At 49.8% G+C, this 241230-nt stretch overlaps 6 protein-coding genes, 1 long non-coding RNA gene and 1 other non-coding gene across 16 annotated transcripts; 5 read left to right on the forward strand and 3 right to left on the reverse strand.

Annotated features, from left to right (window-relative positions):
• Positions 1-87132: 87132 nt before the first annotated feature.
• CLDN5 (claudin 5) lies at positions 87133-88521 on the forward strand. Its single transcript, XM_030836403.2, has one exon. The coding sequence runs from the start codon at positions 87259-87261 to the stop codon at positions 87913-87915; it is 657 nt and encodes a 218-aa protein (XP_030692263.1). The 5' UTR covers positions 87133-87258; the 3' UTR covers positions 87916-88521.
• Positions 88522-91022: 2501 nt separating this feature from the next.
• CDC45 (cell division cycle 45) lies at positions 91023-114985 on the reverse strand. Its single transcript, XM_030836397.2, has 20 exons — positions 114843-114985; positions 114670-114729; positions 113926-114018; positions 112687-112824; positions 111735-111881; positions 108272-108327; positions 107107-107155; positions 106010-106071; positions 105108-105158; positions 103964-104083; positions 102592-102723; positions 102324-102422; positions 101519-101680; positions 96211-96349; positions 96053-96136; positions 95444-95562; positions 94056-94132; positions 92464-92529; positions 91428-91482; positions 91023-91151 (listed from the first exon to the last, which is right to left on the reverse strand). Exons 1-18 carry the CDS (start codon positions 114891-114893, stop codon positions 92465-92467), a joined length of 1704 nt encoding a protein of 567 aa, XP_030692257.1. The 5' UTR covers positions 114894-114985; the 3' UTR covers positions 91023-91151; positions 91428-91482; position 92464.
• Positions 114986-115383: 398 nt separating this feature from the next.
• On the forward strand, positions 115384-135258 carry UFD1 (ubiquitin recognition factor in ER associated degradation 1). Of its 2 annotated transcripts, none has more exons than XM_060310202.2 (12): positions 115384-115760; positions 118269-118375; positions 118768-118800; positions 121446-121567; positions 123927-124057; positions 126030-126102; positions 129329-129397; positions 130130-130195; positions 130472-130519; positions 131129-131217; positions 131935-132016; positions 134303-135258. In XM_060310202.2, the coding sequence occupies exons 2-12, from the start codon at positions 118369-118371 to the stop codon at positions 134375-134377; spliced, it is 795 nt and encodes a 264-aa protein (XP_060166185.1). In that variant the 5' UTR covers positions 115384-115760; positions 118269-118368; the 3' UTR covers positions 134378-135258. The 2 variants fall into 2 exon arrangements, with proteins under 2 accessions (XP_060166185.1, XP_030692260.1); XM_030836400.3 differs by having other exon boundaries at positions 115385-115760; positions 118269-118401.
• LOC115841958 (uncharacterized) lies at positions 127264-130877 on the reverse strand. Its single transcript, XR_009566358.1, has 3 exons — positions 129896-130877; positions 129518-129751; positions 127264-127670 (listed from the first exon to the last, which is right to left on the reverse strand). It is a non-coding gene; the product is annotated as an uncharacterized lncRNA (long non-coding RNA).
• Positions 135259-136734: 1476 nt separating the features above from the next.
• On the forward strand, positions 136735-141123 carry C13H22orf39 (chromosome 13 C22orf39 homolog). 3 transcript variants are annotated; one of them, XM_030836407.3, is made up of 3 exons: positions 136735-136894; positions 137014-137181; positions 138956-141123. In XM_030836407.3, the coding sequence occupies exons 1-3, from the start codon at positions 136766-136768 to the stop codon at positions 139079-139081; spliced, it is 423 nt and encodes a 140-aa protein (XP_030692267.2). In that variant the 5' UTR covers positions 136735-136765; the 3' UTR covers positions 139082-141123. The 3 variants fall into 3 exon arrangements, with proteins under 3 accessions (XP_030692267.2, XP_030692266.2, XP_060166186.1); XM_030836406.2 differs by having other exon boundaries at positions 137014-137331; positions 138956-139082; XM_060310203.1 differs by lacking the exon at positions 138956-141123 and having other exon boundaries at positions 137014-137522.
• A 972-nt stretch (positions 141124-142095) lies between these two features.
• On the reverse strand, positions 142096-145061 carry MRPL40 (mitochondrial ribosomal protein L40). Of its 2 annotated transcripts, none has more exons than XM_070046972.1 (4): positions 145014-145061; positions 144570-144653; positions 143318-143476; positions 142096-142508 (listed from the first exon to the last, which is right to left on the reverse strand). In XM_070046972.1, the coding sequence occupies exons 2-4, from the start codon at positions 144572-144574 to the stop codon at positions 142184-142186; spliced, it is 489 nt and encodes a 162-aa protein (XP_069903073.1). In that variant the 5' UTR covers positions 144575-144653; positions 145014-145061; the 3' UTR covers positions 142096-142183. The 2 variants fall into 2 exon arrangements, with proteins under 2 accessions (XP_069903073.1, XP_030692264.1); XM_030836404.3 differs by lacking the exon at positions 145014-145061 and adding an exon at positions 144802-144891.
• Positions 145062-145706: 645 nt separating this feature from the next.
• Positions 145707-220126, forward strand: HIRA (histone cell cycle regulator). 5 transcript variants are annotated; one of them, XM_030836390.3, is made up of 25 exons: positions 145707-145844; positions 162078-162140; positions 163366-163476; positions 164654-164744; positions 165958-166052; positions 171036-171131; positions 172146-172306; positions 173997-174164; positions 174649-174762; positions 176493-176563; positions 177129-177234; positions 179072-179287; positions 180152-180237; positions 186491-186688; positions 188335-188496; positions 200318-200522; positions 200870-200974; positions 202524-202672; positions 204378-204539; positions 204663-204721; positions 204919-205024; positions 206248-206370; positions 206728-206894; positions 208618-208706; positions 219302-220125. In XM_030836390.3, exons 1-25 carry the CDS (start codon positions 145808-145810, stop codon positions 219416-219418), a joined length of 3057 nt encoding a protein of 1018 aa, XP_030692250.1. In that variant the 5' UTR covers positions 145707-145807; the 3' UTR covers positions 219419-220125. The 5 variants fall into 5 exon arrangements, with proteins under 5 accessions (XP_030692250.1, XP_030692251.1, XP_060166415.1 ...); XM_030836391.3 differs by having other exon boundaries at positions 206731-206894; positions 219302-220122; XM_060310432.2 differs by lacking the exon at positions 204378-204539 and having other exon boundaries at positions 219302-220126.
• An 11007-nt stretch (positions 220127-231133) lies between these two features.
• Positions 231134-231297, forward strand: LOC115842096 (U1 spliceosomal RNA). The gene has a single exon (XR_004035082.1). It is a non-coding gene; the product is annotated as a U1 spliceosomal RNA (small nuclear RNA).
• The last annotated feature ends 9933 nt before the right edge of the window (positions 231298-241230 follow it).

The raw sequence follows: 241230 nt of genomic DNA on the forward strand, positions 1-241230 counted from the left end.
GTGCCCAATAGCACTGCCCTCCTTGGGTCGGGAAGGGCTCCAGGCAGCCCCCTGTCAGGGGGTTTGAACACGGCCTTGAGGGGACTGGACTGCAGGTCAAGGGCCTAGCTTGGCTAAATCACGGATTTTAAAACAATCCTGGAGATGGGACCAGAAAGGGTGAGGGGTACCATATAAACAGGGTCTTTTTCATTAAAGTAAGTGTATCCAAAGGAGTGTGTGCATAAGCGCAGTTGGGCTAGAGCCCAGCATCTCAGGCCTGGAGAACCAGCATGGAGCTGATGGAAAGAGGACGGGGAGCCGCTCCCGGAAGCAGACGTCAGGGGCAGGCCTGGGTCAGGCCTCCTGTGAAATCCCTGGGGCTGACTGTGGGCTGCTGGCCAGGAAAGGGGAGGGGCCCGCTTCGAGCCTTGGGGCTGTGGTCGCCTACCACTGTGAGTGCAGGGGACAGCCTGGATCCCACCACAGACACTGGGGCTGCCCCGTCTAGTTGGAGACCTCAGGTGACAGCATCCATGGCTGGACAGGCAAAGTAAGAGCCTGGGCACTGGCCAGCGGATTCAGAGGACGCGTCTCCAGCTCTGCCAGGTGGGACGGCAAAGGGCTTTTTCTGGTTTCTTGAGCCTGGATGCTGCCAACTGACGGCCAAGTGAAACACTTACACGTCCCCTGCCCATCAAAGGGCACAACCCTGGGGACGTGTGACTTTGGGAAGGAGCGTGGTAGGCGTGGCCCAGCCATTGCACTTCCCACTTCAGGGCTGTGGTTGGAGGAAAACCCAGCCTCCCTGGTGGGGTCTGAGCCTGCTCCCCCCACAGGAGCAGAAATGCTGGCTGTGGTACAGAGACAAGTAAGGAAGATGTTCCTGGGTGGGAAAAATGCTACTTTTTAATTCATAAGAAAAAGAAGTTAATGAGTGAAAAAATAAGCTACACCCAGAAAAATCTCTTCAACCAACGTGGGCTACAAATAGCTTGACGCTTTTCAGAAAAAAAACTCTTTTTAGTTAGGAAATTCTCAAGAGGCTACATTTAGCCAGTGCCGTATCTCTCTTTCCGTCAGCACAGGCTTGTGGGCATCTGTGGTCACACAGGACAGACAGGAGCTTGTGCCTCCATGTGAACCACGGCGACGGTTCACCGTGAAGTGAACACCATGGAGGTAAGCAGTTTGTCCAGGTGACACACGGGTGTCAGGTGGAGCAGGGACCACTGGTGACAAAGCTCCAGAACAGTCCATCTGAGGCCAAGGATGAGGGCAGAAGTCAAGCTGGACGCAGCTTTGTCATCGACACCCCCTCACGGGGGGCTGGAGGGAAGGGCCTGCGGGTCACGCCAGCCCGAGGAGGTCAAACCACCTCTTTGAAGAAAGGGCCATGACGGAAAGAGGAGAAACACACTGCCCTTCAGGGGGACAAAGAAGGACCTTAGTCAACTCAAAAGGGAGTTAATCCACTGAGAGAAAACTTCCTGATGTGCAGTGACGACCTCGCCCCCATCCCTGCATCCAGACCTGCTCGGAGCCTCAGACCCCATGTGGCTGGGACTGCAGTCCTCGTGGTGATGGTGTGGGGCTCGAGTCAGACCTGCCCTTCCCGGGACGTGAGGCTCCCAAAACCAGGAGCCTGAAGACAGCCCTCCTGCTCTGACAGCCCTTGGAGAAGCCCCAGCAACGGGGAGGCCCACTCCCCCAGACAAGGCTCAAGGCTGTGATTCCCACAGCCCACCCCAACTGGCCCCAAGTTGGTCCCCTGGGTTGTTCCTGGGAATCTGTGGCCGGGTTTGGGACCAGTGTGCAGAGCAGGCCCAGGTCAAACTCAGTGTCAGCCCAAGAGGAGGATCTGCCGCTCTGGTCGATGGGAGGTGCTCTGCTCAGGGCCCCGCCCATGGTGAGCACCCACCATGATCTGCCCCCCACCCCCACCTGCTTGGCCAATTTCCACATCCAGCCCCGCCTGCCACGCTATCCTGGACACTGCCGTGCGGCGTCCACCTGCTTCTGGCTCAGGCACTGTCCCCTCTGAGGCCCCCGCTCCTCAGTGTCTGATGTTGGGGCCATGGGGGAGCCCAGGCCGGGGTCCTGGGGTCCTCCTCTTTCAGGGTAGCTCCTGGTGTGCAGGAAGGTGAGTCACCTTTCCCACCCCCAACTCCACAGGGGCGAGGGGGCAGGCACAGGGCGCTCTTCCGACCTCCCACCTACACAGCCCTCTCTAGGCAGCCCTGCCACGTGCTGGGAGTGGGCATTGGTGGGCTGGTGCACAGACCAGGAAGCGGGGTTCAGAGCGCAGCGAGAGCAAACAGCTGAATGGGGACCTCAGAGCACAGACCTCAGCCCACAGAGGGAAGTGACCTGTCCTGTCAAGCAGCCCCATTCACCCCTTCCGCCTTCCGCCTCTGCCTTTGACCACTCACGGGCGCTGCTCCCTCACCCCAACCTCCCTAGTTCTGTTGCCCTGGCTCAGCCACCCGGGCACCTGGGCTCCCCTGCTTGCACCTTCTACCCTGCATTGGTGGGTGCGCCCCATGGCTCTGAGCCTCCGGTGCCCTCTGCCCAGACAGCCCTGCCCAGGGAGCCCTGGCGGCGGCTGCCTAGAGCACGGGGTTGGGGGGAGACACGTGTATGCAGGGAGGGGCTGAGGAGAATGCTTTCCTTCATATCTCGTTAGATCGGTGTAACGGGGTCACGACGAGTGAGCTCTCCCCTCTGGTGGACAACAGGCCCATCCATCAAAGGGACACACAGTCCTGAGCAGCTGCCCAGCCAGGAGGGCACTGCCAGCCCTGCCACAGAGGCCCGTGTGCTACAGGGGACAGAGCCTTGGTCCACACCACGTTCCCCATTCACTGGGCAGCTGGACAGAGGGACAAAGGACGCCTGTGCTCGGCGGCAGTGGGCCAGCCGAGGGACCCAGAGCAGCAGTGGGCGTCCCCTCCCTGGCAAGGGTCAGGGGGACTCCATCCACTGACGATGAAACATGGTCCCTAGGAGAGGAGGCTCAGTTCCGTGTGACTCAGCAAGTTGGCGCTGCCTGACCGTGTGCCCCTGGCCCTCTGAAGGGATGCACGTGGGAGTGGCCGCGGGATGGCTAGGGCCTCCCCCACTGTATGCTGCACCTCTGACTGTCCTCAGTGCAGTTCTGGGCTTTCAAGAGTGGCAGAGGTGGAGATGGGAAAAGGCGCTAACACGGAGATGCTCCCAGAGGTGCTCATGCATTTAAAAATCCCATGGGAGCACACACTTGCGAAAGGCAGTGCACAGTGACCCAGATCCCGAGGCAGCCAGCCAGGCGGCACCCTCCCCCGTGACCGCCTTTCTACCAGGGAAGGCCGAGTGTTGGGGTTCCAAAGGCTGGCTCCAGCTCCCCACGGCATCCCAGCCCCGTGTCTGTTGTCTGTCATGTGATCGTCAGGTCAGAGACAGGTCGGAAAATCCCTCGGGAGTAAACAGGATGGACTCAGCTGTGGGGAGGGCTCCAGCTCCCCCTGCCCAGCCACAGCACCCGCCCCAAGCACACGGGCAGCAGGCCCCGGCCACTCCAGGGAAGGGCAAGGATCCAGGGTTTCAGCTCATTCCCCTCCCCACCCCTTGTTCTGGCTGCAGGCCGCCAGGGGCTCCTCTGCAGAACTCTGCCCACCCGAGGCACACACTGCTGAGACCGTGGGGCTGCTCCAAGGCTGAGGGGAACCACAGCTGGGGTCCCCTCTATGTGGGGGAGCAGCAACAGGAGCCCCTGAGCCTCAAATCACCAGTGGCTCGGAATGGAGGGGGAGGCACCCACTCGGCTGCCAAGCCTGAACGCTTCCAGCCAGCATCTCATCAGGGCTGGGCGAGCACGTTCTGATCTAAGAAGCATCACCAGGGTGCATTTGGGAGCTGGACCTGGGGCCACCCAAAGGGACCATGAGGGAGAAAGGAGTCACCGGGCCTCACTCCCCTCTCTCAAGCTCTTGCCAGAGGCTCATCTTTGCAGCGATGACTCTTCACAAGTGCCCTTGGGTGCCAGCACCTTCTGGGGGCGGGGGAGTCCTGCCCCAGGCTCTCACCCCCCAGCTCTCAGCTGGGCCTGGTCTCCTAGGCAGGAGGTACCAGTGATGGCTGACCCTATCCTTCCAATAGGCGGAGGGCACCGGGTGGGCAGGACTGTGCCACTCGCCTGCCCCGCGGCTGCTGCCCTGCCCGGCTGCATCACACAGCAGCACAGGTAGGAGGAAGTGGGGGTTCCTCCCTCCTTCCCTGGGTTTCACACTGGGGGGCCAATAAGCCACAGGCCCCCATGAGATGCTGACCCAGGCCTGGAGAGAGGAGAGGCTGGGCATGAGGGCTGGAGCAGGGTAGGGGGGCCCCAGAAAAGCAGAGAAGGGTGAGGAGGGCATCGTGGGGCATTGTTGGGCTGGTCCCCCACTTGCATGCCACTAGCAGTGGGCCCAGAACACCGGGTTTGGGCCTGGCTGCCAAGACAGCCCTGAAGGCTCTGCCAGACCTCCTGCCCAGGGCCTGGGTCCATAGTTCCCACAAATGACCCGAGTCTAAGCAGGGGTCCAACCAGAGCCCCTCCGAGCCCTCGGATGCTGTGGCCCAGCTGTCCTGAGGTCTGGAGCGGGCCTGCGTCAGTTTCCCAGGGCCCAGCGGGACTGTTTTGGCTGCACCTAGTCCTCGAGGTTATTTTGAGAATGAAAAAGAGAGACCATCAACAACAAAAAGACAACTTAATTCAAAAAGGGCAAGGAACTTGAACTGATGTTTCTCCCAAGAGGAGCTGGCTGAGGATTCCTGAGACCCACCTCATCCCAGCCTCGCCACACCTGGTCCGCACGCCCAGCCCCTCCATGGGCCACCCTACACCCTGGACCTTGGGCCATCTTCAGAGAACCTTCTGGGTGCCACGATACCATAACTGTCCCTGCTTCGACCACCCTGCCCACCTTTCTTTTTATGGCTCATGCTTTGGGGGTCAAATCTAAGAATTTGTTGCTTAGCCCTAAATCCTAAAGATTTTCTTTTTTTTTCCCTAAAATTTTAGTTTTACATTTTAAATTTAAGTCCATGATTTTATTTTGAGTTAATTTTTATATAAAGTGCAAAACTTAGGTTGAAGTTTTTGTTTGTTTGTGAATGTCCACTTGCTCCCACAACATTTGTTGCCTCCTTCCTTGATTGAATTGCTTTTGAACTTTTGTCAAAAATCACCTGGGCATGTGTAGCTATTTCTGGATACTCTACTCTGTTTCACTGGCCTAAGTGTCTATCCCTCTGCTACTACCATACAGTTTTAATAACTTTGGCTATAGAATATATATAAATACATAGAATGTAAAGAAATCAGGTAGACTGTTTCTTCTCACTTAGCAAGGTTGCCAAATACAAGGTCAGCATACGAAAATCAATTGTGTTCCTATATACTAGCAATGGACACATGGAAACCAAAATTAGGGGATTACCTGGCGGTCAGTGGTTAGGACTCCCTGCTCTCACTGCCGAGGACCCGGGTTCAATCCCTGGTTGGGGAACTAAGATCCCACAAGCCTCATGGCACAGCCAAAAAAAAAAAAAAGAGAAAGAAAACAAAATTAAAAATAAAATGCCATTTACAACTTTCAAAAAAATGAGACAGGTGTAAATCTAACAAAACATGTATAGGATCTATATGCTGAGAACAGCAAAATGCAGATGAAAGAAGTCAAAGAATATCTAAAGAAAAGAAGAGACATACCATGTTCATGGATAGGAAGGCTCAACATTGTAAAGATGTTAGTTCTCCCCAAATTGATATATAGTTATTCCTATCAAATTCCTATATATCAAAATATAAAAATATCAAAATCCCTGCATGATTTTTTGTAGATATGGACAAGGATGTTCTAAAATTTTTATGGAAAAGCAAAGGAACTAGAATAGCTAACATTGTTATTTTAACCCATTTAACAGATTGGTCACTCATTTCACTTTTTTGGTTTATTTTAAATTATTTTATTGAAGTAAAATTTATATGCAATGAAATGCACAGATCTTAGTGCTCAGTTCATTGAATTTTGACAAATGTATAGACCTATATAACTGAAACCTCCATCAAGAGCCATTGTCATTACCCCGTAGAGTTTCCCATGCCCCTTCCCAGTCAATCTCACCACCACTATCAGCCCCTCAAGCCCCAAGCAACCACAGATCTGCTTTCTGTCACCACAGATTAATTTTGCCCGTGTAGAACTTCAAATAAAGGGAATTATACAATATGTATTTTTAAAATCTGACTTTAACTCAGCATAATTATTTTGAGATTAATCCATGTTGATAAGTGTATCAATAGTTCATTATTTTTTTTTTACTGCTGAGTAATATTCTATTGTATAGATATACCACAATTTTTTATCCATTCACCACTGATGGACATTTGAGTTATTTCCAGTTTCTGGCTATTACAAATACAGCTGCTATGAGCATGCATGTACAAATCTTTGTTTGGACATATATTTCCTTTTCTCTTGGGTACATAATTAGGAGTAGAATGGCTGAATCATATAGCTGAATGTTTAACTTTATAAGATGCTGTCAAACTGTTTCCAAAGGGGTTGTACCATTTTATTCCCACCAGCAGAGTATGAGAGTTCCAGTTGCTCTGCATCCTTGCCAACACTTATCAGTCTCTTATTTTAGCTATTCTAATCGGCACATAGTGGTCTCTCTCTGCACTTTTCATTTGTATCTCCCTGATGACTAATGATGCTGAGTGTCTCTTTGGTGCTTATTGGCCATTTGTATGTCTTCTTTTATAAAATGTTTATTCAAATCTTTTTCCCATGTTTAAATTGGATTGTTTTTTATAATTGATTTGCAGGAGTTCTTTATATATTCTGGGTATAAGTCCAATGCCAGGTATGTTCACTGCAAATATTTTCTCCCAGACAGTGGCTTGGTTTTCTTTCTTTTTTTAATTTTTTGGCCACACTGCACGGCCTGTGGGATCTTAGTTCCCCGACCAGGGATCGAACCCATGTCCCCTGCATTAGAAGCTTGGAGTCTTAACCACTGGACTGCCAGGGAAGTCCCAGTTTTCATTTTCTTAATGATGTCTTTTAAGAAACAGATGTTTATAATTTTGATAAATTCCAATTTATGGATTTTTCATTTTCTATCTCAAGCTTCTTTTGGCCTCTCCAAGAAATCTTTGCCTACTTACTCCAAGCTCATGAGTATATTCTTTTCTGTTTTTCTATAAGCTTTATAGTTTCAGTGTTATATTTAGGACTGTGATCCATCGTGAATTAATTTTTGTGTATGGTGTTAGGTAGAGGTCATAATGCACCCCCACCCAAGTTTATCCAACAGTTCTAGCACCATTTGTTGAAAAAATTTAACTTTCTCCATTGAATTGCCATGACACCTTTGATGAAAATCAAGATTTTGGCTATCTTGTGGATCTCTTTTCTGGACCCTGTTCTGAAATGGTTATCTGTTGCTGCAAAACAATTCAAAACATAGTGACTTAGAACATCAATTTAGTCATTTTTTAATCCACCGTGGTTTCTATGGGTCAGAAATTCAGGAGGGCTCAGCTGGGTAGTTCGTGTGATTTCAGGCAGGGTCTAGAGCTGGAGCAACTGTCTGGACGCCTCCCTTTCCATGAAGTCTTGGAGCTTCTTCCCATCTCTGCAGGGGGCTGGCCTGGCATCCCGCACGGTGGGGGCCTCGAGTCCCCAGCCTTGGAAGTTGTGCAGCATCACTTGTGCTGTGACCCACTGTCAATGATATAGATAAGTTCCCTTATGTTCAAGGGGGCATCAAGGCTCCAGGAGAACGTGTGGGCTGGAAGACATGTCATGACTGTCTGGAAAATACAGTCTGTAAAATCTCATCTTTTTTGGCCAATGCTTTTTCTCTCTGTTCAGAGCCTGGATAATCAATATTGACCTGTCTCTGGGCCAGCGGTTGGGGGTGACCTGGATCGGGGGTGGGGAGACTCCCCCATAGAGGTGAGTTACCTTGACGCCTGCAGGACGAGGGAGGGACAGAGGGGGGGAGTGGCCATCCGAGGTGTGTGGTCAGACGTGGGGTTGGGGACCTGTGACCCCCATGTGCCTCTGAGACATCATGCTGGGTGCCAGAGTCTGTATCCCATGGGGATGGGGACGGGTCCGGGGGCTGAGGACTGCTAAGGACTGGGTGGGTGACGGGGCTCAGGGACAGAGGAGGAGAGCCTGCGGCCACACTGCTCTGACTCAGAAAGAAAGCCCCACACAGGCGTGTTTGGGTTGGCCAGGGTTCCCATGGAGGACGTCAGAGCTGAGAACAGCGTCTCAGGCTCTGGGAGACGCTGAGTGAGGGGGTGCATTCCGTACTGGCGGCCACGCCCCCGCCTGGCTGCCGAGGACAGGCCCAGTGCTGTAGGGCGGCTGGGGAGGGGGTACCGGCTGTGTTTGGGGGCTCTCTCCAAGGCGTTGACACCCCCACCCCCCGCCTCCTGGGCCCAGAGAATCTGAGACCATCTCAGTGCTCTTCCTGCATTCACGGCCCCCTCCCCTTCCCAACTCACGGATCCAAGGAGACCCTTCAGACTCACTGTTGATGGGGGTCAAGTTGCATGACCCTCCCCAAAGACACCATGCTGCGTGCAGCAAACTCCTGGCATCTTGGGTCCAGTCCAGGATGGGGGAGATGGTCTGGGGACCACCGGCCCCACCTCCTCCAGCAGCCTCCTGGGCTCTGCCATCTTCCCCTCCCACTGCAGGGTCTTTGCTTGGCCAAGGGTCCCTCTCAGTTTTTGTTTTCATCTGCTTCAGTGCAGGCAGTGAGGCGACCTCGCCCTGGCTCGGGAGCCTGTGAAGGGGGCTGCAGACCAAGCTCAGCTCGGGGCTGCCCAGGGCTGGCTGTGTCCTCGTCCTGCTTACGGCAGCAGCAAGTAATACTCTCGGGGGCCCGCTCCGCTCCTGCCTGGCTTTCCCATCTTACTTGTGGCGTCACCACCACCCACCAGTGGCTCAAATCTGAATCTCAAATCACACTGCTCATCCCCTCCCTCTCCCTCCACATCCAGCGTGGATTCTGCTCCTGAAATGCATTCATGAAGCCTCACTTGGCTCTGTCAGCCCTGAAGCAGTGAGCTGGGGCTGCTGTAACAAGCACCACTGCCCCAGGGTTTAGACAGAAGGGATCTACTTCCCTGCAGTCTGGAGGCTGGAAGCCTGAGGCTGAGGAGGTGTTGTCGGGGACTGGCTCCTCCCAAGGCCTCTCTCCTTGGCGAGTACACACCCTAGTCTCCCTGTGTCCTCGCGTGTGTGTGCCGGTGTCCTGATCTCCTTTCTTATAAGGACACCAGTCCTGTTGGGTGAGAGCCCCACCCAAGTGACCTCATTTTATCTTAATCACCTCTTGAAAGGCCCACCTTGGGAATTCCCTGGCGGTCCAGTGGTCAGGACTCTGCGTTCTCGCTGCTGAAGGCCCGGGTTTAATCCCTGATCGGGGAACTAAGGTCCAACAAGCTGAGCGGCACGGCTGAAAAAAATTAAAAACTAAAAAAATAAAGGCCTATATCCAAATACAGTCACATTCCGAGGCACTGGGGTTAGGGTTTCAGCATATGAATTTGGGGGACACAGTTCAGCCCGTGATAGCACCCAGCGCCACCCTCGTCTGCATCACCCCAGCGCAGGCCTTGGGTCTGGCCCACACTCACCCCTGCCCGCAGTGGGGGCCCTTTAGAACCACGGTTCAGGCCTTAGGCTCCACCCTTGCCATGCACACAGCCCTGCAGGAGGAGCTGAGCCCCAGCTCCCACACCTGCCTCAGTTCCTCCTTCACCCCAGACTCAGCCAACAGGCCTCCTCGCCTCCCCTTAAACATACCAAGCTCGCCCCAGTCCCCTCGTCGTGTGCCTATGTTTTTTTAAATAATAACTTTATTGAGACAATTCATTACCGCACAATTCACCATCTAGTGTGCACCATTCAAAGGTTTCCAGGACGTTCCCAGGGCTGAGCAGCAATCACCACAAGCAGATTTCGAAGGCGTCCTACTGAGGCATAATTTGCATGCCAGAAAACCCACCCTTAGAAAGGGTGTAATTCAGTGGATTTCAGTACATTCCAAAGCTGTGCATCAATCACTATTGTCCGTCGCCCAAAAGAAACCCGTTAGCAGTTACTCCCCACCCCTCCCCCAGCCCCCGGGGATCCCTAATCTACTTCCTAGGTCCCTGGACGTTTCCTATACATGGAATCACATGGTATGTGGCCCTTTGTGTCTGGCTTATTTCACTGAGCATCCGCTCTCAAGGATCATCCACGGGGCAGCCTGTGGCAGAACTTCATTCCATTGTGTGGATGGACCACACCTGTGGTCCACCCGTCTGCTGATGGACACTGGGGTTGTCTCTACTCTTTGTCTATCATGAACAGGCTGGTGCGAGCAGTCGGGATATGTCTTCGTGTGGACACACATTTTTGCCCCTCTGGGGTAAATGTCCAGCGGAGTGGAGTTACTGGACCCTAAGGTCACTCTGTTGCCCTGATCACCTGGATTTACTGTCCATCTCCTCCATCTAGGAGGAAGGAGGCATGAGGGCAGGGACTGTGTCCATTGTGTGTGGAATGAGGATTGGGCTGGCCCCAGGGAGAGGACGGTGCCTGGGTGCACCTGGGCACACCTGGCACACCCCCTTAGCTCCCAGGGCCTCAGGCTGCTCCCTGCACGGGCTTTTGGCTCCTCCCCCGCTCCCCACTCCTTCACCTCTGAGTCCTGCCAGGAGCACTGTGAACACATGTGGTCTGTACATACGATGGAATATTGTGGGGCCTTAGGAGGAGGGACACTGTGACACAGGCTACAACGGGGATGAACCCTGAGGACATGATGCTCAGTGAAATAGCCAGACACAGAAGGACAAATACTGTGTGATTCCACTTACATGAGGTCCCTGGAGTCATCAGATTCACAGAGATAGAAAGTAGACGGTGGGTGCAGGGGCTGGGGGAGGGGGTAGTCAGTGTTTAATAGGTATAGAGTATCAGTGTGGGAAGATGGAAAGTTCTGGAGATGATGGTGGTGATGGTTGCATGACAATGTGAATGTACTTAATGCTGCTGAATGGTACACTTAAAAATGGTTAAGATGATAAACTTTGTGTTATGTGTATTTTGCTGCAATTCTTTAAAAAAAAAATAAAAAATAGTTCAATGGGTATAAAGTTTCAGTTTTGCAGGATGATTAAGTTCTAGGACATGCTGTACGATGTCCCCATAGTTAACAAAACTGTAAAACATTTGTTAAGAGGGCAGATCTCATGATGTGTTGTTATAATAATAATAAAAAAAAACCCAGACAAACAGTTGCAGACCTGTGGGCGGAAAAGGCGGCCCAACAGAAAACGTGTTTATGCATGCACATCTGTGCTGGCACACGCATAAGGCGCCCCAGAGGGACACCGAGAAGCTGCCCATCAGTGGGCAACGGGAAGGGGTTCTCGACGTGGGAACTTTCATGTTCTGGAAGCTTGAATCCTGGGACTCAGTTAGGGTTAGGGTTAGGTTAGATCGCCTTTGGAGGCCAAACTGAGGAAGAGAGAGGGAGCCCAGGGACGAGGCCGCCCCACCCAGCTGAGGGGCGTTTGCTGGGCAGGGAGGAGCCAGTGGCCCTGCCCCAAACCGGCTCCTTGTGCAGACACAGCAGCCCTGCCCTGAGCCCCACTCTCGGTGAGAACCTGAAGGTCCCGTTCTGCAGCGAGCTGACTAATGGTGACGAGTGTCTGCAAACCCGGTCAGCTTGGGCTTTCTTCCCTCCTCTTCCTTCCTTGCACAGCCTCGTACAGAGGTCCAGCCGTGTGGTCGCCCCAGTGGCCAGACCAGAGTCTGGAATTCAGAGCAGGAGACAGGCAGGAAGCACTTGGCCTTCCCACGGCAATGCTCAGGCCCAGAGCACAAACTCCCGGCCAAAAACCACGTCTGGGGCTCTGCTGGGCAGGAGTCTTACAGTGAAGGATCGTCCACGGCGGAAAGAGCGAAATGGAATAAACAGAAAAAGCCAGGGTTTGCAGAAAGGCAACTAAAGTTTGCTGCGTGTAAAGTCAGAGATATTAGCACAGACACAGCCTCCTAAAAAGAAAAACACAGCCAATTTTGTTCAGAATTACATCCCAGCAGCCTAGGAAGCCAGGCATTCACCTAATTAGACAGCAATAATAAGGTATATTACTGGCTTCTATTTTTATTTTCACAGTTTGTCAAATTTCCTAAGAAGTTACCTCAAAGCTGATTTGAGAATCAGAAGAAAATTCAATATTCAAATTAAGAAGTCATCTCACAGAATCTAGCAGATGAATAGACTTCCATTAGCAAAATGAGAGAGACAAATTTTCCTAGAACAAATTCCCAAACAAATAGAAATTTCTCATGCTTTCTCACCAAAATGCCAGCTGCCCCCAGTGCTTCCGAAAGACAGCTCCCTCTGGAGAATGAGAAAGTTCTCTGGGGAGAGAGGCACCGGCATTGAGTAGGCAGCCCCAGTGTGGAGAGGAATATGGCCCCGCCAGACACGCAAACACCCACTACACTCTCACAGTGATCACAGCGCAGGGTGGGCCCCAAGCAGACGGGCGGAAGGGACAGGATGGCACATCCCTGCGTGTCCACACGGCCGCTTGCGTGTCCACTCGGCCACTGAGCCCTGGGATGTGGTGGTCCTGATGGAGAACAGCACACCCAGTCTTGTGAGCCAAAAAGGCAACCAATGCATTAATCTTGTGTTTATACTGCCTGCACATTGAAGTGATATTTGGATTTATTAAGTTAAACATATTAAAATTAGTCTTACCTGTTTCTCTTTATTTTTTTAACATGGCTCCTAGAAAATTTTAAATTATGCACGTGGCTTGCATTGATATAAAAGATTCAGGAACAGACCCAAGTTCAATTGGAGATTCAATATATAACATGGAGATTCAATATATAACAAAGTTGGGGGAAAGATGGGCTTCCTAAAAATAAATGACACTGGGACAGTTAGGAAGTCATTTAGAAACAGGTAAAATTAGATGCACACCTCACACCTTTACGAAAGGAAACTGCAATGGACCATATCAAAATTAACAAACGAAACCACACAGGAGCTAAATACTGAAATGTGGGTAAATTCCTTTGCAGGCGGGGTATGGGGACTCAAAGCTCTACATACAATAAAAGAAAAGACACAAATTCAGTGACATAAAATCGCATCCTGCCCATGAAAAAAGGGAGCATAAGAAATGAAAATGACGAGCAGGGAGGGCACATCTGGGAGTTATGTGCCAATATCCTGAACATACAAAGACTCTTAACAATCAGGGTGGGGAAACAGGAGAATGGGCAAAATACAGACCATGCCTAACACACAACGTAAAAATGGGCCAGAGGCCCAGGTTCACTCACACCCAGGAAGTGCCAAGCGGACACGCAGAGGTGGACAGCTCACGGCCAGAGGCTGCGGGGACAGGCAGGCCTCACACGCCTACAGGCCGGGGCTGCACACGGTGGGGGTGGAGGGGTCAGGAGGGATCTAACGAGATTGCATATCCCTTTCCACTAGGATCTGCAACCCCACCTCTGGGAATGTGTCCTGAGGACACACCTCCGGCAATGGGGAGACACATGGACAGACATCCTCGTTACCGGGCATTGCAAGCATGGAACAATCTGGAACTGCAGAGCAGTAGCCCAGATGGGGGTGTGCCTCGAAGGCTCGGTTCTGGGGGATAAGATGTGCCAGCAAACCCTGGCTCCAGAAAAGAGAGGGGGAGGGGTCAGGGACAGAGCTTCCCTTCCCCGATGTAGCACGTGACACGCGAACCTGGAGAAGGGCAGGCTGAAGAGATGGCCGAGGGCAGGGCAGTGGCTGGAAACAGCACAAAGTCCCAGGTGCCAGAGCCGCTCGTGTGGGGTTGGGGGGAGCTGCCCTGAAGAGGTCAAGGGCCCCACTGTAACTTGTTGAAAGAAACCAGGGTGGTTTTTGGGGGGTGGAATGACCAGACCAGTGTCCTGGGGGAACAGTGTAGCGGGGTCAGCAGCCGTCCAGATCCCCAGGGAGATGCCTCACACCCAGTAGGCTGCAGACGGCTGGGGTCCTTGGGCTATTAGGGAAGAAAGGGCGAGGGGCCAATGACAGAAGGAGGGCAGGAAGGAGGGCAAGATGCAGAGTGAGGACATGGAGGTGAAGCAACTCCCTGGGTTGTGCCATTCGAGCCCGTCCTGCTGTGGTTTCCACACTCGCTGGCTGTGGCCACAAACTGAAAAGCAAACTGCAGGCTCAAGGGCGCTGTAGCCGTGATGCCCCACTCCTCCAACTTCCTTCGGACGACCGGTGCGGGGTCCGTCCACCGGCCCTTGCAGAGGGCCCCTCTGGTGCACACCGTCCACCCAGCTGCAGGCAGGCAGGGTCTCTCTGTACAGGGCATGTTGGGAGCGCCAGCCTGGAGAGGCGGCTGGTGGCGAGGTGTGCAGACTGGGATGCAGAGAAGCACCTCCCAGCCCCCTCAGCAGGTCCCTGCCCCCGAGGGCCCCACTCCTCAGATGTGTGGAAAACTTGCTGTGCTGTAATGCATTTCTTTGGCAACTGTGACCCAAGAGGGAGCCAGGCCTGCACTGAGAGCAGAAGATAACCGGGCTCTGGGAGGGGGACCGGCAGGCAGCTGCCCAAGCAGCCCCTGTGCAAGGCGAGGACCCCCATGCCATGCCATCCCTCGGGTGCCCTGGTACCCTTCACCCAGCTCCTCCCAATGGTTACATCTTGCAGAACTGTGGTGACATCTCAACCCAGATGCTGACGTTGGCTCCATCGGGACAGAAGGCGGTACATCAACATAGGATCCCTGCTGTGGCCTTTTATAGCCACGTCCACTTCCCTCCATTCCCCACACCCTCCCTACCTCCTGGCAACCACTAATCTGTTCTTCATTTTTATAATTTTTTTCATTTCAACAGTATATAAACGGAAATGGAATCGTATGCAGGCACACCTCGCTTTATTGCACTTGACAGATACGGCTTTTTTTTTTTTTTTTTTTTTGACAAATTGAAGGTTTGTGGCAACTCCATGTAGAGCAAGCCTATTGGTGCTATTTTCCCAACAGTATTTGCTCACTTCTTGTCTTTGTGTCACATTTCGGTAATTCTCGCAATATTTCAAACTTTTTCATTATTATTATATTTGTGTGGTGATCTGTGGTCAGTGAACTTTGATGTTACTACTATGACTGCTGAAGACTCGGATGATGGTTAGCACTTTTTAGCAATAAAGTATTTTTATTTTTATTTTAAAATATTTATTTATTTGGCTGCACTGGGTCTTAGTTGCGGTACACAGGATCTTTTAGTTGAGGCATGTGGGATCTAGTTCCCTGACAAGGGATCGAACCCAGTCTTCCTGCATTGGGAGCGTGGAGTCTTAACCACTGGACCACAAGGAAAGTCCCACAATAAAGTATTTTTAAATTAAGGCATGTACGTTGTCTTTTTGACATAATGTTATTGCACACTTAATAGTCTACAGTCCAGTGTAAACATAACTTTTATCTGCACTGGGAAACCAAAAATATGTGTGACTCACTTTATTGCAATATTCTCTTTATTTCAGTGGTCTGGAACCAAACCCTCAGTATCTCTGAGGTCTGCCTGTAGCATTCGACCTTTTAGGATTGGTGTTTTTCACTCGGCATAATTTTCTGGCGACTCATCCAGGTGGTTGTGTGTATCAATAACTCATTTCTTGTTTCTTCCATCAGTGTTGTACAGTTTTCTGTGTCCAAATTCTGTATCTGTTTTGTTAGACTTGCAACATTTTGTGAAGAATTTTTTAAAATTTATTTATTTATTTATTTATTTATTTTTGGCTGTGTTGGGTCTTTGCTGCTGCACGCAGGCTTTCTCTGGTTGCGGAGAGCGGGGGCTATTCTTTGTTTTGTGGTGTGCGGGCTTCTCATTGTGGTGGCTTCTCTTGTTGCAGAGCACGGGCTCTAGGTTCGTGGGTTTCAGCAGTTGTGGTGCATGGGCTCAGTAGTTGTGACTCGTGGGCTCTAGAGTGCACGCTCAGTAGTTGTGGCACACAGGCTTAGTTGCTCTACGGTATGTGGGATCTTCCCAGACCAGGGCTCAAACCCGTGTCCCCTGCATTGGCAGGTGGATTCTTAACCACTGCACCACCAGGGAAGTCCCTGTGAAGAACTTCAAATGGTATGTATTTATTGTTAATGTACAGAAATACAATTAACTTTTGGAAAGTTTATATTATGTCCTGTGACCTTGCCAAACTCAAGTATTAGTTTTAGGAGGATTTTTATTTGTTTGTTTGTTTGTTTTTAGATTCCTTGGTATTTTCTATCCACAGTCAGGTCATCTGCAAGCAGGAGCAGTTTTATATCTTCCTTTCCTATCTGGATGCCTTTTATTTCCTTTTCTTGCCTCATTGCTCTGGCTGTTACTTCCAGCACTGTGTTGAATGAGTGGTGAGAGCAGACCCCCTTGTCTTATTCTTGACCTTGGAGGAAGAGCACTTAGTCTTTCACCATTAAGCATAATGCTAGCTGTAGGTATTGTGTAGATGCTCCTTATCAAGTTGAGGAGGTTTCTCCTTTATTTCTGTTTTTAGAACTTTTATCATTAATGAGTGTGGTATTTTGCTGAATGCTTTCTCTGCATCAATTGCTATGATCATGTGATTCTTATTCTTTAGCCCATCAATAGGGTGGACTACTGTGATTGCTCAGTAAACACTGAACCAGCCTGGCATCCCAGGAATAAATCAGCCTTGCTTATGGTGTTTATAATTATCTTTATGCATCGATGAATTTTATTTGCTAATATTTTGTTAAGGATTAGTGTGCCTATATTTATGAGGGATAGTGTTCTGTGATTTTATTTTTTTTGTATTGTCTTTTTCTGGTTTTGAGAGCTGAGTAATTCAAACAGTATAAAACAAACTGGGCAGTGTTTCCTTCTCTTCTATTTTCTAAAGAGATTGTATAGAAATGGTGTTAATTCTTCTTTAACAATTTTTTAGAATTCCTCATTGAAACTATATGGGCCTAGAGATTTCTTTTGGGGGAGTTTTTAAATTATGAAATAAATTTCCTTAATAGAGTTATTCAAATGATCTGTTTCATATTGGGCAAGTTGTGGTAGTTTGTGGTTTTTTTTTTTTAAGTGATTGGTTCATTTTACCTAAGTAGTCAAATTTATGTGCATACAGTTGTTTGTAATATTCCCTTATTATCCTTCTGATGTCTGCAGCATCCTAGAAATGTCCCGTTTCATTCCTGATATTGGCAATTTGTGTTATCCTTGTCAGTGCTGCTAGAGTTCTGTCAATTTTATTGATCTTTTCAAAGGATCAACTCTTTCTTCATTGATTTTCTCTATTATTTTTGTTTTCAATTTCATTGATTTCAGCTCTTGTTTTTATTAGTTTCATCCTTCTGCTTGTGTTGGGTTTACTTTGTTTTTCTTTTCCTAGCATACTGGGGTTTGAGCTTAGATTATGGATTTAAGACCTTCCCTCTTTTCTAACACATATATTTAGTGCTATAAATTTCTTTCAGCACTGTTTTATCTGTTTACAAGTTTTGACCTGCGGTATTTTATTTTCACTCAGTTCAATGTACTTTTTAAAATTTCCCTTGAGATTCTTTTTTTTTTCCCCCATAGATTATGTATAAGTGTGTTCCTTGGTTTCCAAGTGTTTGGAGGTTTTCCTATTCTCTCTCTTATTGATATCTAGTTTGTATCCACTGTGGTTGGAGAATCTACTCTGCATGACTTCAAACTTTAGGAAATTGTTGAGGTTTGTCTTATGGCCCAGGATGTGGTCTATCTTGGTGTATGTTCCAAGGGCACTTGGAAAGAACGTGTATTCTGCTATTGTTGGGATAAAATGTTCACTAAATGTCAGTCAGCTCCTGTTGGTTGATGGTGTTGCTGTTTCTTTTATTTCCTTGCTGATTTTTGGTCTAGTTCTTCTATCAATTGTTGACAGAAGAGTGTTGAAGCCTCTAATTGCAATTGTAGATTTGTCTATTTTTCCTTTTAGTTGTATCAGTTTTTCTTTTACATATTTGCAGCTTTGTTGTTTGATGCATACACATTTAGGATTGCTATGTATTCTTGGTGGATTGACCCTTTATTATTACATATTGTTAGTCTCTTCTCCTGGTAATTGTCTCTGCCTTGAAGTCTACTTCACCTGATGTAGCCCCGTATGCTTTCCTTTGATTAATATTTGTATAAAATAGATTGACATGAATTTCTTGTAGATAGCATAGAGTTGAGGCATGTTTTTAAATCCATCTGCCAATCTCTGTCTTTTCATTCAGTTTCATTCAACAGTCTCGTTGTACCAAGAACTAACTTTGTGGTTCTTAGTATGATGAATGATATTCTATTGAAGCCTGGGAATTATCATGCTATGAGACTCTGGATCTTAAAAATTTTCTGCTTTAGTTGTTTTATTTTAAAACAGCTTTCCCGAGGTATAACTGATATACAAGAAACTGCACACATCTAAAGTGTACAGTTTGACGAACAATCAAGGTAATAAACATATCCATCCCCTCCAAAAGTGTCCTGCTCTTTGTCCAGTTTTGTCTTCTGACACTGCTCTGGAACCTTGTGATGTCCAGGTTCCTCACTCAGGCTCCACCGACACCCACAGCAGATCCTTTCCTCTACTCTGGGCAGAGCCCTGACTCCCCATGGGGGTGGCCCCTGATTGCTGGGTGGCACAAGTCCTGGCTCCCACCTGGCCTCCTCTGACGCCTCTCCCCACAGGGAGGGGCTGGGTGCCTGTTACAGCTTCTTGGTGGGCTTGGGGGTTGTGCTGTGGCCTGTGCCATTGGCACATGCCTGAGAGGCCTCGGTGTGTTAGACACTGGACAATAGAAAACTACTTCTAGATCTGAGCTGAGTGTCCGCCAGGCCTGGGGCGTGGTCCACCCAAGGGGCTCAGACCTGGGCTGGAACCAGAGGTTCCTTCTGGCTGCACTGCCCCCTGCCCTACACCCCCAGGGCCTAAGGGCCGAGTGACCTCTAGAGCAGTTCCTGGGGGTGGAGGTATGTACTTCCCAGAAACCCTCCTCCAGGCTTCATTGACTCACAGGGGACTCCAGCCTGTCTTAGACACAAGCTGTCCAGTTGGCAGGACTCCAGATCACCCAGAACTCTCTCAGAACACCTGAGAGGGAGTTACACCTGAGAGGGTCTTGCTGGACATTCAGTCCAGTTGGGGCCCAGGGAGGGGCCGCCCGACCCTCAGAGGCTGGCTGGGCTCAGGACTTCGACTGGCGCCAGACACCTGGGTGTCCTGTGACACCTTCTGGAGTCAAAGAAGGACCCCCTCAGCACCCTGCCTCCAACCCACGGAGTGTGATGCAGGCTGAGGAAGCCCACCTCCTCCGGGAACTCCTCCCCTTCACCCCCCAGCAGCCTCTGGGATGGTGCCATAGCCAGAAGGCAGTGGGTCAAAGCATGGCCCAAGGTCGCTCAGATGACCCCCCCCCCTCCGCTAGTCCAGGTAAGCGCGCCTTTCAGGTTAAGAAAATACTCACATTCCTGTCCAAAGACAGACATGACTATCTACAAAACTATTGTGTCTGGGTTTAAATATGCTGCCAATTGCTGATATTTATAACTCAGTTAAGGGGATAAATCAAAGACCTAGAGATTTTCTTGTTCCCCAAAGAGAGCCTAAGTGAGTAACTAGTTGTGTGATGCTTCAACTGGGTTCTCTGTTCTGATAAAGTGCGTTATTACAATAAACGAATCTGGGCCAGTTGGTCTCGTCGACAGGCCTTCTGCTTGTGACCTACGTTCACCTCAGGGCTCCTGCTCCTCGTGAAGGTCAGGAATTGGACCTTGTGGAAGAGGTGTCAGAAGGACGTTTTTGGGAACCGTGACGGCCGTTCCAGGCGGGGCCGATGGCACCATGACCACGTGTGGGTCCCAGGATCGGGTGGGCCAGAGCAGGGCACGCGTGAGCCTGCTCCTGCCCACTGCTGTGGGCTCCACCCGTGACTGCTTTTATCTCCTTAGGGGTCCCACAACGGCCCAGGTCCTGCACAGCCAGTGGACACCTGCTGTTTAGCCCAAGACCCTGACCAACAGTCACCAGGTGTAGAGCAAATTCTTCAAAATCCAGCAAAGCTGAGCCAACTGTGTCTGGGTCAAAGGAAAGGAGGCCTGGCCACCTGAGAAAGAGCCACATCAAACGGTCATGATGGTCGTTCATTGTGACGTGCTCCACGTGTGAAGCAATCCCTGGTCTCAGGGTTTACTGTGGAGCCGTCGCTGGGAATGTGAGCTTAGGTTCTAGAAGGAGGTGACACAGCCGCTGTTCCAGCAAATGGCCCAACGTCACAGGCGTCACAATCGTTTTGGAGCCATTTTGACTTGACACATGCATGACCAGTGGTGCAGGTCTGGATAAGCTGTGGTCCCAGAATAGAATGTCCTCCTTCCAGAGGTGACCGGGAGAACGGCCGGGAGAGGAACTGCTGAGGCCCTGCTGCCTACAGGCTGTGGGGAACTGAGAATCGAAACAGAAACATAAGGTCCCCGACTAGCAAACACGAACCTGCCCGACCAAGCACAGTGGGCGCCCTGTGTAACGCCAGATGCTCTAAAATAAGCTGTTGCGATGGTCTCAACGTCCGAGTCCCCCAGATTCATGGGTGGAAATCCTACCCCCAAGGTGATGGTGTTGAGGGGTCTTCGAGGTGACCGGATCAGCAGGGTGGGGCCCGCATGCCGGATTAGTGCTCTCATAAAGGGGACCCAAGAGCTCCCTCATCCTGTGTGAGGACACAGCGAGGAGGCACCAGCCATGGACCAGAAGGCGGTCCCCACCAGACACAAATTTTTGTCTGCTGTAGGCTGGGTGGCCTGTGGTATTCCGTTACGGCAGCTGGAATGGACAGATGGCCCTGGACAGATTGCCTGACGGTGGCACCACATGAGCTGTGTGTTCTAGAGATGGTCACTCACTCTTCCAGCAAGCTCTGTACCCCCTGCCACCAAGACGTCCCATAACTAACTCTAGCCCCAAACCCTGGAAGTCCCTCCCCCACCCCCAGAGACGCCCTTCAGACCCCGAGGTGTGCAGGCTCCTCCTGCCTTGCTGACCAGAGATGGCCCCTGGTGATCTCTGTCTGAGGGACACTGACGCTGGTGAGAGGCAGAAGAAAAAACTGAGGAAACAGAGGAAACGTGGAGCAGCATACACAAAATGCAGCTCTGAGGAGCCATAACGAAAATACCAAACAGTTTGACTTCATAAATACTTAGACTTCTCTAAGACAAAAGACACCAAAATGAAAGTTACGAGAGAACTGGCGGGCCAGGAGAAAATGTTTGGAACACACATAACAGGCGAAGCATTGGGAGCAGAGTCCATACAGAATCTTTCCTTTTCAGTGGGGCCTTCTGATGAGACCACAGCCCCGACTGACACCTTGATGGCAGCTTTGTGAGAGACGCTGAGCAGAGGCCCCAGTGAAGCTGCACCCAACCTGACCCGCAGACACTGTGCTGTTTAAGCCACTGAGTTTGTAGCGTGTTGTTACACAGCAGTAAATAACTAATACAACTTCCTTAGTGGGATCTCAGTTCCCCAACCAGGGGTTGAACCTGGGGCATGGCAGTGAAAGCCCAGAATCCTAACCACTAGGCCACCAGGGAATTCCCCACCTTCCTAACTTGATGACTCCTGACGTACCTCACTTTTGTTTTGCTTGTTCCCAACTAGAACCTGCAGTTAACTCACAAGGGGCCAGGAGGCCTCTACCTGCCCACCTGGAACATGCCAGACGGCCTGGCCCCTTCTACTGTCCACTTTACTTTCACAGGTCAGGAGCAGGAGAAAGAAGTGACTATAGGGGGGCCAGTCTCTGTGGTTCTGTCCACGCCTCAGTTTGAAACCTAAACAAACAAGAACAGACATCCACTGAGCGACTTGGAGCTGCAGGGAAGGAGGCAGGGGGCAGGACGGGGCTGACTGTAGACTCCAGACACGCCAGCAACTTCAGGATGTTCCCACGATACTGGCTGCATTTGTTAAAAATACCTTCAATTCCAAAAATTACAGAGTGCAACCAATCCTGTTCATTCAAGCCAAGAAAAACACACCGAGTCAAACACACTGCGTGCCTGAGGGGGGTCTACCAAGGGGAGGAGCCTGCAGGTGCCCTGCAGGCCACGCGCCGCCCCTGCACCCACAAAGCGAGCCCGGCTCCCCACAACTTGGCTGCCTCCAGGGGCTTCTGGGAGGCCCCATGCCCTCTGCCCCCTCAACTCCAGTCCAAACAGGCTCTTTTATGCCGGCAGAGTCCTCACGGGGCACCAGGAACACCCTGGGCAGGGCCGGGTCCCTTGACCCCATACCCAGGGAAGAAAGCAAATTGCTGGTCTCCCTTGGTGCTCCCCTGGAGTAGGGGGCCCGCTGGCTGCAGAATCCCGGGCAAAGGAAAGGGAGTGTCCCAGGTGAGAAGGACACGGTGGACTGAGTGTGACTGTCACCTACAGCCTCTGGCCTGACCCTACAGACAGGAGATCCCGAGGCTGTCCAGGTGGCTGTGAGGCCACCTGGTGGTGCCTGGACCTGAATCAGGCCGCCATCCTCCGAGCGCCCGTGGTGCCCTCCCTCCACTGCCCACGGCCTCTGCTCCCGACCCGGCCGGTCTGTGTGCTCGGAGCTCCTCATCTCCTGCTCCCCCGCAGCAAGCCCGGGGACAACAGCTCGAAGGAACACGTCCTGCAGGAAAGGGGCAGGGTCTCTGGAAGGAGAAACTTCCTCCTGGGCTGTCCTCGTGCCAGCCCACCCCCACCTTCAGGTCGGATCTCCTGGTGGTTTGCAGTGAAGGGTGCGCCTGCCGGTGACTGGAGGTGACTGTGCCCGAGAGCCTGGGTGAGGCTGCAGGGCTGCCGGCTGAGCGGGGTCAAGGAGCAGCCTGCCCGCCCGCGCCTGCTCTGTGCCTGGAACCACGGCAGCCGAGCCTGCGCTGTGACCCAGCCTCTCTGGGCTCACATTTACTTGTATTTTTTAAAATGTGTTAATAGACTTTATTTTTAGAGCAGTTGAGGGTCACAGCACAATGGAGCAGGAAGCACAGAGATTTCCCACGTCCCCGACCCCTCAACACACAGCTTCCCCCACTAGTGACATATATTGTAGAGCAGGACATTGAGACAATTGACGCACCTACGCTGACATGCCTTCATCACCCAGAGTCCATGTCTGCATCAGGGGTCATGCTAGTACATGCTACAGGTTTGAACAAATGTTTGATGATGTGTATCCACCATCATAGTGTCATACAGAGTAGTTTCCCTGCCCTAAAACCTTCCTGTGCTCTGCCTGTTCATCCCTCCCTCCCCCAGCCCCTGGCAACCACTGATCTTTTTACTGTCTCCATAGTTTTGCCTCTTCCAGAATGTCGTGCACTTGGAATCATACAGTCTGCAGCCTCTTCAGGTTGGCTCCTTTCACTTGGCAATTTGCATTTAAGGTTCTGCTATGTCTTTTTATGGTTTGATAGCTCATTTCTTTTTAGTGCTGAATAATATTCCATTGTCTGAATGTACATGGTTTATCTATCCATTCACCTCCTGAAGGATGTCTTGGGTGCTTCCAAGTTTTGGCAATTATGTATAAAGCTGCTGTACACACCCCTGTGCAGGTGTTTGTGTGGACATAGTTTTCAATTACTTTGAGTAAATAAATACCAAGAAGCAGGACTGTGGATCGTAGGGTAAGAGTGTGTCCAGTTGTGTCAGGCCCTGCCAGACTGTCCTCCTATGTGGCTGGGATATTGTCCATTCCCACCAGCCACGAATGAGAGTTCCTGTTGCTCCACACACATTTGCTTTTTAAAGCAACACTTATTATTTAAAAAAATATTTTTTAAATTTTATATTGAAGTATAGTTGATTCACAATGTTGTGTTAGTTTCTTCTTAAAAATTTAAAATTTTATATTGGTGTGTAGTTGATTCACAATGTTGTGTTAGTTTCATCACTTATTATTTTTTTAGTATAAAATGTCTTTGTAGAAAATTTGAAAACCTAAAGGAAAACATAAAGAATAAAATGAAAATCCCTAGTGATTCCCTGACGCTTCACCTGTTCATCAGATAAATGAGCATCTCCCTGGAGGGGTGTGTTCCAGGGCCACCCAGCAACCTGCCCGACCTGTCCTCACGTGGGGGAGGCTGCTGACTGACCAAACACCAAGCAGGTCCTCCCTACAAGCCGCTCTGCACGTTTAGGCAATAGGCCGTCCCACTCCTGGCTGGTGCTAACAGATCCCAGCCCCATAGCCACACGCATCCTGCCAACCTGACTATAAATGCTGGCACAGCAATCTCTGGGATTCCGCCAGTCCCCTTCTGAGAGCAGTCTGGTGTTCCCAAGATGCGACACCGTAGATGATCCAACAGTGAAACCCCGCTTCACAACTGGTCACCAGCTCAGGCTGTCACTCCCGGCCACTGGACGAACAGCTGGGGCATTTGGGGTGTGATTTTATGTTTGTATTCATCTTGATAATCTAAAGGGTTTCTAAATCTTATTATTCTATTTCATTTCTAGAAGGACAAGATTGTAATATCTGGCATTTTTGTTCAAAGAGAACAAAATAATTTAGAAGTAAGTGAGTTAAGTGGGAAAACACCTTCGAATGTGCACTTCCACTCAGCCACTTTTTTAATGGAAAGTCTTCATATAAATAGAGATATTTATCTATATGTGAGAAAATATTATCTGCAGATATATGTATGTAACATCATCTATTTATCTATATCTATGAATGAGATAATATTAAATGGAACCCCATATACTCATCAGCTAATTGTTAAATTATTAACATTTTGTCATATCTGCTTCATCTCTTTTTTTCCCTTTGCTAAAGTATTTTCCAGCATGGCCCAGACACATTTTACCCTTAAATATTCTGGGACACATTAAAAGGTGAAAATTTTAAAATATGATCACAATACTCTCCTCATATCTGACAATGTAAAAAACAGTGAAACACAATTCCTTTCAATCATCCAATATCAGCTCACACCGGCTTCTCCCCAAGGGTTCCCAGGACGCCCCTCTGCCTTGACGTGTAAGTATTTTGAAATCTGGACTCCATCTTGCTCTGAGACCAGGCCCCATCTCCTAACCCCTGAGCAGAGTGAGGGCCACAGAGTCAGACACCACCCCCGTGTGTCTCCTTCTGTCCCAGGAGAAGGGAAGGTGTGGGGAGAACTTTGCCCCACCAGGCACAACTACACTCCAGCAAACCTACCCATAACCAAAAAGACATTTATTTTACTTTGGAAGAGGAGTTTAAAAAGAAACACAAATTATTTCAACCAAAGTGATTTTATTTTATTTTATTTTTTTTTGCGGTACGTGGGCCTCTCACCATTGTGGTCTCTCCCGTTGTGGAGGCACAGGCTCCAGATGTGCAGGCCCAGCGGCCATGGCTCACGGGCCCAGCCACTCCGCGGCATGTGGGATCCTCCCAGACTGGGGCACGAACCCGTGTCCCCTGCATCGGCAGGCGGACTCTCAACCACTGCGCCACCAGGGAAACCCCCAAAGTGATTTTTATTTTACCAATATCTTATCTATAAGGAAAATGGTCCATATCTACTCCTTAGAACCCTCACGCTCTGCAAGACACATTTCAAATGGGGCTCCCTGTAGAACAGGGTTCCCTCACGATTCCTCCAGTCAGCCAGATCTCTCTCTCTTTGGTTTGGATTTTCATTTTTTTTAAATGGCATGTAATTCATACATCATAAGATTCAAACATAAGATTCCTAAGTGTACAATTTATGCTTGTTAGCATATTTTAAAAGTTGTGCAACACCATGGGACTTCCCTGGTGGCACAGTGGATAAGAATCCGCCTGCCAATGCAGGGGACACGGGTTCGATCCCTGGTCTGGGAAGATCCCACATGCCGTGGAGCAACTAAGCCCATGCGCCACAATTACTGAGCCCGCACTCTAGAGCCCGTAAGCTACAACTACTGAAGCCTGTGTGTCTAGAGCCCATGCTCTGCAACAAGAGAAGCCACCGCAATAAGAAGCCCGCACACCACAAGGAAAAGTAGCCCCTGCTCGCCGCAACTAGAGAAAGCCCGCATGAAGCAACGAAGACGCAATGCAGCCAAAAGTAAAAAAAAAAAAAAAAAAAAAGTTATGCAACACCATAAACTATCTAATTCCAGAATTTTTTCATCACCTCTCAAAAAGCTCTGTAACCAGCTGTCACTCCCCATTCTCTCCTCCTCCAGCCCCTGGCAACTGCTAATCCACTTCCTGTCTCTGTAGCTTTGCCTACTCTGGACTTTTTGATGTAAACGGAAACACAATGTGTGGCCTTTTGTGTCTGGCTTCTTCCAGTTCAGCATCATGTTCTCAAGCTTTATCCATGTTGCCACATGAATCAGGACTTCGTTCCTTTTTATGACTGAATAATATTTCATTGTGTGCCTATACAACACTTTGTTTATCCATATTTCTGTTGATGGACGTTTAGGTGGTTTCCATGTTTTTGGCTTTTGGGAATAGTGTTATGAACATTTGCGTACAAGTGTTTGTGTGGACACATGTTTTCAGTTCTCTTGGGTGTATGCCTAAGAGTGGAATGCTGGGTTTTAAGGTAATTCTGCATTTAACTTTTTGAGTAACTGTCAGATTGTTTTCCAGAGCAGCCGTGCTGCTTTACATTCTCACTAGCAATGTGTGAGGGTTCCAATTTCTCAACATTCTTGCCAATACTTATTATTGTGTATCTTTTTGATTAAAACCGTCCTAGTGGGTGTGAAATATCTCATGGTGGCTTTGATTTGCATTTTCCTGACAGCTAATGACGCTGAGCATCTTTTCATGTATTTATTGACCATTTTTATATCTTCTTTGGAGAAATGTCTATTCAAGTCCTTTGCCTGTGTTTGAAATGGGTTATTTGTCTTCTTATTGCGGAGCTGTAGAAGTTCTTTATATATCATGAACACAAATCCCTCAGGCCTGCACGATGAGATTTGGTTTCACCCTCTGAGCTGATGATCAGCTTTGCTTGTGGGCCTGTGGGCTCCCCGGCCGCACTCCAGCCCGAGAGCTACACGGGTGGGGAGCGGGCCCTCAGCAGCTGGGGTCTGGCTCCCGGCCGGCCCGGCTGGCAGGGTTGGGCGAGCCTCAGGTGTGTTTGGGGAGGTGGGCCAGGGAATGGGGGAAGGCCCTTCTGAGGTGCCCCCAACCAGCACCCAGAGCGGGGGTGGGGCGGTGTCCTCGGACACACTCAGGGGCACAGAGCAGCACCTGACCTGAGAGAGTCTGACGATCTGCTGCTCCAAAGGCCCAGTGCCAAGTGGGACGTGGAGCAGCCCAGCCCCCCCGAGGACACGGGTCTGAGGTGAGGCACGCTGAAGATCCCAGACCCCTTGTGAGAAGGCGCCTACGCCTTCTCACTGAGCCCTCACGTGGTCGTCCCTGTGTGTGTCTGGGCCCTAATCTCCGCGTCTTATAAAGAACCTGCCATATCGGAACAGGGCCCACCCTGAGGACCTCATTCAACTCCAGTGCAGTCACATGCTGAGGTCCTGGGAGTCAGGACAGATGAATTTTCGGAGGACACAACACAGCCCATAACAACGTGACCTTCATCTCGTCCGCCCACTGCACCCGACACACAACACGCACAAACTCACGCGTGTAACAGAAACGGTGTGCGGTAACGATCACGCTGTGACCCCAGGAATCACCAACTTCCAAGGAGAAACTCCGCGCATCCCGCGCGCATACCACCACTAGAGGGCGGTGTGCGCTCGTGAACGGAGGCCAGGACCCTCCGCGCTCAGTGAAGGGCCCAGGCCACCTTCATTTTTTTTTTTTTTTTTTCAGTTGAAGTATAGTTGATTTACAATGTGGTGTCAATCTCTGATGTACAGCAAAGTGACTCAGTTATACACATATATACATTATTTTTTTAAAATATTCTTTTCCATTATGCTTTATCACAGGATATTGAACACAGTTCCCTGTGCTATACAGTAGGACCTTGTTGTTTATCCATCCTATATATAGTAGTTTGCATCTGCTAATCCCAAACTCCCAATCCTTCTCTCCCCGCCCCTTGGCAACCACAAGCCTGTTCTCTATGTCTGTGAGTCTGTTTCTGTTCCATAGATAAGTTCATTTGTGTCGTATTTCAGATTCCACATATAGGTGATACCATATGGTATTTGTCTTTTTCTGACTTACTTCACTTAGTATGATCATCTCTAGTTGCATCCATGTTGCTGTGAATGGCATTATTTCATTATTTTTTTATGGCTAGCATTCCATTTTATATATGTACCACATCTTTATCCATTCATCTGTCGATGGACATTTAGGTTGTTTCCATGTCCTGGCTATTGTTAATAGTGCCACTATGAACATTGGGGTGCATGTATTTTTTTCAATTCAGAGACGACCTTCTGAGTGTCCCTGTCCCTCTCCCTCTCCATGCCCTGTGACCTCACTGAAGGCACCTGCTGACCCAGCATCTCTGGAGCGGACCCGGGCACCTCCTGTCCTCAGCAAGGGGAGAGGCTCCTGCCATGCACATGCCCTGTGGGATGGTCCCCCTGTCCTGGAGGTGGATCACAGGTACTGACACAGCACAGATTCCAGAAAGACTCAGGGAAGAGTGATTCCAAGCAGTGGTGTCATCACTAGTAGCCCCGGCAGTCAGTCAGGAAGGGACCTCTGCCCCTTCTCTTGACCCTCCTGCCCCAGCCTGCAGCCACGCCTCCCCCTGACCCAGGACTCCCAGTGCCGCCTCTCGTTCAGTGACCCTTAACTTCGTGCTGTGCAGTGCAATCAAGGTGGCCACTGCGGGTGGTGACCTGGGGGTCTGGGGAAGCTGTATGTAAGCCCAGTTTTCTCCAAGAGGCCGCTGTCTACCTGTGCTCTCAGGGGAGCAGGCTCCCATCACAGCATCTGGCTGGTTTCACAAACTGTTGCAAAGTCTGGGATTCAGGGCCCCCACGCACCCCCATCAGATTGGCCTCCGCCTCGAGAACTGGTGGGTCCACTGGCTGCAGGCGGGGTGCCAGTCCCCGTGAGCACACGGGGCCACCACACGTGCCGGGAGCCTGAGGGAAACTAAAGGGAAACTCTTGGCTATAATGACTCCGGATTTCAGCCAAGCCTACTCCAAGGGTAAAAACATAAATAAATAAAATGCTAACTTTCACAAAGGCAAGAGGCTTTCAGATTTCTAAAACACCCCTCTTTGCACCCATGCTCACGGCAGCATCATTCACACCAGCCAAAATGTGGAGGCAACCCGGGTGTCCACAGACAGAGGAACAGAGAAACACAGTGGGATCCACACAAAGGAATATTATCCAGCCTTGGAAAGGAAGGACATCCTGACACATGCCACTTGGATTGACCCTGAGGACAGTGCGCTAAGTGCCATGAGCACACAACAAGAGGAGGAGCCCTGCGTGATTCCACGTGTGTGAGAGGTCCCTGGAGGAGTCAGGTTCCCAGAGACACAAGTGGGACAGTGGGGGCCGGCGCTGGGGAGGGAGACAGGGAGTCAGTGTTCAATGGGGACAGAGTGTCAGTTCGGGAGAATGAGAAAGTTCTGGAGGTGGATGGTGGGGATGGTCGCACAACGATGTGAATGTACTTAATGCCACTGAACCATGCACTTTAAAATGGCTAAAACACTTAATTTTATGTTATGTATATTCTACCATAATAAAAAATGACAATGTCAAAAAGTCCCCCTCTTCAGGAGGTGCTCCATCAGAAAGGACCCTGAGGCCCTCGGCATGCCCCCCACCTGGTCCAGCTCTTCGCCCCTTTTCCTTCCCACCATCTGAACAGCACCCCACCTGCGAGGTGCCCACACGTTTCAGCTCCAAGTGCGATGCTCCTGGACCCTCACCCTGGCTTAGCCTTCAAGGGCAGTGCCCCACCTGCTGTACGGTCATCAGGACCTCGGGCCGCAGGTCCATATGGTAAACGCTGCCCTGTGATCAGACCTGGCACAGCCTGCGCGCCGCAGGCCAGGCCCTCCCAAACCCTCCACCAACCCCACCACTGGCACCGGCACTGGCACCGAGTGCGCGGAGGGGCTTTCACTCGAGGTGGATGCCGGCCTGGCCGCTAGGCTGGGGGATGCCTAGGGATCAGTATAGCTGAGCGTCCTGCCGACGCCCCGGGCGGGTTTCGCGGCTTCTCACACGAGAGGGTGGTAACAGGGCTGCACACTGTCACCCACAGAGCCCGGGGAACCGCAGGCAGGCAGCCCAGCACTGGGAACAAGCACAGGAGAGGAGAACAGCATTTAACTTGACAGAGATCTCGGTGATAAAAAGGCAAGTGGAACAATGAGGGGAAAGCCAGGACCAGGGGCGCAAGAATAATCCAACAGGGCTCTCAACCCAGCGCTTTCCTGAAGGGAAAAGAAACGCTAGGAAAACAAACTCTATTTCGTGGCGGCAACAATGAAACAATCTCGATTCTCCTGGGCTCTGTATTATTGGCCTCCAGAGGCTCTGTGTTTCTCAAGATTAGCCTTCCCTTGAGAAATGAGAAGAAAAGAAGAAACAGCAAATATTAGTTCCCCTCTCATGAGGTCACTCCTTGGAGCCGTCTTCTCCGGGGCCAGCTCTGCACAGTCCAGCGTGTGATCCTGGAGGCCAGACCCTCTCAAGTCAAGTGGGGGAAAGGCTGACAAAATACTCTTGAATTCCAGTGAAGCAAAACAGGAACGGTCCCCAGCCGTGCTTCCTCCCCAGCATCATTGCAGGAGCTCCTTGGGCTCAAAGAACGGAACCTGGGCACCCGCCCCCCACGTCGTGGGGCAGCAGGTGGGCCAGCAGGGCCAGCACTGATTTTCAGTCCTGATTAGTCATTGTGTGTGAGAGAGAGATTTTCAGCTGAAATAATAGACAAGAGTTTCCCTAGAGAAAATATACACGCTCATTTTTTGGAACCACTTAACACAACCCTGTACCAAGTAAAGGTACATTTGGAACAACATGACACATTTCTCTACTTGGAAGAACGGCTGGTACAAATTGATGTCATCACAATGAAGATGAATGTGCCTGTTTTATGAGGCTCCCAGGCCACAGGTGAACGGCGAGCCATTGTTATCCAACTGGTTAATATTATTTTTACATAAATCAAGGTAACGCCTAACGACTGCCGAGCCTCTAAATCAACCCGCCTTTTCCTATTTGGAACATAAAGTTGGGCTGCAGCCAAGGGCTTCGGGAAACAGAGGGCTGCGAGCGGCATCTCAATGAGGATCATACTGTTCATGGCCGGATGTGGGCTCTCGGCTCTCAGCCACTTGCCCAAGTTACTAGCCAGCCTGGGAGAGCTTCGCGTGGACACTGCCAGTGACGCAGTGCTGCTGGGGTTAATGCCTACTTGGGCAGCGACGCTAGGAGAAAGGGGGTGGGAGGGGGCGGCCGTGTCAAAGTGCCGCAGCCTTGGGCTGAAACAACAGTCATGTCTGAGATCAAGGTGTTGGTGGGAATAGTTCCTCCTGAGGCCTCTCTCCTGGGTGTGTAGATGCTGTCTTCTCGCTGTGTCCTCACGTGGTTGTCCCTCTGTGTGTCTGCGTCCATCATATAAGAACACCAGTCATATTGGATTAGGACCCACCCCAGTGGCCTCGTTTTAACTTTAAAGGCCCATCTCCAAATACAGTCCCATTCTGAGACACTGGCGGTTAGGACTTCAACACATGAATTTGGCAGCAGGGGGTGGGGTAACACAATTCAGCCCATAACCAGGGGGCACAGGAAAACGCTGGCATTTTTTTGCTGTTGTAAAAGAAGATGGAAAGGAATGGACAGTTCCCAACTCCCTGCTGTTCTTTCCACTCTGGCTCAGAAACAGCAGCAGAGCAGGGAAGAGAAAGGAGGGCGACAGCAACAAGAAATTGAGTGAATTTTTTTTTTATTTTTTGCTACTCTATATTATTTTCCCTTATAAAAGAGGAATAGAATAAAATAGATAACTAATAAGGACGTACTGTATAGCACAGGGAACTCTACTCAATACTCTGTAATGACCGATATGGGAAAAGAATCTAAAAAGGAGTGGATAAAAATAAATAAATAAATAAAAAGGAGTGGATATATGTATAACTGATTCACTTTGCTGTACAGCTGAAACTAACACAACATTGTAAATCAACTATACCCCAATAAAAATTAAAAAGGGGGGGAATAGATATGATGAAAATAATTGTAAAAGATACAGAAAAGCAGCAATAACAATTATCCTTATTTCTTTTAGATCGAGGGCTTTTTTGAGGTACAATTGACACACAACATTATATTAGTTTCAGGGGTGCAACATAATGATTGGATGGTTGTAAGTATTGTGGAATGATCACAGCAAGTCTAGTTAACATCTGTCATCATATGCACTTATGGAATTTTTTTCCTTGTAAGGAGACCTTTTTTTTTTTTTTTTTTTTTTGCGGTACGTGGGCCTCTCACTGTTGTGGCCTCTCCCGTTGCGGAGCACAGGCTCCGGACGTGCAGGCTCAGCGGCCATGGCTCACAGGCCCAGCCGCTCCGCAGCATGTGGGATCCTCCCAGACCGGGGCACGAACCCGTGTCCCCTGCATCGGCAGGCGGACTCTCAACCACTGCGCCACCAGGGAAGCCCCAAGGAGACCTTTTAAGATCTACTCTCTTAGCAACTTTCAAATATGCAGCACGGTGTTATTAACTATAGCTGCCATGCAGTACACTCCATCCCCAGGACTTATTTATTTTATAACTAGCAGTTCATACCTTTTCTCCCTCACCTGTTTCATACACCCGTGAGCAACCACCAATCTGTTCTCTGTACCTATGAGCTTGTTTTGTTTTTTTAGATTCCACGTATAAGTGGAATCATACAGCATTTGTCTTTCTATGTCTGACTTATTTCGCTTTAAATAATGCCATTAAGATCCATCCATATTGTCACAAGCGGCAAGATTTCACTTCTTATGGCTGAATAATATTCATGTATATATATGAATATCATATGTGGGGCTTCCCTGGTGGCGCAGTGGTTAAGAATCTGCCTGCCAATGTAGGGGACATGGGTTTGATCCCTGGTCTGAGAAGATACCACGTGCTGCGGAGCAGCTAAGCCAGTGTGCCACAACTACTGAGCCTGCGCGCTACAGCCCGCGAGTCACAACTACTGAAGCCTGCGCACCTACAGCCTGTGCTCCACAACAAGAGAAGCCACTGCAACAAGAAGAGTAGCCCCCGCTCGCCACAACTAGAGGAAGCCTGCGCACAGCAACAAAGACCCAATGCAGCCAAAAATAAAAAACAAATAAATAAATAATATATATATCATATGTATACTTCATCTTCTTTACCCATTTATCCACTGATGGACACTTACATTGTTTTTACACTTTGGCTATTGTAAGTAATGCTGCAACGAACATGCGGGTGCATGTATATTTTTGAATTAGTGTTTTTGTTTTCTTTGGATAAACGTCCAGAAGTGGACTTGCTGGACCATATGGTAGTTCTATTTTTAGATTTTTGAGCAACCTCCATACTGTTCTCCATAGTGGCTGCAGCGGTTTACATTCCACCAACAGTGCACAGAGATTCCCTTTTCTCCACATCCTCACCAACACTTGTTATATGTGTTCTTTTTAAGGACAGCCATTCTGACAGGTGTGAGGTGATATCTCATTGTGGTTTTGATTTGCATTTCCCTGATAATTAGTGATGTTGAGCAACTTTTCATGGGCATGTTGGCCACCTGTATGTCTTAGAACGAGGTTATGAACATTAATTTTCCTGGGAAATTATCCATTTTAATGAGATGTTCAAATGTATTAGCATATAGTCATGGGTCGCGGGTTTCCCTGGTGATGCAGTGGTTGAGAGTCCGCCTGCCGATGCAGGGGACACGGGTTCGTGCCCCGGTCTGGGAGGATCCCACATGCCGTGGAGCGGCTGGGCCTGTGAGCCATGGCCGCTGAGCCTGCGCGTCCGGAGCCTGTGCTCCACAACGGGAGAGGCCACAACAGTGAGAGGCCTGCGTACCGCAAAAAAAAAAAAGAAAACTTATGGGTCGCACTCTCTTATTCTTTAAAAATGTCTGCTGTATCACACCTGCCATCACCCCCTACGTTTCAACCTGGCAGTGATGATCCTAGGCCATGTCAAAGGTCCGCTACAGGGTGTGAGAGTTAGAAAGGGACAGATAGGGGTATACTCGTGTGGCAGGTGATGGCTGGTTGATTGTCAAAGGGAGTGAAAAATTTCCCAAGATCAATGTTCAAAATTCAATTGCATTCATACTGACCAGCACAAATTATTAGAGAATGTAGTTTTATAGAAACACAGACATAGAGAACAGACTGAAGGTTGCCAAGGGGGAGGGAGCTGGGGGAGGATGGAGTGGGAGGTTGGGGTTAGCAGATGTGAGCTTTTATAGAGAGAATGGATAAAGAACAAGGTCCTACTGTACAGCACAGGGAACTATATTCAGTATCCTGTGACAAACCATACAGGAAAATAATATTTTAAAAAAGAATGCACATATATATATATATATATGTATAACAGAATCACTTTGCTGTATAGCAGTAATTAACACAACACTGTAAATCAACTATTCTGCAATTAATTAATTAAAAAAGTAAAACTAACTTGAAAAAAAGAAAATGTAGTTTAAAAAAAAAATCCTTTACCATAGCAACCCATTTTAAAGGTACTTAAGGATAAATCTTAAAAACACTACATAAGGCCTTTACAAATAAAATAATAAAATTCTACTGAAAACATAAACAGCCTAATAACATTAAAAAATAGCAAGGCTCAATATTACAATCATGTTTGTTCTGCACAAATTTCTCTCTAAGTTCAAAACAACTGCCATCAAAACCTCGATAGGATTTTCCGTGGGACTTCATAGGCTGATCCCAAAATGTGCAGTGAGAGAGCAGACTGCCAAGAAGCGCCCAGCCTGTTCTAAAGAGCAAGGTGGGAGGTCCCCACCGGATGTAACGATGGACCCAGAAGCTGAAATCACTGGGAGCCACCCCAGCACAGGATGGACAAGTGGTCCAATGGTGAATGGAGTCTAGGGCCAGTGCCGAGGACGCCTAGAACGTGGCGGAGGGCCACCGGGCACTGCCGTCCGCAGGGGAAGAAGGGACTTTGGTTGATGTCCTGAGACAGTGGGCTACCCACGTGGGGAAAAACAGAACTGAATCTCCACCTCACAACTTACCCCAAAACACCTAATGCAAAACCTGACCCCCTGCAGAAGAAAACCTGGACGGCTACCTTTATAACTTTGGGCAGAAAAAAAATACTTAACTAAAACACTGAAAGCGCAAAGCAAGTTGATAAAGAAGTCTACACTCAACTTTAAAAGGTCTATATATTAAAAGACACTAAAAAGTAGTGAAGAGATGCGCCACAGCCTGAGAAAATATCTGCAGGGGACAGAGCCAGCAAAGCACAGGACCCAGGCCAGCCAAAGAACCCTTGCAGACGAATAAGAAAAAGACCACAATCCAACAGAAAAAAGGGGAAATGTGAACTGGCAATTCACAGGCTGGAAACGGAATGGCCAATAAATACAGGAAAAGGCAGCTCTCACGCCTCCTGGTGGAAGGTGACCTGGAGCAGCCCTGGCTGGGCTGGGCAAGTCGTGTTTTAATGCAGACGTACCCTGTACCCTCGGGAACCTGTTGCCTGCCCCAGAGGACGGAGTTGCTTCCCTAGACAGGCAGACAACTGGAATCTTCTGTCGGCCCGTCCGTAGGGAAAAGAGTGAACAGACGTGGCACCCCAGTCCAGGGCTGGCATTCCTGTTGTCAACAGACAAAATTCAAATGAGTACAATTTAAAGATCTAATTGGTTTTATTCAATGATTCATGAATCATGCAGCATCCCACCTAGCAGACAGGAGCTCTGAGGGGCTGCACACAAGGCAAGACTTTTATAGGCAGAAGGCAGCAAGACAAGGAAGTTATACTCGGTCAGGAGCAGGTTGGCTGTTTCCGGGTCACTTTGCTTTAGGGGAGGGCGGGGGTCTCTCAGCCAGATGACCTCACCAGTGCTCATCAGGGGATCCCTGAGTGGCTGGCTTAAGATCCCATTTCTGGGAGAGCCAAGGGTGTGATGAAGTCAGATCTCAGTCTGGTGGTGTGGGCTGTGTTGTCTTGTTTTCAACCCTGTTGTGCTCTGAGAGGACCAGGCCCCCAGCACGTGCCCCAGGAGCTGAGTGTCCAGCGGCCCCACCCTGAACACGAGGGGCTAACTCACTGTGGGGAAGGGGGTGCTGCAGAGGGAGAAGCAGGTGCAGACGTAGGTGCAGGCGCGGGTAGAGACAGACACATGGTCTACACCCAGGGGTACGTACCACGGAGGGGTGTGAGCCCAGGAACCAGCAGCACAAACACACACAGGACAGTGACACCAAATTCAGGTCACACCTGATCACTCTGGGGGGGCTCTGGGATGCTGCCTATGTTTGTAGTATTTTACTTCTTAAGCTGGATGGGGGACACACTATGTTTCTGAGATAAGCTTTTTGTCTTCTGTTTTTCTTCTTTTTGCTCTGATCTACTTCATATAAATAATGATTAGAAAACCACAGTATGAGTGTGGGTCCCTGGAGCCCCAGGCTGACACGCAGCCCCGGGCGGGTCCTGTGAGGGGCAGGAGGTGGCCAGGGAGGGGCAATGGTGGGAGCTCATTTTTGAAGAGAGCATTGCTCTGTTGATTTTATCTTTTAAAAGCTGCCCAAGTTCATGCAGGATGAAGCAGGCTCCGAAGGCTGGCTACACAACCTGCACTCCTGAGCTGGACACTTAGACATGGTTCAGATGACACACTCGCACCATGTACATTTCCCACAATTAAAAGAAAAGAAAAGAGGGGCTTCCCTGGTGGCGCAGTGGTTGAGAGTCCGCCTACTGATGCAGGGGACACGGGTTCGTGCCCTGGTCCGGGAAGATCCCACATGCCACGGAGCGCCTGGGCCTGTGAGCCATGGCCGCTGAGCCTGCGCGTCCGGAGCCTGTTCTCCGCAACGGGAGAGGCCACAACAGTGAGAGGCCCGCGTACCACAAAAAAAAAAAAGAGAAGAAAAAAAGGCAGAGACCCTGAGTTTACAGCCCAGCTGGTTTGTCCTCTGCCTCCTGCCCTGTTTTCGTGTCTTCCCCGAATGTCAATTCACTGACCCGCCGCACACTGAGGTCTCCGAGGAGGTAGCATGGCAGCCAGCCACCACGTGGAGACACGGGGACATGAGACATGGATGCTGTGAGTGCCAGGTGACAGGGGCAGCAGATGGCCAGCGAGAGGGACCTACCACTCAGGACCTGGCACCACACAGACCGTAACCCTGGCCCTCCTGGGGGCTAGACCTGACCCTGACCCAACATCTTCCGAGAAAAGGAGCCAAAACACCAGCAAAATCATCAAAGCCAGTGTTAGAAAAGCTAATTTTAGGGAAGAGAACTGAAGTGGAAACTTTGGTCTCTTCCCGCCCCAGCCACTGAAGGCCCTAGAAGCAGCTGAGGCTTAGAAGGACAGTTCTGGCCCCCAGGAGCTCCCCCTGCACCTTGACCCTGGGAGCAGCCAGCACAGGGCTGACGCACCACCCCACGCTGTCTCCGTGCTGTCCCATGGTGCAGAGTGGCCACCTACCCAGCCCTTGCACACGCATCGCCTTGGATGTGGTGCATCCTGAGCCCCTGAGACTCAGCTGCCATCGGCGTGTGTCACAGATAAATCCTGCCCATCCTTTAGGTGTGACTTCCTCAGAGGGGCCCTCTCCCATCTGGATGTGCCCCCCGCCTTCCGTCAATATTGACATGATGTGTCATCCCCCACCCAACGCGCTCTCGCCACCTGGCCCATTGGGTTCTGTCTCCCAAGTGCCTGGCAGAAATAATTACAGATAAATGAAAAAGCGAGGCTCTGAAAGAGAGACTCGTGCACTGTCGCTCAGTAAATCCTTGGAGAAGGTGAGGAGACCCAGCCACCCGGGCACCGGGCTGGACACAGCTTTTCAGGAACCTACTGCCCATTAAGCCGACTGCACTGTTTTCCATGTTGAGCACATTCAGGGAAAGTGTTTTTGGCTCAAGGCTGCGGCCCTCACTTCGGGAACCTTCCCCCACCCTGCCCCGGAAGCACCTGGGCTGACATCACTCCCCTGTCATCCAGCAAGGACGGGGCATCCTGTACCTTGTCCTCAAAAGCAAACAGAGAAACTCTGCTGCAAACAGCATCTCTCCACACTCCTGATGACACCTCGTTTCAGGTGGGGAGAGGGCCTGGCCCTGTCGGGCACAAGGAGGCCGACTCGGTCCTGCCAAGTGGGACCAGCCACTTGGAGATCAAGGAGGGGCCTCCTCTCCCCTAGTGACGCCGAAGTGTGGCCGGTGGGAGGGACTGACGGAAAAGGTCACTTTCCGGAAAGCGGAACTTTCCGGAGCTGGAAATGTTCTCTCTGGACAGTGGTTACCTGTCAGAACTCCTCTAGTGATTTCACTGGATGCAAATGATGCCTTATTTAAAAACAAAACTAAAACCACCACAAGCCTATTAAGATGGCTACTATTAAAAAAAACAACAGAAAATAACAAGTGCTGGCTGGGATGTGGAGAAATTGGAACCCTGTGCGCTGCTGGTGGGAATGAAAAATGGTGCAGCTGCTATGGAAAACAGTATGGCAGTTCCTCAAAAATTAAAAATAGAATTATCATATGAGCCAACAGTTCCACTTCTGAGTATAACCCCAAATAACTGAAAGCAGGGTCCTGTGAACCCATGTTCATAGCAGCATTATTCACAATAGCTAAGAGGTGGAAGCAACCCAAGGGTCCATCTATGGATGAATAATGAAGCAAAATGTACCAACATAACAAGCAAAATAAACACACAGTGGAATATTACTCAGCCAGAAAGAGGAAGGAGATCCTGGCACCGGCTACAACACAGATGATCCTTGAGGACACAACGCTCAGTGAAATAAACCAGACCCAAAAGACAAATATTGTGTGATTCCACTTATATGAGGTCCCTGGAGTCATCCTATTCATAGAGACAGAAAGTAGATGGTGGGGGCCAGGGGCTGGGGGAGGGGGAGGGGGAGTCAGTGTTTGACGGGGACAGAGTGTCAGTTTGGGAAAATGAAAAAGTTCTGGAGATGATGGTGGTGATGGCTGCACAACAATGTGAATGTACTTGATGCCACTGAGCTGTGCACTTAAAAATAGCTAAAACAGTAACTTTAACGTTATGTGTATTTTACCACAATAAAAAAATTGAAACAAACACATGAACAAAAGCCGAAAACTAAATAACGAAAAGCAGAGTGATGGCAAACAGATGTCTCTGAGCAGTACAGCCAGCTCTGCTGCCAGCAGCGGCCCCTGGGAACGATGGTGCTCAAATATGTGGAACATTTTTGAAGAAAGGATATTTTAATGGACTAGTGTCCAGGCAGAGGGCCAGAGGAGCTGCGGCTTTGAATTTCTGGCTGGATCCTGTACAGTTTTGATGCATTAAGCAACCATTGCAACTTCTGATAATAATCTGACTTTCTTGTCTACTGAGGAGATAATTCTACAACTGACCTGGGCTCCCTGTAAATTAATAAATTTGCATCATGATGTTTTATTACATGTAAAATTTCAGACATTCTGAGCTTGAAAAAAATGAGTTTCCCGGTTTTCAAAGTTGTAGACTAGCAGACCCCAGACTTTACCCCTGACTTTAAGAGTAAACATTTAATAATTATTTTATGGTTGACTGTGAAATCTCTATGTCACATGAAAGGCACTCAGTAAACATCTGTCAGAGGGAAAAAATGATTAAGGCGATAAATTTTATGTTGAGTAATGTACCACAATTTTTTAAAGACATACAGTGAGGGGGCAGAGGGTCTGTGCAAACCCACCCCATCCTCATCCTCACTTTTCACCCAAAGGCTGAGGGGGGCAGAAGTCCCCTCTGCTCCGGCCCCTCCCTATGAGTCCACTTTCTGAGGAAGTGTCCTCCATGGCCCAGAGAGCTGACCATGTGAGACGCTACCACTGGCCCGAATCTCTGTCACCGCGGGCAGGAGGCCTCTCTGCCTGGATTGGGAAGGGCCAGACAGGAAGCGTTTCCAGCTCTGCAGACCACAGGTGTGGCGAGAGGACAGCCGTGTGTGACTGTGTCCCAGCATGGCTTTGTTACAGACCCTGATGTCGGAGTTTCATGTAATTTGCAGGGGTCGTGAAATCTCCTTTCAGTTTTTTCATGTAATGATGCAGCAGCCACTCTGAGCTCCGGAGCTGGGGGTCAGGTGGTTGGTGTCCGGACTGCGGTGTCCCTCCCCACCCCTCCCCAGGGACCGGCCTGGGCAAAGTATGAAGCCACAGTGACATCAGCTGCAGAGGAAGCAGTGTGGACAAACGAGAGGCTGCAGGGCCAAGGGTCAGCGGCCATGCACGTGCAGCCTGGCCCCGCGCCCAGGCCTGGCGTTGTCACTCGGAGAGCAGCTGCCCCCAAATACACGAGAACTGGTTCATGTCCGTGTAGACCCGCAGTGGACCCTTGCCCTAGAAAATTAACCCAGAAATGGCACAAGCCAGCCGCTGTCCCCAGGAAGGAAAGCCACGCTCGGCACACATGCTGGGCCTCTCGCACGTGCGCACACAGACGCCCCCCCCACCCCCGTCCCGTAATGACGCCGGGTGACAAAGGCTCGGACACTCGGGTACCATCCCAGGCACGGGGCAGCCAGCCCTCCGCCCCTCCTGCCTCCTCCGAGCACACCTGCCGCAGGGACTCTGAACCCCAGACCACACCCATCGCCAAATGCAGCAGCATCTCCACTCGGACCCTTCTGGTCGGGATTCAGAAACACACCCTTGATTTAGCTTCTCTGTGCCTGTTTTCTCACCTGCCAAATGGGAATGAAATATCTACGCCCCTCATGGGTCCTCATGGGGACTGGGACAAAGCCTGGAAGAGCCCCCCCCACCCCTGCCCCAGTCAAGGGTGCAGGTTAATCGGCTCTCCCTGCCCCTCCTGTGAGACAAAGGCCCCGAAGGATGAGAGCTGCGTGCAGCCAGCAGGCTTTAGGCCAGTGCCTGGCACCCAGGCGCTTCACCCATGCCACCCATGACTACTACAAAGAAGACTGGCGTCCGACAGACCCCCCTCCTTGGAAGGGGGACAGCTGTCCTTAGAGCTTCACCCAGGGCTGCCCAAGCCTCCTGGTCCTCCCGCAGCAGGAGGAATTCAGCCGGGCCACCAGGGACCCACCCTGCATCTGAACATGTTGCCTGAGATGGCGCCTGGGAGGCAGGGCCCCGCTGGAGCCCACTTCCTAGGTAATGGGAGGGAGCATGGGGGCGGGGGTTGGTGGGTAGGGGGCAGCGTTGCTGGGGGGGAAGATGGAAAAGTGTGGGAGATGCAGCTGCACAATGTGTGAATGTGCTCAGTGCTGCTGCGCTGTACGCTTAGAAGTGGTGGGAATTGTCAATTTTATGTTATATAAATTTTACCACAATAAAAAAAAAAACAAGAAGAAAAAGCCAATGTGGGGAAAAATATTACAAAAAGAGTGTCCAGGAGCACTTCCAAGGTCATACTTAGATTTTTGCTTCCTCAGCCAGGAAACATGTAACTTTGCATTTGATTTATTCTGTTCCTTTCTTATCAGCAGTTCCCAAGAAGTGAAAACAGGCAACTGGAGCTCTCATAGCCACAGGGAAAGATGGGTAGCTGACTGGAATGCCCAGCACCAGCCGCTCCCTGTAGGCCTGTCCACCAGGTCCTGTCACCACATGACAAGGGCACGGGAGCTGCAGCCTTTGCTCTGGGGCCTCTTGGCCTCTCCCCAGCTCAATCCCGAGTGGCGGGTGCCATGCGCGCCTGCTGATTCTGCACACCGGGGACTGGTGGCGGGAGACCCCCCCAGACCAGGATGCGGGGCTCCTCCCCGTGCCACATCCTGCACCCCAGGCCCTGACTGGCGTCTGGCCTCCCCAAGTGGCCCCCAATGCTCTCACACGTGCTCTTCCCACGTGTCCAGCAGGAGAGAGGGCTTCTCCCACGGGTCCCACAGGCAGCGCGGTGGTTGTGCGGGTACAAACCTCCCTCTGTCCCTGGCACATCCTACCAACCAGCAGCAGAAAGCACGGATGCTGTCATGGCTAGCGGGGGGTGGGGTGGGGGCACAGGGCAGCAGAGGCTGGACTGGAGGCTGAGCGGCCCCAGCAGAGCCTCAGGGAACTGTTTTTAAAAAAGTGAACTTGCTTCGGGAATCTAGGTGCCATAACATCTTTGTTGTAACAACCTGCGTGCCGGCATCTGCCCTGTGTGGCCCTGGGAACTCTGGATTCTGAAGCCCCCATGCCCGTCGCCCCAGGAACGCAGCTCTGGGGAGAGGCCTGTCCGAAACAAACAGTTAATCTAGGTGGAGTTTCCTAAACCCCATGAACCTGCAAGAAAACCAAGTGATGAATAAGTGTTTACTTTTCTTTCCACTGCCCTTTGCAACAACCTGCCGTTTGCGATAAAGGTCTCAGAGAACGTTGAGCAGTGCTAGAGAAAACAGGAAAAACAAACTCCGAGTCTTTACATAAATATATATTCTAGCAAAATCTAAATTTAATCTATTAAGTAGCACAGGGCCAATCAAAAGATCACGCAGAGCTCTCCGACCCCACTCACCCAGAAAACGGTATCTCGAAGCTGCGGCCCTTGATCCTGTACAATGCAGAGCTTTGAACTGTTTATGATATAACACAACAGACACACAATCACTCAAGAACAGTTATTCTGCCCTTTGAAGCCGCCTGCAGCTCAAGTATTACACAGGCAGGAAGCAGAAATCGGTGCTTTGATTTGTTTAAAATAAATTAAACACAACTGGCAACCATATTTCCTCTTATTCAGAGGAAGTTACAAAAGGTACAGAAGACCAAAAATACCAGGTTGACTTTGAAATGGGGAGCCAGTCTCTTCGTCAGCAAAAAACCCCCAGTGCTGGCCCTTAGCACACATTTGAAGGCCCTGCATGAACAGATTTTAAAGAGGTTACCGCTGTTCAAAATAACTTGGAAATAACTCTGAGTTTCTTTCGGGTCACAGAGTAAGTCATTCAAATAAATATGGCTCAACATTTTAGAATCAAGCCTTTCTTCCTTTCAAATTCAAACCTAGGCTTTGTCTTGTTCCTCAGTTATCCCGTCAGTGAAATGGGGACCACAGACCCTACTTGAGAGAGTGTGAGGGGAAGAGATGCAACACTTAGGAAGCGTTCAGGGTAGCGCTGGGCACGTAGGAATCACTCCAAACATGGGGTTTTTCAAAAAAGCCACTAGAGGGAAACATCCTGGCTGCTGACGTGATGAAGTCCCTTCCGTGTGGAGAGGAAGGTGACGGCGTTGTCTCCATGGTTTGGCCTGTGCTCCCCTCCCTCCACCTTTTCCCTCTCAGTCACCAGGACCCAAATGGGCTCCGGGGACCCCTTTCCAACCTGGCCCCACTTGAGCGTTTGGGAGGCTACTCCCCATCGAGTAAACATCTGTGTCTGCCTCCGATCCCTCTCAAGACCCAGAACGCCACCCTGGCCTCCTCCACCTGCCCCCCACCCCAGCAGATCACAGCCCCCCATGCCTCCGCTTCCACCTGGAACTCAGTAACGCCAAAAACTGTGTCTTGGGTGCCCAAGCACCCTCCGGAGTTTCCTACCCTCTATCCTCTGACCGGCCCTTAGATATCCTACAAGGGCTTCCAACCCCAAACAATCCGCTAAAGCAGCTTCACAGGGTCACAGTCGATGGCGCACACCGTGTGGGGCTGTTTCTGGCTCTGCTCTGTCCCATCGGGCCACGCGTTCATCCTCCTCCAACACCAGCCTGTCTTGGTGGCTGCAACTTTGCAGTCAGTCTTGGAACTCTGTGGATGGTGTGTGTCCTTAGGCCACATTCTTCTCTGAAGTCTTGTGGATTCCAGCACCTTTGACTTTCTGTGGGAACTTTATTTTATTTTATTTATTTTATTATACAGAAGGTTCTTATTAGTTATCCATTTTATATGTATTAGTGTATATATGTCCATCCCAATCACCCAATTCATCACACACACACCCCACACCCACCGCCGCTTTCCCCCCTTGGTGTCCATACGTTTGTTCTCTACATCTGTGTCTCTATTTCTGCCCTGCAAACCGGTTCATCTGTACCATTTTTCTAGGTTCCACATATATGCGTCAGTATACGATATTTGTTTTTCTCTTTCTGACTTACTCCACTCTGTATGACAGTCTCTAGATCCATCCACATCTCTACAAATGACCCAATTTTGTTCCTTTTTATGGCTGAGTAATATTCCACCATGGGAACTTTAGAATCGGCTTGTTAATTTCTACAAAAAGGCTTGCTGGGATTTTGATTGGGACTGAGTTTAATCTCTACATCAATTTCGGGAGAACTGACATTTCAACAATACAGTAAGTCCCCTACATACGAATGAGGTCTGTTCCGAGAGTGCGTTCGTAAGTTCAAATTGTTCGTAAGTCCCACAGAGTTAGTCTACATACCCCAACTAACACAACTGGCTATATAGTACTGTACTGTAATAGGTTTATAATACTTTTCACACAAATAATACATAAAAACAAAAAATAAATAAAACATTTTTAATCTTATAGTACAGTCCTTTGAAAAGTACAGTAATACAGTACAACAGCTGGTATACAGGGGCTGGCATTGAGTGAACAGGCAAGAAGTGTTACTGATTGGAGGAGGGAGAGGAGGTGGGAGATGGTAGAGCTGCAGGATCCGTCAGCAGGAGACAGAGGGCAAGCCGCAATTTCACTCACGCCTGACGCTGATGGAACGCACGTTTGCGTCTTTGAAAGTTTGCAACTTGAAGGTTCGTATATAGGGGACTTACTGTATTGACTATTTCAATCCACGGACACAATATCTATCTCTGTTTATTTAGGAATACTTTTCTTTCTTTCATTGGTGTTTTGGAGCTTTCAGCAAAAAGTCATTGCATGTATTTTGTAGGAATTATTCCTAGGTATTTCATGGGTTTTTTTGGTTCTATTGTAAATGCAAATGTTTAAAATTTCAATTTCCAACGGTTGTTTGCTAGTATATAGCCCTCTGGATCTATTGAGATGATCATAACATCTCCTTCTTGAGGAAAGCCATTTGATCGACTGTCAGATGTGCAAACACCCTTCTATTCCTGGGATAAACTCTATTGCCCGTGATGTATTATCCTTCTTATCCACGGCTGAATAGACTTGATGCATTTTGTTGAGGATTTTCACATCAGGGCCCACGTGGGATCTTGCTCCATTGTTATCCTTTCCTCTCTTTAGGCAGGCATTTAAGTGACTTGCAGGCTAGCGTGATCCTTTCTACACTTGCTTCTAAGCTTTGCTGGGGGCAGGGGGGTCAAATGTACCCTCACTCTAGTGCTCGTTTTCCCCACTGCGACCTAAGGGGGTCCTTCAGGGGTCTCTCCAGCATGCCTGGGGGTCAGGGAGAGCCACCCACTGCAGCTGAGCTCCTGGGATCTGCCCCTTGGCAGCTCCCTGGCAGCTGTTCTTGGCCTGGCTCTGTGGGGTCTCATACACACACACACACACACACACACACACACACACACACACACACACCCTCAGTAATCCCCAAATGCTCAGGGATCCCTTTTCTCCAGGACCCCAGCTCTGTGCTGCCTGTTGTTCGATGTCTGAAGATAGTTAATTCATATATTTCGTCCAGGTTGCCAGCTGCTTAGGGCGGCAGAGTGCGTGCAACATGGTTACCCCATCCTGCTTCCAATTACTTGACCTTGACACGGTCCATCCCAGGACAGTCCAGCCAAGCACCTACACTCAACCTGCCTCAGGAGGATGCCACCCCAGAGAGCCACGTGTCCAGCCCTGTTCGTGGCCCTCACCTACGGGGCTTGTGGCTCCAAAATGCTGCTGCCAGGGTTCTTGCTGGCAGCCCTCCCCAGAAGCCGGGTATGAGGGACAAAGGAGTGTGGCAACACCTGGTCTAAAACTCTAGGCCTGACCCACCTGGAGAAGCTCAGAGGATAAATTATGAAAGAGGATTTTCGAAAATATTTGCAAATGAAGCAACTGACAAAGGATTAATCTCCAAAATTTATAAGCAGCTCATGCAGCTCAATAACAAAAAAACAAACAACCCAATCCAAAAATGGGCAGAAAACCTAAATAGACATGTCTCCAAAGATATACAGACTGCCAACAAACACATGAAAGAATGCTCAACATCATTAATCATTAGAGAAATACAAATCAAAACTACAATGAGATATCATCTCACACCAGTCAGAATGGCCATCATCAAAATCTAGAAACAATAAATGCTGGAGAGGGTGTGGAGAAAAGGGAACATTCTTGCACTGCTGGTGGGAATGTGAATTGGTACAGCCACTATGGAGAACAGTATGGAGGTTCCTTAAAAAACTACAAATAGAACTACCATATGACCCAGCAATCCCACTACTGGGCATATACCCTGAGAAAACCATAACTCAAAAAGAGTCATGTACCAAAATGTTCATTGCAGCTCTATTTACAATAGCCCGGAGATGGAAACAACCTAAGTGTCCATCATCGGATGAATGGATAAAGAAGAAGTGGCACATATATACAATGGAATATTACTCAGCCATAAAAAGAAACGAAATTGAGCTATTTGTAATGAGGTGGATGGACCTGGAGTCTGTCATACAGAGTGAAGTAAGTCAGAAAGAGAAAGACAAATACCGTATGCTAACACATATATATGGAATTTAAGAAAAAAAGAATGTCATGAAGAACCTAGGGGTAAGACAGGAATAAAGACACAGACCTACTAGAGAATGGACTTGAGGATATGGGGAGGGGGAAGGGTAAGCTGTGACAAAGCGAGAGAGTGGCATGGACATATATACACTACCAAACGTAAAATAGATAGCTAGTAGGAAGCAGCCGCATAGCACAGGGATATCAGCTCGGTGCTGTGTGACCACCTAGAGGGGTGGGATAGGGAGGGTGGGAGGGAGGGAGACGCAAGAGGGAAGAGATATGGGAACATATGTATATGTATAACTGATTCACTTTGTTATAAAGCAGAAACTAACACACCATTGTAAAGCAATTATACTCCAATAAAGATGTTAGAAAAAAGAAAAAAAGAAAGGATTTTCAATATATAAAACAGTAGACTCATTTCAGTGATTTGAATGTGACTGACTTGGGGGTTAATTTTAATTATACATTTAAACCTAAACCTATATTTTTTACAAACTGCACATAACCAAGAATAGCTAAATAAAATAAAATTCACGATGGTGAAAAATTAGGGAAAATTAATTGTTAATTACAGAGGAATGTCTAAATAAATTATATTAACCTAACAGATTATCATATGGCTATTAAAAATAATGTGACATGGAAAAAAATTTATGAGCTGAGCAGAAAGACCCTAAATTGTCCAAATATAATGATTACGACAAGGTAAAATATGCATTAGCATGAGAAAAGACTAGAAGAAAATCTGGGGGAATGAAAGCAACTATTGTGGTAGGATGGAGGGAATATGAGTGACATGTTCTTCTTCCGTTTTTTTCAAATATTGTTGTAATAAACCTTTAACGATTAAAAAGGAGGTTTTGGAAAAGCTACCTTAATGCCCAGTCATTGGTACCATTCAAACTTAACAAACAATAATAATAGGAAAGAACCAGGAAGTGACCCGCCCGCTCCCACAAGGGCGAGGGCAGAGCCTTTCCTGGCAGACTTCCTGTGTGCCCGGCAGGGTGAAGCCTGCATGGCCCATGGCCTCAGTGGAGCTGGAAAGGACAGCAGACGCATTAGGAATGAAGAGCAGCAAAAGTACGCATCACACCTCCACAACGCAACACACGTATTTTCACCTTGTAAATGCCAATTTCGTTTTATGTATATTTCTTCCAGTCTTATTGAGATATAATTGATACACAGCACTATATAAGTTTAAGGTGTACAGCACAGTGATCTGATTTACGTACATCATAAAATGATGACCACAATAGGTTTAGTGAACTGTAAATGTCAATTTATTTTTTAAAAAAATATTTATTCATTTATTTGGCTGTGCCAGGTCTTAGTTGCGGCATGTGGGATCTAGTTCCCTGACCAGGGATTGAACCCGGGCCCCCTGAATTGGGAGCAAGGAGTCTTAGCCACTGGACCACCAGGGAAGTCCCTGTAAGTGTCAGTTTTAAAAAAGCGAAAATCTGTACAGCTATGGACTTGGAAGTATAACATTTGAGGGCTTTCTACATCATAGGAACAGGCCACAAATCTTCACTTTGAACAAGCCTGTAGGGACAGCATTGACGATTGCGCGGTGGCACCTGGCAACGTACAGCATTCACTTTGGGCCAGGCTCTCGCTCAAGGGATCTTTTTTTTTAAAAATTAATTAATTTTTGGCTGCGTTGGGTCTTTTTTGCTGCGCGTGGGCTTTCTCTAGTTGCGGCGAGCGGGGGCTACTCTTCGTTGTGGTGCGCAGGCTTCTCATTGTGGTCGCCTCTCTTATTGTGGAGCACGGGCTCTAGACACACGGGCCTCAGTAGTTGTGGCTCACAGGCTCTAGAGCGCAGGCTCAGTAGTTGTGGCGCACGGGCTCAGCTGCTCCGCGGCATGTGAGATCCTCCTGGACCAGGGCTCGAACCCATGTCCCCTGCATAGGCAGGTGGACTCTTAACCACTGCACCACCAGGGAAGTCTCTCACTCAAGGGATCTTGAGAGAATGTGCACATCCTGTGCCCACGGTCACTGAACTGCTGAAGGCAATCCTGAGGAAATCCAGCTGCGGGACCCCCACGCTCAGGTTGCAGTCAGGGGCCCTGCAGTGTCTTCATGGGCTTGTCTCACCATTAAGGTGACTACAGCAGGCTCTTTGCAAGCACCTGGCACAAAGCCACACACCCCATTGCGCTTCCTAAAGCACGTGTGCAAAGAGAAGGGCGGGAGTGGGGAGACCACTCCCAAGTCCTAGGGGTGCATCACAGGATGTGTGCACTGGAGGCCTCTCCGGCCTCCGTGAGCCTCCCCTTCCTGTTCCATAAGATAAAACGTTGCTGTGCTGCTCCTCTGTGCTACGTGGCCCCTTCCACGACACCCTCACCTCCCACCTGTGCACTGTGCACATAGGTCCATGCACATCTCAGGGGCCCATCCGACTCCGCGCCTGCCTCCAGCCACTGTCCAACTCTGCTGCCCTCCTACTTCAGCCTCTAGGAGCCCACAGAGACCCTGGGGGGAGGGGGTGTACACTGCAAAGTTTATAGATTTTAGACATATTGATCTTCAGTAATGGTGACAATGTAGATACCAAATGGCCCTTATTATTATAACATTCATAGTTGCCAGGCCCTTTCTAAGTCATTTACATATACTTGTTCATTTAAATTACACAACCACCCTAAAAATGATAATACTATCATTACCTACATTTTAGAAATGAGGAAACTGAGGCACAGAGAGCTTAAATTGTCCCAAATTGTTGTCCAATATAGCAGAGGTTTTGGAGGAATCGGAATGCTTGTGCATTGCTGGTCGGAATGTAGGATGGTTCAGCTGCTATGGCAGTTAGGCAGTTCCTCAAAAGGTCAAACTCAAGACTACACATGACCCAGCAATTCTATTCCTAGGTGTATACTCAAAAGAACTGAAAGCAAGAACTCTAATAGATGTTTGTACACTGATGTTCATATCAGTGATATTCACAATCGCCAAAGGGTGGAAACAACCCAAATGCCCTTCAACAGATGAATGGTTAACACAGTGTGGCATGTACATACAATGGAGTATTATTCAGCCATAAAAAGGAATGAAATTCTGACACATGTTATGACATGGATGAACCTTGAAAACATGCTTGAAATATGCCAGACATAATATTGTATGAGTCCACTTATATGAGGTACCTAAAATGGGCAAATTCATAGAGATAGAAAGTAGAACACAGGTTACCAGGGGTTCAGGAGAGGGGGAATGGGGAGTGATTGTTCAAAGGATACGGAGTTTCAGTCTGGGATGATGGAAGAATCCCAGAATGTATGTATCTTCTACTTCAGTTATTCTCCTTACAGTAAGATCATTGCAGTAAGATCTTTTGAGTAAGATCATTCTGGTTTAAAGATTGGATTGGTGGGGGGAGGGTAGAACTAAAGAAAAATGGGTTTCTGAAGTAATGCAGGTGAGAAATGATAATTTGCTTAAAATGCTGGCTGAAGAGATCTATTCAAGAGATATCAGGGGATTAAAATTGACTGGACTTGGTGGTTATTGGATTTGAAAAAGGTATGGGAAGAGGAACCAAAAGTAATTCCCAGGTCAACCGGGTAGATGACTGTCCTGCTCACTGGTTTTATTACTCAGGAGCTTGGACGCCCTCAGTCATCACTTTTCCAGGAGTTATTAGCAGGTAATGAGGAAACAGGTAATGATTTTAAAATATCACTTGAAGAAAGCTACTCAGTAATCGAATGGCATAACTTTCTGATGATCCAACACCGTGGATAAACCTGCATATTACAGCGCTGAGCAGAAGGTGCCAGACGAGAAATAGTGCACACCGAGCGACTCCACTTATACGAGACTCTAGAAGAGAAATCCGATCCCTAGTGACAGAAACATGGCCAGTGTTTCCTGGATCTGTGAACGAGCAGACTGAGGGAGACGGGGGCACAGGGAGACTTCCCAGATGACGGGAATGTTGTATATGTTGATGGTGGTTACGCTGACCAGTTCGCTTAAAAGAAAGTGCATTTTATTGTACGTAAATTGTACTTCAATACATTTTACTTTAAAAATTCATAAAAAGCAGACCTTTAGATAAATTCATCCTCTTCCCTTGAAGCAGGGATTATCCTAGAGAAGTTCATGGACTTGAACTAATAACAAATCTTTGCTGTCACATGGATTTCTACTTTATGAACCTATCACTTAAAATGAGTTCAGAATTTTAAAAAAAGGCATGTATGCAGTTCTAAATCGGTGAGCTTTTCCTTACAACCCATTCACTAAAATAAGTACAATTTAATTCTTTGAAGTTATCAGAATTTCATTTCTTGGATAACTGTTATCACACTGGGCGCCAGTATACTAGAATTACTGCATTGCAGCTGACCACGTAAGGGGACAAATGTGACATCTTGCTTTGGAGGCAGGCAGCCTCTGCTTATATGAACATCCTTATGTTTAACCCTCATCTTCAAATGAATGGGACTTCAGCTGTGACTTCAGTGTGTTTAGGAAAGTGGGGATGGGAGTGATAGAGGCTGGCCAGGGCCGCACAGCCCGTTGGTGGCAGTGCCAGGACAGCCACTGCCCCCAGGGCTGTGCTCGGCGGGTCACCCCAGGGGAGACTCACCATCACTGAGAGCACTGTCTTCAGACTTGACGTCTAGGGCTGCACTACCTGGTGCTTTGGTTTCTGTCCCACTCCGCCCATCTCCCATCGCCAGGGGTAACTACGGGTCTTTACAGAGATGTTATGTGCATTGAGTGATAGGCATATGTGTAAATAGATCCTTTAAAAATGGTAGCAGCCTGCATGCACCATTCTGCATCTTTAACAGCTCTCCATTCTTTCCACTGATATAAACTGTTATTTTAGAAAATACACAATAAGCACACTGCACATCCATTTTTTACCGCACATAGAGGATTTCTGAAAACCTTTCTATTTAGGTATCAGCTACATACAATAGAATACACTTGTTTGAAGTGAGTTCAATGAGTTTTGACAAATGTGTGTGCCTGTGTAAGTGCCCACTGTCACAATCAAAACAGAACACTCCCATCACAGGAAAAGTTCCCGTGTGATTCCTCCTGGCCAACCCCCTCGCCCCCCACATCAGGCCCCAGTGGACCACTGACCTGTTTTCTGTGACTCTAGATTCGTCCCTTCTAGAGTTTTATAGAAATAAAATCACGCAGTACGTACTCTTTTCCCCCTCGGCCACACGGCATGTGGGATCTTAATTGCCCCACCAGGGATTTAACCCGTGCCCCCTGCAGTGGAAGCATGGAGTCTTAACCACTGGACCACCAGGGAAGTAACAGTGCGTACTTTTTTGATCTGACTTCATTCAGCACAACGTCCGTGAGATCTGTCCATCACCATCAGGGTTTTCCTTTTTATTGCTGATATTGTCCCACTGCATGACTATACCACTTTTGCTTATCACACGTTGATGGACATTTAAGATGCTTTTGGGTTTTGGCTATTATGAAATAAAGCTGTTGTGAACATTGCTACATGAGTCTTAGCACGGATACATGTTTGTTTTTTTTTAACATTTTTTAAAAAAATAATTATTTATTTTTGGCTGCGTTGGGTCTTTGTTGCTGCGCGGGGGCTTTCTCTAGCTGCGGAGAGCAGGGGCAACTCTCTGTTGCGGTGTGCGGGCTTCTCATTGCGGTGGCTTCTCTTGTTGTGGAACACCGGCTCTAGGCACGCGGGCTTCAGTAGTTGTGGCTCGGGGGCTCTACAGCGCAGGCTCGGTAGTTGTGGCGCACGGGCTTAGTTGCTCCGCGGCATGTAGGATCTTCCCAGACCAGGGCTCGAACCCATGTCCCCTGCATTGGCAAGCGGATTCTTAACCACTGTGCCACCAGGGAAGCCCCAGATACACATTTTCTATTGTGTATTATCTAGGAGTGGAATTGCTGTGTTGTAAAATAGTAAATGAATATCTAAGAGTAATAGAAACTGCCCAACTTTTCCAAACTTGTACCATTTTACATCCCCACCAGGAACGTATGAGGGTTCTAGTGCTCCATACCCTTGGCAATACTGGGTATTGTCAGTCTTTTAAATTTTGGTCATTCTGATGGGTGTCCAGTGGTATCTCATTATGACTTGAATTTGCATTACCCTTAAAACTAGAAATAATGAACATCTTTTCATGTACTCATTGGCCCTTTGTATATCTTCTGTGAAATGTCTGTGCAAATCTTTTCCCGGATTCTTTTGTTTTTAAGATTCATTTTTTAATTGAGGTAACATTGTTTTATAACATTATATAAGTTTCATGTATACAACTTTATATTTCTACTTCTGAATATCCTACACTATGCTCATAACCAAAAATTTAGCTTCCATTCATCACCATACAGCTGATCCCCTTTACCCATTTTGCCCGCCCCCTGACCCTACCCCTCTGGTAACCATGACTTTGTTCTTTGGATCTACATGCTTGTTTTTGTTTGGTTTGGTTTGTTCATTTATTTGTTTGTTTTGCTTGTTTTTTATATTCCACATATGAGTGAAGTCATAGGGTATCTGTCTTTCTCCACCTGACTTATTTCACTTAGCATAATACCGTTAATACCAAGATCCATCCACGTTGCTGCAAATGGCAAGATTTCGTCTCTTTTAATAGCTGAGTAGTATTTCATTGTGTGTATATATATACATCTTTATCCATTCATCCGTTTATGGGCACTTAGGTTTTTTCCATATTTTTGCTACTGTAAATAATGCCTCTATGAACACAGGGGTGCATATATCTTTTTGAATTAGTGTTTTTGTATTCTTTTTTTGCCCAATTCTTAATGAAGTTCTGTCTTCTGACTTTTATGAGTTCTTTATATATTCTACATAAATGCCCTTTGTCAAATATATAGTTTTTGACTTATACTTTCCTTAAGGATGCTTTTAAAAGAAGTCACATTTTTGAAGTTCAATTAATCAATTCCTTTTCTTTTATGGTTTATGATTTTTTTGTATCCTAAGGAATCTCCCAATGTGGCAAATATTTTCTTCCATGTCTTCTTCAAGTTTTATAGTTTTAGCTTTTTTTTTTTTTTTTTTTTGCGGTACGCGGGCCTCTCACTGCTGTGGCCTCTCCCGTTGTGGAGCACAGGCTCCGGACGTGCAGGCCTAGCGGCCATGGCTCACGGGCCCAGCCTCTCCGCGGCATGTGGGATCCTCCCGGACCGGGGCACGAACCCGCGTCCCCTGCATCGGCAGGCGGACTCTCAACCACTGCGCCACCAGGGAAGCCCTAGTTTTAGCTTTTATATAGGTTTATGACACACTTTGTTTTCATTTTCAAAATTGTTTTGACTTTTAAGTTATAAATTTCCCTCTAAACACTGCTTTAGCGTCATCCCACAAATTTTATTGTTATTTTTTCCATCATCATTCATTCAAATAACTTCTAATTTACTTTGTGACTTCTTTACTTACGGGTTATTTGAAAATGTATAAATTGCCAAATATTTAGGGATTTTTCCAGATGTCTGTTACTGATTTCTAATTTAATTTTTGTTCTGTTCAGAGAATACTCTGTATGTCACTCAAGCTGTTTGATAGCATAGCTCAGGTATTCTGTTATCATTAGACTGGTTTTCTGCCTCCTGTTCTATCATTTACTGAGAGAGAAATGCTGACGTCTCTAACCACAGTGCGCATTTATCTATTCATTCTTTTAGTTGTTTCAGTTTTTGCTTCATGTATTTTGAAGGTCTATACTAGGTGCATATATATATAGGATAATTATGTCTTTTTGATGATTTGACCCCCTTATCAGTAAGAAATATCCCTATCTCCAGTAACAGTCCTTGCTCTGAAATCTACTTTGTCAGATATTGATTTAGCCACTCAAGCATTCTCATAATTCATATTTGCATGGTTTTATTCTATTACTTTACTTTTACCTGTTTTGTTGACTGAGACATGTTTTATTTTGAGCATCAGAAGCTGAAAGAGAAAAATTAATATGTCGTATCCAGAGCCACATTTTGCCATTCAGGACCATAATTTTTAACAAGAACTGACATTCCACTTAAGTTCTTAGATGTAGAGAGATATGAGGTCTACATTTCTCTCCATCACTCAGGTAATAATCCACATTTAGTGATGTGGCAGAAAACAACTTGTACATAATGAGCATGTTTCTTCCTATCCCACTAGAATGTTAGCATTTCTCAAGTCACCAATATTCATGACTTTGACTATTACACTTTCTTATAAATATGGGCACCAACTCTGATAGTAAATAAATGGTTATCAGATGGAGGTACCTCTCTTCCTCTCCGTTTCAAAACAGTGACAGGAAATGAAAAAAGGGGAAACACCTCAGAGTTTGCAGGCTACTGACAGTGCTCCTGACCAGCACAGGAAGGAAGTGACAGTGGGGACACCTGTGCAGTTGTTCGGGCCAGGCTCTCCTTCTTCGGATGGCATGCAAATGGCATGCACAGCCACGCGGAGCGGGTGACTGACAGCATGACAGGGATCATTCCGCTCGGGCCAGCAGATCATGGGCTCTAGCTGTTCATCTCTCCCTCTGCCTTTCCTTCTGAAGCCTCATTTTGGATACAAACTAAAATATGTACAGATGGCATGATATGATCTTTGTGGTTTGCTTCTAATTAATCTAGGGGTGGGGGCAAGGTGGGTGGGTGAAACAGGATGGGCGTTAATTGGGACCTGTTGGGGCTGGATCATGGGGGGCGGGTCACCATTCTATTTTTGCATGTATTTGTATTTCTCTATTACAAAGTTTTTTGTTTTTTTTTTAAAGAACCTTCCTCCCTCCATTTTTCTGCCTTGGTATTCTCTAAACAAAAACAAAACAGTGATCATCTCAGCAGAAAGGACTCAACTCTACTCAAGCTGAACTAAGCCAGAAAACGTCTTACAAGTGAACTCTCTATACTAGTTCACTCGATGTGTGTTTATTGGGAAACTACGCTGCACCAAGTCCTCTTCTGTCACCAAGGAGCAGCAGGAGCAGGTATCCTGGGGGGAGGGTTGGGGGCACAGAGTGAGGGTGTGCTGTGGGGTCTGGGGCTCCGTGAGGCCACAGTGTGGCTGGGCTGGGCAACCTGCATCGGGAGACGCGGTCAGCGGCCTTCACACGGGCCTGGCTCACCACCAACCACATCCCAACCACGGTTCACCGTTTCACTGAAGGATGAAGAGGGACCCCACACAATGGGGCCTTGGGGCTCCATCCCAAGGACAGGAATAACCTGGGCCAGGGCCCCTCCACAGCCTGGCAACCAACAGGTGCCGAGCTACCAGACTGAGGAAGCCAGCTATGCAGGAGGGGGCGGAGGCCAATTCCTGGGGCCCCTCTCCTCCTGAACTCCAGCAGGGTCAGAACTGTCAGCTGCAAAAGGAGCCAGACAGCCCTCTTGGCCACAGGAACCCATGTTCATGCTAGAGGTACTCCCTCCTGATTCTTCCAGCAGGTACTGGGTGCCGCCTCGCCGCCAGGCCCTGAGCTGGGAACCCAGAAAGCAGCATCTGGGCAGACACGGGGGAAGCGGGTGGGGAACAGGGCCCCTTCAGACCACAGGAACAGCCCATGTGAAGGCCTTGGGGCGGGAGCCTGCCTGGTGTGCCGGGCACCAAGGTGGCCAGTGGAACCAGGAGAGCGCAGGTTGCGCGGGGCCACAGCAGGGGTCTGAACAAAGAGCAACATGATCTGCAGACTCATATCTCATCTCAAACACAACGGGAGAGAAAGTCCTCGGATGAAAGACCTGATTTTGCTCGTATTTCCCACAGGCTTCCCTAGCACGGTACCCGATGTGACAACTGCCAGGGAAGCAGGGTTCTCACCACGTTTGGGGGCCAATTACCAAAACTAAGGTGACTGGGGACTTCCAGCTACATTACACAGATTTCTCTGAGGTGTTAGGAAGAAAGTGCCTGAATTAAAATACTGTAATTCACCCTAAGATGTAAATGAATGAAAATGAATGCCAAAGCCCTCCAGAGAAGCCTAAGAAGATGCTTACTCACCAGGCATCTCACTGGTGAAATTTCCGGCAGAATGAATCTCAGGCCATGCTTGGCATCTACGGGGCAGTGTGTCCAGCGTCCAGCACGGACACAGGAAGCAGAGCTCAGGCTCCAGGCCTCTCTAGATCACAGGATCCAGAGGCCCTGAGAAGCTCCCACCCCTGACCTCAGCTGTTCCTGCCCAGGTCCCATCTGACCCAGACCGGAGCTCCTGGGGTAGCTGCGGTCCATCAGGTCTTGTCCCAGATACCCCAGCCCCCCAGGACTCTGCTTACGGGCCCCACCAGGCAGGACAAACTCAGCCGTCACCGAGTTCCCACTTTGGATGTTTAGCAGCCTGGCCTCTGTTCACAACTTTAAAAACATTTAGAAAATTGTTGGATTCCATTGTTATGAAATGTCCAAAAAAGATAAATCAGTAGAGGCAGAAAGTAGACGAGTAGTTCCTGAGGGCTGGGGGAGGGGAGAGAAATGGGAATGACTGCTTAACGGTCCAGGGTTTATTTGGGGGTGATGAACATGTTCTACTTGATCGTGGTGATGGTTGCACAGCTCTGTGAGTATAATAAAAACCTCTGAATTGTAGACTGTAGATGGGAAAAGTGTATGGTATGTGAATTATACCTCAATAGAGCTGCTACCAAACAAAGAAAACAAGAAAGAAGAGATGGGAGAAGCAGACAGCCCCAAGAGCCAGGGCCAGGGAGGTCTGTGAGCCCTGCGAACTAGCTCTGGAGTATGAGGCAGGGGCCAGGGCAAGATTGGGGGCAGCTGGGCATAGGGCAGGTGGCCTGGACCCCCCCCACCCCGGGGACTTCCAGCCTGGACCGTGGGGTGTTGGCAGGATCATGCGGTCAGGAGCCAGCTCTCCAAGATTCCGGTGATGGCCTGGGCCCCAGATCCCCCCCTCCCCTAACAAAACCAGAGAGCAGACACAGTAAGGAAAGTCAGCCCCACTCCTGCTGTGCCACCACCAAGCACAGCACACACACTAAGAACCTTCCAGTAAGGACTCGCACCTTCCTGAAATCAGGTGCCTGCATCTGTCATGAACGAATCACCCAGGGTCCACAGCTCTGAGGACTGGAAAAGCCCACACATTCTCGAAGACTGAGCTCTGCATTTTCCAACTGAACATCTTTGTGGCCTGCTGGCAGCAGCTCTTTCCCCACCGGTCACCTGGGACACTGAACTGACGGTGCAACAGGGGCGAGGGGTCCCGGGATGCTCACTGGGATGGCCAGGGGAAGTGTGACCCAGGCGCGACACCCACCGTGGCATCATCCAAAGCTGCTGCAGAAGCAGAGACCCGGGCTCCATCCTCGGTGTGACCCCCGGGGAAGGTCACCTCACCCTGCAGGAGCACCGCAGGGAATGCTCTGGAGAGTGTCCCCAATCTGAAGGGGCCAAAAGCAGAGTTGTCAAGAACTTCACAGGAGAATGAGCAGGGCCTGGTGACACCTGACATGGGCACTGGGGTGACACGGACCAAGGGGAATTCTCAGACTGCTGTCTAAAGCTGGGTGCAACCTTGGACTCAAGTGTTAGCAGTTAATATCCACATCATATAAAGAACTGTCACAACTCAAGAAAGAAAAAGGAAAGCAACTCCAAAGAAAAATGGGCAAAAGAGAGTTTTCTGATGAAAACTGACTATAGCTGATAAACATTTAAAAGATGCTTAAATTTCCAAGTAATCAATAGAATCGATAAGATAAGCTTTATTCACCCAACAGATTAAGAAAAAAACTAAGAAAGGTGAAATCTAATGCTGGTGAAAGTGTGTGGGGGAAGCAGGCCCCCCTGGGGCAGCGGGACAGCATGTGTTAAACTCTGCAACATGTATACTCTGACCCATCGATTCCAGCTGGAGGCCTCCAGTCAGCTCCCAAATGCACAGCAATGAACACAGGCACTCAAGGACATTCACTGCAGCAGGAAATCTACGGACAACCCAAATGTCCTTCAGAAGAGGAACAATTAGATAAATTATTAAGTAAATTAAACAACACAGCATCCACAGAATAAGATACTACACAGGTAGAAAAGACTAAGTCGAAGGAGTACGTTAACAATGGGCATCCGGAGGATGGGATTTTAGGAGAAGACTTTCAAATAACTTTGTGTTATGTTAAAATACCAAAAAATCAGACAAAAAAAATTCAAAGCAAACAGGTTGCTGAGTTGATGGTATGGACCCTTTTAGGTAAAATATAAAACCACGTCTCTCTGAGACAAACCTTTGTTCCCGCATCAGCCTGTAGCACAGACAGCTGGCCTCAGCTGCAGGTCGACTTCTGCCCCGGCCCCTCCACCCGCCCTCCAAGTGGCAGCCAAAATGGCAGCCTGAGGAGCCCCTCCATCCCAGGACCAAAGGCAATTCCTGAACAAGGCCTGGCAGCACACGCTGGCCTACCTCTCAGGAACCACGCCCCCCCAACCCCCTGGTCTCAGGTCCCTCTCTCCTCCCCCTCCCCACCCCCCAGTGCCCAGTTAACTCCTGGTCACGCATCAGCAATCCATTTGTGAAGCTCTTTCTGGCCCTTCCCTTCCCAGTTTCCATGGCTCAAGGTTTCATAATACCCCGTGCTGTGCTTCAAAGAGCTCCTCTCTGTTTGAAATTCAGTATTTGTGTGACGTTACATTAATGTCTGTCCCCAGTTCTGAGTGCCACGAAAGCACAGAATCGGCGCTGCACCCAAACTCCCCACAGCATCTGCAGCAAAGCTGGGCGCAGTAAGCACTGCGTGGATTAAACACTTAAACACGTGCTTAAATACTATACCAGTTTTTCAACGTTTTTATTTTGGACCTTTCAGATATACACAAAAGCAGAGAGAAGAGTAGACTGTATGCCCACAAAGCGGTCATCCAGCTGCAATAACTCGGCCGCTGACATCTGTCTATCCACCCCCCACACCTTCTTCCTTCTGGTTCTACTCAGGAAAGCTTCAGTACGTGCACGGATGCACTTTCACACACACAAGTGCACGTATAGAGGAGCTCTGTGTAGATACTCAGGGGTCATGGGGTACCCGGAACACACAACGAGCCTTCGTCACAGCCACTGTGAGTGCCACCCAGGCCTGTCTGCTCTGGGTCCTGGAGGCTGAGGCTGGACCCTTGGAAGGGCAGCCCCGCAGCTCAGGTGGTAAAGTTATTTGGCCGCAAGCCGAGTATCTCCGAGCACAGCGCGCTGTCACACCCTTCCCGACCTGAACAAACACAAAGAGACGCACCCCATCGAGTCACCTACTTGGCTGAACTGTGCACCTGGTCACCCTCCGGGAAGCTTCCTTCATGGGTATTTTTCTCCCCTACACAAAGCGCACCCACAGAGTAAATGGAGGCCGACGAAAACAGGAAAGCCCGATCTTGCAGGGACTGAGGAGCCAAGGCCCCCAGAACACAGGGCTCAAACTCGAAACTCAGACCCCAGAGAAGACAAACGAGGCCACAGGCTCCGTGTCCACTTGCAAATTAAGAAATACAGTAGGGAGGGTAAACCACAGCTACCAGTAGGAGCTGCTAGCCCTTACAGGTCATGTAATGAAAAAGGACAAATATGTTTATCCTTAGCAGTCACAAGTCATTTCACAGCTGTGACTTTTGGCAGCCACTGCTGTGGAGGCAGCACGGGCTTATGGAACATCTCCATCACCAACTCAGGCAAAAGTCCCTATTCCCAAGGTGCACTGTCTGAAGGAAAAACAAGTTAAAGTAAAAAGATTTTTTTAATAGTCAATATTTAAAAACACATGAAAGGTGGCTGTTAAAAGCCCAATAATAAATTCAGAGATTTATTTGCGCCAGTGCCTTATCCAGATCACAGGGCTGCTTACACTGGACTCCCTCGGCCAGATACACTGAGCGGGAACGCTGCAGAGAAGCCCAGGTTGACAGGGTCTGTGGCCACACTGAACCAGCTCCCTCCTCCCCCAATTGCCACCAAGCCGCATCACCGCCACCCCCCCACCCCTGAGACTGAGAGTGACAGGCACTCAGTACAAGATGGTAATGGGAGGAAGGTGGACCTCAGCCTTCCCGGATTAAGCCAGCATCTGAGAATCTCAGAGGCCTTTGCGTCACTGTGTCTTATATTTCAGGAAAAAAATGAATTTAGGAAAGTCATCTGCGCAGATGCCAAATCATTTTCACAAGCGGCGAGTTTTCACTGCAGCACCATCCTCCTGAACCGAGCCACCTTGGGATGCCTCTCAGTTCCCTGGGCGTAGGCACCCCCCAGGCTGCAGAGCCTGCCCTCAACCTCTGGCCAATGCCCATTTCAGTAAACGGAGAAAACCCACCCCTGATTTAGCCTGAACAATAAGGGTAAAAGAAAGCATGCAAAGATGGGGTGTCAATGCTTAAAGTTAAAGATTTTGGCTATTGAGTTACTGCTGTTCCTAGTAAGATCCCAAAGACAAAGCAAATAAGGGACAATGAGGTCAGTGGTCAGGAGCTAAGCTTCTGGGCCCAAGATCTCGAGTCAAAAGCTGGTTCTGTCTCACTGACCAATGACCTTGGAGAGCAGTTACTCCACCTCACTCCAGCCTGTCAGTAAAAATGGTGATGATGATCACACCTAGCTCACGAGGATGTCGTGAAGATTGAGAGAGTACATACGAAGTACTATGTTTGTGAAGCACTTGAGAAATATTAACAATATTTATATTAGCCTTTGATGATTTTAAATTTGTTTTAAAAATGTGAATGAAAACACCAAGTTTACTTATAAACTAACTTAGGATAATTCATTATTGCTACTTCATTTAAAAAATTAATTTGTTATTTACATTGATCTGACTGGAGCTATGACATCTTTCTGGGACACAGCTCAGATAGTCAATAAAAGAAAAAGTTCCTCAGATAACTGTGCAGCCTCTGGTAAAATACCTACTCTCCTTAACCTTGCCTTAATCTTGTCAACTCTAAAACAGAATTAACAACGAGTCTACTCTGAAGAATGGTGAGGCCTTCCCTGGTAGAGCAGTGGTTAAGAATCCGCCTGCCAATGCAAGGGACACGGGTTCAAGTGTACTGTAGAGCAACTTAGCCCGCAAGCCACAACTACTGAGCCCGCGTGCCATAACTTCTGAAGCCCAAGCACGCAGAGCCCGTGCTCCGCAACAAGAGGAGCCACCGCAATGAGAAGCCCATGCACCGCAACCAAGAGTAGCCCCCACTCGCCGCAACTAGAGAAAGCCCATGCGCAGCAATGAAGACCCAATGCAGCCCAAAATAAATAAATAAATTTTAATTAAAAAAAAGAATGGTGATGAGAATAAAAGTCCTTTCTCCCTCTCACACACAGCAAATATATGATTCACTGAAAACATCTGCAGTGTATTGAGAGAAGGCAGGCCCCCTGCAGAGCTCCACAGGCCCAGGACCCTCCCGGGAGACCCCTAGGATCTTGGATCCACACGGCTAAACTCAGAGTCAGCTCCTCCACGCACAGAAATGGAGGCACGCAGGTGATCACCAGGTTATTACACCATAGAAGAGCTTAGTGGCCCAGTCCCAAGCCTGTATTTTAAAGCTGGTCTTGCCAAGGCCATTCAGACACATACCCATGCTCAGTTTCCCTGCCACCAGCACGCTGTCACCAGGCGGCCTCCATCTTGCCCTGCAACTGGAGAAATCCCACTCCATGCTCATCTGCCTCTTTTCTGGGAGCTTAATGTGGATGACAGCCAAACCTGCACCTCTGCTTGGGTGCTCTATTTTTAGCTTAACCTGTATTTCCTGTGTATTTCACACTGCAGCAGTTCAGCTGGATCCTGAGCATCTAGAACACTGGAAGGTGCTCAGTCCGACATTATGAGGTGGGTACTGCCACACCCATTTGCGTGTGAAGAGGCAAGCTTCCTAAGGTTAAGTGATCTGCCATTCTGCTTGGCTAGTAAACTATTAGGCATTTCCACTGGGATGTCCCCAGGGCCCCATGCACCATTCCCGCCATCCTCCACTTCCCAGCCCACTGCCCCCACGTCAGCTGTTTTCCTGCACTCACCATGCCCACTCTGCTCCCCACCACCACTGCCCAGGTTGTTTCCACTTGTCACCAGCTCTTCCTGCAACAGCCTACAAGCTCCTCTCTTTACAGCTATTCACCAAGATGCACCCAGCACAAGCCGCGCCAAGCCAAATCCAAACAAGCGCTCCTCTGCATAAGGCCCTGCAATGGCTCCCCATCCTCTAGAGACTAAAACTCAAGTTCAACCTCCCATTTCAGACTTCAGCACCTAGTTCTAGTTCATCTAGTTTTACACTCCAGCATCTGCTTCTAGGGCTCTGAGCACATCCCAAATGGCCCGGCCTTCCTGCTGATGTGCCTTCTGTGCCTCAGATACCCACACTGCCTGGGAATTCTGGTTTCCCTGAAGCTCAGGCCTACGTCTTCCAGGAAGCTCTCCTTGCCCCCAGCTCAGGCGCAGGTAGGAACACCTGTAATGCTCCACACTACATGGATAAAGATATAATCATCTCCTCTGTTCAACTACAAACACCTTGGGGGCAGAGAGTAGGTCTTTTCTTATCTTTATTGCTGAGTGCCTGGCACGAGGTCTGCACTCATATACACTCAGATGTCCCAATGACTCAGTCCCCCTGATTTTCCAGACCCAGACATCATCCTAGGCTCAGCTGTGACGGGGGCCCAGTGAAGCCTGTCTATTATCATCTCCAAAATCTCCCTGAAATTCTGCTTCTATCTGCATCTCCATGGCACTTCCAGGCTCAGGCCTCATCGCTGCCGGGACTATGAGATTGGCTTCCTTTCTCCAACATCCCCTATGTACAATTACACTTCCTATCTGCTTCCTGCCAGAGTTACACTACTGAAACACACATCTGACGTGAGTTCCAGGCCTAAGGACCCTCCGCAGAATTCCCGCCCGAAGGAGCTTTCAAGACCCTGCACATCCTCTCCCCACGTCCCCGTCCAGGCCCAGCTATTGCCTCCCACATGCCCAACGCTGGTCCGGAGGCCACTCCGATGCCCTGATGGGTGCACACCAAGCCCACCCCCAAGGCTCAGTTCGGAGGTCAGCCCCGGGTGAAACCTGCGCTGACACCACCACCTCCTCCACGCAGGACTCACGCCTGCCCCCACCCTGACCTCTACTGCGCCACCAACACCGCTCGCAACACCGCCAGGCCAGGGCCATTCCGGCCCTCGCCAACCCACAGGTGAGCCAGGCTGGGGCCTGGTTCATCGGTTAGACGCTCACTCGCCGACAGTCGGCTGACCTGGCGCTAAGGCCGACGATGGTCAGCCTCAGGATCTCGAGAGCGGCGCTAGTCCCGCGCCGTGCAGGTGTCTCTCCCGCACCAGCCGCCGCAAGACTCACCACAGCCGCCCGCGCCTCTAGCTCCACGGCGCCCCGCGAACATGCGCCGCCCGCTGCCTTGGACGATCCCCACGCACGCCCCACGCACAGGCCGCGCATGTCACGCACGCTGCGCTCATGCGCAGCCCCCTCTCTGGCACATACCCGGGCCCTGCGGCGGTAGCGGCGTCAAGGCCGCTGAGGCGTGTCCCTCAGCCCCGGGCTCGCGGGTCCGGATCTCCTGCACCTCCCCCGCGGAGCGGCGCGGCGCCCCTGGTGGTGTGGACTCGAGCGCACCGTGAATTCTGGCCGCAGCCTCGGCTCCCTGAGGGCCCCGCGCGTGGCCTCCTCTGCGCTGTTTCTCGGCTGAGAAGGGTCTTGGTGGCTCCTCACAGACATGTGGTGAGGTCAGTACGGGGCTGATCAGCTGTGGACGGGCTGGGGTGGGGGAGGGGGCGGCCCTCCGCGAGCATTTTGGTGTCATTATTACTGGTTTTATTACTGTGTGTAGCAGGATGTTCAGTGGGCCTTTTCCTGTTATCCTGCGATTTACGAGCGGGGCACAGAGGCAGCCAGAGGCATTCAGCGGCCCGCCTGGGAAAGGCCCGGAGCCTGTCCCAGGGCTGCCGAGCACACCCTCTCTAAGGGGAGGTGGGAGGTGGGGGATGGCAGGAAGAGTCCATGTCTCACTGTGGTGGTGGAATTCACCAGAGAGGGTGAGTGTTACTTCTGTAAACCATACCTCAGGAAACCTGGAGAAAATTAACTTTGAAAAACCCCATTAAGAAAATGAAGGGGGGGCTTCCCTGGTGGCACAGTGGTTGAGAGTCCGCCTGCCGATGCAGGGGACACGGGTTTGCGCCCCGGTCCGGGAGGATGCCACATGCCGCGGAGCGGCTGGGCCCGTGAGCCATGGCCGCTGAGCCTGCGCGTCCAGAGCCTATGCTCCACAACGGGAGAAGCCACAACAGTGAGAGGCTCGCGTACCGCAAAAAAAAAAAAAAGAAAAGAAAATGAAGGGGGCTTCCCTGGTGGCGCAGTGGTTGAGAATCTGCCTGCCAATGCAGAGGACACGGGTTCGAGCTCTGGTCGGGGAAGGTCCCACATGCCGCGGAGCAACTAGGCCCGTGAGCCACACTACTGAGCCTGCGCGGCTGGAGCTTGTGCTCCGCAACAAAAGAGGCCGCGACAGTGAGAGGCCCGCGGACCGCGATGAAGAGTGGCCACCGCTCGCCGCAGCTAGAGAAAGCCCTCGCACAGAAACGAAGACCCAACACAGCCAAAAATAAATAAATTAATAAATAAAATTTTTTAAAAAAATGAAGGGCAGGCCACAGATTGGGAGGAAATCAAAACTCATACCTGATAAAGGTCTTGTATCTAAAATACGTAAAGAACTCCCCCAACCCTGTAATGAATCTACAGAACAGATACTTCACCAGAAAAGGAAGGATGCTCCATCATCATCTGTCATTAGGGAGACACAAAGCCACAGCAAGCCACCACTGGGCCACGCACATCCTCTCATCCTCTCAAATGGCCCAAATTAAGAAGACTGACAACAGTAAGTGTGGACGACGATGCAGAGCAACTGAAATTCTCATGCCTTGCTGGCACTGGACCTCCTCTGGACGTAATGGGTCCGTCCCTTGAGGTGCTTAGCCAATGAACACACCAGGTACTTTCCATTAAAGCAGAAGCATTTCTTACTTGTGATGAGTACCAGACAGGAAGATAGCTCTCCAGGGGAGTTTCAAGCCTGGAGCATGCATATTCAAGAGAGGCTAGGCATGATCATTATAATAAGGCAAAGGTTCCTCTAGGTTGCCAAAAACTGCAAGCAAGTAGTTAGGTGCCTGGTTGGTTGTTCACACTGTGGTATCTTGTTGACTGGAAGGCACTGTAACCTTTTTGGAACTTCTGGTATCTGGAACTTTCTGCAACTTAATCCTTAGTTTTTGCGAAACAAAGCACACTTTGGTTTAACCCCATCCTGTTCCTACAGAGCTATCACTCTGTGCCTGTTCCGTCTGCGTTAATTTTATCACCCACTTTTGCAGTCTTTGGGTTTAATTTCCCAAGGGCCAGCTACGGTAGGCAGAACTTTCATGGTGACCTCCAAAGATTCCTCTCCCCCAGCCATTCAGTCAAATGCTGCTCTTTGCATAGCTGTGAAAGCCTTTGCAGGTGGAATGAGGGTTATAATCATCTGACCTTAAATGAGACAACTCATCATGGATTACCTGGGTGGGCGCAGTAGAATTACAGGAGCCCTTAGAAGCACAGCAGAAGGTAGCTATCAGAGACCTGGTGGGAGGGACGAGGCAGACAGGGTCAGAGAGCCAAAGTGTGAGAAGTACTTGGCCTGCCATTTCGAGTTTTGAGGGAACAATGAGGCAGGGAATGCAGGCAGCCTCTGGAAACTGAGAATGACCTCTAGTTGACAGCCATCAAGGAAACAGATCCCACTCCTGCACCTATGTTGGGGGAATTCCTTGGCAGTCCGGTCGTTAGGACTCCATACTTCCACTGCAGGGGGCATGGGTTCGATCCCTGGTTGGGGAACTAAGATCCTGCAAGCCTCATGGCACGGCCAAAAAAAAACAAAAACAAACTATGTTGGAACTGAATTTTGCCAGCAACTCGAGTGAGTGTGGAAGCTTCCAGAAGAGAATGTTACCCTGCTCACACCTTGACTTTGGCCCTGTGAAACCTGACGTTGAGAACTAGCCACGCCTTTTGAGTGTCCACACTGTTTCCAAATGTCTGATGTCTTCATCTGGACCTCCAATTATTATGATTCGTTTTATTGTGATACTTTTCTATTAATTTCACACATATCCCCTGCAGTTATAATAAGAGTTTATTTTATATACTGGAGGTTTGTGCATATTTTCATTCTTTTGTTCAGCAAACATTTATTGGGGTTACCCAGGTGGCTCTTTGCTGGACCCTGATGTTATAAAGGTGAATAGTCATGTTCTTGTGGACTTAAAGGGGGGGCAGAATAGTGTTAAAGCAAAAGAAAACATTCAACTGAGTAAATTTTAAAGATCTTATTGGCTTTATTCAATGATTCATGAACTGGGCAGCATCTCATCTAGCAAATAGAAAAGACCTCCAAAGAGCTGTACAAAATGAAAGTTTTATAGACAGAAGGAGGTGGGACAAGGAAGTTACTCTAGCAAAGAGCTGATTGTTTCAGGCAAGGTCACCTTCCTTTAGGGGAGTGTAGGGGCCTGTAGAGTGAATTACTTCACTAGTAATAATCAGTTAATTCCAGATTGATTGGCTTAAGATTCCATTTGTGGGAGAGGTTGACACTGTAATTAAGTTAGTTATTAAGTCTAGGTTTGGTGATGTGGGGCTTAGCACAGGTGACTCCATTTTGGGCCTGTTGTTCATTCTTTCCTTCCTTCCTTCCATCCAATTGGCCAAGGATCCCAACTCAGTCAACCGCCTGGTTAGATCTGACTCTGCTGCTCCATAGCCCTGTGGCATATCACAGTATTCTCTTTTCGTCTGGGTGTGTTTATGGCAAAGCCCAAGGGTTAGAGTCTGTGATATTGTGGTTTATAATAAGCAATAAGTATTTGGTCTTCATCCCTGTTCCTGGCACCTAGCTTCTAAAACCCATGGAATTTCCTAAGTGATGATAGCAGTAAAAAAGTGTCTTTTGTTATGTTAATGAGGTGATTTGGGGGAAGCACACAAGGATGGGGGCTGGTTGCCCGAGAAGCCAACCAGGAGGCTAGAGGGTTGGAACTTTCAGTCCCACCCCCTCGCCTCTAACCTCCGGGGAGGGGAGAGGGGCTGGAGGATGAATGAATCAACCATGGCCAATGACTTAATTCAATCATGCCTCTAATGAAGCTTCCATAAAAATCCCGAAGGACAGGGTTCGGAGAGCTTCCAAGTTGGCGAACACTTGGAGGTTCGGGGAGAGTGGTGTGCCTGGAGAGGACATGCATCCCTTCCCATACCTTGCCCTAACCATCTTTTTTATCTGGCTGTCTCTGATATATATATCCTTTAATAATAAATGGGTAACTAGTAAGTAAAATGTTTCTCTGAGTTCTGTGAGCTGCTCTAGCAAGTTAGTCAAACCCAAAAGGAGAGGTCGTGGGAACCTCTGATTTATAGCCAGTAGGTCAGAGGCACAGGTAACAATCTGGACTTACAATTGGCATCTGAAGTGGGGACAGTCTTGTGGAATTGAGCCCTCAACCTGTGGAATCTGATGCCGTCTCTAGGTAAATAGTGTCAGAATTGAGTTAAATTGTAGGACACCTAGCTGGTGGTGGAGAATCACTTGGTGGTGGGAAAAAACCCACACATCAGAATCGGGAACAAAATTGGAGAGTCATATATGTGTATCACTCTAAACCTCGCCTGGCACGTGGCATTACATCACAGGCTGGTCAATTCAGATGGGTTTTGGCACTGTGCTGATGACACCTGGGACACACCTATCAGCCATTTGACAGGTAAGTAAAGAAGCTGAAGGTGGGAGATACAGACCCACACCTGGCCAAGAACTGTGGTGGAAGAGCCAGAGCTGGTTCTCACCACTCCTGACGCCAGGGGTGAGAGCAGAACTAGTGTTCGCCTTGTGGACTGGGACCTGGTGAGGGCCTCGAGGTGTTGCTGCGGGGTTCCCTGGGCCTCCCAGAGCTCATTTCATGAGGCCGGTAGAGCAAGAGGCAACCTTGGCCTGAGTGGCGGTGCCTGTTAGAGGAAAACAGGGGTGCTCCCTGCCTTCCTGCGTCCAAAGTTTGCCAGCCACCAGGCCCAGCTCATGTGTGGTTTCTTTTTTTCTTTTTTTTTTTTTTGCGGTACGCGGGCCTCTCACTGTTGTGGCCTCTCCCGTTGCAGAGCACAGGCTCCGGGCGCGCAGGCTCAGCGGCCATGGCTCATGGGCCCAGCCGCTCCGCGGCATGTGGGATCTTCCCGGACCGGGGCACGAACCCATGTCCCCTGCATCAGCAGGCGGACTCTCAACCACCGTGCCACCAGGGAATCCTGTGTGGTTTCTTTTGAGCAGCCTCTCTGCTGCAGCGGCCCTCTATGATTTCTCACTATATTGTGAGAAACCCTCAAACACTAACTTCCCAGTTGGTCAGCCTGCTCATCAGAGTGCAGTGTCACCCTGGCTGGAGGTGTCAGAGGCTCTGGTCCTAGGCTCCCCCCTACCCCCTGCCATTGATCCCTCCCTCCCCACTCCTACTCCACGGAGAGGGGGAGTTATTTTGACTTTTCTGTTTGGAGGCATGTCCCGTGCTGGTATAGGATGTTTGGGGAGGGAGAGACACCTCCCAAACGTCCTTGTGGAAAGGACAGCGAGTCTCTGGCTTTGGACGGGAGGACTTTGGGCTAGATAACCTTCACCCTGAAAACAGCCCTGCAGAGCCAGGGGGACCAGTGAGAGCCACAACCCTCTGCTGTCCAGGGACATGACTATCATCACTCATACCTCTCCCAGAAGCAGCCATCCCCATTTGGCTTCCCAGCACATCCTGTCAGGTGGCCGCCTGCCCAGACCTCTGAAGCAGTTGGCTGGTGAGTCCACAATGTAGGCTGAGCCAACTGCCCACAGCTAGCTTCCAAGCAAAGTTTGTTTTTGATTTTATGCTTATGTTTTTAAGTCCTAAAGACTACTGCTTCTGGGAAGGACTGAGTCACTATGTGACCTTGGGAAGATCCCTTGCATCCCAGAGTGGCCAGGGCTCTGACTCTAGGTTGCGGTTCCTGACTCCCTCATACTATAGCGTCCTCCTCATCTTGTTGGCACAGGCAACCGGAGAGGTTGCCAGTGCCCACTTCTCTGGAGGGAGGTGGCAAGGGCATGGTCCAAGCTGAAAGAGAGGAGCCCCAGTCTGTAGTTGCCCTTCCCAAGGTACCAGGCTGCATGGTGCAGCCACAGCCCTTGGCCAAGGGATGGTAGGCAGGGCTGGGCTGGCCAAGGCCCTGAGGAGACAAGGTGGGGTTGTTGGCCAGTAGCCTCCTCCTACTGACTTCTCTATCGCTTTTGTTTGTTTGTTTGTTTTAATATATAAAGATAACATCTGTATTTGAGAAAAGAAAGTTCAAACTGTAAAGAAAAAAGTCAAAGTTGTCGTGTCCCACTCCAGCCCCTCCCTGGAGGTCGCCTCCCCTCACTGTTTGTTTCCAGTTCTTACTCTGGGTACCTCCATAACTCTAAAGCGTTCATCCCATGTCTTTTTTTTTTTTTTTTGCCACACCTTGTGGCATGCGGGACCTTAGTTCCCTGACCAGGGATCGAGCCCAGGCCCCCTGCAGTGGAAGCGTGGAGTCTTACCCACTGGACCGCCAGGGAAGTCTCTCCCATGTTTTGATTTCTCAACTCTACCTGGTTTCTCTTGGCTCTCTTCTGTGAAAAATGTGAAATGAACACCATCTCTCCTTGCAACCTCCCAACTTGCTTATTACTTTGTTCATTGTTTGAGACTGGTGCTTCCAAAGGGGGGCCTCTAAGCACCTGCCTAAAATGCAGATCCCCAGGCCCCAGACATAAGTGTTGGGATTTGTGGTGGGATCTAGGAATATGCATTTATAATCATCACCTCTAGTTATTTCTTATGCACACTAAAGTTTGAGAATCACCATCCCAAAGCGTACCTTTATAACTAAGTAAATCTCTTGTCAGGATGCTCTTGTCTGCTCTGTCAGAAGCCCAACTAAGGAGTGATGTCAGCAAAAATGGAGGAGTAACAGCCATAAAAAGAAACAAAATTGAGTTATTTGTAGTGAGGTGGATGGACCTACAGACTGTCGTACAGAGTTAAGTAAGTCAGACAGAAAGAGAAAAACAGATACCGTATGCTAACACATATATATGGAATCTAAAAAAAACGGTTCTGAAGAACCTAGGGGCAGGACAGGAAGGAATAAAGATGCAGATGTAGAGAATGGACTTGAGGACACTGGGAGGGGGAAGGGTAAGCTGAGACGAAGTGAGAGACTGACATGGACATACATACACTACAAAACATAAAATAGATAGCTAGTGGGAAGCAGCCGCATAGCACAGGGAGATCAGCTTGGTGCTTTGTGACCACCTAGGGTGGGGTAGAGAGGGTGGGAGGGAGACACAAGAGGGAGGAGATATGGGGATATATGTACATATTTGCTGATTCACTTTGTTATACAGCAGAAATTAACACACCATTGTAAAGCAATTATACTCCAATAAAGATGTTAAAAAAAAAAGTAAGAAAAAAAATGTGGAGTAAGAAACTTCACATTCCACCCTTCATAAAAACAATGAAAACATGGGCAAAAACTGACAGGATCAATGTTTCTGGAACTTTGAAAATTAACCAAAGGCTTGCAGCAACCTGGGGAAAGCTTATTTAAAAAACAAAAACAAAAACGGCTGATTCTCAATAAGAAGTAAAGGCTGAAATTTTCCCAAATTTGATGAATTTTGAGTTAGTAATAAAGAATTCAACAAAGAAAAACCCAGGACCAGACGGTTTCACTGGTGAATTCTATCAAAGATTTAAAGAATAATTAACATCCATCCTTCTCAAGCACTTACAAAAAATAGAAGAGGAGGGAACACTTATTATTTATTTGTTTGTTTGTTTATTTATTTATTGCTGCCCTGGGTCTTTGCTGCTGCACGTGGGCTCTCTCTAGTTGTGGTGAGCAGGGGCTACTCTTTGTTGCAGTGCATGGGCTTTTCATTGCACTGGCTTCTCTTGCTGTGGAGCACGGGCTCTAGGGCGCACGGGCTCAGTAGCTGTGGCTCTCGGGATCTAGAGCGCAGGCTCAGTAGTTGTGGCGTATAGGCTTAGATGCTCCACAGCATGTGGGATCTTCCCAAACCAGGGCTTGAACCCGTGTCCCCTGCGTTGGCAGGCGGATTCTTAACCACTGCACCCCCGGGGAAGTCGGAGGAGGGAACACTTCTTAACTCATCCTACAAAGCCCGTGTTACCCTGATACCAAAGACAAAGACATCACAAGAAAAATACAGATAAATATCCCTTACGAATGTAGATGCAAAAATCTGCAATGAGATGCTAGTAAACTGAGTCCAGTATGATAAAAAAAATCAACATAATAAGTGTTGGTGAGGATGTGGGGAAATTGAACCCTCATACATTGCTGGTGAGAATATAAAATGATGCAGTTGCTGTGGAAAAGTTTAGCAGTTCCTAAAAAGTTAAACATAGTATTACCATATGACCCAGCAATTCCACATTTAGGTACTCAAGAGAAATGAAACGATATGTCCACACAAAAACTTGTATACAAATGTTCATAGCAGCTTTATTCATAGTAACCAAAAAGTGTAAACAACCCAAATGTTCATCAGGTGATGAATGGATAAACAAAATGTGACCTATCCATACAACAGAATACTATTCAGTCATAAAAAGGAGTGAAGTACTAACACAGGCTACAAAATGGATGAACCTAGAAAATGTTATGCAAAGTGGAAGAAGCCAGACGCTAAAGGCCACGTATCGTATGATTCCATTGATGTGAAATGTCCAGAAAGGCACATTCATAGAGACAGAAAATAGGTTTGTTCCCAGGGCTTTGCTATTATTTCACATTGTCAAGGTTTCTAATGCTTGCCTTTGTTCTCTCATTAGCTGGCTTCCATCTGGGGTTTCCTGGCGACTGGCATGCATTTTGGTCTTGGGCACACTGGTCTGCTGCTCCCAGGGGCTTGGCCCTGCATGGGAGGGTGTGTGGGCAGTGAGGGTCCTGTTGAAGCCAGGCTGTTCTGTAGGATGCACGTGGGAGCTGCTGGCAGATGCTGCACCCACATCATCCAAACCTGAGTACTTTCTTTTAGCCTTTCTTAAAATACACACACGTCTTTTTATTGTGAAAGATATCATTACATACAGCTTCACAAATGATTCTATAGCAAACATTCACATAGTCACCCCTAGATATCGCCTCAGAAGCTCCATATATCCTTTCCACTCACCTCTCTCTAGAGATAAAGGTTATCCTCACTCTCGTGGTAATCATTTCTTTGTTCTTCTTTTTAGTTTTACCACCTGTATATTTATTCCTGAACAATATGGTTTTATTTTGCCTACTTTTAACCATTATAGAAATGAAATCTGGTTTTCTGTCTCTTCATAACAAACACCCCAAACCTCAGTGGGCTGAAACAAGGGCCATTCTATTCTTCTTTCTCAAGTGCTGGGTTGACTGAGCTCAGCAGGGTGGTTCCTGCTCAGGTCCTTGCACGCGGTCATGGGTGCTGGAGTCACATCGGGAGCTCCCTCCCTCCATCTCTGGTAGTTGATGCTGACTATTGGCTGCCACATGTACCCAGTGCATGTGGACACTTTTCCCTCTGGCTCATGGGATGATGCTCATTCAACTTTTTGAGGTAACGGCAAACTATTTCCTGCAGTGGTTGTACCAACGTGTACCCTTGTCAGGTGTGTGAGAGGCCTGTTTCTTTGTCTCTACCCTGACACCCCAGGGGCACCAGGAGGCCTTTAACTGACCCCGCTTGGGTTCTCTCCTGGCAGGACCTGCCTTTCTCCCCCCTCAGCTACTTGGAGGAGGGTTCGTGTTTTCAGAGGTGTCTTGAAGAGAGCTCCTGGGAATGGAACTACCTCCTCATCTACCTCCTCCTGCCCCAGCCCGCCTCAGTGGGCCCTTTGGGGACAAAGTGGCACCCAGGGTGACAGCTGGAGGCTGCAGCCTTCTCCCCCAGCTGAGGCTTCTCGTCTGCACGCAGGGTTGGCTTTTCCCTCAGCCCTGGTTGGTCCCAGTGTCTCACCCTATCTCCTTCTTCTCTTCCACAAACTCCTAAAAGCCTCTCAAAATTCCTGGCCCACTGATGACATTCTTTATTGTTTCTGTATTGCCACGTGTTTATTAGCTCTCAAAGTCTTTACTGGTATGTGCAGTGGGACGCTCTGTAGGGGAGGGCGGGGGGACGGGGATGGGCTCTGTCTGCTCCCTTGAATCCCAACCTCGGCCTAGCATCTCTGACTCAGTTCCACCTTGCAGGCCCTGGCTTGTGGGCCCTCAGAACTCGGCATGTGGCAGGGATGGTCCCTTCCCCTGGGAATAGGAGGCTCTGGGTTCTGCTGAGTCTGTGGCCACCCAGCTGCAGGACCATACTTCACCCATCCTGGCAGCCAGACATGACCATGTGCCTGTTGGAATGGTGGCTTCTCTTACTTCTTAGCTCCATTCCCAGGAGCTCTCTTCAAGACACCAGCCAGCCAGAGCCCAGTTGCATGGGTCCCTCCTTGTCCTACTGTTGTCCTTCCATACCCCATGCCCTGCTGGTGTTTGTTACTGCTCTTGCCCATGGGCGCGTCTTTCCCAGAATGCCTGATCCCACTTTCGCCCTGGTGAACTCCTATCTTTCCTCTAGACCTATGTAAGGGGCAGCTCCTCTCCACAGCCTCCAGCCTCCTGGGTAGGTGCTATGTCCCTCTGCTTGGCTCTTCTGCATCCCCATCCCTTGGTCTGTGGGGAATGAGAGCAGGAGGCACTGTCTGAGGCAACATCCTTGTTGTGGACATTTTTTGGGCCACCGTTTGCTGCAGGGAGGCCCAGCTGGGACATTCCCAGCTCATGCGTATTCAGTGAAAGTGTGAAAAGAAGGGGGTGTCTGCAGGGGGCAACCAGGGCAGCTGAGGGGTAAATTCACAGGCTCCAGGCCCTGCCAGCCTCCTGGGAAGGGCTGTGGGCTCTGAGCACCTCCCTGTGTCCTTGGTGCGGTCAGCCTGGGCCTGGATGTTCAGCTCTGACCCACTCCTTGTTTGGACCAGTGCTGGCCTGGATGCCAACTCCTGAGGGCTTGACTAAGCCAGCGTGAGCTTGAGATAGGATCTGAGGACTGGCTCCTGGGAGCAGCAGGGGTGCCGGCCTATGTTCACGGCCGCTTCCTGCCCTTGGCTTTCCACCTAGCAAGCTGGGTGCGGCCACTGCCTGAGGAGGCAAAGGTGGGGGCATCCTCTGGGGTGGGCCCTGCACACCAGTACTGAGTGTTTGAAATAACCGCAGGGCACCAATAACAATAGCATGGGAGCTGGCAGCAGGTGACAGGTTAAACATTCTAAGGTTTCAGTGTTGTGGGGAGAAGGGCAAAGATATTAACTTTAGAGGTTATTACTTTTAGAAGGTGACTGCCTAAATAGGTCCAGAAGGTATAATTTCTGAAAAGGTAAAAAGGAATTAAGAAAAAGACAAAAGTTAATCCAGGGACTTCCCTGGTGGCACAGTGGTTAAGAATATGCCTGCCAGTGCAGGGGACACGGGTTTGAGCCCTGGTCCAGGAAGATCCCACATACCGCGGAGCAACTAAGCCCATATGCCACAACTACTGAAGCCCGCGCACCTAGAGTCTGTACTCCGCGACAAGAGAAGCCACCGCAATGAGAAGCCCGCACATTGCAACCAAGAGTAAGTAGCCCTTGCTCGCCGCAACTAGAGAAAGCCCACGCACAGCAGCGAAGACCCAATGCATCCAAAAATAAATAGATAAATAAATTAATTAATTAAAAAGTTAATCCAAAAGAAAACGGAAAGGAAGGAGGAGAGTGGGCAGGGGGAGCTGGACATAGCTGTTACAAATAAATACAAGCATACTTGTAATCACAAAAAATGTAAAGGGACCAAACCCTCTAGCTAAAAAGATTGTCACATTGTATGAAAAATAACTCACGTTTCTGCAATTACAAGAAACCCTCCTAAAACAAAGAAACACAACATTGAAAGTCAAGGGAGAAAAGACTAACCAAGAGTGAACTTGTGGGTTATGTCAACATCAGGTGCGGTACAGTTTAAGGCAGAAAAGACCAAAGGTGGCTTGTGGGAAATACAAAAACAAAGCCAGGCTCTGGTAATATTCACAAGAAAAAGAGGAGGCACAAACAAAACACTAAGAAGGGAGATCTCACCATAGATGCCCCAGTAAGTGAACAGAAATATAAGAGGCTATTTATCAACCTCATGGCAACAAATTTGAAAACAGATGAAATGAGTCATTTCTTGGGAAAACAGTTTTCCAGAATGGAATCCAAAAGAAATTTTAAAAACCTGGATTGTCTTACAATTAAAGAAATGTAATCAGTGATTAAAAATCTGCCCCTCCCCTCACAAATGTTTTAAAAGCTTTGCAAGCATTATTTACAGTAGCCAAGACATGGAAGCAGCATAAATGTCAATCAACAGATGAATGGATAAAGAAGATGTGGTACCTAGATACACGATGGAATACTACTCAGCCATAAAAAATAATGAAATAATGGCATTTGCAGAAACATGGATGGATATGATCATACTAAGTGAAGTAAGACAGAGAAAGACAAATACCATATGGTACCACTTATATGTGGTATCTAAAATACGATACAAATGAACTTATTCACAAAACAGAAACAGACTCACAGACATAGAAAACAAATTGATGGTTACCAAAGGGGAAAAGGGGTGGGGGAGGGATAAATTAGGAGTTTGGGATTAGTGGATATAAACTACTATACATAAACTAGATAAACAATGAGGTCCTACTGTATAGCACAGGGAACTATATTGAATATCCTGTAATAAACCATGGTGGAAAAAGAATATGAAAAAGATTATATATGTGTGTGTATCTAAATCACTTTGCTGTACACTAGCATTGTAAATCAACATTGTTAATCAACTATAATTCAATACAACATTGTGAATCAACTATAATTCAATTTTTAAAATGTTTTTAAACATGGAAAAAGAAATAAAAGGCTTTGCAAGCAAATTCTACCTTTCAAGAAACAGATGATTCCAATCTTGTACAAATTATTTTGGAGAATAGAAAAATAGGAAACTCGCACCTCATTTCTACAAGGCTGATATAACCTTGATATGCAAACTGAACAAGAGTAGAACAAGAATAAAATTACCAGTAAATCTCACTCATAAACACTGATGCAAACTGAATCCAATAATGGATCCAAAAGATAATTTCTCATGGCCAAGTTGGGTTTATCTCAAAAATGCATGATTGGGTTTCCCTGGTGGCGCAGTGGTTAAGAATCCTCCTGCCAATGCAGGAGACATGGGTTCGAGCCCTGGTCCGGGAAGATCCCACATGCCGGGGAGCAGCTAAGCCCGTGCGCCACAACTACTGAGTCTGTGCTCTAGAACCCACGAGCCACAACTACTGAAGCCCGCATGCCTAGAGCCCATGCTCCGCAAAAAGAGAAACCACCACAATGAGAAGCCTGTGCACCGCAACAAAGAGTAGCTCCTGCTCGCCACAACTAGAGAAAGCCTGCGTGCAGCAAAAAAGACCCAACACAGCCAAAAAAAAAAAAAAAAAGCATGATTGGTGTAACATTATAAAATTACTTGAAGTAAATCACCGTATTAACAGATTAAAAGAGAAAAACCACAGAATTATTTCAATAGATGTAGCCAAAAAAAAACCTGATGAAATTAAACTTTCGTAATAAAAAACAAAAATAGGAATTGAAGCTAATAGAGTAAAGTACATCTACTAATATATAGTAGACAACATTAACAATGAAAGCATTCTCTGTGAGATCAGAAACTTTACATGATGCCCATGATGAAGGCTTCTATATGATGTGCTACTGGATATCCTAACCAGTGCAGTGAAATGAGAAAATGAAATAAAAATATGAAGAGTTAGAAAGAAAAACACACACTCATTATTTACACATGATAATGATAATCTATGTGGAAACCCCAAAGGCATCTACAAATAAACTATTAGAATTAGATAAGGTTGCTGGATTTAAAGCAAAATTCATTTGCATTTCTATACAATAGCAAAAATCAGTTAGAAAATGCAATTTTAAAAAGATTTTAAAATAGCAACAAAAATATAAAGAATCCAGGAATAAATCTAATAAAAGAACTGCAACCTGGTAATATAGTAAAAATAGTATCTGTGGCACTTCTTATGGGCCATTACTACTCTAGGCATTTTAATCCATGAGCAAATATTTTCTCCCAGTGTGTACCTTTTCATCCTTTAAAAAGTGTCTTTTACAAAGCAAAAATTAATTTTGATAAGGTTAAATTGATGATTTTCTCCTTTTATGATCCTGCTTTTGGTGTCATGTCTATGTCCTGAAGACTTTCTTCCAAGTTATCTTCTAAAAGTTCTATAGTTTTACATTTTACATTTAAATCTAGGATTCATTTTGAGATTTTTGTTTAATGATGTGAGGTTTTGGTTGAGGTTGATGTTTTTTTCTATTGATATCTAATTGCTTTAGCGTATTTGTTGAAAAAATTATCTTTCCTCCATTGAGTTGTCTTTTTTGTGGTAAAATGTGCATCCCATAGAATTTAGCATTTCAGCCATTTTTACAATTCGGTGGCATTAAGTGTGTCATATTATTGTGCATCCATCACCACCATCCATCTTCAGAACATTTTCATTATCCCAAACTGAAACTCTGTACCCATTAAACAATAACTCCCCATCCCCTCCTCCTCCAGCCCCCTGGCACCCACTAGTCTACTTTCTGTCTCTATGAATTTGACTACTCTAGGAACTTCATGTTAGTGGAATCATACAGTACTTGTGCTTTTGTGTCTGGCTTATTTCACTTAACATAATGTCTTCAAGGTTGATCCATGTTGTAGCATGTGTTAGAATTTCCTTCCTATTTAAGGCTAATATTCCATTGTATGGATATACAACCTGTTTATCATTCATCCATCAGCGGATATTTGGGTTGTTTCCACCTTTTGGCTGTTGTGAATAATGCTGCTATGAATGTTGGTGTACAAATATCTGTTTCAGTCCCTGCTTTCAATTTTCTTTTGGATCATTGACTTGCTTTTGCATGCTTGTCAAAAATCAGTTGTACTCGTGTGGGGCTGTTTCTGGGTTCTCAGCACCATTGAACAATGTCTCTGTCCCCTGTAAGCAGTATTAATATCTATATAAGTTTTAAAATCAGATAGTGTGATTCTTCCCACTTTATTCTTCTTTTTCAGAATTGTTTTAGCTATTCTAATTCCTTTTCCTCTCCATATACATTTCAGAATAATCTAGTTTATACCTATAAAAAATCTTCCTGGGATTTTGAAGGGAAGTGCATTATTCACTATACATTATTATAATGAATAATGAATAAGTGCATTATTCATTATTCTTTATCACATAACGTCTTCCAATCCATGAACATGGAATGCCTCTCCGTTTATTTAGATGTTTTTTGATTCCTTTCATCAGTGTTTTATAGTTTTCAGCATATAACTCCTGTACATATTTTGTTAGATTTACATCTAAGTATTTTGGTATGCTACTTTGATTGATTTTTGCTTATTAAACTGATTTTGCATTCCTGGAATAAATCCCATTTGGTCATGTATTTTTTATATGTGTTGCTGGATTTGGTTTACTAGTATATTGTTAAGTTTTTTTGCATCTGTATTCACAGGCATTATTGGTTTTAGTTTTCTTGTGAAGTCTTTGTCTGACTTTGGATCAGGGCAGTTCTGGCCTCATAGAGTGAGTTAGGAAGTGTGCCGCCCTCTTCTATTTTTTTGTAAGAGTTTAAGATTGATTGGTATTAGTTTTTCTTTACTTTAAACATTTGGTATAGTTTACCAGTGAGGCCATCTGGTCCTGGACTTTTCTTTGTTGGAAATCTTTAAAATTACTAACTCAATCTCTTTACTTGTTATAGATCTATTCAGATTTATTTCTTCTTAAGTCATGTTTGGTAGTTTTTGTTTGTAGGAATTTGCCCATTTCATCTTGGTTATCTACTTTGTTGGCATACAATTGTTCATTGTATTCCCTTAAAATCACTTTTACTGTTAGTGAGATATTATTAGCGATACCTCTTCTTTCATTTCTGATTTTAGTAACGTTTTTAAGGTCAGTTTAGGTAAAAGCATGTTAATATTGTTGAGTTTTTAAAGAAGCAACTTTTACTTTCACTGATTTTGAGGGTTTTTTTGTGGCTCAGGATATGGTCTATCTGGTATAGGTTCTCTGGGCACATGAAAAGAATGTGTATTCTGCTGTTGTTGGGTAGTGTTATATAAATTTTGATTAGATCCTGTTGTTTGATGGTGTTGTTGAGTTATATCTTCTTGGTGATTTTTTGTCTATTTATTCTCTCAGTTGTTGAGAGAAGAGTGTTGAAGCCTCAACTATAATTGTCAATTTGTCTATTTCTGCATTCAATTTTATGAGGTTTTGCTTCCCATATTTTGCAGCTCTGTCCCTTGGTGTGTACACATTTAGGATTGCTATGCCTTCTTGGTGGATTGGCCCTTTTATCATTATGTAGTGTCTCTGTCCCTGGTAATTTTCTTAATGAAGTGTACTTTATCTGATATTACTATAGCCACTGCTCTATTTATTTGATTAGTGTTTGCATAGTATATCTTTTTCTATACTTTTGCTTTCAGCCTACATATGTCATTCGATTTGAACTGAGTTTCTTTTAAATAGCATATATTTGGGTAATTTTTTTGGTGCACTCTACCAACCTTTGTTGTTTAACTGCTGTATTTAGACCACTTACATTTAATGTAATTATTGATATGGTAAGGTTTAAGTCTGCCACTTTGTTTTCTGTGTATTCTCTTTCTCTCTGTTTCTCTGTTTCCCTTTTCCTGCCTTCCTGTGGCTTACTTGAACATCTTTCAGAGTTCTGTTTGAATTATCTATAGTGTTTTTCAGTGTATCTCTTTGTAAAGTTTTTAGTGGTTGCTCTAGGATTACACTTTATACAGATAACTCATCAAAGTCTACTGATGTCAACACTTTACCAGTTGGAATGAAGTATAGAAACCTTACCTCCCTTTATGTCCCATTACCCTTTCCTATTTATAATACAATTATCTTAGATATTTCCTCTACACACCCTGAGAACCACTTTAGGCAGTGTAATCATTTTTGCTCCAACCATCAAACATAAGTTAGAAAACTCAAAAGGAGAAGGAAAGTCTCCTTCTTCTGTATTTACCAACATTTTGCTTGTCATATTCTTTCTTCCTTTTTGATGTCCAAAGATTCCTCCTTTTATCGTTTCCTTTCTGTTTAAATAACATCCTTTAGCCCTTCTTTTAGTGTACATCTGCTGGTGACATTCTCTTAGTTTTCCTTCATCTGAGAATATATTTATTTCCACTTCATCCCTGAAGAATATATTCACTAGATACAGAATTCTGGGTTGACATTTTCTTTTCCTTCTAGTGCTTAAAAAAATGTGCTACATTCTCTGGTCTCCATGGTTTCTGATGAGAAATTCTGTCATTTGTTATGTTTTTCCCCTATTGGTGAGATGTCCTTATTTTCTGGCTCCTTTCAGTATTTTTCTTTGTCTTTGGTTTTCAAAAGTTTAATTACAATGTGTCTTGGTGTGGATTTCTTAGGATTTATTCTGTTTGGAGTTCTGGCAACATCTTGAATCTGTATGTTTTTTCTTTTCTTCTTCCTAAACTTAGGAAATTTCCAGTTATTATTTCTTTGGGTACTTTTTTATCCCCAGCCTTTTTCTTCTCTTCTTTTGGTACTCCAATGACATAGATGTCAGACCTTTTGTTATGATCCCACATTTCCTGAAGTTCTGTTCTTTTTTTTTTTAAATCTTGTTCAGATGGAATAATCCTATTGTCCTACCTTTAATTTTTTTTTTTTTTTTTTTTTTGCGGTATGCGGGCCTCTCACTGTTGTGGCCTCTCCCATTGCGGAGCACAGGCTCCGGACACGCAGGCTCAGCCGCCATGGCTCATGGGCCCAGCTGCTCCGCGGCATGTGGGATCCTCCCGGACCGGGGCACGAACCCGCGTCCCCTGCATTGGCAGGTGGACTCTCAACCACTGCGCCACCAGGGAAGCCCCCATCTTTAAATTTATTGATTCTTTCCTATGCCCTCCCCCGCTTTTTGCTCTTGAGCAAAACTCTATCTGCAGTTGGTCCTATTCATCTTGGTCAGAATCAGAAACCCTCTTTGACATGAGGAGACAGAGAAGAAAACTATAAGAAATCATAACTTAATTTGTATTTTCTGTATATAGAAAGACTTTTTGATGGCTAAAGATAAAGATTGAAATCTCATAGGGAAAACCTTAATAGATTTGAATACTCAAAAATTCAAACTTCTATAACATTTTGAAAAAAATTGTTAATAGGTTAAGTAGGAAACAGCAAAAAGTATATGCCATATATATGATAGCAAGTAATGTTTCTAACACATAAAGTGAGAAAACACCAAGGCTCTATGTGGATACATAGACAGTTCACCAAAGAGGAAATAAAAATGAGCAGTATTAATTGGAAAAAACTTTAACTTCATTACTTGTGAAGAAATGCCAATTAAAGTAAGGTGCCATCTTCTACCTATCCAATTAGAAAACTTTAAAAACTGTGACTACCTAGAGCTAATGACAGGCAGTGAAAATGCGTACTCAGATAAGGCGTCTAAGGGACACACCCTCTAGGGTGTGAGCCAGAAATGCTACTTTGAGGAGTTTTTCCTGAGGAAATTACCCGAAATACCAAGGCTCATGAATAATGCCATTCATAGCAGTATTATTTATAATAGAAAATTATCACTTATGAAACTATGTCTTGAGGGATGGTTGCATAATTACCAGGATGATCATCACCGTAAATGTTAATCCAGCATCCACCTTGAGCCAGGAATTGCTGTCCACTAAGCTCCTTGGCAGCCCTTTGATGTTGAGCCCATTACCATCCCCATTTTACGGAACCTTGGAACAGATTGCCTTGGTCACCACCCACTCTCAGGAGTCAGGGAGATAGATGATTCCATCCTGGCTCTCCAGCTCCCAAGGCAGTTAGAAACAATGATAATCATGAGGGTGTTTTTTAACAGAGTAGGGACATGTTTACAATATGATGCTAAATGAAAAAGGAGGATCCAGAATGACTCTACTGATTTTAAGTGAAAGTATAAAATTGTTGCAAAATGCAGCATGCAGAGAAGGACTGAATCTGTGAAGGGACAGGTGGGGGAGAGAAGGTGGACAGAGAGGCCACAGAGGCAGTGCAGATATGAGGGGTGGAGGGTGTGGGGTGAGGGCTGCCTTGGGCTCCTGGGGCCACTATTGCCATTACACAGAGCCTTTGCTGGCCTCCAGGAAATCACACAGAGACCACCATCTGGTGCGATCCATGAGGGCACAGGGGTCTACAAGACCCTGGGTTTCTTGTCAACCAGAGCCCTCTGCCCCCCACACTCCCCTACCACTGGGGAAGGTTAAGCAACAGTGCCCTCCTGTTCTGCCAGCCAGCCAGTGGTGCCCGCTCTGAGGACCAAACTGACATCAGATGAGCTGTGAAGGTCAAGGGAGCCAGGGAGGCTGTCTCAGGAACCTGGAGGGCGCTCAGGAATGGCAGCAGAGGACTCAGGATTGATGACTGCCTCCCCTTCAACCTTGCAGTCTCCACCACGGGGGGCTTTGCATCAATGGTGGGACAAAGGCAAGGAGAGCCCAGTTCCCTCATCTGAACTGTGAACTCACCAGCTCTTTGTCAAAGGGCACTCTGGGCATCGGCACAGGCACCCATGCCCCTCCCACGCAGGGCGCCTTGGGCCCCAGGGCAGGCCTGGCGATGTTGGAGGAGCTGCCTCTGGGGCACCGGTTGCACCAAGAAAGGGCACAGGCAGTGCTCTGTGCTCAGAGGCTCCACAAACAGCTGCTACCCTGAGGAAAACATCCTTAACTATTTCAAAGCCAAAAGACAAAAGGGACATTATTTCTCACTTCCCCCAAAATGAAATCCATTAACTAGGAGCTTCCCAAATCCCAGTCCTCAGAAATCTGGAGCCTAAATTTAGATTGTCCCTGGAAGGTCACCGGATCACCGTGGTGCAGGGTCAGCTGGCAGCTGCTCAAGATAAACTGATTTCTGCCGACTCAGGCCTTTCCCCCACACAATTAATGAGATCCTGCCGCACTTCCCCTGGGAAAGCAGAACAATAGCAGCAGATGAGCAGGTGGCCTTGGCTGGCGTGCTGGCCCAAGAGCCCCTCGCCAGAAATCAGGGATCCACACCCTGCCCAGCCTGGACCCTTGGCCTGCAGGCCTGAGCCCACCATGTCACCCCAGCCCCGCCGGTCTCCTGCCCTTTCCCGCCTCTGGGCTCTTGTGTGGAACTTCTTCCTGGTTTTGGGCTGAACTATCACCGCCTCAGAGAGGCCTTCATCACTTGGTGTCACTCTGCCATCTCTTTCCCTCACAGCCAAGGGCATACCTGAAAGCCCTTCCCAGTCCCTGGTTGAGGGCAGGAGCCCCCTGGGTGTTCTACCCGGACACGATGCTCCGTGTATAGTAGGTGGCCAGGAGATTCTAGAGAGTGGAAGGAAGGGCAGGCAAGTCTTCACGCCCCCGCAGGTCGGGGCTGGGCCTCTCTGTGGCAGCTCTGATTCAACTGCGGCCAGGCCTACAACCAACACAGTGGTGTCGGGGTAGAAATCAGATTGTGAGAGGTGGGGACTGAGGCCCTTCTACCAAGTCCCCAAGATACTGTGAGGCTGTCCCCAAAGAGACATGGACTCACAGGGGCTGCTCCAGGGTGCCAGGCCAGGATGGGCCCAAAGTGGCAGAGAGAGGGAGGCAGGTGGGCAGGCAAATGGGGAGAACCTTGTGCTGGCTGCAGCTCTGAGGTGCTGGAGGAGTGGCAGGTGGCCAGAGGTCAGCATGGGTCACAGGCAGCCCCCTGTCCAGGACAGATGCATGAAGACGGCCACTGTGCTGGGGCTCGTTCCTGGATACTGGTGGGATCAACCAGCGAGCAGACGGGCAGCTCCAGCTTGGGCCTCGAGAGCAAGGCTGAGGGATGGGAGCAGGAAGGCATCCAAGAGGAAGTGACCTTGGTAACACAACCTAGTAGATGCAGGCCCTGCCCAAGGGATACATACTGCAAGCAGAAGAGGCGTGGGTGTAGACAGACCAGTCTGAGGGCCCAGAGGGAGGCAAGTCTGAATGGAACGTGGAGTATGCTGCTGGACTGGCCAGACCCAGTGCAGCTGGCCCATGTCACCTGGGCCGCTCCCAGGAGTCAGTGCTTCGTCCATGGGCAGTGCGGGCCACAGAGGGTTTCAGGCAGAGTGTGACCCAGGAGCAGGGCCTGCTGCAATGCCCAGCTGCCCTGAGGAGAACAGCCCCAGTGGCCAAGGGTGGGGCCTGGACGGCCTGAGGAGGCCACAGCAGTTGACCCGGGAAGACAGCAGCGTGGAGTGTCATGGGGGGACCCTGGGCAAGGTCCTTGGACTTGGGCCACAGGGAAGTGGGATTGAAAGGGTGGGTGGGTGGTAGGGCTGGGCCCCCTGGAGTGGATGGGGGAGGGGACGTCCAGAAAGGTCTGCAACAGGAGGGAAGCAGCGAGTGAGGGGTGTCTGGGAGGAGGCAGTGGTCCTTGGAGCTCCATCTATGCAGGAAGTGAGGGGGCTGGAGTGAAAGAAGGGGTAAAATTGTCCTCCCAATCCCACAGGGCCCAGCAAACTTGCCTTGGGTGCCTCCCGTGCTGGACGACAGGGTATTATCTCAGCCACCTGAGGAGAAGGAACCAGGCCCAGGAAGGACCGATCTGTTGAGGCGCCCAGGCTTTGGCCAGCCTCAAAGGCAGGCCTTCTCTGGGGAGGCCCTGCTAGCAGTCAGGCACCTGGGACCTGAGGAAGGAGTGGGGGTCCTGGTAGCCCCACTCCAGGGCAGAATACAGACTTTGCTTTAGACAGAGGGGCTGACAGGGAGTGGGGAGGGGGCTGCCAGAAAGGGACTAGTGCCCCTACCTGAGCCTCAGGGGGCCCCACTGTCCATCCCAGTGGGCCTTGGAGAAATGGCTGGGCCATTGTGCAGAAGAATGCCCGGAAATCCCTCGCCTCCCGCCTCCAGCGAGGATGGGGGCTCTTCCTCCCAGTCAGGAAACTCCATGTTGGCTTCCGGAGGGTGGCCTGGGGGCTGGGGTGCCAGGGTAGCACTGCAGCTGGTGGGAGGGCAGAGTACAGCCCCTGCGTTTCTCTGTCTCTTGTCTGAGGCCTGGAGCAGGGAGTAGGTGGCAGAGCCTGGGGCCACGGGCTGCTCCTGGGAGGATTGCCTGTATGCTGGGTCACTGGGGATTTACTGACGCTGTCGCCTCAGCTGGGCCTCAAAGGATGGGGGATGGGCAGCATCTCCGGAAGAGGAGCAGTCAGTGCAAAGGTTGGGAGGTATGGGAAGCCCCGGCAGCAGGGGCAGAGTGGGGGTCTCCGGAGGCCACGGGAAGGCCCCGTTCTTTCTGCTTCGTGCTGGAGCCGCAAGCCCCAGGGACGTGGTGGCGCTGGGCAGGGCCTTGGACGAAGCAGGAACCCCGGCCTGACCCGCACAGGCCTTCCTGGCTTCTCGGCCTGTGAGGGAGACAGTGTCAGCACTCGAAGGGCCACAGTGGTCGGGGTGCAGAGAAGGGGGCTGTGTTGGGCTTGGACTCCAGGGAGAGCTTCCTGGAGGAACAGGCCGAGCTGTGTTTGGCTAACCCGGGGGCCCTCGGCGCAGTGGCTCCCGCCGACCGGGGCCAGGGAAGAGTGGAGCTGGCCTGGGAGGTAGGGACCAACTGGCTCGTTCGAGGATGTGTCGGGGAAATCGGTGCAGACCCAGGGTCATGCAGCTCCTGAAACGGCGAGGTGGGGGCGCACAGGGAGGTAGTTCGTGGAGCGTGGTCAGCTTGGAACGGGCTCTGCAGCGATTAGGACAACGGCGGATGAGGGTCCGGGGCCGCCACCGGATGCCCCGCGGTTCCCCGCGCCGCCCGCCTCCCGCCGCCCGCCACCCGCTACCCCCACGCGCAGTTGTTTTCCTAACTCCTGCTGCCGGGGGCGCCTGCGATTGGCTGCGGGCGGATGGCCTGGGCGTGGATTGGCTGCTCAGGGTGGGGGGCTGGGCCCGCGGGTCATAGTCCGCCCCCCGAACCTTCAAATGGGAAGCCCCCCTAGAAGCGCCAGCAGACCCGACGCTGTGCTGTGGTGCCCCTGGGCCCGGGATCGGAGGGAGTAAGCTGTGCGCGCCCGGAGGCCCCGGGCCGTCGGGCGCCCGTCTTGTCTCCAGCCATGGGGTCGGCGGCGCTGGAGATTCTCGGCCTGGTGTTGTGCCTGGTGGGCTGGGTGGGCCTGATCCTGGCGTGCGGGCTGCCCATGTGGCAGGTGACCGCTTTCCTGGACCACAACATCGTGACGGCGCAGACCACCTGGAAGGGGCTGTGGATGTCGTGCGTGGTGCAGAGCACAGGGCACATGCAGTGCAAGGTGTACGACTCGGTGCTGGCGCTGAGCACAGAGGTGCAGGCGGCGCGGGCGCTCACCGTGGGCGCCGTGCTCCTGGCGCTTGTCGCGCTCTTTGTGACCCTGGCGGGCGCGCAGTGCACCACCTGCGTGGCCCCCGGCCCGGGTAAGGCACGCGTGGCCCTCACGGGCGGCGCGCTTTACGCGCTCTGCGGGCTGCTGGCACTCGTGCCGCTCTGCTGGTTCGCCAACATCGTGGTCCGGGAGTTCTACGACCCGACCGTGCCCATGTCGCAGAAGTACGAGCTGGGCGCCGCGCTTTACATCGGCTGGGCCGCCTCGGCGCTGCTCATGTGCGGCGGCGGCCTCGTGTGCTGCGGCGCCTGGGTCTGCGCCGGCCGCCCCGACTTCGGCTTCCCGGTCAAGTACTCGGCGCCGCGGCGGCCTACGGCCAGCGGCGACTACGACAAGAAGAACTATGTTTGAGTGCGCTTGCGCGGCAGGGCCGCGAGCGGGAGGACCGGCCAGGGGAGCCCCGCATGGACGGCGGCCTCCGCGGCGCACAGGCTCTGCGGAACTCTGGGTCCTGCGCACGGACCGGACTCTGTCCGCAGCCCGTCCTCTCCGGCCTCCTAGCCGGCCCCGGGCTGCGCCCTGCCCCGCAAGGCGACGCGCACTTGGGAAGACTCGCTCTGTTTCTTTTTGTGTGCAGTGCTGGCTCCGACGTGGGTAGGGCGCGCGTTCCTTCGGCCGTGTGGGCACTGGACTGGAGATGCCGCTCCCTCTCTGACCGTCAGGGTCTTGGATGCCACCCACTCCCTAGTGGCTCCTGCTGATTCCAGAGGGGCAGACCGAGAGCCCAGGGGCCCCAGCCTCGGCTGCTGGAGGGACGTTTATAACTGGCCTTCACTCCATCAGCAGGCTGGCCTCCGGGTGGGGGCAAGAGACTTGGTCTGGACCTCCCTGTCTCACCCCTGCAGCTCGCCAGGCAAGGCTTACGGGAACCGGATCCTGGGTGTGGGGCTGGGGCCCTGCCCTCCTTCACAGCTTGGGGGGTTGGGGTAAGAGTCCGCTTAGTAAATGGTTTGGATACCCTCCCACCTGTGTCCTGTTCTTTGTCCAGTCACCGCCTGTGCTTTGCAGCCCCCATTCATCCACCTACCCACCAAATTCTCCCCCAAAAAGCTCCTGGGGGGACCTTCCAGGGCTGGCCTCTGGGATCCTGAAGATCCCATGGCCATTTCTCAGGTCCCTCCTGCCATCTGGTCACCTTCCCGTTGGGTGGGAAACAGCCACAGCTCACTGCAACGCAGGGAGGTGAGATATGTAGTCAGAAGGGCCACTGCTGAGCCATAGAGACTGGGGGTGGGGGTGGAGAGTAGGGGCTGTGATGCAGACCCCAGCAGAAGATGCAGGTTGACCCTAGCCAGTGTGTGTGGGTCTTGGGATGCAGGTAGGGCTAAGGGTGGGCTGCCAGGCTACTGGCTTTGCCTAGAAGAGGCTGGTCCCCAGGAACCACCGGACAGGCGTTTTCCACCTGCCCTCCCAGGGTTTGGCCATCTCTGGGTCGCCTCACATGGCTAGACATCTATACAACACTGACTCCGTCCTTTCTGCCAATAGTGCAGTGGGAACAGGGGCAAATCCAGGATGTGTGCTGGGCTCCAGCAGAGCTGGCTGCAGGTTGAGAAGTGCGTTGCCATGGGGAGGAGGCACCCGCGGCCGGCTGCCCAGATTCAGCTTCAGCCCCTCTATCCTAGCGCTCTGCACAGGGCCTGTGCCCATCTTGGTGGTCTGGCGGCCAGCCCAGACTTAGGCCAACCATCAGCACCTCTGTGTCAACCCCTGCTGGGAGCACCATGTGACCTTCCTCCTTTGGGTGGGATTCCTGGAGGGCAAAGCAGACCAGAGCTGTCACAGCCACCAAGAACTCATTGCTTCCAGGGCAGAAGAGAACAGTGGACAGGATCAGGGGCTGCTGGGAGGAGTTCCAAGCCCAGCCAGTGTGGAGGGCTTGGCAAATGCCCCCAAACTCCACCCTGAGGGCCATGTCCAGAAATGCCTGGGCTGGGTCCAATGGCAAGGAGTCTCCCAGGCCTGGCCAGGTTCCTCATTGTAGGGAGGGGCAGAACCCAAGGACAGGCTCAGGGCAGCTACTGTGAACATGGCCCTGAATCCCAGAACTTCCAGGGAGGCTGAACTATCTGGGGGCCTTAGCTCCCAACAGTGGGATGACTATAGAGAGATGGGCCCCATGGCACAGAGGTCCTTAGCCTTTATGGCAGCCCTGCCTGAGCCTAACCTAGAACAGCTCCCAAGCGAGCAAGTGTGTGATCCTGGAGCCTTGGCTCTTGGTAGGGTAGGAACAAAGGTCCTTCCACTTCTGCTCTGGCCACAGGGTCCAGGCAGTCTCGGGTACAGGCTGTCTGGCCCAGGTGCAGGCCTAAGGCTGCCTCCTCCACAGCCCAGAGCTCTCTTGACTCCAGGGCCCCAGGCGTCAGCTGGGATTCTGAATGGTAGCTGCCCAGCCCTCAGCTTCTGCAGATGGCCAGGGTGGGCAGCTTGAGGGCCCTGGCGGGGCAGGCTGCTGTCCCCAACCCATGCTGGGAAGGGCAGGGGAAAACTCCACTGCCAGAGGTCAGGTGGGAGGAGCAATGCAGCTCCAATGCAGCTGACCCCACTGCCCACTACCCCTCCCCAAGGCCCACCCTAAGACCTAGCCCCCCTAACCCGTGTCCTCAGTTCCTGAACACGATTTCTGGGCTTTTCCCACCAACGTAAGTGCTGCCCAAACCACTCTGCCACCTCTTGCCCGTGGGCCCAGGTGCCACACCTAGGTGGCCATGGCCCTCCAGCCTGCCTGCTCCCCTGGCACCCGAGCTCTGTGCAGTGGTCACAGATGGCCTCAGCCACTTCCGTGAATGGCTCTCTCCTTGCCAGAGGACAGAAATGGCATCCTCCTTGCCTCCAGATCCCCTCAACCCTTGCAGGTGTCCTGGGGACAACTGGGAGGGTGGGGCCAGCTGATCCCACGGCTTCCCTGACAGAGAACTCTTGCTGCTCCGAAGACTTTGGAGGTTGCTGAAGCCTGTCCAGCTTGGACCTTCTGCGATAGGACGTGGGCGAAGCTGACCCCAAGGCCCCTCAGCAAGCCCCTCCCTTCCTGAATTGGGGCCCCGCCCTTGCTATCCCTGCCTGACTCGCCTGATGGTGTCTGCCATGTGCCCAGAGGTGGGGGTGCCTGGACAGGCAGGTGCTGGGGGTAAGATGATGGACGTGGAGGGTGGGCCTGGGAGGGGTACATGATCAAGAGGGTGGACTTGAGATGCTGCCAAGGCCAGTGGACAGGAGGAAGTGGTGGGAGGGTGAACCGAGCCAGGTCCTGGCTGGCATCAAAGTGGTCAGTGGAGGTGCTGAGGGGCCTGGCCTCTGCCCACTGCTGTCCAGGGAGCCTGGAAGCTGCCCCCATGCTGATTTCCTGCTGGGCATCGGGGTGCCCAGGGCACAGGATCAAGGTCCCTCTGGACATACAAGGCTCAGAGAACAACCAAGCCCTGGCCCTGTGACCAGAGCCAAGATTGGGGCACCAAACCTAAAATAATCATTTTATTCCATTAAAAACACTGTCCCTGCATCTAAAACTATGTCCATAACTTACAATCTAAATAAAAGCCAGTTAACATAAATAAGGAGAAGGAGGTCACTTCTGAGGAAATCAAACTCTGGAAAAGAGAAAAGAAAAAATAAATTTCAAACGATTCTGATGGTTCCCCAAGTCAAACAAACTGCCCAGGCCTTCCCACTGCTGTGCTGAGCGGCTGCTTCTGAGCAGCCCCACCACTGACAGGTGGTGGGTAGCACCCGCCGTCCTGTCTGCTTGAGTACCTTAGGCCACACGGCTCCTGGCACCTCCTCCCCTTACAGACCCTGCCTGGCAGATTGTCCAGCCTTGGCACTGCCCCCAGCACGCTGCCCCTCACCCTCCCAGGCTGGCTCACCTGGTGCCGTCTTGGTGGCAGCTCGCACATGGCCCTGGGATCATCACCAAGCAGGCTGCAGGGAGGGGTCTGCCTCAGATGCCAGCCCCACTGCCCGAGACCCCCATTTGTAACCTTTGATTTAACCCTCCCCCCCCACAAAGGCCCTTGCTGAGGCCCAGCCCTTGAGACTCAAGGGGTGTCAGCCCCAGTTCAGATGAGGACAGGGGGGCAGCCTGGTGAGGCTCCCCACAGACGTCACATAAGACCCAATCTGCCCCCAGAGCCCTGTGCCCCCCGAGAGAGGGGCTGGGGGAGGTCCCTGAGGCTCCTAGGCCATTCTCAGCAGAGCCCACCAGGGCTCTCACACTCCCAGCTCACCAGGGACGGGGGACGGAGGAAGGACCCTGGGCCGGCAGGAGGGACCCCCCACACCGGAGCCTGGACAGGGCCCGTGTGACACAGCCGCGACTCCAGCCGGGGGTCAGGGAGATGCCGGGCAGGGCATCCGCTGTTGGGGGCCTGGGCTGAGAAGGGGTCACTAGACAGAGCAGGTCCCCGGCCCATTTCCCGAGGGCCCTTGAGAAAGAGGTGGTGTGTGAGGCACAGGGGACAGCGCTGGCGGGAGCGTTGCACTGCACTGTCACAGTGACAGCCGCAGGCGTCCAGGCTCACATAGGGCCCATGGTTTATAATTCCCCACTGAGTGGCTGCTACCAGCTTGGCCTTCTCAGAAGTCCAGCACATGAGAGCCCAGATAGACACCCTGCGGGCTCCAGCCCAGGGCCTGACGCTGGGGCGAGGGCAGCCCCCGTTCCCGGCCACACCTGGCGCCTTGTGATCAGAGGAGGGTAAACGCAGCTCCTTCTGAAGGGATCCCAGGAACTTAATGAAATTAGATCCCTCAAAGTGGCCCATTGTGGTACTGCCACCAGCCTGGGGACAGGCGTCCCTGGGAACAGGCGCTGGACCCCATCTCCGGCCTCAAACCCAGGTAGAAGCTGGGCTTTGTGGCAGGGCCATGGGAAGCCACCAGCACCCCTCCCCCATGACTCACCCTAGGACAGGAGGGACACGAGTGCGTCCAGGAACTTGCTGCGGTCCTCGGCTTTCAGCTCAATCACTGAAGTAATGAAAGGAAAACATCACTGGGACAGGAGGAGCAGGGACAGAGCTGGGGGAGGCCACCAAGTACCAAGTTGACTCCCGCTGCCCGGCGCCCCAGTGGCGACAACCCCCTATCACATTCCAAAGGCGCACTTGGCTCCCTGGTGGCCTGGGGTGCTCTGGATCATGAGGCCTATTTAACCGGTCTCCCTGGCTGCCCTGTCGGTGCAGCTGCGACTGTGGTCTGTGGGCAGGACCCTCGGGGCAGCCAGGGGACCAGCGGTGACACTCTGAACACCACAGCCCTGGCAGAGAGGCCTCCCTCCCACCCGAGCGGTCAGGCAGGAGGCGGCCTTCCATCCCGTTCTGGCCAGTCTCTCAGCTTTGGTGTCTCTTCCGTAGAAGGGGACATGGTGCAAATTGACCCATCTCTGGGGGCCATCAGCCTCAGACAAGCACGGGGCCTCATCAGACAGGACAAAACCAGCCAGCCTGGCCCTGCAAGCTGTGGGTACCTCAGGCCTCGACTTCCTCCACACCCCCTGCAAGCCGCCCACCCCTGGGGGAAGCCAGCAGCTCCCGGCCCTCTAGTCTTCCCCATGTGGGAAGCCGGGGCATCCTGCAGGCTGGCCAGCACCGCCTGTCTGCCGTCTCAGGCATGAAACAGGAAGTGGGGGGCTGCTGCTGGAGGGGTCCCCCCACCACGGAGCCACAGCCTGAGTCGGCCCGGCAGGAAGATGCCAGCTCTAGACTCCAGAGGCAATGGGGTGAAGGCGGGTCTTGGACTCAGAGACTGGTCCTCGTTAAGGCATCAGTGGTGATGTGAGAGGTCCTTTCTGAGAGGTGGGCGCTATGGGCTGAAGGTGCCCACCTTGCTATGGTGACAGCTTAACCCCGGCACCTCAGAACGTGAGTGTACCTGGCAGTGGGCTTTTACAGAGGTGATCAGGTCACATGAGGTCACTAGGGTGCGACCTGATTCGGTCTGACTGGTAACCTTATAGGAAGAGATCAGGACACAGACATACAGAGGGACGACCACGTGGAGACACAGGGAGACGACGGCATCTACATGCCTAGGGGAGAGGCCTTGGGAGGAACCAGCCCTGCTGACACTTGACCTTCCAGCCCCCAGAACAGTAAGAAATGCATTTCTGTTATTTCAACCCCCCACTCTGTGGTGCTTTATTACAGCAGCTGGGGCTCACTAACACAGGGGAAAAGTGCCACACATCTGAAGACCAGAAAGTAAATATGGCCAAACATGCCATGTTCCACACTGGCATCCGGTGGCCTACAGGTGTGGCCCCCCCAAAGCCACCATGCAGCAGCGTCAGGGCACAGTGGTGGCCAGACCCCCAAGCTCCTTGGTGAAGTGATCTCAGGGGCTGGATCCTAAGGCCAGAGCCAGGTATGCCTGTCAGGGCCCAGATGGGGTGCAGGGCCTGAGGCCAGAGGACTGCTGGCAGGGCACCCCCGGCACTTCCCTGGTTCCAAGGCCAGCACTGACCTTGAAAGGGCCTCAGTGCGGCGGACTCTTACCTGAGAGATCGAAATGGTTATGCAGTGTCCGGGAGTTGGTGCCCTCCGCCGCCTTCTCAAACGCCCGGCCAAAAAAGCTGGGGACACACAGAGGCACATTGGGGGCTGTGCCTGCAGTGGACCCTCCCCGCCAGGGACACACCAGACTCCTCACTGGCCACAGCCCCGAGGCCTCAGCCCACTCTCTGGACGACCACTGCCTCTCACTACTGCTCCCATGTGAGCCCTTCTCAGCCCTCAGGTGGGCGTGTCCCCTGGTGCCCCCCCAGGCACCGTGCTGGCAGCTGGGGCAGGTGAGAGGCAGAGGTTCCATGGAGCCGTGTGGGGATGGGGTCCTAGACACACACAGCTGGTGGGACCAGGGATGAGGGGCCCACAGGGCGGTGGGGGAACAGGAGCTCCTCGGAGAGCAGCCTGGATGGAGCTGCCTTGAGGGAGGTTTGGTGGGGACAGTGGGAGTGTGGGGAAGGGGCTCCAGTGCCTGTCGTGGAGAGCAGAGGGCAGAAGGCGGGCAGAGGAGGGCAAGTGCTCCCAGCCTCCACGGCCACCCTCACAGGAGACTGTGCACGGCCACCGAGCTCACCGCCAACTGGCCCAGCCATGCACAGACTGGCAGCCCGAGTGAGGACACAGGCGGCTGCGGTGCTGCCTCGGGAACCCTGGCTGGCTCCCACCCATGTAACTTTGGATCTGAGACCCTCGAGGGAGCTTTGGAAAGCAGCCCGGCAGCAGGGAAGCACTCGTCTCAGAGGCCATTGTCTCCCTACTCACGGCTCAATGGCCTTTGCAGACGCAGAAGGTGGTCAAAGCTCACAGTGGCAGAGCTGGGACCGATCCAGACCCAGGGTAAGACCCAGACCTGATCCAGATTTTCAGTGCAAACTGTTTGCTCCTCAGAGGAGGGTTCAGGCCCAGGGAGGGCTGAGGGTTTTGCCGCGGCCGCAGGGCCACGCACCTCGCCGCCCATCCTGGGTGTGTCTGACCCTGGCCGGCCCTCCTCAGGGAGCTGGATGCCCTTGCCTGGAAGCTGGACGCCCACACCACACCTGCACCCCCCACCCCATGCTGGGGTGGGAGCTCCCAAGAGGCCTCAGGCTACTCACAGGGAGGAACCCAGGTTACCTGGAGCCCAGAGACGTGCCCTCACCGGTGAGCCCTGTGCACTGGTGTCTGTCCTGGGCTTTCAGCATGAGGCCCCAACTGCCCTGCCACCCTCAGGCTTGCCTACCTGCTGCACCTCCCTGCACTCTGACCCTGCTCAGTGCATGCTTGATGCTGTCCCACCCTGCAGCCCACGTAAGCCCCACCACCCTGCTTCATGGTGGAAAAGGCCATCCCTGGCCTGGCATTAAGACCGACCCCCCATAGCCCCGGGCCCCAGGACTCACTTCTTTCTGTCGGAGCTGTCGGTCTCTGGGGGGATGCCCACCATGGTTACAGTGCCCTGCTCCGCGCTCAGGGGGGCGGCCATCACCAAGGGCAGTAGCTTGCAGCGCCGGTTCTTCGTCTGCAGAGGGAAGTGCACCTCGGTCACAGTGCCCAGGAGCCCCAGTCCCTCGCTCCCCAAAATCCTCCAGGGACTCCCTCTTCCCAGAGACACTCAAGTCCCCACGCAGCTTGCCCCCAGCCTCCTGTGCCCCTGGCTGTTCCCTCCCTCACCTCCTTTAGGTCCTAACACAGTTGTCACCCCTCCAGGAGGCCCTCCCCAGCACCCCCCGCCCCGCCCCACCCCGCCTGCACTGAACATGAGCCCCAGCCCTGCGTGCTCTGTGAGGCGCCCCCCCCCCGCCCCGCCACTTGTCCAAGTGACCTGGGTGGTGAGTGATGGCACGAGGGCTGGTGGGAAGTGGAGGGTTCAGGGCTCAGCGGAGGAACACAGCTCAGGAAAAGGGAGGCACCTGCCAGCCCCTGGCAGGTGAGCAGCCCCCGCACCCCAAGGCCAGTGTCTGGCACCAGCCACTGCCCCCCACCCCCGGCTGCTGTGTTCCCACCCTCACCGAGCACACGAAGGACTTCAGCAGGTGCTTGCTGAGCAGGCTCAGGGCAGCTGGCCTGGAGAACAGCATAACGTCTGGCGTGCCCTGCAGGGAGTGGGGGTAGGTGGTCAGGGGGCGGCCAGCAGGCGGGGCTAGGGACGTGTCTGTGGGGAGCTGACCTCCATGAGGGAGCAGTAGAGGAAGGGCCCCTGGGAAATGATGAGGTTGGTGCAGAGGCAGCTGGCGATGGTCTGCTGTGTGGCGCGCAGCTGCTGCTTGGCGAGCTCCAGGCCGCGATACAGCTTGTCCAGGTTCCCCCTGAAACATGGCAGGCGCACGGCTCCATCACTGGCCGCAGACCGGACACCTGGTTTCTGGGTCAGAGGGGCTGTGGAGCCAAAAGTTCACTTCCCTCCCTCCCCAGCTCCCTTTCCGGTGAGAGGAAGGAATAAAAAGTGTCTAAGCCCACAGCGATGGACAGGAGAGGTGCGGGGGGGTGGGTTCCTGCTGGCATCAGAAGACCAGAGACTGGAAGCCAGCAGAGGTGCCTCCTAGAAGGTGCTGCAGGGCTCTGACTGGAGAGGCTTGGGGGGCACTAGGGATCGCGCCACCAGACAGATGGATTTTTACCCTTCCCCCACACAAAGGAGGGTTCCGTTCTGAACACATTAAAATGAGCCCTCTATGGAGAAGTTAGGTCTTCGAGCAAAGCCTCTGCACCCAGGAGGTAAGGGTCCCAAAGTGTCACATGGGCTTCCCACCCACCAAGATGAAGTGATGCCTTCCGGCCAGCAGGCTTGCCAGGCTTCCACAGCCTTCCCCACCCCCCCCAACCCCTTGAATGTGGAGGACCACCAGACATTTGAGAAATGCCTGTGGCCTGAAAAACCAGCCCTAGTGGAAACATAATTTGGAGACCAAAAGAAAGCTTAAAATGAAGTCTAATTAGTATCTTCAGAGAGATTTGGGCAATACATTCGTAAACCAAGAACAGGATGCTATGAAAAATGATCAGAAACCAGGAAGTATTTGTGGAAAGTAAAATGGTTGTAACAAATAAAAAATTCACTCCAAGTCAAGAAAACCTTCCTTACCACAAATAAGACAAACACATGGAAAATATAAGGCAAAAATCAGAGACAGAGAATCATTCCAGGAAGTCTAGAAAAATTAAGAAACAGACATATGTGTGGGGGGAATAGTAAAGTATGAAAGCATTTCCTCAGACTAAAAGGGCTCACCCAAAACCTCAGTCTAATGCATGAAACAAGATCCACCCCACACACAACTAGACATTCTGGAACACTGAGAATCAAAAAAGATTCCGAAAGCTTCTGGTGGGGGTGAGGGTGCATTTACAGAGAAACAAAAACCAAAATGGCTCAGACTTCTCATCAACACCACTGGCTGCTGGGAGACAGGCAACAACCCTGAATTCTGCACGAGCTAAACCAGCAATCAGATGAGGGCGGAAGATACTGTCAGATGTGCAAGAGCTCAGAATGTTTACCTCACATGTGCCCTTTCTTTAAAAGTTGCTTAAGAATTATGTTCTAGCAAAATGGGGGAGTAAAAAAAACAGATGAGGATCCCAAGATGTGCTGGGTCCACCCCAGTGGCACAGTCTGGGCCGCCAGTTGTGGCGGCGGGTGGCAGGACTAGGGAGCTGGAGCTGAGAACAGAGCCCCAGGCTCTCCTGGACAGAAGGGGCTCAGGGAATGAGAGCTGGGAAAACCAGATATGATAAAGGAGGCAATGAAGAGCTCCCAGGAAAACAAAGAGCTGAGCCAGAAAGGAATGGGATCACCGCACATTAGTGACTCTGGAATATTTTATTAGAGCAACCAAGTAACACTATTTATTGATCTTCATCTTTGAGAATCAACCTACAGCCAAAGATGAGATGACTCACATTCTGTCCTCTACCCCACTTTTGTTAACCTTGAACATGAGAAAGTATTTTCACATCCTGGGAGGTATGGGGGAGGAGAAAACGAAGGATGCCCAAACTCTTTTCTTACCAACTAGGGAGACAAGAGATGCTGGTGAAAGAACAAGACCGAAGTATGTTAAGGTTACAAAGGAGCTAAAAATAGTGGCACAACTGTACCAACAGGAGGGGAAGGCACACAGAAATGGGATGAATGCTCTTTTGTCACAGCAGGAAGTCAGCAGACAATGGCTAAGACTGGCCCATCAATTCTGAGAGGAGGCGGAAACAGTCGGCAGTATAGTTTTTTGATTTCTCCATATTTCTAGGTAAAAACAGAGCAACTACATTACAAAACCAAAGACCTAGGACCTACATTTACAACACAAAGAATGCGGAACATCACAGACCCCAAACTATAGGCAGGTGGGAAGAGACCCTCAACTGGCCACCAGACGTGTGGGAGGGAGCAGAGAAGCAGAGACCTAAGAAAGGTGAAACTCCAGGCAACTGGGGACAGTGGCCAAAACTTAAGATTTTTGCGCCACGCAAGAGAAGGTGAGTGTGAGGGCCATGGCAAACACCAGAGGGCTGGAGCAGGCTAGCTCCCTGTACCAGCCAGAGCTCCTTTCCACTCTGGGCCCCTTGCTAAGGAGAGACGGCTACAAGTGGAACTGAAACTGGGCAAGAGAAGGACAATTCAGAAACGGAAGGCAAAGGCACTGATCAAACACACTGGGATTGTCATGGAGGTTCTAGCCAGGCAATTAGTAAGAAAACGAAATAAAAGGCAGTTAGATTGGGAAAGAAGAAGTAAAACTATCTTCATCTGCAGGTGACATGATCCTATATATAGAAAATCCTGAAGAATCCACTAAAAAACTGTCAGAACTAATAAACAAGTTCTGCAAGTTTGCAGGACAAGATCAGTATACAAAAACTGATTGTAGTTCTATGCAGTAGCAATGAGCAAACCAAAAATGAAATTAGTAAGTTGATTTACAATAGCATCAAAAAGAATAAAATATTTAGAAATAAATCTACTAAAAAGTGTACAGTTTATTCTCTGAACTATAAAACACTGTTGAAAGAAATTAAAGAGGATCTAAGTCTATGGAAAAACATCCATGTTCATGGATTAGAAGACTTAATATTGTTAATATGGCAACACTCCCCAAATTGACCTATAGATTCAATGCAATCTGACTTCTTTGCAGATATTAATAAACTAATCCTAAAATCCACGTGAAAATTCAAGGAACACAGCATAGCCGAAACCTGCTACAAAACTACAGTAATCAAAGCAGTGTGGTACTGGCATAAGGTTAGACACATGGATCAGTGGGAGAGAAGTGAGAATCAAGAAATAAATTCCCACATGTATGGTCAACTGATTTTCAACATGGGTGCCAAATTAATTCAATGGTAGAAGAAGTCTTTTCAACAAATGGTGCTAGAACAGTCAGATGCCCATATGCAAAATAATTAAGCTGATCCCTTCCTCACAGATACAAAAATTAACCTCAAGTGAATCATACACCTAATATAAAGGCTAAAACTATAAAACTCTTACAGAAAACAGAGGTGTAAATCTTTGTGACCTTGGATTAGACAATGGTTTCTTAGCTATGACACCAACAACAAAAGAAACAAAAGAAAAAATAGATAACCCAAACATCATCAAAATTAAAAATGTGCTTCAAAGAACATCAAGAAAGTAAAAAGACAACCCACAGGATGGGAGAAAATACTAGCAAATCATGTATATGTTGAGAGACATATTTAGAATATACAAATCAGTTCCTACAACTCAGTCATTAAAAGACAACCCAATTTGGGCTTCCCAGGTGGCGCAGTGGTTGAGAGTCCGCCTGCTGATGCAGGGGACACGGGTTCATGCCCCGGTCCAGGAAGATCCCGCATGCCGCCGAGCAGCTAGGCCCGTGAGCCATGGCCGCTGAGCCTGCGCGTCCGGAGCCTGTGTTCCGCAACGGGAGAGGCCACAACAGTGAGAGGCCTGTGTACCACAAAAAAAAAAAAAAAAAAAGACAACCCAATTTAAAGAGACAAAGGACATACATTTCTCCAAACAGGATATGCAAATGACCAATAAGCACATGAAAAACTGCTCAACATCATTAACCATTAGGGAAATGCAAATCAAGGCCACAGTGACACCACGTCATACCCCTAGGATGGCTGCGATCAAAAAGTCAGACAGTGACACGTGTTGGTGAGGATATGGAGAAATTCAAACTCTCATACACTGCAGGTGCGGATGTACAATGGTGAAATCACGTTTTGGAAAACAGTCCAGCAGTTATACAAAAGGTGACACACAGAATCACCACATGAGCAGGCAATTCCACTCGCAGGTATATACCAAAGAGAGAGGAAAACATGTCCACACAAAAACTCACACGTGTGTTCACAACATCATTTTTCATCACCGTTAAAAGGTGGAAACTACCCAAATGTCCATCAACTGATGATGGATAAATAAAATGTGGTCTATCCCTATGATAGAATATTATTTGCAATAAAAAGAAAGGAAATTCTGACACATGCTATAACACGGATAAAACTTGAGGACATTATTCTAAGCAGAAGAGGCAAGGCCATAAAGGATCACTTAATGTCTGAGTCCATGGATATGAAATGTCCAGAATAGCAAATCTATGGATACAGAAAGTAGGTTATTGGTTGCCAAGAGCTGGGGGAGATGGGAGATTTAGGAGGCGATGGCTGAGGGGAGCAGGGTTTCTTTTTGGAGCAATAAAAATGTCGTAAAATTAGATAGTGGTGATGTTTGCACAACCTTGTGAATATACTAAAAGCCACTAAATTGTACACTTACAATGGGTGCGCCACAGAGTATGTGAATAATAGCTTAGCAAATCTGTTTAAAAAAGTGTGCTTGGAAATGGACCAGGAAACCCCAGAAAGCAGGCGCCTCCACTTCTAACACTCTGAAGCTGGAAAAGCTGTGTGAACCATACCTCCCCCGAAAAAGTCAGGAAGACTAAACTCACAAAAAAATGAGCAACGATCAAATCCTCTCAGTTATCATCAGGAAAAAGAACAAGGAGGATAGTCTCCCTCTCAACAATGAAGGTTAACTAGAAAGACACGCCCCCAAAAGACCAGAACTGTAATATTCTGTTTCAAAACAAGCTGAAAGACATTAAAAAAAATAGTACATCTCAGGAAGTGAGATAAGAAAAAATTAGAAGTCAAAGAAAAATAATTGAGAAATGAAAACTAAACTAGAAGAAACACAGGAATGAATAAACAATAATGCCTGAAGGGGTATGGGAGGTGAGAAAGAAGAAAAATTTTTAAATCAAAAAGAAAGAAGAAAAGGATTCCAAAGAACATGACACATACTGAAGACGGGCACGTGTCTCGTGCGCCCCCAGCTCAGGTGGACTGTGATCTGGATTCCTGCAGACACAGTCACCCCCATGCCTGGGGGCCCTGTGACCTGCCTCCCTGGCAGTGTAGGGCTGAGGGCCGAGTGGCCGGTGGGGATGGGGGCCCACGGCCAGGCCCACTACCTGGAGAGACTGTCCAGAGCCTGGATGAAGTTATCCGTCCCAGAGCCGTCTTTCTCGGGGCTCTCCATTAGCGACATGGTGGCAAAGACCACATCACTGGCCAGGAACTTATGCTTGAAGCCAAAATGGATGCTGAAAGTCTGGATGCGCATGTCCTTCATGCTGCAACGGGAGGAAGTGACACGGCTGTCGTTCTGCACGTGGCCGAAGTGTCCTCGAGTTGGGGTGAGCTCTCACACAGGCCAGGCCAGCACTAATGCTCCCTCCCCAGCCCCCATTGATGCTTGCAGCTAGCCATTCCCGTCAGAGAATGGACGGAGTCAGGAGGCCGACACACCAGCCTTCAACCAGGGTGCTGAGCACCCGGTACAAAGCTGTCAGCCCGTCAGGGCAGGGCATGAGCTAGCTGTGTGTGTGTGTGTCAGGGGGTGGGTACGGGGATGTGGGTGTGGTCTTCTCCTGCCTGCGCCCCAGGGCGCCAGGAGCAGCCAGGCCCGTGTCCCTCCAGCAGCGTCAGAAGACCCGGTTGGGCAGAGCTCGCCTGAACCTGGCCCCAGTGGGCCCTTCCAGGGTCCAGTGATGGACAGTCCATGTTGACCTCAAAGGTCTGCACCTCGGCCCCAGGATGTAAGGATTCTACACTTTTCAGGCACCTTAAATCCTAATTTTAACCCAAAGAGAACTAAAAACTTCAGGGAAGGCTAGTCAGGTCACAATCATCTATGCGTTGTTTTCTGCATTATTTTTAGAATGTGATTAAAGCTGAAACCTTGACAAAGCTTAATCCAGAGAAACATGTGTTTACCCAAATTTATTGGCAGACTCTTCAATCATCTCCCGCAAATTCTCCTTCAAGGAGACGTCCATGGACTGAAACTTCTGCTTCACCTGTTTCAGGGGAAGACTGGGAAGGAGGAGCACCAGTCACAGGAGGCATGATGCCACGGCTGATGTCCCGGCCTGGCCTTCAGACCAGATTCTGGGATCGAGTGAGGAATGTGGGATAGAGCAGGAGTGGGGGCTTTCCCCCAGGGGAGGGGGGCCATGGGGGGCAGGCCTCGGCGCTCACTCACCCCACATCCGCGAGGAACTCCTGCAGCCGCTTCTGCCCGTGAAGAGACCAGAGCTTGAATCTGGCCGCGGTGTAGCACGTGTTACACAGGCTGTCGTGGAGGGACCAGTGCTGATAGAGTGCCAGGCGGAGGCTGGGCCCGCGGTCAAGGAGCTGTGGCTGCATAGTGACCCAGGCCCCCGCCCTGGGACCACCACCTGTATAACCAGTCAGCCCCCCCAGGGACCTGGAGCTCTTCGACCTTAGTTTAACATGACCCAGACAGCTTGGGAGATGTGGACACACAGCCTTATCCGGGGGCCCCTGTGGCCACACAGGACTTGGGAGGCACCACTGGGCGTCGCCAGTTCAGGCTGGCCTCCCACCCGCTCCCCGCGGGCTCCACCTGCCTGGGCCTGTGCTGGGATCCCCTCAACAAAGCCTCATCCTCACTCCACTCCTTGACAGGCTCTTCCTCACTCCTGGGGCCACAAGTGTGGCTAAGAGGATGGTCCTCGCCCACGCCGAGGGTCTCTGGGCACGCGGCGGCCTCTGTCCTCTGTGATGTCCCTCCTGCTGGTTGGGCCCTGGGGCCACTGTCCTCCCTGCCCACACCCCCAGCGCACCCCGGTCCCTGGACGTCACGTGTCAGGACCCAGCTCCTGGTGGTCGCCCCCTCCCGGAGCTTGGCTGCCCCACACCCGGCACCTCTTCCTAGACTTGTCGTGGGCACCCCCACCTGACCCGTCCAAGCCATGTTCACTGGTCCCCAGCTGTTCCAGGGCAGGCACAGGCCGGCCCCACTCCTACCATCGCTCTACCCGCCACCAAAGCAGCGAGACCCCTGTCACAGCTGCCACAGCCTATCCCCCCCATTCGGCAGCCCCGGGACATTCAAGTACCAGGAACCAGCTCCTCCACCTGCACCCGTCCATAGCTCCAACCCCTCCCTGGAGCTCACCTCAGGGCTTTTGCAAGGCCATGGGATTGCCCAGGCAGCCCTCCCTCTCCTGAGGGTAGCTGAGTCTCCCCTCTGACATGGCCTCACCAAGCCTGTCCTGAGCCCTGCAGCCGGCCCGTTGGCCCGGGTCGCCCCCTCGAGGCGCCACATCCTCCTCGTGAAGTATCACTCTCTAATTGCATCTGCTTGCTGCTTCCCAGCCCGCTCGGCAGGAGTCTGCGAACCCTCTCAACTGCCTGAACCACCGTGGCCCCATGTGCACTTGCCTGTGTTCACCCAGCACCCATGCACCCTGATACACGTGATGCTCCTGAACATGGCAAATCCATGGACGAGCCAGGCAGGGCCCACGTCCAGGACTCCTGCTGCACCCACTGGGCCCTCTGCCCAGAGCCTCTCGTCCCGGGGATGCAGGGCTGAGCCGTGAGGATACTCGTACTCGAAGGAGATGCGCATGCAGTCGACGGAGAGCGCATGTTCCTCGTCCTCATGCCGGTGGTTGTGCCGGGACACGTGCCGCTGCAGGATGCCCACGTCGGTCACGTACTTCATCCTGGAAGACAGCACGCAGCCTGGGGCCCCCTCCGCCCCTCCTGTCCAGGGCCCAGGACCCCTGCTGCCTCTGCAGGCAATCGAGGGCCAGGCTCTAGCCTCATCTGCCACCCCTGTGCAATCTCTCCTGGGCAGCAGCTGCCCCGCGTCATTTATTTGAGGCCCCCTAGGGTGGGCACAGAGGGTGCCATGGCCCACCTGCCAGCCACGGTCAGTGGACAGACCCCATAGTGACAAGACGCCCAGCACAGGAAGTGTTGGCGAGGAGAGCAGGAGAAGGCAGACCCCGTCCAGGTCCACTTGAGGGGCCACCCAGGCCAGCATGGTGCCCAGCGTTGTGCACCTGACACCATCGGCAACACAGGAGGGGAGCAGGCTAGGCCCAGGCCGTGAGACTCGGAACCCTCCAGTGGGCAGGGTGGGAGGGGCAGCTACCGGGGCACAGGGGCCTCTGCAACCAGTGCAGGCGGAGGCTGTGCCAGGAGGCAGGCACGGGGCCCTTGGATGGGGTTACAGTTCCCACCTGATGGCACCAGAGCAGCAGGAATGAGAGGGGCACCGGCTCCCCCGCCCCTCCCAGGTGTCTACATCCTGGAGTCGGACAGACAGGAACAGCAAAGCCCACCCACCAAGGGCAAAAAGGGTTCGGGTCCACACCAGCCCTCCTTGCAGGCCTGTCCAGCCTTCCCCCAACTTTTGAGATCACGCCTGCCTGCCCTGGCAGGCCTCGGGGCCCTGGCCCCTCCTCCCAGCCCTGTGTCCACTGGGCACAGGGGTCAACAGACAACATGAGAGCCGGGAGACCGGGCCCCTCCGCTCATCTCAGGCTCCACCTGCTGGGCCCCCGAGGTGGATGAAGCATCCACACAAGGCCACACATGACTGCACCAGAGGTCCAGTCCTGACAAGGACCCAGGCCCAAGGCAGCCCCTCCTCAAAGGGCGCCGCAGGGACGCTGCCCCCAGCCCACCACTGCAAACCCGGCTGCGGTCGACCTCAGACAGCCCGGGGGAGCGCATCCTTACTGGGTGATCTTGTCTTGCACCCACTGGTCTGTTAGTCCAACAATGGCCCACCTGGAAGGAGAGGAATGGAGCCGTGAATGGGTGGGCGGCACTCACAGGCATGTCCTGCCAGCGTGGCCTGACCCAGACACTCCGCTGGACCAGCGGTCCCGCCCTGCGGGTGAAGAGGTTCCAAGGCTCCCATTGCGGTGTCACTGCTGTGGGGCTCTTGGTTCCCAGCAGGGATCCCCTATGACAAGAGCGGCAGGCCCCACATCGCCTGTGTCCCGGCTCGCCTGGCCACACGCCACCCTTGCCAGCTCAGGGCGACAGGGCACCTCTGGGCCTTGATGTGGCCAGTGCCTGGCCCTGCCCCGGCCGTCCTGAGGCTCTGACTCAGCACAGACCGTCACCTTGCAGAGGAGAAAACCAGGACCTAGAGCAGAATGCTGAGGGTGAAGCAGGCCAGACCCACACACTCCTCGCTAGACTCCGAGCCTTTAGTCCCCAAATCAACCCGCGTTCAGGAGCGCAGTGGGCCACGCACCCCCGCTGGAAGCCCCAGCAGCAGGCTCAGAGGCAGGCCAGCGGCTACTCCTGTCCCAGAACTACCCCCCGCCAGGGTTGCAAAGATGCTTGGCGACAGCAGCCTTGTTCAAACCTCACGCTCAAACTGATTTGGGTAGCAAGGCTGGGCGGGTCAGCTGGGAAGGGTGGAGAGGCCCAGGCCCCTCCCTCAGACCCTCGGCACCCCATGACACTCCCCAGTCCCCCCAGGAGTCTGTGTGCAGCCGGGGGCCCCAGTCAGGAAGACGACCAGGGCCTGCACATGTGCAGAAAGGGGTTGCACCCGGCACTCCCCTGGCAGTGGGGACCCGCCCTGGCTGTGAGGATGCAGCTGCTCATAGGAGGGCCTCACGCACCACAGCATGTCGCTCAGGTCCTTGGACATCATCCACGCCAGGTCAAACATCACCATGGCCGACTGCAAGAGAGACAGGCTTAAGGTCGGGCAGCCATGCTCACGGCAAGGTCAGGATCGTGCTGCCCGGGGCCCTGGGACCATGCGAGCAGGGTCTTTCCCACAGGGCTGTCTGTGGATGAAGTATCCAGCTCCCATGAGCAGACGGGCTGGGTCCTGGCAGGAGATGGGAGGATCAGGGTCTGACCAGAAGACTCTAAATCCCGTTTGCCCTGAGACGTTGGGCTTCCTTCAACAGCGCCAAGGAGACTGGTTTCCGCGGGAATTTCCAGCATCTGAGGAGCCGGGCATCCGTTCCTGCCCACACCACCCACCCCTCCTGCGGCTTAGGATCCTCCACTTGCCAGGGCAGAGAGACGATCCCACAAAGGGCAATGGGGCCTTGACCAGAAAAGGGGCTCTGGAGATCTGTGCTCAGGGTCCAAGGCCCCAGAGCCAAATTCTAATGCTAAACACAAGATGCTTTACTGGAAACTTATTTTCTAGGGGTCCTCAAGGCCCTGAGCTCTGCTCAGTGATGCCAGAGTCGACACACTGGGTTTTCTGTACGAAACTCTTCCTGGAACACATATGCTGGTGGGCCTGTGTAAGTCCAGAGTTCTACCTTCTTGCACAGAGACTAACAGACCTGTTCTGCACTTTTTTTTTTTGGCCACGCAGCATGCAGGATGTTAGTTCAAACCCAGACCCCTGGCAGTAAGAGCGCCAAGTCCTAACCACTGGACCGCCAGGGAACTCCCTTGTTCTGTACTTTTGATCATGAACAGAAATAATAGCTGCTGTTCCTTGAGTACCTCTAGGTAAAAGGAACTGTCCCAACAACTGCCTCTGGAGTGAGGGCTGCTCTCTTCCTTTTACTGAGGAGGAGAGGCTCAGAGAAGCTGCATCCCCTGCCCAAGATCACAAAGAGGAAGCTGTGGGGCTGGAATTCATACCAGGCCTTCGTGGCTCTAAAACCTGTGCTCATTCCTCCTCCTGTTTTAGGACAGTGACCCCTAGAGTCCAAACGTGACCAGGATCCCACCTATCTGTACTTACCGATGTCCCATGATATTCGTACTGCTCGTAGTCAAAGAGTATGTCTCTTCTGTAATGACACAAAACGCGGGTCTTCAACAGGAAGCAGAACAGGAAGACAAATATTGGGAAAAATGCTAAAACTGGACGGTACCCAAGAAACGCAACTGAAATAGTTTGTTTTCACTTATTGACTCTTCAAGGAGTGTAGACGTACAATGGCTGGGAAGGGAGTAAACGGGCTCAAACCTCGTGTGGCTGCAGAATATGTGAAATGGCACAGCCCCAGAATCCCCCGCAAGAAATGATCCCCAGAAGGGAATTCACGGAACAAGCAAGACAAGACGGGCTCTGCGTGCAGCCTATGTGTCACAGGAGGATGCTGGACCCAGCCTCCAGTTCACAAAGAAGGGGAACCGGCCAGTTGAGCACTGGGCAGTTGATAAAGGCTTTTGGAACCATCAGAACTATGATCCTATTAAGAGGAAAAATGCAAAATTAGGTGTGATTATGTAAAATGTGCACAAGTACAGATAACCCAGGAAAATCAACCCAAAGCCAGAATCTCTTCCTATTAGTGAAAGTGGGTTATATTCAGTTTTCTTTCCTTACACTTCCTGAAATGGTTTTACACTGTCCTTCCACGGGGGTTGGCTGGGGGCACAGCAGGACGGGGGCTGGGTACTCAGACCCTGCTAGACCTCCAAGGACTGTGTTTAGCAAGGAATTCCCAGCTCTAGAGCACTGCTCCACGGTTTGCCTCAAGCTAGAATAACCTCTCCAATGTTTTCATTTTAAAGCACTTCTGTTTTTTAATTTGCAACAGGAAGAGAAGGTGTGTGTAACTTAGTTTCCTTTTCATACTTTTTTCCTATGAAAAGTTTTACACAATTGCCATCTCTTGAATTTGTAAATAAAAGTATCTACATTTAGAAAACTATGAAAACAAAGGACCAGGGCCCTCACCCCTAATGGATGGCATGTGCTTGGGAGACCTTCAGGCCAGGCCCGGCCTTCGTGGGACCAGAGGGCGAGACAGAGGGGCCCTGAGCTCCTCCCCAGTGCAGGGCCACCCGCTCAATCCTGCAGACACTGGCGCAGAGGCTCTAAACCGAACATGTGATCCTCAAATAGAAAAGAAAGGGGCATCGCTGACCCGCTATCCCGCTGCTGGACGCAGCCTCACCTCCGAGCCTCCCATTCTCTTCGCTTCCTCCTCTTCAAGGTTTGCTCCGCGATCTCCTGATCCACGACAAAGAGAACAAACGGTTGTGCAAAGGAGCCAGGAACTCACCCCACAGCCAGAGAAGGTTCTGATCTGGCAGAAGGCACAGGGCACGAAGCCTGCTCCTGGGGAGGGAGGCGCTGAGGGGGCAGCTGGGCCTTCTGGCCCATCAGCACTGCGGGTGCGTGGATGTGGTCGGCCGCCGCCCCCCCCGCCCCACCACCCTGCCAGAACCTGCTCAGGCCACACCCCGAGCCCTTCATCCCAGCACGGAGCAATCCACCAAGAGCCCGCCACTGCCTCCTGCTGGCTTTCCCACCAGATTAAAAAGAGCTCACACTTCTACATCCAGACCCCACCGTTTCCAGCGACTATTCTGATCTCACAGGCACAACCTCATTCAGTTCCCACAACAAAGGCAAGGGGGTGGGGGGACGGCAGTTTTAAAAACTCGCTTCTGGAAAGATGATGTACGTGTATTTTTCTCTATACATTCATTAAATATACTTAAAAACACCAACATCACATATTATAAAAAAAAAAAAGATTCTGAAAGGTGAAGAGGAAGGCTGACCAGCCAGGGATCCTGGGACCTGAGGGAGGTCACAGCATGAGTTCCCTGGATTTTCTTTTTTGTTCATATATCCCAGACTTGGAGCTGAAGAAGCCGGCCACTTGGAAACACCAACAGGTACGAAGAAAAAACTCCCCAACAAAAGCCAAAGAACCATGAAGGAACAGCCTCGGAAGACAGGAAACTTTTAGAGGATAAGTGCTTGACTCCAGGACCACCCCCTCCAGCCCAGCGCAGGCCGCATGGAGCCCAGCCTCCCCCGATGAACACCTCCCATCTGTAACACCTCCTCCTTCTACCTGTGCACTCCCTACACCCTCGCCAGGGTAGAGTCAGAGGCCAGGCAGGGAGCCTGGAGCTTCCTTACCTAGTGGTAACGCGAGAAGCTGGGTCAGTTGTAGATTGTTGGTTGGAATGTAAAATGGTACAGCCGCTCTGGGAAAGGTTGGCAGCTTCTTAAAAAACTGAACACATAACTACCACACAACCCAGCAAATGCACGCTTGGTCATTCATCCCAGGGAAACGAAGACTCGTGTTCATACATACAAATCTGCACACAAATATTTATAGCAGCTCTATTCACAATAGCCAGAAACTGGAGACAGCCCAGATGTCTGTCAGTGAGTAACTGGCTAAACTGAGGCCGGTCCACACCATGGAACATACTCAGTAACTAAAGGGAACCAACCTGATACACCCCAAGGCCTGGCTGAACCTCCAGGGAATTATGCTAAGTGAAAAAGCCAATCCCCAAAGGTTATTTACTGTATGATTCCATTTATATAATTCTTGAAAGGACAAAATTATAGAAATGAAGAAGAGTATAGTTGTGGCCAGGAGCTAAGGAGGGGGTGGGGGCAGGAGGGAAGTGGTGTGGCTATAAAAGGGCCACAGGAGGGGTCCTTGTGGTGACGGAAATGTCCTGTGTCTTGACTATTTCAGTGGTTGTGATGTTGTGCCATAGTGTTGCAATATGTCACCACTGGGGGAAACTGGGCAATGTATGTAAGTGATTTCAACTCATTTCTTACATCTGCATGTGAATCTACAATGATCTCAAAGTTCAAAGTTTAATTTAAAAAGGCAAGTCATGGTCCTGATGAGGGAATTTCTGGGGGATGATAGAACTGTTCTCTATTATGATGTGGTGGGGGTCACATGGCTTTATACATTTGTCAAATCTCATTGAACTGTACACCCGGTGAATTTTATTGAGTAGAAGTTATACCTTAGTAAAGTTGACTAACAAAACCCCCAGGGCCCAAGAATTCTTTGACCCTCCCCACGATGCACAGTGGAGTCCTGTCCCCTCCCCTCGTGGCTGTGGAACTCCAGGGCTGATCAGGAGGGCTCAGACAGCTCAATATCAAAAAAACCCCAAACAATCCAATCAAAAACTGGGCAGAAGACCTAAATAGACATTTCTCCAAAGAAAACATACAGATGGCCAACAGGCACACGAAAAGATGCTCAACAGCACTAATCATCAGGGAACTGCAATTCAAAACCACAATGATATCACCCCACAGCTGTCAGAATGGTTAGTATCAAAAAGACCACAAATAACACATGTTGTTAGGATGTGGAGAAAAGGTAACCCTCCAACACTGTCGTTGGGAACTAAATTGGTGCAGCCACTATGGAGAACAGTATGGAGGTTCCTCAAAAACTAAAAATAGAGCTACCATATGACCCAGCAACTCCACTCCTGGGCATATATCTGAAAAAAACAGAAACACTAATTCAAAAAGATACATGTACCCCAATGTTCATTGCAGCACTGTTTACAATACCCAAGACATGGAAGCAAATTCAGTGTCTGTCGACAGATGAATGAATAAAGAAGATGTGGTGTGTATATACAATAGAATACCACTCAGCCATAAAAAAAGAAAAAAAAATGGAATTCTGCCACTGTGACAACATAGATAGACCTTGAAGTATTATGCTAAGTGAACTGAGATGGAGAAAGATAAAAAATAAAATAAAATACCATATTATTTCACTCACACATGGACTCTAACAAAACAAAATAAATGAACAAACAAAAATAAACTCATAGATACAGAGATTTGTTACAAAGGGGAGGGGGCTTGGTGGGTGGAGGACATGGGTAAAGCGGATCAGGATCCAGCATATGGTGGTAGATGATAACTAGGCTCATGGTGGTGAGCACTTTGCAGTGTACACAGATGTTGGATTATAATGCTGTACACCTGGAACCTATATAATAAAAAGAAAGAGCTCTAAAAAATCAAAGATTAGAAAATAAAGACTAAAAGTTGGCTGGAAAATAGAACAGATAAAGAGCCAGGCAAGAGGAAAGAAATCTCAGAGTGGGTCTGAGAGGTCCCAATCAGACGATCCAAGACTCTAGAAATAGCAGGCAGGTGAGGAAGCAGGACACCCCCCCCAGATGGACAGTGTCCAGAACATCCCAAACATGGCCCTGAAGGGCTCCTCCCAAGGCTCTGGTCAGGCCAAGGATGAAGGGAGGACCCCAAACATTCCAGAGGCAAATCTCAGCCTGCACACCAAGGACCAGGGGCCAGAGGGCATTAGCTTCCTTACAACACCGAGCACTAGAATAATCTCATCCCTTGTGTGGGGGGAGCAGCGCCTCCCACCTGTAATTCCACATCTCGCAGAAGCCACCAGTGCTGGATGCTACAGCTCAGAGAAGTCCAGAAACCTGCCTGAGGCCACACAGCCAGGGGATGGCAGAGCACAGAGTAGGCACCCACACCTGCTGCCTCCCATCTCTGCCTGGGCCCACAGGCTCCGGGCTGACCCCTGACCTCGGGGAGTGGTCATTTCCTCAAGACCGTGTTGAGAGGCCCAAACCCACCTCCTCCACCCGTGCGCGCTTCTCGGAAGGCTCTGACCCCTCGTCACTTTCGTTTCCCGAATGTTCTTTATCCTCCTCTTCATCCCTAAAAATGTCGTCATAGGCGGGAACTTCAAGGTCATCATCTTGTTTAATGAGCAGTTTGATCTAAGATTAAAACAAAAAGCAATCAATCTCCTCTGTCATTCATGGAAAACTATCCATCACGTTTTCTCTCGCAGTCTTATTTCTCGATTGGCCACAGCGAGCCGCTGGAATCTGCATGCTATTCAGTGCACAGAAACTACGGGAATTTGAAAACTACCTACAGTCATTAAGTTTGGAAAAAAACTTCCTCTTAGGCCACATACTCAGCCAACAAAACGAATGCCTTGTACCTCAGCCTTTGACAGAGGACACAGAGATCGGTGACCTTGAAGCGAGCAAAGCTCCTGTCTCTAAAAGAGGCCCTTCACGTGAGAGTTTCAGGGCTGATGCTTTGTTACTGTGGATGCATGCCCACTGCTGACGGGTCAAAGAGCACGTGTGACAGAGCCATGGCAGGCTCACAGCAGCCTCACACCACTGTCCTGCTGGTCCCCACACCACCCTGGATGGGCAGAGTGCATCCTAGCCCCATTTATAGGGGAGGTACCTCTGAGGTCCCCCAATATTCAATAAGGCTGGGCTGGCCTGAGCTTGGAGTGCAGACTCAGGGCAGGTTCTGGTCCCTACACCTTCCAGGACAAGCGAATTCCATACACACCCTCTGAGCACCTCCAAGGTTAGGTGCCATGTTTCTCATCAGATGGACAAGACCAGGTTCTGTCCTCAGGCTGCTCCAGCTCTTATAGGGGAGGTGGACACGGGCCTTGTCAAGAACACCAGGCATCACATTGTCCGCAGCATAAAAGGGAACAGACAGACGGACAGGAGAACTCAGGGGAGACATGGGCCCCGAAGGCCGGCTTACCTGGGCATCATTGTACACGTTCACGACATTGACTGGCCTGTGAGTGTCACACACGAAAAATACGGTGTCTTCATCGGGTTGAAGGATATCCAACAGGTCCACGTTAGCACCACAGTTTATGAGGATAAAATAGTGGAACTGAGAAAAGGACGGGGACCCTGTGAGTAAGCGCGTGGGGGAGGCCGTTTGTCTTCAGCACTAGGCCCGAGTCCTGCTGAGACACGCAGCCCCTGATGCATGGCGAGGCGCTGACAGTGAGGGGCTCCAAACACGGCCACAGCTGGCCTGTGCAAGTGCTTTAACAACTCCATATACCATTTCATTTCCACCGCGACATTGTGAGGTGGGTTCCATGCCTGTCCTGGCTTCAACAAGGAGCAGGCAGAGGATAAGTGTGCCCGAGTCTCAGGCTTGGGGTCAAGAAGGTGATGTGGATGGACCAAGAGTTCAAATGCATAACCGGGTCTCTTCTGATCTGTCACTGTACTGTGACAAATTGCCTTTCTGTGCTAGTAGCATGGCACAGGATTAAATTTCTATCAAGTCCTAGGTAGGCCACACTTAACAAGCACCTAAATATTAAGTTAACCCTTTAATTACATCCTATCACTATAGAAAACCCTTTCCTTATAAATATTGAACTGGCAGAGGTCCCTCTCATGATGACAGGAGCACCGGGTGAGGACTTATCTCTGCCAGACAGTCCTAGATGTGGCCAGAAACTCTAGGGACCCTCTTCCAGACTCCAGTCTCTCCCTGTGGGGCTGTGGGGTCTCAGATGTCCCATCTCTCATTATAGCTCCATGCAGAGGTGGGAGGAGGCCTGGCCTCTACTGCTTAAATTTCAAAAGGAGACGGTATGTTCCTGAATTTCAAGCTGGAAACCTGGATATGTTTTCTTGGAGAGATAAATATGAAACAGTAGTCTAATCTAAAGTAATTTTTACAAGGCCATATAAAAAACAACCTGCCAAATTCCAAGCACCTTACGATGAAATGTATCTGCAACACAAGTTCAAAGTTAGAGGCTGTCCATATTCACTATCTCTATTTTGTTGTCAATTTTGTCTCCACAATTTGAGGGTAAGTCACCTGGACATATAGCTCACTTTTCTCTTCCGAAGAAAGTCGGTAGTTAGAAATACATGCAAGCTATTGTATACATAGAAAGAATGCTCAGTGTTAAGAAGTTGTAATTGAGTAAAAAAAGCCAAATATTCTCAAATGCATCTCTCATACCTGTTCTTTATGCTCAAGAAATGCAGTTTCAAGTTCTTGCCACCCAGAAACTGGAACCAGCGTATACTGCACGTGGTCACACTGGAACAGGGCCTGGAGAGAGATTTTTTTTCAAAACCTATTGCAGCTAGGATGTCTGCAATCTACCTTGAAATGCACTTAAAAAAAAAAAAAGATGAGAGACAAACAACACGTGATAACCTAAGGTTAGTGAAATATTTATGTCAGCAAGTAGGTGATGGGGACATGAATGTCCACTGAATCATCTGGTCAACTTTGCTGAAAATCACCAAAGGAAAACTGAAAAGCTGATGGTTTTTCTATGTTTTCTGAGAAGTAGTTCCTGACCCAAGGGCCTCTGACCAAAGCTCATGTAAACCTTGCACCATATTCAAAACCGAACCAACGATCTTTCCTAACAGGCTAAAGAATCGAGTATCTCCAGAATCGCTTATGACACCACTGTGCCCTCGGCTGTCAGATTCCTCCGCTTCAAACCCCACACGTGAGAAGCCGCCACAGGTCTACGGATCTCTCGAATGCAACCATTCTGTGTCCAGGTTGCTACAGAGATACTAACTAGTATCCCTGCCTTTTACCTAGTTCCCCTCTAACCTACCCAACGCCGTCCCGCCAGGGAAGCAGCCTTCTGAGTCCCCGCCCCAGGACGAGCTCTCGCCCGGGATGGGGTCCTCGCCCCGCTCCTCCCCCGCGCCCCCCGCCCGCCCAGCCCGCGGGCCTCACCTGAAGGATCTTGCAAGCGCACAGAGCGTCCACGTCCGAGGCCACGAAAAGAAGGACCCTCTGTCGGGGGAGAGAGGGCTGAGCGCGGCGCCCCGAACCCCGGCCTCTCCCTCCCCCACGGCCGCGGGCCCTCGTCCCTTCCCCCAAGCCTCGGGGCCCAAAGAAGGCTTCACCTGGCTCTGGAGCACCTCGTAGAACTCCTTGCGGAAATCTGACACGAACATGGCTACCGCGGCTAGACACCACCCTAGATCGCGAAGAAACCCCGCGAGCCCGGCGACGGTCAAGACTCCCGCCAAATCAGCGCTCTTCCGATTGGCCCGGGGGCCAACCAACAGGGACTCCGTTCCCAGCCTTTCCTCCTTTCTGATCGGTCCACGCTGGGGGCGGGCACTAGCGCTCCGCCATTTACGGCTGGAATAGTCCAGCCCGCCCTCAAAGAAGCGTCATCCACGGGCCGGACGCACTCGCGGTTGCGCAATTCAACTCTGACTCCGTTTACTCAGACAACCTACGCTCGGCGGACATCTTTACTTTGGGAAGAGAAGAATACTCCCCCCAACTGGGACCTGTAGGGAAAAGAAACCTTCTCGCCACAAATTAAATTCATGTATACGTCAGACAAGGGCGTCAGTTTAGGATTTCAATGGGCTCTCGACCTAGTTCGAGAGAGGAAGTGTGGCTTACTTCCGCCCGAGTCCTCGATGGCCGCAGCAGAGGCCGGAAGGTCTGCGTGCCTTCTGGGTAGTGTAGGCAGTAAGGGGAGTAGGCCGCACCAAATTCGTCAGGAGGGGGACACTATCAAACTGTAATTTAAAGTAATCACGTAAGGTGCTCTAGAGTGCACACGTTAGGAAGGGGTATCTGAGCGCTTACTCTCCGGGAATTTTGGACCCTCGCGCCTTTGCCTGGCTTGCTTTCGCAGCGGCCTGCGCTCGCGCTCCCCCCGGAAGTGCAGGACCGGACTTCCGGTGGGCTCCGGGCGTCCGCGCGAGGCGGCGGCGGCGGCGGCTGCTGTGAGGAGGCGGTGGCGGCTCCCACCGTAACGTTCCCTGACGAAGCGCATCTGCGAGGCGGAGGCGTCCACCATGGTGAGCGGCCGGGCGGGCAGGGCGGGCAGGGCGGGCCGGGGCCGGGGTCGGGGCCGGGCGGACGGACGTGGCGGCCGCGGAGGTGCCGAGTCACCGGCCTGAGCCCGCCGCCGCTCGGGACTGAACGCAGTCTTGCTTGTGTAGACCCTAGATGGCTTCCCGCGAACAAGCCCCGGATCGGCTGGGGGGTTGTAGCGGGAAGGGGAGAGCTCATGGGCCAGTCCCGCGAGCTCGGTCCTGCCGGCCTGCGGCCCCGCCCCGCCGCCCTGGGCACCGCGGCCCCGAGACCCCTCATCCTTTGGGCCCCGGCGGCGCCCCCGGAGGGAGGGAGGTGGCCGCCGCGTCGGCGCGAGAACCACGAGGTTTAGGGAGGCGCGTAGTGTAGGCCACGAACGCGGGCAGTGGGGACTTGAAGCCGGGTATGCCTGCAGAGCTGTGTCAGCACCGCGCCGGGCGCTGCCGGTGTCACGGGTTTATCGCATGCGAGTTTATCCTTAGTGTGTCGGTGTCGGGTCCCCTCTCTCTCCTCAGGGTTAGCCACCTAACAGCTGAACACCAGCCGTGCGCCGGGCAGTGTGCTGGCGCCGGGGCTGTAGAGGGAAGTGGGACCGGGGCGGGAGGTTAGGTCCGTGGGTGGATGCGGGGCAGGTTGGCACCCGGTGTTCAGTACTTTATGTCCGTTTCCCTCTTTCGTGTTGCAAAGAGAAGACAGGGCTTAGATGGGGGGGGGGATGTAGTGAGGAGGCCCCCACTCCTCTCCCTTCTTTTCGTCCAGAACGATGCTTCTGGCCAAGATTTTGTCGAACAGAATTCTGGTTAAAAGGAGAGGCACGGGTGTGAAAACTACTTTGCTGGCGCTCCAGGGAGTGGAGAACCATTGGAGAGTTTAAGCAGGAGCTGCATCTGCATCTGTGGAAGACAGCTGGCTCAGCTTGCTGATTTTGGAATTGCTAGTAAACTGTCTCATCAGTACCTGATTTTTCCTCTACTTAGTGTACAGTTAGAATCAAGTCAGGAAATACTCGTCTGTTTAAAAGTTTTTTAGCTTGTAAAAAAACATGTACCATAAATTTACCATTTATAAGTGTACAGTTTAGTGGTGTTAAGTATATTCACGTTGTTGTGTAATGGATGTCCAGAACTTTTTGGTCTTGAAAAACTGAAATTCTCTTCCCATTAAACAATTCCCCCTCCCCCTAGCCCCTGGCAACCACCATACTTTTTGTCTCTGAACTTGACTAGTTACTCTAAGTACCTCATATAAGTGGAATCCTACAGTGTTTGTTCTTCTGTGTCTGTCTTATTTCACTGAGCATTATGTCCTGAGTTATTATTCCACTGAGTTCATCACCGTTGTAGCATGTGTTGGAATTTCCTTCCTTTTTAGGGCTGAACAATATTTCATTGTATGGATGGACATTTTCTTTATTCACTCATTTGGTGATGGGCATTTGGGTAGTTTCCAACTCTTGACTATTGTGAAGAGCGCTGCTGTGAACCTGGGTGTACAAATATACCTTCAAGACCCTACTTCCAATTCTTTTGGGTATATATTCTATTGTGCAATTTTATATCTTTTCTTTTTGACACATCACAGTAGTTGCAGTGCTTTGGGAAGACCCTAGATTGTTGGCAGCATGTGTTCTGAGCCTCATCATAACCTATAACGTAAGAGCTGGGATCTTACTTTTGTGATAGCACCATGTCTAGGCTTTACTTATGAAAGGCATGGAGGGAGTGCTGTGGTGTGGCGCCACGTGAGAGCACTTTGGAGGGGTGCTAGCCCTGGCCCTGGGCAGAGCAGGGAAGGTTCCCAGAGCAAGGAAAGGGTGGTCCTGGAAGCCAGGGGGAGGGGGAGGGGTGCAGACCTGTGCACCTGCTCTTATGACTGTTCCCTGTTTTCTGCCTGCTCCCTCTCCTGGCTTCAGGTCTCTGCAGAGAAGTGCTTCCTGACCACCCACTTAAAACAGCGTTCCCAGGAGCTCTCTTGTGCTCAGAATACTGACACACAGATTGTTTCCCTTGTCTTGAATGTCAGCTCTGCTGGGGGGCAGAGGTTGTAGCTCTTTTGTTGGTGATGTTTACTTGGTGCTTGGAGACCAGAACCTGGCAGATAGTGGCACTCCTAAACGGGGTGAGGAGAGGAAAAGTGGTCCAGGCCAAGGGAGCAGCCCGGCAGGGTCGTGGCCGTCATAGGAGACCTGGGGGACGGGAGACCTGGGGGATGGGGGGCGGGGGGTGAAAGAGGTGAAGGACAGGCTTGCTGGGGGCAGTTTTATACTTTAGTAAGATGCACTGTCTGAATATGGTGGGGAAGAGGTTGCCGGGACAGACTGGACGCACCAGCTGGCAGAAGCCGCTGTGAGGTGTGTCCTGCTCCCAGGAGGTGCTCACTGGGTGCAGGTTTGTCTTGCTCTTGAGCGTTGACACCCTGACCCACTCTAGCTGTTGACAGAAGAAACGTGCCTTCGTTCTGTGTTAACTGCAGCATCTCTTCCCTCCTTTCAGTTCTCCTTCAACATGTTTGACCACCCGATTCCCCGGGTCTTCCAGAACCGCTTCTCCACGCAGTACCGCTGCTTCTCCGTGTCCATGCTCGCGGGGCCTAATGACAGGTCAGATGTGGAGAAAGGAGGGAAGAGTATGTGCTGTTTTTATTTTGAATCGTAACCTTTCCTGCCCTAGGCCTGCAGTGCTCATAGTCCTTGGCAGCTCTCATTTTGCATGTGTGACGGAGGCTAGTTACCGTCAAGATGTCGTCAAGGTGTCCTGGCTAAGGGGTGTGGGGAGGGGTCCTAATTATGATTAGATTTATGGCTGATAGCCATTTGGTTTCACCAAATAAATTATAGCTAGTAAAACTTGTTGTGAACAATCATGAAATTCCAGCTGCCTCACAGGTATTGTTTAATACTTTCATTAAGCTATAACAGGAAGTGCACTTTGACTTTTGTTCTATTGTTTTAATTTTTCATTTCTTAATATCTCCTAAATGTTCTTTCCACAGTAATTATGCCACCCTCAGCCCTCGACCAACTCAGTAAGTACTTTCTACCTGACTTGAGAACAGAGGTGATGTGAACGTGGGCGCTGGGACAAGGCACAGACCCCTCGCCGCCCAGGCAGAGGCATCTTTCGGCGAGGCTGGTTGGGAATTGTCCCTGGAGGGTGCTAGCTGGGCTGGGAGGCCGGGGCCAGTGGGCGCTCGGCTCTGGGTCCACTCCTCTGGCACCCCCACCCCACCCCGGGTCCTATTAGGACTAAAGGAAGGTGTGAGCACTGGTGCTCTTCACGCTGATGGGGCAGCTGATGTCCTTGGCTGCACGCACTAAATTTTCCCCTAAAGGATGGTGGCGGCCCCCAAGAGGACGCCGCGTGCAGGTCTTTCATCTCCCCAAGCCTCTTGCCTCAGCTACAGCCGCAGTTCTAACCCCTCTTCCCCAGGAGCTGCTCCCCTTGCCCCGTCCTGCCTCTTACCAGGAGCAAGAAAGGCCCAGGGTTGGGAGATTGGCCATGTTTTTCCCCCTTTCCCCAACTCCCCACTCCCATGGGAGCAGCTCGGAGACCTCACACCCCTGGCCCCACTCCACCCGGACTAGGATGCCCCAACCATGGGCACAGTCATTGCCTTTTGAGACTTGGGGGTCTTTTTGGTGTGGGTTCTGAGGCAGGAGATGTGGTGGCTTCTGGGCCGGGAGGGTCCACGCTCTGTGTCGGGTGCACATTGGGCAGCTCGGTAAGGGCCAGGTGCCAGCTCTGGTGTGGCTCCAGCTTGGGCTCTGCACCTTGCCCAGCCTGACTCCAGGCTAGTGACTGGGCCTTTCTGGACCTTGGTGTCCTCACCTTTAAATGGGGGCATGACGCCATCTGTGGGGACTGCTCTGCGACAGGAGTGCCTCCTGGATGGTACCTGTGGTGTGTGTGTAAACAGCCAGGGCCCTGTGGCACCAGGCAGGGGCAGGAGGTGGCCCTTAGCCAGCAGGGCCTAACTGACGGCAGCAGTGGCTGCACCCGCAGAGGGAGGCCTTTAGCTCTGCCAGAGGGTGGGTAGAGCGGGGGGCACAGCCCTCAGGCAGGCCCCTGTCGTCCCCTCTGTCGTCCCAGAGTGGGGAGCAGGGCCCTGAGAGTCTGCCTTATGTGTGGAGCTGACCCAGGACTAAGACCAGGTGTGTTGGCATGTGGGTATGAGAGGAGACTGGGGGATTGGGACAGTGGGGCTTAGTTCAGTGCCGTGCAGACCTCGTAAGTCATGGAAGGAGCTGTCCAGATGAGATCTCACGGGGAGTCCTGGTTTGTAAAAAGGGTCGCTGCTCAGGGCGGAGGAGGTGAGGGTGTGTGGAAGACTCGGACTCCCCAAGGCACTTCTCTAAATCAAAAAAATGCAGTTTGAAAACTACTGGACTGAGGAACATGGGAGTCTCTTCCAATGGCAAGAATCTCGGACCCTTGGTTGGAGCCTGATCAATCCATTCACCCTGACCCACCTCAGTCCACTCCACGGCTCCACAGCCGGGAGGTGCCCTGGTGACGGAGGGCCTGGCGTCCAGGCCCTTGGCCACCACTGCCAGTATTCCAGTCGCCCTTGGTGATGGGGGGACAGCCTCCCACCCAGACTCATTATCCAATTTGCTTCTCCAAATTTTTCGGGAGATCCCAAATGGAGTCTACCGTACCTCCTGCCACTAAGTCAACTTTTGTTGCCACGTTTGCCTAAATCTACAGGCTAAAGTTGGTCTCAGTGGTCAAGCCCCAGACCTGGGCCAGCGGCCTAGGTTGACCCCCAGCATGGCCATTCCTGAGCTGTGTGACCCTGGGGCACGTTGCCAGACCTGTGTGCCTTAGTCCCCCATAGATAAAGGGGCGAGGACAGTACCCACCTCACTGTCCCGTGAAGGCTGAGCAAGGGCCTGGCACAAGGCAACACGGTCCTGTCGGTCTGTCCCGGACCGCTCCCCCAGGTTACTGACTCTCCTGGGTCCTCCTGCCTTGCAGCGCCAGCCCCTCCTTTCTGCGCCCCCTGCACTCCTGAGTCAGCAGGCCTCCAACCCCACACATGGCCCCCACCTCAGGGCCCCTGGTGGGAGGGGACACACTGGGTCCCTGCTGCAAGCCCACACTGCTGACCGGTCCTGCCCTGCCTGCTCCCCCCAGCTGCTCACACACCCGGTCCCTGTGCCCAGTCTCGCCTGGTTGCCAGCAGTTCCTGAACCAGCCTGGCTCCCCTCCCTCTATGCCTTTGCTTGGGCTGCTTTCTCTGCCTGGACTTCCTCCCCTGGAGGACATCCCCCAGCATCTATCCTGGCTGCGCTGCCTCCGGCCCCACCCTTCCCCGGCACGAGCATTTGGGCATGCTCTGGTCTTCTAACTGGAAACCTCTGAAGGAGGGATTTTGCCCAGCACCTGGTTGGCACTTAAACTGTTCGTGAATAAACAAACACGTCACTTTTTAAAAGTGGGATTTCCGACATTCAAAAGTATAAGCTGGTGCTGCGTTCCTGACTCAGCGAACGTTCCTGAGGTCTGGCAGGAGTGCGGGGTCTGCTGGGTGGTTAGACACCCAGGGGCTCAGTACCACGTAGGTCCCAGTGCCTGCTTGGGGAGGGAGGCACTTCCCCGGGGAGGGTCTGGGGACAGGGTTTCTCTCCCTGGAAGAAGCCGAGCCTCATGCCTCGCTCTTCGTTTCAGGCCGACTTAACATCACCTACCCCATGCTGTTCAAACTGACCAACAAGAACTCGGACCGCATGACGCACTGTGGCGTGCTGGAGTTTGTGGCTGACGAGGGCATCTGCTACCTCCCGCACTGGGTGAGTGGCCCCTGGCTGCCACGTGGGGTGGCAGGGACACCCTCCGCCTGTGCACAGTCCTGCCCCCGCAGCAGAGGGACGCGCCTCACCGCAAACATCACATGCGGCTGTGGACACGGTGCGCCCGGAGCTGGGGATGGCTGCTCACCTAGTGGCCTGGAACCCACAGCCGTGCTGTTCTTAACTGCCATTTTCTGTGTCAGGCTTTTTTTAAAACAATGGAGCAGGAGTATTTTTCATGTGGTCTTGAGTACAGAGTTTTAGATTTTTATAAGTTTTCTCATCCCTTTAGTAGTTTGTCTGCCCAGTTCTGTCACCGTGTGTGTGTGTGTATGTGTGTGTGTGCGTGTGTGTGTGTAGACACTTGTCTGTACCTGAGTCTGTCTAAAGCACTCAGCCTCATTGCCATGGGAATGAATGCTCTCTGCACTTAGGCTGGTCCGATGCCATCCATGTCCAGAGGCAGGCGCACCTGCACTGTAGGGTGGGGCCTGCAGCAGCCGGAAGTCTACGGGGGCGGGGCTGGGGGGGCCCGGGCCCCACCACCCCCAGTGTGAGGGCCCCACAGCTACCCTGCTCCATCCTGGGCCTGGGCGTGTCCCTTTGACCTTAAGCACTGTCTTCTGTGACAGCTGGCCACAGTCAGTGTTGTAGGTGCTTCGAAGGTGCCTGAGGGCCCTTGTCTTTATAAGGTCTTATGCGGAAACCCAGTGTTCTAGACCATGTAGGGAAGAGGGTCTCCAGGCAAAGGCTGGCTTGGCTCTTTCCTTCCCTCCCCCCTCAGCCCAGCCCCCACTCTCACAGCTCTGGCACGCTCAGCATTGGGAAACCCACAGAGGGGACTTTGTGTCCTTTTCTTCATACTCATTTATGTCGGGGTGCTCAGAGACCCCTCAGTCTGCGGGCGGAGTTGGGAACGCACCCCAAAGCCTCCCTGCTGCTAGGGAGATGCTCTGAAGAGCATCCCACCTCTCCTGCACAGCCAAGGGTCCCCGCCGCAGCAATGGCTAACCTTCTAAAGGAGTGGCCTTAACTCATATTTTGAGATTAAATATGAATAGAAGTTTGAAGGTTCCTCCTCTCCTGCAGTGGTGACTTTGCCCTTGCCCATTTCCCCTGGGCCATTGCCCCTCCTGAGCCTGGGTCCTTCCTGAGTGCTAAGCCCAGCTGGTGTCCTGTGCTGCTTCCTTGACCACAGGGGAACTCTTAGTCACTCCTCAAAGCCCAGACCCAACCCGGTTCCCTGCTCACGTGCCCGCACCTCGCGTCACAGGCACCAGGCCTTGTCCCACTATCTGTGGAGCGCCATGGGTGGCTGAAGTGTTGGTCAGTGTAAGCTTCCCCAGGCCCCTCTGTGGCCCGTCCTTAGTGAAAGAGAAGGGGGGACACTGTTCCTGTAAGGCTTTTCCTCCAACCTGCAGATTTGGAGTTTGGCTGGACCCGTGTCCAGGCTCTCAGACCACTTTGGGCCAGAAAGCTAATTGGATCCTTTTGCCTGGAAACATCCCATCCCCGGGGAAGCCTCTGTAGGTAGCATGGAGCTGCCTGCCATCCTCTTCCTGGGCTGGCCTTGCAGCTCTTGCCAGGAGCAGGTGGTGCCTGGGATTTCCCAGCTGCTGCTGCAGAGCCGGCTCGAGGGTCTCCTGACCCCAGTGAGTGTTTGAGCAGGTGCTTTCTTTCTGTCAGCTGAGTGGCAGGCTCCATCCCACCCAGAGCTCCAGGCAGCCCTGGTGGATGGGCAGAGAGCAGGCGCTGGTGGACAGACGAGGTCAGCTATGACCTGAAAGCTGTGGAACCTGGGTGGGTGCGTGGAGCTCCCCATGTGGCCCTTGCTAGCTGTGTACGTTTGAAGCTTTTTTTAAGAAGGTTTGAAATAAGAAAAGCAAAAAAACATTCCAGGATGCGCAGGGGTGCTCATTTCTCGGATCCCGAGCTTCAGGTCCTTGCTAGGTCCTGGCTCCCTGTGCCCCAGGACCTTGGGCCCATGTTTGTCTCTCTGTCTCATTTCTCATCTGACCTCTACCTGATAGGGTGGCTCCACAGATGCCCAAGGCCTAGGCTGGAGCAGACACCCAAGGCCTAGGCTGTGGGCTGTCCCTGGCAAGGCCAGCCTGCCTGGGGCTGTCATCCTCCCGCCTCCAGTGTAGCACAGCTGGCCCTGGGGCCTTGGGAGTCAGGTGAAGTTGCGGGAGTGGGGGTGGGGGGAGGTGTCCCTGTGGAAATGCTCCGGCCCTGGGAGGCCAAAAGCTGGCGGATGAGCTCGCACCTGGCACCCTTCCAGCGAGTGGTTTCTTCAGGCGTTCCCACTGTGGTGGCCCTGGCCGCACCCCTACTGCCTCCTGTCTTCTTCCCCTTCCAGATGATGCAGAACCTGCTGCTGGAGGAGGGGGGCCTGGTTCAGGTAGAGAGCGTCAACCTGCAGGTAGCCACGTACTCCAAGTTCCAGCCCCAGAGCCCCGACTTCCTGGACATCACCAACCCCAAGGCTGTGTATCCTTCTGAAGTGGAACGTGTTCCTCTGAGCTGGGGAGGGCTGTGCCAGCTGGTGGCGGGCGACAGTGAGCCCTTGGTTGGGTCTGTGCCTGCTTTGGGGACCACACACTTGTCGTGATTGACATTGTGACATGAGAACAATGGCGTGGGGCCAGCCCGTCTACATGGTTCAGGGGCCTCATGAGCATGCTGAGCGCTCTCTGGACGCTTCCCGGAGGGCAGGTGGAGCCCTTCCTCTGGGTGGCCGATGACGCTGGCAAAAAGCCCAGTGTGTTCTGGTCGGAGGGCAGCTCGTCTGCCTCTCAGCTCCCCTGTGCTCAGGCATGGGGAACCCTGTCTTAGTACGTTTTCTGTCTCTCAGCAGAGGAAAGCAAAGGCATCAGGTGTTAGTGATTTTTTGTGTGTTCTCTGAACGTAAGCCAGCTGTGTGTGTGGTCACTCCACCTATTTATTGTTAAAAAGGCATGCTTGTAAAAAACTCAGTTGAACAACACAGATTGTTTAAAAAAAAAAAAGCTACTTCCACCCTCCCCACCTGCACCCTGTCCCCAGCCAGAGCCAGGAGCACGCTGCTGCTGCTGGCCATGTCCCAGATGCCACTTGGCTGTGTGGAGGCCTCCGCTGGCCGTGTCTGTGGACGGGCATGTCAAGCCCCCTGTGTTGGGCATACAGGGTACTGGGCGCTCTGCTCACAGCAGGTGTGGACAGTGCCCATGCCCGGGACTGGGGCCTGCCGGCCTCTGCACTGCAGCCCCTTGTATGTTCTCCGGTATGGAGTCCTTTTGCTTGTGCTGGAGCACACACTACCATGTTGCTTTCAGAGACAGTGTCTCTTGGCACAGTTACTCGTGACTGCAGAGAAAGGGTGCCCCTTCCATGGGACGCGGTGTGCCAGGCTCTGCTCAAGGTCTGAGTCCAGGCAGTGCAGAGCTGGCTCCGCCCTCGGGCCCTGGGGGCCACGTCCAGCAGCTCAGCGTCACCAGGAGGAATCGAGGGAAGGGCACCCCTGCAGCTGGCATTGCACACAGGGGGGCAAAGAGGGCGTGTACCCCAGACTCTTCATGAAGCTGCTAGCAACCAGGGAGGCCGTTTGACAAAGAGAAGTGAACGTAGACACGGGCTCCTCTGCCCTCAGCCTCTCACCCAGGTGTACTGCATCTCAGTGGCACATCTGGAGCCATGTTTTGTGTTTGACCTTTGTATTTAAAACAATTCTGTAAATTGACGAGGATGACATGATTAAAATATTCCATTTGATTGGGCATTATTCCCTTGCCTGGGCATTTGGGTTACTCAATTTTTAAGAATTTATTATTATTTACTATTATAAAAAGGGCTTACAGGCTACTTTTTCTTTAAAATTTTTATTATTAAATATTTTTATTTGAAACATATCACTAAATATGGTTATCACCCAAAAGATAGAAACAACAAAAGTGTAAATGAAAACATCTTTGCTTTTGGGGGACTTTTGAGGGGACTTACCGGTTTTTCAATTTTTTTTTCCCCCTGTGCTCCCATAGGATTTTTAAAATCAACTTGTTGAGGTGTAATTTACATGCAGTAAAATGTACACTTGAGCGAGTTTGACAGATGCATCCCCTGTGTATTCAGAGCTTGGCTGTCCTCCCAGAAGGGCCTTTGTGCCCCTTTAGGCCCATCCTCAGCCAACCCTCAGCCCCAACAGCCTCGGCTGCCTCCCACCTCAGAAATCTGCCTTTCTCGGGGTTTGGCGGGGGTCTCACTGCTCTGTGGCTGGTTCTTCCCCAGAGTGAGGTTCACCCCATTACCGTGTGTTAGAGCTGCTTCCTTCTCGTTGCTGAGTAATGGCCACGTGTCTTTGAGCCCCAGCTGGGCACACGTCTGTCCGTTACACAGTGTGACCCAATCCTCTAAATGCCTTGTGGAAACTTGTTTCAGATTTGAGGGCTCCATCTTGCTATGTTGCCTTGACAGTGTGTGTCTGCAGGTTAGAAAACGCATTGAGAAACTTTGCGTGTCTGACCACTGGGGATGTGATTGCCATCAACTACAATGAGAAGGTGAGTGTCTTAGCCTTTCAGATGCCGGGGCCCTCACAGCTGTGAACAGGAGACTATGCGCGCTCTCTCACACACAGGATCAGACGCCAGTTACTCCCCGGTGTCATGTAGGGATCCATCGTGTTCTCTGACAGTTTCCTTCTGTTTGAAGCATCCGATACTAAGAATCCTACTGTTCAATTTTGTGGATTTTGAAACACACTTTTATATTTTTTTGTAAACTAATAATCTTGTTCCCTTTACCTTCGTGGGGACGTTTTAGGTATTGTCTAACTTAGCTGAATACGTTAAACGTTTCTTTTTTTTTTTTTTTTTTTTTTTTGGCTGCATTGGGTCTTCATTGCTGGGCGCAGGCTTTCTCTAGTTGCGGCGAGCAGGGGCTACTCTTTGTTGCGGTGTGCTTGCTGCTCATTGTGGTGGCTTCTCTTGTTGCAGAGCATGGGCTTAGTTGCTCCGCAGCATGTGGGATCTTCCTGGATCAGGGCTCAAACTCGTATCCCCTGCATTGACAGGCAGATTCTTAACCTCTGTGCCACAGGGAATCCCAAGCTTTCTTGATTAATTACAGGCAGCCTTAATGTCATTGTTCTTAAAATATTAAGGCAGTAAAAAATGCTGAAACAAAAATTGATGATGAAAGATATCGTTGACCTTTTTGCACTGAAAGGGAAGGTGAGTTACTCAGGTATACATAGAATTGAAATGCACGTCTGGGCTTCTGCTTTTGGAAGTACGGAAGACTAGACGCTCTGAAGGGCCCTTCTGAGAAGACTCAGCAGGCGTGTGCAGAGGGCAAATGACCACATCAGTGCATGGTGGAAGGTCTGGATCAAGGCATCCACATGAAACTGGGGCCCTTAAAGGGGCCAAAATAGATGCAGAGGTGGGTGCTGTCCTCATCCCAGGCTTTCTGAAAACAGCACCCCCAGTTTCGTTGAGCCCTCAGGGTTGCTATAGATTGAACCAGCAAACAGGAACTCCTTATAAGACCACCAGACACCCAAAGCAAAGACAGCAAAAGCAGATTTAGGCCTTTAAGAAATCACAATTGGGACCTTCAGGTGCAAAGATAAAATAACTATGTAAAAAATGTTCAAGAAAATTTTTTAATGGAATCATAAAATTTAGCAAGCAGCAAAAGTCTATCCAAAATATCCAGGATTATTTGAAAAGCAGTCAGAGGGTTAAACAACAGCCAACAAAGGATTAGCGAAGGGGAAGTTGAATCTGCAGGAGTGACTTAGGTGTCTGCACAGAGAAGCATGGCAGCAACGTGAGCAGCTGAGGTTTGGGAGATCCTGAGAAAACCAAACGTGCCCAGTGAAAACCCCAGTGGGAGAGAACGGAGGGCGGAACTACTGTGAAGAGATGAGTGGAGTTGTTCCAGAATTGGCCTACAGCTCACGCTTACAGGGAGTTTAGTGTCCACCAGGCCGGGTAGTTACAGGTGCCGAGCACCAGACATGGAGAGATGAGCAGAGGAGATCCAGCACTTAGAGAAGAACAGCACATGGCAGGCCTGTCAATAGCAAACGTTGCCTCCCCACGCAGCAGAGGAGCTCCAGAGGCTGCAAGAAAGTAACTGTCATCAAACCTTCTTTAAAGAATAGGGTAGGGCTTCCCTGGTGGCGCAGTGGTTGAGAGTCCGCCTGCCGATGCAGGGGACGCGGGTTCCTGCCCCGGTCCGGGGGGATCCCACATGCCGCGGAGCGGCTAGGCCCGTGAGCCATGGCCGCTGAGCCTGCGCGTCCGGGGCCTATGCTCCGCAACGGGAGAGGCCACAACAGTGAGAGGCCCGTGTACCGCAAAAAAAAAAAAAAAAAAAAAAAGAATAGGGTAAAATCAAAATGTATTCAGATAAAATCTGAGAGAATTTATTTACCAGTGAAACTTCACAAGCATGTGCTTTAGGAATAAGCATTAGCCTAGAAGGAAAGAGTAAGGTGTGGGAAGAACCAATAAACCAGCAAATGTGAGGTAAATTGTGGTAAACATTGCCATTTAAATCCATAACAGTGTTTAATAAATGCAGTTTAAAAGATGGCACCTGAAACACTGGAAAAGAATAAGTCTTGAGGGTTATTTAGAATTCAGGTGTTCTCTACACTTCAATAAAGGTAAATCAGTAAAAATACATGTTGAATGTGTAAAAGTTTAAGATTACTGTTTTACATACAGAATGACAACACCTAGTATACCATAAATATCACAAAAGTCCTTAGCCTTAACTACGTGCAACATAGCCTAGTATTTCTACTGTACTGTGTTCCAGTATTTTTCTTTACTAGTTCTGGTTGCAGCGTAGTTGGTTTTATGACTCACTAGTTAGCTGCGACCTGCAGTTTGAAAACACGCTGACTGGTAAAGGTGACCACATGCCCAGGAGCCACAGAGACAGATGTTCATGCCGCCTTGTCCGTGGCAGCAGAACCACTGGAGGCAGCCTGTGTTGTGTGGAGAGGTGGTGGGGCATCCACACAGCGACAAACATTCATTTCTATTAGTCTCTAGTGAGTAAACGTAAAGCCAGACGGGGGACATCAAGCCTTCTCACTGTATTTGGGGGACCATCTCCCTCATATTCAGTTTTTTCAATGGTGGGACTGTCCTGACCATTCATTATAAAAGCAAGACATACTCTAGGTAGAGAGAAAGAACCTAAAACAATGCAGGAAAAAGTCCATTCTGCCACCTTTAGTTCCTATCCTTTTGACTTTGTGTGTGTTTTACATGCATGAGATCATCCTCGACACACAGCAGCATAACTGGTTTTCAGCATCTTTTCCTGAATGCTGGCTGCCTGGGATCCCACGTGAATACACCCCACTCATGTAGCCATTCTAGTGATGGGCGTCTTCGGCCTATGCTGCCATGAGCAGTGCTGGAGCAGGCGTTCTTAGAGCACTTTCTCTTTCAGTATTTAGCTAGTTATTTACTTAGGGTTAATTCTTAGAAGTGAACTTTCCTGGGGTAAACACTGAATCTTTTGCAATTTGCTGCATAACTGCCTTGTCTGATTTGAGTCGCTTATGAGAGGTGGTCAGCTAAGTGACAGGCATCAAGGCAGCCACCCACAGCGGCTTTTCCACAGCAAGAGGTGTGGCTGGGGAGGGTGTCGTGGAGGTGAATGACGTGTGTGTGCAGGAGCTGGGTAGGGGGTTGCAGCGACACATGTGATGGATGGGCCCAGTGCTGCCACAAAACTGACTGATTTCTCTCTCCCCAGATCTATGAGCTGCGGGTGATGGAGACTAAGCCTGACAGGGCTGTGTCCATCATCGAGTGTGACATGAACGTGAGTGGCCGCGGGAGGAAGGGCGGCTGGGGGCCCTGGGCAGGTGTCATGCAACCCCTGGGATTCTTTGGGGGAACGGGGAGGAAGATGGTGCCGGAACATTGTGAGGAGGCCGCTGACCTTGTGATTGGTGGCAGGGTTGCTGCTGGTTCTGAGATGGCTAGATCCATCAGCATCTCAGCCCTGCGAGGGGCTGAGTCTTCTTGGAGGCTGAGGAAGGTTGCTCAGCTCCGAGTAGTGGGCACAACAGCCCAGCGTGCTGGGTCTTCAGGGAAGGATGCCCAGCAGAAGGGTTCCGTTCTGTCTGGGTCTGTTCATAGGAGTGGTTGCCGGGGTCCAGGGCAGTGAGGTTGCCTGGAGGGAGAGGGTGTGGTTATGAAAGGGCAGCAGGAGGGGTCCCTGTGGTAATTGAAACTGCTCAGGATCTTGACCCGGGGGTTGGGGGGAGGGGGTGCACTGACCTGCAGTGATGACAAATTGTGAGAACAAAACACAAACCCGCGTGTGCGTGTAAACTGGGGACGTCTGGACGAGGGCTGGGTTGTCTTTGCCGATGTTCTGCTGTGATTTTGTAAAACGTGACCATTGGGGAAATGGGCATACTGTACAAGGCCCCTTCTGTATCGGCTCCAACAACTGCACATGGACCCACAGTTGTCCCAACTTAGAACAGAAAAGCCACGGAGGCTGCGTGTGGCCTTGTCTCATCGTGCTTTCTTCTTGGGGACACAGGTGGACTTCGATGCTCCACTGGGCTACAAGGAGCCGGAGAGACAAGCCCAGCATGAGGAGGCAGCCGTAAGTCGCTCCTCCGCGTCCCTCCCGAGCTCTGCATAGCTCCCCACCGCCGGTATTGGTCTTTGGAGCGCATCCCAGTGTCTTGGCCTCCTGGCGGTGTTTGGCCTCCACTGGTACCGAGGCAGCCACGTTCTGCTTCCCTCCCAGCCCTGCTCCCGGGGCCCAGTGTGTACCAGCTGTGTTGGGGTGCGGGCACAGCAGGAGCAGTGAGGGAGCCCAAGGGAAGAGCTGGGGGCCCCACTGAGAAGCTCATCCCCATTTTTCTGTCCCTTCCAGGAAGGTGAAGCTGACCACAGCAGCTATGCTGGGGAGCTGGGCTTCCGCGTGAGTGCCGCCATGCAACTGTCTGTTCTCCTGCCATGTCTGTGACACCCTGGGAACCTCAGCTGGGAGCAGGCCTGGGGGACCCCGCACGCGTGTACCCGGCGTCTTCTCAGTTTCCAAACCCTTTTCCATCCACTTTCTTCTGGATCCTCCCAACAACTGCCAGGCAGCCCCAACTTCTTTTAAAAATTTATAGCCTACCGGAGAGCTGAACTAGTACAACAGACACGTATACTCTTCACGTAGATTCACCAGATGTGATCACTCTTGCTTTCTCTCTAAGCCGTGTCCTGCACTGTTGGAAAGTCAGTTGCATGTTGACGCTCCGGCACTGCTGTCCTCCCTGGAAACGGAGAGGGGCCGGTGGGCATGGCTCAACCTACTGCCGGGAGGCAGGTCTGCAGAGCTGAGCCGTGGGCCCAGCTGGACCTGTCACCCCTCCTTGGCAGCTGGGGTCCGGGGGTTGAGGCAGGTGGAGGCACCGTCCTTGGGCCAGGAAGCTCCCCTCAGCTCCCAGCAGCCCCCAGAGGGCATGGGTGCTGCAGTCCCGAGGTGGTTCTCTCCTACCCTTGGGGCTTAGCTCATGGCCCCCCCTGCCTGCTTGTCTAGGCCTTCTCCGGCTCCGGGAATAGACTGGATGGGAAGAAGAAGGGTGTAGAGCCCAGCCCCTCCCCAATCAAGCCCGGAGACATCAAGAGGTGGGTCTGCCCTGGCTCTGCTCCACCCGACCCAGGCCCCACAGTGGGGCAGCCTCACTCAGCTCTGTGGGGGTGTGGGTGCCCCGCCGCCCTCCTCGGTGGGCTGGAACACAGCGTGGCAGAAGTGCATCGGTGCCCCCCCATCATCGCCAGGCTTCTCCCCAAGACCCCCGCAGTCCAGCCCCACCGGCCCCTGATTGGATCTCTCTCCTACTTCTGACCTTTCTGGTTCCAACTTAGTGCCCATTTTCCTCCTTTGTGACTTCAAATAACTGATCCACTTCCCTCAGGAGGCAGGAGCTGCCTCACTTAGTTGTATTTCTATTGTTTGGTCCAGGGACTCTCAGCAGAGTCCCTCCTCTGGTGGCCTGCATGGTTGTGGCAGGGATGAGATCTGTCCCCTGTTGACCATATGAGAGCACACGGAGAATGCCAGAAACGGGTTTGCACGCAGCATCTTAGGGAGTGAAGTGAGTTCAGTGCATGTGTAGCCCTTGCAGGGGGGCATGTGAGGCTGGAGGACACAGATGGTAGACCCTGAGCCTGCAGACCCTGCCCCAGCTGCCTTCCGTTCCCTCCTGGGGGGGTGCTAGGGGGCACCCGTGGGCTGGCCTGAGGCTGGGGGGTGGTGGGTACAGCCACGGACCAGATGGTCACAAATGGATTTTAGTCCCTTCTCCTGACACTAACATTTCTTCTGCTCTGTCTTCTTTATAGAGGAATTCCCAACTATGAATTTAAACTTGGTAAGATCACGTTCATCAGAAATTCACGTCCACTGGTCAAAAAGGTTGAAGAGGTGAGTATGTTTCATGGGTCATGACAAGTTTCATTGGCTACTGGTGACTGAGGAGAGTCTTTCCATTCTGAATGAGGGTGTTTCTGTCATATTTTTCTCTGTTCTGGGGCCCCTCCTCTCCCCAGTGGTCCAACTGTCGAGACTGTGAGGGCTCTGGTGTCCCCTTGCGGCAGTGACCAGCAAGGTTTCAGCTCCCTGAGCCCTTGCCGGGTGTCAGGCCCCAGGCCACGTGCTCTATACTGAAATATTTAATCCCCAGGACAGTTTCCTGGGACAGCTGCTGTGATTGTTTGCATTTCCCAGGAGTGAGCCTGAGAGTGCATGAAGGTCAGGGGCAGAGCTCCTGACCACTGCACGGCCATCTCAGTGCCTCCGCACTCCAGAAACGGCCTCCTGCGGCCCGGGGGGCAGGGAGGGGAGCTTCCGTCTTGTGGGCACTTCTCCCAGGTGCTGGAAACTTGCTCGAAAGACCCGGCACAGCCTGCCATTAGACCGCCCAGTCATGGGAGATCAGAGACACCAGAGGGGCAGAAACCACCAGGGAAATAATTGCTCCAAATGGAGGGGCCCACGCCCCGTTGGCAGGTCAGAAGGGGCCACTGAGCATCCAGCGCAGTGGATGGAAACAACTCCAAATTGGGGCAAAGGAAAGACGCTAAAGTCTCCAGGAGGTGGAGATTCTACCACGGGTCACGAATGGCACCATCTTAGCCAGACACAAGCCAGGACATAGTGGAGCAGGGTCCTCAGAATTCTTTGCCCAATTATATGAGCTGAATTGTGTCCCCCAAATTCCTGTGTTGAAGCCCTAACCCCAGCACCTCAAAATGTGATTGTATTTGGAGATAAGGCCTTTACAGAAGTGTGTTAAAAGGAGGGCACTAAGATGGGCCACGTTCCCCTCTGCGGAGACGTGGACACAGAGGAAAGGCCTGAGGACACAGCGAGAAGGCAGCCCCTGCAGGCCCCGGAGAGGGGCCTCAGGAGAGACCACACTGCCGGCACCTGGATCTCTGGCTCCGAGCCTCCAGGCTGTGAGGAGGTGAATGTCTCCCCAGGCCCCCAGCTTGTGATTTGTTCTGGTGGTCCCAGCAATCTAACACCAACCACCCTGTCAGTGAGCCGTATTAGAGGAGAGGTAGGTATTCTCAGTCCCTGAAGATCTCTTCATGCACCCTTTCTCAGGAAGCTACTGAAGACATACCCACTGAATTGAAGGAATAAGAAGTAAGAAAATCCAAAAAAAAAAAAAAAAAAAAAGTCAGAAAGCCTTAGACCCAGGAAGCAGGGCATCCCCACAGCAATGTGCAGCCCTGGGGCAGCAGCCCATCCAGGTGGGACAGACCGAAGTTCCCAGAAGACGCACCTTCCTCAAGTGGGTGAAGTGTTCACAAGAGAAAAAGCAGGCTCCGGTGTTGACAGCAGGACAGACAGAGGGCCCTGAAGGAAGGGAAGGCTGCCTGGCTCAGCCACAACTCACCTTTGCGTGGTCGCCACCATGTGAACCTTGTATGGGCCCCACTGCAAACACCAGCTGCATTAGGCGGTGGGCCGGGTGTTGGGGGAGGGTGTGCTGGGGAGCTCAGGATCCTCTTCCACAGACAACGCTTCCCCTGACTAGCAGCAAAGCTCGTGGAAAGATGCCTGGTGTTTTCGAGGGTTCAGAAAAAAGAAGCCGTCTTTCTGCTGGTGGGAGGATAGTTTGGTAGAGTGAGAGCTGCTAAGTCACCATTTTAAAAAGCCTCAAAAATAAGAGCAGCCTTCTAACGAGGAGTTCAACCTCTAGGGAAAATCAAAGTTGTGTGTAGAGACATTCAGCTGCCTGCCAAGGCAGCTTGAATACTGCAGACTTGGAAGTAACAGCTGATGGCAGAACTGCCTGTCCACGGAATGGAATTAGAGGGAACGAGAGCAGCGCACTGCCTTGAGATTGGGGAATTAAGTAGGAAAATAGTTTATGTAAGCATATACAGAACAGTGACTGGAAATGTTCTTTGGCGTGGTTTTTCTTTTAGGGGGTGTATTTTTTACATTGAAAATGTAATACCTTTGCAAAAGGATATATACTCAACCTGAGAAAAAAGGCTATGGTAGACAGAGTTGTGATTCCATGGTTTTGTTTTCAATTCAGTAGATTATAACTTGCATTTCTATTTCAAAGACATTTCTTATTATGAATGTGAGAGTAAGGAAAATGGGCAGATGGTACATGAGTCAACAGAATAAAGCATTTCTTATTAAACTTCCAAGGAGTTTCTGAAAATGGTATTTTCTCTTCACACTCAGGATGACGCTGGAGGCAGATTCGTCGCTTTCTCTGGAGAAGGACAGTCTCTGCGTAAAAAGGGAAGAAAGCCATAGGTTGCGACCATTGGCTGATTGGAAAATAAAATAATTGCAACATGCTGGCTTTTAGTTACTGGCTCTGACAGGGACACTCTGTCACTTTAGGTCTGTTTAGAGTTACCTAAGAATTACCAGGTTTCACCTGCAAGTGGACAGCAGGACAGCAGTTTGTGTGCGTGATTTGGGGAAAGAGGAGGCCGTCTCTGAGATCCCTTACTCACGCTCCTTGCTTTCAGCCCTCGAGGCATGCCCACAGCCTCAGCTGGAGCAGAGTTCCCTGATTCCTGCTAAAAACCAGTGAAGGGATTGAATTGCTCTAAGTTGTGGTGGTCTTCCTCTTTTTTTCATTTATCTTTTCTTTCTCCAGGTCATAGCTTAGCTGTTGCCTTTGACCTGGAAAAAAGTGGTTTAAACAGATAAGTGCTCTATAAATAGTGGTCATCCCATTACTCTGGCTGCAATTTAAGTATTTGAGGAAGGGTGTTTCCATTTTTATTTTACATATTGATTTTTTCCCCCCAAGAAACCATTCCTCAGAAGGAAAACTCGACCTGAAAGCATTTCTAACTTTGATTTCATTTGGAAATAACTGGCTCCTTAATGAATCTGTTCTACTGTAAAACAACTTTGTGGTGAAGCACAAATGTGATTATTAGAATAAATGAAAGCTAAAGATACGTTCTTTCTCCTTTCCTACCCCCCACTCCCAGTTTTAATGTATTAAATTTTCCAAAGTTCTGCTGGCCTGTCTTTATTTTTTTTACTAGTATTAATTTAGTTTCAGGTCTTCAATTTCTATAATATGAGCTCTTTCGACATGTTAATTCAATTATTTTCCTCTCTTTGAAAACAATTCTAAATCAAGAATTTCAAATAAAAACAGGCAGTGACTAAAACCTGAATTGCCTCTAAGTGTTTGATTAGGTTCCAACATGGATTGACAGTTGGGCAGGAGGAAGGCCTGCTGGCAGGGGCCCCTCGTTCCACCCTGCCCTTAGGAAAGCACTCCTCTGGGGGCTTCTGGGGAGCGTAGGGAGAAACGAGGCTCTCTGACCCCTGGGGTGGGGGTGGTTGGGCCCAGCAGGGGCTCCCCTTGTTCCTGTTGTAGGCCAAGGGGTCTATCTCTGGACAGGGCTCCCCTCAACACTCAGGAGATGATCCCCTGCAAGACGCCAGCCCAGGGTTCACCCACATGTCCTCAGAGAATGAGCATCAAAGGTCATCATGATGACCAGGGCTGGGCCCTGTGGCCCAAACCCACACCCATGGCAATGGAAGTGGTTCTGGAAGGCATGGGCACTCTGTAACCTACCTGGCCCTCCACTTCAGGAGTCTTGGTTGCTGACAGAAGTAGAGTAGACACCCTCCTTGGTGGGTGGGCAGCCTTGTTTGCGGATCACATTGGCTACCACATCATTCAATTACATGATGAATGTTATGTAGTGTGCTGGCCCTTGGTTTCTATCTTCCCTGAGCCACACCCACAGTGTATACAAGGAAAGCACTCCCTGCTTGGGCCAGGGGTGGACCCTGTTGGTGGGTCTTCTGGTGACACGGTAGGGTGCCACTTGTAGGCCTGTACCCTGGCCTGCATCCTTCCTCTCAGGCAGCATTTTCTCCAAGCTTGGTCTGTGACCCAGCGTGGCAGGACTCCTAGTGAAACTGCAGCTGTCTGGCTTGACCCGGACTCACTCCTAGGGGGCCCAGCACCCGCCTTGCAGGGGCCCCAGGGCCAGTGGCTAGGCTGGCGGCAGTTGGAGAACCACTGCAAGGGTGTCGTAGGGCGGTCCTGCGGGCCCACCAGCCTCCTCCCCTTCGCTGTCATTGCCTCGTGCGCATCGCCCCATGGAGAAACGATGTCTCCCTGCCTTAGTACAGCCTCGACCCTAACGCGACCTCCGGACGCCCACCCTTAGGTCCTGCTGTCCCCCGGGCCATACAGCCTCCGCGCCTCTGGCCAGCCTGCGCTGTGCCCGCGCCCGTGGGCCCCCGCTTCCTACCTGGGAGTCACCCCGCCCTCGAGGGGACACAGGCGGGACAAATGCAGCCGTAGGACTGGAGTGGCGACACTGATTCCGGTGCGTGCTGACGAAATGAACCGATCTTTGAGATTATGAAAATAAAGCTGCTGGAACGAACCTGCCCGAGCCGCGTGGTTCCGTCAGAAACGGCCACTGGACGTGAATGTGCAGCCGAGCGACCGCCGGCTCGAGGGAACGCCGAAGTCACCTCCGCCGCGTGGCTAGCGGGACCTGGTGACCCTGGGGGCATGCCCGGCCCACACCGGCCTCGGCTCCGCCCCAGCCTCCAGGCCCCGCCCACACAGGCCTCCAGGCCCCGCCCTCCCTCGACTGTTATTGGCTGCCAACCCGGACGTCCTGTTCAGTGGCGCGTCTCAAGGAGATGGGCGAGGAGTTAGTGGTGAGATCTCGGGGCTCATTAGTCCCTCCGCCCATCAGTCACGCGGCGGTCCGCGGGCTCAGGAGGCGGGTTAGGCAGTCCCGGGACATGGCGGAAGGTGGAGGCTGGCAGGTAAGTGCAGTGGGACCAGGGGACCCGCGGGGCCAGGTCGGGAGGACGGAGACCGGGTCCGTCCGTGCGGGACGGGCTGGCGCTCACCGGGTCCCCAGCTCACTCCCCCGTCCCCGCAGCCGCCGCGCCCGTGCGAGGCCTACCGCGCCGAGTGGGAGCTCTGCAGCAGCGCCGGCCACTTCCTCCGCCACTATTACGTCCACGGCGAGCGGCCGGCCTGTGGGCAGTGGCGGCGCGACCTGGACAGCTGCCGCGAGTGGGAGGAGCGCCGCAGCGCCGAGGCCCAGGTGACCCGACCCGGCGTGCCGAGCCCTGGAAGACCAGGAACCAGCCCGGGGGCTCGAGACGCTGGGAGAAGGGGGCGGGCCTTAAAAAAGGGGTTCAGTTCCAGCCTCCACGTGTACTGGGGAGCGTGCTTTGATTTATATCCTTAAAAGGTCAGTCTGGCTGCCACGCTGAGTGAGGATATGGTGGAGGTGCTAGAGACCAGTAAGGAGGGAGTTGTGATCCATACATTCAGCAGACACCACTTGGGACGCTCTTGGGGATCCAGGAGTGATGAGAACACAGCCCCTGTCCTCCCGACTCCTACATCGTAGTCTAGGATACAGCAGTGGCCTGGAGCTGATGGGGGTGTGGGTGTGGGTGGGGGGCATGGAGCGAAGCTGTGAAGGCGCAGTGCTCACGGAGCGTGCGGGGGAGGGAGCCAGCAGGACTGCCAAGTGTAAAAGAAAATGACAAGTCCGAGATCAGTGGAAAACAGGAGAGGTAGTTTGCAGCCTATATGGCAAGAGATTAATAACCTTTGTACATATATATCTTTTAAAGATAGCTGTCACATATCTGTAAGAAAAATGGGAATTATTTCAGAGTAGAAAAGTAGGCAAAGGGCACACAGAAGGAAAAGAAAAGAAAACCAAATAGCCTGATATATATTTAAAATGACAGTAACTGGTTACTGCCCAGCGGAATGTCCATAGGGGTTTGGAGAGTCAGGGCACCTGGGCAGTGTTTGTGGAATGTCAGGTTTTCTGATTATCTAAATGTCAAATGCATACCTTTTGATCCCACAGTTTTACTCCTGGAAGTTTATCCTAGGGAGGTAATTGGGTAACAACTGAAAATTCAAAATGTCCATTGTGTCACCATTTGTAATAGTGCAAAGACCAAAAGTGACCTAAAGTCCAGTAATAGACATTTGACCAGATAACGTCTTCCCCACCACGGAGAAGTACACAGCCATTAAGAAAAATAGATAGTAACCTATCCCCCTGTGGAAAGGTGCTCGCAGTATGTCACTTAATGAGAAAAGCAGGACGTGCACCAGCAAGGAGAAGATTATTCCTTCTTTAGGGAAATGGGTGATAGCCCTGAAATGCGGGCCTCAGATGGGATTGGGGAAGCTGTGAACTTCACCCTGGGAGGGAGGTCTGCAGGGCTTTCATATTTACTTTGCATTTCTGATCGCTTTTTAACAAGAACAATACATTCCATTTGAGACAATAGAGCTTGAGCGAAAACAGATGGAAGAGGTGAAATTCTAAGTGTAAAGTGGCCAGCATAGCACCTGGCACCCACTGTCGTGTGTGTGTGTGTGTGTGTGTGTGTGTGTGTGTGTGTGTGTGTGTGTGTGTGTGTGTGTGTGTGTGTGTGTGTCTGTGTGTCTGTGTCTGTGTCTGTGTGTGTCTGTGTCTGTGTCTGTCCGTGTCTGTCTGCCTGTCTCTGGCCTCTTCCCTCCTCTGGCCACTCTTACAGGCTCATCTCTCCTCCTGGCTCAGCCCCCAGCTCCTCTTATCTGGTGAATCTGATTAGGTCAACCGAAGGCATCAAGCCCTGGGGCCCAGGAGAATTAAAAATATCCTCAAAATGGTCATCTGCACAGGTTTTTCACAGTAGCTTGGAGAATGATCTAGATGTGTGTGTAGTAACCACCCCCACCCCACCCCACCCTGCACTCACCAGGGCTTGCTGGGCTGCGTTTGTCATGTGTGTGGGTGGGCACCGAGAGGAGGGAGGTACAGGGCACCTGTGAGGCCACAGGTGACCGGGTCTCCTTTGCAGCGGTCCCTACGTGAGAGCGAGCAGGCGAGAGTCCGGGCTGCACGGAAGCACGGCCTGGTGTGGGCCCCCAGGCAGAGCCCCCCTGCAGACTGGCACCTCCCTCTGCCCCAGGACAACGACCGGTGACAGGCCCAAATAGTCCAGAAGGTCCCTGGGAGCTTCCGCCTGGCGTGGGACACAGAGTCCCCATCTCCAGCCTCGCCTGCCCCACCACACTCAGAGCCAGTTCACTCAGCGTGCAGCTCCAGGAAGCCAGGCATCCCTGCGTGTCCCTGTGGGCGGCCAACGGGCAGGCCAAGGGACAGCAGCAAGGAGAGGCCGTCCCAAGGGCTGGGCTCCTCAGCTGAACACTCAAGGGGCAGCCCGGATCCGTGTGGATGCGCAGGTGGCCCTGTATGGCCCTGGTCTGGTGATGGCCACGCAGTACTGGCCGCAGGTGCCCTCCCACCGCGGGCACTTCCTCTGCTCCTCTGTAGGCGCGGGCGGCGTCACCTCCTCGGCCCACGGCTCCAGGACACACAACCTTGTGTAAAGAGGGATCCTAGACTCTTGGCTGAAGACACCCAAGCCCAACACATGGAATTTTGGTCTTCTTCCCTCGGAATTTCCCCTGGTCGTTTTTTGAAAATGTGGAATATATCAAAAGACATTTCACAGGTTTGATTCCAAACAGAAGCTGAAAATTAAATCCACAGTTTAATTTTGAAAGAGTTAGATTTATAACCTGACGTTGTGCTGGCCAGTATTAGAGTTTTGTATGCTTACACTCTTGTAGATGTTTTTAAAATATATGTATTTGAACCAACGGGAACACTAGTTCTTCAGAGGTCTCTTTATTATGGGTGAAACGATTTAGCATCTGTGCCATGTAACAGGCCCCAGCATGTGGTGCTGAGGGTCACGCCTGCGGCATCTCAGTGCCTCCCTCACGATCTGGCCAGAGGTGGTGGTTCAACATCATTTTACTTATTCTTGGGGGCAAAATAATCCATCACTTCAGAAGGGCACACATTAAGAGAGTAAAATCTCCCATCATGTGTGTTTGCTCTTGTGTGCCCCAAGTGTCCTTTGTGACTGTGTACCTGTGAGTGGTGGGGTGCGCACAAAGGACTCCCACAGCAGAGGTGAGTATAAAGAAGACCCAGGGTCCCCCCGTCGCAGCGGGGAGCCCTGGTGTGTCTGAGGCAACCAGCGTCCGTCCACCGTGGCTGCGTTCACGGGCATTTCTGGCCGAGGAGGAGGAGGAGGGAGGCTGCTACAGCTCCACCTGTGTCCTCCTTTCTCTGAAACCTAGGCAGGGAGGCCGTCAGCCACTCCTGGTGGAGCCGCTCTCCTACTGCTGCTGGGTTAGGGCCTTGGGTGCCTGTGGCCAGGTGCTGGCTCCATCAGGAGTCCCACAACTTCTTGGATGCTGAGCGAGCTCCACCGCAGATGATCGTCACCCTGGAAAATGTTCCTCTGTCCACCCATGTCCACCCCTCATGTCTGCACACCCTGGGACCACAGGCTTGAAACAGACAAGTGGCCTCAGTCCCGTTGAGTTCAGGAGACAGACATGAACATTCAAACATCAGCTGTGAAGAAAATGACAGTGACAAGGCAGAGCATCATCTTTCAAACTTTGGGGATAGAGCCCACAATGATAAGCAGTTTGCATTGTGACCTGGTGCATCCTGTTACATGGCGCGCTGTCACTGAGCTGGGCTTCGCGGAGCAGCACCTGCCCCCACCGTGAGATACTGCTGCTGGGCCTGGCTCCATTACATGACGCCGTGAAAGGACGTAATTATAGGGATGCGGACGATTATGGGGCAGCATCCTGTAGTGCAGGACTGCAGGGGTGGCTGTGCTGTGACACGTGGACACACAGATGAGCACAGCCACATCTGGGAGCCTGGACCTACTCTGGCTGCAGTCTATCTCGGTGCTGGCATGACTGGCCCTGTAAGATGTGACACTGAGGGGAGCCGGAGGAACCACACACAGCACCTCCCTGTTGATTTCCAGCCTCTTGTCAATCTATGATTACTTCCAAATAAAAGGTTAAAACAAAACAGCTGCCCATGACCCACTGACTTGATCATACAACCTCGTGGATGAAATCTATAAGTTGGGAGGTGGGGGAGGCTCAGGGTCCGAGGCTAGACCTGGAGGAGGAGGCTGGAGGCTTTAGGCAGAGAAAGGGCCACATGCTGATGAGGTGGGGACGGGGTGTGATTTTCCAGGGTTGGGTAGCCAGGGCCCTCTAGGAAAATGGATAATCTGAATTCTTACTCAGGTGGAGTGTTCCGCTGGTTTGTTTGCACTAAGGTGGTGAAGAACCAAAGCCTTTCTGAGGTGGTGATGCAAGGGGTACAAGTGGACCTCTGCCTACACTGCACCCTGTTAGGCTGCATTATGTACCCCCCGCTCCTCCGGGGAAGGTCTAACCCCCTGGCGCTCTGAGTGAGACTATTTGAAGATGGATCTTTAAAGAGGTGCTTAATGTGAAATGGGGTTGCGTGGGTGGGCCCTAATCCAATGACTAGTGTCCTTATAAGAAATCAGGACACAGACACACAGAGGGATGATCACGTGGGTGCGCGAGATGGCTGTCTACACGCCAAGGAGAGAGGCCTTGGGAGAAACCAGCCCAGCCGACACCTGGATCTTGGACATCCAGCCTCTGGAACTGAGAGAAATAAATGTGAGTCGTTTCAGCTCCTTGGTCTGTGGTGTTTTGTTCTGGTGCCAGAGCTCACTCATATACTCCCTGCTCCAGACTAACAGCAGCCTCTGCCCGGCCAGGCGTCATACCCTCCTGGAGGACACATGGCCTCACGCAGTGGGGTCCCTGCCACTCGACACTCTTCTCAGCCTCCCCCATACCCCCCAGCTTGAAACCCAGAGCCAGCCCTGCCTCTCCTCCAGGTGCAGGCAACACACAGCACAGCTGCATGTCCTTCACCTCCGTTCCTGGGGTCACTTTGTGCCTCTTGCTGGTGGCGTCTGCCCCACACAGTTGGAATCCTCCTTTTCACTGGAGGGCAGTGGTCAATGTTTTGGCCTTCCTCTCCCCAGTACCAGGCCAAGAAGGGCAGCCTCCCCAACCCCCGTGCATGCTCAGGTGAATTAACTGTGACTCTGACCTAAGACAGACACTTGGTTAAATGCATTTATTCACAGCAGGCCTGAGCCTGGGGGTGCAGGCTCCCAACGGCAGCGTCCTGAGGGCAGCTGCCTGCAGCTCTATCTCTTGAACTCCATCTGTGTGTACACCTTGGTGATATCGTGGTACCTGCCTTCCGGGGGTTGGTAGTTGGCGATCGGCGGTGTGTAGTCTGGCCCTTGTCTCTCAAAGGGAAACAGACTGGGGTCCCGCTTGGTGGCCTCGGCATGGAGTTCTGGGGCCGTGAGCTTCAGCTCCTGCAGAGCTTCCCGCTGGGCCTCGAGCAGGGACGCAATGGCGCCCCTCTCCATCTCATGCTCACACTGCTTGTACAGTGCCCATTTCTTCAGAAGCAGGGCTCTCCGCTCGTTCTCTTCAAAGGGGAGTTCCACTGGCGGCCGCTGCCTGGGAACACAGAGCCAAGGGCATGAACCTGGGGGCGCCAACCGACTGCACGGGACCCGAGTGTCCCCACTGCCAGACGCAGATGGAACTTAGGGACAAATTAAGGGACAGAATGTTGGATGTGGCAGCAGCGGCAACTGACACCTGGAACCACTGCCATTTTCTTTACGTGAAGAAAAGAAACAACAGTGCTCTCAGCAGATTGTGGCAGCATGTCCTCTGTGCCAAGCAGAGCCTGCTGGTGGGGAAACGTGGCTTTGGAGAAAAGTCAAATGGTGTTATGAAAACGGACACCAATATCCCAGGGAGTCAAAGCCTGTATCAGCCCTGGAGACCCAAAAAAGCACCTGCCTTGTCCCACTTACATGGCGAGGTACTACTTTATAAATGGTACGCACTTCTGACAAGAAGGCAACAATCCCACCAACCCCACACACGACACATCCCAGCTCTGAGCATTTGCATCCTAGAGCAGGAGGCTAAGGGTTTCCTACCAGCAGGAAGGGGTAAGAGCTGCAGGCCCAGGGCCCCAGTTGTCAGTCACAGCTAAACTCCTGCAAGAGCAACACTCCAAACTTGCTCCAGCATCTGCCCTGAGCTTCCTTCCCAGAATCAGCCATTCAGGAGCAGCGCCCAGGAATGCTTTCTCCACCTCCCATGAGACAATCCAGGAGAAGAGGACTCAGAACAGGGCCAAGCCAGCCCAAGCCTATGACCCCTTCCCATTACAGGTGTGAAGTGCAGACAGAACTTCCTGACAGTCACAGAACTCCTTTGCTCTGAAGACCTCAACCCTAGAGGGCCCGTACCTCGCTTTATTTAAGAACTTAACGGGCGTGATAAAATCCTCAATGGGAACGAGCTCCTGGCTCGCCTTTTCCAGTCGTCGGATCCTCTTTTTCAAGCGCTCCTTTGCTGCCTGGTCTTTTTTAGGGTCCACCTTCTTCTTCTTTTGCAGAGGTTCTGCTCTAAAGGATAAAGCAAACACTAAACATTTTCCTCTTTGGCCTCATGAACGTGTAGAGACATGGCACTAGGGAAAGTGCCTGCAAACTTGTACCGAGCTCTCCCGCAGGAAAGGACCGTGTGGGCCTGGCCTCCCATGCTGAGTGTGGCAGGGAGACGGCCTCCACAGGGGGTCCTTATGAGAACTATGTGGGCACGGTCAACCCAGGAAGGCGTGGAAAACCTCCGTGGGATGTCAGGGTATAAATTAAAGGGAAGTGCTCATCTTTAGTGAGGGGTTTCAGGTGGGCCTTGGGATAGCACTGAAAAGTGAAAATACCAAACTGATGAATTAGAAGCTCGTTACTCACATTATTTATTTATTAATTGAAATATAGTTGATTTACAATGTGTTAATTTCTGCTGTACAGCATAGTGACTCATTTATACATATATACATTCTTTTTTATATTCTTTTCCATTATGCTTTATCTCAGGATATAGAATATAGTTCCCTGTGCTACACTATAGGACCTTCTTGTTATCCGTTAGAAGCTCGTTACTCACATTTTAAATGGATTTGTGATTTATAAAAATGATTTGACTAAGAGAGTATAATAAAAATAACTGGCAAGTTCCTGTTTATACTTTCTGAGATTTCTTAACAAATTTCCCTATTCTCGAGCACGGACAAAAGTCTGATTTACCCTCAGGAACACATCTCCTATGCTGATAAGTTACTATTCAGAACAACCGAATCTCGAGCATCAAGACTGAGTTTTATGAGTTAAGTCCCTAGAAAGTATTCAGGGTCCCAGGTGGAAAAAAGAATCCTCTCACCTCCCCCCACCTTTCTGGAGAGTAAGAAACGGAAGAGCTGTCTGTGCTCTTTAAAATTTTACACAAGAATCCCTTGAGAGCTAAATAACTTTTCTTTAAACCACTTTTGCATTTAACTTTTGATCTCTGATTACAGATTTAACAGTATTTCATATGAAAAGACATAAGGGCATCCATCTAAATTTAACTGAGAAACTTCGCAGACTGAACATCGAGCATCCTTGCTCGCTGGGTTCCCGTGCGCGAGCCCCCAGGCCGGGCCCGCGGCCGGGTTACCTCATGGGCACGAGTCCCCAGAACGACAGCAACGAGGCCCGCTGGTGCGCGTCCCTCGTCTGCGTCGGCCGCGCTCCCAGGAGCCTGGAAGAGACCGAGTGTGTATCAACGCCCGCTTCCCCGTTAAGGTCACTCACGAGCCCCGTAACTACGGGGTGAGACCGCCAAGGCCAGCAGGGAAGCTCTCAATCCGCGTCCCCGCGCATCCGCGCCCCGACCTCTCCGCGCTCACCGGCTCGGCGGGCGCAGAGCCGCCCTCAGCGCCGCGGCCGCCATGCCTCCCGGTCGCCTACGGCCGCTTCCGGGCGCGCGCCCCTAGGCGGTCCGGCCCGCGGTGCGCCGCTCTCGGGTCCGACAGCTGCGCAGCCCCGCGCTCCCGCGTTCCGGCCGCCGCTACTAGCCCTGCCTCCAACGTGGCCCCGCCCCGCGCCCGGCGCCTCGCACCTCGCGCCGATCAGGGGCTTCCTTCCCGCGGGCGCCGCTCCCTTGCCTCTCCCTAGCCGCTCGGCCTGCGCCCCGCGAGGGCCGAGACCAGCAGCGGGGCCGAGGGGGCTAAGAGTCCGCGCACGAGAGGCGGCCTGGGCGTCCAGTAAACGCTCCGGCTCGTTCGCCGACGTCGGAGCCGGGCCGCGGTGGCTGCACCGGCGCGGCACGTGGCCTGCGCTCGCGGGCGACAAATGAACACGCGCTGGGGGCGGCGGAAGCCTGTTAATTAGTCGGCTCCGCACCGGCGGGCAGAGCGGCGAGGCCGTCTGCGCCGGCCGGCCCCGCCCGGCCGGGGCGCACCCCAGGTCCCGCTCGCCCGTCCGCGCGCTCCCTGCCGGCCGGCCCCTCGCTCGCGGCCGTGCGGGGCGGACCCGAAGAGGAGCCGCCTTCCCGCCCGGCCGGCTGAGGAGCTGGGCGGCCCGTGAGCGCGGGGAGCGGTTTCCCGCCGGGGCTGTTTGGCAGGTGCGCGCCGTGACTTCCGGCGTTGCCCGGGAGCCGCCGGAGGAGGAGCGGCGCGGGGGATGCGGCTGTGGCGGCGGCGGCGGCGGCCGAGCGCGGGGGTCGGCGGCGGCGGCGGCGGCGGCGGCGGCGGGGGTCGCGGGCCGACGATGGCGCGGCGGCGCTGAGGGCGGGGGGCGGGCGGCGGCTGGAGGGCGGGCGGCGCGGGCGGCGGCGGCTCCATGGCCCGGGCGCGCTGAGGGACGCGGCTCTCGCCTCAGCCCGGCGGCGGCGGCGGCGGCGGCGGCCGAACAATGAAGCTCCTGAAGCCGACCTGGGTCAACCACAATGGTGAGTGCGCGCGGGGGTCGCGGGGGACCGAGCCCGGAGACGGGCCGTGGTGTGGAGCCAGGTGGGAGCCGCGCGCAGGCCTGCCCGCCTCGCTCCGACGCCGAGTGCCCGGTGCCCGCGCCGCGGGGCCGGCGGTCGCGGACTTTGTCCTCGCGCGAGGAGACCGGGAGCCGGGCACGTGCTCGGCCACGTCCGCCCTCGCCCCGGCCCTTGCTCCAAGCCCTCGGCCACCCGCCCGTGGTCCGGGCAGGGTTAGGGGAGCGGCCCTGGGCGCCGGCCGGGATGTGCCAGGACGGTCCAGTGTGTGAAACTGGAGCGGAGTGGCCTTTCAGTAGCGGGGTGTAGACCTGGAATGGGCACGTCTTTCCATGCCAGAGGGGCTGGATCTGGTGACAGTGCTTTAGGTGGGGGACCGTGATTCTGGGCTGAGATCCCCCAGCCCGAGGAATTACGTTCACACTGAGCTGGAGCATGAGGGCGACTCGGATGGGGCCCACGGGGCACAGGTGTGTGCTCGGAGAGGGCCTGCCTTAGCTCTGGGGCAGCGGCCCTAAAGCACACCCAGGGAGCGGACTCATCCAGTCCTCTGGTAGGGAAGAGACTCTGGTACAGAGAAGCGCGGTAACCAGCAGTTTTGCTGTTGTTCTACCTGGCTCGCACACTTGCTGCAGGAGTTGGCCTTCGCCCCCTAGGAAGGTGAGGGGAGCGAGCCCCCATCCCCTGCCGGTAGCAGTGAGCTCAGGGAGCAATACTCCAGCTGAGGGCCCGCAACCTGGATGGCCCGACTGCTGGTAGGCAAAGAGTCACCCTGATTCTGTCTTGTTCCTCATTTCTACTTTGCTGTGCGACTAGAGGGAGCTAGTTTTCTTTTAGAACAAGTTGGGTAGATGCTTTTGCCTTTCTTAAGTGTGTTGCTTTTTAGTTTTGAACTTGATCTCAAGATGCTTGCTTTCTATTGCTGCAGCCTTTCCATTTTCTAGCACGACATCCTTCTCGTTTTTCAGGGCCCAGGTGAAGTCCCCTTTTCCTTTTGTTACCATTCCTCTTGAGTTACTCCACTAGACGCGCTCTGTCCCTGTGGGTGTACATTCCTTGTGCCCCTAGGGTGCAGACTGCCTTGCTCCCCTCTGCATTCCCTGCCACACTCAGCAGTGCCTTTCACATAGAGGGTCTGCGATAAACGTTGGCTGAGCAGGTAAGAGAGCTGAGGTTGCCATAACTTACTAAGACAGCTGGGTTGACAGTATGTGAAAGCAAAAGCAGTGAACTCTGGTTTCATTTCTCCTGTGTTGGTCTCCAAGCGCATTTCCTGACGTGTAGTGTGAGATCTTTCCCTGGAGAACTGGGCAAATGTTCAGTAATTATAAATTATGGTGCTTGTGAATCAGGAAGGGAAAAGTTTTTACGATGAGCTAGTTTGCTGTGCAAGTGAAGTCTGAAGGAATTTTCATTTTGACATTGCCTAGATGAGGTTGTGTGTGTTGTGTACCCTTCTCCAGCCTTCCTTCTACCATGTAATTTATAACTTCGTGATAAGCTCCTTTGTAGGACACAAGTTTTATGTTGTGTAGGCACAAGTAAGTCAGGATGCTTAAGCTATTGTTTAGGCACAAACGAGGGAGAGTCTGCAGCCAGGCCGCAGCCAGTAGTCCCCGCCTGGCAGGGTGGGCTGAGCTGTGGGCCTGGGGCCTCTTGTTGCCGCAGCCTCTCCACTGTCCTCGAGTAGAACCTGATAGTATCTGCCCTGCCTTCTTTGTAGCGTGATTGTGGTATTTGCTTGGGAAGGAAGACAAAGTGCTCCCTGAGATAATAGAAGAAATTGAGACTCTTTTAAACCTGTTCTTTGTCAGGTTTCCTTTCTTTTAAAATCTCCTGGAATCACCCGTCTCATTGAGTGTTCGGGACTGTCGGGTAAATTACTTCTCTCCTGAAGGACATACAGATGGTCTGGATCAGTACTGAGCTGTCCTTTAAAGACTGGTGAATAGGGGGAGCTGCTGGGGGCGAGCGCTGCTTAGCCAGGAGCCCAAGTGGTGGGTGGTGGCCAGTAAAGTCGAACATGCTTTGGATTAAGGGACCCAAAAGACCGTGGTGGTTTGGAGAGAGCATCACTGCACTTTCTGGCTTCCTGACTCTGCATTCAGTCTCCTGACTGATTATGCAGCGCGAACATACTTTTTCTGGGGTCTGAAAGCCTGAAGAAGGAGGGAGCAGAGAGCCCTGCGTTTTCCCTGAGGTGGCAGGATTCATCAAATAGTGTAAGCGGGCAAATTGAAAGCAGAGAGAGAAGTGTTTGTTGGGTGCAGGTGTGTTCTCAGTCTTCGTTTTTCTGGCTGATGATAGTAGTGAGACCTTTCCTCTAAGGGAGGGTTTCTCAGTCTCAGCACTATTGACATTTTGGGCCACATAACTGTTATGGAGACCAATCTGTGTTGTAGGATGTTAGCAGCATCCCTGGCCTCTGCCCTCCAGATGCCAGTAGCATCTTCACTCTCACACACACACACACAGAGTTGTGACAACAGAAACTGTCTCCAGACATTGCTAGTGTCCTCTGTTGGCCAGGTCACCCCCAGTTGAGAATCACTGTTCTAAGGTGATGGGTTAAATATTGAAGTCATGTCATGGTAATGAGCTTTGAGCATGGAATCAGACTGGATTCAAGATGTCATCATTTATTAGCTGTAGATTGTTGGGCTTGTGACTCCACTTTCTGGGCCTTGGTAAAGTTGAAGCTATGTGCCAGGCATTGTTCACACACACACATACATACACACACACACACACACACACACACGTGTTTTACTCTGTGTTCTTGGATATGGCATTCCTTATGTATTTTACTTTAGGCTTGGCCAAAATAAGGTTTATTTCTAAGTTAGGTTATGACCATATATTTGTTAGAAACTGAAAGCAATTGGGTTTTTGGTTGTAGGAAAATGCAGTTTGTATGTTGAGAATCATTGAGATTCATGGTTCTTCCCATCGCAGGGCCTTTGTCCCTGAGAGTTTTTCTGGAATTCTTGTGGTGTTCATGCACAGCTCTTTAGTGAAGCCCATTCTAACCAGAAGGGCCAGGACTGAAAGGACACTCATTCTCCTTTGAGTTCATTCTCCTGGCAGTGTTGTAAAAAGGTGTATGGCAAATTTTCAATAATGGGATAATTTGTCAGTTAACTGCATTGCTTTATGGCATGTGTTTTTTCTCCTGTCCTATAATTGGATTCTTTTCCCTACCTCTTCTCATTCCACAAAGGATTTAAGACATTCTTCTGAGGCATGTCCTGCACCTGAGTGATAATGAATGTCAGTTTGAAGGGGAAACTCGAGGAAGGATGACCCAGTAATGAAGCTGGCCTGGGTGTGGAAAGGCTCTGCACAGCTGCTCTGAGAGCAGGCCAGGAGGGATCCCGGTAGTGACGTTTTGTGACTGCCCTGGTCATTCAGGTAACCTGTGCAGTTGGCCCAGATCAGGGCTTCTCAAACAGGCCAGAGTCTGGAGACATTTTTGGTTTTCGCAGCTGGAGAGGGTGGAGTGTAGGTGGAGGACAGGATGCCGCTGAACTAGAATGCTCTGCAGCCTCATGGATGCTCCTCTGCAACAGTCTCCTGGCCCAACGTCCATAGTGCCGAGGCTGGGAAACTGCTCTAGGTGAGAGTACCTTTATATCGTTATTTGGCCTTTTCATCCATCCAACTAGATTGTAAGCTTCTTGAGGACAAGGAATTTGCCTATTATTTTGGAGTCAGATAGTCCTGTTCTTGAGTCTCTGTGCTCTGCTGCTCACCAAAGTGTGTTACAGAAGGTTCTTTACGTCTCTTATCCTGGTCTGTTAAGTGAAGCGGGTAACAGCTGCTTTGGCTGCTGCCTGCTCACCTGCGAAGGCTCAGGAAATGCACACTCTCTTCACAGTGTCACACTGACTTAACACCTGAAGACAGTAGAGTGATTTTTAAAAATAACCAGAATATATTTGAAGAGGATTCGGAAGAAAACTGGGTGGGATTTTGCCTTAGATAATACACTTGTGGGATTTACACTGATTTATACACTGAACGTTGAACCCTTCTGGAGAGAAGTTCTGTGGGGATCAGAGGTAAAAAGATGCTCCCTGTGCACGGAAAATTGTGCCAGGTGGGAGAGGGGAACAGACCACATTCTAGAATGCAGAGCAGAGGGTAGCCTGGGTAGGAGGGTGTGGTCTGTGGGTGCCCTTGGGCTGGGTCTGGACCACAGGAGGACTGTGAGGCAGAGGAGGTGCCACTGCTGTGGGAGCATCAGGAGTGGAGGCCCAGGGAGGGCTGGCGTGTGGAGCATGTTAGCACAGAGACTGCGCAGGTGATGGCAGGTGGGGCTGCAGGGCAGAGCCATGAGCACCTGCCTAGAAGCTTGGACTCCTTCTGGGGGTTGCGATAGGGGAGCATGGGGCGTTTCTGAGGAGGCTGGATGTGGTTGGAAGGCCCCAGAGGAGCTGGTAGACATTCCCTGGGCCTAGGTGAGAGGCCCTGATGGAGGCAGGGAGGTCAGTGGTAGAGGTGCACACGGGGTAGAGGCAGGTAGCTTTGTAGATTGGAGACGCTCAGAGTTGATTTCTTCAGTATGCTGAGAACAGAGTAGAGTTGAGGGCTAGGAAATGAGGTTTTCTTAAATATTTCTTTTAATTTAAGGAGTGGTTAAAAAGATGTTTTCACCTTATGAGTTGAATTGAAGTTACACAGCTGGGAGGGACCTCTGGGCAGTGCCTGGCCTTGGCCATTGAGGGGACCTGCTGCCTGCCTTGACCCCTCCTTTTCCCCAGAGGTACGAGGCTACCCTGTTCATCCAGGGTGTTTGCCTGTGGACTGCAGAGGTGTCTGGCTCATGAAACATGGGTCTGGAATGAGCCCAGGGGACCATACATTGATGCAAGCACATTTTATCCTGCCGAGACGAGCAGCAACACCTGGAGGCGGGAGCAGGCCATCGGTTCGTCCACGTCATTAAAGAGCAGGGAGGGCATGTCGTGGACACTGGACGCCCACCCACTTCTTCCTTTCCATCAGAACCCCAGGGTTTTCCTTTTGTCTGCCCTCTTCTTCAGGGTCTTGATAGCCCTGAGCTGGAGTGTGGGTGAGTGCCCAGGCCTCGTTGGGGAACAGCCATGTGATGCCATTCTAGGCAGTAGGACCGGGAGGGGATGTCTGCTCGGGGTTTCTGGGGAATAATCAGGTAAGAAGAGATGCTTGAGAGGCCCATCTCTCTTCTCCTGGACTTCACTGCGTCTGTGTGTGGCAGCCAGCCTGTGACCCTGAGGACAGGGCTCGCACCGAGGATGACAGGAGGGGAAGGTGAAAGGAGTGGCTGCTTATGCCGCTATGAATGAACCTTGAAGCCAACCCTTCTCAGGACTTGTCACGTGACTTAGTAGGTTACCCTTGAAATTCTCTCTGACTTGCTGCAGAAAGAAAACATTCCTGACAGTACAGTTGGCAGATGGGAACTGAGACAGTAAGTTTCTGTAAGGAGAAAAGGAGATGCAGGAGGGGAGCTTAGTGAGGTGACAGAGGGCAGGCCTCATAAACGAGAGTGGTAGGTGGGTGAGTGCGGGAGAAAGCCCTGGGGTAGGGGTAGGGTGGGAGGAGTTTAAATAAGGTTCTTTGGGGAAGCCTGAATGAGAAGGTAACATGTGAGCAGAGACCTCGTTGCAGGAAGCAGGCGGTGAGCTGGATGTGTGTGTGCCCAAGACATACCTGGGGTGCTCTTGGACTCCCCACCTGCGGGGCGTGAGGGAAGCAGGGCTGGACAGGTAGGAGCTGGTCGGTAATGCAGGTACCGCAGAAGCTGCAACTGGCCCTGCTGGGGGGCTGGGTGAGCCCTTCAGAGTTGTCCCGAATTGGGATGAGGGGCTCAGGCCTTTATACTCCCACATCCACAGTCATCGGGTGCAGGCTGTCCCTGCCAGGAGACCTGATCTTGGTCAAAGCAATTCTTCCGCTGAGGAGCTGTCACAGGCTGTAAACACTCCCACAGCTGGGGGGGTGGGGGGGACGTGTTTCAGTCCTGGAGGGAGGGCACCTGGACAGGGCATCATGGCAACCTCCTAGGCCTGATGGAGGTGAGGAAGGCGGCCCTCTGTGGGAGGAGCATTTCAGGCAGCGAGAATGGCCAGAGCAAGCTTGCCTGGTGGGTCTGAGGAAGAGCAAGGATGTGGGAGCAACACTGGGAGGCATGAGCAGCAGGAGGTGAGGCCAAGTGAGCAGTGGACTGGCTGGAGGACCCGCACGCACGGGCCCTCCATGCGGCTCGAGTAGAGGAGTCCCACACCTGGCATACTTTCAGATCTTGCTGGCCACTGCACTGGGACTCGGCTGGGCAGCGGGCATGGGGGCAAGGGCGGGAGCTGGAGGACCTGGGAAGAGGCTGTGGCAGTGATCCAGAGGTGGCCAGGGCAGTGGTGGTGCAGTGAGTGTGTGTGTGGTGGGGGGGTATACATAAACACATACACACATGTTGGTGTTGAAGTGTAATTTACATAGTGAAATGCACTGACATGGTGAGTTTTGACAAACAGGTACACTGTAACCTGTTCCCCACTCAAGATACAGAATGTTTGCACCTCCCCAGAAAATTAGAGTTACAGTAGTGAATGTAGTCATCAGGTCAAATGTGGGGTGTGAGATGGGGGGGAAGGGGAGCCCGTAGGATCAGTAAGACTGTGAAGGAGCAGATGGGGAGGAGGAGCCAGGTTCAGTGACGTGGGGTGACCAAGTCCGGCCCCGCAAGAGGCCTTCCCGAAGCGCCTGTATGCTGAGGGACCTCAGCCTCCTCCTCCTGAAGCACCAGGGCTCTGAGCTGGAGCTGCTATTGAGGAACAGGACGGCTGCTTTGTTTTTGGCTGTGTCCATTGCCAATCTGATTGCTCTAGGGTACGTTAATGGTGTGTGAGAATCTGGATAATGGAGCACTTTGTGACTTTATACTTGTAATGTGGAAAATGTAAAGTAATTTTTCTTATAAAAGTAATGCCTGTTCAATTTAGAAAAAGTTAGAAAATACAAAAAGGAGAACACATTGTTAAAACTTTTTAATATGGTCTTTCAGACCATTTGGAAAAAATCACTGGGTAACACATTTTGTTTAGTGTGCATACCACATTATAAAGGTACCTGGGTTGTTCAAGATCTTAGCCAAATGCCCGATATCATAATAAATCCAGTGTTTTTATTGAGTAGCCTCCCTTCAGACAGCTGAAGTGTTACCATGCATTTTCCACTTAAATGATATTGTAGGGTTGTTGTTTTCCTTTCTTTTTTTAATTGACGTACATTAATTAGTTTCAGGTGTACAACATAATGATTCAATATTTGTTCATATTGCAAAATGATCACCTCAATAAGTCAACATCTGTCACCTCACATAAAGAATTATTTTTTCCTGATGAGAACTTTTAAGATTTATTCTCTTAGCAACTTTCAAATATGCAATACAGTATTATTAACTATAGTGTTATTTTCTTAGTTGTGGTTGTTGTTAAACAAACTTTCTCCTCTATGGGAAAGTTCTTTTTTTTTTTTTAATTTATTTTATTTTTGACTGTGTTGGGTCTCCATTGCTGCGCGTGGGCTCTCTCTAGTTGCTGCGAGCAGGGGCTGCTCTTCGTTGTGGTGCGCGAGCTTCTCATTGCGGTGGCTTCTCTTTTTTGCAGAGCACAGGCTCTAGGCGCGCGGGCTTAGTTGCTCCGTGGCATGTGGGATCTTCCTGGACCGGGGCTCGAACCTGTGTCCCCTGCATTGGCAGGCGGATTCTTAACCACTCCACCACCAGGGAAGCCTGGAAAGTTGTTCTTAACTGCTCTTAATTCTCTAGTGGATCTAGATAAGGAGGGATGACTCTATTTATAGAAATTCATCTTGCAGATACCTTTTAAGGAATATCTCTGTTCTGTAAAATTAGAGGAGAAAAGAGTATGAAAAAACACCAAAGCTTTTTTTTTTTTTTTTGTGATACGCGGGCCTCTCAGTGTTGTGGCTGCTCCCGTTGCGGAGCACAGGCTCCGGACGTGCAGGCTCAGCGAACATGGCTCACGGGCCTAGCCGCTCCAGGGCATGTGGGATCTTCCTGGACCAGGGCACGAACCCATGTCCACTGCATCGGCAGGCGGACTCTCAACCACTGCGCCACCAGGGAAGCCCCAAAGCCTTCTTGTGTGTTGGCAAATGCTGCAGGAGATGTGAGGAGGTCTGTAAATGATATACCTGCACTTTCTTCAACTCTAGTTCATGGCCCGCCCTCCCCCCACCCCGCCCCTCGCAAAAAAAAAAACCACCCAACCCAACAACGGTTGCTCCAGCTTCCTTCCTGTGCTGTGTTTTGAATGTCTCAGGCACCTGACACCTGAGGTGTCCCTGCAGTGGTGCTGACTTAGGGAGACCAAGAAGTTGTGGTTGAAGCGGTGGAGGTCCCAGCTGCAGACGGCTCTGTGCAGCCAGGGCTCTGCTTCCCCTGCAGGGGTTCGCCAACATGAGTCCTCCCTCAGTCAGGAGGAGCCCACCTTCCCAGGATTGGGATGCTAGTGACATGGAATGTGTGTTAGAACTGGAGGCCTCTGCCCAGCCTTTCACAACATCAAGTGTTTATGGAGTGCCTGCTGTGTGTCGCTGCCCTGGGGAGACCCCGTGACTAAGCAGACAAAAGTGACTCAGCTCTCGGGCTTTACATTCCGGTGGGCAGAGTAGACAGACGTGCAATAAAGGAAGCGACACCTACAGTACGTGGGAAAGTAGATCAGTGTTAGGGGGGTTGTTGTGCCAAGCTGGGTGGTCAGGGGAGGCCTCAGTGCAGGGAACGGAGGCAGGAGGGAAAGAGCCAGGGTGGGCGCTGGGTGGGAGTGGAGAGGAAGCGGGCGCTGGACTACCAGTGGGGGCAGGGGCTGGTCTGGAGTTGAGGCCGGAGAAGTTGCGAGTCGTGTGGCTGTTGTGAGGCCTTGACTGAGATGGCAGGTTTGGGCGGGAAGACCAGGAGCTGCTTGTGGCGATGTGAGGGCTAGAGGCCTGGCAGGCGGGCAGCTGGACAGAGGGGTTTCCTGCCCCGCAGAGAGCAGAGAGCTCAGGTGCAGGGTTCCCTCCAGAGAGATTGCTGGTTGTGGGACGTGCGCACTGTCACCTGCACGAGAAAAGCATCCGCTTCATGATGACAGCCACTGGTGTTTTGATGTTTACCTTTATCAGACACAGACATATATGCAGTTTTTAGAAAACAGGCTTCATGTGTACATATGCACATTTATTCCTTATTGGGGTGGTTGTAGATTCCCACGCAGCTGAGATCCTCTGTACACTTTGCCCAGTTTCTCCCAGGGGTGACGTTTTGCAAAGCTGCAGTCTGATGTCACAATGATGTTGACAGACCCCACCTGCCTCACTCAGAGCCCACTCTTACTTGTAGCGTTCATCTGTGTGGGGTGGCTGCTGAGTCCCACACAGCTTTGCACCTGTGAGGGTTCATGTATCCACAGCAGTCAAGACCAAATGGTTCGAACACCTTTACAACCATACCCACCTCCCTCCCACGCCCCTCCAGCTTGTATACATATTTATGTGGTTTGCTTTGGTTTTGGTTAGCATTTTTTTAAGTTGTGACAAAGTAAACCATAACATAAAATTTACCATCTTAACCATCTTTTAAGTGTATAATTCAGTAGTGTTCTGTATGTTCACATTGTTGTGCAGCCAGTCTCCACACCTGTTCATCATGCAAAACTGAAACTCTGTCCCCATTAAGCAGTAACTCCCCAGTGCCCCCTCCCCCAGCCCCTGGCACCACCATCTACTTCCTGTCTCTATGAATTTGACTCCTCTAGGGACTTCATATAAGTGGAATCATACAGTATTTGTGCTTCTGTGACTGGCTTATGCAAATTAACATAATGTCTTCACAGTTCATCCATGTTGTAGCTTGTGTCAGAATTTTTCCTTTTTATTGCTGAATAATATTCCATTGTGTGGACGTACCACATTTTATTTATCCATCATCCATCGATGGACATGAGGTTACTTCCACCTCTTAGCTGTTGTGAATAAAGCTGCTATGAATGTGGGTGTACAAATATCTCTTCAAGACCCTGCTTTCAATTCCTTTGGGTGTAAACCCAGAAGTGGAATTGCTGGATCACAGGTAATTCTATTTTTAATTTTTTGAGGAACTGCCATACTGGTTTCCACAGCAGCTGCACCATTTTTCATTCCCACCAGCAGAGTACAGAGTTCCAATTTCTCCACATCCCCACCAGCACTTGTTATTTTTACTTTACTTTTCTTTTTTTGTTTTTTTTGTATTGAGTTTTAGGAGTTCTTTATATATTCTGGACATTAATTCCTTATCTGATATGTAATTTGCCAGTATTTTCTGTGGGTTGCCTTTTTATCCTGTTGATAGTATCCTTTGATGGGCAAAAGTTTTCAAGAAATCCAGTTTGTCTATTTTTTCTCTTAATGCCTGTGCCTTTGCTATCATATCTAAAAAAATCATTGCCAAATCCAATGTTATGAAGCTTTTTCCCTGTTTTGTTCTAAGAATTTTTATAGTGTTAGGTTCAACCTTTGGGTCTTTGATCCATTTTGAGTTAATTTTTGTAGATGGTGTTAGGTAAGGGTCCAGGCTCATTCTTCTGCATGTGGATATTCAGTTTTCCTTGAACCACTTGTTGAAGAGACTGTCCTTTGCTGTATTGAATGGCCTTGGCAGCCTTTTTGAAAATCTGTATTCTATTTCATTGGTCTGTGTGTCTTCATGCCAGTAACACACTCTTTTGATTACTATAACTTCGTAGTAAATTTTTTTTTTTTTTGCGGTACACAGGCCTCTCACTGTTGTGGCCTCTCCCGTTGGCGGAGCACAGGCTCCGGACGCGCAGGCTCAGCGGCCATGGCTCACGGGCCCAGCCGCTCCGCAGCATGTGGGATCTTCCTGGACCCGGGCACGAACCCGTGTCCCCTGCATCGGCAGGCGGACGCTCAACCACTGCACCATCAGGGAAGCCCCGTAGTAAATTTTGAAATCAGCCAAGTGTAAGACCTCCCACTTTGTTCTTTTTCAGAATTTGTTTGGCTATTTGGAGTCCCTTGAGATTCTATATGAATTTTAGGATGGGTTTTTCTGTTTTTGCCCCCCCCCCAAAAAAAAGTCATTGCAGTTCTGACAGGGATTGCATTAAATCCGTACAGCTTTGGATGTTACTGACATCTTAACAATATTAAGTCTTCGATTCATGAAGATGGGCTGTTTTTCCATTTATTTGTGTTTCTGTTGGTTGTCTCGGCACTGTTTTCTAGTTTTCACGTACAAGTCTTTGACCTTTGTTAAGTTTACTTCTAAGTATTTTTTTCTTTTCGATTCTATTTTAAATAGAATTGTTTTGTTTCTTTTGGATTTTCACTGTTAATGTGTAGAAATGCAGCTGATGTTTGTTGATTTTGTATCCTTCAGCTCTACTAAATTTGTTTATTTTGTGGAATCTTTAGGGTTTTTTACACATAAGATCATGTCTTTTGCACCCACCTTATATTTTAATATTGTTTTGTAACTTCTTTTTCACTTAATAAATGTTTCAAACATTTTCCCATGTTTCACGTCTAATTACAAATTTACCAAAATTTGTTAGAACCAAGTATTATTGGGTCATATGGGCACAGCACACAGTGAATGGAGGCCTCGCCCTCCCCAAACTCCTCGCGAGCACGATGCACTAAGGGACTTCCAGTCAGTTCTGCCCCGTGAGCCGTCAGAGTGTAAAGGCCAGAGGCCCTCTGGCTGCATAGCAGGCAGCTGGCCTGTCTGCCCTCCGTGCTTCCTCCCACTTCTCCCCGCCAGCACTCCGCTCCTCTGGGAAGCTCCCTGAAGCCAGGAAGGAGGATTCTATCTGAGCGCCCTGGCTAAAACCCAGCTTCTGTAACTCATTCTTTTCTGCCTGATGACGAGCATCTGTACTGCAGTCCTCAGATCAGCACACACAGACAGGAGAGTGTGGAAGCGGGGTGCTCTGTGTGCGCTGAAGAGGGGTCCCCAAAGGTGTCAAGGAGGGGCGACCTGGAAGCAGAGCTGAGGAGAATGGGTTGGTGGATGTCGGGGGAGAGAGTGCTGGGTGCTGACAGCTCTAAGGGTCCAGGGAGTGTGTTAATTTAACTTTTGTCTCTGTCTCTGTACAAAGAGGAGCTGAACACTGGAGGGGGTTGGGAGCTCATCTTTGTCCTTGTGCTGGGCCACATGGAAAGTTCTCGAACTAGTCCAGCCACAGCATCCCTTCCCTCAGCTCCACCGCCAAGAGCCCTTTAGAAAAAGGAGGACATGTGAGCCACTGCTCTCCTTGGGGCTGGAAGGTCCACTGCCTTAGCGGGTGGACAGCCAGCACCATGCCGGTGGCCTCCTCTAGGTCCACTTTTGTGTGTCCCCAGGGCGCATCACTGCAAGAGGAGACAGTTATGCCAGCCACGCCCCTCACTGGGGTGCACCCTGATCTCAGAAACAGACGTGAGACTTAGGCCTCAGAAGCATGTGACTCGGCATCTTAATCCGTCTTGCAAGGTGCTGGTCAGGGTGACTGTGGCCTCCCCATTTTGTAGATTAGGAAACTGCAGAGGAAGATTAAGTAACTTACTCGAGGCTATGGAGCTGGTGAGCAGCAGGACTGAGGATCCAACCCATGGGCGCTTACTGCCCAAGCCCAGGCCTGTTCCCAACCCCCATTTCTGGCATCCCACTGCCCTCCAGCTTAGCAATTCCCTCTCCGTCTGAACAGCTAATGCCCTTGCCCCAGAGTGGCAGTTGGGAAGGTCTGCACTCCTTGGTGGCACCCTGCCTGTCTGTCTGGCTCCCTCCCCACTCTGCCCATGCTGCACTGCACAATGGCAGGTCGGACCCATTCTTGATTCCATGCCACATCCCCTCGTCTTGGGGGTCCCCTCACCCACTCTTTCACTGACTTCTCAACCTTGGGGACTTGGGGCAGTTGTGATTTCTGCAGGAAGACCCCAGGATGAGTTAGGTGGCTCCCCACCCGTGCAGACCTCTGTCACTGGACTTAGCTGTGAGGTTCATGTTGTCTACGTTTTGGCGCTCCCTGGGCAGGGCCAGGCTTCTGTATCTTTACTTTCTGTCTGCTTAGCCCAGTGTCAGCTCCTAGGATGGGCTGTGATTGATACCTGTGCAGTGGAGCCCTTGGGCTCTGTATGTTCTTGGGGGGTCAGGCTGGCCCGTGACTTGTAGGCAAGTGACTTTGATGCGCTCCAGGAGGGAATACAGACTTCAGGAGCTAACCAGCACCCCGGGGGCTGGTGGATGCTCCTCACTGGTGGCCACTTAAGACTGATGCTGGCTGAGCTGGAACTTTCTTGGTTAAGATGATAAATGGTCAGCTTGGGTTGGCTTAAGCAGAACAGTGAATGAACTGGCATCTTGGGTTATCTCGTGTATAACAAACCACCCCCAAACTTGCTGGCTTAAAACAACGGCTTTATTATCGTTTGTGATGCTGCTCTTGGCAGGGCTCGCTGGGGCCAGCTCATCCCAGCTCCTCACGGGCTCTACTGGGGCAGCTTGAGCAGCCCGGGGCTGGAACAGCTCACCAGGGGCCCCGGGGCCTGGCCTTGAGGCCCACTTCTCACTCCGTGTGGCCAGCTGGGGCCTCGTCTCAGCAGGATGGTCTCAGTGGAGTTGGACTTCTTACATGGCAGCAGGCTCTCTCCAGAGGGCAGATGTTGAATGAAGCTTCCTTGCAAGCCCGCCACACATTCTGTTAGTTAAAGGCGTCCAGGGCCAGCCCAAATTCAGGGGGCGGGGTGCACACAGGCTCAAAGAGCCGAGGAGTCCAGGGCGATGCTCGGAGCAGCAGGCCCGGTCCTGCACGCTCACGCTTACACTCTCGCCCGCCTTCCCTCTGGCTCACTAGCCCTCATTTCTCCCCTCTGGGCTTTGCGGGGATGGGTGTCCCCCAGGCAGGTAGTTTACTCCTTGGGCTTTGGGGCCAGATACCTGGCCTCTACCAGGCAGCTGTGTGGCCTTGGGCAACTTTCCAGACCTCTCTGCATGCCTCCGTTTCCCCCTTGTGGTGAAATGAGTGAGGGAAGGCCCCGGGCCATGCTGCCTGCTGGTTTGAGAAAAGCCCGGGAGCAGTGGGGGGCCGGGGAGCAGTGGGGCTGGCCCTGGAAAGGCAGCGCCCCTCGGACGGACCCCCGCGTGGCCCTGGCCCTGGAGGAAGGCACGGCCGGGTCGCAGCCCCTGCCCCTGGAGACACCTGCTCTTCTGAGTTTCACGAGGCCTTAGCGGTGCCAGCTGCTCCCTGTCCCCTGGCGTCCAGCAGGGCCCCACCAGGTCTCGGCGCTGGGTGGCTGGGCCCATGGCCCCACTCGTCCTTTCTCTTTCTCACAGCGCAGGTGGCAGGAAACCACCTTCACAACGGCTTCCCTCCAGCCACTCAGCCTGTGGGGAAAGGGTGGCACGTTCCCAGCAGCGCATGTGGGACTCTGGTGTCATTGGTGGCAGCCACTTGGCCTAGGAGGGCGCAGGTGTCCCCGCCTGCCTGAGTGTGCGCCCTTCAGGTCCTCTCCGCTGTGCTCTCTGCACCTGCCTTCCTGGGTCCCCCAGGGGATGGTTTCTGGGCTCTTTTCTTGAAGGTTAAGGGGGAACTGTTAGGGTCTGGCCTGCAGAGGAAGAGCTCTGGCGGGTCGGCTGCTCTGCGCTGGAGAGAGTGCGGCTGTGTCGGGGCTCGTCCCACGTACCCCGGGAACAAGTGCTCACAGTGGCCTGGGACTGAGTTTCCTGTGTGCGGGGGATGGCTTTGAACACACTGCGTGTGCTCAAGACTGGTCGGCAGCTGCTGGGCTGAACTTGACCTGTCACTGTAGAGCTCTGGCTCAGGGACCGGGGCCTGTTGTAGAGGCTTTGCTGTTGAAGTGACTGCCCTGCTACTGGAGACGCAGTAGGGCGTTTGCATTTCGCGCCTCTGCTTGCTGATAGCCCTGCACCGCTGCTTCCCCCAGGACTGCATAATGACCAATAGAGGGAGGAGGCACTTCCCTGGTCTTGTGGAAGCTCACTCTCAGCTTGACAGTGGGGGTGGGCCCTCCAGAAGAAGGTGGGGTGAGCTGGGTGCCGCCTGGGGCCACGCTGGCCTTTTGGTGCCAGCACTTGATCTTCCGTGCTCTCATGGGAGCCCTGGCAGGACTTTCAGCTCTCAAGCAGCCACCGCTGGCCCTGCCCAACCCGCACTTGCTGCCACGTGATTCCAGAGCTCGTGACCCTCATGCTAGTGTCCATGCCACCACCTCTTGGGTGACAGAGAAAGCATCCTCAACTAAGAGACCCCTTGGCAACAGCCCTTTGTATCAACGACCACTGATGTCCAGTTCGTTGTCAAGTGTCTCATTTGTCCCTGAGCAAATATTTCTGAGCCACCTTCCCAAGGCCCAGGCCAGAAGCTGAAGGAGGCCAGGGAGCTGGACAAACACCCACTGGGCACAGGCATAGTCTGCTGTGGCGCCTTTGCCAGCCAGGTCTGCCCAGCTGGCTATCCAGCTTCATGGGCCCCTGGTGGGGGACTGGGCCCGTGTTGTACCACAGTCCTTCCCCCACAGGGACTGACTGTCTGATTGACCACACCATGGGGCCATCCCTGGAGGCTCAGCTGGAGGAGACATTGAGAAGGCGACTCTCCATGGACGTCAATGCAGCAAGAACACACGGGGTGGGGGGGCTTTTGGGAGCAGGGTCACGACAAGGGAGGCGGTACCTATGCATTGCAGCCACTGGTCCTGCGCAGCTGTCAGATGGCCAGGCAGAAGAGCCAGGCTACCTGTGTCCCAGCTGCAGCCAAGTACAAATCCCTGGGTAGGGAGATGGCTGAGGTGCAGCCCGTGTGACTCAGGGCTCTTGTCCCTAGTAGCTCGTGGTCTTTCCAAACATGCACACCTGGCAGGTGGTGGGCTTTCGTCCGGTGGACCTCAGTGTAAGTGCCGGGGTCTGCGGGCTCAGTCCCGCAGTGACAGGATGCTTTGTCCCACTTTCAGACTTTAAGCTATTCGATGTCCCTTGGAAAGTCTTTTAACTCACAGGTGATTTATTGGTAGCCTGTTTTTTCCCCTAGGAGCAGTGATTAGGGGCGTTACATGAATAACCAATATTTTAAATGTTTGAGCTTGCTGCTATTTTCCAATGAATAAAAGCCAAGAGAGATGTTATGTGTTTTTTTTCTTTGTTTCCAGGCAAGCCAATTTTTTCAGTTGATATTCACCCTGACGGGACCAAGTTCGCAACTGGAGGACAAGGTATGTTCACAGGTAGTGGAGGGAGCGCTCACAGCCCTGCGCCTCACCCCATGTCTCCTGATGCCCAGGAGCTGGGAGGAGGGAGAGGGCCTGCTGCTCATCAGCATGGATGTGCTAGGTCACATCTAAGCCCTTTGTGGCTCTGGCATACTCTCTGTAACTACTTTGGCAGCAGATTCCTGCTGACTAGGTTCATATTACAATCAGTCTGCATCCCCACCTTACTGAGCATGGGGAGTGGCCGGTGGTCCTGTGGACAAAGCCCCAGCCCCAGAGGCAAGGTCTCTGGTAGCATTTGCTCACCTTGAAAAAGGGAGGAGGTGGCTAAATTATGAAGTTAGTCATGTAGTCATGAAGCTTATTTTTCTGGGCTCAAAAGAATTCAACTGTGTCACTCAGGAGCTCTGGACTTAGCTGGGGGGCCGGAGTTTTGTCCTTGTCCACGAGAGGGGGCGCACCTTCCCGCCCGACTTGGCACAGTGAGGTCTTGGGAGCTGTTGAGGAAATATTTTTACCTACTGGCCAAGAGGTCATTTCAAGTGTGCTTTATGGTAATTCTGACATGTCCATTTCTAGGCACTTACTAGTTTTTGCCTTCTGTAACAGAAAGTTAGTGAGAGGTTGCCCTTTTTTAGTTATCAGTAATGGAAAACATTACTAAAATGCATAGATGTATATTTTTAGCAGAGTACTACTTCTGCTTATGACCACAGGAACCTCAAATGCCCTCTTTTAGTTGACCTCCCATCTGTAGGTGATGGCAAAGGGCAGGTAAGGTGGTAACGATCCTTTCCCTGTGTTGAGGGCACATTTCAGGCTTGGTTCTCAAAAGTGTCCAGTCAGCTGTGGGAACAGCAGTGGACCCCAAGCAGCACCTAGAGGGGAGGGGAGGTTGCGGGGGTGCCTGTGCACAGCTTCTTTGGGTTCCATATGAGGGGTCTGGGTTCTGGGTGGGCACGAGGACCTCCTAGGGACCCCTGGTGGACCTGTGTTAGAGACCAGGCCAGAGTTCAGTGCAGACCCAGGCTGGCCTCAGCCTCCTACTGAGCCCACTGCCTCCAGTCCCCAGCGGCACTTGTTTTTGTTCACCTTCCCTGTGACACATAATAGTAACTCAGATCCTGCTGATCTATCAGCCCTGACTTCTGACAGCTAGGTGAGGGCGGGTCACAGGCTCCTATTGCCACTCCTGACACATTGAGTTGTTTCTGCTCCTTCGTTCCAGGACAGGATTCTGGGAAGGTTGTAATCTGGAATATGTCTCCAGTCCTCCAGGAGGATGACGAGAAGGATGAAAATGTCCCCAAGATGCTTTGCCAGATGGACAATCACTTAGGTATTACAGGGTGGCCCTTTGCAGGCTTTGCGTGTTGGCACAGTGCCCAAGGTTAGCACGTGTGTTTGTAATTAGAGAGATAAGGCCCGTGCGGCGGTAGCTCCCCTCGGCCTGCTGTCTGAAGGCACAGATGTTGGCTGCACACCTGGGTGAGTTATTCAGCAGAAGACTCGGCCTGCCCACAGAACCATCTTTGGACAGTCTGCAGGTACCTCTGGTGATTTCCTGCTCATGAGTCGTTACTGCCTGATTCCATGGGGCTTTGGGGCCAGCGACCTGGAAGCAGTAGGGTTCCGGGGAAGGGTGCACAAAAGACAGCTCACCAAATGTCTCAGATGGCCGCCGTGTCACTTGGGGCCCTTTGCCAGGCCCTTGTGGCCACTGGACAGTGTTGTAGTTTCCTTTCCTGCTGTAGTGCCTTAGTTTCCTGCCCTTGAGCATCAGGCTCTGGTTTCCAACCTAGCTGCCCACTGAGATGCTCCACTATCAGTTATGCCCCCTCCCTGTGTGCTATGTGTTCCTGCTCTCCCGACACACCCCTTGGCGTCCTCCACCCCAGAACACAAGGTGCCCGCAGGCCACGTGTGGACCACATCTTGGATAATGTCCCTTCTGCTGTGGGGCTCCAGAGGCTCTTGACCCATCAGGGCCAACAGGGATTTCTCCTGGCCTTAGTTTATAAGTGCAGGACCAGTCTACCTGCAGGGTTGACAAGTTTGGAAAAAGAGCTGGTAGGTGGCTTGAAGTCAAAGTTTTATGCTCTACCAAGCTGCTCCCCTGAAAGTTCTGGGAAAGGCATCTTGGCCTTTTTAGTACATGCCCTCATTTTGAGAATTATCCCTACTCAGAAATACATCTCATCATTCGACAGCCCTGAGATTTAGTTACTTACCAGTTTTCATGGAAAGAAGCCTTCTCCTATTGACTGTTTGATTAAGCACTAATGCTTCTCAGATGACGTAGCGTTTCCCCTCCAGACTTTGCTCTGGTATTTGTTCTTACAGCACAAGTAGGTTGGTGCGTGAACTGAATTTTTCTTCTGGGGCTCTCACACAGTAGGTACCTTGAGTAGATCAGATAGATTAGATTTTGTAAACCCTCTGCATCTTGCCAAACTGCACAAAGCAAATGAGCGTGGCGACTGGATTTTCATCACCCTATTTTTTTTTCTTCCCAGCATGTGTGAACTGTGTGCGGTGGTCAAACAGTGGGATGTATTTAGCTTCTGGGGGAGATGACAAACTGATTATGGTGTGGAAGCGGGCTACGTAAGCATCATTTTCTTTACTTCACATTTTATTTTTAGAAGCTTCTTTGCTGGTCTTTATCACAGTCGCTTTCCCCACCCTGGCCCTGAGGTCTCCAGAGCTCTGACTCGATGAGTACCAGGAAGCACATGTAGGCGGGGGCAGCCGGGGCCTGACCAGGGCAGTGGGTGGCCACCTACCTGCCTGTGGACCTGCTCAGCACTCCTCACAGGGCTGCAGGGTTTCACCTGAAAAAGAAGGGCTCGTCCCTTCGAGGGCTGACATTGATGGCTTCATTTGTTTTGTCCTTCAAGTGAAATTTCCTAACACACAAGGTGCTCTGATGGGATCTGGGGTGGGGGATCTAGAGCGTGCCCTCTTGCCATTCACCTCGTTCTCTGTCAGCTTTACCTGGGGCTCCCAGGAGCCCCACCTTCCCCGAAAGCCCCTGCTCTGCACCCACAATGAACTGACCATCTCCTGGAGTCTCCTAGGGTGGGTCCTGGGCCTTTGGGGCCAGCCAGGCTGGGGACCAGACCCCACCCTCCTGCTCAGCCAGAGTGTCCCCAAGGCTGTGGCTTGGCGAGCAGAGGCGCACTGTCTCCTTCAGCCCAGCCAGCTGCCTCCGCGAGCCCTTCCTGTAGGTTTGAAAGAATTCTACAGGAGCTAAGGGTGTTAACAGAGCCTCTGGGGGTCCGAGGTGTTGGTGCCATGTCTGCAGGGCTCCATGACTGCTCAAGGCCCAGGAGCGAGCACCCCAGTTCCAGTGCTTTCCCTGCCCCAGTATTCAGGCAGAGGCGTTCAAGTCCTTACAGGAGGGCTTGAAAAATAGTGTTGCTTCTGCTGCTTTAGCCTACATAAATAACGTATTTAGTATACAGTTTGGAAAATTGAAGAGAAAAAAATCATAATCCCACCATCTAAAGGAAGCCACAGTTAATATTTTTGTATTTTTCACGTGTGTCTTTCTGGTCCATTTTCCAGCATAGGTGATGTATGGTATCGTGTTGTATATGACATTCTGGGACCTGTTGCCTTCACTTAATTCTATCCCATGGACGTTTTCCCAAGATTGGTGTAGGCCGTGTAGCGTTCTATCCAGTGAACAGATCATAATTTGCCCAGTCAGCCCCCATTGTTCACCCGTTTGGCACTCGCCAGCCGCTGTCTGTCTGCTTTGTCTCTGCGTTGCCCGGAAGTCCCCGGGTGCCCTTCTGACTCCTCTCTCACACAGGTACATCGGCCCCAGCACCGTGTTCGGCTCCAGTGGCAAGCTTGCCAACGTGGAGCAGTGGCGATGTGTCTCCATCCTGCGGAGTCACTCAGGCGGTGAGTGGGCTGCCCATGGGGTGGGCGCCCCGGCGGTGGCCGAGAGCAGCAGCGGCACCTCCACGGCCCCTGTGGACTGTGGGTCCTTAGAGCAGCCCTGTGTCTGGGCCACCCCTCCCCTCCCCGCTGCCTGCCTCCAGCTGCGTCAGTGTCCCCACTCCTGCCCTCATGGGCTGTATGTTTATATCTTTAATGTAGAACTCCCCACGTTCCGCTGTTTATCCTGGGAACTGAGTCACTACCTCCATCAGTGGATCGCTAAGTCCGTAAGCGCACTTTCTTTATTCCACAGAAACCCGCACACGGGGGCCCACTGGAAAGCTTTTTACTTGACTTTGAGAGTGTTTGCAAAGTGTTTTAAATAGGCTTCGTATGGAAAGAAACTCATTTTTCAGATTTGGACTGAAGTTGACAGCACTTGGTCAGATGCCAGGGATACCAGAGTCAGTGCAATTCAGTCTTCCTCAGAGAACCTGCGGTCTAGCCGGGAATAGCTGGGAGGGTGTGCCAGGCAGGGGCCAGCAGAAGCCAGAAAGGCTTGGTGCCAGTGGTGAGCTGGCAGCATGTAACCCCGCTGGACGTGTACTGCACGGCAGCAAGCGGCGCGGGGTGGGGCTGGCTAAGTGTGTGAGGGCAGGTCATGGAAGGCTTGTGCTCCTGCTAATGAGGGTGCCCTTTGTCGTGGAGGCCTGAGAGGGGGATCATCTGACAGCCCTATGGAAAACAAGGCAGTTTCAGGGGTTCAGATGAAAACTGCAAGGGCCCAAACTAGGCCTGTGATCATTGAGAGAGAGGAAGAGATTGACCTGGGGACTTTGAAGGGCTGAGCAAAGGGAGGCATGAGGGAGACCCCTAGCTGGGTGCCTGGGGAGCCAGCGGTATCCTCTGCTGAGACCATACGACCATGGGTTTATGGGGCCGGATGCCAGTTCAGTGCAGGATGTGCTGGGTTTGGGGGGTGTCCCGAGCTGGTTGGAATTGAGCCTGCCACTCGGGGGCTGGGGGGGCGGAGATGGGGCAGGAGAGAATCAGCTATGGTCCAGTCTGTGCTCAACACCCACTCTGCAGATGACACTTTAAAGGTGAACAGACCCACCTCTTAGAGACCACAAATTGAGTCCACATCTTTGAAAGCTGATAGTGTAACATTGTGTTACCTTTGATAACAGTAAAAATTTGTAACTTACCCTAACTTGCTGGCAGGTGCTCACAGTGGAGTCTAGTTGGGCTTCTCTGGAACTTGGACAAGGTATCCATGAGGTTATCCAAGTGGGGTGGGGCCTGAGTGACGACTTTCATGGGGCCCCTAACCTGAGACTTGGACTGAGCCATAACCTCGCCCTCCCTCCTGGCCCACCACCCCAGGGCTCTCCTCGACCAGGCAGGTAGGGATGCCCACCTTCAGTGGGGATACCTGCCACTCCTTTTGCAGTGGTCCTGGTAGCACCATCAGTTGCTAATAAAAATAGTTTTCTTTAATGGCCATAGAAAGCTGTTTCCCTACCATGATAGAGCCCTGTGTCTTTTAAACCATGCGCACATATTATAGTTCACAGTTGAGCCTTGTTCCCGTTGATACTGAGAAAAGACAAACATGGGTGCTATCACCGCATTTGTTATTTTGGAATTTCTGCAGTACAGTTAAGCAGAATCTGAAGAAGGTAGACAGGGAATTCCCTGGCGGTCCAGTGGTTAGGACTCGGCACTCTCACTGCCGGGGCCCAGGTTGAATCCCTGGTCAGAGAACAAGGATCCCACAAGCCATGTGGCGTGGCCAAAAAAAGAGAGAAAAGAAAAAGAAGTAGGTTGACAAACTGGAAAACAATAGTAAAATGAGATGATATGAGGAATAAAGCTTTTAGGACTTATAAAGCATTGAAAAGCACTTCAGACTAATAAAAATAAGTCATTGAATTGCCTTCATATAAGAAGATGTTTAATTATCTGTCTTTCACTAGTCATAGCCAATTGGAATATCTAATGATAGAAAGAGATAAGTGCAGTTTTACTCAGATTCCCAAGGAGGGTCTTACTGAGAAGGTGGCGTCCAGGGGTTGAGCAGATGGCGATGAGGGGACAACTGTGTGGACCTGCAGAGAGCTATCCAGGTGGAGGGAGCAACTGGGGCAGCAGATGGAGTGTAGACGTGGGCTTGGGACCAGGGCGGGGGGGGGGAATGCAGAGGGGAGGGGGCCGGGAGGGGCTCTCGTCTGAGTGAGGCAGAGCAGTGTGGAGGCCTGGGCAGCAGTATGGAGCCCATATGGTGGGGGGCCGAGGCCGCACTGGGGAGACCAGTGATGTTATCTAGGTGAGAGCCTGTCGGGGGCCGTGGGTCGTCATGGTGGAAGTCAGGGCAGGTGGTCACACAGACTCCCTAGGGTGGGAAGTGAGGTGAGGCCCCAGAGGAGGTGGGACGGCTTCCCAGACTGTGGCCTGAGCAGCGGGAGGGATGCAGGTTCCTCACTTGAGGTGGGAGGGGGTGTGGGGGCGAGTGGACATTGTTGGGTCCGCAGTGCCTGGCAGCAGGGTGAGTGGACCTGCAGGCTGGCTGTTGGGGGGTGAGCCTGGAGCACAGGGGAGGAGCCTGGGGTGCTGCTGAGCCGGGGAGCCAGTGAAGGTGGTGGAGAGAACGTTTGAAGGAGGCAAGAGCAAGCAGCGTGCCCCACGTTGCCTCACGGTCGAGTGAGCACCGAGGATCGGCCGCTGGACTGGATGGCATGGAAGCCGCCGGTGGCCTTGGCAAGCGTGGTTCCTGTTGGTGAAGCCGGGTAAAGGCCTAATTGGCGGGCGCTCAGGAAAGACCGGGGGAGAGAGCTGGACGGAACCCAGCTGGTCTTGTCAGGCGCCTGCAAAGAAAGACAGCAGAAGAGCTGAGGGGAGGATGGACTCCAGGCCCGCTGAGGAGACGGAAGGGCTATAGCGGCTGGAAGACCCATCGGAGAGTGAGCGGGGGACGTGGCGGCGGGGAGGGGGGCAGTAAGACCAGGGAGGGGTCACAGTGCTCTGTCAGGGAGGGTCTCTGGGCATGACTGTGGGAACTATGGCTGAGGCCAGAAGCCAAGGTCATTGGAGTAGGTGGAGGACTTTAAGGGTGTTAGAAAAATCATCCTCTTGGAATCACCAAGAATGATGTTGGAGAGATGACGGGAATGACAGTGACCAGAAACTTACATCTTCAAGGACAGGGAGGGTCTCAGGTGTGTGTAGAGCTGTGGCAAGAAGGAAAGGGCGTTGTATGGTCTGAAGACAGAAGCTCCAAAACTGGGGTTTGGGGAGGAAGTCATGTCACATGTGTGGATTTACTGCAGAACTCAGCAGTGACTCCAAAGGGTGTCTGGAAGGATGACTCAGGACGTGGGAGAACTCATTCAAACAAAGTTAACAACGTTGAAGGAGGCTACAGTGCTCCTGACAGCTTGGTGTGTTGTGAAGGCGGCACCTATGACCGATAACAGAAGGCAAGATTCATCCCCCACACATGGCGGGGTAACCAGCCATTCAGCAGTTCGTGGGTGAAAGGAAGGTAATGTAGAGCCTTAGCTAAAGGCAGCATGATAAATTCCAGGTATTAAAGAAACGTTCTAAATAAAGCAAGAGAAAACGGAATTGAATATTTATTAGACCTCCAGCAGAGGGAATATTTTTTCAAAGTTAACAAGCAATAAGAGAAATCATTTTTAAAAGTACAACAAAGGAGAAAAACTGACTTTACTACATAAACCTTCTACAGCATAGGAAGGTAAACTGATGGAATTTGCAGCTAAGGTCTGTATTGTCCATAGTCCATGGAAATTGCTAAGAAAACCGGTCTCCTTTCTGGAGTCTCAGGTGAGCATGTCTCTGCTCTAGGACTCAGGAAGTACAGGGGGGTCTGTGGTTTGCACGGCTGCCCCCCAATCCCACCCACGCTCTGAGCCCCAGAAGAGGTTCCTGTGCCTCCTTTAGCAGACACTGCATTCTCGTTAGACCCGCCAGCACAAATCACCTCCCAACAGACGGGGTAGGAACAGAGGAGTCCCTGAAGACAGCTTCAGACACACCAATGTGCACAGTCTTCATTTTGCGAATTAAAGTGGAACTTCAAACATAAAAATGTACTCAGTAAGTTAGAAGGGAAAAAAATCATAATCCTCAAGCTAAAAAGGGACTTTTGAAAAGGACATTCTGCTAGTAGAAATGTGAAGAATCCAGACTCATGAAAATGCCCAAGTGCTCCGCCCAGGTTCCCACGGTGCGGCATCCATCTCAAACAAACGCCCCGGGGTGTGCAGAATGACGTGGGCACGTGTGCTGATGGGCATGAGGAACTGGAACCTGGTCCAAGTCCACTGCTGAGTTAGGTCTGTTCCGGGTCTCGAGTGCCCTCAGCCACGCAACGCGGAGCAGGACAGCAGGGCCCGGGCTCGTGCTCAGCACTGGCGCACACACGGGAGATCACGGTGCTGCCCGCGTGGGCCGTCTTGTCGAGCTGACTCTGAAGATTTAAATCATCCTGTGAGCAAAGGACTAGATGGCTCCTGACTGGCTGCTCTCTCTGTTTGTTCACCTCACCAGCCATCCCTCCGCACTCCCGGTGCCGCATCAGGCACTGAGGTTGGAGAAACCAGGGAGACCTTGGCTGTCACGCCGCGCTCTGATGAGGCCGGGTTAGGGTTGGAGAAGGTGGCTCAGCCGGCCCAAGGGCTGCAGACCCAGCCATGCAGTGGCACGAGTGCCACACTCTTGGCCAGGCCCTCAGTGCTTTGTCAGAAGGGAGTCGGGTGGGGCCGTTAGATGCTTCAGATCTTAGGACTGATTGCAGAACCTTAGTGGGGAAGTTCTTCAGGTTGGTTTGGAAAAGTCTAGTTATGATGGTCTCAGGTCAAGTCTCCTCAGGTGTGAGAATGCCAGGGGGCTGCTGACTGGCCAGCTGGCAGGGTGGAGCTGCGCCGTGTCCATATCCACCACCAGGTAAGAGACTCACCATTGGCCATTGTCTTCCAGATGTGATGGACGTAGCGTGGTCCCCCCATGACGCCTGGCTGGCCTCGTGCAGTGTGGACAACACCGTGGTCATCTGGAACGCAGTGAAGTTCCCAGGTCCGCACCTGTGCCCGGGCGGCCTTTCCGTGGGACTGCCCGGCGGTGTCTGGAACGGGTGGGCTGGGTCTCCTCGGCTGGTGGCAGCCGGCCTGTCTTGTCAGTAACTCAGGTCTTCTTTATCAATCACATTTAAGGTTTAAAGAGAAGTTTACATTAAAGAAAAATAATAGTAACCAAGTGCCGGCATGGGTGTCCCTGCTGCAGGCTGTGCGGATGGACCCCTGGCACTGGGAGCCCAGCCAGCTGCCCTTGAGGGTGCGCCCTCCCACTCTGGGCTCTGGCCTCAGCCCAGTAGCCGTCTCCTCTGTGATGCCCTCGAGCATGAGCAGGCTAATAGATCCAGTTTTGCAGATCAGTTTTTCTGTTAACGTGTTTGAAGTCCCTACCGATGGCAGAGCCTGGGATGGCACTGCGGTTTGCAGCCAGTGAGATGCTTCTAGTCCCTGCCTGGTGACAGGAGCGTGTTCTTCTCATAGGCTCGGGTCCCGGTCACTTGCTCTCTTCATAAGCTTCCACCGTGTCTGGGGACTCGGCCCAGCCACCGTGGCTGGGGTGTCATTCAGCTTACAGCTCTCTGGGGTCCAAGCTCCCTCCCCTTTGTCCTCAGTGATGACGAGCAGAGGACTCACTCAGCGCAGGCCCGGTCCCCCAAGGAGGGTCACATCAGGAGGGCTCGGATGGGCACGGGCTCCTGTCTGGAAAAGAAATCATGGGCAGGGCTGCGGCTGCCGGCAAGGTGACGCGGCGCCTTTCAGCTCTGGCCCTGGCTGCCTGCCCCTCTGAGGGCATGTGCAGCCTCAACCCATACGTGTCAGCTTGGCTGGAGGGAAATGGGTGGTGCCCACCTCTTGGGTGAGAACAGACTCTTCTGCTTGTGCCCAGGGGTGGGGCTGGCCAGGGCAACTCCTGAAGCCCCTTCTGTTGGCCGGCCGACCCGTGGCCCGTTTCTAGACAGAGTCACTGTTTTCCCCTTGGTAATGCCTTTCCAACCTCACTTATTTGTCCTCACAGAAATCCTAGCTACTCTGAGAGGCCATTCTGGCCTGGTGAAGGGCCTGACTTGGGACCCTGTTGGTAAATACATTGCCTCTCAAGCCGACGACCGCAGCCTGAAGGTGTGGAGGACGCTGGACTGGCAGTTAGAGACCAGCATCACCAAGCCTTTCGATGAGGTAAGAGGCCCGGCAGGTCCCCCACCCCCGCCCCCTGCCTCCCACACGGAGCAGGGGCTGCCTGGGGTCCAGACGTGGTCGGGGAGCCCAGAGTCAGGTGATGAAAATCATTCACTTCTCAGAAGCTATTAAACATCCACCTTTGTAGTGAAAAGGCTTGTAGGTGTTAAAGCTGAAGAGTTTACAGCACACTGCCCCTTGGGGTGTGGGGGACGTAGAGGGTGGAGGAGGCTCTTGTGTCTTCCTGAGGGCGCTGGGCCGTGCTTGCTGACCTTCGCTCTGCAGGCCAGCCGGCTCCTGTGGAAGGCGTTAACAGTCCAGTTTGCAAAACATCTGGAGCTTGGACTGCACTGGCTTGTGTAGTATTTTACCATCTCTTCCCTCATTTGAGTTCTGATTTCACGTGGGACCAGAGCTCAAGGTCGCCACTATTCAGTGGACATTTCTTGAGTGCCTCCTGTGTGTACGGCTGTCCTGAGAACAGGAAATGAACGTGGATTGAGATGGAGTTATCCAGAGTGGGCAGAAATGGCTGGGGGTAGGTGGTGGTCACGTCAGAGAGGGCTTCTTGGAGGAAGGGACCTGAGTACGAAGTTTTGCAGGAAGAATAGACACCTGCCCACTGGTCAGGGCTGGCTGTGGAGAAAAGTGGGTATCACATGTTCAGCTGTCCCCCAACCCACAGAAGTTCCTGAACTGGATCCATGAGCCTGGTCCTTACCTCACTTAGTTCTGCCCTCCTTGGCAGCCACCTAGTGTGAGAGGACATGGGCTGCAGGCTTTGTGGAGAGCCACTGGGCTCCTGGGGCAGCTGCGGGGCGGGGGAAGGGCAGGACAGGAATGTTTGGAATCCTGCAGGAGCTGGCAGCACTCTTCAGCCTCTGCGGGGGCTGTCCTGCCTTGGCTTGGACCTGGCTGGCAGTGGAGGCAGGTGTGTCCCCATGCTGCGCTCGGGCCCTGCCCTGTCCTGCCTTCCCCAAGGCCTGCGCAGCCTGGATCTTAACCCCTAAGCCTTTCGGACTGCCCTGGACTGACCTTGACCTTCAGGGGCTGGCTTTTAGCCAATGTCATCTCACTTTGCAGGAGGCATGGTGTGAAGAGGTGCCCTGCCTCTGCCTGGGTCAGGGGAACAGTGCCTTTCTCTTGTGCCATTTATGGTTTCTATGGACTTTACAAACCTCTTCTCCTTGGGTGGTGGCGTCACCAGGCTTTGGGCGAGGAGACAGGATTCAGAGAGCAGGTGGGGCCTGGTGGTCACTGTCTGCAGTGTAGAGAGAGGCTTGTGAGAGAGAGGCTTCCTAGGGTCAGCAGTGCTCTTTCTCCGCAGCAACACGTGGTCTGCAAACCTCCTGTGGGGTTCCCCAGTGCTGGGTAGGAAGGAGAAGGGGTCTGTGGTCAGATAGATTTGGCCCAGATAGGGTTGACAGTGGAAAGAGGTGGCCGTCCAGCCATCCCCTCAGCCTGTGCCGCCGTGCAGTGGGGGAGGGTAGAATGGCGCCCCTACCGGTCTCCTGACGGCCCCGCTGTTAGCTCACCCAGAGAGACTGGAGTCAAGCTGGCCCTGTAGCCAGCAGCTTGGGCGTGCTCCACCATCGTGAATTTGTACATCAGAGCTCAGTTTGATTTCTGGGGCCAATTTTGGTCACAGAGTTGGCCTTGGGCTCCTTTCGAGCACAGACGTTTCTTGCAGTGTGGAGGGACGACCCACGTGTTGCGGCTCAGCTGGTCCCCTGACGGGCACTACCTGGTGTCTGCCCACGCCATGAACAATTCCGGCCCCACCGCCCAGATCATCGAACGGGAGGGCTGGAAGACCAACATGGATTTTGTCGGGCACCGGAAAGCTGTGACTGTCGTGGTGAGTCCACTTGGCCTCAGGTTGGCCGGCCATCAGCGCCGCCCTAAGTGGGACCCTCAGAACCTGGGCAGTGCCGTGCTCCCCCGTCCTGGGTCATGTGTTGGACTGAGATGGTGGCCTTTGAGATTCAGCACACGTTGTTAGGTTCTTGTTTCATTTTAAATACTTAATGTTTCAATATTTTAAACTAGTTATACAAAATAGAATACATACCCATGTGCTTTATTGGCAAGTGGACGTGATGAATATGAAATTAATATTTTATTTAATGTGATGAATGTCACCAGAACCAGACTTTGATTAGGACACGTGTCATCCTCAGCACAAGGCCTGCTGGGTAGCTGTGAAAGCGCAATGACGCGTGCCGGTGCCCGGGGCTGGGGGACACCTGCTAGGCTGGGATCCTGGTATGTCTCATATTTGGCGTAGGGTGCGTGCTTGATGCTTGATTAATTACTAATTAACCCTTGTTACTTGGTTTTAGAAATTCAACCCAAAAATCTTCAAGAAGAAGCAGAAGAACGGGAGCTCTGCGAAGCCCAGTTGCCCGTACTGCTGCTGTGCTGTCGGCAGCAAGGACCGCTCGCTCTCTGTCTGGGTGAGCCCTACTGTGAGCTCGCTGCTCTGCGGGGAGGGGGTGCCTGAAAGAGGAGAGACCCCCCACTTCTGGTGGTGCTCAGTGAGTGTTTCTGCCCTGAACCTGGGCCTGGCCAGGAGAGGCCACCCTGCCACCCAGCCAGAGCAGCTCTTGTGTCCAGACCCAGATCATACCTTCAGTAGTCAGGGCCACGGTTGGCATATTGTGTTGGCTTTCCTTTAAAAGAACTTTGTGTAGATATAGAATCTCCATAGTGGATCTACCTGAAGTACACAGCTCAGTACATCTGTCGTCAGACGTGTTTACTTCCGTGTAACTATTGCCCTGGAACGCTCCCTGCCCCTTCCCTGTCAGGACCCTGCCCCCAGCGCCCCCTCAGCCAGGGCAGCAGCACTAAGGATGTCTGTCACATGGATGAGCTTTGCCTGTTTCTGGACTTTATATGAATGGAGTCGTGCAGTGTTTACATTTTTGCATCTTGTGTTCTTTTCACTTGGCGTAAAGTGGTTGAGCTTTGTGTGTGTTGCGTTAACAACAGTTTATTCCTTATCATTGATTTCCCCATAAGCAGAGTGGATTTGAAGTTTTAGATTTGGAGGTTATCCTTTGGCTGCATTTAGGACAGTTGCTTCTCACAGAGCAATCCTGTGACCCCATTTCAGACCCTGGACCTCGTGCGTCCTAGGTGGTTCAGGCGCATTCTTCCTGGGCTCCCCTGGGCCTGGGCTCCATCCCTGGTACTTTGACCAAAACATCACTGACGGGTCAGGTGTTGACAGAGGTCCCAGGTTTCTGGGGGGTCTGTAGGCATGTCTGTGGAAGGAAGGCCAGGCTGGTTCTCTTTGGGGAGTGGAACTAGGATGGGGCAAGGTTCTCATGGGTTCCAGGTGCTCAGATTCCAGTCCCATCCTCAGGACTAGGTCTGTCTTAGCGCCTCCTGCCCTCAAGGCGTGTTCCCACCCCAGCCCGCCACCCAAGGGCCCAGGACCAGTGGGCAGGACAGGCAGGGCCTGTGTGTGAGAGCTATGCCTGCTGCTGCTGTGGGAGTGTGGACATGTGCTCGGCCACGTGAGGGGACCAGATGACCCACATGCACGTGGGGAAGGCGGCGGGTACGGTCCCCAGACACAGGTTTTCACAGGATGTTGATGACACACTCATTCTGCATTAAATGAAAAAGCAGGCAACCATGTGCCTTACTTTAAAGAATAAAATATTTGTCCAAGACGGAAGAGAGGAAGAGTGTTAATAGTGGCTACCCTGGGGCCTGGGTCAGGGCAGCATGAACCTGTGTGGTGTGTGGCACTAGTCACATGGAGCCTTGGATATGTGTATGCACCTGAACGTGAGCCTTGAGAAGGGGTGCTAGGTTCTCTCTGAGGCTGTTTTCCTGTCCTGGGACCTGCCTTTGCTGCTGCATTCCCTGCCCAGGCCTTGGCATCGCATCCCTGTTCAGTAGGCCTTCTAGAACCCCCTCCTCCATTGCTGGTCTTGTGTGTATACAGCTGTCTGCCCTGCCAGGCCCGAAGGGGCAGACCCCATGCTGGCACACGTGTCTTTGGCGGGCGTGGGTTCCAGAGTCTCGGTGGTGGCCGTCTGAGTAGAGCTGAAGACACCCTACGTGTCAGCACAGCTCAGACCAAGCCTTCTGGATCTGGTGGCGGCAGCTGAGCAGAGTGGACACAGAGGGCCTCATTCATTCATTAACCTTTGCCGCCCTTTCCTTTCAGCTCACATGTCTAAAACGGCCTTTGGTTGTCATCCATGAGCTGTTTGACAAATCCATCATGGACATTTCCTGGTAAGATGGATTCTCGATTCGAGGCATGGTCTAGGAAAGGAGGAGCCACATGTTGGAGCTCAAGGCCTCCTGGGTGTGATTAGGGTTGGGCAGCCAGGATCCCAGGTGTCGCAGCCAGGACAGACCCCAGGGTGCTGTGCTCCTGGCCCTACTGGAAACCCCTGCTGAGACAGACTGGTGTTCGTCTGGGAAGGAGAGTGCATGATCCTGGTTGCACTTGGCTCTGTCGCTGCGTGAATCAGAGTAGTGCGGCTGTGGAAGCCGCTTGTTTCATGCTTCTCAGCGACCTCATTTAAATGTGCACTCCCCCGCAGTTGTTTTTTAATGCTTTCAAAAATGAGATAAATGAACATGAAACTCTTACAAAGCACAGGGTGAGAGATACTCTGTACATGTGCTGAGAACTAAAGGGCCCAGAGCTCTGTAGAATGGGACTGTCGCCCCAACCTCCGCCTCCCCATGAGCGCGTGGGGGCCTCTCCCCAGACTCTGCCTCCCCTGGGCCACTCCGTGGCGGGCGAGCACCGCAGGGCTTGTGCCTGGCTGCTGATAGCCATCTTTTCCAGGACTCTGAACGGGCTGGGCATCCTGGTGTGCTCCATGGACGGCTCTGTGGCGTTCCTGGATTTCTCCCAGGACGAGCTCGGAGACCCCCTGAGCGAGGAAGAGAAGGTAGGAGCACGGCCACGGTGGCTCTGAGGGACCTCCTCCTGTGACCTACACAGACACATTGTTTCCTGAAGCATTCCTAGTCCTTTGCCTCTTGTATATTATAATCCTTGTCTTCTCTACAAGAGAGATTTAATTTAAAATGAACCTCTATTCATGTCAGAAATCCATTCTATTGGGTTGGCCAAAAAATTCCTTTGGGTTTTTCCGTAACATCTTGCGGAAAATAGAATTGAGTAAACCCGGGCATCTCCTCTTGAGCTGATAGCCACCCTGGGAGGTGTTCACGCTGGGAGAGTGGGAGTGGCTGCCAGGGCTGCTCACGTCCCTTCTCCATTGTCCTTCGCTAACGTACTGGCCTTGGGTCAGCAGTTACAACAATGTTAGCAGTCCTTTCCTAGCACTTACTGTGTGCCAGAACCAGGGCCACGTTTCTTCACTTAAATTACACAAAACCCCTCCAGGCAGGACTGGTCCTGTTTCACTGAGGAGAATAGCATGTGACCCTGAGGTCTGAGAGTGGAAGCATGAGCCCATCCGCAGCCTTGGGGCCAGGCCTCCTCTCTGCCATGCTCTGCCCAGGACAGGGTGGCCAGTGCTCATCCTCGGGGACTTGGTGACAGGCACTACTTTCCCTGCCTCTGACTAGGAGCCTGCCTTCCCGCAAGTGGGCCCACACCAGTATGTGGGGGCAAGAGGCTCCGAGAGCCCAGGGCAGGCGGCAGCTCTCCCCTCAGGGTGCCATTGCTGCTGGGAGACCCCTCTTAGGCTTCTGTGGGGACCCCCACTACGATGTTACCCCTTGGGCTTCAGAGTCGGCCTCGCTCACCACAGTGGACTGGCCTGGCACCCACGGTCACTTGTCAGTGGGGGGACAAGTGTGTCCGCAGCCCCAGCTCTTCCCTCCACCGGTCACTGTCGTCAGGTGACCTCCCCTCTCCTTAGAGAGTCGTAACCCATCTTGGATGCAGGCAGGGCCCCTGCATTTGAGGAACAGTAGGGCCGAACTCCGAATCCTGCCTTGAGATTCCAGGGGTGCCGGGGAGGGAGTTTTGGCCACAGGCAGGCACTCCAGGTCCTACGGAGTGGGCCCCAAAGCTGCCCGCCCAGCATCCTTCCTGTGAGGCAGGTGTCCTACTGACCTCTGCTTTGGTCATTAGCACACCATGTGAAAGTCTGCTCCTTGTCACACTGGCCACTCCAGTGTGCTGGGGCCACCGTCCCTGCCCTCACACAGCCTGGCTTGTGGCACAGGGCTGCCGAGACCAGGGAAGGTGGGACTGGCCCTGCTCGGAAGGGTCAGGACGTGTTGGGGGCAATGCGGGCAGAGAAGGGTTCCCCTAGGCCTGCGTGCCAGGCCTTTCCTTGCTCTCAGGGGCTCTGTTAGCGGCCCCCATGGCGACCTCCAGCCACGTGGGGCTGATGGCTGCAGCTGGAGCAGTGAAAGCAGCTCTGGGTTTCAGTGTCTGATTCCCAAGAAGCGTTTGGGGTCCTTGGAGTGATTTAATAGCCTTACATTAGCAATTTGAATGCGTAATTTCAGTTCAGCAAATGTTTGTTGCTGTTTGTTCTGCACCAGACCTGCTGTAGGTGTTTTCCTGAGGGTTACGCATCTACTTTCATCCCTGAAGGCTGTAAACATCAAGGGAGGGTACAAGGCCTCTCCTGAGTCATCTAAACAGGCAAACAGGGTGGGAGGTTTCAAGAGAGCCAGCGTCCAGGGCTCCGGGACCCTGCCCAGGGGTCTCTCGCTCTGAGCCGGGGGCCAGCACGCAGCTTGCCCACTGGTGGGCAGTGTCCTGGCCAGTTTGTTGCACTTCCCTCTCTCTGCCTTCTCTAGAGCCGCATCCATCAGTCCACCTACGGCAAGAGTTTGGCCATCATGACCGAGACCCAGCTCTCCACCGCCGTCATCGAGAACCCCGAGATGCTCAAGTACCAGCGGAGGCAGCAGCAGCAGCAGCTGGACCAGAAGGGCTCTGCGGCCAGAGAGACAGGCTCCGCTACCTCGGTTGCTGGTGTCGTCAACGGGGAGAGTCTGGAGGACATCAGGAAGGTGAGGGCTGGGCCCAGCGACACTGAGGACACAGGCACGTGCCCAGGGGCGGCACAAGGCCAGGAGGGCAAGAGGCCGTCTAGACAGTGCACAGACATGGGCAGGGAGCTGGGAGCCAGCAGGGGGCCACTCGGCCTGATTGCCCTTGTCTGCGTGTGGCAGCAGCGGGGCCCAGGGCACCTTATCAAAGGCCCCGCCCCAAGGAGATCCAGAGGAGAGCATCCTTTGGGGGAACTTCAAACCTCACCTCTAGCCTTTCTAGGAGATTCTAGATACTGAGAACAGTGGGTTTCAGGCTCTGCCCTCAAGAGACGTCTGTTGACTCCCCCTTCTTCCTCTGGAAGCCCATGTTTCCCTGGGGGGTCGGGGTGGAGATGGGAAGGGAACAGGACAGATGTTGGGAGCTAAAACCCTCTCCGGGAGCTTGTGCAGGGTGTCACACTCCCCAGGTGGTTCAGACACAGTGTGTGACAAACCCTGGGTTGTGAGCCTTCATTGAAAGAAAGTTTGAAATTGTGGCATAGAGACAGGGGTCTCATCTGTTAGCTCCCTTGTTTAGCCCCATGGCTGCTGGGTGCGTGTGGCTGGCCGGGCATGTGCTCACGGCTCCGGGAACCTGGCCAGGTGGGAATTGGAGATAGAAAGGAAGATGTTGGAGCTGGTTCACCTGGGAGCGTCTGTCCTTAATGCCTTACTGTCGAGCACACACCCTGATAAAAACGCTTATTCTTTGATGAGTGGCTTAGTTTAGTTGTATCTGAAAGGCCACAGAGGAGTTAGAATACATTTCATTAGGAGTCTTATTTGTTGGTATTTGGAGATTCAGAAATGTTTCCATTCCTTTATGTCTCTCTACTTTGCCAGAATCTTTTAAAGAAACAAGTTGAGACTCGGACGGCAGATGGTCGGAGGAGAATCACGCCTCTCTGCATAGCACAGCTGGACACCGGGTACTCGTTCACTCACCAAGCTTTCTGTGGCCTTCTCTGGGAGGTCTTCCTCTCTCCTTTTGCCAGGTAGCACTATCATAACCAGGACTTCACAGGCTCTTGGGCCAGCCTCACCCACAGAGTCTGGAAGTGAGTTGATTCCAGCTTCCCAGCATCCTCAAAGCCTTGCGCTACTGCAGAGCCCTGTGCACACCTGATGGTGGTGCAGGCAGGTGGGGAGGCTGGCCCTGCTTTGTTGAAGATACCAGGGAGAGAAAAGTCAGACTGATTTTTTTTTTTTCTGTTTCTCTTTCCACTTTTATAGCCTTCTCTTTCTGATTAAGAAAGGAATATGTACACATTGTGGAAAACAGTAAAAGCACAAAGATACGATCACTGTTAACGTTTTGGTGTCCGTATCTCCTGTTTGTTCCTGTATCTTGACCTTGCATCCATTTTAATAACTCCTCTGAAGCATTGGTTTGCTGACGGTCCAGGTGCCCCACCTGTGAACGCAGCATGATTTACTTAACCAGCCCCTTAACTGTGGACGTGTAGTTTGTACAGTGTTTTGTGACTGTAAATGAATCTCTGAGCACACCTGTGACTGTTCCCTCAGGACACTTCCCAGAAGTGGACTTGCTGGGTGGGGGGTAGATTTCCCTGATGGAGCAGAGAGGGACAGTGGATTCAGCTGGATTTGTCCTTGTCTTGGCATCTGTCATCAGGCTTGCTTTTGTATTGGTCATTCTCTCCAAAGTGAGGTATGTTGATTCAAAGGATGATAAGGCCCCATGTGAGAGGAATAGGCCAAACATCAAGATGACTCACTCTTTTCAGCCTGTCTACTCAGGGCACCACACACAGTAGTCCTCTGCATTTCCCACTAGTTCCTCCATGAGCTGTTCCAAATCTTCCCTGAAGTCTGCAGAGACCTTCAGTCACGTGATGTGCTGATGGCCTCCTCATGTCAGGTGTGCAAGTGCCGAGGACCTGGAGGGAAGTGACCTGACCAGGTAGAGCCAAAATCAACTTCCAGACTCCTCCCATAGAGTGGTTTTCCCTTGATCAAACCTTTTTCCCATTATGAACCTATGCAGAGAATGCCACCTGCCCACCTTTATCAGGCCCAAGTGAAACCAAGTATGTGACAGTGCTTGAACATTTCAGAGCTTATGAGAATGAGGCTTGTAGAGGTGGTAGAAGTGGTGGTGGCACTTTTGTTGTGTGGATCCTTCCAGGCCTCACCTGGTGAGGAGGCAGAGGTGGTAGATGACTTCCTGCCTGGCCTTGAGCCAGCTTTCTGCCATGGGGCACATATTTCTGGCACTAGAACTTGATTCTTTTTTTCCTCTTGATTCCCATGTCAAAACAAGTAGCAATGGAAGAGGTAATTATTAGCTTATCTAATCAAGAAAGAAAAGAGAAGTTGCACATATTTAAAATAGACATAAATGGGAAATAATCAAAGATGAAGAATAAATCAAAAGGGTGAAAGACATCTTTGCTGAACTCTGCAAATAAATTTGAAAGTAAATTATTTGGGGGAAAAAAATTACGAAAATTGAAGAAAATCTGTACAGATGAATTATTATAGAAGAAATAGAGGACACTCTCAAACAGTTAACCTATCAAAGGCCACCAGAGTAAGACGGCTTGACAGGAAGATTCTAACAAACTTAAAGAACAGCTCATTCTAATACTATTGAAAATATTCTAGTGCTTTGAAAAAGAAGGAAAGCTTGCAAAATCTTTTTTTTTAATGAACACAATATTGAAATTTCATAATCAAAATGTGACAAAGATATAGTAAATTTCTGATCAATCTTATATCCAAATGTCAATGCAAAATCCTAAATAAAATCATCACAAACAGAATGTTACAATGTGTTAAAATGCTAATACACTATAAACAAGTAAAATTTATTTCAGGAAAGCGAGATGCTTCAAATGATTTGGGGAAACTTGATTTACTCCTACATGTCAGTAGATCAAAATAAATAAATTATATGATCATCTCTGTAGGTGCTTAAGAGGCATTTTTATTAAACCCAACATCATTGTTATTTAAAACTCAGTTAAATGGGAACAGATAGATGTTTGTTAAACTTGTTAAACTATCTTACTTCAAATTAAATTTAAGAATTGAACACATGTCTACACCTGTGACTGTAATTTAACATTGTTCTAGAGATCCCAGCTCCTATGGTTAGTTAAGAGAAAGAAGAAATTAGAAAGGAGGTGGTAAATGTGTCATTAGTCAAAGATGGTATAATCTGAAAGAGAATCAACTGGAAAAACCACCATAGACAGTAAAAGAAGACAGTGAGATGACTGGGTGCAACATAGCAAGATCAATTAGCACCAATTACCTTTAGAAGATGCAAAGGAAGAAATCACTTTCACAAATGTAGTACCTAGAATGTAACAAGAAATGGAGATCTTTATGAAGAAAAAATTTTAAAGTCTACTGAGATACCTAAAAGAAAATTCACAGAAATGCATACCATTTATTAGATAGGATGTCTCGGTATCATAAAGATGACAAATCTCCCTCAGCCTATAAATGTAACATGAGCCAATACAAATAACCATATGAGTTTTCAGCATCAGACAAACTGATTCTGAAGTTCTGTGAAAAAGTACATAGGAGTAGCTAAAATATTTCTGGAAAAGATTAATCAGGAAAGACTAGCCCCACTAGAAATTAAATCTTACAAGCTATAATAATTAAAATAGTGAGGTACTGACACATGAATAGAACAGTGGAATACAATAGAAAACTCAGAAATAGACTCAAATATTTATGAGAACTTTAAAGGTAATATTTTGCATCTGTGATGAATCATTACCTAATTCAATAAATGAAGTGAGGAAGTGATATTCTCTAGAAACAAAATTGAAGCCCTACAAGAATATTCAATGGAGAAAAGACAGTTTCTTCAGCAAGTGGTGTTGAGAAAGCTACACAGCCGCATGTAAATCAATGAAATTAGAACACTGCCTCACACCATATACAAAAATAACTCAAAATGGCTTAAAGACTTAAATATAAAACATGACACCATAAACTCCTAGAAGAGAACATAGGCAAAAATTCTCTGAGATAAATCGTACCAATGTTTTCTTCAGTCAGTCTCTGAAGGCAATAGAAATAAAAACAAGGGCTTCCCTGGTGGTGCAGTGGTTAAGAATCTGCCTGCCAATGCAAGGGACACGGGTTTGAGCCCTGGCCCAGGAAGATCCCACATGCCGCAGAGCAACTAAACCCATGTGCCACAACTACTGGGCCTGAGCTCTAGAGCCTGCAAGCGACAACTACTGAGCCCATGTGCCACAACTACTGAAGCCTGCGCACGTAGAACCCGTGCTCCGCAACAAGAGAAGCCCACGCACCACAACGAAGAGCAACCCCCACTCACTGCAACTAGAGAAAGCCCGCACACGGCAACGAAGACCCAACACAGCCAAAAAAAATAATAAATTTATTTTTAAAAAGAAAAACAAAAATAGATAAACGGAACCTAATCAAACTTACAAGCTTTTGTACAGCAAAGGAAATCAGGAACAAAATGAAAAGACAGCCTACAAACTGGGAGAAAATATTTGCAAATGATGCAACCGACAAGGGCTTAATTTCAAAAATACAGAAACAGCTTATACAACTCAATAATAAAAAAAAAACCCAATCGTGGGCTTCCCTGGTGGCACAGTGGTTGAGAGTCCACCTGCCAGTGCAGGGGACATGGGTTCATACCCCGGTCCGGGCAGATCCCACATGCCGCAGGGCGGCTGGGCCCGTAAGCCATGGCCGCTGAGCCTGTGCATCCAGAGCCTGTGCTCCGCAACGGGAGAGGCCACAACAACAACAACAAAAAAAAAAACCCAATCGAAAAATGGGCAGAAGACCTAAACAGACATTTCTCCAAAGAAAACATACAGATGGCCAACAGAGACATGAAAGGATGCTCAACACCAATTATTAGAGAAATGCAAATCAAAACTACAGTGAAGAACCACCTCGCACTGGTCAGGATGGCCAAGATTAAAAAGTCTACAAGTAACAAATGCTGGAAAGGGAGAAAAGTGAACCCTCCTACACTGCTAATGGGAATGTAAATTGGTGCAGCCACTATGGAGAATAGTATGGAGGTTCTTCAAAAAACTAAAGTAGAGTTGCCATGTGATCCACCAATCCACTCCTGGGTATATATCTGGAGAAAGCAATAATTCAAAAAGATATATGCACCCCAATGTTCATAGCACACTATTCACAGTAGCTGAGACATGGAAACAACCTAAATGTCCATCGACAGATGAATGGGTAATGAGGATGTGGTTTATATACAATGGAATATTACTCAGCCATAAAAAAGAATGAAATAATGTCATTTGCAGGTACACGGATGAACCTAGCGATGGTCGTACTAAGTAAAGTAAGTCAGAAAGAGAAAGGCAAATACCATATGATATCACTTATATGTGGAATCTAAAATATGACACAAATGAACCTATCTACAAAACAGAAATAGATGCACAGAAATAGAGAGCGGACTTGTGGTTGCCAGCGGGTAGGTGGTGGGGGAGGGATGGATTGGGAGTTTGGGATTAGCAGATGCAAACTATTATATATAGGATGGATAAACAACAAGGTCCTACTGTGTAGCACAGGGAACTGTATTCAGAATCCTATGATAAACCGTAATGGAAGAGAATTGTGTGTGTGTGTGTGTGTGTGTGTGTGTAACTGAATCACCTTGCTGTACAGCAGAAATTAACACAACATTGTAAATCAACTATACTTCAATAAAATAAATTTAAAAAAACATTTGGAGCCCTATCTCACGCATTAAAATTTTGCACAGCTCAGAAATTTTTCAGAGAACATTCTGAACATCTCAGAGATTTTTTTAATGTTTAACTTTTTTATTATTTAAAATTTTAGAATATTCCATAGAAGAATACTTTCATAATCTCAGAGGTAAAAAAAGTCTTCAAAACACAACATCCTGGGGAAAATATTTCCTGTCCATATAGGAATTTTTGAATATGTAAATAGGTCTTACAATCAATAATAAAGACCAATAACCAAATAGAACCATGGATGACAGATATGAACAAACAGCTCCCAAAAAAGGGAAATCAGATGTTTCTAGATGAAAAAATTTCAACCTTGCATCAAAATAATGGCAAATTAAAATTGTAGTAAGATACTATTTTTCATCTCTCAGATTATCAGGTATCAAGAAGTTGGTAAAGGGCTTCCCTGGTGGCGCAGTGGTTGAGAGTCCTCCTGCTGATGCAGGGGACACAGGTTCGTGCCCCGGTCCGGGAAGATCCCACATGCCACGGAACAGCTAGGCCCGTGAGCCATGGCTGCTGAGCCTGCGCGTCTGGAGCCTGTGCTCCGCAACAGGAGAGGCCACAACAGTGAGAGGCCCGCGTACCGCAAAAAGAAAAAAAAGTTGATAAAACCGTTGATGAGGGTTTGGGGAAATAGGTACCCATGCACGGCTTGTGAGGTGAACGTCAAAGCAGGGCCCTTGAGAACTATTTATCCAAAATCATCGATGAACATTCCATTTGCTGCTGCAGTTCCTTCTAGGAATTTATCCCACGTAACGTATGAAACAAGTGGGATGACAGTTACAACAGCAGGCGTCTCTGTGTGTGCCCCGTGTCATGCGCTACAGGAAGTACGTTAGTCCAGACAGCGGCCTTGTGGGGAGGGTCCTGTCATCTCTTTTGCAGACATGGTGGCTGAGGTGCCCAAGGCCTCAGAGCCTGTGCATGGCTGAGCCATGATACCCAGGGCCCTCAGCCGGCACACTGCAGTGTTTGTTACAGAAACACTGGGAAACCGTCCAGCTGTTCCTCACGAGAGGCTGGTTGGGTAAACCATGGCACGTCCACGCTGCCCATAATGAAAGGGAGGCCCACTCTGTGCACTGTGTTTCCCCAGCCCCAAGACACATTTGCACATGGTAACACCTCTTGAGATCAGAGTGCATCTTATCAGTGACACCTGACAGTTATAATCAGTCACAGTTTTTTTCTTTCTTAGTGGTATATAAAGTACCAGTTCATCTTAGATCTAATTAAATGTCGTGTATGGAGTGATTTTAATTTCCTTTTTACTTTTCTGTAACTTACATAGAAATTCTGCCGTGAAAATACATCGCCATTGGACCCAGAAAAAAATTTGCTTAGGATGTGTAAGTACTCAACATGGTGCTTGACGTCCAAGGCTGACTTTTCTCCTTCTCGACAACAGGGACTTCTCCACGGCCTTCTTCAACAGCATCCCGCTCTCGGGTTCCCTGGCAGGCACCATGCTTACCTCTCACAGCAGCCCGCAGCTGCTGCCGCTGGACTCCAGCACCCCCGTCCCCTTCGGCACCTCGAAGCCTTCCACAGAGCCTGTGGCGGCGACCGGCACCAGGCCTGCGGGTGATTCTGTCAGTAAGGACAGGTGAGTAGGTGCCAAGCTTGGTCCTGTACCTGGGCAAGTGCGGTTTGGACAGTTCCAGGGACACTTCGTGGCCTCTTCAGTAAAGAAAAGAGGCAGGTGCTTGGTTTCAGGTGAGGGCCTGCTCAGAAGGGAGCCTTGATCAGGAGAGTCTGATGATTAGGGCCCTGAGGACTTCATGTCCTGCGGGAAGATGCAGTCCCAGGATGGGAATACTAAGGATGGCAACTGGCCCGTGACACGTCACCTGTCACGGGGCCAGCCCACCTTCGGCCGGCCTGCTCATGTGCCACGGCACAGACTCCCCTTACACTCAGAATACATTTGCTCGGGGAGCCCATTGTCTTCACTGGCCATCACGTGGAAACCAAACTAGAAGTCTGAAAGGACCAGAGGAGCGTGACTAAGAGCCAAGAGCCATTTGCCCAGCGCCTGCTCTGAGTGACAAGCTGTGCCAGGCCCGACGTCTGCAGGGGTTGATTGGTGGGTCCTCGTCTCCGGGGAGGATCTAGGCTGGTAGGGGAAGAGGTAGCCACAGGAGTGCAGGGCTGATCCTCTGAGGGCCTTGGCAGGCAGGTCTCAGGAAGGCTTCTCAATTAGGCTGAGCCAGGGGACGGGGCTGGGGAGTAGGGGCAACAGCGAGAGCAGAGGCCTGGAGCCTGAAGAGTGGTGGGCGAGGGGAGGAAGGCTGGCTTCTCCCTGGAGTGGACACACAGGCGCTGGGACTTGCACCTTAGGAAACGACCAGCAGTGGGGCCCAAATTTAGCTGCTGCACTGGCACACAACTGACACTGTCAACGTGACCCTCCATCACCAGGGACAGAGCCGTGCATTATCACAACTCCTGCCTCTGGTGTCATGGCTGTGGAGGCATGCACCAGGCTTCGAGTATCCCCTCTCCCTTGAGGGAAGAGAAGGGTATGGAGCAGCAAGACCAGTCAGGAAGCAGAGCATTGGGAGGAAGGGTGTCTGGGGAAGGACAGAACGCCAGGTTTGCAAAATGTTCAACAGTTGGCCGTGCAGGTCCCAGGAGAGGAGGGGAGGGTCATATAGGTGCCTGCGGGCATCTGGCCTGGGGTCCAGCGGTGGGGAGGGCAGTTAGCCCGGATGTGGGCAGAGGAGGCCCCATGGCTTTGACCCAGCGTGTGGGATGTGCTGGGACAACGGAGCTGGCAAGCTCCAGCCTGAGCTCCCTTTCCTCTGTGGAGTCAGAGACACAGGGAGCACTTGGAGGAGAGCATAAAGGGTGTGTGATTGTCCCTGTGAGACCGTGGTCAGAGCTGGTGGTCAGAGCGGTTTGGGTTGAGCTGCTGTATTCAGGTTGTGGAGACAGAGCTCTATGGTGAGGAAAAGGGGGTTGTAGGAACCACTGTTGAGGCCTCGTGCTACCCCCAGAAGCTCTGAGAACACTAAAGTGGTACGGGTGTGAGTGCATTTGCTCACAGTCTTCTCAGAAAGCCAAACTCCCAGAACTTTAATATGTGAAGGTATTAAAGAAAGTTGGCAATAGTCGATTACGTCTTGAAATTATTTATGGAAGTTTGATATTTGTGCCCCATTCACTTGGCTCCAAGCCCCACAAATCCCGGACTCCCGGATCCTCAGTGGGTTGTGCTGATGTGGCCTTCCGTCTCCACCCCACCCCCAGCGTGAATGCGGCCTCTGCTCCTGCTGCACCGTCCCCCTCCATCCTCACAACCCCGTCCAAGATCGAACCTATGAAAGCGTTCGACTCCCGATTCACGGAGCGCTCCAAAGCCACGCCGGGGGCTCCTGCCTTGGCCGGTTTGACCCCGACAGCTATGGAAAGGTAGGTGGTGGCTGTGTGGGGCCCCAGAGATGGGGAGGGTACAGACTTGGGCCAGCCGTGCCATGTCCGCCTTCCTATGAGGGTGCAGACTCCTGTCCCTCTGTATTCAGGAGCCACCACTCTGAGGAGAAAGGTGTGGCTGCCTCACGGAGCCATGGGGTGGGGGTGGGGGACCAAAGGGCAGAGGCACGAGGGCTGGTGGGTGCAGAGGCTGTGCTGAGATGGTCAGAGGGTGGGAGGCTCTGGTCCTGGCCTTCTGCTCAGACACTGACCAGAAGGTCGGGAGCTGAAATTAAAGTGATGGAGGGGAGGCCTCTGTGAGGTCCAACGGGCTTCTGAGCCCCTGCAGCATGTCCTCTGCACCTTCCTGAGTACAGGCAGCAGTCATGGGAGGGGCAGGAGTTCTCCTGAGGAGCCACACTGAGTGTTTCAGCCTCTGCTATTGACACAGAGCTTCTCTGCCTCCTGGGAGGGCCTCCTGCCGAGCCTGCTGTGGCACGGAGCTCACTGCCTGGTCCAGCAAGTCGAAGGCTGGGAGAGTCTGAGGGGGGGCCGGGCCACCTTCCTCCACACGGGCCAGGGCCTTGAGTGCCAACCTGGAGCTGTGACCCACTGCAAGGTGATTGGGCTCAGCGTTACCATTAGCCACATCAGGGACGTGGGCCAGAGCCTCTTGCAGGAACCACATGGCCAGAAGGTGCCCAGTGGAGGGAGCATCTGGGATGAGACCTGTCCTTGCCGTGGACGGTGTCTTCGAGCTAAAGCCACACTGTACTGTCCCCGGGGCTTCACCCATGTTCTCGAAACTGCTTGTCTGAGTGGGATTCGTCCTTGGAGAATAGGCCCCAGAAGCCAGCATGGGACAGCTGTCCCTTCAGGTCAGCGGTGACTTTGGCGTGGGGTCTGCAGTGTGGTCACGTCTGTTTTATACAGGTGTTTCATGTGATCTTTTTACCCAGCAATTTTTCTGCCCATCAGTATAGAGGATCTGAAACCTCCTTGCTGCTAAACATTCTGAAATGCTGGATGAAACGTAACATGTCCCTAAAGTTGTGACTAGTTCACAAGAAAGTAAGTGAAGTCCCTAGGAGCCAAAATCTAAGAGTGAACAAAACAACCAGAGCAGTGGGTGTTAGGAGGTTACTGGCCTGGTGAACAAGGACCTTGAGTTTTAATGGCCACACAGATTTGAGACAGGGCCTTAGGCCTGAGCCACGTAGGGATTGGAACCTAAGACACTAGCATGAAGTCAAGCTGCTTAAAAAAGTGTACCTCCAGTGAGAGGGGGACTAGAAGAAACCTGACTGACAGCATAGGAACATGGCCAGAGCCTGGAATGTCTCAGCCTGCCCTCTGAGTTAGGAAAACAGTCTTTCCCTGAGGCTGTGTCACCACAGGCCTGCCCTCAAGTGGATTGGAGGTCACTTTAACACTACCTCTGTCATCTGGAAATCACCAAGCCAAGAACTGGACACAAAAGAAGATTCTAGTCTAATTAACACCCCAGAGGCACTTGGCAAAGCAAATATAAATCCATCCTGACCCCAGGGGGTACTGTGTTCCCATTAAAGAAACACTGCCTGAGATGACTCAGAATCCAAAGGAACAAAGCCCGTGAAGAAACCCTGATCATCCACGCGTGCCGGGAGCAGAAGGTGTAGACCTCTGTACCTCTGATGGTAGATTGTCAGATGGTGGCTGTAAAATAAACACGCGTAAGATGGTCAAAGACAAGAAAGATAAAGAAAACGTGAGGAAAGATTCGTAATCTATCCCATGTATAAAAATTAACTCAAAATGGATTGAAGAACTAAATGTAAGAGTTAAACTGTAAAACTCTTAGAAGAAAACATAGATGTGACCTTGGATTAGAAAACTGTTTCTTAGATGTGACACCTAAAACACAAGCAACTAAAGAACAAATAGAAAAATTGGGCATCATCAAAACTTAAAACTTTTGTGCTTCAAAGAGCACTGTCAGCAGAATGAAAGGACAACCTACTAAATGGGAGAAAATATTTGCAAATCACATCTGAGTGAAGAGCTCTTATAGCTCAACAGTAAAAAGAGTAATAACCCAGTTTTTAAATGGACAAAGGATTTAAATAGACATTTCTCCAAAGAAGATAAACAACCATAAGCACATAAAAAAACATTCAACATCATTAGTCGTCAGAGAAATGCAAACCAAAACTACAGTGAACTACCACTTCGCACCCACTAGGATCCGTGATCAGAAAGTCAGATAATAAGAAGTGTTAGTGAGGATGGGGAGAAATCAGGACCCTCGTAGATTCTGGTGGGATTGTAAAATGGTTCAGCTGATTTAGAGGACAATCTGGCGTTTCCATAAATGGTTAAAATAGAGTTACTGTCTGAGCCAGCAATCCCACACCTAGGTAGATACCCAAGAGAATTGAAAACGTATTCATGTAAAAACTTGTACACAAAAGTTCATATCAGGGGACTTCCCTGGTGGTCCAGTGGTTAAGAATCCACCTTCCAATGCAGGGGACATGGGTTTGATCCCTTGTCGGGCAACTAAGATCCCACATGCTGCAGGGCAACTAAGCCTGAGTGCCGCAACTAGAGAGCCCATTTGCCGCAAATACTGAGCCTGCACACCACAACTAGAGAGAAGCCTGCATGCTGCAATGAAAGATCCACATGCCACAATGAAGACCCAATACAGCCAAAAAAAAAAGTTCATATCCGTATTATTCATAATAGCAAAAAAGTGGAAATATCCCAAATGTCCGTCAATTGATGAATGGATTTTTAAAATGTGGTACATCCATACAGTATATCAAGAATATTATTTGGCAATAAAAAGGAATGGAGTGCTTATACATGCCACAACAGGGAAAAACCTTGACAACGTTATGCTAAGTGAAAGAAGCCAGTCACAAAGGACCACATGTTCTGTGATTCCATTTATATTTAATTCCGGAATAGGCAAATCCATGGAGACAGAAAGTAGATTAGTGGCTGCCAGGGCAGGATGGGGTGAGTGCTGATGGATACAAAGTTTCTTTTGGGGATTATGAAAGTGCTCAAGGCTTAGCGGTGATGATTGATGGCCTTATGAATATACTAAAAACTACTGAATTCTATACTTTAAAATGGTGACTTTTATAGTATGTGAATTATAGCTCAGTTAGAAATAATACACCATCAAAAAGACCAGATAGATTTGGAAATGAACCCGAAAATACTTTTGGAAAAGAAAAATAATCATTGCAATTGAAGAGTCAGCGGAGGGAATTCCCTGGCGGTCCAGTGGTTAGGACTCAGTACTTTCACTGCCAGGGGCCCAGGTTTCAATACCTGGTCGGGGAACTAAGATCCTGCAAGCCACGCGTCCAAAAAAAAAAACCTCAGTGGGCATATTTGACAGCAGAGGAGGCCCAGCTGAGGAGCGCATTTGATCTGAGGAAATGGCCTGGGTGCTGCAGAGGTGAAGAGGTGGAGCCCAAGGAGGAGTGTCTGGAGGGCAGAGGGTAGGGTCTGCGTGCACCTAACAGGAGTTCCCCAAAGAGGGCGGGCTGTGGGGCATTGGTCAAGAGGGAGTGGCCGATGTTTCATAGGCTTAAGCAAGTATTGAAATCTCAGTTTTGGAAATGGAGTGAGCTCTGAATAGCCAGAATAAAACACAATTTCCACCTTAGTGAAACCACAGGGCACCATAGCTAGGAATTCCTTCTGTTCACTGAGGGAAGATGTTCACCTTGTAGGTCTCCATGGCCCTTATCGTTGTCAGTTCCTAGCTCTCAGGGAGTGCAGACCCTGCTTTGAGAAGTGCAGAGGCTACCCCTTGAATCAGGCTGCTAGAGGGCAAAGTCTTGATGCATGGCCTGGGCCCGATGCCACCAGGGATTGTCCCTCAGTAGCTGTGTTACCCACATCTCATAAGGCCTTTCAGCCACACATACAGCTCAAGCAGGAACTATAGAATAAGGGCTCATCAAGTTTGCCATTCTCAGCTTCTCCCTTGAAAAGGCAGTGAATAAATAAAAGAATCAAAAACCCAAAAAAATAAGAAAGTGGCAGTGAGTGAGTATTCACTTAGGGCCAAGCTTCCTGCTTCTGAGGCAGGAGGAGGATCTGGTATCAGGCACAGTAAGTTCACCTCCTGAACATCCCTCTTGCTTCAGCTGTTTATCCCTCCCTCTGTCCTTCCTGAATACCTGAAAACCACTGATATTTTTACTGTCTCTACAGTTTTGCCTTTCCTAGAATGTCATATAATTGGAAACATACTGTACCTAGCCTTTTCAAACGGGTGTCTTTTACTTAGTAATATCCATTTAAGGTTCTTCCATGCATTTTCATGGTTTGATAGCTTATTTCTTATTATTAACAGATCTTGTCCCATTTTATGGATGCACATAGTTTGTATGTACCACAGTTTAAGCATTCCCCCATTGAAGGACATCATGGTTTCTTCCATTTTTTGGCAATTATATATAGATGATGTATAAAAACTGCTGTCAGTACTCACATATAGGTTTTTGTGTGAATATATGTTTTCATCTCCACTGGGCAGATACCTAGGAGTGCAACTGCTGGTTGGTATGGTAAGACTAGGTTTAGCTTTGTAAGAAACTGCCAGACTGTCTTCCAAAATGACTGCAGTCCCACCAACAGTGAATGTGTTCATTTGATCCACATCCTTGTTGGCGTTTGGTATCATCAATTTTCTGGGTTTTAGCCGTTCTAATAAGTGTTTAGTGGTATCTTGTTTTAATTTTCAATTGCTGAATGACATATGATGCTGAACATCTTTTCATACACTTATCAGCCATCTCATCTTTGGTGAGTGCCTGTTCAGATCTTTGTTCATTTTTTTAAATTGGTTATTTCTTTTTATTTATTTATTTATTTGTTTGTTTTATTTATTTATTTTGGCTGTGTTGGGTCTTCATTGCTGCGCGTGGGCTTTCTCTAATTGCGGCAAGCGGGGGCCACTCTTCATTGCAGTGCGCGGGCTTCTCACTGCGGTGGCCTCTCTTAGCTGCAGAGCACGGGCTCCAGGCGCGTGGGCTTCAGCAGTTGCAGCACGTGGGCTCAGTAGTTGTGGCTCACGGGCTCCAGAGCACAGGCTCAGTAGTTGTGGCGCACGGGCCTAGCTGCTCCACAGCATGTGGCATCCTCCCGGACCAGGGATCGAACCCGTGTTCCCTGAACTGGCAGGTGGATTCTCAACCACTGTGCCACCAGGGAAGCCCTAATTGGTTATTTCTTACTGCTGAATTTTAAGAATTCTTTGTATATTTTAGATACAAGTCTTTTTTCAGGTAATGTGATTCACAGATATTTTCTCCCAGTCTTTGATTTGGCTTTCCATTCTCTTGACAGTGTCTTTCTCAGAGCAGAAATTTTTAATGTTAATGAAGTCCGACACATTAGATTTTTTTTTTTTCTATCATGGATCATGCTTTTGGTGTTGTAACAAAAACTCATTGCCAGGGCTTCCCTGGTGGCGCAGTGGTTGAGAGTCCGCCTGCCGATGCAGGGGACACGGGTTCGTGCCCTGGTCCGGGAAGATCCCACATGCCGCGGGGTGGCTGGGCCCGTGAGCCATGGCTGCTGAGCCTGCGCGTCTGGAGCCTGTGCTCCACAACGGGGGAGGCCACAACAGTAAGAGACCCGCGTACCGCAAAAAAAAAAAAAAAAAAAAAAAAAACTCATTGCCAAACCCAAGTTCACCTAGACTTCCTACTATGTTTTCTTCTGAGTTCTCATTTTATAGTTTTGCATTTTACACTTAGATCTATGATCCGTTTTGAGTTAATGTTTGTGAAAGATACACGGTCTGTGTCTAGATTTAGTATTTGCATGTGGACGTCCATTTGTGCCAGCACCATTTGTTGAAAGATTATTCTATGTCTTTGCCTTTATCAAAGATCAATTGACTACATTTGTTTAGATCTATTTTAGGGTCTTTTCCTTTTCATATAAACTTTAGAATAAGTTTGTTGATACTATAGTATAAGTTTCTGGGATTTTTGTTGGGATTCCATTGAATCTCTAGATCAAGTTAGGAAAAGTTGACATCTTAACAATATTGAGTCTTCCTATTCATGAACATAAAATATCTCAGTTTATTTAGATCTTTGATTTCTTTCATCAGAGTATTGTTTCCCTCATAGAATTTATACATATTTTGTTATATTTCTATCAAATTATTGCTCTTTTGGCACCAGTATAAGTGGTATTGTGTTTAGAATTTCAAATACCGCTTGTTCATTGCTGGTATATAGAAAAGCAGTCGACTTTTGTATGTTAACCTTGTATCTTGCAACCTTGGTATAATTGCTTATTAGTTACAGATTTTGTTGTTGTTGATTCTTTGGAATTTTCTACAATGACACAGTGTCATCACTGATGTTTTTATTCACTGAACACAGTTTTATTTTTCCTTCCCAATCTTTATACCTTTTATTTCCGTCTCTTGTCATACTGCATTAGCTAAGACTTCCAGTAAAATGTTAACAGTAAGGTTTTTTTGTGGTTATTCTTTATCAAGTTAAGTTCTCTATTTCTAGTTTGCTAAGTTTTTATCATTAATAGATGTTTGGTTTTGTCATATGCTTTTTCTGCATCAGTTGATATGGTCATAATGCTCTTCTTTAGTGTTGTTGGATGTGGTGGGTTACGTTAATTGATTTTTGAATGTTAAATCAGTATGCTTACCTGGAATAAATCCCATTTGGTCATGGTGTATAATTCGTTTTATACATTGTTGGATTCAATTTGCTAATATTTTGTTGAGGATTTTTGAATCTTTGTTCATGAGAGATATTGGTCTGTAGTTCTTCTTTCTTGTAATCTGGTTTGGATATTAGGGTAATGCTGGCCTCATAGGAGTTAGGATTTATTTCCTGTACTTCTGTTTTCTGGAACAGATTGTGGAGAATTGGTATAATTTCTTTCTTAAATGTTTGATAGAATTCACCAGTAAAACTGTCTGTGTCTGGTGCTTTCTTTCTTGGAAGATTATTAATTGTTGGTTAATTTCTTTAATAGATACAGGTCTATTCAGATTTATTTTTCCTTGTGTGAGTTTTGTGGATTTTTTTTTCAAAGAACTGGTCCATTTTAACTAACTTATCAAATATATGGGTATAAAGTTGTTCATAATATTCCTTTATGATCCTTTTAATGTCCATGGATGGGATCAGTAGTGAGGGCCCCCTTTCATTTCTTTCTTTTTTTATTGATGTGTAGTTGATTTACAATATTGTGTTAGTCTCACACAATATATTTTGTGTAGCAAAATCATTCAGTTATATATTTTTCAGATTATTTTCCATTATAGGTTATTACAAGATATTGAATATGGATCCTTGTGCTATACAGTAAATCCTTGTTGCTTACCTCCCCTTTCATTTCTTTATTTTTATATAAATTATTATTATTTTTTTTTTTGGCTGCATTGGGTCTTTGTTGCTGCACGCGGGCTTTCTCTAGTTGCAGTGAGCAGGGGCTACTCTTTGTTGAGGTGCGCAGGCTTCTCATTGCAGTGGCTTCTCATTGTGGAGCACGGGCTCTAGAGCACAGGCTCAGTAGTTGTGGTGCGCAGACTTAGTTGCTCCGCAGCATGTGGAATCTTCCTGGACCAGGGCTTGAACCTGTGTCCCGGCATTGGCAGGCGGATTCTTAACCACTGCACCACGAGGGAAGTCCCTCCCCTTTCATTTCTGATATTAGTAATTTGTGTCTTCTCTCTCCTTTTCTGATTAGCCTCACTATAAGTTTATCAATTTTATTGATCTTTTCAAAGAACTGGCTTTTTATTTCATTGATTTTTCTCTATTTTCCCTTTTCAATTTCATTGATTTATGCTCTAATTTTTACTATTTACTTTATTCTGCTTGCTTTACATTATTTTGCTTATTATTGCATTAATATTACTGCATTATTATTTTTATTTAATATTATTTTATTTTTTATTATTAATTTTCTACTGCTTGCTCATCTTTTTCTAGTTCCTAAAGGTGAAGTTATTTCAGGTCTTTCTTTTTTTCTAATTTATGCATTCTCTGCAATAAGTTTCCCTCTAAGCACTGCTTTCACTGTATCCCATAAAGTTTGACATTGTGTTTTCATTTTAATTTAATTCAATATTTTAAAATTTCTTTTGAGACTTTTTCTCTGATCCATGTGTTATTTAGAAATGTTGTTTAATCATGAAAGGTGTGTTTTCTGACTTTCTGTTATTGATGTCTACTTTAATTCTGTTGTGGTCTTGAAGCATACTTTGTATGATTTCTGTTCTTTTATATTTGTTAGAGTATATTTTATGACCCAGAATATGGTCTATACTAGTGAATATTCCATGTGATCTTGAGAATAATGTATATTCTGCTATTGATAAATGAAGTATTTTTTAAATGTCAATTAAATACAATGAATGATGGTACTGTTCAATTAATTATGTCCTCATTGATTTTCTGTCTGCTGGATCTGTTGATTACTGATAGAGGTATATGGAAATCTCCAGCTATCATAGTGGACTTGTCTAGTTCTCCTTCCAGTTCTATCAGTTTTTCCACATGTATTTTGACACACTCTGTTGTTAGATGTATGCATATTAAGGATTGCTATGTCTTCTTGGAAAATCGACCCTCTTATCATCATATAATGCCTGTCTTTATTCTTGATAATTTTCCTTACTCTGATGACTGCTTTGTCTGAGATTAATACAGCTACGCCAGCTTTCTTTTAATTAGTGTTAGTGTGGCATGTCCTTCTCCATCCCTTTTTTTAAAGAGTAGACTTATTTTTTTTGAACAGTTTAAGGTTCACCGCAAAATCATACAGAAAGTACAGAGAGTTCTCATATACCCCTCTGCCTTAACTATTGACATCCCACATCTGAGTGATACATTGGTTACAACCAATAAAACTACACAGACACATCATTATCACCCAAAGTCTATAGTTTACATTAAGTGTTCACCTTTGGTGTTGTGCATTCTGTGGGTTTGGACAGTGTATAAGGACATGCATCTACCACCATAATGGTATCATACAAAATAGTTTCACTGACCTAACAATCCTCTGCACTCTGCCTGTTCATCCCTCTCTCCTCCCAACCGCTGGCAATAACTGATATTTTTTTTACTATTTCCATAGTTTTTTGTTTTCCAGAATGTCATATAGTTGGAACCAGCCTTTACTTTTAATTTATGTGTCTTTATATTTAAGCTGAGTTTCTTGTAGACAACATATATGTGGGTTTTCTTTTTCATTCTTTTTGTCAGTTTCTTTTAATTGGTATATTTGGAATATTTGTATTTAAAGTGATTATTGATATAGTGAATTAATATCTACCATATTCTTAACGATTTTGGTCTCCCCCTTTTTCTTCTGCCTTCTCTGGTTTTAATTGAGCATGTTTTTGGTATGATTCCATTTTCTCTCTCTTATATTATCTCTTAGCATTATCTAAGAATATCTTAGATAGTAAGATAATGTGTCTCTTCCATTGTCTCTCTTAGCATGTCAACTGTACTGCTTTTTAAATTTTTTTTAGTGGTTGCCCTACAGTTTGAAATAAGCATTTATAACTAAATACACTTTCAAATAATGTTATAATGCTGAAGAGTAGTGCAGGTGCCTGTTAACAAAGTATTCCCAATTCTTTCTTTCCAAGACATATAACATTGCTACTGTTTATTTATTTCACTTATCATCCAATACATTGTTGCTGTTACTAGTTTGAACAAAAAGTTATCTTTTACTTGTGTGTGTGTGTGTGTGTGTGTGCGCGCGCGCGCGCGTGTGTGTGGCCTGTGGATTTTAGTTCCCCGACCAGGGATTTTTTTTATAATATGATTATGTTCTATTTTTTATTTCTTATTTAGAGAATGTGATTTGTTCTTTTTTTAAATTAATTAATTAATTAATTAATTTTGGCTGCACTGGGTCTTTGTTACGGTACTTGGGCTTCTCTAGTTGCAGTGCTTGAGCTCTAGAGCTCACGGGCTCAGTAGTTGTGGCACATGTGCTTATTGTGGTATGTGGGATCTTAGTTCCCCAACCAGGGATCAAACCCAGACCCCCTGCATTGGGAGCAAAGAGTCCTAACCACTGGACTGCCAGAGAATTCCCAAAAAGTTATCTTTTAATTAAGAATAAGACAAATAAAATTCTTACAGTACTTATTCTTTCTCTAGCACTTTCTTCATGCAGATCTGAGTTTTTGACCTGTATCATTTTCCTTCTCTCTGAAGAACTTCTTTTAACATTTCTTGCAAGGCAGTTCTGCTGGCAACACATTTCCTCTAGTGTCTTTTTGTTGTTTTTGTCTGAGAAAACCTTTATTTCTCTTTCATTTTTTGAGATATAATTTCAGTGGGTACAGAATTCTAGGTTGGTGGGTTTGTTTTTAACACCTTATATGTTTCACTTAAGTCAGTTTTTGCTTGAACGGTTTCTGAAGAGAGGTCTGTTGTAACCTTTATTCTGTCCCTTATTAGCTGAAGTGTATTTTTCCCTCTGCTTCTCTCAAGAGTTTCTGTTTGTCTTTGGTTTGCTGCAGTTTATGTTATGTGTAGGTAGGTGTGGATTTTTTGATATTTATTCTACTTAGTGTTCTCTGAGCAGCTGAGATCTGTGGTTTGGTATCTTTCATTAATTTTGAAAAAGTCTTAGCTATTATTATTATTAAATTCTCTCTGCTTATATGATCCATCTGTTCTTGTGTGTAGTCCTGATTTTTCCATTAGAGCCCTTAACATATTAATAAGTTATTTAAAAATCCTGGCCTCATAATTCCAAAATTGCTGCCATGTCTGACTCTGGTTCTGATCCTGCTTCATCTTGAGACTGTTTCATTTTGGGTTTTTGTTTGATTTTGTTTTGTTTTGCCTTTTATCGTGTCTTGTAATTTTTGTTGAAACCTGGACATAATGTACTAAGTAATAGGAACTGGGGATAAAAGGTCTTTAATGTGAGGTTTTGTTTACCTGGTAAGAATTAGGTCTTATTTACTGTCTCCTGAAGCTGCAGGTGTTAGAGGCTTCCATTTCTTCTGGTGTCTTTGCTTTTCTCTCCCTGTTTTCCTTGAGTTTCCCTAGAAACTCCTTGTTAAATGGAGTCTGTGTCTTGCAGTTCTCTTAGTTGTGATCTAGTATTCTTATTACACAGGGGCCCTGTTGATTTTGTGGGGTATTGGGGAGGAGAAGCACTCTCTAGTCTCATGATTGTCTCCTGTGTTGTTGTTGGGCCAGAGTCCCTGGCCTATGACCTTCAAGAGAGTTTCTTAGTGCGAGTGGAGGGGGGCTAGGCTGGAGTTGGTTGATTGCCCTGCCCCCAGGTCACATCATACTCAGTAAAGTAGTTTTCCTTGGGGGAAGGCTTTTGTTAAGGAGAACAGGACTCTGGGTATGTTTCAGAGTGGTTGCTTTCCCCTTCCTCAGCCCAAAGCATATGGGAGGAGCCCTCCATTCCTGATCTCCACCCATCACAACTGGTGGAGCTCCTGGAGATAAAACTAACGCAAGTGTGGGTGCCCTCCTCCCTCCCTGGTGGGGGCTCCAGTCGGTTTTATGTCTTCGCCTTGTCTCCAGTTGTCAGGGCAGCTGTTTCTCTGGTGGGTCTAAGAAGAGTTGTTGGTATACAGGTTTTCAGTTTTCCTCTTATTTTAAGAGTGAGAATGACGACTCCCAAGCAGTTTGCATCTTAGAGCAGAAACCGGAAGTCCTCTCCTACTTTTTTAATTTATTAACTTTTGGGGATGAGTATGGATTTTATTGATTATCATGAAACTGGTAGTCCTGTGGAAAAGCCACGGGTGTCTGTGTTTGTGCAGGTTGAAAGAGCAGAGCCTTGTGAAGGAGCTGCGGCCCCGGGATGTCCTGGAGAGCAGCAGTGACAGCGACGAGAAGGTCCCTGTGGCCAAGCCCTCCTCACTCTCCAAGCGGAAGCTGGAGCTCGAGGTGGAAACGGTGGAGAAGAAGAAGAAAGGGCGGCCTCGGAAGGACTCGCGGCTCATGCCCATGTCCCTGTCTGTGCAGGTGAGGCTGGCGGGCCGGTGCTGCCCCCGGCCCACCTCCTGAGCTCGGTGTGGGAGCCTGCATATGCCCTGGGGAAGAAGGGGGGCCCCACGTGCCTCATCGGTGTGGGGAGAGCTGGCGTGGACACGTATACCTCCAGAACTGCCCCGACCCACCCAGAGTCCTTGAGCCCCTCCCTGGGGTCAGCTGCCTCGTCTCTGCAGTAGGGGTCTCTGTAGCGTTCATCTGCCCTCACAGAGGGTGGAAACACCCAGGTAGTAGGCCCAGCCTCACCTCTGGTGACTCACCTTTACCTGGCACTGCCCTCCAGTGCAGGGCAGGGCTCAGGGACATCTCTGCTCTTGCAGTCCCCAGCTGCCCTGACCGCAGAGAAGGACGCCGTGTGTTTGTCTGTCCCAGCAGCTGCGCTGAAGCTGCCCATGCCGGGCCCCCAGAGAGCCTTCACCCTGCAGGTGAGCAGACCTCCGCCTCCCTCCCTCCCAAGCCTGCACATTCTTTTTGTCTGCCTGCCCACCCCCACCCCCTGGGGGCTGTAAACCCTGAATTGTCACAGACTTGGGGCTGCTTTCAAGTGGCTCTCTATCACTTTCTGGGGGAAGTTGTGGCTGAGCAGAGCAGCCACCCAATCTTAACAAGAAGGCTGGCCTCTTCTCTGGGACCCCTCACTTCCCCATCCCCCACGCCTCTCCTCCATGGCTTTACCCTCCATCTTCTGGGTGCCCAGCTCCTTCAAGACCTGTCCCAGGTGTTCCTTCTCCTGGAAGCCTCCTCGATCTCCACTCTTGGCCGTGGGCTCAGCCCATGGGACCGTGTGGCACTGGTCTGTCTCTTGACCAGCCTGCTGGCCTGTCCACTTCCCAGTGCCCAGCGTGGGGTCATCATCAGGGCCTTTCAAGGTCTCGAGTGGAATCTTCTAACTACGGGCTTGTTCAAAACACAGATCTACAGCAAGTAGTCCTTTATCCCCAGAGGCCCTCTGGCCGCTCAGCCCAGCACCCGTACCAGGCCTTGCACGCACCGTCATCTCCCACCCTCTATACCTCAGCTCAGGTTCATGTCCTCGGGAAACCCTTTAGAACCCCACATGCAGGTGGGCTGCACGCTGCCCCAGCCCAGGCTGCCCCTCAGGGCTGCCAGGGGGCAGGTGGACAGGTCCTTCTGGATCTAAGGGTGGGGTCCCCTGGTTCTTCTTGCACAAATCCCCCTCCCAAACTCAGCCGGCCCCCGTCACCCCAGGGCCTTCCATGCGGAGTGCTGTGTGGGGCTGTTCTTGGTTTCTGGGGGCCCAGCCCCCAGCCACAGCCGACCCTCCACCCCAGCTCACACACTGTGTGGCCACACAAGTACGAACCGCTCACCTAGGTCCCACATTGGGTATCTGCCTGTCTGCTCCCCAGACACAAAACACGAGGCTGAGCCCGTGTGGAGCTGGTGCTGAACTGCACACGTCTCCCCACGCTTTTCTGGGGACACTCCTATCAGTGACACTGGGCTCCAGTGTGCATGCCAAGGTGCACTGCCAAGGAGCTGGAGGGCCTAAGGGCTTTCCAGACCTTTCCTCCAAGTGCCGACACAGCCTCTGTTCTGGCCAAACCTGACAGTCTTTGAAGATCCTTCAGTTAGGAGTCAGGAGACCCATGTCCCCCCGAGCGGGCTGGGGTCCTTCTGTGCCGTGTTCTCTTGGCCGGTTGCTTGCCTTCTCTGCATCCTCCCTTGTGAGAGGAGGTGGTGGGATCCGGAGGCTTCAAGGTCTTTAGCTGTGACACCAATTCTCTGCTCCACTGCACAGAGGACAAGGTGGACACCAGCTCCTGGGACTTGCCCTGCCCTGGGGGCTGCACGTTGGGACCTCTGGCCCCCTGTCCTGCCCTGTGACCACCCCACCCCCAGCCTGCTGTTGGCCGGCAGCTCTGTTCCACCCTTGCGTGTCCTTCCCTCTGTCCGTGGCCCACGTCTGAGGCCACTGCTGCTGAAAACGTTCTGTTTGCTTCTCTCCCCCAGGTGAGCTCCGACCCCTCCATGTACATCGAGGTGGAGAACGAGGTGACGGCCGTGGGGGGCATAAAGCTGAGCCGCCTGAAGTGCAGCCGGGAAGGGAAGGAGTGGGAGACGGTGCTCACCAGCCGGATCCTCACCGCTGCCGGCAGCTGGTAAGAGCAGGGGTCTCCACCCCACTGGCATTTAACGTAAAGCAAGACCCCGCACTGCGCTGTGGGGTACTGGGCTGTCCTGGGAGGTGGCCTGTCTGAGGGAGGCCTACGCCTAGCCTCGCTCGGGACTGAGCTGGTGCCTGAGTCATCCGAGTCCCTGGGGCACCCCATGAAGGTGGCACCATCACCCCCGTGTTACAGGAGAGGAAACTGAGTACTGGAGGGTCACCTAAGCCCCCTGGGCATTTTAGTCAGATTCCTGAAGTCTCCATTTCCAGGCCGAGCTCTGCCTGCCTCTCTCTGACCTTGACTGGCCTTTTCTCTGGACCCCAGGTTTTCATCTAAGGAAGTCAGCATGGACTTCTGACTGTCCTCAGAGTCCCAAGGCCAGCCCTTTCCAGATCTGCCCTTTTGGGGGAGACCTGAATTCGGTGGTCAGTCACCCAGTGTCTTTCCACCACCCCTGGAGGTGGCCCCGCACATGCTCCATCTGGAAAGAGGACCCGGGGACGTATGGCCCCAGTCGGGATTGTGTGCTCAGTACCCCTACGAGGGTCTTACAAAGCTTTCAGCTTAGATTTGGTCGTTTTCATTAGGCCCGGAATCCTTTATCATGAGGCTGCATGTGAAACACTCTCACCAATGTCTGTGACCCTGGCCCTGAGCGAGCCAGGTGCTGGGCCTGGACGGAACCACCGTTCTGTTCCTCCCTCCGTCCCCTGGGGCTCCCCCTTCGTCCCTGGTCCCAAGGCAGTTGGCACGCCCCAGCTGGGGGCCAGGTGTGTCAGCACAGCCTCCCCATGTGACCTAGAGGCTGCTGGAGAGTCCGGCCAAGCGGCCAGCCAGGCCCCAGCCCAGCGTGCAGACTTGCCCTCGGCACCGCAGCTCCAGAGGTTCGGCATCCCTGGCAGCGGGCTTGCTGCAGGTGCACCCTGACCACAGGGACGAGCAGACAGAACACAGGGACTCTTCCTTGGCTGACCTCGCTGTGAGCTGGCTGCCCGTGTGGACCGTAGGCGCCGGCTGGCGGCCCAGAAGTGATTTGGAGCAGGGTTCCAGTGGGCTGCTGGGCCGGACCTTGCTGTGCTGGCTGCACGCCTACTCCCACTGCCTGGGGTCTGAGGCTCTGGCCTCACTCTAGGCTTGCTCTCACCCCAGGAGACCCCACTAGGAAGGCAGAGCCTGCTTGTGCCGGGCAGAGCCAAGGGGCCTAGTGGGTGCTCAGAGGAGAGACACGAGACTGCGCCGATACACTCGTGGTGAAGCCTTCCTCGCTCAGGGAGCGACATGTCTCTCCCACCCCGGTCTCGAAGGCCTTCTGAGCACAGCTGGGCGCCCCCTGTGGGAGATGCACCCTGTCGTCCCCACACTCCCCCCGGCCTGTCTGGGCAGAGGCCTCCCAGGGCCCCTCTGGCTGGTCTCAGCTACGAGTCTGTCGGGGGGGGTGCTCTGCAGCTGCTCCCGAGCAGTGAGGTCTGCTTCCTGGCTCACTGTCAGGGCCGCTGGTCCTCGGGCATGTGCTCCCTGGGGGCAGTTCCGTGTGAGTCCAGAAAAGCCTGAGCCACCACATGGGGGAGAGGACTCCATCTCCAGGCAGAGGTCTCCAGTAGGCACCATCAGCTCTGCCGCCCACCTGGCTCTGTCCCTGCATCTCGGGGCCACCAGAGCTCCCAGCCCCCCTGATGCCAGCCCCCTGCTCCCCCAGTGACGTGGTGTGTGTCGCCTGTGAAAAGCGGATGCTGTCCGTGTTCTCCACCTGTGGTCGACGCCTCCTCCCTCCCATCCTGCTGCCATCCCCGATCTCCACCCTGCACTGCACTGGCTCCTACGTCATGGCCCTCACCGCCACAGCCACGCTGTCCGTCTGGTGAGAGGCAGGGCGGGAGCGGCTGTGCGGGTGCCCCTTGCTTCAGGGAGGGTCGCCCCCCCCCCCACCGGCACACAGGCCCTCGGGCCCGGCTGGAGGGTGAGCTGCTCCTCTCTCCCCCAGGGATGTGCACAGGCAGATAGTGGTGGTGAAGGAAGAGTCCCTACACTCCATCTTGGCAGGTGAGCTTGGCCGGGGGCCGCCCCATCCCTGGGGTGGGATTGGGGGCGGGCAGCTCAAGTCCAGGTCTGGCACAAAGGGCTCTGCTCAACTGAGATGGAGAGCAGACTCTGGGGTCCCTTCTGCATGGCTAGAGCTGTGGGAGCCATGGCGCCCGCTGACGGGAATACGCTGGAACCCCTTCTTGGTGTCTCCCTAGGAAGTGACATGACGGTGTCACAGATCTTGCTGACGCAGCATGGAATCCCCGTGATGAACCTGTCGGACGGGAAGGCCTACTGCTTCAACCCATCACTGTCTGCGTGGTAAGCACGCCGCCCTGAGCCCTGCCCCATGGAGGGTCCATCTGAGCCAGAACCCAGCACAGCCAGCAAGGGCCCTGCCTGGCCTGCTTCTCCTGGGAGTCTGGCCAGAGTGGAGGCCACAGTGCAGCCCCCATCCCTGCCGGCCCCCTGCCTCTCTGCCCTCAGACCCGTGCACAGGGACGCTGTCCTTCCCCTCCACTGTTCCCCGGGGGTCACTTTGTCTGGAGCAGACATTTGAACTTTTATGGTTGTCGATGAGTAGTTCCAGCCTGGCCTCCGTAGGTGCCGTCAGCTTCACGGCAGCCTCATCCAACCCTGCTGTTTTTGTAACTTAGTCGGAGCCAAGGGACACTTCCGACTGCCTTGGTGCATTAGTGGGGCTGCACTGTCACTCACCACGTGTGAGGTCTGTACCTTTGCTCTGTCCATTTTGGAGTCCTTTTCTATATTTGTAAAACCTCTTTTTTTTTTTTTCTGCCGCACTGCATGTCTCACGGATCTTAGCTCCCCAACTAGGGATCGAACCTGGGCCCCCTGCATAGGAAACATGGAGTCCTAAGCAGGGAAGTACCTGTAGAACTTCTTTGTACATCAGAGATCTTAACCCAGAGTTAGGAATGGTGTACCTCGTGTACCAGCCAATCAGAAGTTTTCTCTTGCCTGCACCTTGCTCCTTCAGGCCCAAGTGTGCCACCATCCAGCCTGTCTCTGTTAAGGGTTGCCGGACACAAGTTTATCCTCAGACTGAGATCTCTTTCTTGAGTTAAAAAAAAAAAAGCAGCAACCCTCAAAATCCCCACTCCCTGCTCCTCCAAATTGCAAAATATCGTGTATTGTATGTGATTGGTATAATAATGGAAACAAGCTGGTTATTTGAGAAGGGAAATGTGGACTCTGTAGGCACCAGGCTGTTTTTAAATTGTGTGAAGGGTCCAGAGAATGTGAAGCGCTGATGCCTGGGATGCTGTGTGAGCTCTGGGAGGCTGGACGCCGGGACTCCTCAGCTGCTTCCGAGGGCCGCAGCACATGGGCTCCCAGACAGACTAGCATCCCAGGCATACTCGCCCCCTGCCCCCAGGACCTAAGACCCAGGGCCAGAGTGTCCGAGTAAGGAGGCCCCACGTGGGCATACAGGGACCTTGGCTCCCTCAGTGCCCCTCGCCGCCTGCCTCTGCTGGGCCTCCTGGTTTCCCTGAGTTCTGCTCCTGCCTTTGCCTCCCCAGGAACCTGGTTTCTGACAAGCAGGACTCCCTGGCCCAGTGTGCAGACTTCAGGAGCAGCCTGCCACCCCAGGACGCCATGCTGTGCTCGGGACCCTTAGCCATAGTCCAGGGCCGCGCCTCCACGTAGGTGACCCGGGTGCAGGGGAGGCATCCGGCTGGCTGTGTGGACGTGGTCCCTCCGAGGCCTGCCTTCTGACTGCCTGAGCCCAGCGGCACTCACAGGGCTGGGCTGGGGCTGCCGAGGGCTGGGAGCCACAGTGAGCACTGTCTCAGGGTGCAGGGTCACAGCTCTGTCACTTCAAGACCTGGGCGGCAGTCTGAGGGGCTGCGGGTCATGGATCCCCATGTTGGGCTGCACTTTGGGTGGGGGCCTGGGCTGCTGGCCTGTCCCCTCGGGGGCTAGATGGGAGGTGCAGAACAGCAGGACCTGGGGGCGGTTGGGCTGCCGTGGAGTCTGATATCTGCCCCTCCCCACCCCAGCAGCTCGGGGAGACAGGCAGCCCGGCTCTTCTCCGTGCCTCACATGGTGCAGCAGGAGACCACCCTGGCCTACCTGGAGAGCCAGGTCGCTGCAGCGCTCACCCTGCGCTCCAGCCACGAGTACCGCCACTGGCTTCTCCTCTACGTGCGATACCTCGTGAACGAAGGTGAGCTTCCCGGTGGTCCTTCTGTCCTCCCGGGCCCCACTCAGTCCCCGTCCCAACGGGACCCTCCCGAGGGCCCGAGTGTCAGGGCCCAGGTGCAGCAGCCTGGGCTCTGTCCTCCCTCCCGGCTTCCCGTGGTTGCCCCCTGGGGCCCTGCCCTCCCGCTCCCAAGTCAGTGAGGTGGGCAGCTCAGCAGGTGTCCCACCCCACCACGGGCTGAACCGAGCAGCCCCTGAGGCCACAAGGATTGGCGGCAGGAGGGTGTGGGGGCAGAGGACTCACAGACACAGGCTCAGCTCCCCCTGACCTCGTTGCCCCCTCAGAGCATCGGTGGGCCTGTACCTCTCTTTCTCCTGCCTGGAAGGGCCAGCTTGCTTTCCAGCACCTCCCCTCGGCCCTCCAGCCCAGCTTTCCCCACCAGGGCTCTTACACCCATGTCCCCGTCCCAGGATCCCCCTCCTTGCCCCGCCCCACTCCTCCTGTGGGTCAGCAGACAGCAGGGTGTTGGAAGACGTGACCTTCCACAGCCTCTTGACTCCCTGTGAGGCAGGCGTGGGCTCCGGCCTTGCCAGCTTCCCTCCGCTTGAGCTTGGCCTCCAGGGCCGTGGCCTGGGGATGGCCCTCCCCAGTTCTCCCTGTGTCACCACACAGCCTGGGCCTGGTCACGGAGCCGGCACCCCCACACCCTCTCCTGCCTTTCTTGCTTTGCTTTCAACTCCTCCCCTGTTTTGTTCATGATTTAGAGAAAACAAATTAAGTACGGAAAAGACAGAAAAACTTGCCCGACCTCTATGGGTATAACTCGCAGAATTCGCCCGTCATGTTGCCAGACCCCTCCCCCACAGACCCCAGGGATGAGTTCAGTATGGACTCATCCCACCCAGACTTAATAAACACTCGGTGTTCCTGCAACCTTGTGCCTCTGCCGGGCACTCAGGTCACGTGTGGCCTCACCCCCGTATCCCCGGAAAGCCTGCCTCCGGCTCCTCTCTGGTTTCCTCCATCCTGGGTTTCAATTCACTGGGGCTGCCCCTGTAGGGGACACCTCACCTCCACCGCTTGCTTCTCTTTCTCCATCTTCACGCGCCTATGGCCCAGGGCCCGCACAACTCCCCTACCCTCTCTGTCCCTCCTTCCTCCCCGCGGGGAGGAGGACTCGAGCTTCACAGGGACACCAGCTCTCCTCTAAGCATCCTCAGGTTCCACCCTCATCACTGGCTGATTTCCTCCATTCCCTGTGGCCTCGGCTGCCCCCGATTCTGCCTCCAGTGTGGCTGGCGCTCCCCCCCGGCTGTTCCATAGCCCCAACTCCTCCTCCGTCTCCTCCGCCCAAATTCATTCCCACGCCCATCTTCTCCCGAAGGACACCACCTGACCCTGCGCATCTGCCCCCACCTCCTCTCCAGTAGGCCCCCTCAGCCCACTCCCCTCCTCCCACAGCCCCCACATTCTCCACCCCCTTGGGGGGTCTGTCCCAGAGCTTCCACGTCTCGTTTTCCCTGGCCCAGCACACAGCAGCCACTGCGTGTGTTTCCCAGGATTGGGGGGGTGAGTCAGAGCCTCTGCTATGGCCTCTGAGCGCTGAACTGAGACAAGGAGGCAACAAAGTGAGTGTTTGTTCTTTCTGCTTTGATGTACACAACAACTTAGCCTGTTCTTGACTTTATTTCTTTTTTTAATGTGTTCCTATTTCTGTTTTGTTTTGTTTTTTGTTTTCTGTAATTAGGGTTTGAATACCGACTCCGAGAAATATGCAAGGACTTACTGGGGCCTGTTCACTCCTCCACTGGAAGCCAATGGGAGTCAACAGTAGTGGTAAGTGCCACTTTCCTTTTTGCCACAAGAAATCTCTCCTGAAAAGTAAAGGTGGAAATTGAAAAGTAAGCCAAAGTGCTTTGAAATTCTTCCCTGTTACACTCTTCCAGCACACTGCCGGCATCAGAGAGAGGGCGAGTTGCCAGCCCACCCACCCTGGCAGGAGCCCTTGGCATCAGGGGCTGAAGGAGCGTCCACTCAGCCACATGCCTGTGCTGGGAAAGCTGCCTGCCGGGGGCTGTGGATTTGTTAGTAGTGAGGCTCATAGTCCGGTCAGGAGGCAGACGTGAGCAAGTAAGCAGTTCAGTCAACAGAGCGATGACGGGTGTGCCTGGGAGAATGCGGTGGGGAGACCTCGGAAGAGGACTTTCAGGATGAAACCCCAGGACAGGAATGAGCCTGCTCCATGGAGACCGGGGAATGTGCTGGTAGAGGTGACAGAAGTGCAGAGGGCTTGGCCCATGGAGGCCACTGTGGTTGGAACATCGTTGGCAGAGGAGAGGGTGTGACGTGAGTCCAGAGAGGGCAGGAGGTGGATCCCTGGGACCTTGTGAGGAGCTGGGGTTTAGTCTAGGGCAGCGGGAGCCGGCAGAGGAGTTGGCGCTGATGTAGCAGAGCAATCAGGACAAGGCAGACCTGGCAGTAGCTGAAGACAACTTGGATCCATGTGGCAGCCACAGAGAAGGGAGAGGAAGCAGATTCAAGATGTATTTTGGAGGCAAAACCTACAAGACTGGGCGGGTGGGTGGTTGGATGTGGAGCAGGTGAGGGAAAGAGAATAATGAACATAATGAAATTGCACAGGTGAGACTGTGGCTCATACAAGTGGGTAGAGTGCATTGATCGACTTGGGCAAGGAACAGGTTGACGGGGAACTGGGGGCACGGTTCACTCCACTGCTTCACTCAACCGTTGGGCAGCTGCCGGTGGAGCCCCACTCTGGCCAGGTGTAGCTCGGCAGCCGGCTGCAGCGAGCAAGGCTCAGGGGCCCCGCCTTCATGGGGACAGAGGCAGATTGGAGACAAATGAGCAAGTACATGTAATGTGTTGATGGGGATGGGTCCTGTGAACACCAATGAAGAGGGCAGGGGTGCGGAGTGCTGATGGGGTGCTGTTTTACATCCAGTGATTGAGGAAGCACTGACTGATTGATAGAGATCAGAGGAGGTAAGGGAGGAAGCCCCACAGATATCTGGGGGAAGAACATCCAGGCAGAGGGAAGAGTGAGGACAAAGGCCGTGAGGTATGAGGGCTCGAGTGTAAAAGGAGCAGCTGAGCAGAGTTGATGGAGGGTAAAAGAGGTGAAAGATTGGAGGGTTAGTCCTGGGAGGACTCTGGAGGTCTTGGTGTGTACTTGGCCTCCATTTTTTATTTTGTTGCTGTAGATGTTAATTTAGTTGGTTACTAGAATCCTAAATTCAAAATCAATTCTCTTTAGAGTTTTGAAGGTATTGTGCCACAGACTTTTAGCATTTGCTGCTGTTGCTAAAACTGCCGCCAGTCCGATTTCCATTGCTTTGTAAGTTCTTTCGGGATCCTGCCTTGGTGCTTTCAAGTCTCACAAAGCTCTTGGTCTATGTCTTTCATTCATTCTGTGGACTTTACTTAGAGGCTGTCTTTGGTTATAGCTTCCCTTTCATTTCCCTCATCATCAGAGAGATAGCATGTCCTCCCTTCTGCTCCATCATTTTTTATAGTTCTAATTCTCCTTGAAATTTTCATTTTAGTCTTTTGAGCACAGTAAGCTTAGTTATTTTATTTTAAAATTGCATGTCTGATAGTCCTAGTATCAGGAGCCCTTGTGGGTCTGTCTCTATTGCCTATAAATGTTTCTACTGGTTCTCGTTCACGTTATCTTATCTCCTCAAGTGCCTGGTTATTTTCAGCTGTCTGCTGGACATGGTATTTGAAAAATTGCTTGTAGAAATGGCTTGAACCTCAGGTGATGTGGCTTTTGCACAGGGCATTTTATTTGCTTTGGTGCCAGCTCTTAAGGCACCCGCTCTGCAGGGTCTCAACCCGGTCGGGATGGAGGTTTTCCAGGCTGCCTGGGGACTTCTCAGAGCTGGGCACTGGCTGGTGCAGGGGCTGGTTTCCTTCCAGTTTACCCTTATTCTAGGGTCGGGTCATCCCTTGGGGATACCAGCACAAAGAAGAGGTGGTTTACCAGGGACCCCCACCTTTCATGGGCCTTAGGCCCCTGCTTTGGTCCCCTGGTCTCTCAACTCTGACAGAAGCCCACTCAGCCTCTTCCTGATCAGTACATGTTCCCAAGGCCAAGGTGTCCCTCTGAATTCCTGCCTTCCCCCACCCCGGCTCAGTCCTTCACCCCAGCACATTAGCTCCTGGAGTTCTGCTTCTGCTTAACCAACTTTGTCCCCTGTCCTCAACAGGAAGGGTGTTCGGAATTACCTGCAGTAGTCGAGCTGTTTCCCAGCACACCTCACCTCTGGGGAAGCCTGACAGGCCATCTGCTTACGGGGTGGGGGAGCACGTGTCTGACAAAGCCCTACCCTTGGCCGGGTTGTGGGGCCTCACTCTGTGCCCAACTGCCACTCTGGGGGCCTGAGCCCAAGACGTTAGCCCGAGCTCTACATAGAGGTTCTCTGTCTCAGCCTGAAGGTGGGCACTCTAGGCCAAGGTGGGGCAGGGAGCACAGGCAGGCCACCGGTTACCAGCCATGCACCCTCCTCTCCCCCTCCTTCCTGCTGTTCTTGCTGACCCCAAGCTTTGTCCAGGAGAGCCTGTGGCTCCCTTCCCAGGAGCACCATCAGTGCAATGCTACCTGCTTTTTACCTCTGCCAACTGCCTAAAACCACTGGTCTGCTCGGGGTCCCAATATCCATGACAAATGCTTTCAACTGCAGGTAAATGATACCCTGTCTAGTGGTGGCTGAAGTAGTTTTATTCTATCCTCCAAAACAAGTCCTTTGGAGTTAAGTGGAGGTCTGTATCTCTGTGATTCTGTTGGCCTCTCCCTCATGTCATAAGATGGCTTTCATGTCCAGTTGAAGGAAGGAAGCCAGTACCAGTAGCAACCACCCTCTTAAAAGGAAAGCCAGCCTATGCCTCACAGCAGCCAGTAGACCACTTGGACACCCCCACTGGGAGGGAGGTCAGGAAGGCAAGCTGTGAAGACTATGGCGGGGAAGTCTTGGAGCAGGTCTGGACAGAGCCAATTCCTGCTGTCTGCCACATCCCCTTCTGGCCTCAGCGCTCTTCTGAATTTATGCTTTTTTTTTTTAATACGTCTTTATTGGAGTATAATTGCTTCACAATACTGTGTTAGTTTGTGTTGTACAACAAAGTGAATCAGCTATATGTATACATATATCCCCATATCCCCTCCCTCTTGAGCCTCCCTCCCACCCTCCCGATCCCATCCCTCTAGGTGGTCACAAAGCACCAAACTGATCTCCCTGTGCTATGCCGCTGCTTCCCACTAGCTATCTGTTTTACATTTGGTAGTGTGTATATGTCGATGCTAGTCTCACTTCCCCTCCCCGCCCTGTGTCCTCAAGTCCATTCTCTATGTCTGCATCTTTATTCCTGCCCTGTCACTACGTTCATCAGTACCATTTTTTTTTTTTTTTAGATTCCATATATATGTGTTAGCGTACGGTATTTGTTTTTCTCTTTCTGACTTACTTCACTCTGTAGGACAGACTCTAGGTCCATCCACCTCACTACAAATAACTCAATTTCATTTCTTTTTATGGCTGAGTAATATTCCATTGTATATATGTGCCACATCTTCTTTATCCATTCATCTGTCAGTGGGCATTTAGGTTGCTTCCATGTCCTGGCTATTGTAAATAGTGCTGCAATGAACATTGTGGTACATGTCTCTTTTTGAATTATGGTTTTCTCAGGGTATATGCCCAGTAGTGGGATTGCTGGGTCATATGGAAGTTCTATGTTTAGTTTTTTAAGGAACCTCCGTACTGTTCTCCATAGTAGCTGTATCAATTTACATTCCCACCAATGGTGCAGGAGGGTTTCCTTTTCACCATACCCTTTCCAGCATTTATTGTTTCTAGATTTTTTGATAATGGCCATTCTGACTGGCATTGAGGTGATACCTCATTGTAGTTTTGATTTGTATTTCACTAATAATTAAGTGATGTTGAGCATCTTTTCATGTGCCTCTTGGCCATCTGTATGTCTTCTTTGGTGAAATGTCTATTTAGGTCTTCCGTCCATTTTTTTTTTTTAATTTATTTTATTTTTGGCTGCATTGGGTCTTCATTGCTGCGCACGGGCTTTCTGTAGTTGCGGTCATCGGGGGCTACTCTTTGTTGCAGTGTGCAGGCTTCTCAGTGTAGTGACTTCTCTCATTGCAGAGCACAGGCTGTAGGCACGCGGCTTCAGTAATTGTAGCACATAGGCTCAGTAGTTGTGGCACACGGGCTTAGTTGCTCCGCAGCATGTAGGATCTTCCCGGACCAGGGCTCGAACCCGTGTCCCCTGCATTGGCAGGCGGATTCTTAACCACTGTGCCACCAGGGAAGCCCTTCTGCCCATTTTTTAATTGGGTGGTTCGTTTTTTTGATACTGAGCTCCTTACTGTCTCTTCATCTTGATATGGGGAGCAGAGGGGGTGAATTGAGTATGAGCCCTCTGCCTTCTTGTTGAGTTTCTTTGTGAACACTCTCATGGTGAGAATTGGCCATTCAAATGAAACTGGTCCTCAGGATGGCTGGGAAATGGAGCTGGGGATGGAGCGTGCTGCCAACGAGCAATGCTGACTCTAGATTTAAGAGCCACTTGTATTTCCTGTTGAAATATGTTGGTGTCATTTGTTTTTCTTTTTGGTTTGTAGGAATTCTTTATATTTTGGGAAACTTTGTGATATGAGCTGCCAGTGCATCTCAGGGGACCCCCAAAATCCAGGTCTCTTTCCCTCAAAGATCACGGCTCAGTGTGTACAGGAGGGAGACAGTAAGCAGAGGGTTGGGCACTAAGCAGCCGTCCTTCAGGTGCGTGCGTGGCTGCCGGCCTCTGAATCCCCAGCCGGACCCTGCTCTTGGGAAGCCTCCGTCTGCCAGGGTCTTCAGTGTAGGACCTGTGACACTGACCTGAGAAGTGGTGATGAGCTGTGTCCAGGCTGGTGCCTGAAACACAGCACCATCCATTTCTGAGAGCCCAGGCTGGGAGGTGGTACTGGTGGCTATTGGTATTGATACCAGCCACACCAGCCTTCCAGCCAGAGGGCACATCCTCTGTCTGGTAGTTTGCCCCTGGTGCCACAGGCAGACAAAATGTTTTGCTTTGCTTATAGCAGTTTATTTCATTCCCTTTCATTTTTTTAAATAGCGCTTTTCAGGTTTTTTTATTTTAAATTCATTTTGAATGATAATGTAGCCACATACTTCAAAAATTAAAAGGTACAGTAGTTTTGAAATAAGTTTTGAAATCAGGAAGTACGAGACTGCACATCATCTTTTCCAAGATTCATATGGTTATTTGGGGTCCCTTGGGATTCCATAAGAATTGTAGGATGGATTTTTCTATTTCTGTGAAAAATGCCGGTAGGATATTGATAGGGAGTGCATTAAATCTATAGATTGCTTTTGGTATTATTGACATCTTAACCATGTTAATAAGTCTCCCAGTCCATGAACAAGGGATGTCTTTCCATTTATTTATATCTTCTTTAATTTCTTTCAGCAACATTTTGTAGTTTTCAGTATACTAGTCTTTCACCTCCTTGGTTAAGTTTATTCCTAAGTATTTTGTTCTTTTGGAGCTTACTGCAAATGGAATTGTTTTCTTAATTTCTTTTCCAGATTGTTGGTTGTCAGTATATAAAAACGCAGCTGATATTTGTGTGTTGATTTCATATTCTGCACACTTGCTGTATCCATTTATTAGTTCTAATGGGTTTTTTTGCGGAATCTTTAGGGTTTTCTACATATAAGATTATGTTGTCTGCAAACAAATAAGTTTACTTCTTCCTTTCAAATTTGGGTGTCTTTTATTTCGTTTTCTTGCCTCATTGTTCTGACTAGGACTTTTTAGTATTATGTTGAATAGAAGTGAAAATGGGGCATCCTTGCCTTGTTCCTGACCTTAGAGCAAAAGCTTTAAGTCTTTTAACACTGAGTATGATACTAGCTGTGGGCTTTTCATATGTGACCTTAATTTTACTGAGATAGTTTCCTTCTATTACCAGTTTTTAGTAGTGAAGGAGTGTTGAATTTTGTCAAATGCTTTTTCTGCATTGATTGAGATGATCTTCTGGGATTTTTTTTTCTTCATTTTATTAATGTGGTGTATTACATTGATTGATTTTAGTTTCTTAAACCACCCTTGGATTCCAGGAGTAAATCACACTTAGTCATAGTATATAATCCTTTCCATTTGCTGTTAAATTCTGTTCGCTAGTACCAGTACTGGTACCAGTCTGCAGCCTGTTAAAAACCAGGTCGCACAGCAGGAGATGAGTGGCGGGCAAGCGAGTGAAGCTTCATCTGCTGCTCCCCATCACTCCCCATCGCTCACATTACTTCCTGAATCATCGCTCGCATTACTGCCTGAACCATCCCCCGCATTACTGCCTGAACCATCCCCCCATCACTCCCATTACCACCTGAACCGTTGCTTGCATTACCACCTGAACCATCCCCCCCATCATTTGCATTACCGCCTGAACCATCTCCCCCATCACTTGCATTACTGCCTGAACAATCCCCCCCATCATTCGCATTACCTCCTGAACCATCGCTCACACTACCGCCTGAACCATCCTCCCCATCACTCCCATTACCTTCCTGAACCATTGCTTGCATTGCCTCCTGAACCGTCACTCCCATCACTCCCATTACCACCTGAACCATCCCCCCATCACTTGCATTACCACCTGAACCATCTCCTGCATCACTTGCATTACCGCCTGAACCATGCCCCCCACCACCACTCGCATTACTTCCTGAACCATTGCTTGCATTACCACCTTGAACCATCCCCCCCATCACCCACATTACTTCCTGAACCATCTTCCCCCATCACTTGCATTACCACCTGAACCATCCCCCCATCACTCGGATTACTTCCTGAACCACTGCTCGCACTACCGCCTGAACCATCTCCCACCTCCAACCCCCAGCCCGTGGAAAAATTGTCTTCCACGAAACCGGTCCCTGGTGCCAAAAAGGTTGGGGACCACTGCACTAGTATTTTGTTCAGGACTCATCAGTGTTCACAAGGGACATTGGACTATTTTCTTTCCTTGTAGTGTCTTTGTCTGGCTTTCATGTCAGGATAATGCTGGTCTCATACAATGAATCTAAACATGTTCTCTTCTCTTCAGTTTTTTGAAAGAGTATGTGGAGGATTGTTGTTCATTCTTCTTTAAATTTTTGGTAAAATTCACCAGTGAAGCCATCTGGTCAGTCCTGGGCTTTTCTTTGTTGGGAGGTTTTTGATTACTGATTCAGTCTCCTTGTTACTTATAGGTCTGTTCACATTTGCTATTTCTTCATGATTCAGTCTTGGTAAGCTGTGTATTTCTAGGAAGTTGTCCATTTTATCTAGGTCATCCGATTTGTTGGTGTACAGTTGTTCATAGTATTCTCTTATTTATACTCCTTTTATTTTTGTGGCATCAGTTGCAATGTCCCTATTTCACTTCTGATTTTCATTATTTGAGTCTTCTGTTTTTCTTAGTCCATGTAGCTAAATGCTTGTCAATTTTGATGATCTTTTCAAGGAATTCATTTTTGGTTTTATTATTTTCTCTATAGTTTTTCTGTTCTCCATTTTACTTATTTTCTGATATGTATGATTTTCTGCTTGTTGGGTTTAGTTTGCTTTTATTTTTCTAATTTTGTTAAATGCAATGTTCTGTTATTGATTTGATTTGTGAATCTTTCTTTGTAGATTTTTATAGCTATAAATTTCTCTCTAGCCAGTGCTTTTGCTGCATTCCAGTATGTTGTGTTTTCATTTTCATTTGTCCCTAGATATTTTTAAATTTCCCTTGTAATTTCTTCTTTGAATCATTGATTGTTTAACAGTGTGTTAATTTCCACATATTTGTGTGTGTTCCAGTTTTTCTTCTGCTGTTGATTTCTAGTTTCATTCCATTGTGATTGGAAAAGACACTTTTATGATTCAGTCTTTTTAAGCTTATTGAGACTTGTTTTGGTCTGTCCTGGTGAGTGTTACACATGCACTTGAGAAAAATGTATATTCTGCTCTTGTTGTGTGGAGTGTTCTGCATATGTGTGCTTTAGGTCCAGTTGGTCTATACTGCTTTTCAGGTCCTCTATTTCTTATTGATTTTCTGTCTGGTTGTTCTATCCATTATTGAAAATAGGATATCGAAGTCTTCTGCAAATTGTAGGACTGTCTTATTTCTCCTTTCAGTTCAGATAATGTTTGCACCATGTGTTTAGGAACTCTGATGTTTGGTGGGTATATGTTTATAACTGTTACATCTTCTTGGTCAATTGACCCTTTTATCATTATACAGTGTCCTGTGTCTTATAACAATTTTTGACATAAAGTCTATTTTGTCTGTTATTAGTATAGCCATCTCTTTTCTATTTTGCTTATTATTTACATGGGATATCTTTTTGATTCTTTCACTTTCAACCTGTGTATATCCTCCTTTAGATCTAAGTGAGTTCCTTGTAAGCAGCATATAGTTGGATCCTGTTCTTTTATCCATTTTTTGATTAAGGAGTTTAATCCATTTTCAACATGTGCTGTATTTCTACTTATGCTATACAAGACTGCTTTTAAATTTTTTAATTTCCCTAAAAGTTTCACTCCTGCTTCTTTCCACAACCTTAGACATTCTGTTGTATTCTACCTGTATCTCTTGACCCCAGGTTCCCAGGGGTTGCAGTTCCCCTGCTGCTTTCACACGCCACAGTGCTCACCACTGCCTTTTGCAGCCTCCATCCTGATATCTATACTATGCTACTGTTCCCATCAGTACTCTCCATTCATTTAGGTTTTCTTTAATGCCTTCCAGTAAGGTTTTTTAATTTTCAGCACATAGGCCATACACATCATTTTTAGAATTATTCTTAGATATTTTATAATTGTGAGTATTCTAAGTGATAAGTTGTTTTATGTTTTCTGATTATTCATTGCTGCTGTACGTATGCATTTGACTTTGGTATATTAATCACCAGCCATCTTTCTACACATTTCTATTATTTTTATTAATTTGTCCATTAATTGTTTTGCATTTTCTATGTGGTTTAAACAATGAAGTCATCTCAAATAATCTTTTTATTTCCTATTTTCCAGTTCTAAGTTTTCTAATATTAAATTCTCCTTGATTTCCAGGATAAACCCTACTTGGTCATGAGTTGCCATCTTTTTTTTTTTTTGGCCACGCAGCACAGCCAAAAAAAAACACTTTATTGTGAATCTTGGTATGTCTTCCTTTGTAGGTAATATGTTCTTGTACTTTCGAAATTTTCAGAAATTTTCTGTCTTTTATATCTGAAAATTCTGTATATTTCATTCTAATGTGTCTGGTTATCAGTTTTCCCATATATTACTTGATCAGCATTCAGTGGAGCCTTTCAACCTAAGGCCATTCGTTGTTTAATTATGTGAAATATACCCATATTACTTCTTTAAATATTTCCTTCTCTCTTCTTTCTCTGTCTCCTGTGGGATCCATTATGTGGATATTGGGCCTACCTGCTGCGCTCACCTGCCTTTGTAGGCAATGGTACAGTTTCTCCTCTTACAGTTTCCCTTCTGCCTGCCTCCCTTATGAGTGTGGGCTGCTCCTCTATCTGACCTCACTCTGACTTGGTCTTCAGCAGTGTCCAGTCTCCTGCTAATCCCATCTCCTTCAACCACTGTGTTGTTCAAACTTGGTATCTACACTTGGTTCTTTTCTATAATTCATCATCTTGTTACCACACTTGTTTTAACATATTGGCCCTTCTCTTCCAGTGGTCAGTGCTGTCAGTTGATGGTTTTCCCTTTGCAGCAGCCGTGCTCCTCAAGGGTCTGTGCGGTGGAGACCCTGCATGGCAGTGCATGTTGCAGGAGGGCCCAGGCAGACATGGTGCCACCCAGGGTGGAGGAGGCATAGGCAAGAGCTGAGGACAGAGACTCCAGGACTGTAAAACCAAGGCCAGTCACTGTCACCCAGGCACCTCCTCGCCCCTGGCCTTGACCTCACGTCCCTGGAACACATCCACATAAGGGAGTGGTCCCTCCAGGATAGCCGTCTGCCTGGCCCTCTGCCCTGGTAGCCTTACTTGCATTCTGCTCTGGAAGGTCAGGCTACTCTGGCCACTAACCAGTGCAATCAGAGGCCAGCGGTGACTGTGCCAGCAGACTTAGGGGACACGGAAGAGCAGAACCTACCTGGTACCCACCCTTGAACTATGTCCCTCCCTGGGCCCTGCCACTCCACCCCATGCGCCCAAGCTCAGCTTTTTTAGCTGTCCCAGGCCTCCCAGCATACAGAGAAATTGTTCTCATCCATCTATGGTTTCTCCAGGGGGTGCCCATGGGGCAGATGGGCACAAGGGTCTTTGTTGGGTCAGGGAAACCCCCACAGTCTAGCTCTCCTCACTGTCAGTTGCACTCAGCTGTCACTCCTCTATCCGCAGGGTCTGCGGAAGAGGGACCTGCTGAAGGAGCTGCTGCCAGTCATCGGGCAGAACCTCCGCTTCCAGCGCCTCTTCACCGAGTGTCAGGAACAGCTCGACATCTTGAGGGACAAGTAGCCTGCCCAGCCGCAGCAAGGGCAGGGCCACACTCTCGCCACTGAGGACACACAGGTCGGCCTCTTATCTCGCTGGGCTACGGATGAGGAGACACTGGCAGGAGGTGGGCTGTCCTACACCAGTACCGGCTCAGCCCCTGGGCACACTTCCCCTGTGTCCTGGGCCTGTTTCTCCCTCAGGGGGAGCAGCTCTGCCCGCAACTCGTTCCTCCCTCCAGGACCCCGGTGCAGAGCTGGAGCTCTGCCCAACTGCCCTGGGGCCAGTGAGGCAGCCCAGGCCTGCCGTCTCCAGCACGGTCCCCAGATGGACACTAGCCCTGCTACTGTAGGCGCCGTGCTGCTCCAGCTATGACGAATGAGCCATTTGTGAAAGAGAGAACCCTGAGACGTTAGCGTATTATGCAGTCAGTAGACTGACCTGAGACCTATGTAAAAAGAAAGCCTATTCCAACACATGGACTATTTTTGTACTAGAATTTGCTAACTTGTAATATGGAATTTTCCTTTTGGCCAATAATCAGGATTTCCCTATAAGTCACTTGGACATTGGTCACTTGTAGGAAATTTAAACTCTAATTATGACAGCTACATTGAAAAATAATTGTACTGAAATTAACTTGTCTATCTTCATTTAGTTTTAATTTTTAAATGTTTGTAAAAAGAGACTTTTGGGGGGGATGGGGCAGAGGGTGGGCGATTTCTTTTGTAAGTGTAAAATAAATGAACACGCATTGGATACCAAATGGTCCTGACTTCCCCTGCCTTTTCCTTCTAACTTCCACCTCCCTCCCCTGCACTGTGAATCCCTCGCCTTTGATGTCATCTGCTCCCCCTGCCCCTTCATGCAAAAAGTCATTTCACAGCATGGAGTCACTTTCCTGGTCGTGCAGCATCTCAGGCTGAGCTGGGCGAGCGGGCTGGCCACCGTGCACCTGTCTTCTCCCAAGCCAGGTGGAGAGGTCCTTGGTTCTGTCTGTGCTGTGCTCTGGGTCTCTGATTGTGCTGGGCACCAAGGAAATCATGTAAGGAAGTCCATAAATACAGACTTGAGTTTTCTGAAGAATTATCTGGAAGCTGGGATTTTCTTAGAAAGTGGTCCCGATGCTGACCCACAGGAGAAGAGACAGCCAGAATCAGAATCCTCAAGCCTGGTGAAGGCCAAGCACCTTCTCCCCAGGGTCCTGGACCTCCTCGGCACCTCCCTGCCAGGTGGCCATCCCATTGCCTGTCTCACTCAGAAGTCACGTGGCTGCATGAGAACCAGGCACACCTGCATGCCCGACAGAGCCAGCACACACACTGCGTCTGGGCATGGACACCCAGAAGCCAGGCTACAAGTGTGAGCTTTTCGCTGAGGAATGAGCCAGAGATGCTGCACAGGCATTGAGAACTCTGGAGCCCCAGGATGCACGCAGCCTCGGGACTGACAGGCCTGCCTGGGATCCAAACCAGGAAAAACGTGGGCCTCACTTTTCAGCTGTCAAAGGGAGGTGAGGTTAAGAAAACGTGCATGGTTGTGAGGACCAACTGGGATCACAGAGGCAAAGTCATGGCACTGAGCACATGTTCCCGTGAATAAAACTTTGACAATCAAGTGTTTTTATACACTACTATTTGGACAGGAGAGGAGACAAACAGCAGAAAGACTGGTTGGAAACTTCTGGTTCCAGCCAAGATGGATTGACAGGGACCAAATTGACCCTTCTGCCTGAAACAACCAAAGGAACCAGTCAAAATACATGAAACAATGGTCTCAAGGCACTGGATATCAGAAAACAAAGGACAGTGATCCCTGGGAGATGGAAAGCAAAGAAGATGAGCCTTGTGACTGCCCCAGCTTCCTACCTGGAGAGAGAGTTTCCAGGCTGCAGCAAAGGGAGGGGAAGCTGAGGTAGAGCCCAGCAGGATACTTGAGTTGAAGACATGAAGCTGAGAGCCCAGGAAGACCAAGGCAGCTAGAGTTTTCAGGACAGAATCCCAGAGAGGAGAGAGCTCCATGGAGAGAGAACCCTGGAGCTCAGCAGAGGGAGTGCCTTTGCATATTCAGCTGCATACTGATCAGTGCTTGTGTGATGAGGAAGTGACTGAGGCCAGGCAAAGAACCATCTGAAAGGATTAGGGTGACAATTGTCTAGTTGTCACCCAGGGCTGGGAATAGTGCCTCTTCCAACAGGACTAGAAAAACTCATAACTCACAGGCTTGGGATAGAAGAGTTACGCAGGAAGTCTTGCCTCAGTTTTGGAGAATAATTAGAGCACTGCTCCAGATCCATCTAACAGAAAATAAAGCAAGACCCAAAAGGATCAAATTGTTTCCAAGTAATTAATTACATTGCAAACCAAAGTTCCAGAGAATTTATAAGAATACAGAGGTACCCAGCATCCAACAAGGTAAAGTTTACAGTGTCTGGCATCCACACCAGGCATACAAAGAAGCAGGAACACAATGCAAAATGAGAATAAGCAATCTTACTGATCAGTCAAAACTGGCCCAGAAGTTATACAGATATTAGAATTAGCAGAGAAGGACATTAAAACGGTCATTATAACACGACTCCTTATGTTCAGAAAAGTTAAGTGGAGACATAGAAGACCGTAACAAGGAAGTTGCAATCAAACTTCCTAGAGATGAAAACGTGTAACATGGAGATGAAAAATGTGTGGAATAGGATTAATGACAGATTAGACATTGCAGAAAAGATAAGTGAACTTGAAGGCAGAGCAATAAAAATGCTCCAAAACAGACAATCCAAAGGAGGAAAGAACAGAAAAGAGCATCAGTAAGTCATGGGACAACGTCAGATAGCCTAATACACAGGTAACTGAAGTCCTCAAAGGAAAGGAGAGAGAAGGTGGTGGTAAGAAAAAATATTTGAATAAATAACGGCCAAAAATTTGCCCCACCCTTCCTGCTGTCCCTTGTGTCCCTACAGGCAACCTCTGTGCCACTGTGCCCTCATCCCTACCATAATGCCATGCCTGCTGACCTCCCTACGCCTGTCCACTGATGCTCCACACCTTCCCACTACCTCTGCCTGCTGAACTTGTTTGCACGCAGAGCACTGGGTGTATTTTCCTGGGCTGTATCTCCCTGCCTCTCTCCAAGTTCTTACCTGATCCCCTTAGGCCCCTCCCAGCTTCAGCCTCCAGATCACCTGTGAGAGGAGTCAGAGCCCTTTACACATTAGGCTGATGCTGTGGGAGGTTGTATATACCTGCAGCAGGTACACTGAGGAGATAAGGCAAAACCCATCATCTCTTTCCATGTTAAATCTATTATTCCTGTTCTCTCACATATATGGCAAATATTTTCTCAGTTCATCTTTAAATTTTATTTGTGTGTTAATTTAAGCTTTTAATTTTTGTGAAATTTAATTTTTGTTCTGTTTTTAATATAATTTTTTTTTAATATTTATTTATTTGGCTGCTCCGGATCTTAGTTGCAGCTCATGGGATCTTCGTTGCCATGTGCAGGATCTTTGTTGTGGCATGTGGGATCTTTTAGTTGTGGCATGCAGGATCTAGTTCCCTGACCAGGAATCAAACCCTGGCCCCCTGCATTGGGAACACGGAGTCTTAATTGCTGGACCACCAGGGAAGTCCCTAATTTTTGTTCTTTTGTAACTTATTTTTTTAACCTTAGGACACTTCACCAGATACCTGGATGGCAATTAAAATAAGCACAAAAAAAGATGTTCAATGTCACCATTTAGAAAATGCAAATTAAAACCACAGTGATATAACAGCACATACCTATTAGAATGTCATAAAGTTAAGAATATATATAAAATACTGAGTATTGAGGATGTGGAGCAACTGGAGCTTTCATGTATTGCCAACAGGAAGGCACAGTAGTATAGTCACCTTAAATAGTTTGACAGTTCCTTGCAAAGTTAAACATACAGTCATCAGAGGACCCAGGTATTCCACTCTTAGGTTTTTGTTTTTGTTTTGTTTTTAAAGATACATAACATTTTTCATCACAAGGATATCTCATGTTTCCCTTTAAAAAAAAAAAACAGCTTTACTGAGATAAAATTCTCATAACATGTAACTCACCTATTTAAAATGTACAATTCAGTGGTTTTTAGGATAGTCACACATATGTGCAACCATCACCAGTTACTATTAGAATATTTTCATCACCTCAAAAAGAAACCTCATGCCCTTTATCATGCTCCATACCCCCATCCCTACCATCCCTAAGCAACCACCAGTCTACTTTCTGTCTCTATAGGCTTGCCTATTCCAGTATTTCATACAAATGGAATCATAGACTGTGGTATTTTGTGACTGGCTTCTTCTATAGCGTAATGTTTACAAGATTCAATCATATGTCAGTACTTCACTCCTTTTTATGGTCAAATAATATTTAATTGTATGGGTATACCTCATTTTGCTTCTCCAGTCATCCACTGATAGACGTGTGGGTTGTTTCCAGTTTTGGTGATTATGCATAATGCTGCTCTAAACATCTGTGAACAAGTTGTTGTGTGGACATGTTTTCATTTCTCATGGTTATATATATGTAGAAGTAGAATTAGTAGGTAATAATGTGACTATAATTGTTTGAGGAATTGCTGTACTGCCTTCCAAGTGACTGCACCATTTTACATTCATACCAGCAGTGTATGAGGATTCTGATTTCTCCACATTCTCACCAACAATTCTTTTTTTTTTTTTTTTGACCACGCCGCACGGCTTGTGGGATCTTAGCTCCCCAGCCAGGGATCAAAGCCAGGTGCCCAGCAGTGGAAATGTAGAGTCCTAATCACTGGACTGCCAGGGAATTCCCTCACCAACAATTCTTATTGTCTGATTTTTTTCATTATAGTCATCTGAATGGGTGGGGTTTTTTTTTTCTTCTTTTTTTTTTTAACATCTTTATTGGAGTATAATTGCTTTACAATGTTGTGTTACTTTCTGCTGTATAACAAGGTGAATCAGCTGTACGTATACATATATCCCCATATCCCCTCCCTCTTGCGTCTCCCTCCCCCCCTCCCTATCCCACCCTTCTAGGTGGTCACAAAGCACCCAGCTGATCTCCCTGTTCTATGCGGCTGCTTCCCACTAGCTAACTATTTTACATTTGGTAGTGTATATATGTCAGTGCCACTCTCTCACTTAGTCCCAGCTTACCCTTCCCCCTGAGTGGGTGGTTTTGATTTGCATTTCTCTAGTGACAAAACATGTTGAGCATTTTTTAATGTGTTTATTGGCCATTTGAATATCTTATTTGGAGAAATGTCTATTCCAATCCTTTGCTAACTTTTAAATTGGGTTATTTGTCTTTATTATTGAGTTGTGGGAGTTTTTTATACATTCTACATGCAAATTCCTTATCAGATATATGGTTTACAAATATTTCCTCCCATTCTGTATATTTACTTTTTTGATAGTGTCTTTGAAGCATAGAAGTTTTCAGTTTTGATGAAGTCCATCCAATTTTCTTTTGTTGCTTGCGCTTCTCTGGTCTCATCTAAGAAACCATCACCAAATCCAAGACCATGCAAATTTACTCCTATGTTTTCTACTAAGAGGTTTTTTTTTTTTTAATGAATATGTTGAAGTCCTAACTCTTAATTAATTTATTTATTTTTGCTGTGTTGCGTCTTCGTTTCTGTGCAAGGGCTTTCTCTAGTTGTGGCAAGCGGGGGCCACTCTTAATCGCGGTGCGCGGGCCTCTCACTATCACGGCCTCCTTTGTTGCGGAGCACAGGCTCCAGACGCGCAGGCTCAGTAGTTGTGGCTCACGGGCTAGTTGCTCCGTGGCATGTGGGATCCTCCCAGACCAGGGCTCGAACCTGTGTCCCCTGCATTAGCAGGCAGATTCTCAACCATTGTGCCACCAGGGAAGCCCTCTACTAAGAGTTTTATAGTTTAAACTCTTATATTCAGAACTTTGATCCATTTTGAGTAAATACTTGTATATGGTGTGAGGTAAGAATCCAACTTCACTATTCTGTTTGAGGCTATCCAATGTCCCATCATTTATGAAAAGTTTGTTCTTTCCCCCATTGAATGGTCTTGCCACCCATGTTGAGAATCAGTTGATCATAGACACACGGGGTGTTTCTGGACTCAGTTCTAGTCCATTGATCTATATGTCTTTTCTTATGCCAATATCACACTGTCTTGATTAATGTTGTTTTACAGTAAGTTTTGAGATCAGGAAGTGTAACTCCTCCAACTTAATTGTTCTATTTCAAGATATTTTTTTGCTATTCTGGAGCCTTTTGAGTTTCCATATTAATTTAGAATCAGCTTGTCAATTTCTGCAAAGAAGAAAGCTGCAATTCTGATAGGGATTACAATGAATCTGTAGATCAGTTTGGGGAAGGCCATCTTAAAATATCTTCCAGTTGATGAATACAAACAGATTACCACTTATTTAGGTCTTTAATTTCTTTCAGTAATGTTTTATAGTTTCTAGTATATAAATTTTACAGTTCTTTTATAAAAATTTTCTATGTAATTCTTTTTTTTTTTTCTTCTTTTTTTTTGCGGTATGCGGGCCTCTCACTGTTGTGGCCTCTCCCGTTGCGGAGCACAGGCTCCAGACGTGCAGGCTCAGTGGCCATGGCTCACGGGCCCAGCTGCTCCGCGGCATGTGGGATCTTCCCAGACCAGGGCACGAACCCGTGTCCCCTGCATCGGCAGGCGGACTCTCAACCACTGCGCCACCAGGGAAGCCCTATGTAATTCTTTTTAATGCCATTATAAATGGAAGTGTTTTTAAAATTTCACTTTCAGATTGTTCACTACAAGTGTATAGAAATACAATTGATTTCTGTATATTACTCTTGTATTCTGCAACCTTGCTAAATTCATTCATTAGTGTTAATAACTTTTACTGGGATCCTTAGGATTTTCTATATATAAGGTCATGACATCTGTGAATATAGTTTTACTTCTTTTCCTACCTAGATGCCTTTTATTTCTTTTTCTTGCCTAATTGCTCTGGCCAGACCCTCCACCTAGTACAACATTGAATAGAAGTGGCAAGAGTGGACATCCTTGTTTTGTCACTGGTCTTAGGGGGGAAGCATCCAGTCTCTCATCATTAAGTATTATACTAATTCTGTTTTTTTATAGATGCCCTTCATCAGATTGAAGAAGTTCCCTTCTAATGCTAATTAATTTATTTTGTATATTGAACCATCCTTGGTTCAAGATAAATCCCACCTGGTAATGGTATAAAATTTGTTTATGTGTCACTGTATTTTTGAGGATTTTTGTGTCCATAGTCATAAGATAGTTTCGCAGTTTATTTGTGAGGTCTTTTCTGGTTTTGGTGTCAGGGTGTTGCAAAATGAATGAGTAAGTTGGGAAGTATCCCCTCCTCTTCTGTTTCTTTGAAGAATTTGTAAAGAATTAGTAATGATTTTTTTAACGTTTGGTAGAATTCAGCAGTAAAGCCCTATGGGCTAGTGCTGTTTTTGTAGGTGGTTGTTTTATTACTAATTCTATCTTTCTGTTTCTTATAGGTCTATTTGTACTGTCTATTTCTACTTCAATCAGTTAGAATATTTCCTCTTTCTAGAAATTTGTTCATCTAAGTTATCCAATTAATTGGCATATAATTGTTCATAATATTCCTTTATAATCCTTTTTATTTCTGTAAAGTTAGTAGTGTCCCCTCTTTCATTTCTGATTCTTACAATCTGAGTTTTCTCTCTTGTGTTCTTGGTCAATATAGCTAAATGTTCAACGATTTCGTTTATCTTTACAGAAAACCAGCTTTTGGTTTCCTTTATTTTCTCTATTGTTTCCCTATTCCTTATTTCATAAATTTATGCTCTAATCTTTATTACTTTCTTTCTTCTGCTTGCTTTAGGTTTAGTTTACTCCTCTTTTTCCAGTGTCTTAAGATGGAACGTTATGTGATTAAAGCTATAAAATTTCCCTCTAAGCACTGCCTTAGGAGGATCCTACGAGTTTTGGTATGTCGTGTTCTGGTTTTAATTCATCTCAAATTATTTTCTAATTTCTCTTTTGATTTCTTCTTTGACTCATTGGTCTTTTAGAGTGTGCTGTTTAATTTCCACATACCTGTGAATTTCCCAATTTTATTTTTTTATGGATGTAACTTTATTCCATTGTAGTCAAAACACACTTCGTATTGTTTCTATCCTTTAGATTTACTGAGGTTTGTTTTATGGCTTATGCCAGAAGTGTTCCATATACACTTGAGAAGAACATATAGTCTATTGTTAAGTGCAGACATGTTGCTCTTTTACAGCCACACCACTTCCCTTTCACTCCATGATCTCCTTAACTCATAGCAACCACTAATCTGTTCTCTACATCTGCAATTTTTCATTTCAGGAATGTAAAATAAAAGGAATCATTCTGTATGTAATCTATTGGTATTGGCCTTTTTCACTCAGGATTATTGAAGATGAATTCAAATTGTTTTATGTATCAGTACTTCGTTCCTTTCTATTACTGAATACTATTTCATGGTTTTGCTACATAGTTTATTTAACCATTCACCTGTTGAAGGACATCAATCAGGCTGATTCCAGTTTTTGGCTATTACAATTAAAGCTGCTATTAAAGTTTTTATATAAATATAAATCTTTGTTTTTCTGAGATAAATGCCCAAGAGGACAATTGCATGATACAGTAGATGCAGGTGTAATTTTTTCCTTTCTTTTTTTTTGGCCATGCTCTGCTGCACGGTTTGCAGGATCTTAGTTCCCCGACCTGGGATTGAACCCAGGCCACGGCAGTGAAAGTGCTGAGTCCTAACCACTAGACCACCAGGGAACTCCCTGTAATTTTTCAGTAATCTGACAAAGGCAATTCAGTGAAGAAAGAATAGTCTTTTCAGCAAATGCTGCTGGAAGCACTGGACATCCACATGCAAAAAAAGAAAAAAGGATCTAGACTTTTTTAATGCTGCTCTAAGAGAGCTTTAAGAGAATGAAAAGACAAGACTCAGTCTCAGAGAAAATATCTGCAAATTATTTATCTGATAAAGGACTTCAATGCAATATATACAAACTCTTTAAAGATCTCTAAAATTTCAGCAATAGGAAGACAAGCAACACAATTAAAAAATGGACAAAGATCTGTACAGATACCTCACCAAAGAAGATATACAGATGGCTATAAGTATGTAAAAAGATGCTCAACATCATATTTCAATAGGGAATCTAAAATTCAAAAAACAATGAAATACTACTATATACCTATTAAATTGGCTAAAATCCAAAAATCTGACACCACCAAATGCTCGTGAGGATGTGGAACAATAGGAACTCTTCATTCAGTTGCTGGTGGGAATGCAAAATGGTACAGCCATTTTGGAAGATAGTTCTGGTAGTTTCTAACAAAATTAAATATAGCCTTACATATGATTGAACAATTGCACTCCTAGGTATTTACCCAAATGAGTTTAAAACTTATATTCATTCAAAAACCTACACATGAATGTTTTAGTAGCTTTATTTATAGTTGCCAAAGACTGAAACAACCAAGATGTCCTTCAGTAGATGAATGAGCAAACTGTTGTACATCTGTGTGTTGGAATATTGTTCATCAAGAAAAATAAATGAGGGCTTCCCTGGTGGCGCAGTGGTTGAGAGTCTGCCTGCCGATGCAGGGGACACAGGTTCGTGTCCCGGTCCGGGAGGATCCCACATGCCGCGGAGCGGCTAGGCCCGTGAGCCATGGCCGCTGAGCCTGCGCGTCCGGAGCCTGTGCTCCGTAATGGGAGAGGCCACAGCAGTGAGAGGCACGCGTACCGCAAAAAAAAAAAAAAAAGAAAAATGAGAATGAGCTACACAGCCATGAAAAGATGTGGAGATCTTAAATGGATATTGCTGAGCCAATTTGAAAAGGCTACATACTGTATGATTCCAATTAAATGGCATTCCGTAAAAGGCAAAACTATAAAGAGAGTAAAAATGTCACTGGTTGCCAGAGATTCTGTGTCTGGGGGAGGGGTTTGGACAGAGGGGAATGGATGAATAAGTGAAGCACAGGGGATTTTTACAGTGGTGAAACTGTTCTGTACAACTATAGTGGTGGGTACATGACATTATGCATTTGTCAAAATTCACTGAATGTACAACACGAAGAGTGAACCCTAATGTAAACTATAGACTTTAGCCTTTAATGATGATGTATTAATATTGGTTCATAAATTGTAACAAAAGTACCATACTAAGGCAAGATGTTAAAAAACAAGGGCGGGCTTCCCTGGTGGCGCAGTGGTTGAGAGTCTGCCTGCCAGTGCAGGGGACGTGGGTTCGTGCCCCGGTCCACGAAGATCCCACATTCTGCGGAGTGGCTGGGCCCGTGAGCCATGGCCGCTGAGCCTGCACGTCCGGAGCCTGTGCTCCACAGTGAGAGAGGCCACAGCAGTGAGAGAGGCCCGTGTACCACAAAAAAAAAAAAAAAAAAAACAAGGGCATTGGGATACATGGGAACTCTCTGTAGAGGAAGAGTTCTAAAGGTTCTGAGGTAACTACTCAATTTTTTTTTTGTAAACCTAAAACTGCTATACAATAATTGTCTATTAATATTTGAAAACCTATTGGACATATTTGAGTGGGTCTTTTTCTGGGTTCTGTACTCTGTTACTTTGATCTATGTGTCCGTCTCTTTGTCAATATCACATTGTCTTAATTACTATAGCTACATGGAAAGGCTTAACATTGGGTAATTTTCCAAATTTGTTTTTCCTTTTCAAAACTATTTTAGCTATTCTAGGGCCTGTGCTTTCCATGTAAATTGTAGTATAAGCTTGTGTGCATCTTTTATTTATTTATTTATTTTTTTGCTGTACGTGGGCCTCTCACTGTTGTGGCCTCTCCCGTTGCGGAGCACAGGCTCCGGACGCACAGGCTCAGCGGCCATGGCTCACGGGCCTAGCCGCTCCACGGCATGTGGGATCTTCCTGGACCGGGGCACGAACCTGTGTCCCCTGCATCAGCAGGCGGACTCTCAACCACTGCGCCACCAGGGAAGCCCCTGTGTGCATCTTTTTAAAAGTACCTGGATTTTCATAGTAATTGTGTTAAAACTGTATGCCATTTTGGGGGAAATTGATATCCTTACTATGTTTAGTCTTCCAACCTATGAACATGATATGTTTCTCCATATATTTAGACCTTTGATTTCTTTCAACAGCACTGTGTAGTTTTCATCATACAAGTCCTGTACCTGTATTGTCAGATTTACACCAAAGAATTTTTTTGGAGCAATTACAAATATGTTGTATTTTAATTTCAGTGTCCACATGTTCATTGCTGGTATATAGAAATATAATTGATTTTTATATATTGATCTTATATCCTGCAACCTTACTAAATTCACTATCAGTTCCAGGATTTTTCTGTAGATTCCTTGGGATTATCCACACAGACAATCATGTCATCTGAAAATAGGGACAATTTTATTTCTTCCTTTCTGATTGGTATTCCTTTTATTTCCTCTACATTATTACACTGGCTGGAATTTCCAGTATTTTGTTGAGTGTTTTGTATTTTGTTTTTTGGTTTTTTTTACTTCAGTCACTTTATTCGAAAATCCAGTTAGTGATTTAATATCATGGTTCTTTTCATGCACAGGTTACTGAGGCCTAGAATTCACACGAGGCCTGCTAGGCAATCATAGCAGCCATTGTTTTGAAAGCAGCATATCTGACGGTCCTGGGCCCTTTAGAGTCTCTACAATGTCTCTGAATAAAAAGCCATCTGACATACTTACCTGGCAGAGGAGATACCATGATCACGAAGGTGGTTTTCCCAGGGCGAGGCTTATCCATTGCACTTCGGATTTGCTGACCCCTGCGATTTCCCCAAATGTGGGAAACTCGACTGCAAAATTTGTGATAGTGGGGGACTGCGTTCGCGCTTTCCCCTGATATTAAAAAAAAAAAAAAAAAAAGCCATCTGACAACAGGAGGATAGATTTCTTGTTCCTCATTTTAGGGGGCAAAGCATTCAGTCTTTCACCATTAAGTACAATGTTAGCTGTAGGTTTCTGGAGATGTTCTTTATCGAATTGCGGAAATTGCCCTCTATTCCTAGCTTTGTGAGACTTTTTATCATGAATAGGTGTTGGACTTTGTCGTATGTTTTTCTGCATAAATTCAACTGATAAGATGATGTGATTTTTCTTACTTAGCCAGTTAGTATGGTGGCTTACATTGGTTAATATTTGAACACTGAACCAGCCTTACATGCCTGGAATAAACCCCACTTGGTCATGGTATATAGTTCTTTTTATGTATTACTTAATTCCATTTGATAATACCTTGTTAAGAATTTTTACATGTATATTCATGCCTGTAGTATCCTGTTTCGTAGTACTTGTCTAGTTTTCATAACAGGGTAATACTAACTTCATAAAATAAATTTGGAAGTGTTCCCTCCTCTTCTGTTTTCTGGAAGAGATTGTATAGAATTGGTGTTGATTCTTTAAAAAAATTAGTAAACTTCTTCATGAAAGCATCTGGCAATAGATATCTCTTTTTCAAGAATTCTTTAACTACAAGTCCAACATCTTTAATCATTTTATGACTACTCAGATTATTTCATATTAGTTTGGTGTTACAGTTTGTATTCTTTTGAGGAATTGGCCCGTTTCATCTAAGTTGTCAAATTTACTTTTGTGGAGTTGTACCTACTATTCTCTTATTCTTTTCAGGTCTACAGGGTTTGTCATGATAACTCGTATTTTATCCCCTATTTTGTTTCTAATATTGGTACTTTGTGGTTTGCCTCTTTTTTTCTTTGTGCATCTTTCAAGAGGTTTGCCAGTTTTATTGATCTTTCAGAACTTTTGTTTAATTGGTTTTCTGTATTTTCCACTTTCCATTTCATTGATCTATGCCCTTGTTTCCTTACTTCTGCTTTTTTAGTGTTACTTTGCTTTCCCTGAGATGGGAGCTTAGATTATTGACCTAAGAATTTCTTCTTTTTTTCCAGCTTTATTGAGATATAATTGACATAAAACACAGTGTAAGTTTAAGTTATATAGTGTGATGAGTTGATACACGTATATATTGTAAAATGATTACCACAGCAGGGTTAGTTAACACCTCTATCACCTTACATAATTACCATTTCTTTTTTGTGGTAAGAACATTTATGATCTACTCTCTTAGTAACTTTCAAGTATATAGCTGGCTTTAGGTAGTATGGACATTTTAACAATATCTATATTCCGATTAATAAACACAAATACCTTTCGATTTATTTGTGCCCTCAGTTTCTTTAATCGAAGCCTTATAGTTTTCAATGTACAGATCCTTTACCACCTTGACTAGATTTATTCCTAAGTACTTTATTGTTTTTGATGCTATTATGAGTGGGATGGTTTTATTTTGTTTTTCAGATATTTCATTGTTAGTGTATAGAAAGGCAACTGATTTCTGTATGTTGATTTTGTATCCTGCAACTTTACTAAATTTGTTGATTAGTTCTAACAGTTTTTGGTGGAGTCTTTAGGACTCTATACATAAGATCATATCATCTGCAAACAAAGACAATTTTACTTATTCCTTTCCAATTTGGAGGGCTTTTCTTTCTTTTTCTTGCCCGATTACTCTGGCTAGGACTTCCAGTACTATGTTGAATAGGAGTGGTGAAAGTAGGCACCCTTGTCTTGTTTCTGATCTTAGAGAAAAAGCTTTCAACCTTTTACCATTGAATTTGATGTTGACTATGGGCTTATCATTTGTGGCCTTTATTATGTTTAGGTATAATCCTTCTGAAAGATCAACGAAATTGGCAACCCTCTTGACCCACTGGTTGTTCAGGAGTGTGTTGTTTAATTTCCACATATTTGTAAATTTTCTAACTTTCCTCCTACTACTGACTTCTAGTTTTATGCCATTGTGATCAGAAAAGATACTTGGTATGATTTCAATCTTCTTAAATGTGCTGAGACTTGTTTTTTGACTTGTCATATGATCTATCTTGGCGAACATTCTGTGTGCACTTAAGAATGTGTATACTGCTCCTATTTGATGGAATGTTCTGTATATGTCTGCTAAGTCCATTTAAAACTATATTTCAGGTCTAACATTTCCTTATTGCTTTTCTATCTGAATGCTGTAGCCATTGTTGAAAGTAGGGTATTTAAATCTCCTACTATTATTTTATTGTTGTCTATTTCTCTCTGCAGATCTGTTAGTATTTGCTTAATCCTTCTAGCCACTCTATGCCTTTTGATTGGAGAATCTAATCCATTTGCATTTAGAGTAGTTATTGATATGTAAGGACTTACTAGGTAATAGGAATTTTTAGGTAATTATAGGTAATGCTATCTTATTCATTGCTTTCTGCCTTTTTTGTAATTCCCTTGTTCCTTTCTCTCTCTCTTGCCTTTCTTTGTAAATTGATAATTTTCCTTAGTGATATGCATTGATTCTCCTCTCTTTATCTTGTGTGAATCTACAATAGGTTTTTCTGTTGTGGTTACCATGAGGCTTACATAAAACATTTAACAGATATAACAGTCTATTTTGATGCTGATAACAACTGAACTTTGATCACATCCAAAAACTCTACCCTTTTACTGCCCTCCTTTAATATTTTTGATGTCACAATTTACTTCTTTTTAGACAGTGTACTCATTAACTAATTATTTTAACTATAGTAATTTTAATACTCTTGTCCTTTAACCTTTATACTAGAGTTAACTGGTTAACACACAACTGTATTACAGTATTAGAGTATTCTGAATTTGACTGTATACTTTACCAGTGTGCTGTACAGTTTCAAATGTTTTCATGTTGCTAATCAGTATCCTTTAATTTCAGCTTGAAGAACTCCTTTCATCATTTCTTGTAAGGCAGGTCTAGTGGTGATGAACTCCCTCAGCTTTTGTTTGTCTAGGAACATCTTTATCTTTCTTTTTTTTTTAATTTATTTATTTTATTTATTTATTTTTGGCTGCGTTGGGTCTTCATCGCTGCGCGTGGGCTTTCTCTAGTTGCGGTGAACAGGGGCTACTCTTCGTTGTGGCAGGCAGGCTTCTCATTGTGGTGGCTTCTCTTGTTGCAGAGCATGGGCTCTAGGCATGCGGGCTTCAGTAGTTGTGGCATGTGGGCTCTAGAGCACAGGCTCAGTAGTTGTGGCACACGGGCTTAGTTGCTCCGTGGCATGTGGGATCTTCCCAGACCAGGGCTTGAACCTGTGTCCCCTCCATTGGCAGGTGGATCCTTAGCCACTGCACCACCAGGGAAGTCCCAACATCTTCATCTTTCCATCATATCTAAAGGACAACTTTGCCAGATATAGAATTCTTGGTTGGCCTTTTTTTCCCCTTTCAGCACTTGAATATATCAGGGAATATATTATCCCACTTTCTTTTGGCCTGTTAGGTTTCTGCTGAGAAATCCACTGATAGCCTTATGGGGGTTCCCTTGTAAGTTACAAGCTTCTTTTTGCTTGCTGCTTTTAAGATTCTCTTTATCTTTGATTTTTGATAGTTTAATTATAATGTGTTTTGGAGAATATATCACTGAATTTGTTTGGTGACCTATGACCTTCATTAACTAGCATATCTAAATCTCTCCCCAGATTTGGGTCAGTCTCAGCCATTATTTCTTTAAGTAAACTTTCTACCCCCTTATGCTTTTCTTCTCCTTCTGGGACTCCAATAATTCACATATTGTTTCTCTTGATGCTATCTCATATATCAGGTAGGCTTCCTTCACTCTTTTCATTCTTTCTTCTTTGTTCTCCTCTGACTGGATACTTTCAAAGTTCCTGTCTTCTAATCCACAGATTGTTTCTTCTGCTTGATCCATGCTGCTGTTGGTGCTCTCTGTTTCATTTTTCATTTCAATAACTGAATTCTTCAGCTCCAGAGTTTCTGTTTGGTCACTTTTATGACTTCTTTCTCTTTGCTACCTTGTCATTTTGTTTGTGTATTGTTTTCCTGGTTTCATTGAATTGTCTTTGTGTTTTCTCATAGCTCACTGAACTTCCTTAAAACAGCTATTTTGAATTCTTTATTGGGTAAACCTCAGATCTCCATATTTTGGGATTGGTTACTGGTAGATTATTATGATCCATTGGGGTGTCATGTTTCCTTGATTCTTCATGTTTCTTGAAGTTTTTGCACTGATGTCTTTGCATTTGAAGTAGCAGTCACCTCTTCCAATCTTTACTAGCTCCCTTCAGGAGAAAAATACCTTTTATCAGCCCTGCTAGTGATTCTGAGGCTTTCTCAGACCTTCTATGGATACATCTGCTCCACACTCTTTGCTCCCTCTTGTGGCAGAATTCTTAAGCTTGTACACCTTCTCTCAATCCAGCGACACACCAGGCTGGGTGCTGATAGCCTCCCTTTTTCTTTCCCAAGTGTGGCAGTAAAACTCACGTTTATGTCTCTCTCTGGCCTGCAGATTTGGGCTGGCTTTCTGTGCATGCCCAGTAGTTGTCTGCCAAAGCTCTCTCTTGCCATTGTCATTGGGAGCACACACAGGGAGCCAGCCACAGGATGGGGGTGTAGATGAGGCATGCAGAGTGCTGGGGGTGCCATGAACCAGTTGGGAGAATTTGTGGGTGAGGCATACCTAGCAGCTCATAGGCAGCTTCTTGATGGAGTCTGTGATATGGTTAATAAAGTTCACATACTTTCAGTGCCCTCAAAGAGTCCTATCTGCTGCTCCCCCAGCCTCTTCCCAGCTCCCCAGTCACACAGGCCATGATTCAGTACTCTGGAGGCGGTGGGGGAGAAACAGGCCTCTTTGGCAGCATCTGCACAGTTGGGGAAGCCAGGCACTCCCTCTACACTCTCACTTTTCCCTGCAGGAGAAATCATGGGCAGGGAAGATCTCTCTTGGCCCTAAGCTGTGCCACCTTGGGGAAGCAGTGATGTGGGTAAGTTGAGCTGTCCTCTTACCCTCTCCAATGCATCCAAACTCTTTTTTTTTTTTTTTCTCCAGTGCTGTGCTAGAGCTACTCTGCTGGAAATCCAGACTTCCACGAAGACTCTCTCATCTGTGAGTGATTGTGTAAGACAGTGTTCTCCAGGGGCTCCTGGATGAGAGGGGCTAGAGCCAGTTCTCAGGCCACTGAAGGGTCCACAGCCAGAACCAAGGTCTTTTGCCTATTACCTGGTGCACTGCTGTGCAAGACTCCTCCTGCGTCCATTGGTATATGATGCAGGGTCCTACAGTTCCCACAAAGTATCATTTGGGCATGGATGGATGGGTGCCAAATTGTTATTGTTGGGGGGGCACACAAATGAGTGTTGTCATATTTAGCCATGTTGCTGACATCACTCCCTCTTTTCTAATGTAAGTATTTACTGCTATAAGTTTTCCTCTCAACACTGCTTTGGCTGCAAACCACAAATTTTTTTAATGTTTTCATTTTTGTTCAGTTCAATATATTTTTTAAATTTCCCTTGAGCCTTTGTCTTTCCCCCATTGATTATTTAGAAATATGTTATTTCCCAAGTGTTTGGCGATGTCCGTTATCTTTCCATTATTGATTTCTAGTTTGCTCAACAAATTTTAAATTTATATATATAAAGATACATATGAACATGTTATAGTGGTTTTTAAAATATGTCCACAAATTCCTTTTTACTTGTGATGGTTAATTTTATGCATCAGTTTGACTGGGTCACAAGGCATCCAGGTATCTGATTAAACATTATTTTGGGTGTGTCTGCAGGGTGTTTCTAAATGGGGTTACCATTTGAATTGGTGGGCCAAAGCAAATTGCCCTCCACAGTGTGGGAGGGCCTCATCCTATCAACTAAAAGCCTGAATAAAACAAAAAACTGAACAAGAAAGAATTTACTCTCTCTGCCTGACAGTCTTAAGCTGGGACATCAGTCTCCTCGTGCCTTAGGACCCAACTGGAACTTACCCCATCAGATCTTCAGACTAAAGCTCTTGGGACTTCCCAGACTCCATGACCACGTGAAACAATTCCATATTGGGCCATGGGAACCCTTGGAAGGTGATTAGATTTAGATGAGGTCATGAGGGTGAGGTCCTCATGATGACCTTGGTGCCCTTGTAAGCAGAGACCAGACAGCACTCCCTCTCTCGCTCTGTCTGCCATGTGAGGACATAGCAGGACAGCCATCTGTGAGCAGTAGAAGAGGGTTTTCACCAAGAACCCAGTCAGCTGGAACCTTGATCCTGGACTTCCAGCCTCCAGAACTATAAGAAATAAATATCTGTTGTTTCAGCCACCCACCCAGTCTGTGGTATTTTGCTATGGCAGCCCGAGCTGACTGATATAGCTCCTCCTTTCAAGAACTGGACCTCAACTTCCCAGCCCTTCTTTTTCTTTCCTTTTTTTTTTTTAATGTATATATTTTTAAAATATTTATTTATTTTATTTTTTTGGCTGCGTCAGGTCTTCGTTGCGGCACACGGGCTTCTCTCTAGTTGTGGCAAGTGGGTTTTCTCTCTGTAGTTGTGGTGCTCCAGGGCATGTGGGCTCTGTAGTTTGTGGCACAAGGGCACTCTCATTGAGGCACGTGGGCTCAGTAGTTGTGGCACGCAGGCTTAGATGCCCCGCAGTATGTGGGATCTTAGTTTCCTGACCATGGATTGAACCCACGTCCCCTGCATTGGAAGGCAGATCCTTTACCACTGGACCACCAGGGAAGTCCCTCCCAGCCCTTCTTAGTAACTCACTTTCTGTGAATATAATAAGGCAGAAGTAACCCGTCCCTCTGACACCCGGTTATGAAAGACACTGGGCCTTTCTCCTTCCTCTTCATCTCCATCTCCTTTCATCACTCGCTCTGGGGAAAGATGGCTGCCATGTGGCAGGGACACTGGGCACTACATGGAGGGGCCCATGCAGAGAAGCAGGCTTTCAGCCAACAGCCATGGAGGAACAGGCTGCAGACCCCACACAAGTGAACCTGGAAGCGAATTCGAGGGTCCTGTTGAGCCTCCAGATGACTCAGGCCCTGCTGGCAGTTTAACTGCAACCTCATGACAGATCCCAGGCTCCTGACTCTCAGAACTGTCCGTTAATCCATACTTGTTATTTTCAGGTGCTTAGTTTTGGGGAAATCTGTTACAAAACCACAAATAATACAACTGAATAACTCAGTGACAATTCACGAACCAAACTTACTAATATAATCAACACTCAGATCAAGAAACAGAACAGTAGGGCTTTTCTGGTGGCGCAGTGGTTGGGAGTCTGCCTGCCGATGCAGGGGACGTGAGTTCGTCCCCCGGTCCGGGAGGATCCCACGTGCCGCGGAGCGGCTGGGCCCATGAGCCATGGCCGCTGAGCCTGCGCGTCCGGAGCCTGTGCTCCACAACGGGAGAGGCCACGGCAGTGAGAGACCCTCGTACCGCAGAAAAAAAAAAAAAGAAACAGAACAGTAACAACATCCCTAAAGCCCCCTCTTCTCATTCCCAGTCACAAAACCCACTAAGCACATGTGCCACCCTATCCTTTTACACATAAATTAGTTTTGCCTATTTTGTGTGGCGTCCTACAATATGTACTCTTTTAGGTCTGATTTCTTTTATTCAACATTCTGTGTGATTCCTCCATAATATGGTGTAGAGTTTTAGATCATTTACTTGCATTGTTTACAGCATTCTGTTGTGTGATCAAACTACAATTTATTCATCTGCTCCAGGAGGACACTCCCTTCCATCATTCTCCTTTGCCGTTTCTGAAGACACATGAAGGAACATGACCTTGCAGTGTTTGGTCAGCTCTCTCTGTACCCTCGGCCAGCAGAGAGCTCAGGGCCCAGTCATCTGTTTCATCTCAAACAGAATCATTGCCTTTCAGTCTAGTCTGGGTGATGCTTTTGCCAACACCACTCTCTCAAAAACTTTCTGGGTGTCTTAGACTGTTTGGGAGGCTATAACAAAATGCCCACAGACTGGGTGGCTTATAAACCACAGAGATTTATTTCTCACGTTTCTGGAGGCTGGAAGCCAGGGTGCCAGCATTGTTGGGTTCTGGTGAAGGCTCTCTCTCGGGCTGTAGACTGCCAAACTCTGGCTGTGTCCTCACAGGGTAGAAGGGATAAGGGAGCCTTCTGAGGCCTCTTTTATTAGGGCACTAACACCTTTCACCCAGGCTCCACCCTTATGACCTCATGACCTCCCAAAAGCCCCACCTCCCACACCATCGTGTTGATGAACTTTGGGGGGACACAGGCATTCAGACCACAGCGGTGGGTTTCCCTTCTGGATTCCTGTGCCACAGTCATGAATCAACTTCACGTGCCGAAAATCACAACCCAAATTCTTTTCACAACATGCCTCTGAGTTTACTTTGAGCAGGGCAGGCTTCTACAGAACCACACTGAGGTATGGCAGTGCTCTTATCCCACCGAAAGGCTCTACCAGAGGCCACCCCAACAAAGTGTGTACAGCTATGCCTTGAGTCGCCGTTTACCCTGATCCTTGTCCTGCTGGCTGAGTTTTGGATATGGATATCTTCCCGAGAGGCTCACATTTGATTATTTGGAAATAGTTTCATTTTCCAATGCTGCAACTTTTGCACTCTCTCCAGGGCTTCTAAATTGCAGATGGATCTGTTCCTTTCTAAGGGCATGCCTTACAGAGTGAAGCTAGAGGCAAGAGTTCATGGTTTCAGTACTTGCCTCATTCTCCTCACCCAGTGATGCCTTATGTTCATTAGATATATTTTCTTTCTTACAAGTTACTGTAGGTTTACTGTAGTTTACTAGGGCTGCCACTAGGGATACCACAGACTGGGTGGTTTAAGAATGAGTTTATTTTCTCACAGCTCTGGAGGCTAGAACTCCAAGATCAAAGTCTCAGCAGGGTTCTCTCTCCTGAGGCCTCTCTCCTTGGCTTGGAGATGACCATCTCCCCGCTGTGTCCTCACATGGTGCTTCCTCTGTGTCTGTGTCCTAATCTCCTCCTCTTATATGGAGCAGGACCCCACCCTAATGACCTAATTTAACTTAATCACCTCTTTAAAGACCCTGTCTTCATATACAGTCACATTCTGAGATACTAGAAGTTAGGACTTCAACACATGAAATTGGGGTGGACACAATTCAACCCATAACATTTACCACAGGTAATTTTGTCAATCATACATTTTCTCAGGGTTGTATAACAGTTTTTCTTTCTTTCTTTCTTTTCCTTCCTTCCTTTTCTTTTCTTTCTCTCTCTCTCTCTCTCTCTCTCTCTCTCTCTCTCTCTCTCTCTCTTTCTCTCTTTCTCTCTTTCTCTCTTTCTTTCATATAACAGTTTCTTACTACCCACCACCCGGTCCCAAAGCAATGCCCCATATTTGTTATGGAAGTACATTGTTTCTGGGTACTAACTTCCTTACCACAATAATGCTACGTATTAAACAGCCTCAACATCTGTGGCTTATAACCACAGTTACTTTTTTTCCCTCACTCACTTGTGGGTTGGTTGGGGTTTGGATGAACTTGGCTAATCTTGTGCCAAGGCTTCAGATTGGGCCCAGGTCTTCTCCACGTGCTCCAATCTGAACTTCAGGCTGGAAATGCAGTGGGTACTGGGGACTTGTACTCACGGACACAGCGCAAGTGCTGAAGTGCAAGCCAGACAGCGCAGGGCATTTGAAACCTTTGCTGGTATCATGATGCTAACACTCAGTCCACCAAAGCGAGTCCCAGGGCCATGCCGGGACCCAAGGGGTGAAGGGGTCCCCTTAGCTCATCACAAAGCCACAGCAAGAGGGTGGATGAACAAACCGCTGCAGGGGATTAAGACGTAGGATCGATAATTCAATGTACTACAAATCTAGCCTTTGTGCACCCTTTTCTCAGACGATGCTTGGGTTTTGATATTAGAATACCTTAAATCAATTTATTCCACCCCGA

The sequence above is a fragment of the Globicephala melas genome, chromosome 13 (genome assembly GCF_963455315.2).
Source record: "Globicephala melas chromosome 13, mGloMel1.2, whole genome shotgun sequence".
NCBI lineage: Eukaryota > Metazoa > Chordata > Mammalia > Artiodactyla > Delphinidae > Globicephala > Globicephala melas.

Coding starts and splice junctions, on each gene's coding strand:
- CLDN5 (XM_030836403.2), top strand. CDS start 87,259: ATGGGGTCGGCGGCGCTGGAGATTCTCGGCCTGGTGTTGTGCCTGGTG.
- CDC45 (XM_030836397.2), bottom strand. CDS start 114,893: ATGTTCGTGTCAGATTTCCGCAAGGAGTTCTACGAGGTGCTCCAGAGC. Junction 102,423..102,591: donor GAGTTCCTCGCGGATGTGGG/GTGAGTGAGCGC, acceptor CCTCCTTCCCAG/TCTTCCCCTGAAACAGGTGA. Junction 96,350..101,518: donor GCTCTGGACAGTCTCTCCAG/GTAGTGGGCCTG, acceptor GCCATGTTTCAG/GGGGAACCTGGACAAGCTGT.
- UFD1 (XM_030836400.3), top strand. Junction 124,058..126,029: donor ATCACCAACCCCAAGGCTGT/GTATCCTTCTGA, acceptor GTGTGTCTGCAG/GTTAGAAAACGCATTGAGAA. Junction 131,218..131,934: donor AAGCCCGGAGACATCAAGAG/GTGGGTCTGCCC, acceptor TCTTCTTTATAG/AGGAATTCCCAACTATGAAT.
- C13H22orf39 (XM_030836406.2), top strand. CDS start 136,766: ATGGGCGAGGAGTTAGTGGTGAGATCTCGGGGCTCATTAGTCCCTCCG. Junction 136,895..137,013: donor CGGAAGGTGGAGGCTGGCAG/GTAAGTGCAGTG, acceptor CCGTCCCCGCAG/CCGCCGCGCCCGTGCGAGGC.
- MRPL40 (XM_030836404.3), bottom strand. CDS start 144,845: ATGGCGGCCGCGGCGCTGAGGGCGGCTCTGCGCCCGCCGAGCCG. Junction 144,654..144,801: donor GCTCTGCGCCCGCCGAGCCG/GTGAGCGCGGAG, acceptor GGTCTCTTCCAG/GCTCCTGGGAGCGCGGCCGA. Junction 142,509..143,317: donor AAGTTCTTAAATAAAGCGAG/GTACGGGCCCTC, acceptor CTGTGTTCCCAG/GCAGCGGCCGCCAGTGGAAC.
- HIRA (XM_030836390.3), top strand. CDS start 145,808: ATGAAGCTCCTGAAGCCGACCTGGGTCAACCACAATG. Junction 202,673..204,377: donor CTCACCGCTGCCGGCAGCTG/GTAAGAGCAGGG, acceptor CTGCTCCCCCAG/TGACGTGGTGTGTGTCGCCT. Junction 206,371..206,727: donor GTCCAGGGCCGCGCCTCCAC/GTAGGTGACCCG, acceptor TCCCCACCCCAG/CAGCTCGGGGAGACAGGCAG.